Source organism: Mercenaria mercenaria, chromosome 2, assembly GCF_021730395.1.
Source record: "Mercenaria mercenaria strain notata chromosome 2, MADL_Memer_1, whole genome shotgun sequence".
In the NCBI taxonomy this organism is placed as follows: Eukaryota; Metazoa; Mollusca; class Bivalvia; order Venerida; family Veneridae; genus Mercenaria; species Mercenaria mercenaria.
Genome location: NC_069362.1, coordinates 94682174 through 94969967, shown reverse-complemented (window position 1 = coordinate 94969967; position 287794 = coordinate 94682174). Strand labels below are relative to the sequence as shown.

The window sequence follows — 287794 nt, the reverse complement described above, 5'->3', positions numbered from 1 at the left end:
AGTGGTTTGTAAAAGATGATGCTTTTGTTACCTTGAAATTGACGTAATTGAATCTGATTTCATTATCACTTGACCTAACTTGTAAGCCTTCAGACTTGTGTCAATATGTTTCTCTGTCAGTTCAAAGGATTTCGCATTTCTTTCATTAGACCTAATCACCAATCTGTAAAGAAGATTTTTTCTCATCTTCTGAGTGTAATCAGCAACATGGAAATCGATACAAAAGTAGTGTTTCTATGTATGACTTAACTGCTATGTCTAATGATTGAAGTTTTCATAAATTGTTACGAAAACATTCAAAATTTGTATAATTTTGCTCTTAAATGTTAAATTACTTTCTCAACATTATTACATCAATATTCAAATTAAAGGAACGTAGTTCTTATATTAGTAATCGACACAGTTCCAATGTCATAAAAATCTACCTTCTTTCGAGTGACATGTCTTAAAATGCTATCAAGATTATGGAATTGTGTCCTTGCAGATATGACAAATGCATTCCTCAACTGGCTCTTCAGCTATTATACATTTAATTTTCTACTTCAGTTTTCAAATTTGTGAGTGTAACCAGCTAATGTTGAACATGTAGGTCCAGTACCATAGACTGATCATCTAACTCAGTTCTCTGAGTAAAATCTCTAAAATAGACTGACTTCAATAGTTATTATGTAGTAAATAGTATGAGACAGTCATTCGCATATACAATTTATTTCATGATTTGTACATTTGAATGTTAAGGAGTATTAAACCTCTATCTCCATTATTGAGAGATTTAAAAATATTACTCAAGATGTTTTGAGCTAATACGATATCTTTATACAGTGCATTCGCGATGCTACGAATCGCAATTTAACGAAATACCGGTATACTACGAAAAGGTGTTGTGGACCCGGCTGCTTTCCTTCTTATTTCTATGTTACAAAGTCACGCTTTTACGAAAATGCGCTTTTACGAAAAATGCGCTCCTACGAATGTATTGTTATGCCCTTAAAGCCTGTTTTCAACTTGTTTTAGTTGCGATTTTACGAATGTATCGTCTAAGTTTTCACACCTTCCTTAACGGCGTGAAAATGCTTTAGAGTTCAAAGTGTCACTATCATTTAGCTGGGCATATACAGTGATTAAAGTGTGAAAACTTAGTAATTAAATTCGAAACACATATGCTGTACACTATGACACAAGTTAGTGGTTATTTTTTTTTCTCCTATAACTATCCGATCGGATGGCATACAAGTCACACTTGCTTCGATATCTATACGTCTCAAACAATCACCGCATAAAATAAAACAATATTTAAGTCCTAATCGTCTGTATATTATCATTTTATTATACCAGACAGTTCAGTAAAGGGTAGCTGAGGGTATCGGAATATGCAATTGCGATTTTTTTTTCTCGTGCAACACTGTACCCTGTATATGTTTTATGTACAGTGAATAAAAAACAACCCGTTCTACATTCTACATACCATCTGAGCTCAGATTCGAATAAGATTTGTTGTTAGCCCAGATGTACATATAAAACTGGTATACATGAACTCCGATACGAAAATCACATGTTAAAATATCACGGGTTACGACGTGTAGATATTAATGTGTTGTATAGAGAAATTCCCTATGCTGCGCTCGAACGAAAATGCGATATTACGAAAAAAAAACGGCCGGTCCCTTGGCTTTTCGTAGGATCGCGATTGTACTGTATAACGAAATTGTTCCTTCACGTAAGGACTTGTTTGCCAAATGTTTTGCATATCTGATTATGTTCCTCTTTAAGTATGTCTATAATACGACAGTGTGTGAAAATTACATAAACTGCTTGCAAAACAAAACATAAAGTCGATAGGAAGCAAAGGAAGGCGATCAAACAAAATTAATATTGATATATATTGTTTTTCTTTCAAATTAAGCTAATGCTTTTATCTATTTGCGTAGACAGGAATCAAATCCTTGTATACATATTTTTGAATTGGTAATAATTGTAAATACACCACAAATTATCCCCCACCTTATTCGTGAAAGTGACACTTACAGTTAAAGAACGTAGACCAGTAATGTTAAGGATATTGTTCACATCTACTTTTTAACATACCAAGAGACAAAGAGAACACGATATGATTCAATTTTGCTGGATCTATACGTTGACGTTATTCGTTATTCTTTCAATTACTCCCTGTGCTCAAAAACATGTGCATGTCTTGCATCTATGTATGCTCATTTAACAAAGTATTATCTCTTGTTATAGTAACTGTTCCCTCTACCTTTGATTATGATACCCTCCTAGGTCCTATGATAAAGGTCATCTCGTTTTGTATCTGGAATTCTCTTAGGTGAGGTGTTGTGTAAAATCAATTGTTCGCATGGGCCAGCATCAGTTTTCAAAGGGTCTTAATGTACCGTTAACGCTTGAAATTTATCATCTGACCTACACTGTTCGATATGACTAACACCAAAGCCAAAATGTGTTTTATATGGTTCACTAAGTTCTTCAAAATCTGGGTCAATGTATAATACTATTTATTCGACCGAAAACGTGCAATAAATTTAAGAATCTTTTTATAAGACACCACTTCAGACAGAAAACATTCCATTTCTGTAGTCAATCACACTGTACAGACTGACAGCAAATATTTTGATGAAAAGGTTTGTATGAAAGCAAATACATTATAGTGATACGACTTGTTATTTGTAGACAAAACTCAATTTAACCTAACAATTCATTTATATAATTGCAACTGTAACGAATAGGCACAACAAGAAGAAAATACCTTTTATTTTAGAAGTTTGTTTATTCAGACGTATCAATTATGCCACGATAAAATGCAACAAACCCTAACTCGTTTACAGTTGGACACTACGCTTCCCTCTTTGACTGTGTCTGACGGAAGAGGGGGAGGACTCTATGATAAGCAGTTTATAAATCCTACCAGGACTGAACTGTTTTGATATTTGTCTTCTGGCCTGTTTCGTCGGGCCCTTAAGGGTGTTTCTCTTGTTGCTCTGTCTTCTGAAAAGGCATTGAGTACATACGTTTTTGGTTCTTAAGGTTTGCTTTTTATATATTTATACACGAGCATTTTTGTGTTTTACATGCCATGCCTTTTTGTTTCCATTACGTGTGTAAGAGATTCACCTGGACGGGATTACTTTCATTTACACTGTCTCGTGTCTTTGGAACATGGTGGAGGTAAGAGTGAGGTTGGGTGCGCACCATAAACCGGTTTAAGCTCCCCAGTGGTGTTTTTTTGCCACTGACCGTTCCAAGGCGGTGCCCCACTGTGTTCGTTTGTTTGTTCGTTTTGTCCCGATGTGTTGGCTGTGTGTGTGTGTGTGTTCCTTTGTTTGTTCGTTTTGTTCTAATGTGTTGGCTGTGTGTGTGTGTGTGTGTGGTGCACGCGTCTGCGTGCTGTGGGTTTCGTTTTGAGGAGGCTGCGTTTTTGGTGCGTGGCATTCCCTGTTTGATATTTGTCTTTGTTTTTTTTAGGCAGTATTTGAAAATACAAAAACGTTTATCTCTACATTTTAGTCTGTGTGAAACTAACTTTTATGTACTACACTTTCTCAAAATCAAAACATTGGCTTTTCTGGATGAAATTATATACTGTGAAATCATTAATATTCGTGGGGGACTAATGTTCGTGGATTTCGTGGTTGTGTGAATCCACGAAATTTAATCCCAACGAACAAGGAAAATTCCCATTCATTTTATATTCAAAATTTGAAATCCACGAATTCATATCCCCACGAAATTGCTGTTTTGACCAAAACCACGAAATTTCATGCCGACGAAATTAAATGATTTTACAGTACTGCTTTAAGTAACCTGCTGACTAACGTGATACTTTTGCTACTGTCTAATTTCTGCAAAACAAGAGAATTAATCCTGTTGGCTTGCATTCAAAAATCACGCTTTTATTGCAACTGTGTATTCAGAAAATTTCTGAAATGATAACCTTTGGGATATATAAATAACATTTGAAAACGTATAACCTTAAATCACTAATAAAGCCAAAAGATGAGGTCGAATAATTCTGTTACTTACAGGGTTTACAAAATGTAGATATATTTAAAGTTTTCAAGCTGTATTTGTGCCAGGCTTGTTAATAATTACTTGCAGAAGTAATGCATTAAATTAGCATTACTTAGAAAAAATGGCATTAAATTAGCATTAGCATTACTCATTTTTGGCAAAATAATGCATTAAATTAGCATTACATAGGGTGCATTAGCATTAGCATCACTTTTTGTGAATCATTGCATGTTATAATCACATTCACTATTTGTTTGTTTTGCATTTAATCATTTTAGTTGTTTATTTCATAGCAACAACACATGACTTTATTACATTTATCATTTGTAATGAATCAAATCTACCAACTAGGGATTGATTTGTATGAAATACTTGAAATGATCCAACAGCACCATAAGAAACACAGCATTTAAATTCTACAGTATTTTGTATCTGTCTATGTCTCCAGTGATTGATATCGTTTATGTATTATAGTTGATCAATGTTGCATTTTATGAACATGAGCTGCTCAAAGATTTGATCGTTTAGTCAGCTACGATATGGCCTGAAAATCATGCCAGCGATAGAGAATAATCTTTCGACTGGTGCCGAAGTAGCAGGAATGGCCAGGAATCTAACTGCAAGTTCTGCTAATGTGGGGTACTTGGAACAGTGTTTCTTCCAGTACTAGAGTGGGTCGTCCTGTCTGCCTATGCATTCGTCATTCAAATACTTATCGACCTCAAATTCTCCTGGGCCAGAGGGGTTCCTGGACCGTTTGGGAGTAGATGGTGGCTTGAAACTGAAGAAATCTTCAGCCTTTTGGTCTAGTTTAATACGCTCGAGAGGTGGTAATTGTTCATCTTCCTGAAAAAATGTAACAGTGTGTAGCCCATTTTACAGTATTTACTGTAGGTCATCTATAGTTAAATACATGTATGACTTTCTTGTATTATGTCTGAATTTTTCTTTTACCATTACTTTATAAAAAAGTACTTATGTTGAAGTACAGCGTTCATGAGCATTTTAATTGTAAGAGAAAGTTGACATGTAAAAGCTAGCTGCCTTAAGGTCTTAAACATCACTATCAGTGACATACTGTTAATTGATAAAAGGTGTCAAAAGATAACGATAGATTCTGTTTGATATTTTGGTTAACAAAACTAATTATGTCACACTTTAATGGCTATTATAAATTTGTACTTTGGAGCTGTCCCAGGTTTTAAATATATAGTTCAATGCATTTATTTGCATTAGATACACTGTGATTGTTATTGAATATTTCACTGGTTACAGACAAATTATGCTAGTGTTTTCTGTGAAATTGTATGTTCAAAAATGTTTCATAACTAGATGGCCCATATATGATTTAAATTTTATCAGTATTTAAGCAGAATATTGTGCATACCTGAACACTTGGACTGTGTTTTATGAACTTCTGTTTGAGGTTTGTGGTATATCTCTGGATCTGGTCTGGTTCACATCAAGTTAACTTGAACCTGGGATCGAGGATAGCGGCAGTTACAAAGGTGTCTTCCTCACCATATATGGACATTCTTTGTTCTGTGCCTTTTAACTAAGTTGGAGTTATAGTCACACTGAATGTTTTTCAGATATCTCTTCAGTCCTATTGTTACTGGAATAGTAAAGCACTTACAGTTTTAACAGTCTGAATCATGTTGGTGGCCATTTCAAATGGACTCAAAATTTTAAATATTTCACTAAGTAATTTTCTTTCGTATGATGTAAGTTTCAATGAATAATCAACACGATTTAATTTCTCTTCTGGAATATTGAGAATGGACTTGATCATTACAAGCTGGATGTTCCAGCGTCTCGCATTGGCAGTCTGGACTCGGTTTTCTTCCTGCAGTAAGTCTGAAGCAGTAATTGATTTTCTAATGTGTCCAGAGATTTTTGATGCTTTGGCTATAACTTTAAGAATATTTAAACTGCAATCCCGGAGTCATCTCGTACCACTGGTTGCAGTGTGTGTGCATAACAACGCATATGCTTGAAGCCTGTCTCGTCTTCATCAATATCGGGCTCTGTCAAGTTATTTTCTTCTGTATCATACTCCGTTTGGACTGATTTATCACTGGCGTTACATGTTTTGTCAAATCCAGGAAGAGAAACATTAAATGCCTTGACCATGTTTGATGCATTGTCACTGATCACATAGGAAATTTGGCTTCTAAGATTGAAGTCCGACACTACTTCCTCGTATTCATGGCAAATGTTTTCAAATGTATGTTTTCCTTGCATTACTACAAGCCTGATTGGTGCACATATCGCAACTTGTTATTGGGACATTTTTTACTACTTTACAAATAGAAAACTACGTTGTAGTAAAAAGTATTGTACCTCATTACATCATATCCTTTAAGATAAGACTTTTCTCTCAATGAAAATAAGTACTCATTTGCAAGCAAATGCGATTTTGATAGCATCGTAGTTTTATCGTGTCTGATTAATTATAATTGTTCTATTTGAAAAGTATCATTGATACTTTCATTTTAATCTTAAATAATGCAAACATGCTTTAATCGTATAATCCCACGCTTTTTAATTTTGTAGTCTTTACGCCTGGATTCGCCCTGTTCAAAATGATAACGAATGCAATTAAATAAATAACGCAGTCAAACTATAAACATAAACACACTTTAAAGAGAAAAAATAAATACTCCTTGATTATTAAACAAATATACAAGTCTACGTGTATCAAATAAACTGCATATTTTATATCTTAGGCACCACTTTATTTGACAATAAACACTTGAATTTACAGTCAAAACTGATTTCATAAAACATGTTTAGGCGAATCTTTACCAGCAGGTGGTCTGTATTCAAAGAGTGAAATGAACAGTCTTCAATTTTTTGAATCGGAAACTTTTGATGCTGAGGGACACACGTACTATCTATTCACAAGTGGTATAACGTTATTGTTTTGAAAAATCCGAAGATTTTGTTATAAAAACAATATGTAGTCGTGTTCGTGTTTGTGGTAATAAAACACTATAACGTTAAGGTATTTCCGCAAATTGAAATTAGAAATCCATGTGAAAAATCAGGACCCTCGAAACAGCTTTCAAAATGCAAGGACACAAAAAATATATGATAAAAATTGAAAAGATATATCTGTAGGTAAACTTGCGAGCATGAAAGCTACGCTGAACCCTATCTCCACAGTGCTTTGGAAGAGAATGAGTGAACATTTTTGGTGCAAAATTTCGGAATCGTATGCAACCTAAATTGTTATAAAACATTTATTTTCAAATCAAAGAAATGCCAAAATAGTGCATACGAGCGTTACTTTTTCAAGAAAATGTCGTTAAACATTCTAATGCGCAAAACACGTGCACAGTTTTTCTGAAATATTTCGCCGCCATGTTTATTTCAAGGAATAAAATATATGATTGTTCTTTTACCTGAGATTTCTTACTGAAATATGTATGTCTCCTTATTCATGGTTAGAGATATCCATTTAGTATAGTTTTTCACTGTCCGATCTCCTTAATCTGTTACCGATCCTTCACATTTAAAGAATAAACGCAATGTGTAATGATAGTTTTTCGCTTTACACACCTCCCTTGGACAAGAAAGCCGTTTCACTTAAAATTTGTAAGCATCCGCTGACAAAATATTACTGAAAGATCGAAACTTTTTCTAAAATAAAGTTGAATTTCAATCATTTTCAAAAACTGGAAATATTACACATTGTGTTGAATGTATAAATAAAACAAAAATCCCCAAAATAAACCATTTTAGATCTTTTCCGGGAACTATACGTTTCAGCCGAACAACGCATTTCAAGATGACACAAAACTGATTTCTCTTCGTAAACAATGTCAAAGTTCACCTGAGGAACATTGCTGAAAAAGTAAAAGTGCTTAATTGTTTCAGTTTTACGTCCTGTAGAAAATAACCAACTTTCAACTTTAAATGCATAGATGTTCTATAATTATTCCAATATAAAAAACCGTCCGATCTTTTTTGTGAGAAATAAAACGAAGCAAATTTAACTATTTGTTTACACTTCAACCATGTGAAATTAAAGGCATGTATTATCACGAGACTCCCGTGCATTTTGAACCTCGTGGTGAATAAACTGAATTGACTTTAAAGTATGGTGTCTCAGTTGAGCCAGTTATTTGTTATTTCAGAGAACATACATTAAAGAAGTGTTAATGAGATTATGCATGTGTACGAATATTTACTAATCTACTTTATATTAACGACGATAGAAAACAAGTGTGCACTCGGCAAATAGCAAGTCTATCATTTTCAGGTGTATACTGAACAGTGATCCCAATGTTCGTAATTTTCAGATAAAGAACTCGTTATCCTTGGTTTCGTAGACAGTCTTAGTACTGGACCGCTGTTTCTGCTAGGCCTAAGACCACAGTTATTTTTACTATATGTTTTATATAGGCACTGGACACTATAACAATTTTGCATGCATTCCAACCCCTATAAAAATACCTGAACTCAACAGAACTATTCAAGAGAAAAAAATTCCAGCCACAGTAAACATTGGGTTGACCGGCTCTTTTTTCCACCATTTTGAACCAAATCATATGCGTATGAAGAATACTCTCTAGATGGCCGCAAACAGGCCCTATCAAAAAGTCATGTTATGCATATTCTGACATTCTTATTCTGTCAAATTGTACATGTACCTTCTATTTCATATCTCCTCTATTAAATCATGCCATTTATTGCAGGTCTTTCACTCAAAAAATCACCAATATTCACCATCAAACAGAGGAACTATTTTCCGCGTAACCACTTCCGTATACTTCCGTATTGTGGTCAACCAAGGGCAAATAACTGTGGTCTTGTGCCTATGCTGTCAACACACCAGTAATGTAAAGTCAATGTCCATTTATATGCCGGAATTTCAATGCACATTTATTATCAGTTTAAATCTATGAAAATGTGAAAAAATATCATTGTTTAACAAAGAACCAAAATGCAGAAAAGTTACTTTTGAGATATTGCTGATTTTAATCATCAGGTTTTCGCGTGAGAAGTTCAACTGATTGCATTTTGTAAAATGTTTCGTAGTTATCTACAATTGTATATAAATTGTATTACCTCCTAACATATTTGGCTGTACATTTTTTCTGCGATTTATTCTCACTGTGTTTTCAAAAACATGCTGCATTATTCTCATATTGTTTAAAAAGTCGATAGATCAAAATTGGTTAGTTTACGAGGCATGAAACATCTAATAAGGAATCACTGTACACATCGAACTTGTCCCGGACCAGTATGTGGAAATACTGTGGCCTAATGGTTCAAGATTGTCTAAAAATATTTGCATATATCGTGATAAAGCAAATATTTCGATTGTTTTTATAATTTATAAATATACAATCACGTATGAGTGAGAAAGTTACGTTAAGTAATTTCGGTAGTTACCGCAGGAAGTGCCGAAAATTCCATTTCCATCAAATTTTCCGTGAGATAAGCAGCGCGTAAGTACATAAATTCCACTATAATAAATTAAACCTTTCTTATACTTGACAATCCTTGAAAAGAATTTCGGATCGTTGACAAATCTTGTTCACATTAAGTCTGAGACTTGTCTTACAATTTTAGGCAGTTTGGTACACCATACGTATAAAAGTCATTGTCCGCACATTGCACTACTTTTATGTATGCTGAAAATAGCAATATGTACAGATTTATTTTAGTTTTAATACATAAGGTGGTCAGATTTGAAAACAGATTTTGTAATAAGTTTAGTTCTATTCAGTAAGACAATTCTCCTATGCACTAATTGAAACTTTGAACTAACTTTTGCCATTCATGAATTTTTAATAAAGTATTTTGAAAGGATGTATAAATCTAACCAAAAATTTGGGAAAATACAGGTAAAATATCTTCTTTGTTTATTTCCAAATTTTAGTTTTACTTTTTATACAGCTACTTTTAGTTCAGGTCTTGAAAACTGAGCTGTTTTTGTATTCTGGAACAGCTGCATTTGAAAGCTTTTGTTCACTATATTTTCACACTTCAAATGAAGGTTACTCTAAATTCAAGATGGCGGAAGTACCTTAAATACGTACAACATCCAAACTCTAGAGCTACTTCATGCAACAAAATAGTGCTCAAAATAGACCACTTTGTTTTAATTGATTCTTAATTGGTGAAAATTAATTGCTATAGTCATCGCTATGCATTCTCGCATACGTTAATCAGACCCTGTTTAATCCATCAGAATTGAAAATATAATTTTTTATGTTTTCACTGTTCTCAGGCAGATTATAGTGAAATAGATCGGGTAGGGTATGACATGCCACGCTATCGAATTCAGTATACAAACATTCGACACCGAAAACTTAAAAAATAAAGTAAAATTGTTTTGTGTAGGTTGCAATCGATAGGTATTTGAAGCAGGACTTTTGCCCTATTTCTGCTCTTATTTATAGTTTAGATGATCAACATCGTGTGAAACCGCTTTGATTCTGTCTGAAATGCTCTTTTGTTTTTTTGTTTCTTTTGGGTTTAACGCCTTTTTTCAACTGTATTTCAGTCATGTAACGGCGGGCAGTTAGCCTAACCAGTGTTCCTGGATTCAGTACCAGTACAAACCTCATCTCCGCAAGTAACTGCCAACTTCCCCACATGAATAATCAGAGGTGGAGGACGAATGATTTCAGATACAATGTCTTTTATCAAATCGCCACGGAGAACATACGCCCCGCCCGGGGATCGAACTCGCGGCCCGCGATCCATAGACCAACGCTCTCCTCTTTTGTAGTCCTCCCGGATACTAAATAATATTATGAGGATGTAAACAGACTTGTGCTTGTCATTGGCATTTTATGTCTTTTAAAACTCAGATAATATCAGGATGTTAAATGAAACTTTCAAGTACAATGAATTCGTCTTTGAATTCATAAATAAACTTCTGTTGAATTTTAACGAACAATTAAGCCTATGAGACGAACATATTATTAGTTATAAAGGTTTTTGACGGGATATACGGTAGCCTGACTGTGATTCGTATAACCCGAGGCGATAACATTTTTGTGTTGCTGTTCAATCTTCATTGTCCTTAAAATGGTCAACATATCAAAATAGAGATTCTCTAAAAAGAGTCTCGAACTCATGTTGGCCGGTAAAGTTTATTCTGCGAAAACGCGTTTATACCACTGCCAGAAATTTCTTAAACCATTTTTTAAACACTTCCGTTCACAGCTTGGGATGATTAATCTGAAAACGGTATTCAAACACATCTTGATGTCCATTTTATTATCTGGAAATGAGAAAAATATCATGTAACAAAATCATGTGGACACCGGTTTTTCTTTCAAGAAACATTCTTATTAATAATACCTTTCATAATTTCCATCGTCCAATCATTTTGAGACATCGACGGTACTCCCGAATGAGTTAATTTGTCAATAAGTGAACACAATTTTCCATTTCAACAAATCGCACTTTAAACGAATTCCGAGATCCTGTTAATGTTACCAAAAAAGGACTGCAGATAAAATATATGCATGCATATTGATGTATATTGTAATTGGTGGATAATCAATAGATATAGATTTATTTCTGCATACAATGTACAATTCCATGGCATTATATAAAACATACAAACAATAACGAACAAAATGTATGTTAAATACAACCATGTCATCAACATTATATAGCAAAGGATGACACAAAAAAGAGATAGAAGAATCCCTTATTTCCATTGTGGTCCTTGGCATATAATAGGGTATGACATAGGAAGACATATCACAGGCAAATAAGAAAGACTCAAAATTATCACAAAAATATTGAAAAACTGGGTAATATCAAGCAATCATTGCAAAAAATGACAACTAGAGGATTTATATTAAGAATCTTCAAGGTTAATATAACAATAAATTGGTAATAAAAATGTATCTACAAATAAGGTTGCAAATTAATCACCTAATCTCACAAAAATACATAAAAATGCAATGACTAAACCAAAATTGACTAGAATGAAATTTAAGACCAGCAGAACGCACAGTGCTCCGCTTACCAAAGCAGGAAATAAACCTATCAAATAGTATACAATAGTTATACTGAAACTTAGAAATGATACTTCTACATTAAAAACTTAAAACATAAAACAACTTTACATTACATTAAACATGTGCTCCCTTAGTTTTAGTTTGAAACTCGACAAAGATGTGCAGTCCCTCAAATACTGAGGCAAACTGTTCCACAAGGTACAGCCAATGTATGCAAAAGAGGTTTTTCCAAAACCTGTAACTTTTTGAATTGCAAAACGCTTATTATCAGAAAATGGTATATCTCCATTAGTAATTGTATTTCTAGAGCTGGCATTAACTCTGAATCTGGTAGGATAATTGTGCATATGGTTAACTGGAATAAAATGTTCACCCATATAGGATGGAGCTTGGTTAACATTAATTCTAAAAACATGACATAGGATATAATTATTGACTCTGCTAGACACTGGAAGCCAGTTAAGTTTTTTAAAATGTACTTTATCAATGTGTGACCTAGGATGAAGATTTAAAATAAATCTGACTAGTTTGTTTTGAGTAACCTGTAACTTGTGTTTTAGCTCTTCAGTTAAGCTATTAAACCAGGCAGAGGAGGCATAGTCAAAATGACACTGTATAAGGGACATAACCAGAAGTCGTTTTGTGTGCTGAGTAAGAAATGCACTCTTTCTGTATACAAATTTCAACCTAGCATTAGCCTTTTGTATAACCGCCCTAGCCATGAATTCAAAAGTTAAACTTTGATCTATGGTAGCTCCAAAATATTTGACAGATGACTTGCTAGCAATCATTTGACCATTGCAGGAAATATCGAGTTTGGAGTTAGATTTTAACCTTTGCTTAGACCCAAAAAGTACGGAATCAGTTTTTCCAAGGTGCAGAAATAGTTTGTTACCAACAAGCCATTGACTAACACTTTGCAAAAATCCTGACTGAGAAGCCTTTCAATATCTGAATTACTTTTGGCTGAAATAAGAATTACAGAATCATCTGCATATAGTAATAACTTATTTTTTATTACTGCTGACATGTCATTGACATAAATTAAAAACAGCAAGGAGCCTAATATTGACCCTTGTGGCAATCAATGTTACCCAATACAACTTACCAGTAACCTTAGAGGGTTGATGCTGTTGTAGATGCTTGTCTACTGACAGATTACTGGTTAGTGTTATGAGGACGACGTCTAACGGTCTGGAACGTTCCACAGGAAATCACCCCTTACGGCTTCCGGTTGGGCTCTCCGCACGTAGACCGGACCAGACCGTACACAGGCACTACACTCCTCCCCGACCTATAGGGAGGTAGTCATAGACCATGGGAGTTAGCCATGGTTTCTTGCTGTCATAAATATAGGAGATTCCTGGGTAAAACCAGTTCTAGTATTGTGGCACTTCAGTCACAATACCACAAATACCGGTGACCATGGATCTTCACATCCATAGTGCACCGGGGCTAGCCCCTATGGCTTAAGCGGACTCATCACCGTACATTGAGACTGGAGGAGCTTCTCAATGTACAGTCTGCGTGCATTAGCACTTGCCAACTTGAGGAGGTCACCTTAAGATTGGCCTCTGGCCTCAGCTATTCTGGATGCAACCCATCCAATCATATAAGGATTGTACTTTTTTACAGCGTGACGGGCTCTAGTTTCCGGAGCATTTCCAGATAGTCATTGGACTTACAGAACATAACAGTGAACCAAACGTAAGTGTTAGGGAACACCTCTAACCACTTCTGTAATATGTCCAGAGACCCTGTAAAGCAGTGAAGATGAATCAGCTGCTCTTTCATGACTGAGGGATGACTCTGTAACAAATAAAGCATAGTTAACAGAGACTCATCTGAACGGTTTGTCAAACTTCTGCAATGAATAACAAGCACAAGCTCCGGTTACAGCAAAGTCAGGACTTGCTCAACCTTTCGGGGCTTTTCAGCCCATTTTTCAGCAGGTTCAGTTCGATCAATACCGCTCTCCCCCAATCCTACTACTTCCGGAAATTCGAGAACTTCCGCCAGCTTACTGAACGCTTTGTCGGTAAACGCCTTCCGGGTGTGGAGCCCCACGACCGGTACAACACCCTGATCAGACCATGCTTTAATACCCTCCTGTGTAGGGTAAGTCTCAGGGTCACAAAAAACCCAAACCACTCCCATGAGATGAACCTGATGAGACTCTAGTGGTTAAGATCACTCATCTCCTTCATAGTCCTGTCAAGGTGACAGTGACTATCAAAAGTCTCGGACAACTTATGAAGGTTCTCTTGATCATCCCTGGACAGCTGAAACAAGTGTCCAAGTTTCTCAACCTGGTGTCGCTCAAGCATCGACACCATTGACAATAGAAAGCGCTAGTGCACCAAGGCCGTGACAGCATTACCCTCCGGTCTTAATTTCACGTCCCTGGGAACTGACACCCCCAAACTCACACATAAATCAACCATTGCCTGCACTGTGGAGGCATCTGGCTGCTCAACAGAGGATAGTGGGCTCAGCGATTCTAGATAGACCAACAAATCACTGAGCTCCCGATGTGCTCCTAAAAGCCACCTGCAGCACAACTTCAGGGCGCTTAATCTACGTTGAGATATGTCTTCTCCCGTAAGAGCCAGATTGAACACATCGGGCACATGACAGAGAAGCGCATGTTTGCGACTAACACCTGCCCCACACTCTCCAACTGGACACCTTGGGCCATGCCCTGGTTGCCCCGGTTCCCCCAAAGACAGCCTGGGCTTCTTTCTTTGCAAGGGTTTCTCCACTCAGCGAAGGCTGAACAGAACGGCCTTTAACTTGGGATCCTTTCCCCAGACCAGCAGGCTGCTTCCCTTTACCCGGCACAGTAATGACTAGCTGAGGCTTGCCTTGTCCAACAGAAGGTGGTGCCCTCTCTGCCGGACTAAGCATTCTAGGCTTCACCGGATTAACCGGCTTCCCACTGCCTGAGGGATGTGTTGGGCTGTTACCTCCCAACAACTTTTCGGCAGTTCCAGAGGAAACCAATTCTGCCTCACTGTCGGCCTCTCCCCCCAACAAGCAACTGTTGCTCTGCCGGAGGAACCAACTCGAGGTTCTCACCACTCCGTTTAATAGCCGGATCTGTCCCTAATCGGATGTCCCTACTCTGTCCACGTGGGGCATCCTGTCACTTGGATTTACGAATGGGCCCCAAACGGCTCACATTCCGGAAAATCCACTCACGGGAGTGACACTATAGAACGTCTAACTCCCTGGCCAGATCCCTTAACCAGTCGTACCTTTGTCTGCTTTTGGCTTCACGGACCTGGTCCAACAGGATTTCAAACCTGTTCGGTCGCCTACCTTAGGTGATTTTCGCTGCTAATTCTTTTGGATGTGTTAGCCTGCCCATCTTTAGCACCTTCATCACCCTGTCCAGAGCATCTTTATAATCCTGTTCAGCCATGTTCTGAAGACATACCCAAAAATATCTGTCAATTTTGAGTCCTCACTCTTCTATGACAGTCTGGACATTTGTACTGATTTATGTCTAGTGCACCAGAAGCGCTTCTTACAGAAATCACACTGGATCATAAATCTACCCTGCCATGGCTTTCGACATAAGCAGTAGACTCGGTCGCTGCCCTTGGCAGCAGTTATGTCATCTGGATTTTGCTCCCAGTGCTTAATCTACCGGGGCACTTCTCTGTCCTTACACTGTTTTAGCCTATCATGATTTACTACCAAAACAGCATTTCTAAGTTTAACACCGGAGAGGAAAGATGATAATTTAGATACTATCACCCCCGGTCCCTTCCATAGCGGACAGAGCTTACGGCATTTACCTTTCAACACCGCACTATCAAGTAGGTAAACTCGATCACCTACCTCATAGTTCCTCTTAAGTAAACGCAAGTCATAATTGCGCTTCATTCTTTTTGATGAAGTTTTCATCATTTTGCGGGCTGTATCATGTGCCTCCTGCAACTTTTGGACCAATTCATCTGAGTAATCAGTAGGGGACTGGCCTTTACCCAGATGCTGAGGAAACATTAGGTGAGTAGGCGCATTTAACCCCCGACCCAACATTAACTTATTGGCCGTTAACCCGGTCATACGGTTCACAGATGATCTCAATGCTCCTGTTATCTGCTGCAGGTGCAAATCCCACTGGTTTTGTGATTTGCCAATGAAACATCTAACCGCATCCATCAGAGTGCGATTGTACCTTTCTACCTGACCGTTGGCAGGCCTATACGGACTAGTCCTTGCCTTGTGTATTTCAAGAACCTTACAGACCTCCGTAAACAGTTTGGATTCAAAGTTCCTTCCCTGATCTGAAAATATCTCAAAGGGCACTCCAAACCTTGGAAATAAACCGTTCACAGCCGCCCGCGCGGTAACTTCTGCGGACTGACTAGGGAGTGGTATACACCCATTTGGTGAACTGATCCAACATCATAAGCACATACTCATTTCCCTTAGGAGTTTTAGGTTAGGCACCTAGGAAATCAATATGTACTCTTTCCATGGGTGAACCTGCCTGGTACTCAGTCAATCGGCACTTCCCTATTATTTTGATTACAGGTTTCACATTGCGACACATACTGTCGAACGTCCCTGCTTAAACCATACCAGACAAACTTCGCCTTAACCCTCTCCTTAGTGCGTTTCACACCCTGATGCCCCGAAGATGGAAGTCTATGATTGAGTGCTATAGCTTCCTCTTTCAGGCTTTCTTGCATAACAAGACGAATGTCATATTGTCCTGAGTCATTCTGGTCTAAAACACCATATAACTGAAGAAATTGTTCTTTGTTTAACCAATTTGACTTAGCCCCTGGACTGCCACGAAACAGATCTGAAGGTTCCGGAGCCCGCCCGCTTAGCTCAGTAGGTAAGAGCGTTGGTCTACGGATCGCGGGGTCGCGAGTTCGATCCTCGGGCGGGGCGTATGTTCTCCGTGACTATTTGATAAACGACATTGTGTCTGAAATCATTTGTCCTCCACCTTTGATAATTCGTGTGGGGAAGTTGGCAGTTACTTGCGGAGAACAGGTTTGTACTGGTACAGAATCCAGGAACACTGGTTAGGTTAACTGCCCGCCGTTATATGACTGAAATACTGTTGAAAAACGGCGTTAAACCCAAAACAAACAAACAAACTGACGGTTCCGGATCTGTCCTCTCTTTTCGTAACCAATTCAAAACAAACAGCAACTCCTCATCCTGTTTCTGAGCATCTCTCAATTCTACCACTGAGAACCCCCAACTACACAGTCTAGTTTTATCCCTCAGAGCTCCTTGATCTGGTACCGAGATCGAACTCTGAAGGCTAGACCCCAGACCCTGTGTTGAGTCAGAGGTACATGTACCTGTCGCACCCGTAGGCACAGCAAGTCTTTGGAACATGGTGGGGGTAAGAGTGAGGTTGGGTGCGCACCATAAACCGGTTTAACCTCCCAAGAGGTGTTTTTGCCACTGACCGTTCCAAGGCGGTGCCCCACTGTGTTCCTTTGTTTGCTCGTTTTGTCCTAATGTGTTGGCTTTGTGTGTGTGTGTGTATGTGTGTGTGTGTATGTTTGTGTTTGTGGTGCACGCGTCTACGTGTTGGTTTTGTGTGTGTGTGTTTGTAGTGCACGCGTCTGCGTGCTGTGGGTTTCGTTTTAGGGAGGCTGCGTTTTCGGTACGTGGCATTCCCTGTTTGATATTTGTCTTTGTTTTTTAGTTTGTCCTTTCCGGGGGATCGGACCTTAGACTGTGATCTCGGTTGCCCTACAGTAGGCACTGAACCTGACTGTCCAGAATTGACTTTATCACCGAGGCCCTTACCAGCCTCAGTCTGATTTCTGGCACTCCTCTTTGTGGTTACCATGTTTATGCTGGTAACTTTAGTTTCTGGCCTGTTTTCAGACACCCCCCAGGGAATGAGTTCTACAGCATCCCTGAACATATCTACCACAATGGGGCTGACGTTCCCAGAGTGGTCTACATCCATTTAGATTTGAAGATTGAATACTGCTTAAGCCGGTGCTAGGGGCGTGGGCAGTGCTGCATTTTCCATTACTGCTCATGAACAGGCTCAATCAAACCGAGTCTGTAATTTTCACTGATTCTCTTGTTCTTGGTGCTTCCGAGGGATCTACTTTCCAGGTTTTATTTATTACACAACAGCGGATGTTAAGTGCTGTGTGGCGGTCGTAAAAGGTCGCCCCGACTTCATCTCAGTGTTGTTATATTTTCTGGATCTTCGGATCATTGATTTCAACTCATTTAGATTTGAAGATTGAATACTGCTTAAGCCGGTGCTAGGGGGCGTGGGCAGTGTTGCATGTTCCATTACTGCTCATGAACAGACTCGATCAAACCGAGTCTGCAATATTCACTGTTTCCCTTGATCTCGATGCTTCAGAGGGATCTACTTTCCAGATTTTATTTTATTGCAAGGGCTGACTTGCCACTCTCACCTTCAGTATTAGTGGCGGTTCCGTCTTGATACCCGTAGACAGTCGTACCCATGCTCTTATTGGTCCCAGGCTTCCAAGATGCCCCGTGGTGGCCAACCACAAAGGTATCGTTTGGGTTACCCTTATTTACCAACGGCACTGCGTCGTCTACTTCTTCGTAAAAGTTTTTACAACTTTCATAGGCCTTCTTACAATATTTACACCCGCCCAGCATGGTACTCTTCGCAATGCCCCTCCTCAGCCGGTATTCTAGACAAAGCGTCAGCTTTACCATGCTCACGACCTGTCCTGTGCTGCAGCACCATATTATACTGAGATAGCTCCTCTAGCCATCTCGCCAGTTGACCTTGAGGCTCTCGGAACCCTATTAACCACCTCAAACTCGAGTGGTCAGTCCGTACAATAAACGGTCTGCCAAGTAAATAGTGTCTATACTGCCTGGTAAATCTAACTACAGCAAGCAGCTCCTTTCTGGTGACACAATAATTTTTCTGCTCTTTCGCAAGAGCATAACTACCATATGCAATGACCTTTTGCTTGCCGTCCTGGACCTGAAGTAATTCTGCTCCAATAGAATTATTAGAGGCATCCGTGTCCAGGATGAATTTATCGATTTCGGTCAGCAAGGCTTACACAGGCATCTACGTCAGAGCCTCTTTCAAAGCTTCAAAAGCTTTAGCCGCCATAGAAATTGACGTTTGCCCGTCACAGCATATAGAGGTTCAGCTAACTTCGAAAAGTTCTTAACAAAGCCTCTGTGGTAGTTCGCTAAACCCATGAACCGTTCCACATGCTTTGCACATGTCGGAAATGGGCATTGCTGGACTACTGTCAATCTTAGACATAGCTAAGCTATTGCCACTGACATTCCTCCCCAAGAATTCTATATCTTTCTGAAAAGAGATACATTTCTTAGGTTTCAGTTTCAATCGGTATGTGCGAAAGCTCTGCAAGGCCTCTCTCAGATTTACCATATGGTCTCTGAAACTCTTGTCAAGCACTACTATATCGTCCAGGAAGGCTAACACTGCTTTCCATGTTAGGCCTCTGATGACTAAATTCATAATTCGGGCTGGTGCTCCACATAGACCGAATCCCATTCGCACATGCTCAAAAAGACCATATTTCGTTATGAAAGCAGTCTTTTTCCGGTCTTCTTTCCTGATGGGAACCTTCCAGTAGGCAGAGTTAGCGTAAAGCTTCGAAAACCATACACTCCCTGACAGAGTGTCTAAACAATCATCCACTAAGGGCAGTGGAAAAACATCTTTCTTCGATTTTTCATTCAAGGCCCTACAGTCAATACACCAGCGAACTGTCCCGCCCCGTTTCTTTTTTTGTTTTTTTTTGTTTGGGTTTATCGTCGCACCGACACAATTATAGGTCATATGGCGACTGGATAACTACTGGGGTGGAAGCCTAGTCAGATATCGACTCCTGGATGACCCCTGCCTTTAACATTTTATTGAGATGGGCCTCTTTCTCACCAGCAAAACACACAGGCGTGCGCCTCATCCGTTGCTTAACTGGTTCGGCATTACCCGTGTCAATAATATGTTCCATTGCAGTAAAATTATCAAGATCAAATTCATCTTGAGCAAATACATCTTGGTACTCAATAAGCAACTGAGCTAGCTGCCGCTGTTGTTCCTCATTCAAATGTTCACTGGAATCGGAGTATACTTGCTGAAGGTGGGGCGGGAGAGCACTATCACTCTCCAACCTAGAAACAGTGTCCTTTTGCCAACCCAGATCAGTAATTTGATTAATATTATACTCCACATCCTCCTCCCCCACTTCAATAATTTCGGACACTGGATAAGCTCTCCCTATCTCAGATCCCTTTGAAATTAACTTATACCTGTCAGTTGGGTTGACAACACAAACAACTGGATCAGTGAACCCATCCCTGACCACCCTAGGCTTCCATACCTTAGACTGGTTCAACGGCTCAATGACATAATCAGTTAGTTCTGTGTCCATCTTACATTTTACATGGGGCACAGAATGAGGCGGAATAACCTTGCGTTTAGTCACAGTAACCCTGGACACTGATGGAAAACCGTTTATACTATCAACATCAAAAGTTATGTGCATGCCGTCAAAGATTATTATACCCCTACCCATGTCTAAAATCGATTGGCCTTTATCACAGAGAATGTCAAAACCAAACAACATTTGTTGTTCTATTGGGGCAACAATTACATTCTCAGTATACCATTTCGATCCTATTTTCAACCGGACGGGGCCAACAATATAGCCGGTTATCCATAACTCCCTCCAAGCAGTCATAAGTTTGACCTCTTTGACCTTAGGGGGCTTATGCCGCAAAGAGTTATAGACCTTGTTTGAAATAATTGTGACCTGGGCCGAAGTGTGTGTCCACAATTGCTTTAACTGGTTGATCCCCCACTTGAATTCCCATGGACAATTGCGAGACAGACCTTACCTAGCATACAACAACTTGCTCAAGATCAGATTCAACCCCCGCATTACCCTGGTTATTACAAGTGCTATTGCAGTGGTCTTAATGTTCTTCCGGAACCGGAAATTTATCTAGGGTCGGGGTGCCACTGCCTTGTCCGACCCTTTGGAGTTTAACCGTTCCTGTTGATCGGTCCTTGAATTTTGACAATCCCTGCGGAAATGCCCCTCCTTGCCGCACCCATAACACCGGAGAGGTCCTTTTTTATATTTTGGTTTTGGTCTATCTCAGTTGTGCTTAACCGCCATAGCCTTTTCAAATTTAAGCTGCAGTTGCTTAATTGCCTCCATGGCGGTTCTATTATCCGGTGTTCCTCCAATCTTCCGGACCTTTCACCCACAGCGTAAACACGCTCTGGTTCACGCCGCTTGGGTTCGCGCTTTGGTTTATCATATATGGCCGAATGTCCCCGCAGGTACTTTCGAACCATTTGTTTAGCCTGTTGAATATTCAAAGGACTAAGCATGAACACATTCTGTCCCGCATACTTATCCAACACGCCCTGACAGAAACGATTTATGACCTGACTGGTCACAAACGAATCTGGCAGACTCTTAAATGCTTTCGCCGCAAATGTCAAAAGCCTGTCTGCATAGTCATCCGACAACTCACCATCTCTCTTGTTGAAATTGTGTTTGAGCTGCTGCCGGCAGCTCCTGTTCACCAAAACGCTCTTCCAGTTTACTACGTAAACTCCTGTATGAGTTCACGTCACCACTATCATGTATTAATCCATAATAGTCAATGGCTTTGCCAGTAAGCGCCCAGCACAAGCCATCAAATATTTCTACATCTGACCATCCGCAGACCTCGGCAAATCTGGTAAACTTTAAATCAAAAGCTTCCCAGCTGCCCTTACCATCGAAGGACAGATGCTTTGGCAAGGAATTTACTGACTTCCTTGTCATACTACAGTCAGCACCAACCCCTAACCCTGATGATGGCTTACTTGCTTTTGCATTACCATCACTCTCATCAGGGGTGCTAGTTTCACCAAAGTCGAACTTTAATTTCGTCCTCGGTACCGGTACTTTACTCCTGCCCGCCGGTGTTGTAGATACAAATTCGGCCGGAGTTCTCAACAATGGCTGAAATTTACTTGGAGCCATTGCAGACATACTAGTAGGTCTGAGGGTGGCCCTTACTGGCGAAACCCCAGATCTAGCACGAGCAGACCTAAATCATTCGGCCTTTATACGTGATGCTATGCTGGGAGTCTTAGATTTTTCATCACTGTCATCCTGTACCCACAATTTATTCTGAGTAAAAATCAATTTTACCCAGCTCTGACTCCGTAAATGTCTTACGACATATTACAGACAGCGTTTCTGGGGTTAAATTCCCAGTCGCCTCACGAACAGACAAAAGTGCCTTAGCAATTTTTTCATTTATGCCCGGTATCGTTTTTAATTGCTCAAGTGTCGCAATGTTAATTGGGACCACCTGTGCACTAAATCCAGTAGCAACAGATTTACCTTCTTGACTCTTCTGTTGTGAAGGCCCGCCCGCTTAGCTCTGTAGGTAAGAGCGTTGGTCTACGGATCGCGAGGTCGCGAGTTCGATCCTCGGGCGGGGCGTATGTTCTCTGTGACTATTTGATAAACGACATTGTCTAAAATCATTAGTCCTCCACCTCTGATAATTCATGTGGGGAAGTTGGCAGTTACTTGCGGAGAACAGGTTTGTACTGGTACAGAATCCAGGAACACTGGTTAGGTTAACTGCCCGCCGTTACATGACTGAAATACTGTTGAAAAACGGCGTTAAACCCAAAACAAACAAACAAACAAACAAATCTTCTGTTGTGACATCTTCGATAAAAATCAAAAGAATAACAACAACAATGTAGAAATAATTTTTGTTATTTTAATTCAACAGTAATCCAAAAAACATACCTTTTAAAGATCCTAAATAGTTCACCAAAGGAAAATGCAATGCCGACTCTGTGGATTTCCGATGGCCCATGCGCAGACAGCTTTCCGCAAGATTCGAATAATTATTTCAATTATTCGACTGAATACACTTAAAATAAAATTTTAAATGTTTTAGGCCAAGAGCGTAATCGCCTAAATACAATTACGCCTCACCTGGTCCTTTATCTCACTCAAATTACAAAGTTTTTAAACTGGCAAGATGACCAAGTCTAAAAATCAAAATATGTTGGGTAGCGACTGATTGGCCGACGAAATTAGGCTCTAAATCACCGCTGCCACCAATATTGTTCTTGAAATTATGTAATAAATTCGCACTTGCACATATATATTCATATTTATATACCTAAATCAGAATTAATTTGTAAAGAGAAACAGAAGTCTTAGTCAAATTTACCATTTGCACGAGAATTCATCTTACTTAAGAGCAGCTTCCATTTCTGCTAAAACAAAGAGAAAAAACAGGGGCAAGTGGTTAAAAAAGCATTTGATGAATGGGTTTGTGTGAGAAGGGTTATGAATACACACAAATACACATTAACAAAGAACATCTAAAAGACAACAAAGGCTACAGAATATACATGTGTGAAGGAACACCACATTGTGATACTAACTTGGATGATCGGTGGAAATACAACATGTAGTAGGAGTTCGAATCCATTTATTGTGCACAAAGTCTGAAGTGGTTTCAAACGTTGATCCATTACCTTTTAATTTGGAAGCAAACAAAAAATTGATAAAATGTGATAATGCGGTCTGGTTTAAAATAATTTGATTGGTTAACTTTACATTAAGAGCGACTTAGCGAATGCACTGTATTAAGTATTTATGGACATTCCATCATTCGGTAATATGTCAAACAGCTACGCCGGAAACAGGTAATCAAGACAAATACACTTCCCTCCGAGAACTGATGCTAGGGAGTAATGTGTGGTCTAAAATGGTTTCATTTTCGCTATTATACCGTCATGATTAGATTAAAAATTAATTATTCATGCCCTTTTCGTTTAGGAGTCTTCCGCTGTAATAATCGCTTCAATTGTTCCATTAATACTGGAATGCACTTTTCAGTGATGATGAACCACTTAGACATTAGCGGAAGTTTGTACAATTTTAATTCTACCTGTGGTGTACAAGTGTTAATAAAAAACATACTTTGACAGGTAATTGTTTTTCGTTCACTATGCGCTTGTAATATAGTCAAATATGTTATCCGTTTTACATACAGTTATAATTATTATCATAACTATTATTATAATTAAAAATGAAACACGTTACATTTTTCAGTAAATTTGTTATTGAAATAAGACGAAGCTATTCAAAAGCAATACAATGATTTTTATTTTAATATAATTTCTTTTTTTTTTTACATTTCCATTTGATAGACACTGTAATATTTTAGCAATCTTTTTCCAAAAGCCAAGATTTGATTACAGTTTGTTTCGAACAGCATAGTCACAGGAGATTTGATACTAGTTTTTCTAACGAATTTCTGCAAAACATGTAATTACATTTGTACTAGTATATATTTCTTTATGTATGATTATCGAATTCGAACTTATGCTAAAGGTTTCTTTCGTTTGGCAGCCAGGCTAGAAGGTAAATATTTAAAAATCCTCAAATGAAAATCAGATATATAATAAATGCTCATTGAATATCAGTATGTGTACATAACTAGTTTCAAAAGTTTCAGACAAACTATTACAGAACCGGAATCAGATTTACTACCTTAAAAATGTTCGTATCTACATAAAAAGATTATATTTATCGTTTTCATACACACAAATGCAACTAGACATGTTTATCCTCTTCTTGCAAAACCGAACTGCAACAGTAAGTGTAATGCGCCCATTTAATAGCATTTTTGATAGTGTTTAATTGAGTTCACGAGCGGTAATGCACCCCAAGTACCGGTTTAAACTTGACCCTAAGGACCAGAATTTATAACAATACTGACAATTTGACTACAAGATCTGGGATGGTTGCTAATATTATATTCTAGACGCACATATTTTACTTCAATGATTAAAAGATAACGTTACAGCATTATATTTTTGTAATAACATCATATCTTGTGTAGTTTACAGATTTATTACCTTGCTTGTCAAAATTAATATCAGTTGGCGGCGGAGTAATAAGCCGTACAATAATATAATAGCGTTATAAAAGAAAACGTACAATTTACTGCATACAACGTTGATTTTTTTGAGTTTTCCGTTTATTGTTTTTTTATAAATACTTGTTCAATAAGCCACATGGATTGTGTGTATAAACGTTTAGCAAAACGTAAAATTAGAATTGTGTCCAATGGACACAGGTGCCCCACATACTGCGTAATCCTCTAAATAGCAAAGTGTTCAGTAGAGACCATCTTCACATGAAGGATGTTAGACTAACGGTTTGAAGCAAACTGTATATAGATAAGGTGAAGCAACTTTGCATCCATTCCTTCAAAAAGTCAAAAAATTTACAAGGAGTTAAACACATCAAATTTCTTCACTATGACATATTTTGTGAAATTAAGAAAATGCCATGATTCTAGAAAAAAATGCCACAGAAATAAAAATAGTATGACCTTTGGTCATCTTCACTTCAAGGACGTATGGAACTTTCAAGCATACCCTTTCAGTAGTTTTTATGGAGTTGGTCACGATTTGTTTTCTCGCTATATTCTATGTAGCAGAACTATCAAAAGCCATAACTGCAGGAAATTAGTCAAAGCAAACGTTCTTTCCTTTATGGTCATCAGCACATCACTAAAAGACAAAAGGGAAGGGTAGATTTCCCGGAAGTACAGACCAAAACACAGCCATAAAGCCATGCATCGCAAAGTAGGCCCACAACAAAAAGAAGCTATAATGGAAAAGATATATTGTAGACGAATTGCTTCAAAAATCCAACAACAAATATATTACAATTATATGTAAAATACAGAAAAATGGGGGCGGGGTGGCAAAGGGTAGATAAAAAGGCCGGTGGTTGGAGGAAGGTGGAGCAAGGATGAATATTCAACAGGGAAAGCCACGTTCCTTAAACACAGTATTCATACAACGTCGTAGATACGCCCTTACAAAAGACAAACACATACACACAACTAACATACACAGCTAAAAAGACAAGTCAGAAAAAACAACACTATGGGGCACCGCACAGATACACGTACACAAACACATATGCAGGACATAACAACAGTCGGGCACCGCTTAAGGACGGCCGGCGCTCAAAATTATTTTGGGCTCAATAACTTACTCATGGTAAAAGGAGAGAGGCAGCAAATGCAAGGAAGCGTAAATACAAGAGAAAGGGGTGGGATATGGCGATGGGGTAATAGGGGAAATGAGAAGAAAGAGGAAAGAAACACTAACAATAAACGAGACAACATACACAACACAAGGTCCGAGACGGACAGAAAACAAGTTGAAAATAGGGGCATCACCTTTGAACGGTCAGTAACTTATAAAAAAGAAACTGGGGGTTTAAACGCGCTAAGGGCATACCAACCTCGCACTTACCCTATTTTCAACAAGTTAGACAAGACTGTGTAAATGAAATCACTCCCCTCTGAGAAAGGCTCTAACATTAGTGGCAAAATACCAGTTCATATAAAGTAAAACATTAAAAAAGGGTCCATCTAAGGTATTATTTCACCAATGTACTCAACAACGTGTCTGAAGTCAGAGCAACAAGAACCTAACTTTTAAGGGCACGATTAAGCAAGCTGCAAGATGAAATTCGACTCCTTTTTTCCTTTTTTTAGCAAAGCATCAAAGTGTCTTCCAATTTATTAGTCATCGCACGATACATGCACTTTGCTCAAACGATTTTCGCTTGTATCATCTTTTGATATTTTTTACACATTTTACAGATATTTGATTAAAATAAACATTATGTTTAATTTTATCAAGTTTGTTCATCTGTGAAAGTTTGAAGCAAGTAAGGGTAATAATGTGGGAGGAGTTAGAGACACAATTCTTTTCTTTATTCTGTATAGCAAATTATTAAAGGGCCATAACTGCGGTAAAAACAGCCACAGCAAAAGTTCCTTTCTTTATTGCCATCCGCACATCAAGCGTGATGCAAATCAAGCTAATAATGTAGGAGGAGATGGAGATACAAAATTTAGGGACGAACGGACGAACTTTCGGACAACAGCAATGCTGTATGACCACCACATTAACCTCTGCGTTTAAAAAATGAATATGAGTCATGAGTTTTAGTTTTATTTCTAAGTTATTACGAAAAAGCTCATACCATTAACTTATTTTTGATGATTTTTGCCCTTTATATCAAGTACCCTTGTATTATGCCAGATACGTTTTTGCTTGTTGCCATGCATTACTCTGCCACTTTCCAGAAATACATTTTGTTAAACATCTAAAGCAGATGTAAAATAACGTTTGATTAAGCTGCATACACGTAATAGGAAATACAAAAAAAAAAAAACGAATTAATAAAGTCTCTTAAGTACAATTCTTGAAATAATCGCATTTGACTATTTAACTGACAAGTGTAATACTTTTAAGCAAAGAAAATCAACGTCGTTGCCAGGAAGAATTTATTTACTTGCGGAGTTTTAATGAACAAGACAAGGAATTGTCGATTTATAATTAGTACTTTCCGTCTTCAATATTCTATGAATCACCTGCATACAAATCACATGTTTATTTTCCTGTATTTCAACTAAAAACAAAATTTTTTAGAGTAAGATTTTGTATCGACTTCCCTACGTCTTCTGTCATTTGTAAAAACCCATGTCGAAACATTCGAGACCAGATAGCATAGCTAAGCATGCTCGTGCTCTATAGTGCAACTTACCAAAATACCGTATTACATCCGGTTTAGCACATTACAGGTAACGTTTTATGAGCAAATTATGTATTAGTTTGTACTCTAAAGATCTTTGATGATATCGATACTTTAACGAGTTAAGCAAGTAACACCTTCCTAATACCCCAGTCACACATACGTCGCGGATAGCTACGTCTAGCCACAGATAGAAACGTAGTAATCCGTATCGATCCGTACCTGAGCCGTACCTCAAAGTAATAATCCGTATCAATCCGTACCAACACTTGGTCAAAACATATTCAAGACTTATCCCAAACTTGTAAGTTTCTCCAACATGCGCAAAAGCCATTTGAGCGTGCCTTTAGTCCAACTTGGTTGAAACTTATCAATCTGTAGCTAAACGCACTAAAAAGTTCTTATCTGTACTGAAACGTACCTCGTCGTATTGATCCGTAGTTGAACATAGTTATCCGAGGCTGTCCGTACTTAAGCGTTGTTCAACCTAGTTCACCGCAGACCCGTCCACGCATCGGTACAAGGTACGTTTCAGTACGGATTACTACGTTAAGTACGTTTAACTACGGATGAATAAATTTCAAACAAGTTGGACTAAAGTCACGCTCAAATGGCTACGGATCGCTCAAACTTTTGTGCATGTTCAAAAGTTGGAGGAACTTGCAAGTTTGGGATAAAAAACAAAGAAAAATATCAAACAGGGAATGCCACGCACCAAAAACGTAGCCTCCTCAAAACGAAACCCCCAGCACGCAGTCTTGAATACGTTTTGATCAAGTGTTAGTACGGATTGATACGGATTATTACTTGGAGGTACGGCTCAGGTACGGATCGATACGGATTACTACATTTCTATCCGTGGTTAGACGTAGCTATCCGCGCCGTATGTGTGACTGGGGTATTTAAGGCTACACTTATGACCAGTCTCAGGGTACAAAATGTCATACAAATTCAATAACAGATCATATTGTAATTATGATCTATGTATAAGTCTATCTGCTTTGCAGTACACCTTGATATCACATCATGGGAAACATTCATGGATCTTTCAATAATTATCCCTGACAGGTATGGTTAAAAGCAATATTGTTTAAATTTATCGAGTTATGGCTCTTAATTTAGACAGGACATATTTCATCTGGTACACGTGCACCGTGTAGACACCACATTTATTTTTTTCAATTGAGTTTGACATTTCTTGAATAAGTCCTTTTTTAGTGTGAAACTTAATTAATTTATCTTGATTATTTTACCAGCTTTGTTGTATAAGGTACAGAAACGGCACTTGCGCCATAAAATTCTTAGGGCAATCAGTTCTAGCTCGTCTCAGTAAAGATCATTGTGAGCTAATTTGTTCAAGCTGTGTTCTTTGTGTTTCCTTAGTAGGTTAGTGGTTTAGATTGTTGAATTGAATCACTTTAATTAATTTGGTTTCGAAACCACCTTTTAAGTGAAGGACCAGCCAGCTTGCTTACGAAATGCCGATGTATCTACCAAATTCCTTGTTCCTAAAACAACTTCTTCGCTAAAATTGCAAGGTAAAGCGTTTTTGAGTTTGCTACGAAGCTTCATTTTGATATCTCTCACAAGTTTATTTAATGTTTGTTCAGATTGTTTTTAAAATCTATAACTTTTAATATTCAGATAAGCAAAGCATAGAGATAAGATGATTTACTATAGCACTGAGAGGTGTTCCTCTACCAACAGTTTTAGATTTTTGCCCACCATAAAAATGTCAGTGTTTTTAACACAGAGAGACAAAAGGAACATTTAAACATTTTCTCATACAGTGCAAGGCTTAGACACATGATAGTTTTCATGAAGCACAACCTAGCTGAACCTACAAAATATGTTCAAGGCGGATCTATAGCCTGGCTTGAGGTTGTTTCAGGCGTTAGGAGATCTAAAGAGAGAAAGGCTTTAGCACACAGTGTTTACATCTTTCATTTGCTAGTAGCCTCAAACCAAGATTTCTCGAGATAGGTCACCAAAGGCGTCCAAAGGAGTCAGTGTTTTAAAAATACTTTCATAACGAGAATATTTCAAACTTATTTTTCTCAAAAGTGTAAAATGGTGTTTTGTCGCTTATCGTTTCAAGTAGAAACACCTTAAGGTTTCGTCGCCTTAGGTTCTTGAATTACTCCTGTTAAAGTACTCAGAGTGCTAGATGCTTCCCTTGCAATTGTTTTCTTATTAAATATTTCTAAATGACTCCATCTTCTAGTAGAGATTGCCAGTTCAACTAGTGTGTTATATGACCGGCCTAAAGTTCAACACAATTGCTTTATTTTTGGACCAAAAAAAAAACAAAGAAAATATCAAACAGGTAATGCCATGTTCCAAAAACGCAGCCTCCCCAAAACGAAACCCACAGCACGAAGACGTGCACACTACAGACACACACATACACACACGCACACGCATACAAAGTAAACACACGAGGACAAAACGAACAAATAAAGGAACACAGTGGGGCACCGCCTTGGAACGGTCAGTGGCAAAAACACCACTGGGGAGCTTTAACCGGTTTATGGTGCGCACCCAACCAAAGTCAAATTCATGTCATCGGATCTCAGGAAACAGCTTTGATTATTGACCGGCAAGATATAATGTATAATGGTACTTGCTATATTAAGTTAAAAGCTGTGTAGTCTCCAGATGAGTTTTGCACACGTGTTATCTGATTCTGCTGGTGCTTTGTTTAATACATTTTAGTTTCTATTTCATGTTCACCCTATATCATGCTTTAATAAGAAGTCAAGGAGTTGCCCGGTGTTCTAATATGATTGAAGTTGATTCCGAAATAAATATGCCGTGATACTGTCATAAAACAGAATCTAGTAACAAGGGAGACATTACTTTATAAGATAACTTGTAAATGGAATGAATGTAGCAACTTCTCTCTGGCTATCGTATTATTTCATGCTACAATAAAACGTTGCTGAAGAATTAATACAAATGTATAGCCATAAAGTCTGCTCAGCTGTGCAAAGGGGAAAACAAAATAATTCAAAGGCTTGATACTGTTTTTGCAGTTTATTCTCGTAGGATCTTACATGTGATCATCCTAAGTTAAGTTTCACAATCATATCACTTTTCTCAGATGATTTACAGATTGTCAATCAGATTTGATTTTACATATACTAATTTAAACTGGTGTTTGTTAACTGATAACTGAATGTATGCTTAAGTTTCATTGCAGGTATTTAAAAAAAACTTCTATTCTTGTTCCCCTATCTAGTGTTATATACATTTGGAACTATATGAAATATAAAAACAATTGTATTACAATAATGAAACATTTTCATAACAATTATATGTTTAACCGAAATTTATGATAAATTATACATGTTTGTGAGTTTTTTATTGCCTTCTTTGGTTACACAACTACGATGGATCTTTTTTATTGCCTTCTTTGGTTACAAAACCACGATGGATAGTAAGTAAATGAATGCTGAAGCTACTCGTAGTTTTAAAGCTTTTAAACCTATCGATATCAAAAAACAAAACAAAATGTAAGCCTTGAAATTATACTGAATCAAAGAAAATACTCTGCTCTCCCGGACATTGAAAATCTAACGTGCATTAAGCATCCTGTGAAAATGTATGTGATCGGATGTTAATGTTTCGAACAAATCCATTACCTAACCAAATCAGAATAACAATTAATATACGCGGATAATAACAAAATGTATGGAAGCACATAATACATACATTTTTAACAAAAAAATCCATTGTGTTGTATACTTTTATTCATTAAATGAATCTGAAATAGAATAAGTGAAAAAAGGTTGAAATGAGATTCCTCATCTATAAACGAATATATGACATTTTCGACAAAAGGAATTTAAATTTTTAGATTCACTGTAGAACAGGAAACAATTTACAGAAAACCAATAAGAAAAAGCGATGTTACCTTATAGCAGAGTGTTTATGTATGAATACCTCAATGACAATGCAAACAAGCTTAAAGATATAGACACATTGGTGTAAACATATACAAATAAAAGAAGATTTAGACCACTTTGTTGTTTAAACAGTTAAATTGCGCTCAAAGCCTTATTCGTCATCCCTAACTTTTTTCAGAGTTTTGTGACTGAAATTAAAATAACCTCCGACCTGTGTCTATGTTTTGCATTTAAAATCTTCTGTAACGTTTTAATAAGACACGTTTTCACCATTAGTTTATGCTGATATGGAGTAGTTGCGTTCACAAGAAGATTTGCTGGTACTTCTATCGTTTCTAATCTACATTGCAAGATTTGGCTAACACTTTTTATTAAAAAGGCTTTACCAATTTAAATATAAACAATTTTATCTTCTGCATGTCCGCGTATTCGACTCCGTAAAATTAATTTTAAAACGCCGCTCATGTAGTTTTACAGGTCCGAGTAATCCCATATTTATTTTTTTATTTATACATCGTCGCAGAAGCAAATAACTTCAGTTCACCATTGTTTTAACTATTCATTTACTGGATAACCAAACCATATGTTATTGTCTTTTTTCATGATTCAGAGTTCAGATGCGGTAGGATATTCAAACCTATGAACGGTAAACCGTTATAAATCGGCATTAAAATACAAAAGGCTTGACTTATTTCCATTCTAACTGCTCATCCGAACATTATTATCAAAATTATATCTAACTTCAACCATGCAAGTTGTAGAAACGGAGGTCATGTTGCAGTTCGACATTATTGTTGACGTTATAATTTCCTCTATTTGGGTATGCGCCAACCTTTTTATTATGACAGAATGTGCAATGCTTGACTTCCTTCTTTAGTTTTGACAGACAAACAAATAGAACCATTTTAAACTATTTATAGCATCGATAATGAAAATCATGATTTTAAATCAAGGTGAAATGATAGAATAACATTCAATATCAGTCAAGGAAGTTTTAGAAAGGAAACACATCATGCGATAAATGCAATATGACATTCATGCAGTTTCAGTGAATACAAAGGGTTCCATAATATAATCTTATTTAACTCATTCAATAAGATCAATACTGAAATTCTTCTCACTTGATACCTTTTATAATTATCAGTTAAATACTGCGGTTTTGTCTTTATTGTTAGGTGCAATAAGTTCGAAATAATAACGAATGCAGTAAAAGAAATTAAACTATCATAGAGTGTTAAACAGAGAACTTCAATGTGGTTTGCTATTTATCAAAAAGAGGCAGAGACAAAAAAGTTTATATTTTATTTCTCAGGCACCACATCAGTCATACTGATTTGGCAAATATAATTATTGCATCTCAGTGTACATTCATTGTATATTGATTGAGATTTTTTCATCGTAAATATTATACGAAGATGCATTTGGCTGTTTATACCGGCTGACAAAAATCTTGTGAATTTTTAATGTTAAACTCTAGTAGTAGGAAGGTCACTTTTCTATCTTCGCATGTTTCTCAACACATGAAGACAAAATTCGCCTTTTCATAAAGATTGTTCCTATATTTCTTCTTCTTTATGTCTTTGGTATGTAAAGAAGAGCGGTGGTCAAGCGGTTAATGTTTTTGCCTCCCAGCTGGAGGGTTGTTCAATTCCCACTAGGGTCATAACCACAACTTCACATATAATGACAATGACAATGACAATTTTTATTTGCTTCAAGGCCTCCGGCCCATGCAAGGTATATACAATTCAAAATCAGTGTAGTGTGCGTATATAGATATAAAGGTATATAACAGTGTTGCAACATGGGTGTTTGGTTCTTAAGTATTTACCTCCATCAATCTAACATCTAGATATCTTGCTCTAATAAAGTTTGTAAAAGTTTCTTTCTTTTTTCAAATGCATAATAAAGAAATACCGCTGTTGATTTTATCAGTTCTTCATTTCTTGTAGACATAAGAATATTAAATTTATTAACATCTGGACGAGTATAATATTTACTTGGTATATGTAGTTCACGGAGATCTCTATAACATCCACAGCGCAACAGGAAATGGTACTCCTCCTCAACAGAATTGGTATCGCATAGTTTACATTTTCTATTTTCTCTTGCGGTATTAGTATACCTTCCTTTCTCAATTTCTAAATCCATACTACCTAATCTAAAATTAACATAAACGCTTTCTCAAATTAAGTACATGCAGGTATAGCTCAAATTCAAACTCATTTTTAGATTATTTATAATGCACAAGTTTAGCATTTAGGTTTAAATTTACATTCCAATCTTGTTTATAAATATCCTTTAGCCTATTTTCAAACGTTTTTAAAAAGCCCGACTCATACTGCACATTTTGACTTAACTGTACATGACCAAAACCATGACTCATCAAGCAATTTTTAACAGCATTTACCCAGTTTACACGCCCATTCGTATCATCATTTAGCATCATATTATAGCATTTCTTCACAAGCCTATCATTGGGCATTTTCAGAATTTTCATCCAGTACTTAATTGACCTTTTGTATGTTGTTATGTATAATGGGTATCTACCACAGTCTCCTAAAATTGCAACATTAGACGTTTTCTGTTTAGCACACATAAACCTTTTACATGCATAATACTAAGCACGTTCTAGTTCGTCAAACTTATATATGCCCCATATTTCAGAACCGTATAGCAATTGAGGACAAACATTACAATCAAAAATTTTAAAAACTACAGATTTTGACAATTGACAACAGTTGTACAGTGAATTTAAACTACAATTTTAGTTTTGCCTTCATTTACTTTTAATTTAAATGTATCACAAAAATCTGACAAAATATTCAGTTGCCTTTGAAGGTCATACACTGTGTCTTCTAATAATGCAACATCGTCTTGGAACATTAAAAGGAGTAACTTAATAGTATCTGGGTGCAATTGTATACCACCTACGTTATTATTTGAAAGACATCGTTCTAGTTCATCTATAAAGAAACAAAACAAGATAGGACTGGCTAAACAGCCCTGTTTTAAGCCGAACGTACTTTGTATAAATTCACTTCTTGAACCATTACATCTAACGCATGCCTTAACATTATGATACATACTTTGAAAACTTTTAAACAAATTACCTTTTATACCATTTTCCTTTACAAAATTCCATAGAATCTGCCTATTTATAGTGTCAAAACACTTATGAAAATCCACAAAAGCAACAAAAAGTTTCTGTCTCTTTTTTTTAAATGCGGTCTATAACAGACTTTAAAATAAAGGCATTATCAACAGTTGAATAACCTGTTTTAAATCCGGCTTGATTTTCCGAAATCTTATGGTACATTTGTACATAAAAATATAACCTCGAGACAGGAATTCCACAATATATTTTACTCAAAACATTCTGTAACGAGATGCCTCTATAGTTCTCTACATTATTTACATCTCCCTTCTTATGAAGTGTTATTATAATAGATTCACACCAACTTTCAGGATATTCCCCAGTAGTAAAAAGCCTATTAAACATTTTTACTAAAATATGAATAATACTCTCAATACCATAAATAAAGAATTCTGGCAATATGTTATCTGGACCAGGTTTTTTTCCCTTGAGATGCTTTATTGCGAGTCTAACTTCATCTTCTAAAATTTCTGAATTAAATACATAATTTTCAATATCATAATTTGGTTCATCTATCGAAATGTCAATGTTTCCTATATTATTTTCGTTTGCAACTGAAGGATTTAATAGACCTTCAAAATGTGCTATCCATTGAGAAGTATATAACTCAATACTGGTTTTCCAGAAAGCGGACTCGATTGGTTGTAAAATGCCTTGATATAAACAATAACCACTACTGGATGCACATGCCATTAAAAGGGTCATGAAATTGGCCTAAATTTTTTCAAACGTTTATAACAGAGTTTTAACAGGTCACCGTTAAAATTCACCCATTACTTCTTACTATTTAAACCATAGTTTTAATGCCATACATTAAAAAGCCATGGAATAAGTATATTAAAACCGTGGTAAAATATACCTTGTTAAAATGACTTTGATGGCCATGAAAAGCTGCTTAAAATAAACCATTAAAATAAGTTAACAGGCTCCTTAAAACTCCATGAACATTTTTAATTGGCATGAAATTAATGTGCCATTAAAAAGTACCCCTTAATTCCACATTAATTAGTAATGACTAATGGGGCCATTATTTTTTTAATACTCTGTTAATGGCCGTAAATTATTAAAAGATTGTTTAATGGTCTCATTAAATATGTCAGATTCAATTTAAATGGATTCTTAATATTTTAATGGTATATCAAATTAAGGGCCATGAAAATTTGCCATCGCAATAAGACATCTTAAGATAATCAACTTCATATTGATATTTGCTGTATTGATTTATACTACGTATTACAACACATGTAAAAGTATTTATACATATGTACTGTTTTGTAAAATGCTAGAAGAACATTTGTTTCTTCTTTTTCCTCTCATTATTTTGTAATGTAAACACATGTAACAGCCTCTTACAAACATTTGTCATACTGTATCCTTATTCTGTCATATGTTCATATGAAATGAGAAAATAAATGGATATTGTATTGTATTGTGTTGTACTGAGAAGGGTTAACAGATACCGGTTTAATAGATCAAGTGACCATGTGGGTAGTTTTAACTATTCAACATTATAATATTGACAAACATTCTGACCAAGTTTTGTACAGACATTAGGCATCAGGTGTATTCAAAAAGCAACTGTTGATGACAATGTCAGCGCACAATGGGCAATTACAATTTAGCTCTACTTCAGTACTTTGTGCTCAGGTGCTTGCACTTAAACAGCTAAGAGCAAATGTTTGAGGGATTGCATTACAAGTAGCTTCCCCACTCCCCAATCAAACGTACCACACTCTTTGATTGATTGAAAGAAGAAGCGATTGATCTGCCGATGCCCCAAATGAATTTAAATCAGACTGTAAATCTTCACAATCATGTGTACTGTTCACTTCTCTATAAACCTTAGTTTCTACTCAAGGATTGGAAAATTTGAAATTCTAAACTGGTCTGAACACATTTTATGATGTAAATTCCCTACCCCACCCATTTTCTTAAACAAATGCTGATTATTTGGACAGGAAAAACAAAAAACAGAAAAACTGGCATGCATCAATACGTATTTACCCTTACCAAAATAATGTAGATTGATGTTATCAAATAAATTGATATGTTTTCATCCGACTTTCATTGAAATAAATCCGATTTTTTGTAGGAACACAATTGTGCAAACATTTGAAAAAAATGGCGTAACTGCATCAAGGGGAAATAATTTTAATGCAACTAAATATAACATCATGATATATTATAGACGATGTGTGCGTAGTATGTATTTATTGTGATTAAAAAATGACATCATTTTCATTAAATACAATTCTTATAATCATCAAAATCATCATCATTTTTATCATCATCAGTTTCAAGTTCATCTCCATCAGTACCATCATCAACCTGATTATTGATGATGACAACATTTTTCGCATTCACCAGATTTTATGCGATCATTTGTTCTTCTTTAAAAAGTATATGCTCAAATCCTCTTTCAATTAGTTAAAAAGATAAATTTAGTTTGTACATATCCAACACATTTCAAAATCAAATTGCACACTGTCTAACGGGATTTGGTGACTACCAAATTCCTTCAGAATTAATAGTCGGCACAAAATTCCGATCGATTTAAAATGAAATCGCCAGTACAAGAATTCCTGTTATTTTAATTATACGCTTAATTAACTTTTGCACAATTCAGTAAGTTTGCTCTCTAGAGATAAAGTTACAACGTAACAGTTTTGGGCTGTGACGACCTATAGATTCATGAGCCTCCTTGTCATAATTTGTGGATACTCTTTGATAGGAAGGACTGTAAAAAATTTGAAGAGTTAAAGTATTGACTCAGAAAGGTAAATAATTTAACGTATAAATATAATAAAAAGTACACTACTTTTATCTTGTATCACATAAATACTTTTTTTTTGTGTAACAATGTTAACCTTAAAAGAAATCAAAATAATGGGGAAACCATATTGGTTAATTCAGCAATGACAAGAGTAATAAACATTGTTATATTTCAGGTTACTAAACACTATGTGCGATTAAGGACCATTTAACGAAGTAATTAATAAATTATTGTTTAATTTGGTAAGATGATATATCATATAGCAAATGCATAACTTTCTTTTTTGAAAGAATATGAGCACGGAAAACTTATAGAGTTTTTTTATTCGTACTCGCTCTACAAACTTCTTGGTGTATGCAAGTGTTTTAATTAAAACATTTTCCTCTTCTTTTTTGTTTCCACTCTAGTTTCTGTCGGAATACAAAACTATTTTCCTTTGGTTTCAATAGGATGAAAATAAATTCTGAAATAAAATTTGTCACCGTACTGTATTAAAACAGAATTTATTACCAAAGGTGTCGTTATTGAAGTGCTCAGGTTATAAACAGAAGTTGAAACGAAATGAGTGTGGCACATCTTCTCACACCTAGTCTGATAAAGCTTCGCATGATTATACGGTCAGATTGAATGCAGTCATATATATTTTTATGAGCAGATAAAACACGAAAATACTGGAACATATCTATGGTAAAATGTTTTCGTGTGCTCATGAACTCGTATGACTCTATATATTAGAACATAACAGATCTAAAATTATTCACGTGCTCTGACAACGTTCGTATTTATTTCTTAAAAGCACTGTGTAGTTTGCCAACACTTTTTGGCTATTTTCTTGCACACTGGACTGGCATTTCCTGTGCTTTTAGCCGTGCCGGAAAAGCTCCATTTGACACATCATATGCCAGATGACTCTTGTGCTGTTAAAGACAACTAAAGATTCGTGCACTAATAATATATTTTATGCCAAATGCGACAAAAATCAGATACCTTGATAGTTGCTCTTCGTTCCTAATAGTATATTTTTCGATTCAAAATAAATTGGTCCGCACAAATGACAATGTTACGCTAAACATGACAAAACAAAGCGGAACTTTGTTGTTGTGCGTCACTGAAACATATGTTTATTGACGCTGAATTGTTTAAATACGATGCTATAAGAGGTAGTGCTACAAAGAAAGTTTTGTTGATCTTTTTGCTTTATTTTAATATTATATAGTTTGTAAAATACGGTATGCAAGAAATATAATCTATCGCTGCTTGTACGTGTTGATGAAATTATCCCTTGCGAGGGTAATTGTTTTGACTATACAGAGGCTCGTATTTCGTATAGGTTTTGTACAACGTAAATTTACTATGGTTTACACATCCTTTAGTGTCACGTTATGTTTCAGCTACAGTTTACCTAGGAGTAAAATGTACTTTTCAATTTTCCGTTCGATATTTCATTTTACCGTATCTAATAAGGCATGACTACATCATTGATTTTGATTATTTTGATAATCGCCCAAAGTTTAAGAGGTTAAGTATAGGGTAACGTATCAATTCGAATCAATTTCACATGTTGCTTAAGCCCAAAGTAAACACGATATTAGTGTTATTCTACTACAAACATACAGGTATTTACTCTTTGACAAACGAACATTCCTGGACTGCCTGTTCGCAAGCTAAAATAGTACACTTCCTGGTAACATCTTGGGGGAAAATACCTAGTTACTGACACTGCTTTTGGTCTGAAATCAATAACTGTACTTTATATAATTAGTTCACTAATTATAAAACGTTACATTGACGCAAAACAGCGAGTAGACGGGTTCATTCAAAAGACTATTACTGCAATGTAGAACTTTTATATGTTTTTGCATTAGATCGTGTACGTTGCAAAGTCATTTATACTTTAACCCCTAATTCTGTAATAATCGGAATTTTTCATTTGTCCTTCCGACTTCCAACATTTACTCGCGTAAATAAATATCCCGAAAGCGTCGTTTTGTTTTGATGGTGTATTGCAGATGCTGTTCACACACATTCAACTTTGTGCTACAGTAAAGATATGCTGGTTTATCTAGTATAGGAACATGACATTGTGATTGTACAACAGGTGATGATGCAAAATCTCTTGAGTTAATTAAGTGCTTCGAAATAAATCAAATATACCTTTGGTTTATGGTTGAGAGTAGTAAATGTTCTTGTTCAGTTTTTACTTAGTAGATGAATTAAGTTTTGTTTGACTTTACTGCAGTTCTAAAATATTTTGCACGATTAATGAGTTTTTAATTGGTACTTTCCATTCAACGTCTTGCTAAATTCTGAAAATGTATTAGAGGTAATTAATGTACACTGTTATATGTTAATATTTTCAATCAATCTGAATGTAACTGTTTCTTGTTTGTGATAAATCAAAAGTACTTGGAAATTTGTATTTTGATGTGTTACTCCGGCCTTTTTAAATATCCTAAAATTGACATATACAATACTATCGTGTCCTTGAGATATTTGTTATTGATTTATATAAGCTGTAAGCTGTTTCAGAGTTTAAGAAATCATTGATGAAGATTATCAGCTCCAGTATGAACAGATCATGTGAATCCCACTTGTATTATACAAACGAGGCGTAGTCATATGTGAAATTCACACCCAGATATGTAAAATTGTCCACGATCTCTAAAGCTCCACCGTTTATGTAAAAAGTTAATGTCACAATTTTGTCGTCTTTTTTTTTTTTCAAAAACACATACTTCTGTTTTCTTAACATCTATTTTTAACTCCAAATTTAAGTAATATTCATAAATACTGTATATATGCGTTTGGGTCGGTTGTGAATAAAACAATGTCATCAGAAAAAAGAATGAGATATCTGGGTAATATCATTTTTCGTAAGCGATTCGAAATCAATAGATGAACTTATGTCATTGACAAAAAGTATCAAAAGTGAGAAAGATAAAGGTTCTCCTTGTTTTAAACCAAGTGTAACATCAAAAACCTAAGACATATTAATTGTAGAGGACACTTTAATACAAGATTACACACTATAATAAATGGACTTGATCATAGTACATTTTCAAACTGGCTGCAACAGTTGTATTCATAAAGCGTCTCTTATAACGGTATCAAATACTCGCTGAAAGTTAAGAAAGACACATCGTAGCTTCTTACTTTTCGAAAGTACTTTCTGAATAATTCAACATAACATAAAAATAGCATTTTCGGTTGAGCACTTATCACGAAACCCAAATTTCGAGTCAATAAATACAGTTTTAGATTCAAACCAGCTATTAGGTTAGACTTAAGACATCTTATAGCCAAGCTGTAGTGGCATGTCTTATTGACGCAAACTTCAATTATTTATTCCAGTACAAAAGTTTGTAGCAATTCCAAAGATTACGTTATATTCATATCTTACCATTCCCATCGCCTAATAATAAACAGCGATGGCTGGATAGCAGTGTGATGGTAGGATGAACGTAGAACGGCGATGATGGCAATGGTAGGTGAGCGATAGTCGGAATGTAATATGACAATTTGCCATCCTTATATGGCTATATTAACCTTATCATATCCGACCGCAATCTTCCTATCCTATCGTCTTACTTGGATCAGTTTTTTTTATTTGTTTACAGATTTCTAAAATATATAGGTTTATACACTTTATAAAATAAATGGTACAAACCTTTGATATTTTTACGATTGCAATTTTGTATATGATTATACTTCACCTGTATTACCAATAGCATGTCAACGGTAACTTATGAATATGCATAATGCTGTATTTATTGTTTTATTTTCTAATTTAAAGCAACATTTTATGGACATGGACATGATGGCAATTTGATTTTTGTTACTCAACTTTTAGTTGTTACTTCTCATTATTCATTCAAATGTATTAAAAGGCATCACTCAATTTTAAACGCTTTCATATTTTAATAAATTTAATATTGTTAATTTCTGGCATAAAATTCCTGTTGTCTTTAACAAAGAATTTATCATTATACAGTTCTAACATACAAAACATATTTCCTCGAGAAAGAAGAAAGAGACCGTGATAAATTTCAGTAGCAAAGAACAAAAAGCAAACGGTGCCAGACTTTACAATCAATTGTCTTAAATGATTGTCCTGAAACACCGATTTTGCAGAGATTAAACTGAAAATTAAATATTGATGTTGCCATCTTTTAGGATTTCTGGTGTCTGAGCCGTACGCGCAATGAAATGTGAGATTGAGATTAATCATTGCTGAAAGCATGTACAACTTTAATTTGATCCATTGAGAATTTCGAGAATTTGATTTTCACTATCCCCTAAATTGTTTCTGCTTTACACTGAATAATTTATCACTCATTGTATTGTTCATGTAATTAATGCGTGGGTTTACTTCTCATTTAGAAGTGCACATTAACTGCGGCTATAAATAATACAATTTTGTAATATTTATGATGTATATGATGTTGAGAAATAACATGAGTGCAAGAGCTTCTATACAATATTTTAAAATTACGCTCGCTTTTAGTTGAATGTCTTCCGATATAAAATCGTAATTGTCAATGCAAAATAGTAGTAATCCAAAACCGTTGTAACGTATCTTTAAAACCTACGTAAACATCTTGTTATGTTCTTCGTTTCATAACCTTCGCAAACGATTTACTAATTTTGAATGTACTTTGCAGGGGATACTGTTCCAGTACATTTATGTACAGAGCAATTAAACAACATGCAATTTAAGCAAATTTCTAGTTGGCTTTTAAAAAGGTGTCGGACGCATTTTGATGCCATTGTATAACAGTTGTTTACATTGTGTACATCTTGTTATTCTATAAGAGATTAAAGACCCATAAAATAGAGTTAGATCCTCATTAGAAATGTATATTTTGTTGTTTTTATAAGTTATAAAGTTTTGTAATTAAACCCCAACTCCCATTTTAAAAAAATAATATCTAAAAAGTGGCATATTTCTTTTGATTTCAATGCAATGTCTGTTATAACATTCCCCGTAATTAGAAAGGGGGATGACATTATTTAAACAATTTGAAACAAAAAGTTTTTAAACAGCATGTAGGCTTTATTGTAGGGATAATACACGTTTTTTTGTGTATTGCAGAAGCCCGCGGGATTGTTTGTGACCGAGACCGAAGGTCGAGGTCACAAACATATCCCAAGGGCTTCTGCAGGCGTTAATACACAAAACAAACGTGTATTGTCGCTATTCTTGCATAAAAAAACATTACACGACGACTAAATGCATTGTTTTCATATGTGATGACTTTACGATTCCGGTACATTTTTAGTTACCATTCGGTTGTTCTTGGAAACGGTAAACATGTTTTAAATATCCATAACCAGGGCACACATAACAACGACACTACCAAAAGCGTGATTTGAAGGTTTTAGAGCATCTTATTTTTATTTTTAGTTATTACAAACGTTACATTAAACATAATTTTGCATATAACTTAAAAATTTGATTAACAGGAACATAATTTTAAGAATAACGTACAAGTTTACATTCGAATTATTTTGAGTACGAACACTGAGTACGGATGAGTACGAAGCTAGTGACTAGCTTTTGAGGTTTATTATATGAATTCTGCGAAAAATCAGGTAAAAACAAACCGACTGATACTAAAAAAAATCATTAATATAATACCTAAAACGGGCAATAGCACAAGTTACACGCGATACTTATTTATTCACAGTTATTTACAATAACTGAACAGACGTTTTGTAAAGGGAGTAAACACTAAGAGAAGCTAGTGCGTACATTGATGGGGGCAGTACGTTTGGGGTTGGAAACTGATACAACTAAACATACTATGGATTACATTGTATCTATAATGCTACAAGACGATGTTATTATGGAAGAAACAAGATGCAGATGCCAAATATCAGTTTGCGCAGAAATACATACATACGTCCCTGGCAAAGCATTTTAAATATAAAAATCATGTATTAACAGCACGTGAATTGCCTTGTTTGCACACGATTTTTCTCCCGTTAATGCATGGGCGGATCCAGTGAAAAAAAGTAGTTTTTATGCAAGAATTAATTAAAATATGTATCACTGACAAATATAATGCAACATTTTTTTCATATAAATATCATCCTGTAGACAAAGTAAAATTATCAAATTTATACTGATTCTGAAATAACTTTACCCTGGTTGAGCGCCAGGGAAAATAACAGTTGTTAAGCACTCAGTGAAGAACGAGAAGTTTGAATGATCAGGTGTTAAATGACCAGGAGTTAAAGTTTTGAACAAATCCAATACCTGAACAAAACATGATTAACCATCTTTTACACCTAACATCTATTAAAATAGTGGTTGTCAAATAGAATATATTTTAATTTCAATATAGCTTATCATTTCATTTCTTTATGGGCAAAGAGTTGTATTATATCTGCAATTTTAATGGTTAGAACATAAAAATGTCTGCACAAAGTTGGCGTTCATGTTAAATAAAATTAAGGAATTTAGATGTAGTGTTCAGGTCCAGGGAATAATGTTATTTAAACGGTGATCATGTTATATTAAAATATATCGATGCTAAATGACAGATCACGCTGTATAATGTAAACTTTCAATATTTTTTTAATTAAAAACATAAATTTACCCTCAGAATCCATACTTCTTTCGTTCAGATTTGTTTACTAATACTGCGCATGCTCTACCGGAACGCGCCAGAACACAAGAACGATATTTTCACATTTGACGTTTTCGTTCCGTCGTTCTGACGGGGGGCGCCAGAACGCCAAGACGACGTTTTATGGGGCTCCGTTTATGTGTCGTTCTTTCGTTCTGTCGCGTTGCATTCTTCGTTATATCGTTTTGGCGGGGGCGCCAGAATGAGGAAACGAAACAACGCCAAAAGAGGAAAACGTCGTTCTGTCGTTCTGGCGGGCGACAGAACGAGACAACGCAAAATGTGAAAACGTCGACACTGGCAAAAATCAGCCACTATAGGGAACAGTTTAGTACAGGTACGGAATCTTGAAGCACTGGTTCGGTTAACTGTCCGCCGTTACATAACTGAAATACTGTTGCTGAATATCCAACAGACAAATCTGTGCTAAACCTAAAACAAACAAACAAACAAATTAATAAAGCATTTCATACTGGACATAATAACCGATCACTTGTATTGCTAAATGTCCTGAACAACCTACTGAAAAAAAACAACTTAGCAAACAAATCTTAGTCGCCTGCAGAAAGGAAACAGGGCAGCATGATGATCAAAATTAATTTCAATAACCAGTACAGTGCATTTAACTGGTTATGGATATGATGAAAACTGTACGTGACTTTTAATGGTCCCCTTGATACACTGTTAATGCGGTGACAGAATTGAAAATTAAACAGTTATGCTTTTGTAGTTTACGATTTATGTTTTAAAACAATGTGAGCTTAGACACTTTATCAAAATTTTAACAACTAATTTAGTGTTGTAGGAAAGATTAATTGCAGAGATCTTATTTTATTTTTGTTTCCCTTATATAATCTATCATCCATGATATCATTCATAAATTCAATCAGTTTACAGTTAATGCGTTGTGCTTCTGTTCATATATTCTGCAGCATTATATGTAGGTGTTATCGTATATTTCAACGAGAGTCGGTAGTTCAAGATTTAGAACAGTAAATATTCAGTAGAATTTAGTGAATGTTTAAAAAATAAACATGTAAAGCATTTCATGAGAGTAACTTTCTAGATAAATGCTAGCAAAAATGGATGTTACTAAGGTGGCCAACCCACGTGACTTTTAAATACAGCACGGAGAGATCAGATATACGTATCGCAGGGTCATGAGTTCGTACCCCGGGCATGGCGTATGTTTTTAAAGCAATGTGAGCTAGAAACTTTATCAAAATTTTACCAACTAATGTAAAAAACGTCTCGATTCATTTTGCCTATATTTTCCTTATTACTTGACAGATTATCAGTTCTCAGTACTTTTCTCAAAACCTTCGCCAACTGTTTTTCGTGAACTGCAGAGAACGTACAAACTTTTGCAGTTGAGCAAAGTACTTGAGAAAAGTGCTACGAACTGGTTGTAGACATTATGTGCGGAGGAAAGCATTCATTTTGCCTTCTTTGACGCTCTTTGTTTTACGAAAATCCGTCAAGTAAAAAGGAGGAAAATGTACGCAAAAATTTACCTGAATCGGGTCGTTTTCTGCGTGTACACAGTATCGTATTGGAAACCCCGGTGTTACTATGTATAGTAAAGTGATTTCCTACAAAATTACGCAAGCATATGCTAGATGAAATCGGAACCTTTCTAGTAACTCTGTAATAGTGAAAAAAGTCATTTTTTGTAAGAAATTTATAAGCAATGATGGGATCTATGCTCATATAACTATACTCGGCATATTCGTACCCTGAAGAGGTTGTGTTACAGTTTATACTTGAATTACTTTCAGGCAGAGTCGGGAATGTGAGGTTATTGAAAGCATACAACTATTCATTTTGTATGATTACTTGTATGTCATCCAGTCCTAAAGTTTTATTAGAAAGCATTCGAACTTGCTTAAGGGATAAAATTACAATATAGGGTTTAAATTTCGATTTTATACTTGTATCTTTTTAATTGGCTTTCGATTATTTCTAAACTTGACGAACACCGTTCTGATTAAATGTGGTTTTAACATTTAATTAGGATTTGAAGTGGTGCGGTCATACAGCATTATCGAGGTAAATCATTTTGTTTTGCTGAGAAAATCCCAGTTTTATGGTTAACTAGTAAGTATTTTCACACGACTCATATAAGTTTGTGCTATTTCCATGGTTCAACACTAAATTTTGAAGGGCTATTATCAGATAAGAACGATTATTTCTAATGACATGTTATAAAACACTAAACCTATCACTAGTCAAAAGTATAAGCCTTGATCCTTCGGACCGCGGGCAAAAGATTTACCTATTGACTGGCAAGCAACCCCGTAAGTGTTACATATATAATCCTGATGAAATGTCTATTTTCTTTATTTAAAGTTATGAAAAAAATGTTAACATAAACAATTTTAAGAATAACGAGGATACCATATAGATTGATGCAGTAGACAAGCCCACCTGCATACTTAAATAGGGAGAGCGCAGATCTATGGATCGCGGGGTCGTGAGTTAGAACGCTATGCTCTCCGTAACGATTTAAGAAAAAGGCTTTTACATCTGAAATATTTCGTCCTCCATCTCTGATTCATGTGGGGGAGTTGGCAAAAGCGACTTCAAACCCAAAACAAACAAATAAAAAAGCAGTAAAGGCAAGAGTAATAATGTTTTCAATTAACTAATTTCTTAACGGTGGGAGATGTGTAACAATGTTAAGTTCTACATGTACGTACTATATAGTATGTGTAATAGTTGTTCGTTTAATAAGTTGATAATCAAGTAAATAATTTGATAAGTTGATATTTCACATAGCAAACTTAAACTTTCTTTTCAGTGGTTTAAAGTTTGATAAAATATGAACATGGATACACTTAAATAGCGTTCTAATTCTTACTCGCTCTACATATTCCTTGGTGTATGCCAGTGGTTTGATTCAAACATTTCCTGCTACTCTTTCATTTTCACTCTAGATCATGTCTGAATGAGAAAACGATTTGTCTTGAATCTGAAAAGGATGCAAATGAATTCTGAAATAAATTCTGTCACATAATTGTATTAAAATGGAATTTATTACCAAAGGTGCCACTGTTGAAATGTAAACTTTCCTGAGATGAACCAAAGATGAAATAAAATGAGTGTGGCGCATCTTCTCTACACTAGTCTGATAAAGGTTTGCATGATATCACGTTGTATTTAGTTTGAATGCAGTCGTAATATTTTAAAAGCGGAGAAATCACGAAAATTCTAGAACATACATATAGCTGCGTGTTTTCGTCTGCACATGAAGTCATATACTTCTATATATTACTAATTTACACGAGTTCTGTCAACGTCAATATTTTTCAACGAATGTTTCGATGCAGCGCTGAATAGTTTGCTAACACTATATGGCTGTTTCCTAATACCTGGCCGTTAAAATTGCAATTTGAATACTTCGCACAGGTAAGATATATAGCATGGCTTACACTTCTTTTAGTGTCAATTTATGAAAACGGACAACTATAGTTAACATGAGAATAAATGTAGTTTTCTAATTTTCTGTTCGATGTTTCATTTAACCGTATTTGACAACATTGAAACAAGAAGTATATTTAAAAAGATACATGCACACATTAGAAGGTACATACGAAATGTGCATGCACTCTGCACTTTTACATACGATCGGGTATTTATAAAGCAAAACAAGATGTAGTTTTTAAAGTAAAATTTTCATGTATTTTTATGTAGAACATAATTTACAGAACACATATTTTACATCATTTTACATCATAATTATATTAATCTTAATCTAGGAAACTTTGACAAAAGATAAGACTAAAGAGAAGGGGCACCAATCAAAATGTACAATTTTAATCAGCTGTTAAATGATCTCCACTCCAGATATAAACAGAATATAAAGATGAAATCAATACCGTCCTCCGGCCGGAATAGTTTATCTTAATAATCGCCAAAAGGGATACCTTTACTGAGAGTATGAGGAATTTAAGATCGATTCTAATCTATCCCACTTGTTACTTCAGCCGACATTAAAATGTTAGTGTTTGTTTAACATACAGCGCAATACACAAGACTGGGCTAATATCTTTTTATTAAATAGGCTTTAGTAATTTATATACATGTTTTATTTTCTGTTTGTCCGTAAAATTGCTCAAATGTTGCTTTACTGGTCCAAGTCCTGCCAAATTTAGTTTATACACCGTCGAAGATGCAAATAACTTAAATTCGTCATTGTTTTAACTATTCATATACTGGATATCCAATCCATGCGTTATTGTTTGGTTTATCATGATTCAGAGTTCAGTGCGTAAGAAATTCAAGCTTCTGGACCGTAAATCGACTCCAAAACACAAAGGGCTTTGTTTATTTTCATTCTAACTTCTCACTGTAATATCATTATCAAAATTATAATAAACTTCATACATGCAAGTTGTAAAAACGGATGCCATGTTGCAAATCGACATTATTGTTGATGTAATAATATTCTCTCATGGGTATGCGCCAACCTGTATGACAGAATATGCAACGCTTGATTTTTTTCTTTGTTTTTACAGACAAATTCAATCATATTAGAATATTTATAGCGTCGATAATGAAAAAAAAAACATGTTTTTACTTCAAGTAACACTTGATCCGGATGTCAGTCAAGAAAGTTATAGAAAGGAACTAAATCATGCGATAAATGTATATGGTATTCATACAGTTTTAGTAAATACAAAAGGTTCCATAACATAATCTTATAAGATCAGTACTGAAATTCTTCTCACTTGATACTTTTAATAATTATCAGTCAAATACGGTGGTTTTGTATTTATTGTTAGGTGCAACAGGTTCGAAATGATAACGAATGCAATAAAAGAAATAAAATAATCTTATTATACACAAATAAAATGTTAAACAGAGAACTTAATGCAGTTTGATATTTATCAAAAAGAGGCAGAGCCTAAAAAAGATATTTTATTTCTCAGGCACCACATCAGTCATACTGAATTGGCAAATATTATTGCATCTCAATAATAGTATACAAGTGTACATTCATTGTATGTTGATTGAGATTTATCGTTAATAGTATGTGAATATGCATATGGCTCTTTATACCGGCTGACACAAGTTTTGTGAATCTATATGTTAAATTCTAGTGATATGTCGGTCACATTTCTTCTATCTTCGCATGCTTCTTAAAACATGAGGACAAGATTCCCTAAAGATTATACTTATATCTCTTCTTCGGTATACCATTGATAAGGAGACCGATGGTCAAGTTGTTAATGTTTAGGCCGCTCAATTAGAGGGTCGTGGGTTCAATACCCACTAGGATCATAACCACACTTTCACATATGACTCATTACTGGTTTTCCAGGAAGCGGACTCGAGAGGTGTTGTCGTCACAATCGAGCTAACACAAATCCATATAAACAATTCTTTGGTAAAGATATGAAATAATCCATTTAATTGTAAAGACAAGCGAACATATCATAACCATCTTCAAAATGACCTATCCCAGTGATGTTTTTCGACTTCCTATACAAAGACGGCAGCACAGTGTGTTTTATTATTTGTTCGTTTCTTTCCCGTTGTCTATATGTACTCTTTTGTCTATGTGTATTTGTATATATGTTAACTCTACAAATCCACGAAGATTCGGCTGGAAAATAATTTTCTTTTCGGATATTTATCCCTGCTTATTTTTAAATGCGAGTAAAATGACTCAGACATACAAAACAACGTAATGCTTGATAGTATGTAATGTTTGCTACGGGAACAAAAAATGCTTTCTGTTCCCGTAATGTTTCATCACCTACCGAACAATTATCATAGATTAAGTGCAATTACAATGCAGGGATTGAGATGAAATTAGAACAGCTGCGAATTTTGCAAAAGCAAACTGCGGTTTTATCAGGACATGAAGAAGTATATGTCAATGAAAATACTAAATGACTGAACAATCAAAGTTGTATAATAGTTTACAACGCACATGTCAAGTATTATGTAAACTGGTAATTTGAGATACTTTTGTGCTATTTTCGTTGAAATATTAGACGCCGAAAAATGGAAGAAATGCGTTGCAAAGGTGCAGCATATGATTTGTTAAAATTAGTTAAGAGGAGAGCCATTTTGTATTTGTCAAAATCATCATCATCATAAACCTTATCATCATCAGTTTCAATTCCATCTCCATCATTTCTAATTTTGATGACAACACTTTTCCTCTTCACCAGATTTTTATGCGATATCGTTGTCATACATTTGCTCTTATTTTAGTAAATTAGAACAGAATGAAAAGGATATGCTTAAATCCTCTTTCAATTAGTTAAACAAATTAAAATTGGTTTGTACAAAATAATTATCCAAAACATTTAAAAATCAAATTGCATTGTGTCTAACGGAGTCTGGTGACTACCGACTTTTTTCAAAATTGCTAGTCGGTTAAAAAATCCGATCTATTTAAAATGAAATCGCCTGTACCAGAATTCCTTTTGTTATTTTAATTATACGCTTAACTAGCTTTTGCACATTTCAGTAAGTTTGCTCTCTAGAGATAAGATTACAACGTTACAGTTTTGGGCTGTGACTACCCTATATGTTCATTATGCTTGTCATCGGGCTACTAAATTTTTTCAGAGCGTGCCCGCCGGGCTACCTTGAAACTCCGTATCGCGTAGACTGGAAATCAATAATTTAGTCTTCAAATATAATTTTGATAGTTGTCTATAATCCCTTGTTTATCGAGAGATACATGCCCGAGCCTTTAATTATCTTACCACCTACTGTCACAATCTGCAAGCGATTAACCGATTAATCGTACCCGCAGGCAAACGTTTACAAAAACATGTGCACGAGAGATTTTAGACTGATCCAATAACATCAAAGTCGCTGGTCGGTATTATTAAAAAACAGTATGCAAACCAGTCTTAAAATTACGTCATTTTAGCGCCACCTGCCAAAGTGTACTTTCGGTTTCGCTGACCTCAATATTTAACGAGCGGTCAGAAAGAACAGATATTTGATTTTGAGACAGTATAGTGCTTACACTGATTGTTTAGGCTTTTCAATTTAAATACTTCCCTAACATGCAAAAAATCAACCATGATTTAGCAAAATATCAGAAATGATACAGAATTTCGGACAAACATAAATTCGGATAAGTGAATACACAGTGTCAAGAAACTGAGAGACGTTATATACGCGGTTCTAGTCCGTATATTAAACTAGACATTATAAGATGTCTAGAATCAGACAGAATTATTATGTCAACTTTAAATAATTTTGAGATAAATTACAATTCATACAGCTCTAAGGAATTTGCAAGTTTATAAAGATTGATTTGCATTCCTTTTATAATGGCCGCCAATTTTAATTTGCCACGGACAATAATTGGCAAAAACGTCAAGTACTTCTACAAAGGCTTTGAACTTTAAAATGGTACTGAATGATAGCCCATATCTACGATATAGCAACCAACAACTTTCATCATTCTAGTCTTATTATTTTAATAGATATTGTTATTATAATATTCTGTTTCCCATGAGAAATGGCCGATTTCCTATGAGAAACGGTCATTTACCATGGGAAAATGGCTTTCCTATGGGAACGGTGTTTCCCATGGGAAACATTTGCACAGTTTTCCCTTGGGAATTTCCCATGGGAAAACCTTATTTTTTATTTTTATATAAACTATTAGAAAAACATCATAGCTGTTTTATAAAAATACTTTTATAGCACTGGCTACTTTATTTTTTTTAAAGATAATTTAGTTTTCCCATGGAAAGAATTCCTATGGGAATCCCATAGGAAATTGTTCCCTTGGGAAAAGTTTCCCATGGGAATACTTTCCTGTAGGAAATTGTATTCTAGGGAAACGTTTCCCATGGGAATGCGTTCCTATAGGAAATATTTCCTGTAGGAATTTTTTCCCTAGGGAAGAGTTATGCAAAAAAAAATGTAGCCCGCCTGCTTAGTTCAAAAGGGACAGCGCAAATCTACACATCCCGTGGTCGTGAGATCGGTCCTCGGGCGAGGCGTCATCCGCACTATCTTCTCCATGACGATTTGATTAAAGACATTGTGTCTAAAAGCAGAAGTGTTATAAATTTAATCCCTTTTTTTAGGCTCGCTAAATAAAACAAATCAGTGACGCTAAAAGATATTAATTTTCTATTGGGGTAAAATACACTTTCACCTTCAAAAATGACCTTTTGGGCGAGTTCATATACTAAGATTGATCTGGTAGTCGGATCATCTCGGCTGATGATTCACTTTAGAAAATCAAACAAAGACTGCACAGTGTATTGGTAAGAGGGTTTGACACACATACACAGAATCGATGATGATTTTTAGTGTATTACCAATTATAATTAAATTAGTACGTATCATTTTCTATTGTTTTTAATCCTATATTCGAACCCATGCCTACAACAATAATTATCAGGAGAATATTTCTCAGTTTAAATACATGTAGTTTCATCTTTTAAAATGAGAAAAGGGAGTAATGATAATTGCTATTTAAGACAACAAAATTTATAACAATGTGCGTATGGCTAAAATTATGAAACCTCTAATAATTTAATCATTCCATCCACTGTAGTATAGAAGCACATAGTAAATAAACCAAAATGGCCATTGCCAAATAAACTTAAATGTTCGGGCTACCAGACAAAAATATTGGTAGCTACCAATAAATGTACAGATTTCTGAAGCCCTGATTGGTGAATGCTCTTTGATAGGAAGGACTGTACAAAATTCGAAGAGTAAAAGTATATGACTGGAATATAGCATTTGAAAGATAAATAATTCAACGTATAAATATAATAAAAAAGTAGAATACTTTTATTTTATATCACATAAATACTTCTCTTTTTTCTGTTACAATGTTAAACTTAAAAAAATCAAAATAATGGAGAGACCATATTGGTTAATTCAATAAAGACAAGGGTAATAATGTTTTTAATGACATTGTTATGTTCTAGGTTACTAGACATTATGTGCGATTAAGGAACATTAAACGAAGTAATAAATTATTAATGAAATATCTACTTTGGTAAGATGATATATCACACAGCAAATGCATTACTTTCTGTTACGTATTTTTAAAAAATGATAGAATACGTATGAGCACGAATAACTTAAAGACCTTTTTTTATTTTTTACTCGCCCTACAAATTCCTTGGTGTATGCGAGTGTTTTAATTAAAACATTTTTCTCTTCTTTTTCGTTTCCACTCTAGTTTCGGTCGGAATACAAAACGATTTTCCTTGAGTTTCAATAGGATGAAAATGAATTCTGAAAAAAAATCTGTCACCGTACCCTATTAAAACAGGATCTATTACCAAAGGTGTCATTGTTGAAGTGTTCAGGTTATAACCAGAAGTTGAAATGAATTGAGTGTGGCACATCTTCTCTAAACTAGTCCAATAAAATTTGGCATGATTATACGGTATAGTCAGACTGAAAACAATCATAGATATTTTAAGAACAAATTAAACACGAAAATAATTGAACATAGTTATAGTAGCATGTTTTCGTGTGTTCATAAACTCGTATGATTCTATATAATTATATAATGAAAATAACTGATCTAAAAATAACTGATCTAAAATGATTCACCTGTTCTGACAACGTCCGTATTGTTTCTTAAACGAAGTTATATTTGCAGCACTGTGTAGTTGGCTGGCTGTTTCCTTGCACACTGGACTGGCATTTCCTGTGTTTTTACCCGTGCCTGAAAAGCTCCATCTGACACATCATATGCCAGATGACTTGCGCTGTTAAAGACAACTAGCGATTCGTGCACTTATAGTATAGCACTTATTCGATTCAGAATAAATTGTTCTACAAAGAATGATATGCTACGCTAAACATGACAAAAACAAACCGGAACTTTGTTGTTGTGCGGCACTGAAACGTTTGTTTATGGACGTTGATTTGTTTAAATACGCTACTATAAGAAATAGTGCTACAAAGAAAGTATTTCCTTTTGCTTTATCTATTATATAGTTTGTAAAATACGGAATGCAAGAAATATAATCTACCGTTGCTTGTACGTATTGATGAAAATATCCCGTTCGAGGGTAAATGTTTTGACGTTCCGAGGCTCTGGCCGTTCGAATTTCGTGTTAAATATTCCGTATAGGTACTGTAAATGTATTTTTACTATGGCTTACAGATCGTTTAGTGTCACGTTATGTTTCAGCTATAGTTATCTTAGGAGTAAAATGTACTTTACAATTTTATGTTCGATATTTCATTTTACCGTATCTGATAAGGCATTACTACATCATTAATCTTGATTATTTTGATAATCGCCCAAAGTTTAAGGGGTTAAATATAGGGTAACGTATCAATTCTAATCTATTTCACATGTTGCTTAAGCCCTATGTAAAGTTACGATAGTAGTGTTATTCTACTACAAACATATAGGTATTTACTTTTTGACAAACGAATATTCCTGTACTGCCTGTTCGCAAGTTAAAAAAATAGTATGCTTCCTGGTAATATCTTGAGAGTAAATACCTAGTCACTGACACTGCTTTTGGTCACTAATTATAAAAATACATTGACGCAAAACAGCGAGACTTGGATTTAGATAAATCACATGTACTCTTTATCAACAAAATACTGCAAAATTTATGAGTAACCATTATTCTTAGTATACAGTTATAAATCTATACAGGTAAACAAGTTTTTACATAGAGCAGTTCACTGCAGTAAGATAAATAAAAAGCATAATTTATTAGCTTCACTTAATTTGATAAGGGAAAAGGTAAGGGTAGATTTCCAGAAGCAAAGGACACCCCAAACACAGCCATAGAGCCATGCATCGCAATGAAGCTGTAACGGAAAAAATACTGTAGATGGGTTCCTTTGAAATACTTTTATATGAAAAAAACTTTTATTGCAATGTAGATTGATCTTTATATGTTTTTGCATTAGATCGTGTACGTTGCAAAGTCGTTTGTACTTTAACCCTTAATTCAGTAATAATCGAAATTTTTCATTAGTCCTTCCGACTGTAATAATATATATTTAAAAAAAGTTCGATCGTAAAACATCTAACATATACTCACGTAAATAGATATCACGAATGCTACGTTGTGATGGTGCATTGCAGATGCTGTTCCCAAACATTCATCTTTGCGACACAGTTTACCTAGTATAGGAACATGAGATGCTGTTGATTGAGCATCCATACTGATACAACAGGTGATGATGCAAAATCTCCTGACTCCTGTAAAGCAAGTTAATTGATTAACTTATAAGTGCTTCGAAATGAAACAAATATACCTTTGGTTTATGGTTGAGAGTATAATGTTCTTGTTCTGTTTTTATCTAAGATTGAAGTTCTGTTTAACTTTACTGCAGTCCCAAACAATTTCAGACGATTTATGCAGAGTTGTATAGTTGGTCGTTTCCATTCAACGTCTTGCTAAAGGAAAACATGTTACTAGAAATGTATTAGAGGTACTTAACGTACTCTGTTATTGTTAATATTTTCAATAAAGGAAAACATTAAATCTATATGTAACTTTGTCTTGTTTGTGATATAAGTCATAAGTACAAAAATGTACAGGGAAATTTGTATTTTGATCTGTTGCCTCAACTGTTTTAAATATCCTAAAAAAGAAATGTACAATACCTTCTTGTCCTTTAGATATTTGTTATTGATCTATGTAAGCTGTAAGCTGTTTCAAATACATTGATCATGATTATCTGCTCCAGTATTACCAGATCATGTAAATCTCACTTATATTTTACAAAACAAGGCGCAGTCATTAAATTTGTAAAGCAAATAACAACAAAAAGCCAACATAAGTTATTTTCACATGTTACTTAACTGTTTATGTTGTAGGTAGCATACAGAAAAGCTGTTCTGAGCTACCGTGGTATTAATTCTGTGTTAGTAGCTCATTTTCATTTGGTATTCTGCTATTTCTGTGACATTAAAAATATTAATGGTTTCAGAGATAAAAAAGCAAGCCCCGATAAGACTACAGACATGTTACAGCCAAGCTCTAGTGATATGTCTTTCATATTTACTCGCAAACTTCAATTATTTATTACAATACACACATTGGTAGCAAAAAAAACCCCCTAAGATTACCTTATATTCTTATTTACCATTTCCTATCGCCTTATTATAAAAGAGCGATGGCTTGATAGGAGGGTGAAGGTAAGATGATAGAATAGTAGAACGGCGATGATGACAATTGTAGGAGAGCGATAGTCGGAATGTAGGATGACAATTTGCCATCCTATTATGGCTATTTTATCCTTATCCTATTATCATCCTTTAATCGCAATCTTCCATTCCTATTATCTTACTTGGATCAGATTTTTTTTATCTGTTTACAGATTTCAAGACATTTCCAAAATATATATGTTTATACACTTTATAAAAGATATGATACAAACATTTGATGTTTTTTTACGAATAATTATACATCACCTGTATTAACAATAGCATCGCAACAGTAACTTATAATTATGCATAATATTATATACAATACGTAAAAATCTTTCTTCTAGGATATCTTATTTTCTAATTTAAATCAACATTTTATAGACATGGACATAATAACGACTTTTGTTACTCAAGTTTTAGTTGTTACTTTTCATTTTTTTATTCAAATGTATTAAAAGGCAGCACTCACTTTTAAAAACTTTTCATATTTTAATGAATTTAATATTTTTTTAATTCAGACATAAAATTCCAGTTGTCTTGGACATTTTCTGCTTTAACAAAGAATTAATCATTATACAGTTCTAAGATACATAACATATCACCTCAAGAAAGGAGAAGAAGACCGTGATAAATTTCAGTAGCATTGAACAAAAAGCAAAAGGTGCCAGACTTTAAAATCAATTGTCTTAAATGATTGTCCTGAAACACCGATTTTGCAGTTCTGGTGTCTGAGCCGTACGCGCAATGGAATGTGAGATTGAGATTATTCATTGCTAGAAGCATGTAAAACTTTAATATTATCCATTGAGAATTTCGAGAAGAATTTGATTTTCACTATCCCCTAAATTGTATCTGCTTTACACTGAATAATTTATGATTTATTGTATTGTTCATGTAATAAATGCGTGGGTTTACTTCTCATTTAGAAGTGCATATTAACTCCGGCTATAAATGATATACAATTTTGTAATATTTATGATGTATATGATGTTGAGAAATAACATGAGCGCAAGAGCTACTATACCATATTTTAAAACTACGCTCGCTTTTAGTTGAATGTCTTCTGATATAACATCGTAATTGTCATTGCAAAATAATAATAATCCCAAAGCCGTAGTAAAGTATCTTTAAAATCTAGGTAAAAATCTTGAAAATTGTGTTCTTCATTTCATAACCTTCGCAGACGATTTACTAATTTTGAATGCACTTTACAAGGCTGCTGTTCCAGAATATTTATGTACAGAGCAGATTAACAATATACAAGTTGAGCAAATTTCTTGCTGTCTTTTAAAAAGGCGTCAGACGCATTTTGGTGACATATTTATGACCGATTTTCATATCTTGTACATTCTATAAGACCGATAAAATAGAGTTAGATCCATATTAGAAATGTATATTTTGTTATGCTTATAAGTTAAAAGGTTTTGTAATTAAACCCCCGCTCCCATTTAATTTGAAAATATATAAAAAATGGAATATTTCCTTTGATTTTAATGCAATATCTATTATAACATTCCCCATAGTTAGAAAAGGGATGACATTATTTCAACAATTTGAAAGAAAAGGCAAGTTTTGAAACAGCATGTAGACTTTATTTATTTCAAATCTATATTGGTAGGACAAAGGAAAAACACCAAAAGTATAAGAAGGTAATAATAATTTTACAAACGGCAAACTATGTATCATTGACAAATATAATGCAATATTTTTATATTGATACCATCCCACTGACAATTTATTTTGTTGGGTTTAACGTCGCATCTACACAATTATAGGTCATATGGCGATTTTCTAGCTTTGATGGTGAAGGAAGACCCCAGATGCCAATCCGTACATTATTTCATCACGAGCGGGCATCTGGGTAGAACCACCAACCTTCCGTAAGCCAGCTGGATGGCTTCCTCACATGAAGAATCCAACTCCCCGAGTGAGGCTCGAACACACATCGATGAGGGGCAAGTGATTTGAAGTCAGCGACCTTAATCACTCGGCCACGGGGGCACCGTCCAATAGACAAAGTAAATTTATCAAATTTATCCGGGATAGGAAATAACTCCAGTGAAAATCTAATCCTTGTTAAACGAAAAGTGTAAATGGAAAGGTGTTAAAGTTTTGAACTAATTCGTTACGTTAACAAAATATGATTAACCATCTTTTACACCTAACATCTATCAAAATAATGTAGCTTATTATTCCATTACTTTATGGGAGTAGAGTTGTATTAGATCCCATATCTGTAATGTTAAAGGTTAGGACTTGAAAATATCAGCACAATGTTGGCGTTTATGTTTATTAATTATTGGACGAGTGTATTTTTTCCAAATTATTGCCCATATCTATGTGTGTTTAAACTTCTGATAGACACTTGTTTGTTCAAAGAGCCTTTATACTGTCAAAATGTCGAGGATTTAAGGAATTTAGTGTTAAGATCCAGGATTATATTATATTTAAACAGTGAACGTGTTACATTAAGATATGCGTTATTGTGTAATTGGAAACTTCAACTTACATCAAATGAATTAACTAAAGTGTGCATGTTATTGAGATACAGACATAATTTGTATTAAAACCATCATATCCATGCATTCATGTTCAAATTATCTAAGGAAAACATATAAATGTGATACTTAACTAATAATATTATGTAAAATGTTTAACTGTGCTACAATATACGAATTTAAAAAACGACTCTTAACTTAAATGTTTTAAGTTATTTCCGACCTTGCCGTTATCGAGAAAAGCTCAGAAATTACGTTGACGGTAAAATACCCGAGGATGTGAAATTGGACGGGAATATAATACTATAAAGTAAGTTATTTCAATGAACGTATAATTACAACACTTTTTGTGAATAAATCAGTAACATATTCAAATTGTTTGAAAGCTCTTTCTTAATGTCACCGTACGTTTAAAAAGAAACTGTATGTTAGAGAAAAAAAAATATATTTTAGGTTTATCGTCCATGTAAATATAGTAGAATACATACATGTTTGAAGACGTTCCAGCATACACAATTTAACGCACGTTAAATAAACTGAAAATAATGAAGATATAAATGAGAGTACGAGATAGAAACTTTGATTACAGTCGTAAGTCCGACAAATGTATTGTGCTTTTCATTTTGGCATTCAAAAGCAAGTGTTCCCAGTGCCGTAAAGATAATAGGTATATCAATACATTCTAGCTGCTTTTTATATATAGAAGTTATAGCTATTATATTCAAAAATATTCTTTCTCCGAAGTGACTCTCATCTACATTAAAATTTCATTCTGCTTCAACTCAAAAGTCTAAGTCTGAATCTTTCAGTGACAATTGTAAGACATTATAATTCCAATCTCTTCGAGGGGTGTTCAGTAAATACTCAGAAAAGTGCTTTCATTTCTTCATGTATTATCAAAATTTAATGAAACTGTTAAATAATGTAGATAAAGGAATATTTAGTTGCTATGTCAATTTAACATTTTTTTTGGATAAATCATACATATATAATAATCCCCATAGCAACGTAAAAATACGTCACCCGTCCAAGTTTTGTCTCTTTGTCGCTCATTGTAAACATTTCCAAATTATTTGGACTATTTGTGTCCGTAGCCATACACTTAGATTCCACGTCTTTATTGTAGAGTAAAGGTTTTTGGGAACTTGAAACTTTGACGTAGAATAACTGAAATATATGAAACTATTAAACTCTAAAGCGAAATGCAGGCCAACTTGTTCGTATTGTCTTTTGTTTTCTGATACAACTCTCGAATTCAGGAGTTTTGGCCTTAACACCCGTCTTTCGATTTTGTGTAAATCTCCTGATTTCGTTTCAGTTCTGCTTCATCTCAAAATGAAAATACAATACTTCTTTGTCCTTTTTACAGTCTTTACCTCTTTCAAATATATCATGGCTATACAAACATCTATTTACATTGTAATTAGTACTACGAAATCAGATCCCAGATATCTTACAAAAAGATGGAAAGATCAAAAGGTCAATAAAACTTATTATCTTTTTACAGATTTTATTATGAAATTCAGTATTGTTTCACGTTAGCATATTGTTTATATTGATAAAAGTATGTCAAAAGCTTTTGTAATAATAAGGAGTTGATATCATGATGACAGCATGAGCGGGAACTGCTATAATGATAACATGATGATTGCAAGGTGATAGCATAATCAAGAGCTTCTATGATAACAAAATGGTGATAGCATGATGGTAGATTATCAAGAGCTGTGATAACACAATCAGGAGCTGCAATGATAATAGAATGGTGATAGCATGGTGATAGCATATTCAAGAGCTAATATGAGCTCTCGTTGTCATAATGCATTGGTACTCTCTTCTTGTAGTTCATTTTAAAACTTTGTGTATTTCTATGGCAACTTCACAATGAAATTTTGAATGATTCAGAAATGTCACTGATTACATATTGCAGACTTTAATTCTTTAATATTTAATTTTGCATGATTCCAGATATCTCAAAAATGAAAAGCAAACTCTTCCACTAGCAACCAATGATGTATATTTTACACCAGGCGATTTCAAAATGTAAAAAAGTTCACAATCAAATTGCAAAGTTCGTCATTTTTCAAATCGTCCACAAATAGTAGCGCATGTATGTTATTCTATTCTTCTGAGGAACAAGAAAATATAATAATGGTAATCTCAGCAGATGTAAAATGCATCCACAAAATAACTCTAAATGCAGGAATCTACTCACTAGAAAAGTATTAACACTTATGCTGCAAAATTTCTATAATGAACTTCTCCATCTTCAATTTAGACAGTACCAGTAACTGTTAAAAGGGGTGCTTACCAAAAGGATTCTGACTGAATTTGATCAAGATCTACACTGGGCGCAAAGGCGGAATCAATCCTGTCCAGCATGAAAAGGGTTAAGCCGACCTGCGATTAGCTGCTTCAAATGAATTAAGTGAGAACTGTTTTTTTTCTGCTGAACCATCCCATCAAAATATATTGTCCACCTACTTAAACAAGGCAATCGGTAACACCGATGGATGCTCCCCAAGCAAATAAAAAGGGATGGGGCAATTCAAAAACAGGGTCATCACTCCCCCTCAGTGTGTTCTATAAGAATTTAAAGTATCTCTTATAGTTAAGGAAAGATGTTCTGGACAATGTTTTAACACAAAGGGATGTTATTAAAATGAGGTCATCTAGAGTTATGGTTCTTAGATATTGCACTTCCTCTCACTGACCTCTATAAATGTGTGAAGTATTGAGTCAATCATTTATAAGTAATACACCGGAAAAGTTTTTATACATTAAGAGAGATAATTAAAAAAGCAGGATAAGATAGAGTTATTGTTCTTTGACAATGCACGTCTTCTCACAGATTTCTGTCAATATGTAAAGTATTAAGTTAATCCCTCATATAGTTTCAAGTTATGCTCAGGACAAGCTTTTTTTAAATAAAGGGAAATCAAAAATGGGGTCAGCTTGATTTATTGTCCTTTGACATTGCACATCCTCTAGCTGACCTCTATCTATATGTGTGGTATCAAGTCATTCCTTTTTATAGTTTTCAAGTTATGCCCTGGACAAACATTTTTCACGTAAGGGAAGATAATACAAAAACAGGGTCAGCTAGAGTTATGGTTCATTAACAATGTACTTTCTCTCACTGACCTGATCTTTATCAATATGTAAAGTATCAAGTCCATGCCTTTCATAGTTTTGGACTTATGCTCCTGACAAGCTTTTATACGAAAAGGGAGATAATCTAAAAATGGAATCACCTAGAGTTGTGGTTCCTTATCAGCATACTTTATCTAAATGAGTTCTATCGTTGTGTGAAGTTACAACTTAGTCCCTTCAATACTTTTTGAGTTATGCTCCGGACAAGAAGTGTGACAGACGGACGGACGGACGGACGGACGTTCTAACGAAACGGTATTTACGTGACACCCCCATTGTTCTCTCTATTGTTCTAACAGTCACATAAAAAGAAAAAGGTCACATAAACAGAACAGAATGAATGACATCAAAGAGAAAGTACCGTTATGCAGTCACCTAACCATCATTTCGCGGGCACGGCCAAACGGAAGGACGGACAAGGTGGCGACTATACGATTCCTTCATCCGGGGAGCATAAACACTTCAACGGTTCCTATTACCACCCTAGATTTTTCGTATAACATTTGATAGTAATGGTAGTGCATGGAATTTAAATGGAACTATGATACGGTATAGATGAATCAAATTTCATATGTGTGATACCTTCTATACAAATTGGAAATAATTGTAATCTATTTTGTATATATAATTAAAGATATGGAAGTATCATCTTTAACAACTTTTTGTTCACAAAGTGGGAAATCGTATTGGAATAATAAGTCGAAATTTCGAGTTTCCTCTACATTTTGCGACATTTCGAGTTATTATGTCGGAATTTCGAGTTAATAAATGATTCACACATGGAACTTGTGCTTGCTTCTCGTGTTGATAAAACTATTTTATCCTTTCAAGAGAACAAACTCATTGGTGATTGTAATTACATAGTCAATCTAATTCATACGCCCTAATAAAAGCTTTTTTTGTCAAAACTATGCATATGTTTGGAAGCAGCGAATACAGAGTTTTGGTATTTCATAGGTCATTAGCTCAATACGGAGAGATCAGATACACGGATGGCATAAATATGATAAAAGACATTGTGTCTGAAATCATTCATCCTCTACTTCTAATTCATGTGGAGAAGATGGCAGCTACTTGCGGGGATCAGTTTAGTACAGGTACAGAATCTAGAAACACTGGTTCGCTTAGCCTTATGGTTCGGTTAACTGTCCGCCGTTACATAACTGAAATACTGTTGCCAAACCTAAAACAAACAAACAAATTAATTAAACATTTGATACTCGATATAATAACTGATCACTCGTATTGCTAAATGTCCTAAACAACCTTCTGAAAAAAAAACTTAGCAAACAAATCTTAGGAACAGGGCAGTATGATGATCAAAATTAAGTTCAATAACCGGTCCAGTGCATTCAACTGGTAATGGATATATTGAAAGCTGTGTGTGACTTTTAATGGTCCCTTTGATACACTGTTAATGCAGAAGTGAAAATTAAACATTTATGCATTTCTATTTTAAAGCAATTTGAGCTATACACTTTATCAAACTTTTAACAAATAATTTAGTTTTGTAGGCAAGATTAATTGAAGAGATTTTATTTTATTTTTGTTTCCCTTATATAATCTGTCATCCATGATATCATTCATATTTTCAATCAGTTGACAATTAATGAGTTGTGCTTCTGTTCACATATTTTGCAGTATTATATGTAGGTGATATTGTAGGGATAATACATACATGTTTTTGTTTTTTTTTTGTGTATTAACGTCTGCAGAAGCCCGCGGGATTGTTTGTGACCGAGACCGAAGGCCGAGGTCACAAACATATCCCAAGGGCTTCTGCAGGCGTTAATACACAAAACAAACGTGTATTGTCGCTATTCTTGCATAAAAAACATTACACGACGACTAAATGCATTGTTTTCATATGTGATGACTTGACGATTCCGGTACATTTTTATTTACCATTCTTGTTGTTCTTGGAAACGGTAAACATGTTTTAAATATCCATAACCGGGGCACACATAACAACAACACTACTAAAAGCGTGATTTGAAGGTTTTTGAGCATCTTATTTTTATTTCTAGTTATTACAAACGTTACATTACACATAATTTTGCATATAACTTAAAAATTTGATAAACAGGAACACAATTATTTTAAGAATAACAACTTTACATTCGAATTATTTTGAGTACGAACAAACAGAGTACGGATGAGTACGAAGCTAGTGACTAGCTTTCGAGGTTTATTATATGAATTCTGCGAACAATCAGGTAAAAACAAACCGACTGATACTAACAAAAGTCATTAATATAATACCTAAAAACGGGCAATAGCACAAGTTACACGCGATACTTATTTATTCACAGTTATTTACAATAACTGAACAGACGCTTTGTAAAGGGAGTAAACTCTAAGAGAAGCTAGTGCGTACATTGATGGGGGCAGTACGTTTTGGGTTGGAAACTGATACAGCTAAACATACTATGGATTACATTGTGTCTTTAATGCTACAAGAAGAGGTTATTATGGAAGAAACAAGATGCAGATGCCAAACATCGGTCTGCGCAGAAATACATACACACGTCCCTGGCGAAGCATTTCAAAAATAAAAATCATGTATTAACAGCACGTGAATTGCCTTGTTTGCACACAATTTTTCTCCCGTTTATACCTGGGCGGATCCAGTGAAAAAAGTAGTTTTTATGCAAGAATATATATTTCAACGAGAGTGGGCTGTTCAAAATTTAGAACAGTAAATATTCAGTAGAATTTAGTTAATGTTTAAAAAATAAACATGTAAAGCATTTCATGCGAGTAATTTCTAGATAAATGCTAGCAAAAACGTGTGTAACCAGAGTGGCCAACCCACGTATCTTTTGGATACCGTACGGAGAGATCAGATATACGGATCGCAGGGTCGTGAGTTCGTACCCCGGGCGTGGCGTATGTTTTTAAAGCAATGTGAGCTAGACACTTTATCAAAATTTTAACAACTAATGTAGAAAACGGATCGATTCATGTAACATTTTGCCTATGTTTTCCTTATGACTTGACGTATTATCAGTTCTCAGTACTTTTCTCAAAAACTTCGCCCAACTGCTTTTCTTGAACTGTAGAAGACGTACACACTTTTGCAGTTGGGCGAGGTGTATGAGAAAAGAACTACGAACTGGTTGTAGACATTATGTGCGGAGGAAAGCACTCATTTTGCTGTCTTTGACGCTCTTTGTCTTATGAAAATCCGTCAAGCAAACAGGAGGAAAATATAGGCAAAATTTTATTTGAATCGGGTCGTTTTCTGCGTGTGCACGGTATCCAAAGATCACGTGGGTTGGCCACCCCTCGGTGTTACTAAGTTTAGTACCCCAGGTGTTACTATGTATAGTAAAGTGATTTCCTATAAACTTGCTCAAGCGTATGCGAGTTGAATTCGCAACCTTTCTAATAATTCTTTATAAGTGAAAAGCTAACGGTATAAGCAAATTCACGTAATGCGGTAAGAGTCATTTTATGGTAAGAAATTCAGAAGCAATGATGGGAACTATGCTCATATAACTATGCTCGGCATATTTTTCTGTACGTACCCTGGAAAGATTGTGTTACAGTTTATACTTGAATTACTTTCAGGCAGAGTCGGGAATGTGAGGTTATCGAAAGCATCATAGATTGTATTCCATCATGTATTTAACATGCAGTACTAAAAAGTATGAGAAAACATTCAAAATTGCTTAAGAGATAAAATTACAATACAGGGTTTAAATTTTGATTTTATTCTTGTATCGGTTTTTAATTGGCTTTCGATTATTTCCAAATTTGCCGTTATCGTACACCGTTCTGGTTTAATGTGATTTTGAAGTGGTGCGGTTATACAGCATTACCGAGGTACATTATTTTGTTCTGCTGAGAAAAATCACAATTTTATACTTGATTACTCATATAAATAGCCGGGTAAGAGTTTGTGCTATTACCCATTCTATATTCAATAGTCAAAAATATGAGCCTTGATCCTTCGGACCGCGGGCAAAAGATTTAACTATTGACTGGCAAGCAAACCCGTAAGTGCTAAATATTATATCCCTGGTGAAATGTATATCCTTTCCGCAGCCGTAACGTACTAAAACGTATTAGCCTCTGATGGCCCTTTCACGCTTCCGTAGAAACAACATTTATTACACGAAACTTATTTTGAAAATATTTCTGAAATGTCTAGGTCTGCAGCTCTCAAATACGGTTATATCTTACATCTGAGGCATATACTGACACTCTCAGCAACATCAAAAATGACATTTTGAGCGATTTGATGAAGTTCCAAAATTATCAATGTACCCTTGGTCCGTTACGGACCCCTGTGGGATTTCTGCTTATCCAGAGCTCAAATATTTTTTCATAGATTAAAAGCTGACATGCTGTACTAAAGCCCAGGTAATTTCAATTCGTAATAAAGTGCTGAAAATTGGCTCCCCAATAGCAAAAAAAAAAAAAAAAAGAAGTCCACGCGCATACATTTAGACGGGGTGACCCCTGCGCGTGACCCCTGACTATCTACGAATCAAAATGCGGCTTTCGTTTACAAGTTTAACATTTCTACTTTCATTTTATTTACTTCCGGAAATAGCTGAAGGTCGAGCGGCGTCATTTTCTGTGTTGTCAAAAACATACATGTGCCTGGCGAGATTGCATAAATATGTGCTGGCCGTCCTAAGGATATTTACTTTACGAAGAAGACATTTTCTTCATTTAAAGTTCTGAAAAATTGTTAACATCAACAATTTTTGAATAATGAGGATGCTGTATAGATTAATGCAGTCTAGACAAGCCCATTTTCATACCTCAGTAGGGAGCGCGCAGATCTACGGATCGCGGGGTCGTGAGTTCGAACCCCGGGCGACGCTATTTCTTCGTGACGATTTGAAAAAAAGACATTATGTCTAAAATCATTCGTCCTCAATCTCTGATTCATGTTGGAAAGTTGGCAAAAACGACTTTAAACCCAAAACAAACAAGCAAAAAAGCAGTTGAAGCAAGAGTAATAAATTAAATGTTTTTAATTAACTAGTTTCTTAACGGTGGGAGATATGTAACAATGTTATGTTCTACATGTAGGTTACTACATATCATGTGTAATAAGTGTTCGTTTAACTAGTTAATAATAAAGGAATTACTTTGATAAGTTGATATTTCACACAGTAAAACCAAAACTTTCTTTTAAGTGTGTTAAAGTTTGATAGAAAATGAACACGGGTACACTTCAATAGCGTTCTAATTCTTACTTGCTGTACAAATTCCTTAGTGTATGCCAGTGGTTTGGTTAAAACATTTCCTGCTACTTTTACATTTTCACTCTAGTTCATGTCTGAATAAGAAAACGATTTGTCTTGAATCTGAAAAGGATGCAAATGAATTCTGATATAAAATCCGTCACATAACTGTATTAAAACAGAATTTATTACCAAGGTGCCATTATTGAAATGTTAACTTTCCTGAGATGAACCAAAGATGAAATTAAATGAGTGTGGCGTGTCTTCTCTACGATAGTCTGATAAAGGTTTTCATGATATCACGGTATAGTTAGTTTGAAAACAGTGGCAGAGAAATCACAGAAATACTAAAATAACTAATTTACACGAGTTCTGACAACGTCAATATTTTTCAACTAATGTTTCGAAGCTTTGCTAACACGATTTGGCTGTTTCCTAATACATGACTGTTGGCATTTCAATTTGAGTATGATTTTAAAAAATATATAGCATGGCTTCCACTTCTTTTAGTGTCAATTTATGAAACGGACAACTGTAGTTAACATAAGAATAAATGTATTTTTTAAATTTTCTGTTCGATGTTTTATTTATTAACCGAATTTGATAATACTGAAACAAGAAGTATCTTTAAAAAAGGATACATGGTCGCATTAGTCAATGCACGCTTAAAGCTTCGTTCAAAACGTGAATGCACTCTGCACTTTTACATATGATCGGATATTTATAAAGCAAAACAAAATGTAGTTTGTAAAGTAAAATTTTCATGTTTTTTTTTTCTTTTCTTTTTTTTCATGTAGAACATGTTACACAGAACACATATTTTACATCATAATTATATTAATCATAATCTAGGAAACTTTGACAAAAATAGGACTGAAAAGGTGGGGACAAAAAGTGTTGGGGGCGGAATGACCATTTTTGAAATCGTCAAGGGATACGAAATGACAAAAATGGGGACGAGTTGACTAAGGACGAGTTGACCAGGGAACGTGTTGACCGTAAATCGTTTACGTGAGATCACTCCGTATCAGAGTGGCAAAGTTGAACTCTTGCCGCAGGGGGTTCATGTTTATGACGTTTTATAAGCTATTTCCACAGGAGTCTTGAAACGGTTTATACTGTCTACGATACAGCTCAGAGCACCTGTATACCCCTTAAGAAAATATTATTTATTCCATTCGGAAACCTGTGGAATTTTTCATCCACCAATCAAAATGTACAGTTATAATCAGCTGTTAAATGACCTCCACCCAAGATATAAACAGGAAGTAAAGATGAAATCAATACCGGTCTTCGGCCGAAATAAATAATAATCGCCAAAAGGGATACTTTTACTTAGAGTATGAGGAATTTAAGATCGATTCTAATCTATCCCACTTGTTACTTAAGCCGACAATAAAATATTAGTGTTTGTTTCACATGCGGATATCGGTAAAAAGCGCAATACACAGTAAACACATATTCCCTGTCATTTTAACATATCCTTGATAAAGAAATATCACATTTGAAGCATTTCTAGTCAATGAAAACTACTGTATATCAAAATAATTCCAAGTTATAGCAAGTGTTAGTCAGTCAATGCCAATGCCAGTTTCTTTGAGTTGTGTGTAACGGTAACCAAAAAAGGTTTTACTGGGCAAATGATTATTCTGGAAAGATCCTTTTGACAAATGCCGGCTGATTAGACTGGTTGTAAAAAAACAAAAATGTATGCAATTTTGTTGCTTCAGTAAACTATCATTGTAATTTCTGGAACGTAAATAACTAGTCACTGACACAGCTTGTAAATGAAGTTTTAACATTTAGTTCATTATCATTTATGATTGGCAAAAAGCAGCGGGACTTTGATTTAAATAAATCACACGTACTCTTTATCTGTAAAATATGTGGCATTTATGAGCAAAACTTTATTCTTAGATGTAACCCATTAAAATAACAAGAATGCAGTTAAACATACTATACAGGTAAACAAACTTTTAAATGGAGAATTACACAGCAGTAAGAATGATAAAAGGCATATGTTTTAATGACCTCCCTAAATTTGATATCCAATTCAAATGAGTACTTGTATATGGATGGTATGTTTTTGTTTAAGACCGTGTACGTTGAATAAGTCCTGCATAATGACAGTCTTACTTAGTAAATAAACAGAACTTTTCAGTATTGCATTACGTATCTAATGAAAGTTTAATCAACAAACTTGTGTTATCTAACATTTTCTTATGTGCGTAGATATCAAAAAGGCGTCGTCATGATGGTGCGTTGCAGATGCTGTTCCAACATATTCTTCTATTTGATGCAATAAATTATTCAACTTTATCAAGAAAAACAACATGAGATTGTGTTGATTGTGCATTCAGATTGATAAAACAGGTGATGACGCACAATCATTTGACTCCTGTAAAACAATTTTATTGATTTACTTAGCGCTTCAAACGAAAACAAATGTACTTTCGTTTAACGAGAGTAAGTGACATTTCGTACATAATTTTGTTGCTCAGTTTATATACTTAAAAATAGAAAAAATTCAAACATTTGAAAATGTAAAAGAATGGGTTATTTTTCGTTCGTGCTGTATTAACAATAGCATGCCGCCTGTATTCTGTAATATGCATAACGTTTATCCAATACGTAAACATCTTTCTTCTTCTAATCTTAAGCAACATTTATAGGCATACGGGCGCTTTTTTTGTTACTCGAGTTTCCGTTGTAACTTTTCATTGTTCATTCAAATGTATTAAAATGCAACACTTTCATTTTGCAATGCTTTCATATTTTAATCAATTTAACAGTCTCACATTTCTTACTTCAATTTTTTAGTTTAACTGCTTTAATGAAAATCTTACCGTTACAGATATAAAGCACGAACATTTTAAGGAGACCAGACCGCAATAAATTTCAGTAGCAATGAACTAAAAAGCAAACAGTGCAAGACTCGAAAAGCAAAGCCTTATTATGATTGTTCTGAAACACAAATATTGCTGAGATTAAACTGAAATTCAAATATTTTCGGATTTCTTATCAATATACAAGTTTAGTAAATTTCTAGCTGACTTTTTAAAAGTGGACATACACGTTAATTTAAAGTCTATACATGTATATCATGACATTTCTTTTTCATTTCCTGTATATTTTCTAGAAGAGATTTATTTAAGGAACAAAAAGACCCAGACATAGAGCTAGATCCTCATAAGAAATATATTGTTGTTTTATAAGTTGTAAAATTTTGTAAGGAAATAACTTCCTCCATTTTATATGACAATATCTAAAAAGCGGTGTACAATGTATTTCTTTTAATTTCAATGCATTTTTATCATAACATTCCACTTAGTCAGATGGGATACTAGTATTTTAACAATTTAAAACAGAAACAAGTTTTGGAACTGCGTGTAGGTCAACACTTCGTCTATTTCTAGGACAACGATCATAAGAGAAGAGGTAACAACAATTTTACAAACTTGCATTTCTATTGAATTCCGGCACAATATGTATCTTTTACAAATATAATACAATATTTCTCATGTTAACATCATTCCCTATATACTAAACAAAGTAAGTTTATTTAAACCGATTCTGAAATAACTTTAACCTTATTTAGCGCTGGTCATGGAAAATCATTTTTAAACATAATACTTATTAAGCGCTCCGTGAAGAACGGAAAGTGCAAATGGTCAGGTGTTAAAGTTTTAAACTCATACATTGCCTAAACAGAACCATCTTTAACACCAACAATCTGCCTAAACAGTGGTTATCAAATAGAATATAATGAAGCTAATTATTCCATTATTTTATGAATGTACAATTTTGGTATGTTTTAAAGTGAGCATCGGGAATATAAAAGGTTAGAAAGTAATAAAATCAGCACATTGTTTATCAAACATCTGTTGAGCATACTTTTAACAATTTTAAAACGCAAATAATTTATTGGGTTAGTGTTATTTGATACTTATTGCCAATATCTACGTGTGTTGAAATTTTTACCTCTCTGATAGCTACATAAGCAAGACGCTTGTTCTCTCGATGTTATGCGGCAGTGAGCTCTTATACCATCAAACTTTTGAGGAATTAAAGAATTCAGAAACAGTTATCAGATCCAGGATACTATTTAACTTGGATAATGTTATCCAAACATGGAACGTGTTATATTAATTTATTGGATCAGACAGATATTTTGACTTATTAGAAATTTAGGCAGGTAAAAATTAGTTCATCGGAAGTATCAAAGTTGAATTATTAGTATGTCATGTCATTTGAGATACAGACATAATTTGTATCAAAACGTTCAAACATTTACCTTTGATACAAATGGTTATATGTTTTAAACAGAACTGGGTTTCTGCATAAGGATTTAAATTTCGACTCTTCTTTTATTGGCTTTAATCATTTCCGACCTTGCCGCTATCGTGGAAAGTTCAGAAAATAACACTGACTGATTATTTGAGGATTTCAAGCGGACGGGAATATAACACTATCGAGGTAAATCATTCCATTTACCTAATCATAATAATTACAGCCATTTCTTGTGAATAAATCGGTAATGTATGGTAATGTATTCAAATTGTTTGAAAGTTCCTTTTTACGTCACTGTACATTTTAAAGTAACAATATTTTAGAGAAAAAATACTGTAGTCTATGTTTATTGTCAATGTAAATATTATAGAATACATAATACTTAGTGACAAGTACAGCTGAAAAAAATAATGAAGATATAGATTGAAAACGTGCAATGAGAATACGAGATTGAAACTTTGATAACAGCCTAAGTGCGACAATTAATGATGCATTTCATTTTGGCGTTTATCTTTAAAGTCTTAGACGGAATATTAATAACATAAGAACGTGTGTCTTCTAGTGACACTTGTAAGGCATTATAATTCCAATCTCTAAAAGGGGTGTTCAGTAAATACCCGAAAAGGTTCTTTTGTTTCTTCATGTTTCAACAGTAAACAATGAAACTTATACAGCCCAACTTGTTTTTTGTTTTTGTATTTTTTGTGTTTTTTTTTTTTTTTTTTTTTTTTTTGTTGCTTTTTGTTTGCTGTTATTGTTTTCTGATACAGCTCCCGAAATTCTGCTTCGTCCCACCCAAAATGAAAATACAATACTTTGTTGACCCTTCTACAGTTGGTATCGACCTCTTTACCTGTTTCAAATATGGTATAGCTATAAAAGCATCTATTTGCATCGCAAGTAATACTATGAAATCAGATGTCAGATGTCTAACAATAAATAGTCAGTAAAACTTACGAAATCCCGTATTGTTTCACATAAATATAGTGTTTATGTTGATAAAATAATTATCAAGAGATTTCGTGATAACATGATGATAGTTTGATGATAGCATAATCTAGAGCTGTTTTGCTAATAACATTATAGTAGTATGGTAGTAGCATAATCAAGTCATGTTGTGATAATAACATGATAGTAGTATGGCGGTAGCATAATCAAGTGATGTTGTGATAATAACCTGATAGTAGTATGGCGGTAGCATCATCAAGTGCTGTTGTGATAATAACATGATAGTAGTACGGTGGTAGCATCATCAAGTGCTGTTGTGATAATAACATGATAGTAGTACGGTGGTAGCATCATCAAGTGATGTTGTGATAATAACATGATAGTAGTTCGGTGGTAGCATCATCAAGTGCTGTTGTGATAATAACATGATAGTAGTACGGTGGTAGCATCATCAAGTGCTGTTGTGATAATAACATGATAGTAGTACGGTGGTAGCATCATCAAGTGATGTTGTGATAATAACATGATAGTAGTTCGGTGGTAGCATAATGAAGTGATGTTGTGATAATAACATGATAGTAGCACGGTGATAGCATAATCAAGAGCTGTTTTTATAATAACATGATAGTAGAACGGTGGTAGCATAATGAAGTGATGTTGTGATAATAACATGATAGTAGCACGGTGATAGCATAATCAAGAGCTGTTTTTATAAAAACATGATCGTAGTACGGTGGTAGCATAATCAAGAGTTGTTGTATTAATAACATGATAGTAGTACGGTGGTTGCATAATCAAGTGATGTTTTGATAATAACATGATAGTAGCACGGTGATAGCATAATCAAGAGCTGTTTTGATAATAACGGTCAGAGACCACCAATTCAAAAAAGTACAGGGAACTTTCTGGGAATGAGGTAAGTGTATACCTGGGAATAAGGTAACGTCTGTGCGTTCTGATTGGTCAGTCATGTAAACAAACCCAGGAAGTGATTATTTTTTCAAAATTGATATGTTTTCACTGCATTTACAGTATTTTATTATACATTTTGACAAAATTTGCTACATTTCATGTGTATTGAAAAACAGTTTTATCAAACGAATTTCTCCCGCCATGTCAATGATGTAAACAGGGGGTCATCTCATTCACACGAAAAATACTTAAATAATGTATCACTATTCATATGTTTTTCGTCCGATATTTTGGTAGAACTAAGATAATTCTTGAAAAACTTGTAATTAGATATACATGTTTCGATGTATGGAAGGCCGTACACGCCATAATGAAGTGACTGCATTGATAGCATTAGACCTTAGTGCAGCTTTTGATACGGTAGATCACGATATTCTTTTGGACGTTTTGAAATGTCAGTATGGTGTCTCTGGTGTTGCATTGGACTGGTTGAACTCATATCTGAGGCCACGGAGCTGCCGCGTGAGTGTGAATCAAACAGTGTCATCAGCACGTGAGCTTACGTGTAGTGTCCCCCAGGGAAGCTGTTTAGGGCCGTGGCTCTATCTCACGTACGCAGGAACGATTTTTGACATTGTTCCCCCGTCCATTTCCGTCTTTGGCTTTGCCGACGACCACACCGCAAGCACACGTTTTAAGCCCGAACCATCCATCGAGGCTAAATCCATTGGTGAACTAGAGGAGTTTGCTACAGATTCAAATGAGTGGATGAACAGTAACAAACTAAAAATGAATTCCTCAAAAACTGAACATATTGCCTTTGGAAGTGCGCCTCAGTTGAATAAGTTAAACATTCACGAGATAGATATTTGTGGTGATAAAATCAAGAGACAGAGTAACATCAGATATTTGGGGGCCTATTTGGACGAAACTTTAACTTTCAAAGAGCATATAAAAATAAAGTGTAGAACGGCAATGTTGAATTTTTTCCGAATAAAAAACATTCGCAAATATTTGACTCAGGATGCAACTGAAACCTTAGTGCTATCGCTGGTTATTTCGCATTTAGACTACTGTAATGTTATTTTATACGGTATTTCTGATTGTGACATCGCAAAACTGCAACGCATTCAAAATATGTGTGCGAAGTTAGTTCTGAATCGTAGAAGAAGAGACAGTTCTAAGCAGGCACTCTACGATTTGCACTGGCTGCCGATCAAAGCCAGAATAAACTTTAAGATCTTGACGTACATGTTCAATTGCCATGTTGGAAATGCGCCTGCATATTTGATTGAACTCTTAACACCGAAAATCCCCCAGCGCTCCCTCAGATCCTCGGAGTCATCAGTTGACTGTTACATCGTCCCTTTCAACAAGCGAAAAACTTTTAGTGATAGAAGCTTTAGTACTATAGGGCCAAAGTTGTGGAACAATTTGCCGTTGAACATCAGACAAAGTTCTTTAATTGACTGCTTTAGGAAAAGGTTGAAAACGCATTTCTTCAGAGACTACTTTGCATTATTCTAAGTTTTGACTGAGTTTTAAACAATGATGCTGGTGACAGTGATAGAAATTTAATGTTTGTCTGTGATAATTGTATGTTAGTAATATTTTAAAATATAGTATTATCATTGACTTTAAATTAATAATTGCTAATTTGATTCGTTTTAATTAATCTTATTTAAAATATTTTATATTTAATATTTTATTTCAACTTGTATTGTAAAACGCCATTGAATATGTTTTAAATGTAGAAATAGGCGTTTAAGCAAATAAACCAGTTTCAGTTTCAGTTTCATAATGTTACAATGTAAGTCTATGGGAAAACAATTGGTGGTCTCTAACCTATAATGATAGTAGCACGGTGATAGCATAATCAATAGCTGTTTTGATAATAACATGATAGTAGCACGGTGTTAGCATAATCAAGCGATGTTATGATAACAACATGAGATAAATGTTAGATGTTTTATGAATATAACTTTTATTCTAACATGACTCTATTTGATTGTAAGTTAAACAAAGAAGAAGCAGGTCAAGCTCTGTATATTCTGCGATAAGCAACGGTTGAAGCGTGGACTGGTAAGAGAGGATTACAACGTAAATTTTGAAGTCATGTTGCTGCGCATCGGATGAATGAAGCCCAGTATACTTTTTTATCAAAATATTTCAATGAGCGTAAAAGACATCAATCAAGGTTTTCTTTTGCTTTATCGTCTTCTTTACCACAGTTCATCGTTCAGATGTTTAGATATTCGTTACTTACAGTACTATACAGCGTATACGGTCTTATATATAAAAATATACCAGTTCAACATTATAATAAGTCTTTATATATACAAGTATTTGTAAAAATTGAATTTCAAATTAACTGAGACCATTTTATCGATCTTAATAAAGCGCACTTGTTTCTTTACCTGTATAGCTTGTTTAACTGTATTCCGAGAATAAAACCATAAACAATAAAAACATATGCAGTTTATCAATCTTACCGCAGTGTAAATGCTCTGTTTAAAAGTTTGTTAACCTGTATAGTATGTTTAACTGCATTCTTGTGATTTTAATGGTTTACAGAATAAAGATTGCTTATAAATGCGGCAGAATTTTAATGATAAAGAATATATGTGACTTATTCCAGTCAAACTTCAAGTCTCACTGTTATTTTCATAGAAAATTTTGATCTTAATATAAAAAGTACAGTTATTGCTTTTAGACCCCAAACAGTGTCTGCGGCTAGTTGTGTACGCTGTAGAAATTTACAGGATTACTGAAGCAAAAACATTGCGTATCTTTTTACCTTTATGAACAGTCAGATCAGCTGTTCATTTGAATGTCAAAATGACCTTTCCAAAAATGATAATTAACCCAGTAAGAATGTGATTTTGGTTTGTTACAGGATATCATTCTTGTAAATATACCTAATGATTCTTTGTGAATAATAATTACCTTTAATCCCATAATCACTGTTAGAATAATTTTTCAGATCTGCTCTTGAATATAGCGTATTTGACACTCGAAGGAACGTCTTTCATAGAAATAAGCTACACATTGCACGCACAATGTGACGTCATTTATAAAAAAAATAAACGAAATGACGTCGATTGAAAATTCTTTCAAAATTGGACGCCAAAATTTCAAAAAGTATATTGAATTACATATAGCTTAAACTAATTTTTCTGTCAGTAAAAATCAAAATTGAATCGACATAACTATACAATTTTTCACTTGGTCTAAAGGTATTTAAACGCGGATACAAATGAACATGGGCTAGTCTCTTTGGCTGTTCTATTTAGATGTTGAAATGATCAATATTCTTTAATATATTTGAAATTTGATTTTCTGATACTCATTGACAGCATATCACTTAAATATGAAGCTCATTATCGTAGAAATGTAAATATAAGAAATGAATGCTATGTTTGTGTGTTTATATGGATATAAACCACATTTAATTATTATGTTGTTTGACAGCCACGATTTTTAGAGTCAGACACTTCTTACTGCATAATATGTGAGGAGAAACAAAACTCATTAATTGCTAACTGAATGAATATATGAATAATACCGGTACCATGAATGATAAATTATATAAAGGACCCCCCCCCCCCCCCCCCCCCCCCCCAGTCCCCTCCCCACCTATAAAGAATAAATCCGATAAAAGTTAGCACTTCAAATATGCCTACAACACTGTATTAGTTGCTGTTAAAATTTTGAAAAAGTGTCAGCTCACTACATAAGCATAAATGTTTAATTTTTAGTTTTATCAAGGGGACCATTAAAAGTCACCATCAGTTTGCATTATGTCCATTACCAGTTGGCTTCAGTGGACTGGTAATACAACTTTTTTGTTTGTTTTGGGTTTTGCGTCCTGTTCTCCGCAAATAAACGCAATATTCTCCATGGCGAATGAATGATTTCATAAATAATGCCTTTTGTTATATCGTCACAAAGAATATACGCCACGCCCTGGGATCGAACACACGACCCCGCTATCAGTTTATCAGCGCTGTCTCTATTGAGCTAAGCGAGTATGCTAATGGCTTTGACGAATCCGATAAAGTACCAAAACTCTGTATCCACTGCTTCCAAACAGGTGTAACATAAAACTTAATTTCTATTAAAGCGTTTAAGTTATTTTCGTGCTGTAATTAATTTGTTTCCTTGAAAGAAGAAAGAGATTTATCAATAAAACCTGTAAAAATATACTTTGGAAGCAAAGAATGCAACCAAGAAGAATAATAGCAGACTCGGTTTGATTGAGTCATAATTTCGACATACAAATTCGAAGTTTCGCAAAATGTAGAGGTAACTCGAAATTTTGACATATTATCCCAATATTTTTACTAAGTAAACATAACTCGAAATTAAAATATTCATGCTGAAGTTGCCATAAAGAATACTCAAAACTGAATAACCAGAAGAGAAAACCGATGCTTTATTACAACGAGAGCTCTCCAGTCTATCATCATCATAACAACTCTCATTTATACTATTATAAGGCTACCATCATGTTATTATCACATCAGCCCTTGTTTTTTATCCTCCATTGCCTCAATTGCATAGATACCACAAAAGCGTTGTTTTGACGGTGCATTGCAGATGCTGTTCCCACACATTCATCTTTGCGATGGTGGAAAGATATACTGCTTTATCAAGTGTAGATGATTGTGCATTAAGATTGCTACAACAGGTGATGATGCACAATCTCTTGACTCCTGTAAAACATGTTAATTGATTTACTTAGCGTTTCAAAATAAAACACATGTACTAGTATCTTAGCCAACATATTTCATTATATATTGAACTACCGCATGTTAATTAGCTGAGTATGTTGTTGGTAGCATAAAGAATAACAGCGTAGAGCTATCATGGTTATCGTATTAATTTTTGTTAGTTCTCTTTTTAATTCATTATTTCACAGTTTGTATGGCAAAAAAGAAAATATCAATGGTTCCACAAAGCAGTCTCTGATACATGTAACACATCTTTTAGTCAAGCTCTAGCTGCGCCACACAGTCTTCAGTTATTCATTGCAATAGACACGTTGGTAGTCATTCCTAGGTATATATTGTAATCATCTCTTATCCTTGTCCATCGCCTATTTAAAAAAGTTCGTTGGGTAGATAGCAGCACGATGGTAGGATATTCTATATAAATCGGACAACCTACTCTCCCATTTTGTCCAAAATGTCAACAATACATCCACAATGAAATTTAAACAGAATCCAGCTTTAATTTAGACATTCAGACCTCTGTGGCCATGCCAAGTGAAAATTAGTGTTCAAGAACCTGTCCTCCATTACGCGACTAGATCAGATGGCTCCCCTGCTGGTTCATTTACTAAAATTAGGCCATATAACCCAATTTTCAGTTGTTAGTTTTCATTATTTATCCAATTGTTTTAAAACGCAACACTTTCACCTTTCAAAGATTCCATATCATTCTTTTATTTCTGGCATGAGATTTCAGTTGTCTGGGACAGCTTTGATAAAGAAAATATCATTTATACAGTACTAAGATACAAGCATCTTTCATCTCGAAAATGGACATTGCAGTGACTTAAAGCTTTAAAATGAATGTTCTGAAACACGGGTATTGCAGAGATTGAACTGAAAAATTAATTTTGATGTTCCCATCGTTTAGGATATCTGATGTTTAGCCGTATGAGCAATGAAATAGGAGACTGGGATAAATCAATGCTAGAAGCATGTAAAATTTTAATAATATTATCAGTATTTGGTTTTCATTTTCCCTTAAATTGTATCTACTTTACACTGAATAATTTATTATTCACTTATTGTGCATAAACTATGGTGGTTTTTTTTAGGACATATGTTATTTTTTTTTTTTTAAGATTAAATTATCTCGTGCGCACGACATCTTATCTTGAGCGATCAACATCTTATCTCGTGCGCACGACATCTTATCTCGAGCGACCAACATATTATCTCGTGCGCACAACATCTTATCTTGAGCGATCAACATCTTATCTCGAGCGATCAACATATTATCTCGAGCGATCAACATATTATCTTCAGCGATCAACATATTATCTTGAGCGATCAACATCTTATCTCGTGCGCACGACATCTTATCTCGAGCGATCAGCATATCATCTTGAGCGATCAACATTTTATCTTGAGCGATCAACATCTTATCTTGAGCGATCAACATACTATCTTGAGCGATCAACATCTTATATCGAGCTATCAACATCTTATCTTGAGCGATCAATATCTTATCTTGAGCGATCAACATATCATCTTGAGCGATCAACATCTTATATCGAGCGATCAACATATTTTCTTGAGCGATCAACATATTATCTTGAGCGATCAACATCTTAACTCGAGCGATCAACATCTTATTTCGTGAGCACGACATCTTATCTTGAGCGATCAACATCTTATCTCGAGCGATCAACATATTATCTTGAGCGATCAACATCTTATCTCGAGCGATCAACATATTATCTTGAGCGATCAACATCTTATCTTGTGCGATCAACATCTTATCTCGAGCGCACGACATCTTATTTATATATATTAAGGCCCTTTGTGTGTGCATTTAGGTCATCAGTAAAACATACGGACAAGTTGTTAATTAGGGTCCCGCCTATTCCGCTGTTATTTAAACTTCCCACAAGTACATGTACAAGTTTATCACATCAGTTGGTCATCCTATCTTCAAAATCAAATGAACATAACCTATGATGCATACTGCATGTTAGAACAGCAACAAATTTCAGTTCGACTGATAAATTCGCGCAGAAAAGTTGCATGTATGAATTAAGGGAAACAAGGAAAATCGTTTAATTTATGGGCGATGTATGGAAGCCCTGGAGGGACAATTGATTTTCGTACTTCCCACTTCTGACTTCTAACTTTAGCACTTCTCACTTCCAACTTCTTGACTTCCTACTTCTAACTTCCGCACTTCTGACTTCTAACTTCCACACTTCTGACTTCCAACTTCCTGACTTTCGACTTCTGATTTCAAACTTCCACATTTCTTACTTCCGACTTCTTACTTCCTTCTATTAACTTTCGCACTTCTGACTTCTAACTTCCACACTTCTAACTTCCAGACTTTCGATTCTGGTTTCCAACTTCCACACTTCTTACTTCCGACTTTTTGACTTCTTACTTCCCTCTTCTAACTTCCGCACTTCTGACTTCTAACTTCCGCACTTCTGACGTCTAACTTCCTGCCTTTCGACTTCTGATTTCCAACTTCCACTTTTCTTACTTCCGACTTCTTGACTTCTTACTTCCCTCTTCTAACTACCGCACTTCTGACTTCTAACTTTCACACTTCTGACTTCTAACTTCCTGACTTCCAACTTCAGCACTTCTGACTGCCAATTTTCCTTTTTTGGAAGTCGGGAGTAAGAAGTGTGGAAGTTGGAAATCGGAAGTATGAAGTCAGGAAGCTGGAAGTCAGAAGTGCGAAGTTAGAAGTCAAAAGTGCGAAAGTTAGAAGAAGGAAGTAAGAAGTCAAAAGTCGGAAGTAAGAAGTGTGGAAGTTGGAAATCAGAAGTCAAAAGTCGGGAAGTTGGAAGTCAGAAGTGTGGAAGTTAGAAGTAGGAAGTAGGAAGTCAAAAGTGCGAAAGTTAGAAGAAGGAAGTAAGAAGTCAAATGTCGGAAGTAAGAAGTGTGAAAGTTTTAAATCAGAAGTCGAAAGTCAGGAAGTTGGAAGTCAGAAGTGTGGAAGTTAGAAGTCAAAAGTGCGGAAGTTAGAAGTAGGAAGTAGGAAGTCAAGAAGTTGGAAGTGAGAAGTGCAAAAATTAGAAGTCAGAAGTGGGAAGTACGGAAATCAATTGTCCCTCCAGGGCTTCCATAGCGAAGCCTACATACTATTTTTTTTTGTCAAGGACTTAAATTTATTTCTTTGCATCATCACTGATTTTTTGCTGCCTATTTTATCAGTTTCCGTATTTAAATGTCTAACCCTGCAAACATGTGAAACGGTTATAAGTATAATCTAAATAAAAACAAAAACGGTGGCAGCCGTATGTTTTTACTAACGATCTGAATTCACACAAAGGTCCTTAACAGATATTGATAAGATGACCGAGAAAAGATGTTGATCGCTCAAGATAATATGTTGATCGCTCAAGATAATATGTTGATCGCTCGAAATAAGATGTTGATCGCTCAAGATAATATGTTGATCGCTCAAGATAAGATGTTGATCGCTCGAGATAATATGTTGATCGCTCGAGATAAGATGTTGATCGCTCAAGAAAAGATGTCGTGCGCACGAAATAAGATGTTGATCGCTCAAGATAATATGTTGATCGCTCAAGATAAGATGTCGTGCGCACGAGATAAGATGCTGATCGCTCAAGATAAGATGTTGATCGCTCAAGATAATATGTTGATCGCTCGAGATAAGATGTTGATCGCTCAAGATAAGATGTCGTGCGCACAAAATAAAATGTTGATCGCTCAAGATAATATGTTGATCGCTCGAGATAAGATGTTGATCGCTCAAGATAATATGTTGATCGCTCAAGATAACATGTTGATCGCTCGAGATAAGATGTTGATCGCTCAAGATAAGATGTCGTGCGCACGAGTTAAGATGCTGATCGCTCAAGATAAGATGTCGTGCGCACGAAATAAGAAGTTGATCGCTCAAGATAAGATGTTGATCGCTCAAGATAAGATGTTGATCGCTCGAGATAAGATGTTGATCGCTCAAGATAAGATGTCGTGCGCACGAAATAAGATGTTGATCGCTCAAGATAATTTAATCCTAAAAAATAATTGCATGTCCTAAACATACCACCGTAATAAACTAATGTGTGGGTTTACTTTTCATTTACAAGTGAATATTAATTGCGATATAATGATATAATTTTGTAATAATTATGATGTATATGATGTTGCAAAATAGTGTGAGTGCACGAGTTTTAACGCCTGATTTTAAAACTACGTTCACTTACAGTTGAATGTCTCTCAGACAGGGTTTGATATAACTTCAAAAATTGTCAAATAATTATGTATAACGTATCTTTAAAACCTTAGGTAATAAATCTGGATACGTTCTTAATTTGAGAACCGTCGCAGACGATTTACTTACTTTGAATGTACTTAACAGAGGCTACTTTCAAAAATATTTGTGACAATATACCAACAAACACAGCGAGCGATTTAACAATAAGTTAAGCAAATTTCTAGTTGACTTTTTAAAGGTGGTCAAACACATTTAGGCGATATTTTATGACATTTTTGTCACTTCTTGTATAATCTATAGGAAATCTATTTAAGGAAAATATAGACCCATTATATAGAGTAAGACCCCACTTAGAAATGTATATTTTGTTGTTTTATAATTCATAGAATTTTGTAAATAAACTCCAAACACCATTTGATTTGAAAATTATTAGATAATGGGATACTAGTATTTGAACTGTTTGAAACAAAAGGCAAGTTAGCACGATTCATGGATTTGCAAGAAGTCTCAATGTGGATTATACTCGTACAAACGCACAAAATAGCATTTTATTCTTAATTATGTGTCAGATTAATGGTTGTCAAAAGGAATATTATGCAATTCAATTTTTAATCATTTACGGGTGTAGAATTTTATTATTATTTAAAGTCAACATAGGGAAATTAAAGGCAAGACCATACAAAACAAATCAGCACAAGGTTGGCGTTCATATGTATTTAACAACTGATAAGCATATTGTTGGCTACAAGTCACGCGAATGATTTTTGAATAGTTGTAATATCGTTCTTATAACCCATATCTACATGTGTTGAAATTTCTACCTCTCTAATAGCTACGTAAGCCAGACGCCTGTTCTTTCAATGTTATGCGGCAGTGAGCTGTTATACCCTCAAAATTTCCTCCGAGGAATTAAGGAATTAAGATGCAGCAATCGGGTCCAGGATATTAATTTCTTGTGGTAATGTCATTTAAGCATTGAATGTGTTATATCAGAATACGGGATCAGGCAGGCGTTTTTCGTCTTACTCAAACTTTAAGCTGGGAAATATTAGTTCATTGGAAGTACCAAAGTTGAATTAATAGTATGTCATGTCTTTGAGATACAGACATAATTTGTATTAAAACCATCAGATCCATGCTTTATGTTAAAATTGTCTAAGAAAAACATATAGATTTGATACTTGACAAAAATGTAGAATGTTTATATGTTTAAACAGAACTGTGATTTAAATTACGACTCTACTTAAATGTTTTCATTTATTGGCTTTCAATGTCAAGAGTAAATTGTTAGAAGTCCATCTGAAACAGTATAAAGCATTTGAAATAAACAGTCGTTAGTCAGACAATATTGATGCATTTCATCTTTTCTGTTTATAGGCACGTGTTCTCAGTGCCGTAAAGATGATGCGTAACTCACAATTGCAGGAACAATATGCCTTTCCATTACGTTCGAGCTGCTTTTTATACATAGAAGCTAAATTCAGAAATGTTTTTCTCGGAAGTGATTTTGACCAGAATTAAATTTCCATCGTGTTACGATTAAATGTAAATTGTAAGATGGCTCTATTTGACTGCCATTTAAAAAAAGGAAGAAGGACAAGCGTTCAATCGTGGACCGGTAAAAGAACATAATGGCTTCATTTACGACGTCAGATTGCCGCATGGCGTCCAGTTTATTACTACTTGCTAAAATGAAGCTCAGCATAATTTTTGTCAAAAGATTTCTATGAACATGTGGGAATAATAATAGTCAAGGTATTCTTGTAGTTTGTCACCTAATTTACCACGGTTCATCGTTCTCGTGGTTCAGTTCCTGCGTATCTGAACTTTGAACCATTATAAGCTGGGTGACAAACCACTCGAAGGGCTTAACTATTAGTATTTGTTAATTCTCTTAATTCTGAGCCTTTTAGTGACACCTGTAAGACAATATAATTCCAATATCTTTTGCTCGGCATATCTGAGACGTTCACGCATTGATGAACCGTGTTGATTATTTTATGAATGCGCGTATTTCAGCGTTGCATCATTGCCGGACGCCAATGGCTTTCGTATCTCTGAATGTAATATCAAGTATGAGCCCTCATTTTCTTAGATCATTTCCTATTCAATCGTCGTGAGTTTGATTCAAAATTTGATGAAAATAGTTTTAGAATTTGTATTTTTTTTCATTTTACTTTATCTATTTATTTAATTTTATTTCCTGTTTGGCGCGGAGAGAGCAAAATCATAAAGAAATGAACAATCGTTGCAGCAAAATGTCTACTCTGTATTATAAGTTTTTTTTTTCTTTTGATCTCTGCCGTTTAACGCACACTAACATCAAGTCCTTTCGGGGCTTTATTCAGTGGATGCATTATTCCGCAGGGTTTGCATACATTTGCATTTTTGGACTCCAGTATAAACAATATCTGTCTGCGAGATCACTCATTGTAAAGAATTTTCTATAATTTTGACATTTTGTGTCTTAAGCCATTCGCTTACTTTCAACATCTTTCTTGTAGAGGAAGGTTTTTGGGAACTTGGAGTTTTGCATAAAACAGCTGAAATTTATTGAACTGTTAAACTCTAAAGCGAAATACAGGACAACAGTTTTTGTTTTCTGATATAGCTCTTCGCCTAAATATCCTCTCTTTAAGGTTTGTGTAAGTCTCTTGATCTCGTTTCAATTTCAATTCTTCTTCATCCCAAAATGAACATACAATACTTGGCTGTCCTTTATACAATTAGTATCGACCTCTTTATCTGTTTCAAATATATTGTGGATATACGAAACACTTATTTACATCGTAAATTGGTACTAGGAAATTAGATCCGAGATATGTTACAAACAGATGAAAAAAGCAAATAGTCAATAAAACTTATTAAATTCCGTATTGTTTCTCATAAACATAGTATTTTTGTTGATAAAAGAATGATAAAAAAAGCCTTCTTGATAATTACATGACGACAGCATGATTGTAGCATGATCAAAAACGTATATGATAATATCATGACGGTAGCAAGGTGATAGCATAATAAAGAGCTGCTATCGTTATAAGCATGGTGGTCGCATAATAAAGAGCCGGTATGATAATAACATGATGATAGCCTTATAATAACATTATCAAGGGTTGTTATGATAATGACATGATGATAGCCTGGTGATAGCATAATCAGTTATTTTTAGATGTTCTCTTCTTTTAACTCATTTTCATGTATTTCTGTAGCAGCGTCAAAATAAAATATTTGATGATTCAGATATGTCATTATATAATATGATTACATACTGCAGACAGTATTCAATAATTTTTTTTATCTTTGTTCAATTCCAAATATATAAAAAAAAAATTAAAAATCTTCCGCTACCACCCCATGATGTGTAAAAAACATCCTTGGTAATACAGATTGTGTGAATCAAGTTTCGAAGTGTTGTGGTTTTCGCATAGTCCGCAAATAATAGCACAGTAAGTTTCTCTCATTTTTCTTAAGTATTATATATTAATTAAACGTAAAGTGCATCCATCATCACACACAATCAGTCTACTCACTAAAGAAACATATTGACCTGACCTTATTTAATTGTTGAGCTTCTGTCAGTTTGTTTTCAAAAGTATTGGCTCAAACTTGTGACCGCTGAATTATCCCATCAGATGATAATTAAGTATTATTTACTAGCTATTTAAACTTATTACCAACCCAGGAGGTTTTTAAAATGACATTTTATACCAATGGTATTGAATAATATTTAAAGAGAAATTAAATTCAAATTAAGATTTTGAAACAGGAATAGGTAAATTATATTCAGTGTAGGACATTAAAGTTATTATTACTGAAACCTTTATTCTTTCAGAGTATGTTAGAGTATCTTGGGTCAGTTTTGTCGTATTCATTACCTTATTGTTCACAGAATGGGGAATCAGAATTAATTATGTATGATAGAAAGAACATATAAATTATTCAATTATATAATTTTAAACATTTAGAAAAAGTGTATTTACGTCAGGAAATGCAAAATCAAAACTGACTGCTATTGTCGCATGTTCTTACCGTAGAGCATTAGTGCCAGTGGTTTAACAACTTGAAATTTCGATTTATGTAAGTCAAAATTTGGAGATAATAAATGGACATTTCGAGTTATGTTTTGCGAAATTTCGAGATATGGTGATAAGATTAGAAACAGTAATATAAGTTTCAAGTAAGTTAAAATGTCGAATTAGTATGTAAAAATTTCGAGTTAGTATATAATACGCAATGGCACTTATGCTGTTCCGTAGATTATTGCTTTCCATGTGATAAATCACTTTCTTCTCTCCAGAAAAGAAAAAGAATCTATGATTGATTTTAACTACAGTGTAAAATGACTTATATACGTTTTAATAAATGTAGTTTTATGTCACACCTTCGCAAATGTTTGAAAACAGTAGCGGATACAGAGGTTTCTTAATCGGTTTCGTTGACGCCTTTGACACTCAAAATGATACTCGATCACTTGTACTACTGAGTCTCCATAACCTACCTTCTGAAAAACTTCAGCAAGCAAATAGCGAGGACACGGAAAAAGATGATGATCGAAATTAGTTCAGTTCCCAGACGAGTACATTCATTTGGTAATTGATAGAATGTAAACTGTGAGTGTGACTTTTAATGGTCCCCGTGATACACTGATGATGCTGTGATAAAACTGAATATTAAACATTTATGTGTTTTGTAGTTTATTATCAAAATTCAACAGCTAATGCAGTGTTAAAGGCAAAATTAATTGTTAAAGTGTTAGCTCTCGTCTTTTTTGTTTTCTTTATATAATCTTTAATTCATTATGTTATTTATATATTCAGTTGGTAATAAATGATTTTTGCCCATGTTCCCCAATTCTGTAGTATCAAAATGTATATATATATATATATATATATATATATATATATATATATATATATATATATATATATATATATATATATAGTTTATTTACGTCTCATCCAATATACATGTTACAATTTTCACAATTGACATAATAAAAAGCGAATGTATCTAACATGTTATTGGTCATTCAATAAATGAATTATAAGAGACACAAAAACAGATTACATTCATATACTAATTACATTGCATAAAAGTCAGATTACCTCTGCTAACCTTTATATTAAAAAAAACTGCCATAAATTAAGTACTATTAAGAAACTGAAATTTGAAAACCGTGGCACTATATGCGCATTATAAAAAATGCCTTAAAAAAGCAGATATCATCCATGATCAGATCAAGGGTGAATTGGTTAGCAGTGATAATCTGAACTATGATAAAAACTTTCACTTAAATCTATCTGTAAAAGAGGTAGTTTACATCTTTATACACTAAAATTCATATGAACTTAAAAGACTGTATGTCATATGAAAAGCAGCAATACCACATTACCCCAGGGGTTTTGATACTTGATTTTAAAGATATTCATTAACACGCTGTTTGATGTAAATGCATATTTGACCTTTACAAATAAGAAACAAGTGAAAACCGATGTAAGGTATTTGTAAAACCTGTTTTATAATGTTGATTTCGCTCATCATACTAAAAGCGTCGCAGACGTTAACTCTATGTATAACTGTGTTGTATACTTAGTTTCATCAGAATTCCTTTCAGAAAGGGTGAAATGTGAGGTTATCGGAAAAATCATAAACTTGAAAAAAAGCTATTCAGTTTATGTCATTTATGTCATGATTTTATTACTTCTGTGTCATAATCATATAAAATGGCAATTGAAGATACAATCTTTAAATTTTATGATTGCAATTTTAAACAAAACATTTGAAACTGCTTAAGAGATAGAATTACAACACAAGGGTATAAATTACAACTTTGCACTTGTATTTTGTTATTTATTGGCTTTCGATTATTTCAGACTTTGCCGTTATCGAACACAGTTCTGATTTACATAATTGAGGATTTGAAATTGGGCGGAAATACAGCATTATCAAGGTAAATTATTTTATGTTATTATGATCGCAATAAAATTTTGTTGTTTAATTGGTATTTCATATAACTCCTTACATAATTAGGCAGTGTATAGTTTGTGTAATTGGCCGGTGTGTAGTCCAACACTACATTTTGCAGGGATAATGTCTTAACATGTTGAAAAAATTATGAACAATTATTCCTGATGTCATTTAAAAACTAAAACATTTTTTGAATGGCTTGCCAGCTAATAGTCAAAACTATGGTCTCTTTGTCCTTCAGACTTCGTGAAGTAATATTTACTATTGAATGGCAAGCCATTCCCATTCTAAAAGTGTAGAATAAATATACCTGATGAAATGTACATAAAAGGCATATGCTTTTTGCGTATGCGCGTTGAAATGGAACAGTCATGAAAGTTCTTCAGAAAATGTTTAATTTATAACTAGTTTTAGAGATAATTGTATTTTGAAAGGTGTACCAGTATCTTTATCGTATTTATGAAAAACACACACAAAAAAAAATATCAATCTACTCTTGACTTGCTTTAAATATGACCAGTTTAATTTGTTTCTCTTTCTGTGGGTTTTATGCTACATTTGAGTGATAACATGCAGTAACAATAGCACTAGGCAGTTAATATTTGGACTTGATGTCAGACATGAGCGAGAATTTTAAAAAGTTTTGAGCTTCGGTATATAGAAAGAAAATTAACTGTTATACAACCAGTCTGGTGGTAGTAAATGTACATTTAAGACAGTTGTATATACATTAATGGTCGGAACTTTGATGAAATGATTTATTAGAAAACAGTGAGTTTTAGGCTTTTTCAAGGTAGTTGGAACTATTTATTAACTTTCAAATTAAATACTATTTAGGTCAGTATTGCGTATTACAACACGATTCATACAGCCGACTGTATTACTGCAATATGATTGTTATCACTAACTGTATTGATTCAATCACAGACACGAGTTTTAGGACTTGTGATGAAAAATGTATGATCAAATTGATAAAACATCTGTTTTCATCACAAATCAAGCTTAAATGAAACAAAAATTCCGTACAAATGGTATATAACATTTACAAGTCCTTTGAGTCTTAGAGCTCTACTTTCACATCACACGCATGTGCGAGACAATCTCTTCAGACAATTTGATGATCGATCTACCATTATTTTATACAACCATGAGTCTCCAACCAGTATCTTTTAGAAAACGAGGTCCATTGCCTAAATAGTCAGGTTGACACAACACAAAATAAAAATTACATATGGCGAGACTTACTGCATCCTATAATCCTGTATTATTATACCGGTATCATATAAATCAAACTTTTCATGTCACTTAAGGTATTAGGCCCCTAATAGTAATGTTTAAAAAATGGCATTTGCTGGGTATATTCTTACAGTTGACCGTTCTTCGCACTTAATTGCAAATTTTTAAAAACTTTTACCATGCCGTTTTTTATAAATTTTGTGTAATTTATGGTATTTCCTCGAGCTCAAGTAGAGACAAATTTCAAAGTGGTGGCCTTTATCCAAAACGTTTGCAGAGAATTCATTATACCATTATTTTTTATGAAAGAAACATCAAACTATTGGTAAACAATTATAAAACTTAAAATAAAAATTGTCAGTATCATTATTTCTAGGGTGCCTCGAGTAAACGGATTTAATGAGACAGAATTCTAACTCCAACATTGAAAAATTAAGGTCGAATCCTGTGGGTCTGTTTTGAATTTTGCTCACTTTATTCAAAAATAACCATGGGGCAGAAGTTAAACCTACCTACATTTCTTCCACAATATGTAATCTAAAGAATGAAGGCAAAATAGAGAACTTTTACCGCATGTAACTCGGTTTTTTAAAGATGTCTAACTCTACCCCTTCTGTTTCAGAGGTAAATTCACTTTGAACAGCAAGAAATCGTTTATCAAATGATTTTTTCCCACTTTTGTACAATAAATCAAAAACAAGTCTTGAAAGAAGTAAAAACTTACAAGAAAAAAAGGAAAATAAGGGAAAAAAAATTTTGGTCCCAGTGGGGCTTGAACCTACGCCCCCTGAAAATTGCAGTCAAGGTAGGTTTATGGTAGAAATTGAATACTCTTCAAAAAGGAGGTACTCTATTATGGGCCTAATACCTTAAGATATACAGTTGTATCTCAAATACGTATTGCAATGTTAATAACATTATAGATACTTGCTGTGGAGAAACAAGTGTATTTGCATTTCGTGCTCTGTAGGGCACCTATAAAATTTCGACGTATGGTTACATTACGATATATTAAAATGTAAATCTACGAATTAAATCTGTACATACATTAGTTTTTAACCCAACCGCCAGTATGCCTTAAATAGCAATGTAATGTGAACTGCGGTAAGAAAATGTCAAAACAATATTTACATGCAGACAAAGCTGCGATATTCTTTTTATTGGCTACACTAAATACCTGACAGTAATGTGTTGTATTTTTGTCTTGCTTTGAAAGTATAGTTGTGTGTACAATATCTCTTATGGAAACATACTTTAATTAGCCGATGAGATGTTTTTAAATTGCAATATCCGGTTCAAAGGTAATCTTTTGTCGATAATTTGCTAGTTACGGAAAAAACACCTGAAAGCCAGTTTCTACAACCAGTGGTAGATTCTTTTCCTTGTATACCGTATTTTGCCAAATTATAGAAAGTATGAAAACAAAATGAAATACTTCGTTTAGCGCCCGTTCTTAAGTAACGTATTTAAACAAAGTAGGGAAAATTAACGTCAGTAAACAGAAGTGACGTCGTGACATTTCAATGACGCACAGCAGCAAAATTCCAGTTTAGTTTTGTCGTTCGTAACATGACGTTATCATTTCCGTAAAATAACTTATTTTCAATCGAAAAATATATATTAAGGAACTGAGAACAAATATCAAGGCATTTCACTTGTATCGTCTTTTGTAAGAATAGTGTGTAAACAATCGTTTGTTGTCATTAACAGCACAAGTGTCATCTAGCATGCAGGGTGCCAGATGGGTTTAGCCGGCATGGGCAGAAATCACCGAAAACGACAGTCAGATATGCAAGAATAATTGGTCAAAAATATTACGCAAATGTATTCAGTCAATTACATAAAACAAAAATCTTAGGTATGCAAAATAGTTTCAATTAATTAGAGGTATTACATGTATTATAAAGCTTATAACATTCGGACATTGAGAAGATGATATAAATTATATTTAGGTACATGGTTATTGATGTTGGCAGATGATTTCCAAGAATATGAAACCACGCAAAATCACTGGCTTCATGATCAGTACTCATTAGCTGCCTTCTGCAGATGACTTTGTTCCGCAATATTCTGAATCTAAAACAAAACAGGCTTTGACTTTTAAATGCGCTCTGTACTGTCGGTGTTAATTATCGAAGCGTCTGTACATGCACAAAGTGTTAACACAAATACAATATGAAAAACACTCTTCATTTTACATGTATAGATTGGTAATTGTCTGAAAAAAGGAAACCAATAATATGATATGGGCAAAATAGTGGAATACAATGGGGCACCGTCTTGGAACAAAGACACTGGGTTTTAATGGTGGGAACCAAATCCCACTTTCAGAGCCGGCTCAGCAAAGTATCAATGTAAACAGTATTATGGAAAGGCTCTTAAGTCTGGACTCGTAACGTTAATTGACTCATGTTTCTATTCAGTACTGGTATAAAAAAATAACTATAAAACTTTAAGCAGTTTCATATGATTTAACGATTTGTGTCTGTAGTCATTTACTTTCGCTCGGGATGTAAATATTTCTGGGAAATGGGTTCCTTCGAGTGAAACAGATGTAATATTGCTGAAATTTCGGGAAAAAAAAACTTAAAAACATTATGCAGGATAGCCTTTTGGTTTTGTGATAAAGCTTTCGATTAAAGTACATTTGTTCTTAATAATCCGATTAAAAGATTTTGCAAATTGCATGATCTCTCTGAAATTTGAGTTCAGCTGTTTCTTTCATTATTCAAAACAAAATCTTACAAAGCAAAAATGCAATACCTTTTTGTCCTGTATATATTTGTTATCGATATCTTTATCTGTTTCGTCAAATATATCAAGTTGCAAAATAGTTTGTTTGTTTGATTTGGGTTTAACGCCGTTTTTCAACAGTAGTTCAGTCATAAAACGGCGGGCAGTTAACCTAACCATTGTTCTCCGCAAGTAACTGCCAACTTCCCCACATGTATCAGAGGTGGAGGACTAATGATTTCAGACACAATGTCAATTTACTGATATACACTTTGAAATACGGAAAAGGACTGCATAAAGGGGTCACACTTTGGGACAGTTTTTTCAAAGTAACTGTTACACTTCTTCGTTTTGATGCATTTGTAATAATGTCCCAGTGCTAAAATGCCACATAACAAGATGAAACATAGTCTTCAGCAATTGTTTATTCTTATTTCGTTACAAATGGCATTCCTTTTTAAAGGGGGCAATTTTTTGAGAATATTTTAAGTACCTAGTCGTATGGGACAAAACAATAGAACAAATAATGGATAGGTAGATTGTTGAAAAAGATGTTATTTGATTACCAAATATTTCTGTGTTTTGAACCTTAAATGTTGTACTTAATGTTTCAACAATTCATCGAAATATAAAAATTTTCTTCTTCCATCCGTTAATCGATTAAATATGCAAATAAATCTGTTGTGGATATATTTCAAAATTTTTAATAATTGCTATAATTACCACCCTTGGAGATTTTTTGCAAAAACGTTTAATAGCAATGTTACTGGTTAATATTAAAGAGAAATAAAAATAAAATCGTGTTACGGAATATGTGAAACATTAGAGGCCATTATATTATTATTATTATTATTGAGGTCCATATATGTGACACCTTCTACACAAATTACATTTATTTGATACCTGTTACGTACGTATAATCAAAGAAAGAATGTATGGATATACATACATGTATCATTTCTCATTATGAAACTGTAGCATCTTGAGATAATATTTTTCATTTTCATTCCGTTTTTGCTCTTGTAGTGAGAAACATAATATTTGTCCACGCACATTGTCTTTTTATGTCTTAACAAAGCCATTTTAGTGCTTAATTGCAAAGTTAAAGCAATTTTAAGACGTTAGTACAAATCATTAAATTGTTGATTGATTCCGAGTCCATCATCCACACTGGATGATCAATTATCTTTCTGTCCTAATTATGCTGTATAGGTATAATGTTCTCATGGCCGTTAAACTAGAAACCAGGTATTTTCGAAAAAAAGATTGAGCTTCTCCATAGGTCTATTCTCTTTGACCCGGAAAGGGTAATGCACGATGTGAAAGTCATCAAAGGGGCCGCTCATTTTACATAGAACTTTATATATGACACACTTGTCTAAAGCTGAGATACACAGAGCTTGTATATTTCGTTTGTATCATCTCTAACAAGTTCATTCATATCCTGACTGACAGCGCCAATATGGTCACTTATATTACATAGACTTTGTTCAAAAATGTTCTTGTCTTAAACCTCAAGGCCTGGAGCTTGAATATTTGACATAGGTCTTCGACCAAATTGATTGAAGTCATTACCTGTGGTCAAAATTATCCCTCCCCAAGTTTTGACTTATTTTTCTTTGACATAATGTATAAAGAAAAACTAAATATAAGAATTTTCCAGTTTATTTAACTAAGAAACTTAGTATGTACTATTGTCTCTAGTATTCTCTTAAAAAAATTGCCCAAAAACTGCCCTTTGGATCAAACACGTCCTGGTGGTCATTAGATTTATTAGGATAAATGTAGAAACAGCTGTAAAATGTAAGACAACAGTTATCTAATTAATACCCCGCCACGAGCGGTGGGGGGAGGGGGTATAGGAATGGTCTCCGTCCTTCCGTTCGTCCGTAAAACTTTCGTGTCCGCTCCATATCTCCTAAACCCCTTGAAGGGTTTTCATGAAACTTGGGTCAAATGATCGCCTTATCAAGACAATGTGCAGAACTTAAGAGTCAGCCATGTCGGTCAAGGTCAAGGTCACAACTCAAGGTCAACTGTTTTAGCCTTCCATTTCGTGTACGCTCTATATCTCATACACCCTTTGCAGGAATTTTATAAAACTTGGGTCAAATGATCACCTCATCAAAACAATGTGCAGAACTTATGAGTCAGCCATGTCGGTTCAAGTGCAAGGTCACAACTTAGGATCAAAGGCTTGAGCCTCCTATTTGTTGTCCGCTCTGTATCTCCTAAACCCCTTAAAGGATTTTCATGAAACTTGGGTCTTATAAATACCTCATCAAGACGATTTGCAGAACATATGAGTCAGTCATGTTGGCTCAAGGTCAAGGTCACCACTCAAGTTCAAAGGTTTTAGCCTTCCATTTCGTGTCCGCTCTAAAGAGAAAATTCTGATTTTGTTGACATTCTCTCACAGCATGACATTATTTTTCTTTATGAAACCTGGTCATCCAGAAATAGTAACATTGAACTGGCTGGATATATAGGACACAATTTCTTTAGGAAATTTCAACACCGTAGAGCAAGACGACCTAGTGGAGGTGTAGCACTTTATTACAGAGATACTATTTCTGATGGCATTGAGGTGGTTAAGAACCGCCATGATACGCTGATTTGGATTAAACTGAAGAAAACATTTTTCAATTTTGAGAGAGATGTCTTTGTTTGTGGTGTTTATCTCTGGGGTGAGGATTCCCCTGTTTATAACACGGTTAATGTTGACTTGTTTGAATGTATTGAAAATGATGTTAGTTTTTTTGAAAATTTAGGTTCAGTATATCTGGTAGGGGACTTCAATAGCAGAGTCGGTCAAAAGAGAGATTTTGTTAGCTTTGATAGCGTAAATAATGTCACAGACGATCCAGACTATGTTCCCGATAACCCCATTGACCGGGCCTCACTAGATACGTCATATAATGGATTTGGTCTGAGGTTAATTGACCTTTGTAAATCATGTAACATACGCATAGTTAACGGTAGATTGAGTAATGATTTTAATACCGGATCATATACTTTTGTGTCACAGCAAGGAGCGTCTGTGATAGATTATCTATTAACAGAAGAGTGTAATTTTTCTAGTATAGAGAAATTTACTGTAAATTCTATTAACGAGTGGAGTGATCACTCGTCTATTACTTTTACATTGAAGTGTAAAAATACCACACCTTTTTTGAATGAAAAGACGAAAATTAATTTTACATGGAAAAATGAGCTCAGACATCGTTTTCGTTCTGGCTTGATTGCCAAATTATCTGACCTTAATAGGCTTACGAACGATATAGATAAGTCAAGTCGCTCGGCCGTGAACACAGTATTGAATGAATTTACAGTATTAATAAGAGATGTTGCTGACCCATTGTTCGCAAAAGAGTTTAAACATAAAAAACATGTTGCATTTGTAGATAGTATTGGTTCTAGTAAAGCAGACTGGTTTGATTTAGAATGTAAAATATCTAGAAACAAATATTTGGATGCTTTACGCGCTTTTAATATTTGTAAAAATGATATCAGCAGACGATATTTTTGTACATGTAAACAAGAGTACAAGCAACTTGTGCGTAAAAAGAAACATGGGTTTTTACAAAAGAAAATGTCTGAAATAGAAAAACTAAGATTTTGTAGGCCTAAACAGTTTTGGAGTTATTTTAAGAATAATAAGAAGAACAACAAAAATAGTGATAGTATATCAGTTGATGATTTTTATAAATACTTCTCGGACTTAAGCAATAATGTGTTTACATGTAATAACGATGAATCAGAGAGGTTCTGTAATAATCACGATTTTAATAATTGTGAATCTCCTTTTGAAGAATTAAACGTACCTATTACAGTCGATGAGATTATACTTGCAACCAAAACATTTAAACATGGTAAAGCAACAGGATCTGATTTTTTATTGAACGAATATTTTTCTGAAAGTATTGATATTATAGGTTGTCATTTATGTGATATATTCAATGCAATTTTAGACTCGGGTTATTTCCCAGACAAATGGACCGAAGGGGTAATTGTGCCTGTGCATAAAAAGGGAGACCCTCGGGTGGTTCAGAATTACAGAGGTATTACTCTTGTAAGCTGTCTTTCTAAACTATTTACAACAATATTAAATAAGCGTATTGTAGAATTTTGTGAAACAAATAATATAATTTCTGATGCTCAGTTTGGATTTAGAAAAAATAGGTCAACTGTAGATGCCATTTTTATTCTTCACTCTATCATACAGAATTATTTAAGTAATAACAGACGTCTATATGTGGCTTTTATCGACCTAAAGTCTTGTTTTGACAGCATAAGTAGAAATTCGTTGTGGCTAAAAATGTACAAAAGTGGAATACAGGGAAAAATTTTAAGAATCGTAAAAGACATGTATGAAAAGGTAAAATCTTGCGTCAAATGTTGTAATACATATTCTGATTTTTTCAATTATGCTGTTGGTTTACGACAAGGGGAGGTAATTTCGCCGATACTTTTTTCACTGTTTGTTGAAGATTTAGAAATATATTTACAAAGTAATGTAGAATCAGGATTGCTCATAGATGATATTGTATTAATATTATTATTATTTGCTGATGACATGGCCATTCTTGGCAAATCTATCGAAGATCTACAAAATAGTTTGAATTTATTATGTACTTACTGTAAATGTTGGGGTCTGGAGGTAAATACACAAAAAACAAAAGTAATGGTTTTTAGAAAAAGAGGTAGAACAATGGCTGATGAAAAGTGGACTTATGATAATAATCAATTAGAAATAGTAGATAACTTTAATTATTTAGGTACTGTGTTTAATTATACTGGTAATTTTGCAATGAACCAGGAACACCTAAGCGGAAAAGCACTTAAAGCAATGAATGTATTAATGTGTAACTGCAAAAAGTTTAATTTAAAGCCAAAACTACAATGTCAACTATTTGATTCCTTTGTTGGTTCCATACTAGGATATGCTTGCGAAGTCTGGGGTTATTCAAAGTCGAAGGAAATTGAACGTATTCATTTGAAGTTTTGTAAAAGGATATTAAATGTTAGAACAAGTACCAGTAGCATAGGTGTTTATGGTGAATTGCAGCGTTATCCTTTATATAATGTAAGATATGTTAGGATTATAAAATACTGGTGTAAATTATTGTACACAGATAATATTATTTTGAAAAAGGTTTATGAACAAAGTTTAAATGATTGTAACAAAGGTTATAATAATTGGACTGCTAATGTTAAAAGGTTACTTAGTATATATGGTTTTGCAGACGTTTTTTCAAATCCTGAATCTGTGGACTGTAATGTATTTCCTAAAATATTTAAACAGAGGGTTTTTGACAATTATTTGCAAGACTGGCATAATTCAATACAAAATAATACCGTTTTAGAACTATATGCACGATGTAAAAATGATTTCTCTTATGAAAGTTACCTTGACATACTACCAAAAAATTTAAGAAGTTTTGTATCACGAATTAGACTGTCTGCCCATTCTCTTAAAATACATACAGGTAGATATGGTAGAAATAGAACACCAAGAAATGAACGTTACTGTGACTGTTGTAATTTACGTGATATCGAGGACGAATACCATTTCATATTGATTTGCCCTTGTTACTCACAAATTAGAAAACAATATATTAAAAAGTACTTCTTCAACCGGCCGTCAATGTTTAAATTTATAGAATTGCTTAAATCAGAAAATAAGACCATTCTTATTAGATTAGCCAGATATATTAAGGAAGCATTAACAATAAGAAAAGAAAAATTGTATAATAGTTCATCCTCATAATAGTCGGATATGAAATTATGCAGGTTTGAGCTTTTGTGATAAGTTATCCCTGAATTAGCTGTTACCATATTTATCTAAAATGATTTATATAGAACGATACCAATGTCAAAAATTTCGTTATTGTTTATTAGAAATTCGTGACTATATATGTGTATTATATTTTCTTTATCTAATGACAATGTATGTACATACAAGTCATAAATAAAATATATGTTCTGTTCTGTTCTGTTCTATATCTCCTAAACCCTTTAAGGATTTTGTATAAAACTTGGGTCAAATGATCACCTTACCAAGACGATGTGCAGAATTCATGAGTCAGCCATGTCAGTTCAAGGTCAAGGTCACAGCTCAAGGTCAAAGGTTTACCCTTTCACTATCCATAACAGTGGCAAGGGATTTAGCTTTCTTTCAGACTGCCTTTTTTCAAAATAATTTCGCGCATTTGAAGAGTCAATGTCAATGTTACTTTGAAATGACACGATTAGACCAAAATTGGTTTATAGCAAGTCTAGCCTCAATGTTACTGTCTTTAATAATGGAAAATATTTTAGATTCAAAACCACCTATTTAAATAAAATACACCAATTTCAGTTAGGTGAGCGATATAGAGCTTTCATTGTCTTCATGTTTTGAATTTACAGTTAATTCCGACATTCGCTAGTGTAATTGTACATTTGACGAAGTGGTTTATATGGTTTATACTTACAAGGACATTTGAACAGTAACAAAACACATCTAGTAGCATAATTATGATAAAAAGTTAAAAAGCCAGTTATCATCAGTTATATCAATATTTCAAAAACAGAGAAATTATACTGATATAGAATTTCAGATCCCAAGTGTACAAACTTGAAATTTTAAGACAAACTCTGATTTCATTTCTATTGCTGCATTTTCCTGCTTACCACATTCAATTTAAAATTTAAAGAAAAGAAAACATATTTGAGATAGATTTTAGTTTTAGCTTAATCGCATATCTTTGCCACAGAGATTTTGATATAGACAAAAATAACTTATACGCCCTAAGAAATTGAGATTGATATTACACATTCTCGTAGGTTGAGTTATACATTTTGAAAGCAACATTTTTGGTATTTCGTCGATATCCCGAAAATATTAACAACTTGTCAGAGTATTGGAAGGTGTCTCTCTGAGAATTGAAAGCAAACTTTTTAAATAGATCCCCTCTAGAAAAGATAATTGATCAGAATACAGTGCATGACAAGCGCAGCACATTACAAGCAACACATCATATTTTGATTAAATTTACATTAAGAAGCAATACATAAATATGACAGGCACTTGTTGAAAATGTGTATTGAAAAGGTATCAATTATGGCTAAATTGAAACGGGATATCTGTGGTATTGCAGCGCATCCAGTAATAAAGTAAATTATCTGGAGTTTACATACGCCATGTAAACACACGCAATAGCGTTATATACTGCGATATCGAAGAGGGAAGGAATGGGGGTTCTGTGTGCGTCAGAGGTCCTCTAAATCTTTGTAAAATAGTGTAGATGGTTACCTGAAGTGCAAGAAAATCGAGGATGCTAGTCTCAAATCATGGTGCCCTCTAAGACACCCAAGTTGACCGCAAAGATATCCGCCAAATTTTATTGCACAAAACTCTATACATTTGCCATTAGCAAATCAGCCTCGATTGATATATCAAGCACACAGAGCCCCTCAGATACTTGATTAATATAGAAGTGTATCGAAACTACAAGTTGTCAGTAAAGGACTGATAAAAGTCTTTATATTTTTATGCCCCCGAAGGGAGGCATATAGTTTTTGAACCGTCTGTCGGTCGGTCAGTCTGTCCGCAATTTTCGTGTCCGGTCCATATCTTTGTCATCGATGGATTGATTTTAAAATAACTTGGCATGAATATGTACCACAGTAAGACGACGTGTTGCGCGCAAGACCAAGGTCCGAAGCTCAAAGGTCAAGGTCACACTTAGACGTTAAAGGATAGTGCATTGATGGGCGTGTTCGGTCCATATCTTTGTCATCGATGGATGGATTTTCAAATAACTTGGCATGAATGTGTACCACAGTAAGACGACGTGTCGCGCGCAAGACCCAGGTCCGTAGCTTAAGGGTCAAGGTCACACTTAGACGTTAAATGATAGTGCATTGATGGGCGTGTCCGGTCCATATCTTTGTCATCGATGGATGGATTTTCAAATAACTTGGCATGAATGTGTACCACAGTAAGACGACGTGTCGCACGCAAGACCCAGGTCCGTAGCTCGAAGGTCAAGTTCACACTTAGACATTAAAGGTCATTTTTCATGATAGTGCATTGTTGGGCGTGTCTGGTCCATATCATTGTCATTCATGCATGGATTTTAAAATAACTACGCATGAATGTGTGACACAGTAAGACGACGTGTCGCGCGCAAGACCCAGCTCCGTAGGTCAAAGGTCCTAAACTCTAACATCGGCCATAACTATTCATTCAAAGTGCCATCAGGGGCATGTGTCATCCCATGGAGACAGCTCTTGTTCATTTAGGTTTAAGTAGTTGCTGTTTTCTCTTTTTCACTTTTTATCAAAATCGACCAAATTCAATTTGCATACGAACTTGGCATATACGTTAGTGATACCCGGGTACTATTCTGTTATTTTACAATTTATCAATTGATGCTTCTTATGAAAAACTACGAAATACCATAAACTAGTCAAGTTATATATTTGTCGTCTTAAGTCACAATCATATCTGTTTAGACGGAATGGATAAATTTCAAACTGTTAATTACTGTCTTCTATTGCTATCTTTGATACAACATAACGCTGGGATAAAATTTCTCACTGAACATTGAATATAAATAGTTCCGTAATTCTAGATTTCCTGGTGTTAACGATTACACGCGTAATGAAATGTTACAGTCTTGTCAGTGTCTTATTTGAACAGTATCAATTGTACGGTGTTTTGCACAGTTATCTTTCAGAACGTAAGGAAATTTTCTTCCGTAAGTGGTAAAAGTATTGAACGATGGCTAGACACGAGATTAATTTATTGTATAAAGCCATGTATAGTGATGCACATACGCGTCCTCTTCAATAGCTCTACGTTGTTATTTAATATTATTATTAACATAGCTCTACGTTTTTCAACGAAAACCTGAGTTATTAGATTGGGGTATGTCGTTGGTCGGGCGGGCGGATGGCGGCGTCAAACTGGTGTTTCCGGTCAATAACTTTTGTTTCGGTAAAGATATTTGAATAAAAGTTGGTATGTATGTAGCTTATATCAAGACAAAGGCTGGGATTGATTTTGGGGTTTCTGGGGTCAAGGTCAAGGTCACTGTTACTTAAAATAGAAGAAGGGTTTCCGATCAATAACTTAACTTAGGAATGAGCTATCATGATGAAACTTGGTACGTCCGGAAAAACTGTAGCGAGTGCCTTTAATTACCCTTTGGAATTACAATGTTACTGCTTTCAAAATAGAACCCCGTGATTGTTCTTAAAAGAAAGGTAAAATTCTTTGCAACATAACTGCACGTATCGGACCAAGGATCAGTCAGCCTGTGAATGTATCGACTGACCCTTGGTGGTTTCACATAACGCATATATGTATCATATAACGAATATATATATCGTATTGATAGATGTTAGGTATTATAAAAGATTTTTATTGTAATATGGGTCTGTTTGAATCGCTAGCGTGATTCGTACATTTGATAGATTATACTTATCGAAAAGCATGGCAATACCATTTGAACAGATCTTCTAACAATCCCCATAACTCTGATTTGAATTTTGACAGAATTATGCCCCTTTTTATCTTAGACTTTTTTTTAGATTTTGATAAAGTCAAATATCTCTGTTACTATCAAAGCTTTTAACTTGATACTTAAAATACTTACTTACCATCAAAATCTACATAAGAAGAAACAATACCCAAAACTCTGGTTTGGTTTTTGACAGAATTATGCCCCTTTTTAACTTAGAATTTTTTGTTAAAATTCAAATATCTCTGTTACTATTAAAGCTTTTGACTTGAAATTCTAAGTAGTTATTTACAATCAAGGTCTACACCAGGAGACACAATTCCCATAACTCTGATTAAAGTTTTGTCCCTTTTTAACTTGGAATGTTTTTACTGGCAAAGCTCTAATTCAGAGGCAAGCACTGAGAAAAGTCGAGCGCGCTGTCTTACGGACAGCTCTTGTTTTTTTAGATAGTCTCTAGTAATTCTATATAGAATGGCCATTTACTGATGTATGATTTTTATTGTTTGTATATATGTATAAAATGTAAATGGATGAGACTCAAATAAAATATTTTATTTTATGCTTATTGGTGAAATACTGGAAAATAGCAGTGAGTTTTAAATCGATATCACTCACAGTGCCGAACTTCTTTTTTTCCAGATAAATTATCTCCCTTGAAATATATATTCTTTAATTACCTCCCTTCGCTGCCTTTAAAATTACTGGATTATACTAATACTCAAGCCATACACGAGTCATGAACTGCTAGACAATCCTATATAGAACAGGCTAGCTATATAATTAAATTTGCAAAAGAAATAATGTTACCTTTGTCAGCTTGGTTGCTAGGCCTTGCCATAATTTCATGTAGCTACAGATATATGTGTGTTTCCTCTACTTTTTTCCATTGGTTCACTAGTCTATCGTGTGGTAGATTTTACTGGCGGCAGCACATTTAGTTGGTTGTTGTCTTAGTTAATTATCACAAGACATCAACTCAACCTTACGTAATATGCCAGCATTTACTTTCCCCCTCTAAGCCCAGCCAGTTGTGTTCCAACTTCCAGGCATTTTGTTATGCTATGCAGCTCCTAGATCAATATTTCCTAGCTATTACTATTGAATCCATGATGATATTTAATTTTGCAGTTTGATTTTCCATGGACATACGCATATTCCACAGTTGTTTAGATTTTTCGTGTTGTTATTTTTAATCTGACCTTCAGCGTGTGTTTTGGTAAACAAAGCAAGCTTCCGGTTATTCAACGAACTGACGGATTGACCCGAAAAGATTTAATTATGCTTCTACTTAACTACCGGCATTTGTCAGTGTCTCTGTTAGCCGCGGACTGTGTATTTTTACACAAAATATTTAAATGCAGTTTTTGTTTGTCGCCTTCTGTTTTTAAAAACAAAATGGCGTCGTGTTGATTTAATGAACCTAATCACCAATATTCGATATTAATGTGCCTAAGTGTCCATGGTAATTTAGCGGATGTATCATATGTAACACGGTAGCTTAAATAAATCCGAATTTCGTCATAAAATATTGGATTTATATGAACATTTATGCACGTAATAAACAGAAAATTCATTGATCTTCACAAGCTAGCATAAAATAAAAAGAAAATTTGTTTGTTTGCAGTGAGATATTGAAATATATCATCGCCGATAAGGGAGACAATTCTGATATTTTCACTCAGGCTCCGCCTTCGTGAAAATATTCAATTGTCTCCCTTATCGGTGATGATATATTTCGATATCTCACTGCAAACAAACAAATATCCTCTATAAACTACTGGAATAAACAAGTTGATAACAGTATTGCAACAGAGAAATTCTATTGATAAAGAATCTCAGATCGTAAGTGTACATACGTGTTGTTATCGTTGCAGTTTCCTGCTTATCACATTAATCTGTAATGAAAAGAAAACTAATTTGCGATAAATTTTAGTTCTAGCTTTATCACATATCATTGCCCTTTGGAAACACAGATATTTTGATTATAGTCAAAAATAATTTATACGCCCTATGAAAATGAGATTTCGTAGGTCGAGTTGAAACGAATTGAAAGCTCATTTTAAAATACAACCCCCTAGAAAAAGGAATTGAGCAGAATATGTGCATGACAAGTGCATCACATTTAAAGGAATACTTCATATTTTAATTTAATTAAGTTAAGAAGCAGTACATATATATGATAGGCACTTGTTGAAAATGTGTATTGAAACCGTATAAATACTGGCTAGATTGAGACGGAGCATCTGTGGTATTGCAGTGCATCCAATAATAAAGTAAATTATCTGAAGTATACATACACGCAATTTCGTAATGTACTGCAGTATCAAAGGGGGAAGGAATGGGAGTTCCGTGTGCATCAGAGGTCCTCTAAATCGTTGTAGAATAGTGTAGATGGTTACCTGAAGTGAAAGAAAATCGAGGATGATAGTCTCAAATCATGATGCCCTCTAAGAAACCCAAGTTGACCGCCAAGATTGCCGCCAAATTTTGTTGCACAAAACTCTATACATTGCCATGAGCAAATCGACCTCGATGAGATCCCCCTCAGATACTCGACTAATATGGAAGTGTACCGAAACTACAAGTGTGTCAGTATAGGACTGATAAAAGTCTTTAGTTTTCGCTTTTTATCGTAATCGACCGAATTCAATTTGCATACGAACTTTGCATATACGTTAGTGATAACCGGATACTATTGTGTTATTTTACAATTTTACAATTTTAAACGACTGATTTTTGCCAAAACTTTAAGACTTAAGACAGTAAATAAATAACTTGACTACTTTACGGTATTTCGTAGCTTTTCAAACGAAACATCTGCGCAGCTATCAGTGTCTCTTTAAATGTAAATGGTTAAATTGCAAACTGTTTATTACTCCGTTACACAAGTAACGCTGTGATAAAAGTTATCACTAAACATTGAAAAGCATTGATTTGCTGATTTGCCAAATAAAACTGTAAACTGTAACTGAATATAAATAGTTCTGTAATTTTAGATTTCCTGGTGTTTAATGAAATATAAGAGTCTTGTCAGTGTCATATTTGAACTATATCAATTGCTAACTTATCCTTTTGAGCTTAAGGAAATTTTCTTCCGTAATTGGTAAAGGTATTAAACGATGGCTAGTCACGAGCTTATTTCTTCTTTTTTTTGTATAAAACCATGTTAGGTGATGCACATACTTGTTCGCTTCAATAACTCTATATTATTGACAAGGTACTGAAGAAAGTTAATACAGAGGCAGTTAATCAATGTAAAGCAGTAACTATCAGTCTATCAATTGTTTTCCCGAAATATCGAGGATCAGCAGTGATCGGACATTGATATTTACTCGGGATACGGTTTGACTTTTTCAGATTAAGTAACATCTCTATCCACTTTCTCCCCTTATTGGTTTTCAGTCATTTCCGACCTTGCCGTTCTAGTGATATGTTCTGAGAAAAGATCGGACATTGATATTTACTCGGGATACGGTTTGACTTTTTCAGATTAAGTAACATCTCTATCCACTTTCTCCCCTTATTGGTTTTCAGTCATTTCCGACCTTGCCGTTCTAGTGATATGTTCTGAGAAAACGATGACTGTATAATATTTGAGGATTTAAAACCGGACGGGACTTAGCGTCATCCAGGTAAATTGTTTTTGTATGTGTTGATAACAGTACTAACAAGATCTATTTAATAAATAAGTGATGAAATTTATAAGCTTTTATTTATGTGTATAATTGTTTGGTAGCACTTTTCATTTGACATTTTATAGGGAAAATAAAAAGATAATTCAACGTAGTTTATTGATGTCAAGAAACGGATATCATACAAATCTATACTATTATTGAACGTTTTAAATACCGTAAAATCAATTAATTTCGTGTTTTAACAGCTTTATCAAGGTGACATCTGTAGCTTTCAAAGTTTCAAGAGCAGATACATTTGTTTGTTAGTATGTTTGGTTTTAAATGTCAGGATTGATAAAACCTCATACCACGATAATGATCTCTTAGGAAAGTTAATGGTTTCACAGTATACAAGTTTAATCCTTATCATGCTGAACACGATTGATTCTATCTTTGCGACCAGTGTAGATCATGATCAGCCTGCACATCCGTGCAGCCGGATCAAGATATGCACGGTTCACCATTCAGTCTGTATCTTTTTGGTAATCATCCCTTGTAACAGTTAATGACACTGTCCAAATTGAAAGATGGACAAGTTCATTATAGAAATTTAGCAGGGTAAAGGTTAACAGGTTTCTACGATTTACATCACTATCAAAGACAAATTAACACGCAGGATACACATGCAGCAGAAACAGTATAACTGAGCTCGTCTTAAACTACCGAATAAAGAAAATTGGAATTAAAACTTTTATTCAAAAACAGAAAGAAACCCGAATTAAGCAAAAAGTCGTACGTTTGAGCTTGGTGACATCAAGAAGAAATGCTTTTTTTGGCGAAAGTTACTTTTTAAGTAGATCTACATTCAGTATGTCAACGTTCAATAAATATTAACAAAAGTGAGTTTGTTAACAGATTTTAATATCTGCTATGAATACAGTTAGCTCGGCAAAACATCTGCTGTACAGATATGTGATATAATGTCATGGCAAATTTCTTGTGCCTGTTTTAGATTCAAACCTTGATTATTATTTTACGATTGCTTAACTGCTGTAGACATTTAGCTTTTTTGTCTCGTTTCTTTGTAAAATAATGATAAAATAGTACAAATGTATGATAATATATTTCATCAAACTGTTTCACAACATCTGTCTGTCCGCGGATACCCGGTTAAAACTAGTGTAAACAGGCTAGAACATGTTATTTTCTCAGCCATTTCAATGTCTCAAAGTCTAAATAACTAGAAAGACTTATTTTCAGATTAATTCCCTTCTTTTCTAGAATATGTAACATCATTTTACAAACGGAACGAGCAAATAGCAAATGATTTACAACTCTTAACTAATATGACATAGAGTCATTAAAAGCGAACATTTATTACCCTTTGAAATTAAATTGTTACTGCTTTTAAAATAGGACCCCGTGATTGTTCTTAAAAGAAAGGTAAATTTTTTTTGCAACATAACTGCACTTATCTTGCCTCCTACAAATTTCTTGCATTTCTATTGGTCAATAGACGTCACGTGGAGACAGGATATATTCCATATCCTGCTAGCACATTTCAGGTATGAATTTTGATTTAAAAAAATAGCTGCCGCTTTATTAACTTACAAAATATAAGATTATAGCATGTAAGTAAAGGGTAGTCGGCAAGATAAAATCGTTACACAGCTTGTTGGTGATACTCTGTCTCGAAGCTCGAGCCTGATATGGATTTTCGAGACAGCGTATATCCCGTATCCTGTCACCAACAAGCAGTGTAACCAATAGTAAAGAATCATTCAGCATGTGAATGTATCGAATGGCCCTTGGTGGTCTACATAACGCATATATGTATCATATAACGCATGTATGTATCGTATTGATAGGTGTTGGATATTATTAAAGATTTTTATTGTAATGTGGGTCTGTTTGAATCGCTAGCGTGATTCGTACATTTGATAGATTATACTTATCGAAAAGCACGACAATACCATTTGAACAGATCTTCTAACATGGAATAAACAAGTTAAGAAGCAAATAATTATCAGTGATAACAATATTGCAGGATCCTGCTTATCACATTAATCTTTCAAGAAAATAAAAACAGATTTGCGATATATTTAAGTTTTAGCTTAATCACATATCATTGCCCTTTAGAAATACAGGGATTTTGATCATAAACAAAAATAATTTATACACCCTACGAAATGAGATTTATATCACACCTTCCCGTGGGTCGAGTTTTATATTTAGAAAGCAACATATACAGAGGTGTTGGTATTACGTCGATATCTTAGAGGGCACTTAAATTTCAGAAGGTTATCGATTTCCAGTAGAAAAAAAACAACTGATCAGTGTATTCTAAGGTGTCTTTCTGAGAAACTTTTGAAACGAATTGAAAGCACATTTTAAAATACATACCCCTAGAAAAGGGAATTAAGCAGAATAAAGTGCATGACATGCGCAGCACATTTAAAGGAACACTTCATATTTCAATTGCAATAAATTAAGAAGCAATACATATATATGATAGGCACTTGTTGAAAATGTGTATTGAAAACGTATAAACACTGGCTAATTTGAGACGGGATATCTGTGGTATTGCAGCGCATCCAATAATAAAGTAAATTATCTGGAGTTTACATACACGCAATAGCGTTATGTACTGCAGTATCAAAGGTTCCGTGTGCATCAGAGGTCCGGGAAATCTTCGTAGAATAGTGTAGATGGTTACCTGAAGTGCAAGAAAATCGAGGATGATAGTCTCAAATCATGAGGCCCTCTAAGAAACCCAGGTTAACCGCCAGGATTGCCGCCAAATTTTATTGCTCAAAACTGCCATGAGCAAATCAGCCTCGATTGATCTATCAAGGACAGAACCCCCTCAGATACTCGACTAATATGGAAGTGTGTGTCGGTATAGGACTGATAAAAGTCTTTAGTTTTCGCTTTTTATCTTAATCGACCGAATTCAATTTGCATACGAACTTTGCATATACGTTAGTGATACCCGGATACTATTGTGTTATTTTACAATTTTACACGACTAATTTTGCCAAACATTTAAGACTTAATGCAGTAAATATATAACTTGACTAGTTTATGGTATTTCGTTGTTTTTCATACAAAACATCTTCACAGTTATCAGTGTCGCTTTAAATGGAAATGGATAAATTGCAAACTGTTAATTACTTCCATACACAAGTAACGCTGTGATAAAAGTTCCGTAATTCTAGATTTCCGGGTTTACGGGTACACGCGTAATAGAATATAAGAGTCGTTTCAGTGTTATATTTGAACAATATCAATTGCATGGTGTTTTGCACAGTTTTCTTATTGAATTTAAGGAAAATTTTCTTTCGTAAGTTGTACAGGTATTAAACGATGGCTAGTCACGTTATTATTATTTTTTGTATAAAACTATGTAAGGTGATGCACATACGTGTCCTATTCGGCGGCTCTGTGTTATTGACGAGCTACTGAAGTAAGTGACCGTTAATCAATCCAAAGCGTTAACTATCAGTCTATCAGTTTTATTCCCGAAATGTCGAGGATCTCAGAAGCAGTGATTGGACATTAATATTTACTCGGGATACGGCCCTATGCACCTTTTCCCCTTATTGGTTTTCAGTTGCCGTTCTCGCGATATGTTCTGAGAAAACAGTATAATACTTAAGGATTTAAAGCCGGACGGGAATTAGTGTCGTCAAGGTAAATTATCTTTGTATTGATAATATAACAAGATGGGTTTAATTAATTAGTGTTGAAATTTACAAGTATTTGTTTATGTCTATAGTCGTTTGATAGGACCACTGTTCAATAGACTCAACATATTTTATTGATGTTAAGAAACAGATATCATAATATTGAGCCGTGCCATGGGAAAACCAACATAGTGGGTTTGCGACCAGCATGTATCGTGACCAGCCTGCGCATCCGCGCAGTCTGGTCAGAATCCATGCTGTTCGCTAACAGTTTCTCTAATTCCAATAGGCTTTAAAAGCGAACAGCATGGAGCCTGACCAGACTGCGCGGATGCGCAGGCTGGTCTGGATCCATGCTGGTCGCAAACCCACTATGTTGGTTTTCCCATGGCACGGCTCATATAAATCTATACTGTAATGGAACACCTTACTGGTCGTTTAAATGCAGTAAAACCTTTAATTCGAGTTTTTAATAACAATTGATCTGTCAAGGCGTTTACATTTGTAGCTTTCAAAGTTTCAAGAGCGAATATATATTTTTGTTTGTTTGATTTTAAATGATCTCGTATTTCACGAAAATGTACGGTACAATGTACAAATACGGTCAAACATGTGTTAAAGACCACCTCTGAACAGAGACCACCTGGCTCTAAAGACCACTTGTTTTTTGGTTTCCCATCTTAACATTTACAGTGTATTTTAACCTGTGAATAAAGACCACCTCCCAATAAAGACCACATTTTGGCTCTCCCAAAGGTGGTCTTTATAGATAGGTTCGACTGTATGTGATACAATGTCATGACAAATTAATTTAGATTCAAAACCTTGATTATTATTTTACGATTGCTAAACTGTTTTAAACATTTAGCTTTTTTGTCTAATAATTATAAAACAGTATAGTATATGATAATACATTAAACTGTTTCACAACATCTGTCTGTCCGCGAACACTTGGTTAAAACTAATGTAAACAGGCTAGAAACATATTATTTTCTCGGACATTTCAATGTATCAAAGTCTAATAAGTAGAAAGACTTATTATTAGATTGTCTTTTTTCTAGGATATGCTACATCATGTTACAAAGGTAACGTCGCAAGTAACAAATGATGTGCAACTCATAACTCATATAGCATAGAGTCATTATAATGGAACATTAATTACACTTTGAAATGATATTGTAACTGCTTAAAAGAAAGGTAAAATTCTTTGTAACATAACTGCACGTATCGGACCACTGACCTGGTGTTTTCACATAACGCATAAATATACTGTATTGATAGGTGTTAGATATTATAAAAGATTTTTATTCTCATAAGGTAAATTCAAGAGTAAATCACCAACGTCAAGCAATAAACACAATACTTAGCCGCAGGTTATACACAATAAAAAGCTCAAACTTCTAAAGCACAGATCCTCTATGATAGCTTTACGGCAACAGAAATAAGATACATTTTCTTGTTAATTTACGAGTACATTATGATCAAATTTCAATATCTAATTTTTCATGTTGATAAGTCATTATACTTTTTTTGAGAAAAGTCAACGAAATTGTTTTAAATCTATTGTTGAACATACAGCGTAAATAATTTATACGCCCTACAAAAAAAAGAGATTTATAACACACCTTCAATTTGTTTTAAATTTCAGCCTTCTTTTTGAAAGCAGTAGGTACAAAGATTCCAGAATTTCATAAATGTCCTGGGGAAAAAAAACAATAACAATTTGAATGTGTTGAAACGAATTACAAGTTTCCTTTATAATTTATATCATTCATTGTTCAAGGCGTTTTTGTTATAAATGTTCAGAACTGAGTATGTTCAGCGAAGCTGCATAAAAAAGGGAACTGAATCACTCGTATTTTAAGTGAAATTCTCCAGAGGGTTCATATGCATAGGGATTGTTATAAATACATAACTGACTGACGCATTTGGAATGCCTCTCGTAAAGCGTGCTGTTAGGTTAAAGACTGTGTCACCTCTCGTGTTACTCGATTAAGTTGTTGGATAAATGTTAGCAATTTGAGTTAATATGAATAATTATTTCCTATACAAGCGTGCATGTTCGTGTTATAATGTCACCCTTTGTAACAGCTCTACATTACTGAGTTATTGAGGATCTGATACTTGTATTGTAGTTGATGTGTAGTAAGTTTTAGGTTCCATAGGTACGATTGTTAAAGGTTAAGCAAACCTTATATGAACACTTTAGACAAATCGATACGTTCTTACCGGATTATTGCTTTAGTGTTATATAGTTTGCCAAGAATATTTGGCTATTGCAGTATGTCTGACGGGTAAATTTTGGTGATGGAAATAGTGTTTCAGTAGTTCTTTAAATGGCAAAGACAGTAGAACAAAAGTTGGAAGTAATCATGGTGTTAGCTATAGTTAAACTTTGCTTTGCCGTAATAACTTCTGGTGAATAAACAGTAACTGTTTATGCTGTTCTTAATATTTTAGCACACAAATGTATTTTACGAGTTCCATTATGAAGCAGTTTTGCCTAAAAAGTAACAAATATAAAACAAGAACATTTTATCGAGTCTTATCTTTAATCTTTTAAAACTGCGAACTCTACTTAGTCTATTAAAAAGCTAAAAGACGCATCACAACCTAGTAACCTCCTACCCTCCCCCTTCCGCCTCCACAAAAAAAAATTCATGAGAGTAATTCTGATAATACAGGCACACTTTAAGATGGTAGGTGGACATTAAATAATTGCCTTAGCCTGATGTACAATGTATATGTCCCTGTGAATTCGTAGCTGGATATTTGTATTTCTCAGTGTTTTGATATAAAATCCTGTATAGTTGCCATCAAAGAGACATAAAAGAATACAGTTATTCTGTGACTTGCTAGACATCACACTTGCATCCGGTTAATGTTGTGCCATATAGTAACAAGAGTTGTGCCCTGATTACTGCAGAATTATAGGTTATTAGCTTTGTATCGGGAAATATGCACGAGTTCTTCAGCGGAAATATTGCGCGACTTTAGGAGCGCAATATTCTTCCGCTGAAGAACGAGTGCATAATTCCCGATGCAGAGATAATAACCTTTTTATTACATAAGCATCTACACGTATAAATATAATTAAATATCATAAATTTGTTAATAGCCTGAATAGGATCGGCAATACTGAACTAAATAGAAAAAAATAGTGCAACAACACACACTGAATTACGTCACGCACCCGATATGAAATTCAGGCGTCAGTGTATGGAAAAATATTGACGTTTCCGGTACCAGTGTAACTTAACGGGGAATAGAAACGAGTATGTAATAATAAGCCGTATGAGGTCTTAGAATGCGTTATAAGCGTTATTAAAGCTTTTTATAGACTCTGGGTGTAATGTTTTCAATATTTAAACAAACCACAAATTAAAGCTGGATCTTACAAGTTACAAAATGTATTTTAAACTTAAGGTTATAATTATGCAAAAAACATGTTAGCTTACAGAATCTTTATTATTGAGTTCTATCACTACAGCTTTGTGATTTCCAATTTTCCCCTTTATATAAAATGAAATAACTCCGAAGTTTTTATTTAAAGAACTAATTTTGCAGCAGAGACTAACTTCATTAGTTCGTCTGTTTCTTGTAGAAAACTCGACCAGTAGTAGTGGTTGTCAGATAAGAACAAAATGTGGAGGGACTCAGGAGCAATGATATATTTTTACTAGGGATATCATTATTTCAATCCTTTGAAATTGCTGTGAGAATATATTTGATTTTATTTGAAAATATATGAAGGGCAATTAGAGTCCTCGAGGACAAAATGTAAATGAATATCACATTTTGATTTTTTTTATATGATAACTTACTTATTTCCATAAGTAAAACAGAACTGTTTGTGTTATACAGATACTTTCCATTGAAATTTAATATATAGGTTACAACACTGCTTTTACTTAAGAGATAAAGCATTTTAATTTCGACTGCACAATTTTTTATGACTTTCCTTTAATCATTTCAGATCTTGTCATTAGATATCGTGTTTGACAGCATATTATTCGAGGACTTGAAATCGGTCGGACGGGAATAAAACGTTATTAAGGTAAATTCAATACGTCTCTTTTTAGGGTGTAGGAGCGGGGGTTAGGAGGGGGAGGGTGACGTGGGAAGAGGTGTCTAGAAACAAGATATCTTCCATTTCACAATTGTGTTTCAATAATATCAGGAAACAATTAAACTTCAAAGCAACATGCAAGATCGAGTTTTGGTTTTGTCATTTGAGTTAGCTCATGAATAAAGAATCGTTTGTCTTAATTACCCGCACTAATTGCTTATGAAAATTTGTCTTCTGATTTCAAGTATCCCAAAAATATATTTGAAAGCAAGAATACAATACCTTGTTGTCCTTAAATGTATATGTTATCCGTATTGTTATCTATTTCAAACGCAAAACAAAGTTGTATACATCATACGTAGCACTATCAAATAATTACTTCAACAAACAGATAATGAGAAAATATAGCCAACTTGTCCCCCAAACAGTCCCACGTGTTATATTTCAAGTACATTTTATATTGTGATAGAATGAGAAAGAGCTGTCATTAGCTTTGATGATGATAGCTCTTTGTTTACATATTTCAATTTCAGCTCATTTTGTACTAGTAGTAATTCTAAGGCAACTTACAAATGGCATTTTATATTGTTTGAGAAATGTTGCTGAATCATTTTGTAACTTGTGTAACTCAGTCAGAATGTAGCTTACGTTACTCAATCATTGCGTACCTTATATAACTCAATCATTGTATAACTTATTACGTAAATCAGTCATTATGTAACTTACTTATCATTGCATAAGACAGTGGTAAGCAAATCACGTTTTCTGGTATTTTTTTTTTTTAAGTTTTAAAACATTGTTACATTCGTTATTCAATAGTCATTAGAATACACTAAATATTACGGTTCTAACGAACAGTTTTGTAAATTTTCTATTTATTGTTCAACTCCAAAATAGATAAAAGTCTGTAAAAATCGAACTTCCGTGATATTTTATTTATTTACTTAAGACAGAAAGAAGCAAATATTGATGACATTTAGCCGTGTCTCAGGATTTTTGTCAGAACTTCAAGCAGTCGTGGGGTGCTATTAAGCAGCTTTGATGTAATAACACTACGTACATTTAGACAAAAAATAATATTTTAATGAAGAAATGCCCGTGTAAAGTAGTTTTATCCAAAGAATAAGGAATTTAAATTTTGATCATTTCGTCGAGTGCTACCTATTACACCTGTAAAGTATTAGTTGTATCATCAAAAACAATATTAATTCAATAATTTATCACGACGTTTTTTACCTTTTGCCTTGTATTAGTTGTTAGATCAAACTTATTTAAAATGATAACGAATAAAGTAAACAAATCATAAAGCTCTTAGACTAAACACGTAAACCTAAGATAAGTTGTAATATGATCTTAATACCCACAAAATGCAAAACAAAATAAAAAAAAAAACTATGTTTTAAACATGTATGACTATAAACGGCTGCTTTTAACCTTATCTACTATGAACCAGTTTGTGCCAAGCATTGTCAGATGCAAGCATTGTCAGATGATTGTCGCATGAAAATGAGAAAGATATGTCTTTAGTTTTAGAAGTCGATGCTTATCATTCCTTGTTTACGATTTATTTGACAAATTGAAAATGTAAAAAAGAATAGTTACAGAGACAGAACGCAATAATCAATAAGACTGCGTATGTCTTTCAGTCGTCATTACTAGCATACTCATCTTTTTTCATATTTATATTATTTCGTTGTGGCATTTGGGTTATCTTTCTATCAAAACCTTCAGTGTTAAATGTTTGTTCTATTGAGTGATAGGGAAAAAGAGAACAGAAAGCAGTTATAGACACAATTTTTATGTAAAAACACACATGATTAAACGATTTTATATATTCTTTAAGGTAACATGGTTACAAAACAGTATTATCGTATTCTAACGAAGCGTGTCTAAGGTTATTTATCAGACACATATGGAACTTAATCTGCATAATTTATCATTTCGCGGAGATACGTGTCATATATAGAACTTCTACAATCATCTAAGCTAGTAGGTTTAGATCTATTCGTATAAATATGTACACAACCCACATAGACAGAGTTAAACAAATAGACAAAGACTCAAACAGGCAGAAAGGCACCGCCATAAGCCAAATAGTGGAAAAGCAGTCTAAGCTTAGTCTTGTAAAACAGGCAAATACAACGTTAACATTCTTAGAATCCCAAGTGTGATGTTAATTGAGCCATGCCATGAGAAAATCAACATAGTGGGTTTGCGACCAGCATGGATCCAGACCAGCCTGCGCATCCGCGCAGTCTGGTCAGGCTCCATGCTGTTCGCTTTTAAAGCCTATTGGAATTGGAGAAACTGTTAGCGAACAGCATGGATCCTGACCAGACTGCGCGGAGGCGCAGGCTGGTCTGGATCCATGCTGGTCGCACACCCACTATGTTGGTTTTCTCATGGCACGGCTCAATTATACATTCAGACAAAAAGAATATGGGGCTATATAAGAGTCACACATGTTCGTTGGTCCGTCCGTCTGTCTGTCCGTCCGTCTACCATGCCCGCTCCATATCTACCGCTTGAAAAATTGTCATTAAATCAACATTATTTATTTACCTCTTTAAGTGGACAACCAATGTCACTGGGACCAAGGTCAAGTACACCATTGGAGGTCAATGGTCAAAAGCCTTAAATTTGTTTCAGCTCTTAGTATATCTTTTAAGCCGCTGGTAAGATTTTTTAAATCTATCATCAGGTAATTACGTAGTCAGAACGAGATGCAGAGCGTATGACCTGGTTTACATTCAGAGATCAATATCAATTAACTTCAATTCATGTCTGTTTAGTTTGTGGCCATTCCATATCTTCTTAACCTCTGGAAGGATTTCATAAAACTAGGAAATTGTTAACCTCACCATGACGACTTGCAATGTGTAAAACCTAGGTCACTAGGTTTTTTTCCGACACATTTAAATATCAGAGTCTAAAACTACAACATTTTATCTTCAATTTTGTATCAAAGCGGTATCTGGGAGTATAAATCGCATTTAGTTTTAGCTTTATTTGTGATGTGTTGTCAATGAAATATTTCAAATAAATATTATAGAGAATAAATAACAAAATCTAAAGGTAAAACACACGTTTCGCCATCATTAGCAATAAATTGTCTTGTAAGAAGGCAATATCATCGATATTATATTATACACATATATCCGTCAATAAACGAAACGCAAAACGTGGAAAAAACAAATAACAGTATATCCTGATCTTAGCATCGATTATTCATGATTATACAATGCAAACGAAACAAAATATATTTATTCGTAGAATCTTTATTGCACGTGGTTTGATATTATATCAAAGAACCGATTTCTGTAGCAGTAGGTTCCTGCGTTTAAAAGTGACATATAAATTTTCTCTTTCAAGAAAAAGTTAACAACTCCACGAGAGATTTTAATCAAACTTTCACATAAGATATATGATCAAGGAAAACAGCTGCTTTGTAACACAACTCCGATTAGATACAGTTAACAGTTTGAAAGAATTGAGGTCTTAGTGTTCGCAATTTTATAAGTACGTTTACTTTTAAAATATATTACGGAAAATTAAACATAACACTTATTTTACTTAAATATTTGAAAAATCTTTTAGATAATAGAGTGGAAACATAGTAAAGCACAATGCAAGTTTGATGACTAGGAACATTTATATAAAGTTTTCAATCCAATACATGCAATGGTTACTGAGATCAGAACTTCCACACAAAACTTAACAGAGAGTGACGCCGAGTATGACTCCGTAGATATAGCCAAGCTAATGACAGATGGACAGGGCTTTCCAGAGTATTTGTAATATCAAAACTTTATCTACTAAATGTTTCCAGCCTTTTCTTCCTCTTATGGTTAAAATCAGCTTCGGGGACTATAGGATCGCGCTTTTTTGTCCGCCCGTTTTTTTTTTCGGTTAGTCAGCACGTCTGGCCTATATTACGTATCATGTGCAACTCAAATACGCCTAGCGCAAAGGTCAAGGTCAATAATCAATCTTTAATATCAAACTGAAATGAAATGAAAGTGATAATTACGCAACGGGTTGGACTAAGTAAACCATACCTCGGAGCAGAATTAGTAGAGGTCAGCTCTTGATTTAGGAAGACATCAAAAGTAATAGGCCTACCTTACCGTCGAACCCCATTCGGACATACTCAAAATGTCATATGAACGATCGAACACAGCGGATTTAATGCATGAAATTTTGTTTTTTAAAAATTGTGTTTTTCCAATAAGACTTAAGAGAGGGGCTGAAATAACATCCTTGTACGAGTACGTGTGGGGTGTTTTATATTGTTTATTTTGTTGTTAACAACATTTAGGCGTTAATGGTTTGGATATCTAACACCATAGCTATAACAGTGTTTACAAATACACATTGTAGCCTCAGCAACCTCTCTAATAACTCACATTATTGAGTAGCTAGATCTCACAGTATCTATAAATTGGTTTGGTGCTGTAACGAACAGTTTTATTCCCAAACTGTTGAGCAATTCAGAGGAAATAATCGGATCTGTGAAAATATTTATTCAGACAGTCGCAAGAGAGATAATGTTTAAAGAGGGCAAAGTGGTGATTAAAGTATACGAAAATGATGTTTAGTATAAAAGATAAGGTAGGTTACATTAATTAGAAAAGAAAAAGTAATGTTAATGTTATTTAGGGAATCATTGTGTTAATAAATTGCGTGTCATATTAATATATAAAACAGTGATCTAATTTACAAATATATCAAAAACATCCGATTCATATGTCTTTATTTTCTAGTTTCTAACGAAAACATTTAAATTAAAGTGTCCTTGTAATTTAAATGCTTTACTTGACTTACATATTCGGTTATAAACAGCGTTTTGGCTTAAAAGATAAAGTTACTTAATAACAGTATAAATTACGACTCTCTACCTACTTATATCTATTTTATGTATTGGATTGTAATGACTTCAACCTTGTCGTTATCATGAAATGTTTTAAGGTAACTGAAATATTTTGGGATTTGTCATCGAACGGAAATATAGCCTTTAAAAGGTAAACTTGTTTGTTTTCTTTATCATATAAAAATAAACATTATTATATAATAAGATTTATTTCTGATACAAGATTTATAATTTTTAAAAATCAGGCTCTCGTTTTATGTGTTCTAAAACATTTAACAGAAATCAATCAGATAGCTCTTGACTTAAGAGATATTTGAGTCACTGTGATACATATATTTATTTATAACAATAAAACATTGCTGAGCAAAACTCTGTAATTGTTTGCGAGACTTATCTTAGAAATACTGATTTTTCAGTATTTCACATGTTCTTGTTACGTATAAATAATTGATAAATGAAATTCAGCCGCAACATTTATAAATCGAAATAATTGTGATTTTAAATAGATATTGAAATATCAGAAATTAAGAGTAAAGCTCATTGAAAGCGATTTTAGAACTGAAGGTCTGTGTTGGATGTAGCAAAAGTACATTATTTTAAGTACCATTTGATAGCGGTAAGCTGATAAACGTTCTTGTCAAGTTTGAATCCGACTAAATGGCGTTAAATATGAGCTCATTGAAGAAATACATAAATAAAATATTAGTGATATCAGAGTTGACTATTGAGAGCAGTACAGACTTTTGAAATACGACTGATATTGCTGAATATATTATCGCATTTCTATTGATAATGCTGAACAAAACATCGCTGCTGAATGTATCATATCGTAATTCTGTTGATATTGCTGAATATGGTGATAGTGCTGAATGTACTATCGCAACTGTATATGATATTTCTGAATGCACTGTCGCAGTTTTAAGTACTCTTCTTAATGTTTTATTGCAGTAATATTGATATTGTTAAACATGTACTAGATCTACAATACCACTGACATTGCAGAATGGATTATCGCTTCTGTAAGTATCGTAGATCACTTTCGCAGTGTTATGGCAAACGTATGTGACATATCCGAATATCACAAACATTGAACCTCATTTTTAACTTGACTTTTTCTTTTCAAGAGATAGAACATTTAAGGGAAATGTTTCACTTTTCTGATTATTTAGAAAAAATAAGTGCTATTGATGTATGTCAGTGCAGAAAGATGTGAAACGGAATGTGTCAGTTCTGGAGATAGCACTATCGAGGCACTTATATTCACAATTTTCTTATTTACAGAGGTCCCTTCTTTACCTTTCCAACACCTTTAGTGAGTTTTCACTAATATTACAGAATATTCTTGGCCCTTTTTCATTTTAGCCTGACGTTTTATTTTCAAGAGTTAGAATATCTAACATGTGTCTAAGGATAATGATTTTAAAGGCTCGGAAACTGAACTGAACCATGCAAAAACGAATGCTGATAGAAACTAACGTTGTAGTTACAGTCAGTGGGCAGTAGCAAAGCTCTAACGTGTCACTGTCTTTAACAATCCGACAATATCATATTTATGTAACTTAAGGTTATTTCAGATATGACATACACAGTATCATGAAACAAACTTTAAGTTGTTACATACTCTCTACAACGTATGTACAGTTACGTCTTTTTTTTACCCTCGAACGCCTGCTAACAGATAATATAGTTTACTGTTGTTAGTATTTAAATGTCTATATATAGTATCGTGTTTAACTATGTAATTTATTTTACTGGAAGTTAAGATCAAAATAAAACAAAGTTTATAATATTCAAAACGTGCAACTCAAAATACTTAATGCTTTTTTTTCTTATTTTATTTACAACTGACTGCTGTTTGCCTTTCTCAACAACATCCCACTTACTTATATGGCTGGTTATTGATTTTGGAAATAATTTATTTGATTGTATGAGGAAATAAACATAAAAGCGACATAAAGCAAAACAAAAATAAATTGCTTTTGGTGTTTGTTGTCACGTGTTTTCAGTGCACTTTATATAAAATAAATTGTATTTTTTTATAATAAACTGCATTAGTATGCAAACGACAAAATGAGACAGTGAACTGCTTGTAACTGCCAACATAGGTATGCAATTAGAATGTGCAGGTACATTTAGGTTAAAATACATTTAGAGGTTAAAGAATAAAATAAGACAGTCTTGATCAAATGTTAGATAGTTTTCGGTTTTTCAAGGTAAGGAAAGAATTTTTAAAATCGGCGTTATCTATTGACTTTTCAAATTTTGATATTGCAGCCATTGTTAAGCCTTGCAAACGTAATACAAAGTGACGGTTGAAGTGTTGGAATCACTTGCCATTCTCCTCTTTGAGTTCCAAACCTCACTAAGGGTGTAGAATTCTTTTATGTGAGGAGGCCATACTGCTGGTTTACGGAATGACGGTGGTACTACTTAGATGCCCGCTATAGCATTAGATTTCGCTTTCTTTGAAAATAATTTCACGGGTATAAATATTTGAATAATGGCTTTCATATATCCTAATTTTCCTTCCACTTTATGGAGAGGATACGCATTTACAGAATCACTGTGATAGTTTGGCTTTATATTATGTGCTGTCCGTGGTTCTTATCGTATGTTTTCCTGTTACTTTGCTACTTTAAAGGAAAAAGAAGTGAAAAGAAACAATTTCTTCTGGATTTCAATAGAATCGGAAGTAGATGTGTCAGAAATGACGTATAAAAATTGTCGTCTACAAGCACCATCTTTCATGGGTGTATTTATCTCATTTTGTTTATCTCCTATGTATATCTCATTACAGAAATAATGTTCCTTATGCTGTCGTATGGATAGTTTATTAAAAAGTGAAAAGCATCCAGTGTCTTGCACTTCATACATAATCCTGAATATAACCAATAGGGCTGCAAGATTTATCTACACAATTTGGTTGGGGGAGGAAATATGACAAGAACATACGGCTCCATTCATTGAAGCATCATCGGCTGATGGTAACATAGTCTCAGACAAAGACTTTACTGAAAATGCTGTTAAGAATTTTTGGACGTGTCGTATTATCAACTCTATTTTGGAGATAGTTCAGTGTCTTTATTGAACATTTTGGAGGTTTCTACCGTAGGTTTATTATACGAAGAGTTCTACCAGTACTACAGTGGTGTTCCCAAAAGTAACTCATTAAAGCTTTTCGATCAAACAAATTTTATCATTCTTACTTGGTACTAAATTGTCTAAAGTGTGATACAGAGTGTATGACATTGAGAAATAACAAAAAAAGAATGAAACTTCATTTAAATTGTAAGTACAATTTTTTTTGTCCATCTCCTTTACAAACCATTTGTTTGTATACTTCACATGGATACTTCGCTTTATTTCTATAACTTTAATGAAAGGAGCCGCGCCATGTGAAAACCCACATAGTGGCTTTGTGACTAGCATTGATCCAGAATCCGTGCTGTTCACTAACGGTTTCTCTAATTGCAGTAGGCTTTAAAAGCGAACAGCATGGATCCTGACCAGACTGCGCGGATGTGCAGGCTGGTCTGGATCCATGCTGGTCGCAAAGCCACTTTGTTGGTTTTCCCATGGCGCGGCTCAAATGATCCTGTAACCGACCCAAAGAAAAGGTTCAGCACTGAAATGACTAAACTCATTTCAATGTTCTAACATAACTCTTGATATTTTATCAATACCTGAACAAATATTGGAGATAGGCTTATACTTAAATATATATACCTTCATCAAACCATAACAGTGACATCATAGAATTTCCTTTTCTACAACATTTCTAAAAACTTACAAAAATGCTCATAAATATCTACATTTTATAGCAAGCTGAAAAACGTTGCGAGCAGTTAAACAAATAACGATGTTATTGTGCTTTATCTGAAAGACATTTATTTTCGTCAAATATCTACGCATGTTTCTTTTTTTAAAGGACTCTGTTTTTAGTAAAAACCTGATTTTTCTTTCAATTTACGACTGTTAAAAAACGTATTGACAACAATTTTTTCCAAACGTGTTGCATGAAATCCCTTTAAAACACAAATATAGATCATCACTATATGGCGGTGGTGCGTGCTCATGTCTTCAGTAACTGCAGAAGTGTTTCCCTTTATTAAAGATATAGCCACGCCATTAACAAAACAATCTTTTTCATGAGGGATATTAGGATATAAACTCACTTTATTATCCCCCGCCGATGAAATCGGGAGGGGGTATTGAAATGGCGTTGTCCGTCCGTCAGTCAGTCCGTCCGCCCGTCCGTCCGCAGCCATTTCTCAGTAACTACTTGGTAGAATTTCATGAAACTTGAAATAAACATGAACCAACATACTGCGATGATGCCCGTCAAGTTTTTTTTTTTGATTGGTCAATTTCCCTCAGAGTTATTGCCCTTGATTTAATAAAAAATGTCCGTCTGCAGCCATTTCTCAGTAAGTAACAAGTAGAATTTCATCAAATTTGAAATAGACATGAACCAAGATACTGCGCTGATGCCCGTCAAGTTTTTTTTTTTGATAGGTCAATTTCCCTCAGAGTTATTGCCCTTGATTTAATGAAAAATGTCCGTCTGCAGCCATTTCTCAGTAACTAGCAGGTAGAATTTCATCAAACTTGAAATAGACATGAACCAAGATACTGCGCTGATGCCCGTCAAGTTTTTTTTTTTTTTGATAGGTCAATTTCCCTCAGAGTTATTGCCCTTGATTTAATGAAAAATGTCCGTCTGCAGCCATTTCTCAGTAACTAGCAGGTAGAATTTCATCAAACTTGAAATAGACATGAACCAAGATACTGCGACGATGCCCTTCAAGTTTTTTTTCGATTGGTCAATTTTCCAAATAGTTATTGCCCTTTAATTGTTTAAAAATCCACAGATCTGTACATAACAAACCAACCAATTGGAAGAATTTCATTAAACTTCTTTCATTCTTTTCTATGAACATTTATTATAAACATGTGATGTTGTGTACCTACACCTGGTCACCACCTTACCTTGGTCACCCCCCTCCCCCCCCCCCCCCCCCAATTTTTTTTTTTTTTTTTTCATTTTTCGTTTTCTATCAATATTTATAATCAACATGTAAACTGTTGTATCCTCACCCTACCCCCCACCCAAACAAACCATTCATTTTCTTTTAATTTGATTTTGACTAATGAAATTATTTGCTTCTTGGTAACATTCTTAACTTTTTGCTGGATATATGTTTTTGCCGTTCCTCATCTCTGACCCTTTCGGCGGGGGATTCCAATTCATCGAATTTGCTTGTTTTCTTGTTTATTAACTAAATTCTTTACTGCAATATATCATGGGGTTATGGGAGGGGCTGGGGCCCACGAGTATACAAATCATAGCTGTGAGTTTGAAACTGCGCTTGGAATATAAGAATTGTTTGAAAATGCCTTCTGGGACAGCTAGCTTTTCAAAGGCAGGTGGTTCTATCCATGCGCACGTTCATGTCTGAAATAATGCATGACGAAGTGATACTTGGGGTACCCCTGCATCTTCAAAAGTTTGCAGATCATTATATGATATATACTGTTGTCAGTGTGACGTTAACCCTGACAAAAAAACCTCAGCACTTTATCATATTTGATCCAGCCATGTAAATTTTTACTTATTTTCAAGTTGAAACAATCTTAAGCCGCGTATTCATGTTTCTTTACTTGCTTTTATTTTGATTTGTTGGAATAGATTTGGACGTCTTAAATCACTCAATTTTATTCCAAGATGGTATTCTTAGGGAATTATTCACACGATAAACTAAACATATCGGTAATGGATGTAATACATGCGTGACTTGAAAAAAATACTGTCATTGTCGATTTTATTGTCACCCTCCTAACACACTGACAACATGGTAGTTAAATTTAAGATTGAATATTGATGTTCCTCTTTCTAAGGAGTTCCTTCGCACACACCGGAACATATGATCTCTTCCGAATTGAAACACACCATAAAATGTGTATCATCCTAAATTTTACTGAAAGTAATAAAATTGTGAAAATTACACTCTGTGTGCATTGTCAGAACATTTATTACATCGAATTATACTTTTTTCTGAACAATTTTCGCTTTTAACTATATTCGTGCCAGGTTGAATGTAGTCACGTGAACAAGGTTTGTCCTTATATACATTATGTTTACCGAAAAGTTTGTATGCAATAATTTTCATACGTATGTTATTTTCGTTCGTCTGAATATTTAGTGTTTATCTTCAAACGTTCTGAAACATTTAGAATAATCAGAAAATTTCATTCACGTGTTTATCATAATATTCATTTTATTGATTTATTTGCCTTTAAATATATTCAATATTGATTTTTACTTTCCACAGAACATTTTATGTCCAAAAATATTTTGGTAACTTTTCTATCTTTTTTGATGTTGATTGATAGGGAAATCAGTCAGCAGTATGAAACATGTACAACTATCTGGGAGTTATTATCAGAAACAATTTCTGCGCAAAAATATACAAAAAATAAGATTTAGTTCATCTACATTTTAATGCATGAAACTGGAGAGTCCACTTAGCCGTTTCTGTCCCTAAATAAATATATTTAAAAAATAATTCGTCTGAATGTTTATTTTTAGAACTGTTGTCTGCAAAACAGGGATACAGTTTCTACTTTCTGTAATAATTTTGTCGTCAGTCGTTGTTTCCCTAAAGAGAGCGGGGGCATAAGGTACATTAACTGGGTTTGCAGTGATAGTTTTTAAGAGACATAAAGAGGAAATTATGTTCTAGTCATTTAGATGGGATCTCTGTATAACACCCAGAGTCGAAGTGCTTTGTTTGCTTTATAAAGCATGGGTAGGTCTGAAATTTTGATTTAGGGTTTAGAGGGGGAAAAGTTTGACAAGTACAAGTACACCCCTGATGATGCAATATGCTGTATATTCTTTTATTAGTTGACACAATGTCATCTTCTGAAATTGTAAATTTTCAAAACTAGCAATTTAACCAAGATGATCAGTAGCAAAAAATAATATAGTTCACTGCAAATATTTAATGCTTGACAAAAATAGCATTCAGTTATTTCAAGTTCAGTTCATGATTATTTTCAGTTGTTAAGAAATAATTTAAGCTAACATTTCAAAGCTAACTCTTAGATTAAGACAATATGTATTAAGACAATATGTATTTGCTTTCATTTTCGTGGACACACCTATTTAATTCATACTTAATGAATAAACAATATTTACTTTATGTTTCCTTTGCTACGAAGGTAACAACTGACCTAATACCTGGTTTCCAATTTATTTGCTTGCAATTTAATAGAACATCGTTATCGTGAATTGTTCTAAAACGTCAAACTTTGACACAGTTAATGATCAGGTGTCAACTGGAAATCAGTCTGTATACCGTTTGAAATGAAAACGAGTGGAGGAATACTCGTTATATTGCAGATTCTTTTATAACTTCAAAAATAATTTCAGTAGTAAAATATATACTTTTCTTGCTAAAAGCATATGCTCCATGTGTATGATTGAAAGACAAAAGAAATTGCTATGAACGTAGTAATCCATATTAGAGACATGATTAGAATGTTTAAATGTTTTAACAAATTTATTCGTAACAAAGAAGGAACAGTTCTTTTCATACTATGTAATTTTACGATTACTACCCGACGAGTACTTTATAAGTTTGTATGTATTAGAACTAGGAATGAACAGAACAGAACAGAACAGATAGTTTATTAAGACTTGTACATAGTACATCATCTATAATACATATTCTATACATATATAATATCAACGTGACAATTAACATGGCATAATGGATCATTTATATTTAGTATTTTATCCTTGAATATAATTATATATACAGTAGAAAATATGTGGAGAATGAACATAAGATATCAACGTTCGACAGTTAGAATTGCATTTCTGATGGTTAGAGCTTCTTTTACATATCTAGATAATTGAATAAGTTCGGTTTTGTTATTTGAATTAAGGAGCTGTATGAACTTATACACCAATGAACGTCTACAATATTCTACTTTTAAATATTTCTTTCTAATATAAGCGTAACATTTACATACACAAACACAATGGTATTCGTCTTCAATGTCTAAATTGTTGCAACATAAACAATATCTTTCCTCACGAGGAATTCGATTTCTACTATATCTGCCAGTCTGTATTCTGAGTGGAAGACCACTCATCCTTAGTCTACAAAAATAAAATCTAAAGCATCTTGGCAGTATATCCAAATACCCCTCTTATTCAAAACTATTTTTAACGTTTTTATACATATACAATACAGAACTGTTTTCAATATTAGCATACCATTCTTGTTTAACAGTATCAATAACGCGACATTTAAATTCGTTTAAAAACAAAAGCTTATTTATACCTTCAGGATGATCAAATATATATGAGAATCCATAGTCATTTAAATGTTTTAACAGCTGAAACCCAATTTGTACAGCCATTAATACTATCTTCCAATGCTTGATTATACACTGTTTTTAATATTATGTTCTCAGTATCAATAATTTTCAACCAGTACTTAATTATTCTTACATACCTATGAACATATAAAGGATATCGCCCAAGTTCACCATAGACACTAGCATTACATGTATTTGGCCTAACTTTTAATAACTTTTTACAGAACTTTAAATGTATTTTTTCAATTTCTTTAGACTTAGAGTTACCCCAGATTTCACATGAATAGTTCAATATAGATAACACAAAAGCATCGAATAACTGGCATAACGTTTAGGACTAAGATCAAATTCCTTACATTTACACAAAAGTACATTCATTGCCTTTAACGCTTTACCAATTAAATGTTCTTGATTTAAAACAAACTTTCCAGTATAATTAAAAATAGTACCAAAATAATTAAAATCATTAACTACTTCGATTACTTGGCCATTATAGGTCCAACGTTCGGTAGCTAGTAATCCCCCTCTTTTACGAAAAACCATAATTTTCGTTTTCAGTGTATTTACTTTAAGTCCCCAGTTATTACAATAAGAGTATAAAAGATTTAAAAGTTCTTGTGTTTCATCTGGAGTTTTACCTATTATGGCTACCTATTATGGCCATATCATCTGCGAACAACAAAAGTATTAAAACTATATCATCTAAAGAAAGACCAGACTCGGCATCTTTTTGTAGATATAACTCAAGATCTTCTACAAAAAGAGAAAATAATAGAGGAGACATTACCTCCCCTTGACGTAAACCGACAGCATATTGAAAATAATCAGAATAGTTAGAACAAGCTTTGACACAAGATTCAACTTTTTGGTACATATCACGTATAATTCTGAGTAATCTACCCTGTATTCCACAATGATACATTTTCAACCACAAACCATTTCTATAAATAGAATCAAAACATTTCATCATATCAACAAAAATAACATACAGTCTTTTATTTTCATTTAAATATTTCTGAACTAGTGACGTAAGTACAAATATAGCGTCTTCAGTAGACCTTCCTTTACGAAATCCGAATTGAGCATCCGAAATAGTGTTATGCTCATTACAGAATTTCTCAATCCGTGTATTGATAATGCATGATGCATTGTGGAATAAGTTAATTCAAACTAGAATAAACTGTAAAATGATCAACATGATCAAGTCTATTTATAATAAAGTCAGTCTTGTGTTAAGCTATCAAATAGTATGCCCCTTTCGGATTTTTTCGATGTAACTATTGGATTGAAACAAGGGGAACCGCTCTCACCTCTTTTATTTATTCTTTTCATAAATGACATTGTAGATAATGTAGATTTTAATCTTTTAACCGATAAAGATCTAGATCTATTATCTATGTATCTAATACTTTTTGCAGACGACATTGTTCTGTTCACTACTGATCCTGTAAGCCTTCAGGCGCAAATTGATTGTATATATCAGTATTCCATAAAATGGGGTTTAAACATTAATATCAACAAAACAAAAGTTTGTATTTTTGAAAAACGCAAACAGTTCCACCATGGTAACTTTTTTATCAATGGAGAACAAATAGAAATTGTTGATAGTTTCACATATCTTGGTGTTAGATTTTCGTATACTGGGAATTTGAATCATGCCATAAAAAGTCTTCATGATCAAGCATTAAGAGCCTACCATAACTTAATGATATTATTTGATAAAATACTTCTAGGTGTAAATACAAAACTCCACTTCTTTGATACAATGATTGTGCCAATTCTGTTATACGGCTCCGAAGTTTGGGGTGTATACAACCCAAAAGATGTTGACAAATTACATTTAAGATTTTGTAAGTATGTTTTAGGAGTTAAATCTCAAACTCCAAATGCTGCCGTATTTGGAGAATTGGGAAGATTTCCTCTATCTATCATCTGCAAACAACGTTCTTTTAAGTTCTGGTTAAAAATAATGAAGAACGTTGATTCCCCACTCTACAGTATGTATTACGACCTTTTGAATAATGTAAACAATTCATGCTGGTCAACTCGTATTAATTCAATTATTGACCATTTGGGTTTTACGAATATTAGAAATAACTTCGACGAAAACTTTAATTATTTACCCATGTTTATAAACAGATTACAAGATCAATATATTCAAGACTGGTCTGCCTCAATTAATACTATGCCTAAACTCGAATACTACTGCAAATATAAGAAAACATTTTGTTTTGAAAATTATATAGAAATTATACCAAACGATAATTTAAGAAAGTGTTTGACGTCCTTAAGATTATCCTCTCATAAATTAGAAATTGAAGTAGGAAGATGTACTGGTGTAGATAGAAATGAAAGAGTATGCAAATTATGTACCCAAAATGTAACCGAATCGGAGTATCATTTTCTATTGTGTTGTGACAAATATAGAGATATTAGACATAAATATCTGGGCAATGTTTCTTGGCCCTCTTTAAATAAATTTGTTTCTGTTATGTCAGTTATGAGAAAGAAACATCTCTTAAACCTGTGTAAATTTATAAAAGAAGCTATGCTTCAACGCAACAATACCCTGTCAAATATTACTGTTTCCTAGTAAATTTTTTGTTATTTATGTGTACATGTATATATTGTTATGATTTTGTAAAATTGTGTCTTTGCCATATTTCTATTACAATGTAAATGGCCAAAGGCAAGTACTTTGCTGATTTGCCAATAAAATTTGAACTTTGAACTTGATAATAGTAGTAAACAATTTTGACAAACAACTAACAAGTGTGATACCTCTATAATTATTAACATCACTTTCGCTACCTTTCTTATGTAAAGTAATTATAATACCTTCTGACCACTTATCGGGAAAGTATCCAGAGTTCAAAATACAATTAAATAAATCACTTAAATGAGAGGATAAAATATCTCCACTTTCAATCAAATATTCGTTCAAAAGACAGTCACTACCATAAGCTTTACTCCGCTTCAATGATTTCACAGCGGATAAAATTTCACAAATTGTAATTGGCTGATCTAACTCTGGGAATGATTCATTTAGGTTCATAAAGTGATTGTTCTCACAAAAGTCTTCAGCCTCCTCATTGTTACAATCAAACAATTCATTACTTATATTAGAAAAATATTCTCTAAACTGTTCTAATGATATTTTATTTTCAAGCTTGCCTGTCCCCTTCTTGAAAAATTTCCAGAAATCTTTAGGTTTACTTTTCTTTAAACTTTCTATTTCAAGCATTTTCTTTCTATAATGCATATTGTTCTTTTTGCGTACAACATTTTTATAATAAGACTTATGCTCACACAATAGTATTCTGTTATCATCCGTTTTGTTGCAATTAAACAATCTCAATGATTCTAAATATACATTACGTGCATCAGCACACTCCTTATCAAACCAATCGGCATGATTCATGTATGATTTTGCTTCAAAATAATGAACATTCTTAAAATGACATTTTTTAGAAAATATAGGGTCAGTGACACTACGTAATATATCCGTAAAATTGCTAAGTGCATTATTGACGGACTGTCTACTACTACAGTCTAATATATTAACAATATCATTAAATAACGGCAGATTAGCAATAATACCTCAACGAAATTGTTGCTTGTACGCATCATTCCACTTATATTTAATCTCAGAGTAACTGATATCTTTATTACTTGCATTATTGCACAATAATGGCAGGTGTAAAGGGGCATGATCGCTCCATTCATTAAAAGATCTTATACTAAAATCATTGATCAGAGAAAAATTGCGTTCACTGCATAATACGTAGTCAATGACAGACGTACCGTTATGTGAAATATAAGTATATTGATTGGTATCCCCTATATGGCCGTTAACAATACGTAGGCTTGATGACTTACAGAGATCTAACAATTTAATACCGTGACTGTTATGTTTACAGTCAATTGTGGCCCTGGTAGGGGTAATATCTGGGTCATAATCTGAGTCATCTATGACAGCATTAAATTTATCATGTACAATAAAATCATTCTTATTTCCTACCCTGCTATTAAAATCGCCAAGCATATACACAGCGCCTAAACTATCATAAATAAAAACGTCATTTTCTAATGTATCAAACAAATCAATGTTCAATATATCATATGCAGGTGATTCTTCGCCCCAAATATATGCACCGCACAAATAAATGTCTTCCTCAGTACCAAAGAAAGTATGATCTAATTTTAACCAGATAATTGTATCGTGGTAATTTTTTATAATTTGAATACCCTCTTTTAAATGTTCTTTATAGCACAAAACAATACCGCCACTACATCTGCGTGCATTTTTATTTTGAAATTTTCTATAAAAATTGTGGGTGACATAACCATTAAGTGAAATATTACTTGTAGAATTGGTCCATGATTCATATAAGAAACAAATATCATGACTAGCTATAGTATTTACAAAGTCGTTATTGACCTTTTTGTCATTGGTAAGTCCACGGACATTCCAAGACAGGATGGACAGCTCATCTCCAGCGCATCCCTACTCCTTCACAGGCTTACCATCTATGTATAGCGTGTCGTACACTATCCATGACCTTTTCCCTTGATCTCTGGCCGCCTTCATCCTGGGGACTAACTTCCTCCGTTTTGCAATTACCTCCTGCGGAAACTGTTGATACATATTGAAACTTGTATCACTCAAGTTTTTCCACTGCCTGCGTACGAACTCACGGTCCTTAAAATACGTGAACTTGGCTACAATTGTTCGCACTTTACCAGATACTGGATGCCCTGGTGACCTGTGAACCCGCTCAAAGCGAATACTGTCCGCGGTCTCTTTCGCTATCTTCAGGGCCTCATGTAGATGATCTCGCAGTTTCCTCTCTGTCACCTCCGGGGATTCATTACCGCTGGAGTTGTCCTCTGATATGTTGGTAAATATCAGATTATTCCGCATAGATTGAGATTTGAGATAGGTTACCTCATCGCAGATGCTAGTGTGGGCCTTCTCCAACTCTTCTACCTTACCGGCTAGCAAGGCTGATCCTATGTCCGCACCGTCCACTTTGTCCTCCAGTTTGGACACCCGCTCCTCTACATTCTTTGCTCTACTGTCTATCGCCAACCAAATAGATTTTAACTCTTTCTCAAATCCCGACACTTGCTTTTCAAGCTGGTCTATAGCACTGAGTTTTTTCTCCACTGTACATAATCTGGCACTAATACTTTCCAAGCAGTTCATTATATCCTTGTTTGTAGGCTCGTTGTCGCCATTTGTCGCCATTGTCAAAGTATTTACAGAAGAATGGGCACTACTAGAATCAGATTTCGGTTCGAAAACACTATTATCATTTGACTCGTTGTGATATAAAACAGCGTTAGTTTGGCTTAAAACATCACTTACTTCAACATTTGTGTCAATATCACTAGACGGGCCTCTCTGTTTGAAAATTTTTCTATTGTTAACATCGCCATTATCATTACCACTACTATTTCTGTCTTTTCTTTTCTTATTTTTCTTATCTCCCATACTATCTTGTTAACTCACATGTTTATCTCCAATTTAACAACGAGTATATATCCTAATCAAGTCTCAAACTCTTATAAAAATCCAAAATTCAACATTTTCTTTGTTTACATTTCAAAACTACGTCCATTACGCACAATACCATCACGTGACCTCTGAAACAGATATACATTTTCGTCTAAAATAAATATGAAATAAAAATAAAGTATATTTGTGGAAAAAAGCTCGCCTCGAAATGAGTCGTTTTTCATATTCACTCAAGTCAAACAAATACCATCAATAGGTTAGTTCATATATTGTATAAATAGTCGCTTAAGACTTCAAATGTTTTCCTTGAAGAAAACCCTTGTTCCTTATGTATCATACTGAGTATATCAGTGCCAGTCAATGTTACTTTTTCATATTATATTATACTTAGAAAAGGCCCAATCTGTATAAAATGTTCCGCCGTTACCGACAGTTTCTATTACTAACAACATATGTTAACATCTGGTTCTTTAAATTGATATTCCATCGGTTATCAATTTGATAGAATGTCTCTTGATCGAAAAGTCATGGCCTAAACCTGACAAATAGAAATTTAACGGAAAATTGTGTTTGATACACTACATATTAAGAGCTAAGTATATTACCTAGATTGATTAAAATTGTTAAGATGGACTTGTGAAAAAGCAACTAGTCCTCGGCTGTAGATAAAAGAGTAGAACTTTTTAAAGCATTTGTATTATTATATATGGTTATTTATATGATTGCCGCGAATAAGTAATTGTTGTGTAAAATAAAGGCGGTTTGGTCTAAAAGTAAACCCGAGGTGTCGGAAGGCAGTCACACCTGGAAAAGACATGCATCCAAATTTACAAAAATGTAAATAGATATAAGACACTTTTTTTAAAAACCATTGTTTACGCTGAAGGTCAATTATTTGCAGATATTACGAACATATCTTACCAGGAGTATTTTCTGGGTACTAAAAGTGATATTTACGTCCTTCTCATCATGAAACAACATAATTGGCAGGCTAAAATTGCATTACATACGCTTTTACTCTCCCTAGACATTTCTTTATGATAATCATTATCTTTTTTTAAATAGAAAATGTTAAACAAATTCGATTTCTTTGTTTCTTTATAAAACAGACACCCTTTGATGTTTACATCAATTATTTTCTTGTTAAAATGAAGCAGAACTTTATCTGAAATGCTGCTGTTCAAAATGTCAAACAGTCTTTCCCTAAGTGAAAGTAAGAAATATTTCTCATAAAACCAACAGAGAGATAATAGATGTAAACTATGCGTGACCGAAAACAAGTTCTTTCTACCTCTCGATACAGTTGCACTGCGGTAGTTTAATCGAATAATCAATTAAATATGTCGTGTTAATTGTAGCACGTAAACAGACAAACATAAAACACAAGAAAGATTCGCATCTTACGTGTCTTGCAAAATTTTATGTTCCCTTCTGCTGAATTTCTTTTTCTGTCATGCATTCAGCGGTTATCAGTGAAAGTATATACAGTATATAGAGTGTCTATTTTCATATATATATAGAGATAGAGAGAGAGAGAGAGAGAGAGAGAGAGAAAATATTAGGTTACTGTCTTATAAATTTAAATTTATTAAGTGAGTCGGAGACTTATTTTTTCGTAAACGAACTTAATAAATATAAATTTATAAGGCAGTAACCTAATGTTCTATTTGTCCTACCTTCTGATATAAAATCATTCTTTAAATAAAATTCAAAATTTACTACCAACTAGTTCTGAGTCTGCCTTGCATAGAAATTTAAAAATTAATACGCCCCACTATTACACAAATAGGTCTTTAAAATCCAAAATATTATAAAATAAAAGCTGAAAAACAAAGGCTAACCTTGTTTTGTTTTGTGCCCGACCTCTCTGTTCTGCTGAGCATGAATGAATAGTTTTAATTTGCTGCCAAGTGAAGTTTTGTCCGAAATTCAGTTGCAAGTCGGATTACCCATCCTCAGCAAGCAAACGATAGACGTGACATACACACGCCATAACGCCGCTTGACAGAACAAATAGGCAAACCGTTTCCTCGATGATTTTACTCAGTAACACTTCATTCCAGATGCAATATATTATTACATACTCGTTTCTATTCCCCGTTAAGTTACACTGGTACCGGAAACGTCAATATTTTTCAATACACTGACGCCTGAATTTTATATCGGGTGCATGACGTAATTCAGTGTGTGTTGTTGCACTTTTTTTCTATTTAGTTCTGTATTGTCAATCCTATTCAGGCTATTGAACATATTTATGATATTTAATTATATTTATACGTGTAGATGCGTATGTAATAAAAATGTTATTATCTTTGCATCGGGAAATATGCACTCGTTCTTCAGCGAAAGAATATTGCGCTCCTAAAGTCGCGCAGTATTTCCACTGAAGAACTCGTGCATATTTCCCGATACAAAGCTAATAACCTATAATTCCTTGATATAAGTGCAGAAAGCTAAAATTCTGAACAAACGCTGTACAAGAGTCATTTCCGTTTCTCCGAGCGTTTCCGTTATAAAAACTTTCTGTGGTAGTTGCAAATATGGTATGCATACGCTATACATTTGTAACATGGTCTCACGTACCTAATGAAAGCGCGTTTATAAAAATAATTGCATAAATATGTCTTTTAGCAGTTATTCTCAAAAGCAAGATGGCGTCGTTTAAAAAAAAAATCCAAAAAGTAGTCCGCCAAGCTTTATCAAGTAACTGACCTGATAAAGCAAAATTTATCATACCCCTTGATTTTTGCCTTTATTTTGCATGAAGGTAGGATAAAATTTATTATCAAATGAGTCGAAAAAATAGAGAATAATAGGTTAGTGCCGTAGATGAAAAAGTTTATCTGGCGAGGTGGAGGAGGTTATCGGGTGAGCCGAAGGCGAACCTGATAACGTCCGGAGCCGTGCCAGATAAACTTTGTCCATCTTAGGCACTAACCTATTATTCTATTTATCTTGTCATACTTCATTTTCCGATATTTGGCAATCTATTTTACAAAAATAAGTGTGCGACAACCGTTTTAATGACGTCATATTAGTAATGACGTCATTTATATAATGACGTAATCACAGACAAAATCGCAATAACTTCTTCATTTTTGAATAAAAACTCATTATTTGACCACTCATTTTCTTAGTTCGGACATTTCCAACACATTGGTGATGGTTTCAATGCAAAATTTCTTATGACAACAATATCGATCATAAGGTCACATGATCAACTGACCGTATATCACTGGTAACGTGTCAACTGACGGTATATCAAGAAAGATATACGGCACCCTGATATCGTGTCGAAAAAACTGCAAGTGACAGGATAAAATCGAAACTATAAACAGAGTCGATTCGAACATGGTCTTCATATACTTAAAACGACGTCAACATATAGAGAATATTAGGTTACTGTCTTATAAATTTAAATTTATTAAGTGAGTCGGAGAAAATATAAAAGTCGAGGCTCTGCCGAGACTTTTATTTTTTCGTAGACGAACTTAATAAATTTAAATTTATAAGACAGTAACCTAATGTTCTATTTATCCTACCTTCTGATCTAAAATCATTCTTTAATTAAAATTCAAAATTTACCACCAACTAGATCTGAGTCTGTCTTGCACAGAAATTAATACGCCCCACCATTACACAAACAGGTCTTTAAAAATAAAAATATTATAAAATTAGAGCCGAAAAACAAAGGCTAACCTTTTTCTGCTTTGTGTCTGACTTCTCTGTTCTGCTGAACATTAAAGAATAATTTTAATTTGCTGCCAAGTGAAGTTTTGTCCGAAGTTCAGTTGAATGTCGGATTGCCCATCCTCACCAAGCAAACGATTGACGAGACTTATATACACGCCATATCGCCGCTTGACAAAACGAATAGGCAACCCGTTTCCTCGATGATTTTATTCAATAACACTCCATTACAGATGCAATATATTCCTAGATTGACGAGTAGAAAGCTAAAATTCTGCACAAACGCTATACATGAGTCACTTTCCGTTTCTCCGTACGTTTCCGTTATAAAAACTTTTTGTAGTAATTGCAAGTACGGTATGCATACACTATACATTTGTGATGGTCTCACATACCTAATAAAAGCGCGTTTATGAAAATAATTGCATAAATATGTCTTTTAGCAGTTATTCTCAAAAACAAGATGGCGTCGTTTTAAAAAAAAATCCAAAAAGTAGTCCGCCAAGCTTTATTTAGTCACTGACCAGATAAAGCAAAATTTATCTGACCCCTTGATTTTTGCCTTTATTTTGCATGAAGGTAGGATAAATAGAGAATATTAGGTTACTGTCTTATAAATTTAAATTTATTAAGTGAGTCGGAGAAAATATAAAAGTCGAGGCTCTGCCGAGACTTTTATTTTTTCATAGACGAACTTAATAAATTTAAATTTATAAGACAGTAACCTAATGTTCTATTTATCCTACCTCCTGGTCTAAAATCATTCTATAATTAAAATTCAAAATTTACCACCAACTAGATCTGAGTCTGTCTTGCACAGAAATTAATACGCCCCACCATTACACAAACAGGTCTTTAAAAATAAAAATATTATAAAATTAGAGCCGAAAAACAAAGGCTAACCTTCTTCTGCTTTGTGTCTGACTTCTCTGTTCTGCTGAACATTAAAGAATAATTTTAATTTGCTGCCAAGTGAAGTTTTGTCCGAAGTTCAGTTGAATGTCGGATTGCCCATCCTCACCAAGCAAACGATTGACGAGACTTATATACACGCCATATCGCCGCTTGACAAAACGAATAGGCAAACCGTTTCCTCGATGATTTTATTCAATAACACTCCATTACAGATGCAATATATTCCTAGATTGACGAGTAGAAAGCTAAAATTCTGCACAAACGCTATACATGAGTCACTTTCCGTTTCTCCGTACGTTTCCGTTATAAAAACTTTTTGTAGTAATTGCAAGTACGGTATGCATACACTATACATTTGTGATGGTCTCACATACCTAATAAAAGCGCGTTTATGAAAATAATTGCATAAATATGTCTTTTAGCAGTTATTCTCAAAAACAAGATGGCGTCGTTGTAAAAAAAAATCCAAAAAGTAGTCCGCCAAGCTTTATTTAGTCACTGACCAGATAAAGCAAAATTTATCTGACCCCTTGATTTTTGCCTTTATTTTGCATGAAGGTAGGATAAATAGAGAATATTAGGTTACTGTCTTATAAATTTAAATTTATTAAGTGAGTCGGAGAAAATATAAAAGTCGAGGCTCTGCCGAGACTTTTATTTTTTCATAGACGAACTTAATAAATTTAAATTTATAAGACAGTAACCTAATGTTCTATTTATCCTACCTCCTGGTCTAAAATCATTCTATAATTAAAATTCAAAATTTACCACCAACTAGATCTGAGTCTGTCTTGCACAGAAATTAATACGCCCCACCATTACACAAACAGGTCTTTAAAATAAAAATATTATAAAATTAGAGCCGAAAAACAAAGGCTAACCTTGTTCTGCTTTGTGTCTGACTTCTCTGTTCTGCTGAACATTAAAGTATAATTTTAATTTGCTGCCAAGTGAAGTTTTGTCCGAAGTTCAGTTGAATGTCGGATTGCCCATCCTCACCAAGCAAACGATTGACGAGACTTATATACACGCCATATCGCCGCTTGACAAAACGAATAGGCAAACCGTTTCCTCGATGATTTTATTCAATAACACTCCATTACAGATGCAATATATTCCTAGATTGACGAGTAGAAAGCTAAAATTCTGAACAAACGCTATACATGAGTCACTTTCCGTTTCTCCGAGCGTTTCCGTTATAAAAACTTTTTGTAGTAATTGCAAGTACGGTATGCATACACTATACATTTGTGATGGTCTCACATACCTATAAAAGCGCGTTTATGAAAATAATTGCATAAATATGTCTTTTAGCAGTTATTCTCAAAAACAAGATGGCGTCGTTTTAAAAAAAAATCCAAAAAGTAGTCCGCCAAGCTTTATTTAGTCACTGACCAGATAAAGCAAATTTTATCTGACACCTTGATTTTTGCCTTTATTTTGCATGAAGGTAGGATAAAAAATGTTATTTCATAGAGTAGCATTGAAATATGACATGGCGTTATAACACTTCAGTGAAGTCAAAGAGTGATAATATTCAGACTGTACTGGTAAACGTTACAACGCTTACTGTAATGGAGCAACATGAGTTAGGTGTCCTTAATTTTGAATTTTGGACTTTCATGACTATAGAAACTGTACAGTTCTTGATACAATGGATAAGGTGGTTAGTGGCTAGTTTTAGTATGCAATGAGGAATATAGCATTTTAATTGTCTAGTAACTCGGGAACTAAAAGTAATCTTTCATGGGTTTAATATCACACCGACATTATTAAAGCTCATACGGCGAACTTTCTTAGTGTGGATTAAGATCCCAGGTGCTCTTCCGGGAATTATCTCAGGAACGAGAGGGCACCAAAACTAAGATCAGATCTGTTGTCCTTTCAGAAATTTGCACGGAAAAGACAGTGTGTAAGCTTGATTGTACATGTCGAAACAGAGATTCAAACTAGTGTAGCAGCCAGAATACAGAGGATTTTTCAAGTAAGTAATTGAAATAGCACTTTCTGTTATATATTTCTAAATTTTCTTCATACAAAATCGAAGAGGATTTTTGGATATGTCACTCTGTTACAAAGGGATTTCTATTGAGTTACCAGTACATATAAGTTTCCTCACACATACCGTATATCGAGGGCTTGGTGCAAAACTGTATATAAATAAAGAACAAGATACAATAGTTTTGCGCCAAGCCCTCGATATGTTTTTAACATAATTTATTATTATACTTTGTCACGAACAATAATACATAAATTTCCAATCAATACTCTTACAATGTTTCATATTATTGCATCTAACGATACATTTGTCGTACTTTAAAATCATTTGTTTAAAGTTTACGTTAATTTTTGACCAAGACTCACTTGGTCGGGTTTTATTTTCAAATTAACAATTGTTATCGCTTTAAGCACACGTCAATATGAATACATATACACCAGCATATGACCCAATGATCAGTTACTTCGTAAATAGCTTCGACCTTGTTTGGATATACGACACTATGATTATGGGATGGACGCGAGTCAGAAGATTGGGCCTAAATTGAAGTAATAGATATGCAATGATTCCAAGAAGCCTGTGTTAAACACCGTCTAAAATTAACTGCCCGTTGTTGTATGTTTGTGTGTACAGATATAAGCATCACCTACTCTTTGCAGACAATATGCTAGGAACATTGAAGAAACAGAATCAGATAAGTCGAAAATTGCGAATGACTTTTAAATGCATCTATTTTCGTGATATCCTTTGTTGGATTTTAATTCACACCGACACTTTTCATGTCATATGGTAGTTTTATTACTTAAATGTGGGAGGAGAATTCGTGTTTCATTATGAGAATAATCCTTGAGATACAGTGCTACTGTGGTGGTTCAATTAAAAATCTCATCTTATAGAACTTACAGCGTTTATAGCCGCACTTGCGAGTGTTTAATCAAAGCTTTACACTTGGACTTTACACTTGTAGATTTTTAAAATGCCTTTGAAATGCTTACATTTTCTTTAAAACATATTTGTGTCAAATTGTTATTCAAAATAGTATAGAAATAATTAATGTTTAGGCAATACCTGCTTTGTGTTTCTATTGCAGTCGAACATTGTCTGCAATATTTATGTACACCGATTCTTTTAAAAGTAATGGCTTAGAGTTAGCCGAACACATTTCCACATGATTTGGTATAAATGCCTATTTGACATTAAGACATAACGAAGAAAGTGATATCGTCTCTATGATTCTGTAAGACATCAAATATAACATCAGATTTCAAACTTCAAAGACGGTGACCGCATTTAGAACCGTTGTGTTATTATTTTGCAATGTTTCTTGTGCAAATGAGCTTATTTCAAAGACTGCTTCTGCAAAATACAGTAGAGATGTATCCTTTTAAGATATACAAAAAAACAGAGGGTGTGATTACATTCTTGCACTGGTACATGTAGTATTTTACTATGTATTTCAGTGAGCCTCGGCGGTTGTGAAAGAAAGTGTTATATAATATATGTTAATATTTCTAAATTATGTGAAGTCGCGAATACAAACGAAAATCGAATAATTAAGGTATTTAATGCCACACTACCACTATTAAAAAAAAATTCTAGAGGCATATAAACGATCAACTACAACGGCTTTAAACTTAAAAGTATTTAGAACTTTTACAACATAATTTAATGTTCCGCTTTGTTGTTTTTGCTTAAAATACGTGATACTATGCATATATTTAAAACAGTTATAAACGCCAATTCTCTTTTGTCATTATTATTGTGCTGTAGATAACATAAAAATACATTCACTGCTTTTCACATATAAATGTCGCATTTGAAAATGTAGTATGTGCAGAACTTCATAAATGGTAAATGATTATGAAATGAAACTACTTTTCTTAAACATTTCGTTATTGATAATATCATGCCTAGCTTGCATATTTAAAGACGTTTATCTTACGTGTGGAAAGTTACAACTTTAAGTTAAGATACTCTATATATGCGTATTTCATATGTTGAAAATTGTTCAAGAACCATTACCAATCGGCTGACTGTTTTAGATGTCACTCTTCCGGAATCTTTAAGTTTTTGATATTGCATCGAATAAACCTTTTAGCTTTAACATTTACTTCTAGAATCTGAATTCAGAACTGTAAACCACCAGTCTGAAATTCAAATAACGAATTGCAGACCAGTGTGCTGTTCGGTATTTGAATCATGAGCTGCTGATCAGTTAGCAATTTGAACTAGGACCTGCAGTCTATACCACAATTTGAAATTCTAATCTGGGAAAGCTGTACAAATTGTACTTTGAATTTCAACCCAGTTTGCAGGTCACAGTTCGGCTCGATCTCTGCTGACCGATTTATATCCTTAACTAGAACCTGCGAAATGTGAATTGCATTCTAGTCCTCTGTTTGCAATTCTAATAGGAAAATGCTGAACAGATTGTACTTAGATATTACAATTTTGGGCTGCAGATCAGTTTGCAGTTCGCAATTCGAGTGTCGTACTAGGATCTGCTAAATGCCTGCTGCATTCAAGTCAGCAATTTTGAAATTCGAATAAGGAAGTGCTGACTAGACTGCACTTTGAAATTCAAACCCGTTTGAATCGCAAACTGAATGTGAACTACAGATCAAGATAATGAAAATAAACATTCGACCTTGTATTTATCAACATTTGAAATAAGACACCTCTGTATTTCTAATTTGATACTTGACTGACAGATGTAGGCTATAGTTAAAGCGTTTGCTTATAAGATAAAAGCTACAACATAACAGTTTAAATTTACACTCTGTACCTACTTACGTATCTGTTTTATCTATTGACCGGATATTATTTCGACCTTGCTGTTTTCATAACATTGAGGATATTTGTAATCGGATAAAGGTAAATAATTATGTTTGTTCGTTAATATATGTAAACGTAAGATATAAAGATATTATGGCGACAAAAGTAGCTTTTATTTCAATATGTTTTATTAATTTCAAGAAACAGTACTGAATGAAATCTGGGTTGTTTGTAGTTTCTAAAATACTGCTTTTAGTTATACTTCTACAGCTGGTTCTTTTTCTTTGTCCTTTTTGTCTTAAATAAAACGTAAAAGAAAACGAGAATAAAGAAACCGAGAAATAACGTGCATTGTTTTTAAAATCTGTATAAAAATATCATAGAATGAGAAACAGACAGAAATAAGATTGAGACACGCGTGCTTAAACGGGATTAAGCGTTGAACAAATGATGTGCAGTATGATTGAAACCCTTAAAATGATCTGAATGCTTCAGAACTCCAACAAAATTACTTGTTTAAGCTATATAAAGTTTTTATAGTAACAGTAGGGCCTTTTTGGGCAAGTGGTTAAGATCGTTGACTTTTAATCACTTGTCCCGCACAGCTGTAGGTTAGAAACCTCGCTTTTATGAGAGAAGCCATCCTGCTGCATTACGGGAGATTGGTGGCTCTACCGAGGTACCCATCCGTGTCTTTAGTTATGCACAAGTTCGCACCTGGTATTCCTCCATCATCAAAAGCTGGAAAGTCGCCATATGACCTACAACCTTTTCGGTGGGACGTTAGACATAATAATTTGAATATAATAACAGCATAAAATGAGTTTAAGCAAATTCGAATTTTATTGAATATATGTATTAACTATGACAGCTATTGCTGATAGTAATATTGCCACACGACAGCTCTTAGTAAGAATACTGTCGCAACACGACAGCTATTGCTAAACAAACTATCGCAACTATTGCAGTGCGACAGCTATTGTTGAATGTGTTATCACAGCACGCCAGCTATTGCTGAATGTACTATCGCAATACGACAGCTGATGCTGAATGAACTATCTCGACACAACAACATTTGCTGAATGTACTATTGCTTTTCGATAGCTATTGTTGAATGTACAATCGAAACACAACAACTATTTTTGAATAGTCAGACGCAACACGACAGCTATGGCTGAATGTACTATGGCAATACGGTTGCTACTGCTGGATGTATTATCTATTTTTCTTAATATACTATCGTAATACGATAATTATTGTTAAACGAAATATCGCAACAAAACAGCAATTGCTAAATGTACCAACACAACACGTTAGCTATTGTAGAATGTACAAGAAGACAGCTACTATAAATTGTACTATCGCAATACTATCGGTATAGTCAGATTTATGATGCTAAGGGCATGGGTGTGCGGAAAGGCTTAGATAAATGGAAAGGAAATGTTAATCTGTGCTGACATTAGTTGATACAGTTATTGATAAAGCGATTCTTTGATTTTTGATATAATTATTACATTCCTGATATTTGATGAGGAGTTTATTTATGGTATGACATAAACGATATCAAAATACAAACTAATTAAAGCTGTAACATATTTGGTAACGTCTGTTATTTTACTATTAAATGTCTGCTTATAAAGTTTGAAGTTATAATATTCATGTCGCTGTATGTAAAGATCAAACAAAACACGCTCATAGTGCGCTACCTTCGGGGCAACACTAAATACTCGATAGTGGTAAGCACTCCATTTTTCAGGGAAGAATACATGATCATATTAAACATAAACGGTCAAAATTATTAAAAAGTATAATCATAAACTTTGAAAAACTGAAATTGCATTAGGAGTCTATTGACACGTGACAGATTTTAAATGTCAGAATGGGCCTCCGTGTTCAAGCAGATTTAGGTCTCTGACATTAAGTCACTTGCCCCTCACCCAGTGCGTTCGAGACCACGCTTTGGATGTAAATTTCGTTAAACTAAAGATGCCATCCAGCTGTCTTTCGGAAGGTACCTGACCGTCATGTAATGATATCGAGGTTTTCCATTGTCGTAAAACGCTGGAAAGTCACCATATGACCTACTAGGTTAAACTTTACAAAATAAATATTTAAAATGCTTAAGTGTACAGCCTATAAATAACAACTTCGGTATGCAAATTAACTGTGCAAGTGCATTTAAGTTACAAACTCATTTAGAGTGAAGATTGTTAAATATTCGTTTGATATTTAAATTTTGATATCAACAGTTCGTTTACATGTTTTCACTAATTTATCAGCTTTAAAACTTGTGCCTCAATATAATAGACAGGAAAACGTTTGATGGACGTATTATCGTAGTCTGCAATAACGAATTCGTCAATTTTCTAAGTAACCTGAATACAGAATGAATGTAATACGCACAACACTCCTTATTAAGTCTCGCACATGAAGTAGTTGAGTGGAATTGTTTTAGTGTCGTCTGTATGTCTGTCTGTCACGAAGGTTTTTTCCACCCGACTCCTCGGATTTACACCAAACTTCATAGTGATCATTGCCAGGTCTATTTGTGCATATCGTCGGCATCTTCGGCCACTTGTCTTATATTACTGTGATCAGTGTCATCCCTCGATGTGAATATTATCGGTATGTTCCGGTTAATTGATTTTTATCGGAGTTATGACCTTTGGTTTCTCGTATTTTTCCTTGTCGGCGCAACCAGAAGGAATTACACTACACTTCACAAAAGTGATCATTGCCAAGCCTAATTGTGCATATCATTGACATGTCCCAGTTCGCTGATTCGCAGAAAAATAGCCCTTGATTCGTTAAATTTATGATGAGTTGGCCACTTGTCTTATTTTATTGGGCGGATTTCCTCCAAACATTGTAGGAGTGATTATTGCCAAGCCTAAATGTGCATTTTGTCGTATGTTCTGGTTCTGAATCATTGATTTTCAGCGGAGTTATGACCCTTGATTTATAGAAGTCTTCCGTGGGCCGGGCGGAGTTGGGGGCACAGTTATTCAAGTTCAAGTCAGCATGTTCAGATTTAATGAATTTCATAGTTATGACTATTGATTTGCCAAATTCTGTGATGTCTGTGCTACTTCTATTATACCACTGGTTTGAATTCCACCATGTTTCTCAGGTGTGATCGGTCTTAAGCCCACTGGTATGTAATATGTGAATGTTAGGGTTCAGTGATTTTAACTGCAGTGATTTTCACTGGAGTTATAACCTTTAAGGTAAGTAGTAGGAGCCATAGTTTGTCGTATCGATATTAGGAAAGGATGATTTACGTCACAAACGTTCTTCTTAATGCATCAGTTAGGGATGAAAGGGTAGTGGTTTATCGTGGAAATAAGGGTTATTCATGATGTCCAGAACCACAATATTGTAACATCGATCTGTTCTTCATTAACTTAATGGTAACTTGATTATTAATATTCAAGCTTGCACAACTGAAAAGAATATTGTTGTAAACTACCAGACCTGGGGTCAATTACTTTAAAATGTAATTAATTAAATTACAATTACATTGAGAAATGTCCAATTAAATTACAATTACCATTATATGAAATTTAGCAATGTAATTAATTAAATTACAATTACATTGGAAATTGTAATTAATTACATTCAATTACAATACCAAATGTGGTGCGTCTTACATGAACACTGCAGCAAAGTTCTTTACTTTGTACTACACAAACATGATAATCCACATGTAAACTGATTTCAGTTATTTCAAAATTGAATTTAAGCTCAAAGTAAAATCTGTGTTTGCGGGAGAACATTACTCTGTCTTTAATATTATTGCAAAAGGAGCTACAAGTCAGCCCTAATTAATAGTTAATACATCGTCTAGCAGAATTCGGTTAGAGAAGATGCATGTAAAGTCAGGTATTTCTCTGAGGTCTGAATTTCTCTGAAGTTTATAGGATCATGGTTCTGCAATATGTTTCAAATTTAACTAGTCTAGTTCAGTATTTAATCATTTACATTTTAAACATATATTTTAAGTTTTTATCCTTGACACTACAAGTTCTCCAAAGGACCACATTGAAAATAAATTGTAAAACATTCATGAGTCATCCTAGAATAACTCTGTCACTAAAACTGTAGAACACTCATAATGTTTACAATAATAATTATTTTTTTATCTTGTTAGAACTGTGAAATGCTATGTTGTTTATATCATTTAATACAACAAATTTTATCACAGATAAAAAATGACTAAACTAAATGCTAAGCATTTCAATTTTTGCTCCAATAAAAATCTAAATAATAATCATGCAAATAGCAATTTCAAATCCTAATTTGATCATTTTCTCCAAAAACATAGTGACAAACATCATCAAAGATTACCAGTTGGTTTTAATGAAACAAATATCAGAACAAAGGAGCTATGTCCAAGGGGTTAACACCTACCATAATATTCTATTGTTATTTTTCACAGCTATGAAATGCATATTACCAGGTTAAAATGAAGTGTCACTGGTAATAAACACAAAATAATAATCCAGTTTGTTGAACAAATTATATATACTATTTGTTCAACAAACTGGCTTAGCATGTGCCATGTAATTGGAAAGTAATTGAAATGTAATTGTCAATTACACCCTAGAACTGTTCTGTAATTAATTAAATTACAATTACATGTAATTGATAAATGACACAATTACAAATTACATTCAGTTACTTGGGAAATGTAATTTAATTGCAATTAATTACAATTACATTTTTAATTACCCCAGGTCTGTAAACTACTAACTGCTAATGTAGCGTTAAATACTTAAATTACCGTAAGCAGCACTTCATCATAGTTGATACATATATGATTACAAGAATAAAATGGTTAAGTTCGTAGCAGTTTCAGTTTTAAAAGCTGTTGCTTGAAATCTTCATTTGCATATTAACGTGCTCATTTTGTTGTTTTATTTAATGTTTTACAAATCCATTTTCGACCCTTGATTGATATTCTGTCAAGTTTGAAAATCTTAAATCGCTTAGTTGTTATTTCAGACGATATTGTCCAGGAACACCGCTAACTATTAAACATATTCTAATCGACTGTGTGGATTTTGCTACACAACGTAGTACTTATTATGACGTTCAATCTTTGAAAGAGTTATTTGAAAACGTTTCAGTCGGAAATATTTTATCGTTTCTAAAGCAGATAGGAATATATCAAAAAATCTAACATTTCGTGTTTTTGTTTACATCTTGCAATATTATTATGTTTGCAGCTGATATTTTAACACACACTCATATACATTTTTACATAACTCATTTTAGATATGCTTTACATTTTTACATGGATGTTTTAGATATGTTTTACATTATTCGTTGAGCCCGCCCGCTTAGCTCAGTAGGTAAGAGCGTTGGTCTACGGATCTCGGGGTCGCGAGTTCGATCCCCGGGCGGGGCGTATGTTCTCCGTGACTATTTGATAAACGACATTGTGTCTGAAATCATTAGTCCTCCACCTCTGATTCATGTGGGGAAGTTGGCAGTTACTTGCGGAGAACAGGTTTGTACTGGTACAGAATCCAGGAATACTGGTTAGGTTAACTGCCCGCCGTTACATGACTGAAATACTGTTGAAAAACGGCGTTAAACCCAAAACAAACAAACAAACAAACAAACATTATTCGTTGTGTTCTTTACATTTTTACATGGATGTTTTTAGGTATCCTTTACATTTTTACATCAATGTTTATTCTTAACTGTTGGCGTATGACCATTTTGTGTCGATTCACCGTAAAACCCAACTCACTCACTCACTTATATGACCAGCTAGATCTATCAGTGATGGATGCTAATTATGCTTGATATAAAACGAGATACAGTTAATTTATTTTCCAACCGGCTAATACAGTAAAATCTGAAAATTAATGTTTCTCACCACTTCGATTTTCCTTATGGCAGATTGGACTTCTTTAAAATTCAGTAGTAATTTAAAGACACTTCTGCGAGAAGATTCGTATTTCAAACACTCAGCGATGAAGGGAAAAAAGATTCGAAATAAGCGATCCCTCATTTACTTGGACAAGAACGCTTGAATTAATACTATAAATGTTCAGACAAAGAAACATAAAAACAATAACATACTTGCAGGAAGAAATATTTTAGTAGAAATATCTTATCAAAGTAAACAAAACTTATAAAGTACTTAAAAATAAAATTTCATTGGAATAAATGATTTTTTACGACGTAGATCTGAAATATAAAGTTTTCAAGTTAAATAGTTGAAAATTATCAGTGAACTCACAATGTTTCTGACGACGCAAACCTTAAATGAGCCGTGGGATTTAACCTCTTTTGATGAAGCGTTTTAAAATTTTACCAAATACAGTTGGAAAATTACCATGACCCAAAATCTAACGAAGTTTGTAAACCACATCCCCATAAAAATCGGGTTTTGAAACCGCTTTTGGAGTAGAATGCCAGACATGCAGCTGGATTGAGGAAGGTCGCCGGATTTATACTTTCACAAAACATTTTTTGTCTCCAAATACTTGGGCTTATTTTATTTGAATATACTAAAATTTGAAATGGATTTATAGTTCCCATTGAGACGTTTCTTTGTCAAAATTTCAGCATGTTTAGGACTTCATGTTCCATTTAACAATTTATACCATTAAATATCAAATATATTCCAGGTGTATACAGTCTGATTATTTATCACGTGAATTTGTGCTTTCCCCTCCAAACATCTCATCGTGTAGACTTATCCCGTCTGGATACCATGGAAATATTCTTTCAATAGGTATAGATATTTAGGGTTGACTTCGATTGAATACATATGTCATGAAATCTTGAAATTACCGAAAGTAAAGAAAAAGAGTTGTGTTTTAAGGGGAATGACCTTCACCTAAATTCCTTTGAGCATCTTGTTGTTTACAAAGTAGGGATACATCCATCGGTATTTTTTAATCAGGAAATAATCTGTTCCGAACTGTCGACGGCATAAAGAACATCAAATGAATCTGAAATGGTATCTGATTTTAATGGACGGTCGATGAGAATTAAGCAGAGACTGCTAGTGTGTCTAAGATTCGCTTATGTACGAAATGGTATGTTTTCGTTTATTTATAAGATCAAAACGAAAACGTAAGGATTACAGAAAGTATTATATTAAATGCTTGAAAAACGTTTTCGTTTTTTTCGAAGTCAAGTTATGTGTATTTCACATTACGAAGGTAATGTAAAATATTTTTGAAATATAATACCACATCCTATTAGGTTCTGTTCCGTGAGGAAATCTTTAAAAATACATTTACCCTCTCTTATTTTATGTTCATTGATTAACCAATATTTACTTAACGATTTTTTTTTTGCTTTCGAGATAACAGTTAACATACTGATTGTTCCTGGTTCAAATGTTATCAGTTTAAATCAAGCTTTGTCGAAATTACGAATCAAACTGTTATATGTCGTTATAAAAGTAATCGAGTGAAAACATATTCATTATATTGCACATTATTGTATAATTTAAAGAACTGGGTCCCTTGAAATCAGCAAAAGACTTCGCTACATATAAAGCCATGAATTGATTATAAGCATAAAAGGATGTATTTATTGTTTTCTCAGACCTCGCAAAATTACCGAGTGTCGTGGTGTTCAGTGACTTATTTTCACCAAAATCTGTGCGTAATTTATACAAATGTCTTCTATATGATGCAAACTTTTTTTTGTTTAAAAACATGGTATTGACCATCTTGTTAAACTACCTACATAAAATAAAGGAACATAATATTTTCGATCCCGTAATTTACACACAGACAACTAGTCTAAAACAATTGTAAATAAACCATGAAAGCGCATAGTGGTTAGTAATAATTAACCCCTTGTTGTACAAAAATAAAACATGATTTTGCACAGCTTTTCGTCGGTGTTGAAAGCTATGAATAAATTATGATTGTCCACAAAATAAAGGAACATTAAGTTTAAAGCATGGCCGTAGAGATAGACTACATCAATTGTTTATGTAATGATCTTTCCAACTGTTAAAATATGCTGTCTTTGATAGAACTATAACATGCAGATCACAGTTAAGAAGTTCGTAATTTTATAACAAGAACTGTTACAGCTTCATGTTCCCGTTACTGCAAATGTCTGACTTTCAGAATTATTCCATCTGTCATTTAATTTTGGTAAAAATAAAACAAAATAGGTTTGTTTGATATTCTGCTTTTGTCATTCCATGAGCTCTGGCGAAAGAAAGAAAAAATTTACATAACCAAAATAGAAATAAAATGTGTTCTTTTGTTTTGCGTTTTAAATCCGCTTGGAACAATTAGAAACTGGAAGTTGAATTCAACGAAACATTTTTTTTGTTCTTCATCAATCATATCCGTCCCGTAACACGATTTACATTAGACACAATGCAGATGTATGCCATCTTAAACAATATTTAATCTTGCAAAATTAGAGGGTTCATTCCTACTTCATCCTTCTTCCATGAATTTTAATACAGTTAAAGAATATTACAAGCTATATAATTTGTTTAACTGATATTTAGAAAATTTCTGAAGTGCAGTAACAGAGGAACCTGCCTGCACCAGCATGAATTTTATGCCTTTTATATGCAATTTTGAACACACATGTCATAGTTGCTGTGATTGAAACAACAGTTCTAGATCAATTTGTAGACCAGTCAGTGGATAGTTTTAAGTTGCAGTGTATCAAGAAAGAAACCCAAGGAATATAGGAGCTGAAATGCGATCTTTAGGAGACTGGAACAGAAAAGACAAAGCTAATTATATAAGTTACGCTCAGTGTGACTTCATAGTGCATGTGTGTTTCGCACATTTATGTTACTTTAGGATAATGTGTTTACACGTGTTAAAACATTTGTTAACAAAGATTGTTTACTAATTGTCAGTGCTATTTCTTATAAAGGAAACCCATGATAATATTGTGTTGCGTAAATTGATGATGAAAATGTTTCGTAATTGTTCAGACATAATACTGGATGTGTGCCTTTAAACTATGTTTATTCATAAAAAAAAAAAAACATGAGAAAATAATCTTTCCCTGTCGCTTTTATTTGACATTTACTGACTGCATTACAATGTAGTTAGTTTTTGCTAGAAAGATAAAGTAGCGCGTAATAGTTAACATTATGACCGTAAGTATATATATTTTCTAATTTATTTATTCATAGTTGTTTCGACCTTATCGTTATCACGATATATGTACTGAAATAGGTAAAAGTGATATAATATGAGCCCCGCCATGAGAAAACCAACATAGTGACTTTGCGACCAGCATGGATAGTCAGGACCCATGCTGTTCGCTTTCAAAGCATATTGTAATTAGAGAAACTGTTAGCGAACAGCATGGATCCTGACCAGACTGCGCGGATGCAAAGCCACTATGTTGGGTTTCTCATGGCGCGGCTCATATAGGATAAATATGACGGGAATATAGACTTGTTAAGGTAAATGAGGATTTCACCGTTTCAGTTATTAAGTTAAATCATATCCATAAATATATATTCGTGTGTAGACTTACAAAGTCTGTTAATATCAAGTATTCTGTAATAAAGTTTATTCTTTCTTCATACTTACACTGGCGTTTTTCTCAGAAAACTCTTCTGTTAAGGCTCATCTCAGAGATAAGATATATTGTAAATGTATTCCTGCAAGTGCTATTTGAGAGGATTTCACATATTTGTAAATGTGAATGGGACTTGGTTTCCAATACAATAAATGTTGTAGCCAAGTATTTGTACAAACGGCGACCGCAAGAAACGTTTCAAACTAGACACGAACAAAAAAAAACATAATCAAAAACTTAGCTTGTTAATATATTAGTTATTTAGGAATATATCTAGGGAGAACAATTCCCTACGAAATATGCAAGATTGAATAAAAGTAAACATAAATCTGTGCAAAACTTCCTACTGATAAGTTATTCAGAAAAAAAAATTCTCATCAGTACACACTGATAGCGATATCATATAGCGGAGTTATAAATAATTTTATTGTCAGTTATATGACGTAATGATCAAATTCAGTGGGGTTTTGTTTTTAAATGTTTGTAACTTTAAACATGAACATTTAATACAGAATATTTATTTAATGACATACCTTACTCACTTGAAAAACTAAGTAGTTTCGTTACGAAATAAGTGAAACAGATATACCCCAATATCGACACATGTTAACATTTGAGTAGTTGTGTTTTTCATGATTGAACTGAACACTTTTGCAGTCTCCGTAACTATAATGTACGTCATGTGTTATCTCAACGGCGGAACCTCGGCCTGCGACTTCGGGCAAATACATCAAACCTGGGACCGTTATATAAACCTACGTTTATCAACGTTATAATAGCGTACAGCTGATTAAATCTTTCAAAGACTTAAAGTTTAGCAGTATATTACAAACCACAGAAATGTTTAGTAAACAAACAACATCTTAATAAAGAACCCATCTGTCCATTACATTTTACCGTTCTGTCCCGTAGCGTTGGATACTAAAAATATTCTAAAAGAGTTGTCCCCCTTTAAAAAAGAATGTCATTTGTAAAGAAATGAAAGTAAACAATTGTCAAAACGATGTTTAACCTTGTTATGTAAAGTTTAAGCACTCGTGCATGCATATAACAGCTTTTTAAAATGGAGAGGTTTTAAAGGCGTTGAACTGTCCAGAAGTGTGGCCCCTTCATGTAGTCCCTTTCCGAAATTCTGTACATATATGAGTAAATTGACGATGGTTTTGTAGAATAATGTAAATGTTTTATATGCTGTAAAACAATTCTCTCTTTCTATGATTTGGTGACATTCGAATTTCTTCTCCGAAACATGGACCTTACTCTTACTAGTTGTTGGCAAAAATAGGTATATATAAGAATGAAAGCTGGACACAATTCACTATGTTCAGGTTTATACATCAAAAGATAATGAATTTGGTCAGAAACTATTCTAATCTATTTCTCTAAAATAATTTGAGCTGGATGATAGAAAACAGGTACATGTATAACATAATTGTTTCTTGATATTTTCAGTGCGATTACGTATAATGAGTTCTAATGAGGATACAATTTGAAAAAGAAATTAACATGAATTTATGCTTTCTGAAACGTATTTGTGATGACTAAACCTCATCAATTTTGTATTTATATGCATCATGCATTTTTTTATGGAAACGCAATGCTATAATGATAAGTGAACACTTAAAAGTAACAGACAGCATAATTCATATCAAAGAACCTGTTCCAGATATAAAGATTTGCAAGCACCGATCATGAAGAATGTGTCTATTTATAGTTTCTATTCTTATCGAATACGATTTTGAATATGCTACATTACTTCCGGAGGTAATCTTAATTTAGAATCGTTACAGCCACATATCTCATTTTTTTCGACCCAACAGACTTAAAAAAAAACCTTCTCTTAGTAATAGAATCAGATATCTTTAAAAACAAAACATTTGTCTGAAACGCATTTGTCAAAATTCAAACGGAGTTCTTTGTCATTTCAGGACTTTACTTGAAAGTTTGAAATATTTACACAATCAGGTGTCAGGTAATAGCTGCGAAGGACGAAGGGATGAACCGTGCGTTCGTGCGTGCGTCAGTTCTTGCGTGCATCCGTAGCACTTTTTGCCCGGAACAAAACTAAAAAAAGCTACCGCAGGGATTAATTTAAAACCCTCGCAATGGCAGTGGCAATCAAGCGAAAAGAACCACACCATAACTTCACCTTGCTTGCTGTTTGGATTATTTCTCTCTCTATATATACCGTTATATGATTTGCTTATAACCCTTTTGTCCGGAGCATAACTCTGGATGCAATGAAAATACATTATTAATACTTCACACATGGAGAGAAACCGTTGTGTACCAGAACCGTAACTCTAACTTGTTAATCTGTTTAGTATAACATCAAAACTGAGTCCAACCACTGCACAACGTTTTAAGGTTACCAAATATATATGCACGACATAAAACTCTAGATTATTAAGCTTTGACATTTTGAAATGCTATATCATGAATAAAACCTTCCAAAACATTAAACAGCTGGCATATCTCGAAATTAAGATGAAATGCATTATAAATAAACTTAATATAAGTAGTTTTAGTTTGCATATTGATAAATTAATCCTTAAAACATTTTCTCGCATATTTAATCTGATAGTGGTTTCATATCACAAACTCATAATCGTTCTTTTAATGACTTTGAGCTTTTATGCGGTTCAAATACATTGTATCATTTATGCAGTTTTATTACTGCATGTAGTCATTTGACCCTTGAAATCTTTTATGGTAAATATTTAGTCTGAAATTCGTTTTATGCAAAATTTGAAGGAAGATTTAATGCCACAGCCAGCCGAAAGCTATATTTGTGCGTGACTGAAATGCAATTGCTTGCATCGGTAATTGAAATCGCCGTAAAATGTTTCCAACGTTGAATAGAAACAATTGCCATTGGTGTTCTTTACCATTTAAGATTTGCAGCTAGTACCAAGAATTGCGGTTTTGGTCTGCAAAATACACACCATGGTTAATTTCAAAGATAATTATTTTTGCAAAATTGGAATGTTTTCCGTTTCAAGTGTTCTTATTCTGCTCTAGAATATTCATAAAGTTGTAATAATGCAATTTTACACTAGAAATATTGGGGGACTTTTTGGCTGAGTGGTTTATGTCGCTGACTTCGAATTGGCTTTGGCTTGCTCCTCACCGCTTTGTGTTCAAATCATCGCTTTTGGTCACGGATTTTTTATGTGAAGAAACCATCCAATTGGCTTATAAAAGGTCTATGTGGTTTCTGACCTGGTGCCCGTCCATGCCTAAAATATTGCTCGAAGGGACATATGAGGTCTTCCACCATTATGCAATGCTGGAAAGACGCCATATGACAAGTGTGTGTAAGTGACGTTAAACGCAACAAAATAAATGAAATATTGGAGTATTACATAGCTATAAGAAGCTATAATCTAAGTCGAAAATTTGAAAAAAAAATCTAGATAGAATTTTTATTTCAGCGGGTGATTTGTTGTTTATCAATTCGTTGAGAAGAAACAGTTTTTCAAATTAGTTGTCAGAAGTAATCGGATTTTCAATGACGTTTGCTTCTTAGTCTACCTTTTTAGTGAATTAATAACGAATAATGGTTTAACACATAAACATTTTTGGCTGGATGAATACACTTCTTGAAAATTAAACTTTTTAAATACCAAATAAACATTAATTGCTCTGTGCAACTATTTAAATATGAATTGCATGACGTAAGACAGTAATGCAATCAGAAAATGCTTCTTAATTAATCATTAGAACTTGCTATCTCTGTGTCTCAACGTGTCCGTATCGAAGTACCTCCTGCTTCTTTAATTTACATGTATACTAACTTTCATACAATGTATTATTATGTATTTTGTACATGATGCAGTAAAAAAAAATTTCTTTGGAATGAAATTCCTTGGTTAGTTAAAAAATTCTATTAAGGTAAAAATCATATTCTATTTATTTTATTACGACGGATTATATTTCATGAAAGATGACCTTATAGCACCGATACATCTGTATAATTTTGTTTGGAAGTAGTTTAACTTACAGGTAAAACGACATTTATGAAATCTAACAGTTTTTAAGGACATTGTAACATATGTTGTTGAAAGAAACGGTTTAAAGAAGATAAAATCTGAAAGATCCTATGGAAGTATATAATGCAACAAAAATAAAAATAATAGCAGACTCTGTTTGATTGAATCTGTTCATCTTGTTTGTTCTTTGTAGCTTTACTATTAAGTATCTAGGCCGTTTGCTTAAATCTATTCTCACATTCAAAGGTTTGAGCAAACTAGAAATATACCTCATAATATTAAACCTTTGCTATGTCTTGAGTGAAACCTTTAAAACATATAGGCATTTATCTGAGGCAAGTCGTAAAACAATATTCATTACCAGAGAGGTCTGTACATCACATAGGTAAAAATAAATGGATACTTCCTTTTTACATTGCTAACTCTGATGGTGGTATTGAAACTCGGAGTCATAAATATTGTCCTTTTAAAAGCTCGGCCTTTTATGCAATTTGATATCAATAACGCTCTTTTATTTCCTGCATTTCATGTTTGTGGTATGAGTTTTTATTTCAAATATGTGTGCATTTAAGATTCTAAGTATTTCATACACGTGTGTATGTTTCCAACTTTATGAAATATGCTGCCAAATGATAGATGGTTGTAACGGTTATAAATGCAATAGACAGTGCAAATTATATTATAATAACATATATAACAGAGAGACTATTTTCGGTTTACAGAATACAGAAAAAATATCTAAAATATCTGAAATAAACATGTCCCAAGACCGGCATAAAAAACATTGTTTACTTGGCAGAATGAACATCTAGCCGTAAGTGTAACTTCAATGTCTTCAGAAATTCAGTGTGTGCGTTTGACCCTGTTTGTGCTTGGTGCACTTTAACTAGATGCGTACTTTTGTCATTTTGTCATTGTGAATGTCACTATATGCTAATTAATTCCAAAGCCATTATGAAAGTACTACGGGCTACCTTCCAGCAGTTTTGAGAAAGAAAATTGTAAATTAAGTCGTTCATTTGTATAAGAATATTGTCAATAGTTTTCATCAGAACATTATATGAACATTATTCATTTAGGCAAATATTCCGATCATTGACAACAGTGAGTGGTAGAAAAACTTGTTCTTCGAATTTTCTACTCTTCACGATTGAAGACATTGATCGGATGTGTCATACTGTTATGGAAGATATGAACCTTTATTTCAAATTAGAGAGTAAAACGTCAGCACGAGTTATCATCAACTTTCGAGACGTTTTCAGTTGGAAGAAGTGTATCATTTGGTTGTGGTCTGAAAAGGTGTAGTTACAGCAGGATTTAAAGTTTAATGTATTTCTCAAAAGCAGCTTCGGAAGTGAAACTTTGATCTAGTTAGAAATTTTACTAGAAGCATTTTATGAAAGAAGGGATTCAAAAGTGTACAGGTGTGTGCAGGGGTGGGGGATAGGGGTGGGGGCATATAGTGTTTCCCATGTCTATGTGTATTAGTCCATGTGTGCAAAACATATTGTCCTGCCGATTACGTTGTTGTGTAATGTCGGAGTTTAAAAAAACTGGCAAAATGATGATAAGACATCGTGTCGCATGCAACATCCAGTTCAAAGGTCAAGGTAAGTCAAATATGTAGACGTTTTGTGTGTAAAGAAAATCTTGTCCGGTCGAAAACTGGCGAACATTGCCGGATTTTGAAATAACTTGATACAGCAGAGATAATAAGACAGCGCATGCAATATTCAGACCCTCAGCTTTAAGGATATTCAAATAACTTGACAAACAAGTCCAGACCTATATCCCTACCCTAAAAGTCAAGGTCAAACTTAATGGTTAATCAGTTAATGTAATTGTATTTTCTTATGTGTAACACTCAACTGTAAACAGTAATAAGCTTTAGTTTTAAAATAGTACACACCTAATACATGTATAGCTTATCACAGTATAAATGTGTACTACCGCAAACAAAGTACTGAAAGGTTCTTCTATAATCAACTGTAACTGTCTGACATTTGATTGTGAATGAAACTTTACAAACACAATAATTGATTTATGTATTTAGTAAAGAAACGTGCATTTAATGAGGATTTTCTACATTTAAGATAAAATATTTTAGTGAAAGTTATGCATTGGACATCGTTATGTACTAGAATGTCATTACATGTTATGGTGATTTTTGTGTTGGAAGATAGTTTATATTTTAAGTTTGCTTAAAACGTTATTCGTCGAAAAGATTCATTTTTTAACATGAATGTTGTCAAGTATACAGTACCGTAGTGACAGTCTGTCACTGCATGTATATTCTTTTGAGAAAGCGTGTAACATGGACAAGTAAAACAATAGTTTTGAGTTTTCTCATGACAGGTGATGAAATGTGCACCATTTCTCGTATCTCAGGTGTCATTTTACTCATATCCCCAGTGTTATTTTACACGGAATTCTAGTATACAGACAGACGGAATGGCCTAAATTGATCACAAATGACAAGCCGGGTTTAAGAACTGGAATTCTTTTTAGAGCCACCAAGACTGATGTCGTATTATTTAATAACATCTATATAAGATATATAACGTACGTTGTTGTAATTTTTGTTTTGAGCTAACGGCGTCGTATACCTAACTTGACTTTCGGCTCTGGGAATCTGGATGCAGTGTAAGCAAGTTCATAACACCTACATTGAACTTTAGCACTTCCTCAGTCAGTCCGTGACCGGCTTTGGTCATTATTACTTTTCGTATTTGCACAGTTTCTGCGAATTTAATCGAAACAACTTTTATTGCTTTAAGATATTGCTTTCAAAGAATGTTAAGAATCATTTTAATTGTCTACCTTAGGCTTCATAAATTTTCATGAGCTTGTTTTGTTAAGAGTTTCTCAGTTTCATATTTAAAATTTATTAAAAATTATAAATCATCATTCTGGCTAGAGATGAAGTGTCTTAAAGCTGAATTGTTGGCTTGGTGTGCTTATCTTAAATGGACGAAGGCGGAAATGAGTTGTCCATGCCAGGAATTTAGTTTTTCATTTTTAATGAAAATAAAAATCACTTTCTAACTATATCCAGTGTGATGTTACTCCGGTTGCATATAAAGTATACCATATCAAAAAAGTGCACATTGCATATAATTAGAAGCTTTTCACTGCATAGGTAAAACAAACAGATCCGTATCAGTTTTTACAGTACGTGTATTTTTATAAACACATATTTTTATAGCGTTTACCAGTTAAACATGTACTGATTTTAAATAAAACACAGAATATTTATGGCGAAGCCTGCAGATTAAATAACATATCAAAACAGACATAGTTAAACGGATTTGAGCATAACTTCTCATCTACACAAAATATATGCATTAAAATATACTAAACCAGATATTTGCGAACAGTCAAAAGATTTTAAAACATTTGAAAACTGTGTGGTACCGCATACATCATATCGTTTTAAAACCAACAGGAACCTGAAACACATTCAACAAAATAGATTGTACTAGCATTATCAACATTTTCATGATTTTTTCAGATGTTACCGACGAAAGAAAGTTAGACGGTAAATAATCTCGTCATAAAATAGCAATAACAGAAGTTATGCTGTTTTGAACATAAAAGACGTAGCATTGTATTATAATGTATAAATTTATTTTTGAAGATTTTTAAACATTAAGTTACATACTCACAAGAAGTCAATGCAATGCAGATGAGATAATACTGTAAAGCTCATGTTTATAGCATGTCATTTATTGACAAGGAAGTTTCGCCGAATGATTTGTAAACAAGGATATCGATTTTCGTCCAATTATCTATATGTTTTGTTTAGTGTCGTCTCGACGCAATTTAGTTCATATGGCAATTTTTCAAGTTTTTACCGGTGGAGAAAAGCCCAAGTTGGGCATCTGATTGGGTTGGCACCTTGGTAAAACAAAGACCTTCCGGAAGCCTGCTGAATGGTATCCTAACATGAAAACTTCAACACCCTAGGTGAGGTTTCGAACTCACATTGGTAAGGGGCAAGTGATTGAAGTCAGAGATCTTAACAACTCAGTCATGGAGGCCCCAGCTTGTATTCAGATTCTTTATTTACTGTAATAAGTTGGTATAGCATGCACCAGAACAGTTTATTAAGTGTTGTCATTATTCAATTTATTTATCGAGGAAGTTTTAAAAATACCATCACCCGCAATAATCACTTAAAGATTTAGTATTATGGTTGAAACAGCGTTTGTGGGGATTTTTGACCATTGCATCTTCGACAGCTACGGTATATCGTTTTTAGTATTCTTAATTTTGATAATGTTCACATACATTGTATTTTTATTCAGGACAATTAATGTGCACGTAATGATAAAAGCTGTCTCAAAGACAATTTTGCTGCAACAAATGACTTCTTAAAAGGCCAACAACCTCATTAATTTCCATATGACACTTAATAAATATTATACCTTGAGTATGTTCATACAAATGTTGATTTCTTGAAATACGTTTGTTCCTCTTCTTTTAACTAGACTCGAAAACATTCGTTCCTACGTGTCAGTGTAATTAACAATAATTGAGGTGTGCTTCCCGTTCAAAGACCTCAAAGTATTTCGGGTTTGATAGCTTTATAATCACTGTAGTTATTTACAATGATTTGATTCTGTTTCATTTTATCAGTTATAAAAGTTCAGTCAGTACTGAATATTTCGAAGTGTAATATTTTCATTTTAATTCTTCCCTTTAAATAAAGCGACGGAAGTATCCTTTCGTCCATACTTCGAATTTGTTTCGCATGCATAGAGATATTGAACTGAGTTCGATGTATAAATTTAGCTTTACTTCCGGTCAGATGTAATTCCGCTGATTTCTTACACCTAGCATTTAATATTTAGGTAACGTTTGTTGAGCGGGTTTACAAAGAGGATCAATAACATCGAGGTTTTACTTTGGTCACGGCCGGCTGATATTTACGGAGGATATACTTCCTTCTCGCATACAAATATCGTGCTGATTTTAGGTTTTCAAGTGCATGAACGTTATTTTCTTGGGTTCCAGGCAGATACCCATGTTTTCTATACATTTGCGTATTGCATTTAATAAGTGGGTTAACTTTAAGAATGTGTGTTATGAAGATTATATGTAGCCAATTGTGAAATTGTTAAGTTTTGCGTAGTTGTTGCACCTAATACGTAAATATTTTACATTTAAAGAAGTGTTTTCATTTGTGTACCTGTTAACGGTTAGACCCATATTTTGAAAACAAATGAAACAACATCAAATCATTGAAACAAAGGGTTGTTTTATATGAAAATTGAACAGCATAAAAAAAAAGATGTGTTTACAAAACAATTATTAATTTACTGATATATACATTGATTTCTGGAAAAGGACAGCATAAAGGGACCACACTTTTGGACAGAGCAACGCCTTTAAAAACTCACCACTTTCAAAGAACTGTTATACATCTCCGTTTTGGTGTATTTGTCCTAGTGCTGAAGTTTCATATAACTAGGTGAAGCATTTTTTTTTTACTTTACAAATGACATTTAGTTTTAAAGGGAGACAACTTTTTGTGAATTACTTATTAATAAGTATCCAGTCTTATGGGATGGTACAGTAAAACATGTAATGGTCAGGTAGATTTATTGAAAAGATGTTGTTTGTTTATCAAATATGTCTGTGTTTTGATGATATACTCTTAAACCTTAAAGGTAGTTTGCAAAAAAGGTTTTTTTTACTTTGTATTATTTTTTCTGTAATTGCCACTTTACATGCAGGTGTCTATCTACTTGACTAAAAACTGAAACAGCTATCGTTACGTCCGATTCTAAATGATTTTGAAATAAATGACAGAAGGTTTGATCAGGTTTTAATATGATTAGTCTCAGTGATTCGGTCTTCAGTTGATATATTTTGAAGACAATGTGTTCTTTGGACGCTTGCAAACGATTTCTGTAGGAAATAAATATAATTATAACTGCAAATACCTATGCCCAGTCACCTATTTACCATACGTAGCTTTCAGGTTGTTTCATTAGAAATGGTTCATTTTGTTCGACTAAATGTAATTAAATGTAGGATAAAAAATAAAATTCGAAGAAAACTAATGACATTGAAAATTTTAATAGATTGTAAGCTTTTGTCTCTTAAATATGTTTAAACGTTTGAAAGTTTATCTTTGTTTAGTTCATTTGTGAACAATTTCTGACATTTTCCTGAATCAAATCAGCTATATCCGTTATTAACCTACACCTTATCAGTCTTTAAATAAGTCCTCTATTTAGTTTATGAAAAATTTATATTTGTCCAAAATACACTTTTTTTTCAAAATTCGAATGGAGTCTATTTCAATTTCAAGACATTTAGCGAAAGCTGTAAATATTAACACAACCAGCAGACATAATAGTTTTGAGCAGTGCGCGGCCGAATCGTAATTGTTTTCGTTTTTTTTTTGTTGAAACCGTAGCAATATAATTAAAACCAAACATAAACATTGGTAGTCTTCACTACTGAAGATGTTAGCGAGCAAGATGAGTTTGCGGTATCGGTCTGAATAAGGACTACTAAAATTTCACATTATGTTAATTTTCATCCTTTGTGAAGAATGGTGGGAACTGATACTTCCTTGCTGTGTTGTTTGTCCTTGAATGTTTAAGTTAGTATACACATCCTATAAATTTCGCAATTGTGGAGTACTTGTATATTTGCAGTATTTATCCATTTGTCTTATTATTACAAAGTTCGGGATATTTCTACTTCTGTGAGTGATTATTTTTATATCAGTTAACTGCGATGAATCCTTTAGAAGAAAAAGGCTGTTTTTCACAATTTGTCGAGAAGTAACTTAAGAGGCTAGTGCTCCTTAGATAATGTATTAATGTTCTTTGTAATGTGGTAGCGAATAACGTTTTTACTTTTCAATATATGACAAATATGGAAGATACAAATTTTGCAATATTTTTCTTATCACTGACAGCATGTTTATGAAATGCCTCACACGTTTAGATAGATTTATTGAAAATAATACTAGTATTTTGTTTATTTTTTACCTATTAGTCACAGAAATCAGTCTTAGTGTTTAGAATTTATAAAAGAGCGAATAGGTTATAAGGCAAGAAAATCATGAAAATAAAAGTCATTTTTTATCCTTCCATATAATAAAAAAATAATATTTATTTTGCATGCGATTTTGCCAATGTTATACATTCATATAACACGGAAATGAATCCTGTGGTTAAAACAAAACATTCGTGTGTATGGTGTGACATTTTAGAAAGAGTAGAGGACATAACGTAATCTATTACTCGATGTTTTCTGCTTTTTTCATGAATCATTAAAATATACTAAAAGACTTTAGTAATTTCCTATATAAGTGTATGTAATGTGAAAGAAATTGCAAAAATACCGGAGGGCCATTTGAAGTTTTGTTAAATTCTAATAACAACTGTTACACAGACAGTAAACAATGAATTTCTTTTTGTAATTGCATTATAAAGTAAACTCATGATAGTAGTATTTCAGTATAGGAGGATTAATATAACTTTTTAAATATTTAAACATTAAACCTCGCTGAATGTGCGTCTCCGCGCTCTGTTTACCTAAAACATGACTAAAAAGATGATAGTAACAAACTAACTATAATAAAATTGCGTTATGAATATAAAGTTACGTTTTTTCCTGATTTATATGTCTGAAGTTGTCTATTATGACCTGTTGTTATCGTGACATTTCCTAAATTAATTAGGATTAATAATACTGTTATAAAGGTGACTATGTTTATTTATTTAATTATGGCATATATCAAGTTGTCTTGTTGATGAAAGATGACCTTTAGTACTTGGTGGGAACTTACGTAATTGTATATGAAAGAAGTTACGCTTTTACAGGATATTTAATAGGGACATAGTAACATATTTTGGAAATGAAATGATTCTAGTCTGCTTTCACACTATCTTTGTTTTATGTAGGTTTTGACTACCTTACCAATTGCATTTATTTCAAAAGTAGAATAAAGAATTTGACAAATGCTGACCAGCAAAAGTCGTTCGAATTTTTTCAATGTTAGACATTTCATTAGAAATCATTATGTTAAGATAACAATAAAGTAAAGTAATACCGACTAAAGATAACTGGATTTCTCAAATAAAGTTCTTTATATATTTGAAATAAAACGATGTTCGCTGGAAGTCATTCAGACTAGAAACAAACGTCAAAGTATGCAACATTTTGACGTTATTTATAACAAGAGAAATATTGCATTCAAAGCATACAAGATGTGCCACCTTTCTGATTTTGATGAATATATACTAAGGTAGCTCTGTACATCATTTAGACAAAAAAATATAATCTCTTTATTTTGATTACAAATTAAATACAAAATAATTATGAAAACAATTTCCCTTAAATCTAATATATTAGATCTTAATTGAAAATAATCGGAAAGCAGGTTTGCATGTTTGCATCTCGGAGTCATAAATATTTATGCTTTTAATGTCAATGTTGTTTTTGCGATTTTGATATAATGTGCATGCACTTTTGTATGGGGTTTTCTTTTGATTTCAAATTTGTGTTCATTTGAGATTCAAATGTTTGCAATAGTTTGTTCAAATTATTTATCAGTAGAAATAACTGAAATTTTAAATTTAGAAATTTTCACTTAAACGTTAAACAGTTTTTTTTACATTAAAACTACTTTTGCCGACAGATCCGTGAATATATTAACGGGAGAAGAATCATGCACTAACAAGGCTATTTACTTTTTTAATGCTTGACTTATATTTTTAATGCTTTGGCGGGGCCGAAATGCTTATTCCAGTGCAAATGCTAAGAAACAATAAACATAGGATATCTACATTTTTGCATAAAAAGAGTAGCGTAATTTTACTGGAAAATGTTGCATTTTTATCCATTTTTCGTTTTGCAACATGAGTAATCAGATATCTCCCCAGTAGAACTGCCCTAGCTGTGTTTGCTTACTTACTCCTTTTTACTTTCCTCTAAAAAGAATATTAAGACGAGCACGCAGCATTCAATTGCTACTGGACGATGTTGGGAAGTTTTAATTCATATAAAATTTGAGTTAAAGTCAACTCGATTACACCCAAATAAACGCTTACTCAAATCAATTGTTTTATAAACAGTGTCCATTTGTACATAATTATTAAATTATATGCTAAAGTATCTTTAATGTAAAACATGTTTGACAGTTACAATTAACTAGCAGTAAATTTTTCCATAATCATAGTCATATAGCCGTAGTCGTAAATATTTAGTCTCTGTGCGAAGTTTTCATGGTCTCAGACAAGCAATCATCCCTCGGACTTCTGCAGACATTAATGCATTACTATTCTAACATTAATTTTGCAAGTGTCAGCCTTTGCATATTCAATAAAACTTTTTCAGCCTTATAAAGAACAAACCTCACATCAGTATCTATAGCTTAATTTCAAAACCGTTATGTGTAATGGCATAAACCATTTGTCAATTTGGGATAACTTTTCTTCTTATGGAGTGACTAATATTTGTTATTTTACTGCAGAATATTTGAGAATAAACATTGTTTCTACCAAATATTGGAGAAATTAAGAAGCATAAATAACTTCTGTAATAACATTAATTCTTACAGAATAGCAGAGGAAAATTAACTACTAAATGACTTTTGTGGAGTGATAATGAACACTTGTTTTGCAAATGGACATAATACGGATTGTTATATTAATGAATGAAGAGAGAATGTAAATATTTTTGATGGAGTGTGCCATTATATGTAAATGATTGTTCATATAACATGTTCATACTGCATATGGAAGAAATGCAAATAGGCAAAAAAAAAAACGTTACTTGCTTGCTTGCTCTGTATTAATGACATACATCACATGAGGAAGTAGTGTAATTAGATATTAATATTTCTTAAATATTCATATGCCTCTGTGTTTTACGCTCTGTTTCTCTAGGGAAACACGGGGAAAGAATCTAGCCTGTCAATTAAAGTTGACATTTTGCTCCCTAAATAAATCTGAAATATACAAATTCACAGTATGAATTTTAAACATTTTTTGTGGATATTTTTTTTGGTTTGTGATTGTTTAATTCAATCTTGTCGTGAAGCGTTAGCGAAATGCTGTAGGATAATTAATGCAATGGGATTTAAGAGCCATAAAGGTAATACATATATTTCATTTATCTAATTAATTGCGCATTGTGTTTAATAAGAAACGTTCTTCCTGGATCGCTAGAAAAATGGCGTGATTTTACAGTATAAAAATAACCTAACTGAACTAATGCAATATCATTGTTGTAGTTTGCGATGCATAGCATTTGTTTCTAAAGTAGAAAATGGTGTTCGCTGGAATTCATGCCAAATTCGAACTTCAAATTTCTCAAAATAACATATGGTTGAACTGAATTTATCACATGTCGGGTAATGATAGTAACATGAGTTTTGAACAAACACTAGAAGTCAGTCAAATTTTAGGATGCTAAAATGGTAATATTGGCCTGATACATCAAGCGTCAGATATGACATTCAGAATAAGGGCTTCGTCTCAAGCAAGTTGAATAATTCCAGCATAGAATAATAAGCATTTTTTGGTTCTTAGTAGGATATAAACATAAAACTTGTACTTCCTTCTATAAATAAAATACTGTCGGAAGCAAGAGATATAGTTATCAAAATGAAATATATCTGCTTGTTTCTAAATTAATTTTGTTTATTGATTAGAGGAGAGATTAAATGAATGTAACATAACAGTGTGGTAGTCATAAATACGTGTGATTTTAAAATACATGTACATGTAATTATGTTGTTATTTTAATATCTGTAGCTGCATTTCGTGTCTGCCTTAATAGTATTATTTCGTGTATGGTTTAATATCAGTTTTATATTAGTTTATTTCAAACGTGTATGCATTTGAGATTAATTTTATCATGTTTACATCGCTTGTAAATCAATTAAAAGAAGACTAGTGTTATACATCAATCTAAAGAAATATTAACGTTCATGACCTTTAAATCAACATGCTTTTGTATTATGCTGACCTTTTTTCAGGTCAGATCTTTGACGAATATTATAAAATAGTATTATAATGAAATATACAGGCATTTTTTCACCCGCTGCTAGTTAAGGGTCATTTGTGTAACTTTTATATTAGGAAAGGACATTCAATGAAAAAATGTTATTAGTTCACTAAATATGACGTCAACCAATATATAAGCTGCATAGGGCTTGTACATGTAGGTTTGCCAACGGTTTTCTTAGTTAAAAGAAAAAACTGTTTTCACATATTTCACTAGCTCATATTTTAATTTGTTACAGCTTGAATATTTCAGACTTATTCCGTTGCACTGTTTGCTCCATAGTATATACTTGCATAAGAAAGAAAACACTACGTTGGGCTATAATAGGCATAAACAAATCAGATTTTACTCTTCATGTGCAAAAAAGTCTTACCGTCACGATATAATTGTCACAGTGGTGTTAAGTAAATGATGTACAATATCTTTACGAACACTGTTTTTATTTAGCAAATGATACGGTCGAGGGCAGTCCTGACCTATGAAAATACGTCTTCAAATTTCGTATTCTTCACACATATTTGAAGACGCTCTCCATATATGGCACACTGTTAAAAATGATATACTTGTATATTTCCGACAGGACATAAAATCTTTGTAGGAATATAATTAGTATGCTATATAAACAACTTCTCTAAGAAGATTTTTTGGAAGCATACATGGCAACCAAGTTGAATTATGCCAGACTCAGTTTGATTTAGTCTTTGAAATGGTTTAAAGCAGCTTAAATTGTGTTCAGCATAAAAAAAATCATAAAGCATAAATAATATTTGGAAGTTCTTTGTAAGATGGTACATTCATTTGAGCATCATCTGTTATTTTAAATCACTTGCGTTGCCTTCATTATCATTTTGTTTAAGTATCATAATGAGGAATTGTTCTGCTCATCGATGTTTAAAATTAACTCGATGGACGGTAATCTAAAAGTAACATCACCGCTCTGCTAAGTATATTTTAAAGCACTTTGTTTATATATGTTGGTAACCAAAAATTTATATTTGGCAAAACCATTACCTTGATAAGACGAACGCTAGGTCCCTATCTCGAAGGTAAATGTCATCTTTGACCAAAACTGGCCGTATTATGTGACAAAGGTAAGAGATAATATAAGAATTTGTCGAGAACGTAACTTTGAGCTTTTTTATTTGGAAGAAATATTTACCCTTATGTGGTACAGGTCAAACTCACACTAAGGGATCAAAGGTCATAGCAGATCTTATCGGTTTAATTATTTCTCTTTCGGTTATTTATTAATTATTGTTTTCGCTATGCGTAGAGATATTTAGCTGGTTCTTGGTATATTGAAGGTTATTTAATGATCATTTTTTACAGCCTACCTTTTTATGTACCTAATATATCAACATTTTAGAACTGTTTTAATTAATAACATACTGGAGGCAGAGTGCATGTCTAACGTTGTATCTGCACGGTTAACCCGGAATAGATTTTGAAATTTTAATCTGTTCCTTGGAAGTAAGCTATAGATTTTGGTCCTCATTTGATTGAAGGATAAAGATAAATGCAGATATAGAATGATATATCGGCATACCTCCACGAGTTTGAATGATAACAGTAATTAATTTATCAGTATTCATGGACATGTTTCTTTCATTTGTTAACAAGCATATATGAACTTTGTTATCGCCAGAGTCAAGAGCAAGCGATCTTTATAATTATTTTAGGTTTGACTTTCCTGTTATTTGTTTACTGCTTTTTAATGATAATATACTGGTATTAACTGCAAGTTTAAACTAAAACTTTAAGCTTTTCATTCATCATGCAAGATACTACGGTGAGTAATTTCGAGGATCTTCCTTGATGATATTTCACGTTTTAGTGCACTATGTATCATTTTAATAAACCTATCGTTTAGCAGATACGTGCGTTTTGGATTACTTGGTGATATATAAATATATATAAAGTGTTGTATTTTAATAGTATTAAAATGCAGTCTAGCATTTTTGTGGTGTATGAAATTATTGTGTTAATGGGAATTCAATATAAACTTCAGGAATACGATTTTCTTAAATCTGAAAGGTATGATTTCATTGTTCAGCAATTTAATTTACTCCGATAAAAGGGTTTGACTCGGAAGCCATATTTAATATATAAGTAAGACTTTTTTCATGCGTCTGTGTGCTGCGATAGTGGAATAGGAGAAAAATGATGTTATAAGTAGATAGTATATTAGAATCATTGGGTTAAAAAGTTATGAATACGCAAGTCATTGCCGTAATTCGGTCGTATTGATAGAAACAAATCTCCCGGAAGACAGGTCAACTAACCGGTTTTATGAAATGTTTCGATTATAAAACCACGGCCCGTGGACTGTAAATAATTAAACGTAAGGATTATTTGAGAAGTATATATACTTGAGACAAAATGCTGGTATTTAATTTGTAATCTGGATTCGAAACCTCGCTTACGGTGAATAATTCGTGGTTCTTCTCAGGTACTCCCTTGTGCCTTTAATAAACTACGAAGGGGCTACTAGGGTCTTCCTTCTGCATCAAAAGCTGCAAAGTCGCCATATGACAAAATATAATTTTGTTGCTGAATGTATTATACATGATTGATTTTGAACATTATTTACATGTATGATTATCCTGCAGGTACTTTGTGTGTTTAAATCATAAAATCACATTAAAATGTTATGGGCTTGTAAGACAGGACTTCGATGTAAGAGTTAGACTGACAGCGAGATTTGCATGCATTATTTGCTTGAGGTATTAAATGAACAATATTTCAGCATTAAATTTATTTTGTTTTTTAATTGAAATAGAGGACACAAAGTTATGAATGATGTTTAATTCTTCGCTAATGAAAAGGTGCCTTCTTTGGAGGAAAAGCAAATTGTTAATTTTTTTAACAAACATCCTGCTGTCATGTATTTTGTCAGACGCTAATTTTTTTAGCTAACAAATTTCAGTGTCACACTGTTAGGATCATTGCGATGAAAGACCACGTGTGAAAACCTAACCAAAAGTCATGCCAGAATTTTGTCCCTCTATAATTACAAAATGTAACTGACTCACTGTTTACTTCAACTTATTTCTATTCCATTTTTCTTTTAATCGTACATAAAATAAACTAAACCATGCAACACAATTTTCAAGACGAAGTATATACATAAATGTAAAATTTGTACTGCTTGCCCATCATCACAGATGTCACGTGCTTGAGGTTCTTTCCGCATAAAAACGTAAAATCGTTATTTCTTGGATTTATATTGTGGCCTTTGTTGAAATGCTAATATTTGTTATAAAATTAAATTCATAGATAAAAAAAATATTGAATTGATATTCAGTAATACCCACGTGCTATAAACTTCGGGTGACGTCATCAGTTTCTCACGAGAATTAGTGTGCAGATGTTGCGGTTCGACACTGACTAGGTAAACAAATGGGGTAAAGCCAGAACTTAATGGACGCCACCATTAGAAAATAAAAATAGCGTCAGTTAAGTTATGGTAGCCGGAACTGATTATCCCAATTCAATTCCGACAAACAAAGACAGTGCTGAATACATTTTTACACATTTATACACTGCTATATTAGTTCGATTTGAGGGGACTGCATTCTCCCTTCTATAAAACATTCTGTGATGCTATTGTTTTTTACATTGAACGTGTACTTTCTATTACCAGAGACACATCAATAAACTTTTCTTTTCTTAATATACATCATTTTGTTCTTAAGAAATGGTTATCAGCTGTAGATAACCAAAGGATGCTGATAAAAAAACTAGAATTGTGTCAATAGGACACGGATATTCCCACATACTGCGCCATCGCCTAAATAGAAAAGGTTTCAGTACAAACCATCCTCACATGAAGGATGTTCGGCTAAAAGTTTGAAGCAAATTGTATTCAGATATAGTTGTGCAACATTGAAAACATTCCGTCATAAAGTATAAGTTGTTGAACATGTAAAATTATTATGCTATATAGCAAAATTACTAAAGGGCCATAATTGCGGTAAAATAGTCACAACAAAAGTTCCTTCCTTTATAGTCATCTGCAAGTAAAGCTTCCTCATCTCTGAAAGTTTGAAGCAAATTAGACAAATGGTGTGGGAGGAGAGAGGTGTCGGTTCATAGATAGAAACTATGGATCGAAGACTCGATATCGGACAAGTATGCCATTTGTAGTAAATGTAATTTTGATAATGAACAAAACATTAAAATTTAACAGATTTGTAAACAGATCGATAAGTTAATTTGTATTTAACTATGTAATGTATAGGATGTAATTCTACAGTTCAGTGCAAGTGAAGTCTAGGGAGAGATTATTGTTCACGAGTTTGGAGATCAAAGGGCTCAATAATATATATGCATCGTCGCTTCTTATAATGATGTCTTGCAGTGTTCTCATATTTACAATTAGCTGTTAGAGAATTACATTGCGGGGATAGTATTATTTAGGTTTTTATATATTTGGAACACGGTGGGGATTTAAATATATTACGTACCGGTTCCACTGTTGTTTTTGTGTACATGTGTAATATACACATCACGTACACTGCTGAAATTTCATGCTGAGGGGAGAGCTGGCTTTTCGAACGTGGCTTTTGCTATTAAGTCCTAGTCCTTATTTTTAACACCTGTGACTGTTTTTCAAACTGTAACATATAAACATACAAAGTCTCAGTTTTGCATATCGAATGCATCCGTCACCTGAAAATTTTATTGTAATATCGTGTAAATAGGCATGACTAGTATTGTATGTATTACCAACCATTCACATAAATTAAATATAGAGGCGTGCAAACACTGAACGTAAAAAAGTCAAGTTATAAACGTAATGCCTGTACTAGAAAGGGCTGCTGGAATGCTAATTTTTCAAAAATAGGACATTAAAATGATTTTGTCATTTATGAAAGCTCTGGTGATCATTAGCTCTTTGGTCTGATTTAAAAGTAGGGCATGTGTTACGTGTTCTGTTATCGGAGTGTTATAACAGATTTGTAATTTAGATGTGACGTTGATGTGTGCGTTTGAAGTAGGACGACTAATGAATTTGAATAACTAGGTGGTGTTTGGTGGTGCACATAAAACTGGTTGATTTATATTCACTTTATTGGAAGTATAACAGACAGAAATGAGACACGTATGCGCGCGTGCATGCGTGTTGTATGTGGATTAGAATAGTACACACCTATAATTGATATATCGCCACGCACAGTATGATGATTATAAATGTCTACTGTCACTGGGAGTTGTTTTAAGATGACTGTTATAAACTATTGCAGGATTCAATATTTTTAGAATATAGGTGATTTGTTTTGTTCCGACACATTTTAAAATTATATGGCACCTTAAGAGGTAGTGCTGTTTGGGTTAACAATATTTTTCATTTAAATTTTGCAATTATTTCTGAATCTTTAGCACTCTGAATGAAGACATTGAGCCGTTTTTTTTTTAAAAAGAAACTTAAGTTTATAACAAAAATCTACATAATCAAGTTTTACTTACAGACAGAAGTCTAACTAGATAATTTTAGATCAGGTATGATTTTAAGAGTTCTCATGCCTGTTAACAAATTGGATCGCTCTTCATACATTGTTATTATATTGGTATTTAAACATAAAAGGTTAAGCCCGACATTTTGTCTCCACAAATTTGTTTCTCAGTGTTAATTTACTTACGAAAAACATTAAGTTATGCAATGAATTTTACGCAGGAAAGATGGAAATATGTTTGTATACTGCTGTGTGTATTTTAAATTTAGAATTCAAACACACTGTATTATCTCCTTTAACTGTCAGCGAAACATGTCCCTCAACGTTTTTAAGCCCCGTTTTCATATTGATGATGTAAACTAATGGATTTATATCTTATAGGGCATCCCCGTGATATCGAAATGATTAACTGAACAAATTAAACAATTACATCTTAGTGACAATGTTCCTCTGTGTTGTAAAGAAATATCAAGAAAGCAGTGTGCTTTGAACACGTATTTTAAAACCCTTAAATCGCTTTAAAAAGAGTATAAAAGTGTATACCATGATACATTTAGCAATGAACAAGTACATCCTTATATCAAATAACATTCAATATAAAATAGTAAAACATGTGGCAAAGAACCCTGCAAATGAATACATCGAGATGTTGAATATCGACTGCTGAATAATGATAATACTATTTTGGCCATAATTAATAAAACACATTTTGTAAAGTAGTAGTGATAAAACACACATTCAAGTGATAATGATGCGAAAACAAAACTAAATAAATTAAATGAGCCATGTCATGAGAAAACCAACTTAGTGGCTTTGCGACCAGCATGGATCCAGACCAGCCTGCGCATCCGCGCAGTCTGGTCAGGATCCATGCTGTTCGCTAACGGTTTCTCTAATAACAATAGACTTTGAAAGCGAACAGCATGGGTCCTGACCAGACTGCGCTGATGCGCAGGCTGGTATGGATCCATGCTGGTCGCAAAGCCACTATGTTGGTTTTCTCATGGCGCGGCTCAAATAACCATCAACGGCCACACTTACGAAAATAAATTTAAACAAACATCACGAGGTTATGAACTCCTATTTGTTACTTGAGTGTGTAACATTTACCTTACCTACTAATCTACTTTTCATGACCAGTAAAACGTAATTTATGCAGCATTGCTGATAATGTATTGCGAACCTTTTCTCGTAGGTGCAAAATCTTCGTGGTCAAACGTAGTGTAAATGCATTTTCAAATATAACTTACTTGGAGAATATCAAATCATGTGGGAAACCAACATAGACGTTTAAGCTACTCACAAAAATATTTTATTTAACATAATGCGCATAAAATTTCCCTTACGATGTATGTCTCAAATATTGTAACAGGGTGGTTTATGGACAGTGTATGAGCGATGTCTGGCGTCCGTCGTCTGTCGCCTGTCTGCCAACATTTGGCTTGTGTATGCGATAGAGGCTGTATTTTTCAACTGATCTTCATGAAATTTTGTCAGAATAATTACCTTGATGAAATCTAGGCCGAGTTCGAAAATGGGTCATCTGGGATCAAAAACTAGGTCACTAGGCTAAATAAAAGAAAAACCTTGTGTATGCGATAGAGGCTGTATTTTTCAATAATCTTCATGAACTTTGTTCAGAATGATTGCCTAGATGAAATCTAGGTCAAGTTCAATATGGGTCATCTCGGGTCAAAAACTAGGTCACTAGGTCAGATCAAAGAAAAACCTTGTGTATGCGATAGAGGCTGTATTTTTCAATTGATCTTCATGAAATTTAGTCAGAATGATTGCCTTGATGAAATATAGGTCAAGTTTGAATATGGGCCATCTGGGATCAAAAGTAGACCATTAGGTCAAATCAAAGAAAAACTTTGTGTATGCGATAGAGGCTATATTTTTCAATTGATCTTCATGAAGTTTAGTCAGAATGATTGCCTTGATGAAATCTAGGTCAAGTTTGAATATGGGTTGTCTCAGATCAAAAGGTAGGTCACTAGGTCAAATCAAAGAAAAACCTTGTGTATGCGAAAGAGGCTGTATTTTTCAGTAATTGATCTTCATGAAATTTGGTCAGAATGATATCCTTTATGAAATCTAGGTCAAGTTTGTATATGGGTCATCTGGGGTCAAAAATTAGGTCACTAGGTCAAATAAAATGAAAACTTTGTGTATGCGATAGAGGCTGTATTTTTCAATTGATCTTCCTGAAAATAAGTCAGAATAATTGCCTTGATGAAATCTAGATAAAATTTGAATATGGGTCATCTAGGGTCAAAAACCAGGTCACTAGGTTAAATCAAAGAAAAACCTCGTGTATGTGATAGAGGCTGTATTTTTCAATTGATCTTCATGAAATTCTTTCAGAATGATAGCCTTGATGAAATCTAGGTCAAGTTTGAATATGTGTCATCTGGGTTCAAAAACTAGGTCGCTAGGTCAAATCAAGGCAAAACATTGTGTATGCAATAGGGACTGCATTTTAAACTGGATTTTCATAAAATTTAGTCAGAATGGTTGTCTTGATGAAATCTAGGTCAAGTTCGAATATGGGTTGTCTGGGGTTAAAAAGTAGGTCACTAGGTCAAATCAAAGAAAAACTTTGTGTATGCGATAGTGGCTGTATTTTTCAATTGATCTTCATGAAATTTGGTCAGAATGATAGCCTTGATGAAATCTAGGTGAAGTTTAAATATGGGTCTTGAGAAATACTTTTGGATCAAGATTGCAGTTATAAGTGATATTCAAATAATTGGTACAGAATTGAATTCTTATTTTTGACTAACAAGTTCTCATAAGTAAGTAAATCTGCATGATTTGTCGAGTTGCTGACACTATTACTGGCACAAAGCTAAAGTTCTTAATTTGAAAAATAGCCAAAGATAGCCACAAAATGTCTTAAGAACATAGATTTTAAGCACATTGAACTATTTTGATGTATCCTTTACTTTATTTTCAGTCACATAAGATGAGACAAAGCAACGGACTTGCAGCAAGTTTACCTGGGACACGCTGAAAAACAATGCACGTGAAAGAATTGAACCTTAAGGTCAACCTGACCTACGGTGATGATAACATTCAAGATGATGAGGGCGATAGTTTGTTACAACTAATGTTTATATTCTGGGGCGTCATTATGCCAGTTATTGGCATAATCGGAATTGTTGGGAATATTTTAACTGGAATTGTTTTATTCCGACGAGAAATGAGATCTACAACAGTGTATTTCCTGCGAACGTTGATAATAACAGATACTGGAATTATAGCTGGTGCGATCATGGGAGTCTCAGTGATTTCTATTACGCAGCTTGATAAAAAAGAATGGTTATTTAATGATGTGATTTACCCGCATATTTTCACCCCAACGAACTACTTTGTGATGACCTTACAAACATTGAATGTTTGGACAACTGTTGCCGTGTCAGTAGAACGTTATATTGCAATTTGTTTTCCATTCAAATCTATAAATATATGTAACAAACGTAACGCCTATATTGTAATTGGTGTAACAACAGTGTTTTCAATAGTTTATAACATTCCAAGGTGTTTTGGTACAGGATTTACCACATGCGGAAATAACTGTTACATGATAATAACTACAGAATTCGGAAAATCTGAGTTTTATACAATAGTTTATAGCGAATGGCTTTATACCATTCTTATCTATATCATTCCTCTTCTACTTTTAGGAGTTTTAAATACGTTACTAATAGTTGAATTGACACGCATGCGCAGAAGAAGGAGATTATCAAATACTGAAGAAAACACGGAATTTAATTTAAGTATTGTGCTTGTTATAATTGTAGTAGTGTTTATACTTTGTCAGACTCCTGGATTAGTGGCACAATTTCAGTTTCTTGACCCTGATTTTATAATGCAGTGGACATGTGTTAGTAACACATTGTTTGTGTTGAATTCATCAGTGAATTTTCTGATTTATACCGCTGTTGGAAAGAAATTCAGAACGCTTCTTTTAAGGATAATTAAAAATTGTCTACGTCGAAAGACCACACGTTCTGGTAGTTACTGGAATACCGATAGAGAACTTACTACTTTAACGGTCGTTAAGGAAACGTATGGATCAGGAGTAAACAGTGATGAACTATCTGCTCTAAAGGAAAGTGAAAAGGGATAACTTAGTTTTAGATTGTATGATGTTTCTCATAAGTACTCTGAATTTGTTGTCAGATGCCTTTATACGATTTAATCGATGTCTTTCCGTTGCGTTGATCTTTCAGTAGTACTTTAGTTCACATGTGAGATTATGAAGTATACATATGGAGTACTGCTTCAATGGTGTTTCAGTTACATATGTGACGGGTTCTTCTAACAGATCCATTGGCTAATCTTGACGAATCAGATTCTACATTAAATGCTGCGTTACGATCAAACCTACATGTATATATGTTAACAGTCCACATGCGTTCCCATAGATGAAGCTTTTTTACAGCCGATGCATACAAAATCCCGTGTATCGTGTCTTTAGAGCAAAGTTGTCTCCCTTTATCATTGGTTTTTAACGTGAGCAGTCCCTAGTTACAGCTTATTTCCATTATAACAAACTACTTGTTTGATATACATGATAAAATGTTGTGCTGGCAGACTGACACGTCATGAAATCGAAAAGTGAAAAATGATTATATATACCGTTATACATGTATTGAAAATTTCAGTATCAGAATATTGCTAAGACTGTGGTGAGATGTTGTTTCATTCAGATTAAACTTTTTCATGAACGTAAAGAATGCATTGAAGAGAAGAAATGTGTTACACTTTGATCAACTCAAATTTATATGGCCTGAATGTTATTCACGTGTGTAGCGAAGCGTTCATTGGATAATATGGTGATTTTACTGACTTTTATGACACCGTATGAAGTTTGGAGAGAGATTGTTTAAATAACTAGACTCTCTTGTCTCTTTGTTGACTTTTAATGTTATTACTGTCTAATTGTGTATGTTTTATTAGACTTTATTGAATATATTGTCATAAATGTTTTCATTTGAAATGTATGAATTTCATCATGCCCTGTCACTTAAATGTGTTACGGAATAAATGCATGTCTGTGGAGACGAAAAACATTTATAAAAGAAATATTTATTATATCTTCAAATGCTACAATATTTCTATAAAGTTTTTCCCTATCTTTAAAGTATTTGCTTTAGTTGGAAGGGGAGTAATTAAAATTGATGAAATTGATTTACAATATTGATAAAATCTATAAGATCCATTGGAAACACAGAATGCAACCACGCAAAATAATAACAGACTCGGTTTGATTGAGTCTTTTCATGAGAGTTAATAGAAAGTAAAACACCCCTCACACCCCTAGCACAGGCTAATGCGGAGCTCTATTACAAAGATGTTGAATGGACAACATGATCCCAAATGACCAGAAAATAAAACAACACTGAGTCCAAGTACGGGGAGACGTTTTACAGCCGTCACACGGCACTTAAAGACTGCTGTTGTGATATTTAATAAAATCTATAAGAAGATCCTTTGGAAGCACAAAATGCAACCAAGCAAATAACAGCAGACTCGGTTAGATTGAGTCTGTTCATAAGATTTTAATAAAAAATACAACACTCCTCACGCCCCTAGCACCGGCTAAAGCGGAACTTTATTATAAGGATATTGAATGGAATGCATCTACAAATACATTTGGAATGTTACATAGGAGCATTCAATAATATTTCACGGTTTTTTACGAAAGACGTTCATAATGCATATTATTTTTTTTTTGCGACGGTTCTTTGAATCAAATAAAACTTTTAAATGTAAAAAGTATCTGAAGAGTTGAGTGGAAACACTTGATACTGAATTCTCTGATTAGCACTTTTAAAAGAAATTGTCCAGAAGAATGAAATAGTGCCTACGGATAGAAACTAACCTACAAAGTAATTGTTTCAACTTTCAGAAATTGTTTTAGGATAGTTGCGTTTTAGTTCACTTTGTGAAATAACTTCTATGAAAACTTGATTCAACAGTCCTCCAGTTCGACATGTCACAATTAAGTTATCAGTAAGAAGTATAAGTAGGTTTTCTTGGATTGTTGTGTATCTCTCATTTGTTTGTTATCTTTTCAAGTTCGTTTTGTCGAGGAAGTTCAGGTCTAATGGCGACTTTTGTGCTATAATGGTGAAGAAAATTCATGTACCATTGAACATCGGGGTAAAACCAGCAACCCCGCTGGATGGTTTATTTATGTGACGGCTGAAAAGAAGGTATTCGGAGTCAGCGACCTTAACGGTTCTGCCACGAGGGTCCATACATTTTTCATTCAATGATGAAATGCAGTGTTTCTTGTATACCAAACGAGATTTCCCAGAGTGCTCACTGGTGCTTGAAAATTTCGTCTTACATCCAGGGTGTGGGATGATTCTCGTAAAGTAAATTACGTAAAGCTTAAGTACAGTTGCGTAATAGGTTCTTGCAGTAATATGATGTTTTACGCAAACCGGATAACAATGAAACTCCTCATACAAAGACGCCCAGTGAGAACTATACTTTAAAGACATTGATGAAAAATCAGGCCTCCTATAGTGTTAACGTAATACAGATTGCCTCAGAGAGATGGTATTTAACAGGATTTTACTAAAGGAAATTAACTAACTAGAAAAGCTCCTAAAACGAAGTAATGTCTTCCAATTCAACTTCTTCTTGCATTATATGTATGAATTCGGCCAAGAAAAACAATAAACACAAAAGTGACTGGGTTAAAAATTGTGACTGAATGGGAACGGTGCTTTCCTGTATAATCGGTCGCCGCCATTTATGAAAACCAATGTTCAATGGCAGAGAAAGGAACAAAAAGTGTTTAATGGCACAGAAAGGAACCATATTGGCTTCATCTCGCACCAAGAACAAAGCGAGCTGCACTTTTTTTTATAAAACCTAACCTTGTCATGAGTCTGCAATACGGACACATACTTGACTGAAAACTTTCTGCACTCGTCTGGGAAACAGCTGATCAAGTAATTTATTGGACCAGTTATGAATTTAAAACCGGTAAACCAAACGAACAAAAATATTTCGTTTAGCCTCTTAAACTGAACTTCTAAATCAAATAGGCCTAAAGTTACCAGATTAGGAACAAATTCCTATGAAGAACCATGAGAGACAGATTCATTTGATAATACAATTATACTGTTCAAATTTCAAGGTTCTTCCACAAATAAGAAGTTCCATCAACATATAACGAGCAACATCAAATTCTTTTGGCAGTGGTCATACCACGATTGTGTGACCTGGTGATTCTGCCATTTTTTTTAAAGCCATCTCCACCAAAAGCGAGTAAATTTTTTCAATATGTTTAAGATGGACGCCAGCTTCGCTAAGAGTAAGAAAATCGTGTAATCTTGATACTGTCCAGTAAATAAGTGTTGTAATATTAGTTTACTTAGAAGACTTACGCTGGAAGTCACTGCTATCTCGATGCTGTAATAAGATAATGTCGTAATAACGGTTTCTCAAAGAGACTGGCATGTATGTCGATGATGTAAGAAAATAATGTCGTTGCAACAGATTCTAAGGAAGTCCCTGCAATCTTGATACTGTATAATAGTGTTGTATTAACAGTTTCCCCTAGCTAGTATAGTATTTCGCTGCTACATGTATATCGATACTGTTATTGTAGGATACTTGCGCAGAAAGTCACCCCTATCTCGAAACTGTTTAGAAAATAGTGTTCTTGTAACAGTTATATTGCACGAGGCTAGCTGAAGAAGTCGCTTCTGTCTCGATAATGTTTACAAAATAGTGTTCTAATAAGTTATTTTACGACACTTGCGCAGGAAATCGCTCCTATCTCGAAACTGTTTGGAAAATAGTGTTCTAATAACATTTATTGTAAGAAACTATCGCAGAAAATGGATGCTGTCTCGATACTTAGAGAATAATTTTGTAGTAACAGTTATTCTAATAAAATGACAAACGCAGGGATTATTTCGATACTGTTTAGAAAATAATGTTGTATTAACAGTTTCTCTAATAGACTTGCTCAAGAAGTCATGCTATCTCCGGACTGTGAAGAAAATGGTTTTGTAGTAATAGTTACTACGAATGAAGAAAATCCGAAAATATTTAACCAAAGCAGCCACTTAAATGTTAGTTTTGTCCCAAGTTATTTCACATCTAGATTACTGTAATGTCATACTGTATGGTGAACCTAACGTAGAGATGCACGTAATATACTATTCAAAACATGTGTGCAAAACTTGCCCAGTGAAAGAAATGAGTGCGTTTAAGAGATTATTATTGAGTTTTTCTTTCAATTGGCAGAACACCAATGTATTTTATAGAACTGCTTACAGAGTTGTCCTAGTAGACCATGCGCGGATTCAGCCAATTTTCTCATGGGTGGGGTGTGTGTGTGGGGGGGGGGGGGGGGGTGATGGTCCGACCGAACCCTTACTATGACAAACATGTTTTTATACGCTAAATAATTTGATGTGATTTTTATGGATGTTAGCCGTTTACAAGTACAGTCTTGCCAGTAAGTTTTTGTTTAACAGGCTGAAACAGAAAAGTAGCCGACCAGCTAGGGGGATACGGGGGCATGAAACCCCCGCCCCCACCCCCAAGTTTCTTACCTATTGGTCCAAAACTGCGGAATGATTAAGACACTGTATTTTAGAGACTTCATTGCATTGTTTTAAATTTTTTTTGATATTTGTTTTATATGCGATAACAGCAAGTTTATGTGAGCTTTATATTTTTAAAGTTTGTTCAATTAAATGTACAACGCAACTAAATATGTCATTGTATAAGCGTTCAATCAAACTAATCATTTTTATTTTCAGTTACTCTTAAGAGACAAGTGCATGAAGTCTTGCAATCTCGATACTGTTAAGAAAATAGCGTTGTATTAATAGGTACTATGACAGGCTGGCGCAGAAAATCATACTTCATGTATCTCGATACAGTTTAGAAAATAATGTTGTGTTAACAGTTTCTCTAAAGGAAATGCGCAGGAAGTCATGCTATCTCGCTACTGTATAGAAAATTAGTGTTGTATCAACAGTTACGCTAATAGACTATTGCAGGAAATCGATACTCTTTTGAAAATGTTTATAAAATAGTGTTCTCATAACAGTTAATCTAGTCTAAGAGAATAGCGCACAAAATCGCTACATGTATCTCGATAGCACAGGATACCATGCTACCTCGATACTGTGAAGAACATAGTTTTGTAGTAATAGTTACTGGTGGAGAAAAGCGCACGACGTCCCAGCTATTACAGTGATGCATTAAACAGTATCGATAGAAAAAGATCGAAGTGTTTCGCTTGTTATATAATCAATTCATAATTAAGTCACATTATATGAGTAGGTTATCTTACATGTTAATGACATATTCGTACTGGAAAAACACTGCCTATCGCCATTTAGATTCAGTGATAAGCTAACATTTATTTAATGTAGTATAATCATTGCTTAAGTGGTAACAATTTATTTTGTGTCTTTGCTTGTGAATTATTCAATGATTTGTAACTGCACAGAAGTAAAGATTTTAATACGTACAAGTTTATAAAATCCGTGATAACGCCCGCTGTAAGAACCAAACCGAGTCTGCAATTAATTTGCCTGGTTGCGTTCTATGCTTACGGATGGTTTTCTTTTAGCTTTAATCAATATTAAGTTGGAAGAATATCCACCAGAAGGCAAATCTGGGATAAAACAAGACAGATTGCTAGCCTCCTCAAGACTTCTACATATCATTCGGGTCTCGAACTTGAAAGCGGTTAAGGTGATGTGATTCGCAAGAAACGATCTTAACCATTCGGGCACGGAGTTCAACTACATGTGAAAATCCAGCATTCAAATTCAGTTATGACTTTAACTATATCCCTTAAACATATATAAATATTACATAAAATAACTAAAGATTTTTACGGTTACGTTTGAGCAACAATAAGTGCATAAAATGCAGAAACACTATTGTGTATTAGGGGCTTGCATAGAGTTGTCAGCCTTGTTCAAACATTTATAATGGGCAAGACTCGTGGTGTCCTTAAATTACCAATATCTTTTTTATTGATAAAAAAACTCCTTAATACGTTTTTGTTTGGGGTTTTAAAAGACCTTTTCTAAATTTATAGATTTTATACACTCTACATAGTTACTGTATGTCTGAGATTCTAGAGAACGAAACTTCATACGCTATATGCCACCTTAAAATTACAGTCGCAAATTTTATCACTGATCAAATTATTTATTACATAGGATAAGTTGTGTGATAAAAATCACATAGGGCGGAACGATGTATAAAATACCGGTATTGTTTGATTGAACGAGGCATTAAGAAGCAAGATTATTGCCTACTGTAACTGATATAATATCTTTATCTATGTCTTAGATGTTGAACTTTTTCCTGACGATATTCTTTGAAAAGATAGGAAAACATCAATCTATATTATCCCAAATGTTATTTTTTGACAGGATGCCATTAAATATGTTTATGTAAGGAATCAAAATATAATAGAAATCGAATAAATAAATTATAATTAAAAAAAGGGCAACGATCCAATAGGAATAGCAACTGTAAGAAACGTATTACATTTCTAATTTGAATTTACGTCTTTACCGCCTTTTCTAACGCGCTTTTACGCGACGTCCACACACTGACGTCGACGTCATCATTTTCGGTTGTTATTGTTTTGAACGTCGCTTCCGTTAGCGCAAACATATATTTCAATTCAGGACTTTGATGTAAAAAAAACAAAGACAAATATCAAACAGGGATTGCCACGTACCAAAATCGCAGCCTCCCCAAAACGAAACCTACAGCACGCAGACGTGCACACCACAAACACACACACATACACATACACGTGCACACACACAAAGCCTACACAAGAGGACAAAACGAACAAACAAAGTAACAGAGTGGGGCACCGCCTTGGAACGGTCAGTGGCAAAAACTTGGTAAAGATCAAAAATCGGTAAGATTTATCGAATTGAAATTGAGTGTTTTGTTTTAAAAGGTTGCTTATTAAATATTTGCACTTGAATACTATTTAGCGTGTTTAAGAAATTTAATTAGAGATATTTGCGTAAGAAATGTAACTGTCGCTTTGAATATATTGAACAAATAATCAAGGCCTTCGAGTGGTTTATCGTCTAATTTACCACGGTTCAGAGTTCAGATGCGTAGGAATTGAACCACGAGGGCGTTAGCCCGAGTGATTAGATACTGAAGCATCTGAACGATGAATCGTGGTAAATTAGACGATAAATCACAAGAAGGCCTTGATTGTTTTCATTCTGACATGCTCATTGACATATTTTAATAAATATTATGCTGGACTTCATTTACCAGAGGAATAATGTATCGGACTTCATGCGGCAATTTGACGTCATAATTGACGTCATAGTGCTCTCTTACTGGTCCGCGCGTCAACCGTTGTTTATCACAGAATATACAGATCTTGATTTCCTTCTTTATTTAACTGGAAATCAAATCGAACCATGTTAGAATGTTGAATATATGTTTTTACCTGTGATTTAAATATACTTTTTATTATATGTATAATTGTTTGTAATTTCAGAGAATCGCTACGCTACGCTAGAGAATAAAATTGTAATGTGAATCAGCGCATACTCGTTTTTTACTGTGGTATCTAAGTTCCCGAACAATTCTACTTCCGGTGAAACAACTTCCGTTACTGGAAATGTGACAGGTACAGACAGTGATTGTATTCTTCTGCCTAAAACCCATACGACAGCAAGTACGTCTTCTACCGGAAGGAATATAAACTATAATGATATGTGTAGCAGTGCACGTGATCAAGGGCATAATCAAGATGAGGCTATGAGTGCGCATACTATAGACAATATGAACTCCGAGGTTAGTGTTTCTACAATAGACGTAGCGTTCCAGAAACTTGCATCTACACTTCGTGAAGGGTTCAATCTTCCGAAACCGGAATTACTCCCATTTAGCGGCAAGCCAACTGAATATTGTAAGTTCGTCAAAAACTTCGAAACTAATATCGAAAGTAAAATTACTTATGATAGGCTTAGGTTGAGCTATTTAATACAGTACTGTTACGGTGAAGCAAAGTGTTGTATTGAAGATTGTGTTTTGTTGGAACCCAGTGAAGGATACAGGCGCGCACGTGACATCTTGTTCTCACGTTATGGAAGGCCGCACGTGATCGCTAGAACATATATTGAAAAGTTAGTATACGGTCCACAGATAGCAGCATCTGATACAGACGGACTATCAAAATTGGTATTAGAAATGCAAAGGTGTGAAATAACTTTATCGCAACTAGGATATAATTCGGATGTAGATAATTCTGAAAACTTGAGGCGAATTGTGAAACGGTTGCCTATGCATCTGAGAGTGAAATGGGTTGATATAGCACATGTAATTAACAAATCTGGCAGGGAAGTACATTTTACCGACTTAGTGAAATTCGTTGATGAGAAATCACGTGTTGCCAGTTCAATGTATGGAATCGATCTCATTAAAGAAAATCGAACAGCGAAGTCAACTTCCGGTAAACCGCACGGTACAAAGCCTGTAAAAGATGTAACTACATTGACCACACACAGTAATTCTGATCAGAGAAGAAATGAAAGAAAGTGCCGTTGTTGCCATGGTAACTGCCTGGATGTATCTGTATGTAGCAAATTTAAATCGATGAGACTAAATGAGAGAAAAGAACTGGTGGGAAAATTCAAGTTGTGTTACAACTCTTTGAAAGGCAACCATTCATCTAGCAACTGCAGAAAACCAAAGTCATGTACGGTACCCGGTTGCGAAGTGAAACATAATATGTTGTTACATAGTTGGAGCAGACCCAATCCTGAATCTTCGGCGACAAAGGCTGTGACTTGTGCATCTGTGAAGAACTCAAATGTGAAGAACTGTTTAGGAATTATACCAGTTATTGTGAATGCTGAAAATGGAAATTCCTGTCAGACATACGCTCTGTTAGATGACGGTGCATATAAAACCTTATGTGATGAGAGGTTGTTACAGTCTTTGAACGTCACAAGTAAACCTGTTACATTCAATATTTCAACGGTGAACTCAACAAGTAGTACCATTCACGGACAGGAAATAGATCTTACTGTAATGGCGGTGGACGAAAACAGAAATGAAGAAGTGACACTTTCCAAGGTGTGGTCAGTGAAGGAGCTTCCAATCTCAACAAGATCCGGAGCAGTAAATGTTGACTTAAAGAAATTACCCTACTTATCAGATATAGACATACCCCAAATTGACACAAACAATGTTATGCTACTGATCGGTACAGATTCTCCAGCTGCACATATTCCACTCGAAGTGCGTTCTGGAAACAGTGATCAACCGTACGCTGTGCGATCACAGTTAGGATGGGCAGTACGTGGTCCAGTTCAAGACACTTGTGCACCTGATACCGTTAATGTCCACTTTGAACAATCCAGAGACGTGTTACTGCAACAGCAACTGGAAAGAATGTGGAATACAGAATTTAATGATAGATCATTGAATGAAAATGAATCTATGTCTGTTGAAGACAAACATGCTCTGCATATTGTGGAATCATCTCTTACCCATGAAGATGGTCACTACAAAATTGGATTACCATGCAGGAAGGAGAATGCATCCTTGCCGAACAATATAGCTCTTGCCTAAGTACGCCTACAACAACTGAAACGTAAACTGTCACGTGACCCGGAATTACGTAAAATGTATACAACATCCCTGAATGATTATACAATGAAACACCGCTAGCTCGAGCATCGATAACTCGAGCACCCGGGCTCGCTCGAGCAATTCATGTGGTCCCGGCCGATTTCCTTCTATTTTCTATGTGATATTACCTTGGCTGGGTCGAGCATCGATAACTCGATCGCTCGAGCATGACACCTGGTCCATGTATATGAATTTACTCTTTGTTTCTTTTGGCTAACTCGAGCAGAGGTTTCAAAATTTTTCACACCTTCGGCGGTCAGAATGTATCGGTTAATTAAACATTTTCACACACCGTGAGAATTGCGTAGTCTATTTCCAGATTATCTTGAATGTTTGTTTGTCGGTATATTTGATATTATAATGAGATTAATTATTGATAAAAGATTAAAGGAAAGTTTTATTGATCAAATATCGGTCAATGACTGATAAAGCATCTTTTCTGCGGGATCGAGAAGATAGTTATGAGATCTTAGTAATTTAATCAGCAGTTGTTTGCATGCAAATGAAGGAAATAATATAGCCGTTTCATAACATTGAGACGATAATTATGATATGCACTTGTATTGAGAAAGGATACGCAGAAGAGGTGAAAGATGGCCTTGAAAATATTTCTAGACGTACATGGTACTTACCACACCACCCAGTAACAAATGTGAACAAGCCAGGCAATGTACGTGTAGTTTTCGATTGTGCTGCTAAGTACCACGGCATTTCACTGAACAGCCAATTACTGCAAGGACCGGACTTAATGAACAGTCTAGTAGGAGTTCTCATACGATTTAGGAAAGAGAAGGTAGCTCTAGCCGCAGATCGAAGCAATGTTTCACCAGGTGCGTGTTACGGAAGAAGAGTGTGATGCTTTAAGATTTCTATGGTGGCCAGGTGGTGACATCATACATCAGCCAAAGTGCTATCGTATCAAGGTACATTTGTTTGGAGCTACATCATCACCCAGTTGTGCAGCATATGCCTTAAAGCGTACTGCAACCGACAATCCCCGTTTATTTGAAAAGGAAGTGGTTTCTACAGTAGAACGAGATTTTTATGTCGATGATTGTCTGAAGTCTGTAGAAACGGATGATAAAGCTATCATGCTGGCTACAGATCTGCAAACACTAATGAAGTTAGGCGGATTCCGACTTACGAAGTGGTTAAGTAACAGTAGGGCTGTACTGAACGCTATTCCAGAATCTGAACTCGCACCATCTGTCGTCAGTCTGAGTCTAGACGAAACTTTACCATGTAATCGAGCACTTGGTGTGCAATGGAATGTTAACGACGACAGAATCCAGATTAAAGTCAAGCTGTCCGATAAGCCACACACGAGACGCGGCATTCTATCAGTTGTAAGTTCAATATACGACCCACTGGGACTCGTCTCGCCCGTTACACTTCAAGCTAAAGCAATAATACAGAGCCTGTGCAGACTGAAGATCGGCTGGGATGACCAGATACCACAGAGAATCAACAATGAATGGCATACCTGGCTATCAACCTTACCTTGTCTGGAGAAAGTGCCTGTAAACCGCTGTTTCCGACCAAGTGACTGTGTTAAATCTACGGAACTGCATATATTTAGTGATGGATCCGAAACCGCCTATAGAGCCTGTGCTTACATTCGATTTGTTGATACCTATGACAATGTAACGTGTTCTCTATTCATAGGAAAATCTGGTTTAGCCCCGATCAAACAGATGTCTATACCACGTCTTGAGTTATCCGGATCTGTTGTCGCTTGTCGTATTTATGCGATGTTGTCCGATGAACTAGATATAAAGATTGATCAAGTTACCTTCTGGACTGATTCCATGATCGTATTAGGATACATAAAGAACGTATCAAAACGGTTCAAGACATTCGTTGGCAACAGACTCAGCATTATACATAATACTACCTCACCAGACCTGTGGCGCCATATTGACACAAAGTCGAATCCCGCAGATATAGCTTCAAGGGGCATACATGCGAATGACACTAAGAATCTATATATTTGGCTAAATGGACCAGATTTTCTAAGAAAAGATCATACTCAGTGGCCACAGAATCAGCTTGCACCGGAAGTAACCGGCAATGATACAGAAGTGAAGAGAGAAGTCAAGATAAACATCACAATGACTAATAGAAGTCCAGATGATATCATTGACCGCTACTCAAATTGGACTAAACTTAGAAGAGCAGTCGCGTGGTTACTTAGATACAAGGTATTTTGCAGACAGAAATTATACTTAAATCACGAACTTGACATGGAAGAAAGAAACATAACATAAGCGTAAATCCAGAAAGCAGAACATGAATTACTGATACATGTACAAAAGGAAACATTCGCACATGAGATGAATAACTTAAAACAATACAAGCCAGTCAAAACTGATAGCAGTATTGCATCCCTTAACCCCAATATATGTGACAAACTAATCCGAGTACAAGGACGTATACGATTTCGAAACCCGAGTAAATGTCCAATCATACTACCAAGCAAGCACACTTTAACAAAATTAATAATTCGACATATTCATGAGAATAACGGTCATGCCGGAAAACAACAGGCACTTGCAATCTCGCGTGAGAAATACTGAATAGTACGAGGACTGAGTGCTGTAAAAGGTGTAGTGAGAAGTTGCATAGTGTGCAGACGACAACACTCCCCCCTGCTACAACAACAGATGGCGCCTCTTCTGGAAGAGCAGACGACACCAGATGAAACCCCTTTCTCTTACGTTGGAATAGATTACTTTGGTCCACTTATTGTAAAAGAAGGCATCACACGTGTGAAAAGATATGGCTGCCTTTTCATCTGTCTTTCAACTAGAGCGGTACACCTGGAGGTCTGTCATAGTTTGACAACTAACTCCTTCGTCGCAGCATTTCAACGCTTTACCTGTCGCAGAGGATATCCAAAGAAGGTGTATAGTGACAATGGCACAAATCTTGTAGGTGGCGATCGTCAGCTGCGGCAGTCGATACAAGAATGGAACTCTTCAGTAATAGGGAAATATATGACAGAAAAGGAAATAGAATGGCACTTTAACCCGCCTCAAGCGAGTCATAGAGGAGGAGCCTAGGAAAGGATGGTTTGTTCCACACTAACAATTTTAAAAGCGTTGGTCAGACAACAATTGCTCACAATTGAACAATTAGTTACGCTGATGACAGAAACTGAAAGAATCCTGAACGATAGACCAATAACCAAGGCTAGCGATGATCCTGAAGACATGTCTGCCCTTACACCAAATATGCTACTACTAATGAAGTCTAACAGTAGTATTCCAAGGGGAATATATAATAAGAATGACACATATGTAAAACGATGGTGGAAACAGGTGCAATATCTCTCAAACGTTTTCTGGAGAAGATGGATACGGGAATACTTACCAGCTATACAACAGAGACAAAAATGGCAAAGAAAGACCACCGATTTACGTGTAGGTGATATTGTGCTAGTGTTTGACGAAAGTACCCTAAGAGGAAAATGGCCATTGGGAAGAATTGTAAAAACAAACAAAAGCCGTGATGGACATGTACGAAGCTGTATTGTAAAGTATAAAAATACACAAACAGTGAAACCAATTACGAAGTTGTGCCTACTTGAAAGTTCAGCTTAAGCTTAAGAGTACGAATGATCTGTGTACGAACAATCCGGGCAATTTGTAACTCGAACTTATCAGCTGCCGTTTTAAAATGAAGTTACATAGACACTTTCTCAGAAGTGACGCTGATATCATGAAAAAAATATACTTGTAAATATTCCAAAGAGGATAAATAACAGCATTTAAATGGAAGTAGTGCGCTTTCAAGTCAAAGGACTGTGCTAGGGTATTTATTCGAAAAGCGTAATTATCAAGACTGTTAATGATACTACATTAATTTCTAACATACATGTTTATGATAAATTTGAATTCTGTTATGAAATCTGGAAATTTCATGGCGAGGACTGTTAGAAACGTATTACATTTCTAATTTGAATTTACGTCTTTACCGCCTTTTTCTAACGCGCTTTTACGCGACGTCTAAACATTGACGTCGACGTCATCATTTTCTGTTGTTATTGTTTTGAACGTCGCTTCCGTTAGCGCAAACATATATTTCAATTCAGGAACTTGATGTAAAACTTGGTAAAATTAAAAAATCGGTAAGATTTATCAATTGAAATTGGGTGTTTTGTTTTAAAAGGTTGCTTATTAAATATTTGCACTTGAATACTATTTAGCATGTTTAAGAAATTTAATTAGAGATATTTGCGTAAGAAATGTAATTGTCGCTTTGAATATATTGTTGAATATATGTTTTACCTGTGATTTAAATATACCTTTTATTATATGTATAATTGTTTGTAATTTCAGAGAATCGCTACGCTACGCTAGAGAATAAAATTGTAAAGTGAATCAGCGCATACTCGTTTTTTACTGTGGTATCCAAGTTCCCGAACAGCTACGTTCCAAGTGTCCCAAAACAATAACCTACATCGGCGGATTACAAGCACAACAAAGTAAAACAATTAGCACAGACAAAGTACATTAGGGAACACATTAAGTCACCGCCCTGGGACGGTAAGAAGCAAAAACACAGTTAGGGAGCTTAAATAAGTTAATTTTATGCAATCCCGCACTCTTTATACGCACCATGTTCAAAGTTATACTACAGTGTAAATAAAATGTATTCCCGCAAAATGATTCCCTTACATAATGTTAACAAAAGGCGCAATATGCATGCTAGACACAAATTGAATAGAAATATAGAAATATATAAAACCATCTGCGCATGTACTCGACGCCTTTGTTGAAATCACATCAAAAGAGAAACACCATTTAGGACAAAACAGACCAGACGATAAATATCAAAGCAGCACAGTCCCGGTGGAAAAGGTCTTTCCCATGTCTCGCCTGAAAACAAACAAACAAACAAACAAACAGGGAAGTGTAGCGCCGAGCTGCAAAAACGGCTGAACACCAAGCATGTGGTATGTCTCCAAATAGTTGTGTCATAACCGCTTTAAGCAAAACTCTTTATATCTTACGAAAACATTTGGAGAATTTCCATAGCACATTATTTACGACATTAGAAAACAATCTTTGCATAAAAGTTAGGTTTTTTCTTGCATACCAGACGGGGATTTCCGGTATTTCTACCGGTGCTGGAAAAATGACTCTCGTGCTTTAAATGACGTATTACGAACTACATATATGTAGAAGATTAATGTAGTTATTTATATTTTATTTCGAAAAACGGAATAAAAATCCAGTACCTTGACAGTTCCTCTTTGTTCCTGATAGTATATTTCTCGATTCAAAACACGTTATTTTATCAAAAATTCATAACGTTACGCTGCAACTGATCAACTGTTATTTGTCTTTGAAACGTCATGACGTCTTTCCTGTTTACGGACGTTGCTTTCCCGCGCTTTGTTTAAATACGCTGCTATAAGAAATAGTTCTAAAAAGAAAGCCGTTCGTCTGATTTTATTTTTATTATTATATCTTGATATCGGTATGCAAGAAAAAGATTCTGTCACTGGTTATAGGTGCAGATGGGAATATCCGGCTCTCGGGTAACTGTTTAGGCGGTAACTCGGTAGGAACCTCGTTACCGCCTAAACAGTTACCCTCGAGGCCGGAAATTCCCATCTGCACCTACAACCAGTGAAAGAATCTTATTTCTTGCATACCAGACGGGGATTTCCGGTAATTTTACCGGTGCTGGAAAAATCCATCTTACACCACGGGGTGTAAGATGACTCTCGTGCTTTAAATGACGTATTACGAACTACATATATGTAGAAGATTTATGTAGTTTTTTATATTTTATTTCGAAAAACGGAATAAAAATCCAGTACCTTGACAGTTCCTCTTTGTTCCTGATAGTATATTTCTCGATTCAAAACACGTTATTTTATCAAAAATTCATAACGTTACGCTGCAACTGATCAAACAAAACCGGAACTAAACATTGTTATTTGTCTTTGAAACGTCATGGCGTCTTTCCTGTTTACGTACGTTGCTTTCCCGCGCTTTGTTTACATACGCTACTATAAGAAATAGTTCTAAAAAGAAAGTCGTTCGACTGATTTTATTTTTATTATTATATCTTGATATCAGTATGCAAGAAAAAGATTCTGTCACTGGTTATAGGAGCAGCTGGGAATATCCGGCTCTCGGGTAACTGTTTAGGCGGTAACTCGGTAGGAACCTCGTTACCGCCTAAACAGTTACCCTCGAGGCCGGAAATTCCCATCTGCACCTATAACCAGTGAAATAATCTTATAATATTAGTACCATCAGATTAATAGGAAAATTTAAAGCCAGATATAAATTCCGATAATAAATAAAATTTATGAAAGGTTCCTTCAGAAGCTGTATAACAGCAAACTCGGTACTACTTGAGAGTTAACAAACAAATCAAAGTGAACAGGTTAGGAGCAAAGGTCCCATGGAGAATCATGTTTGGCAATACAATCTTACTGTTCAAGTTTCAAGGTTCTTCCACAAATAAGGAGAAATGAGTCTCATAAGATTCATTTGGTAGGGGCATACCATGATTGTTTGACCTTTATGACTACCAAAATATTTAAAGCCGTCTCCACTAGAAGTAAGCATGGACAACGGCTTCTCTAAGAATATAGCACAGGGAGTCTTGCAATATAGCGCAGGGAGTTTTTCCATCTCGGCACTGTATAGAAAATAGTGTTGTAGTAACAGTTATTTTTCGATACTAGTGCAGGAAGCCGCTGCTTTCTCGATAGTGTTTAGAAAAAATGTTTGCTATCTCATTGCTGTAAGAAATTATTTTATAAAAGCAGTTTCTCCAAGAGAATAGCGTAGGTAGTCCCTGTTTTCTCGGTACTGTATAATAGTGTTATGATAACAGTTACTCTGAGAGACTAGCACAGTAAATCGCTGCTATCTCGATTATATTTTGACAATAACGATGTATTTGTATTTACTATACAAGACTAGCTAAGGAAGTCATGCTTTCTTGATACTATTCAGAAAATAATGTTTTAATAACAGTTACTCAAACGAACTTGCACAGGAGGTCGCTATTATCTCGATACTGTTTAGACAATATTATTATAATAACAGGTATTCTAAGAAACTTGCACAGGAAATCGCTGCCATCTCGATACTCAGAAAATAATGTTGTATAACATTTTCTCTAATAGAATAGGACAGAAAGTTATGTGATCTCGAAGCTGTTTAGAAAATACTGATGTATTAACAGTTAATCTAAGAGACTAATGCAGAAAGTCGCTTCTATCTCGAAACAGTTTAGAAAATAATGTTCTTATAACAGCTAATATAAGAAACTAGCGCGGGAAGTTGCTGTTATCTCGATACTTACAAAATAATGTTATTATTAATTTATTACAGTTACTCTAAGAAACTAGCGTATAATGTCGCTGCTATCTCGATAGTGTTTAGAAAATGATGTTTTATTAACATATACTCTAACAGATTAGCGCAGAAAATCATGCTATCCCGATAGTGTTTGGAAAATAATATTGTAACAATTACTTCAATAGATTAGCACAGGAAGTCATGCTATCCCGATAGTGTTTGGAAAATAATATTGTAACAATTACTTCAATAGATTAGCACAGGAAGTCATGCTATCTCAATACTGTAAAGAAAATAATGTTGTTTTAACAGTTACTCTAAGAGCCTTGCGCAGATCTACAGATCGTGGGGTCGTGAGTTCGATTCCCGGGTGGGGCGTATGTTCTACATGACGATTTTATAAAATACATTGTGTCTGAAATCATTCACCACTGATTCATGTGGGGAAGTTGGCAGTTACTTGTAGAGAACAAGATGGTACTGGTACAGAATCCAGGAACACTGATTAGGTTACATAGCTGAAATACTGTAAAAATGGCGCTAAACCCGCGCTAAATAAACAAAGAAACAAAGAGACTATCGATAGAAGTCCCTGCTTAGAAAATTATATCGATACAAATTCTGATACAATTTATTTACATTTTTATTTTTTCTGATGTTCATATTTTAATTATTTCTTTTAAGTCATTTTACATTCTTCAGTAAAATAAAAGCATAGGTTGGTGACAACATTACACAGCAAATTCGAAGCATTTTGTCTGTTATATATAATCAGTTCATAATTTTATCACATTAAATGAGGAGATAATCTTACATGTAAAGTATAAGACCCCCTGACAATATTCGTATTGTAAAAACAATTCATATCGGTATTTAGATCCAACGGTAAACATTTATTTAAGCATGACGCTTCTTATTCATTGCTTCTCTAATTATTCAATGTGCCTGTCTACAATACAGTGTCATGCCAAATACATGGTTTACTTACTCGTACACGAAAATGTCGATGCATTGTTATTCAATTTCTTTGTTAAAGGTTATACTCGGACAAATGATTATTATTATTATACCACATTTATATAGCGCCCTTTTCATGATAAACACGTTCAAAGGCGCTTAACATATAGTAAACGCAGCCAAACAGCCTCTACTAGTACAGACTCCGAGCGATCTGACCAGAGGGACATAGTGAAGATAAAGCCCAGAGGGACATAGTGAGATAAAGCCCCCAGAACAGATAGAGAGAACAGGTGTAGATACAGGCCTGTCCGACTAACTTAGCGAATAGATCTGGTTCTTTAACGTGCCCGATGTATAGCACCGATACACGCGTACCCGTCTTTCCTTGGAAGAACAAGTATATGCCTCTTAGTTAGGTGGGAGACACTCAAGATCATCTCAGAAATTTCCAGTGTTTTGACCGGTATTAACAAACTTATTTGAATATAAATTCGTGATAAACGGACATTTATATATTTCATTTGAACAAATAATTCAATTATTTTGCCTGGTTGCATTCTATGCTAACATGTAGTTTTCTTTAAGATTTTATTAATATTAAGGTGGAAGAATATCATGTGAAATTATTTCAGACCTGGGATAGAACAACTAGCTTGATAACCTCCTCAAGACTTTAACATGACATGCGGGTTTCGAACATTCGGCATTGAAGGATATGTTATTCTTCAGAAGTGACCTTAACAAAGCATTCGGGCACGTAGGCCAATGGTGTTTGATATAAGAAAAGGAAAAAAATGATCTTGGTACAGCAGAACGGAATGGGAACCAATTTCCAGCTAAACATGAACCATACAGATGCCTACCCTTGAAAATAAGTTTATGCGACCGTGTTTATATATGGAACCGAAAACAATAAAAGACAGATATCAAGAAGTATAAAAATGCGTAAGTAATATATTGTTTTTCGTATCACACTGATATTTAAGTCACAAGAGGACTAAAGTGCATCACTTCTTTAAAATAAACATACCTGTGTGAAAATTCAGTTGTGTGACTTTATCTATCATCTGCTTTGCTCTTGTGATTGAATGAATTACGAAAAGAATTTATGGAACATATGCAGAGCACATCCGCAACATAATAATAAAATATTGTTGCCGTCTAATTTACTGTAGATTGCATCTACTTGTTTTATATATAGAATGTATGATGCTTATATATTGACTAATTCTCTGTTCCTGTCTTAAGTTGTGATGTAATATTTACGTTATTACGACAGCTCGTAAGACTTGTGTCATTCAAATACCAGATATAAATGTTAAAATGTTTACAAGCAGGTTTTCTTTATTGAGTTTTCCACTTAGTTCAAGACTTTGCGTCAGCTTTTATTGAATTTCACTTCGTTTCCGTGCATCTGGAAATGTTGTGAATACAATTATTGCAAGGACTGTTCACCCAGTTTCGAAAGTAAATATCAGAGGTAATCCTTTGCTTCGTTATCTGAAAATGCAAACTCAATAATGTTTTCTCTGTAACATAGCAAAATTGTCATAAGTAATTATTATATGATGCTCTTATTTAATGGATTTGCATTCTCAGTTGAACGGATAAAAATAAAGTTGGTATAAAAAGTGACTGTTTTGAAGTGTGTATTTGTTAAATAAAATTTCAATAAAATTCTCCTTATACATCTACTTCTTTTGAGACTGTGAGAATGCGACACGAGGATGATGTCTAAGTTGGTTTGTTCGTTAAATAAAACGACGATGGCAAAACACAATAATCTCTTTATGTGCATATTAAAAGAAATATGATACTCATCACATGAAACTGTTCCTAACAATGTCAATATAGTCAATTAGGAAGCTAATTATGAACGAATGTATAGTTCACATAACATTGGTCTTAAATAGTGTTCGAAAGAAGTAACCGTTTGATTGCCCGATTGAAACTCATATATTTTACAATATGTTGCCTTTCGTTTATAATTATTTAAACTTTGTTTGTCAAAAATAGATTTATAAAATTTTCAATTCGACAATTAATTTCTGGCCACACTGAAATAATAGATAAAAGATAGTAAATTTGACCGAGTTAAATATTATAATACTTCGAGTTTGAGAGACAATTGACTTAAGGTAGTTCTGCAAGTTTGGATCGAATTTTTTTCTACAATGTAGAATTTGATAAAACTCTGATTTTTCAAAACTTCAGAATATACATAGAGAATTCAGCAAATAAAAGTGATAGGGTCGTGTGCTTGATTTTTTGCTAAACTGATTTGAAAAATTTGGACCTCGCGGAATATTTCATAATGGTAGTCTATGGGAAAATCATTACTTTCATAACATTTTCGCGAATAGAAATCTTTCTACAATATAGATTTTGATGAAACTTCTCACAGTTGTGAATAAATACATGGTCTATAATTTGGTGAAACAAAATGTATAGGTCCATGTGCTTTTTTTGAGATATTTGACCATGATTAAAGTGAACCGGAAATTTCACGCAAATTTTAACACATTACTTTGATTATTTTAACTTGTGATATGTTTCAATATCATATTTTGACTTTAGAAATATAGCAACAGTGCCACCGTAATAAATTTACTAACATATTTCCATTAATTCATAAAATGATTTTCATTTCCGTACGCCGAATCCAGGCTTTATTCTACGTTTTCCGGATAAATGACGTTACGCCATCATTTCCGGTTTATCAAACGTGCAGAACTACCTTAAACAAACTCTATTAAACAAAAATTATAGATCACTTAACAGAATAAAAAGTCTAACCCATCATCACTATTTGAGCAAGACATACAGCTAAAGATTGCATCCTCTTCACAAAATATTTTCGGCATATAATACAGTATTCTCTGCTTGTGGAAACTTTATTACATATTTTTCCGGCGAATGCCGTTATAAGAACGAATTCGTGACCTTTACCGACCCATGCCTCGTGACTTCAGTTTGCAAATCAAATTACTTGATAACGCATTATAGATAATTTATCAAAATGAAAGATTTATGCAACACGCTGCCTGATTGGACGAGAGTGTCAATTTGTTTCACTCTGCTGATTGTGCTACGCTGAGTGAAATGTAGACGAAGCGTTTATCCTAAACGACGCTGTTCACAGTTTTAAAGCTAACTTTCGCTTAGTATACCTAGCAAGAATATTGATATATCTCAAAATGATAAGTAAGTTTAATAAATATGATAAAAACCTGTTCAAATACCAACATATATCAAATTAAAGAAAGAGCTGAATACGGTCTGCGTATCACATGAATAAGGGTGTGATAAGAGTCTTCTATGTAGAGAAATGCTTTTTAAAAGATTTTCCTTGTTACAATTGTCGTCTGTATATGAAAAGGTTTTTATATTGTCTTCAAATAAATTGTATACTGTCACATTATATGTATACGGAGAGTTATATCCCTTAAATATATAAAAAGATCACAAAATAACACACAATTATGTCGCACAGTCAATCTGACTAAAGTACATCTCCTATTACGCTACGCATAGGATCTGACAACGACCTATTGATGGCCTCGTTCTGACAACCCTTCCGCTAGCCAATCAAAAGTTAACTTACAACATTCTGCAAGCTTTAAAATGCCTTGGTATTTGATATTAACAATTTTTATGTTGAAAGATGTCAGATAGCCGTTTAGCTCAGTCGGTAGCGCACTTGCTCTGTAAGCGAGAGGTCCCGGGTTCGAGGCCTGAATTAACTGCAAATTTTTATTACTCTTTAACACTCGAACAAGTTGTCTGATTGGTTCAAACAAAAATAGATTTGCGAAAATAAAAATAGCAATCTTGGAAATCCAAAATATACAGAAGACGAATGTGAATGGGTCGTTCTCAGATCTTCGTTTAGAAGATCAAGTACTTAGTCAGATTGGTCGCACGGTTATCTTTCAGCAGGAATTAGTGCATAAAATACAGTAACAATGTTGGATATTAGCGTATAAGCCTTGTTGAGACAATTATAATTTGAAAGTCTCGTGCATTCTTTAAATGATCCAACCCATATTTTTTTTTTTTTTTGAAAAAAGCTGCTTGATGCGTTTCATTTTTATTTGTTAATGGAAAGACCTTTTCTAAAATGTATAGTTTTATATACACTTTACATACTGTATGACTGAGACAGTAGCGAACGAAATTTCATACGCTATATGCCAACTTATTATTATGGTCGCTAATCATATGATTTGTAACATAGGAAAATTCATGTTATAAAAATAGCATAGAGTGGGACGATTTATAAAATATTCTTTGATTAAAACTGGGCGAGGCATGATGAAGCAAGATTGATGCCTACCATAACTGATAATATCTTTATCTATGTCTTAGATGTTGAATATTTTGCAGACGATATTCTTTGAAAAGTTAGAAAAACATCAATCTATTTTATCCTAAATATCATTTTATGACAGGCTGCCATTAAATATGTTTATTTAAGGCAGCACAATATAAACGTAATCCTCAAATATTCATAAGGCATCGAATAAATAAATTGTAAAAAATAACAACAGCTACGTTCAAAGAATACAGCATCCACAAAGAATACCCTACATCGGCGTATTACAAACACATACAAAGTAACACTAAGGCACCAAAGAAAACACATAGTAAGGAACACAGAAAGGTAAGCCTTTGATTGGTTAGTGGCAAAAACGTTTTCGGGGAGCTTAAGGTACTGGACCCGTAATGACAATCGGCAATTTTCTTGCGATGACATATCATTCTTCTGCGATTTCGGCATCCTTTGGACACAACAGAAACTTATTTTTTCATAACAACCGGAAAATACTGAAATCTTATACGGAGAATTCGTAAACCAACGGAAATTGCCGATTGTCATTGCAGGTCCACTACCTTAAACGAGTTAATTACATGCAAACCCTAACTCTCTATCCCCACCATGTTCTTAAGTTACAGTGTAAATAAAATGTGTCCCCGCCAGGTGAATCCCTTACATAATGGAAACTAAAGGCACAATATGCTAAACACAAACACAAAATGACCGTGTACATTAAACCGTATGCGCATGCACTCAATGCCTTTATAGAAAGCACATCAGAAAAGGAACACCATTAAGGGCCCGACAAAACATGTCCAGCGATAAATATCAAAGCAACTCCCTATGGACGTTAAGAATCAAAGGGTCTTTCCCATGTCTCGTCCCGTCTGACACAAATAGAAGTGTAGCGCCGAGCTGCGAAAAACCTTAACACCAAGCGGTGTCCCAGATAGTTGTGTTATAACTTCTTTAAACAAAACATTTTATAATCTTCCTAAAACATTTGGAAAATTTCCATAGCGTATAATGTCTGTCGTTAGAAAAAATATCCGAATGAAAGACAAGTTTTGATAAATGATGAAGCAAAAGTTCCATCGGATTAGTAAGAAAATTTAAAACCAAATATATCTGCAAATAGTAAATAAAATCTGTGAAAAGTTCTTCCGGAAGCATAGAATACGGTTTGATTTAGTCTGTTCACGGTGGTAATGAAATGTGCAAAACTATTCATATCTTCCAGCGCCGGCTTTAGCGTAACTTTATTATTATTATAGTAAAAATGTATGTCCTGCGTGCTACCAAAATACCTGAAAATATAAAATACTGAGTCAAGATACATGAAGACTTTCTGCTAGGAAAGTTTTGTAAAATATTTACACACTTTACAATAGCGGTAATGCTATTAAATGCATTTTTTGATCATATATTATAACGTTTCATTGAAAACACGCTCTAGCAGAACGGATTCATTGAGAAATTCAAATCTCAAATATTTAAAGATGTTGCGTTACCAACCTAAAGGCTGATTTTAATGAAAAAATATACTTCTTTTATAATTAACTTTCATCTCGGATGATTATCCTGGAAAGATTTAAATCTGAACGAATTGCTCTAATGTGATGTATGGGCCTAACACAAGCCCTCGATATTTGCAGTTCTTGAAAACTTGGAAGTTTGATTCATTATGATGACATTAACATCGCTTCAACTATTTGCTGATTCCATAGGAATTCATAGTAATACATGCTAAATGGAGAAATAGCTGACGCTGTTGTTTGAAGACATTTAGGTTTTGCGGGTCCAAATATGTTACAGGGGCAGTAATAGATACACACTTAAAGTAAGCCACGAATAATAAGATATGTGCTGGATTTAATGACCTATACAGCGATAGAGAAAATTATTATTATAGTGACTTCTTGGCGAAGGTCGTCCAGATACCCATAAAGTTGTTATAGGCATGGGATAATTTGAAAATACTAGGACACGAAGATCCTTTATAAATCATAATGACAATATATTATAGCGTATGATTGCTTACAAACTTTATCAGTTCCGCCCTTAATAAAAATGGTATTGTAAGTTAATATACATCTGGGTGTATGTACCAGACCATTTCTAGAATATATCAAAGTCTTCCGGACGCTCATAAAATATTGTTTATTCACTAAATAATACGTCTTATTTAAGTGTCATATTTCTATGAGGACGGCTCTTGTGAGAGTAAAAGAAAGCTGATGTAAAATATATTCATTTTCATCACTAGGACCTATATGTGTTTGAGAAGTGTCATTAATTATTCCTTTATGAAGGCTCTGCTGATCAGTAGTTCTTTGATCCTGAAGTTTATTCTTCAGGTTTATTTCGTACATGTAGGTTTTTTTCTTTGCTAATTTTATCGTAGTGATCAGATTTGAAAAGATATGCCTTCATTTAGATGTGCTAATTACTTTGTTACGTGCATTCGAACCAGACCGTCTTGTATTTTTTACTATTCTGGAAATTATTATGTTTGGGTGTGTACATTCAGATCAAAACCGCATTTATAAACAGAAAGCAGACATATCAAAGATTTCCAGCTTAGGTACATGTAGTGGAAAGATGTACATGCTGTATGTGACCATCTTGTCTTTCTTGCCATACTATTTGTCATGTAACTAGACACACTCCTGTCATTAATATATACATGTGTTTCTCTGGACGAAGATAAGGAAACTACATCATATAAGAAGCCTCTGCGTAACAAGCTTTAATTTGATATTGTTCCTATCAAACCAATTTTAGCGGAGCCATGCCCCTAAGAATAAGTTCAATTCTCCGCACAAATTGATGCAGACATATCTTTTATTCTATTTTTATTTTGTTATTACTATTGATCTTTGAGTGTTAAGAATAAACGTTACAGTTTGTATTTCCGTATTTGTTTAGCATTATTACATACGGTAAATTATCTTAAGGAAAACACATTAAGTTACACAATGATGAAAAAGTAGGCTTTTATATCTTCTAGATATTCAAGTAGATGCTACGTGAATGTTATACCTTAGAATCCAAATATTCATGCAAACAACACAGTTTTCGAAAAGATAGGATCAAATGCACTGTATCTGTCGTCACTTATACTCCTAAGATAAGATAGGTAAGGTATTAATCGCCTATTTTTTCTGGTCGAATGAGTTTTGGAATTGTTAAAAATCCTCTGAATGTCAGTTATAGAGATAAGCTGATGCCAACTCCTTTCAAACTTCTGGTTAAGATATTTTTTGCATGTGATTTATGAAGAACTAGATTTTCGTAGATTTTGTTTACTTTGTGATCTTTCTTCTCAATTGCGAACAACTTTTGCTAAAAACTCCTACCAATCCATTTGCCTAAGTATCATTTTCCTGTAGTAATGTTGAATATTATATATTATACAAATAATCATCAATATATGTAACGTCTTTATCACAGGTACTCTGCCGTTGGACATCAAGCCGCCGTGATTACTACCAGGCGATCTAGCCTAGTATTTGAAATTCTTTACATATATATAGGTCAGGTACCACCAATTCAAAACATTACATAAATTAAGTATCACTATTCATATGTTTTTCGTCCAACTAAGATAGTTCTTGAAAAACATGTAATTGTATATATATATACCTGTTTCGATTTATGGAAGGCCGTACACGCCATAATTGTATAATGTAAGTCTATGGGAAAGCAATTTGTGGTCTCTGACCAACAGTCACCAAAAACCAACAACTTTCGATTTAAATGCTTTATTATTCAACCAATAGAAATGGATTAAGCACGGTTTGGCAATGAAACCGACATTCCGTAAAATAGGTAGAAAGGGCGAGGCTCTCGTCGTTCGCGAGTGTTTTCATTATATCTTTCTATATTGCCGTTTTATATAAAATATATTCTACATTGGATGACGTAAACGAAGCGATAGAAGTTGTAGACCAATATCTGCTGGAGATTCAACTTCGATAAACGCTTCACGCATTGATTTATATGGAATAGTATTTTCCATATTTTCCAAACAATGCAAAGAATTAAAACGTTTATACGTGTACATTGACCTTTACTAAATTGGATGTATTTAGAATCGTATCAAGCAAAAGAATCTAACCTAATTCGTTTCATATGTTTTATTTAAATTGGGTAATCGTCTTGATGGTTATAGTGTACAGAACAACGTTAAATAAACACATGGTATAACACATATATTATAGAAAACAAGACCATATATATAGAAACAATGATAAATATTTTGATATTATTACAGTAAATGACAACTAAGATTAAGAAATCCAAGTTATTGCATCACTGTCTTATGGTTTTCACGACTAAAAAATCCTTATTTCTACACCTTTGCTTGTAACGTTTTTTCACAGTTTCTCTAAGGAAAAATTAATGATAAAACAATGTTAAAATAAAGTTTCCTTTTAAAAAGGAAAGGCTTGGCTGGTTTTAGCATAGTCCACATAACTGGACAAGTGGGGGTAGGGGTCATTACATAAGATTCTATGCAAAACATAATTGCGATTTTCTACTGCTGTTCCCGGCTTTTCGTATCATACTAACACACACTTGGGTACCAAAAAAAAAACAAAAAAAAAACAACAAAAAACAAAACAATACATAGGCTTGGAGCCGTAGCTCCAAGCCAACAGTCATCATAGGCGTAAACAGCATATTTTTAAGTCACAGTTTGTGGGGTTATATGTAATATCATCTGCTTTTGTTTACTGGGTTTGCACCGAAACAATTACAGGTCATATGGTGACTTTCCAGCTTTGATGGTAGAGGAAGACCCCAGGTGCATCTACGTGCATTGTTACATCACGGTTGGTACTTGGGTAGAACCACCGATCTTCAGTAAGCCAGCTGGTTGGCTTCCTCACATGAACAATTCAACGCCTCGAGTGAGACTCGAATCCACATCGATGAGGGGCAAGTGATTCGAATCAGTGACCTTAACCACTCGGCCACGGCGGTCCCTAATATTTGCTGAAAAACCAACAAAATATTTTGATATTACCTCGTGCACTGACCAGGTTTGGAGTAAGTGTGCAGTATCAGCTGGTTTAAACTCCCAAGTGGTATTTTTGTCACTGATTCGTTCTATATACATTGATTTGTTCGTTTCGTCATTTTTGTCAATATGTTTTACTTTTTCTTATACTTTTCATGCCCCTAGAGGGATGGCTTATATTGATCGGACCGTCGGTCTGTCCGTCCGTACATCCGTCTTATTTGTTTCCGATCAAATCTAAGGAACGCTTCGATGCAGGAACTTGGTAGGCAGATTTCTGGTGTCCGGCAAATGATTTTGGTTGCTGAAAAGTCAATGCTGCTGTGACTTTGAATTCCGATAACTGAAAAGCGTTTCGGCCTACAGTCGTCAAATTTCGTGCTCTAGAAGAGACTACCTATTGTTAGGGCGGGGTGGTGGCAGTAGGTAAAAAATCAATGATACAGTGATTTTGAGACTGAACACGGTTTCAGCTTAATAACTTTAGGATGTAGGATCAATTGTTTTCTACATTTAAGATTTTCTTCATACCTTGTGAGATTGAAGAACATTAGTTTCTAAGAATTCAAGAGCAGAAAAAACACAGGTCAGAGCACTGGTTTTTGTTTTGGTCGGGTTTTCGAAGAAAAATTCGGTTTGTAGATTAGAACTGTCCGGCCGGATGGATGGGCGGATAGAAGGGATAATGAGTCTAATGTTAACCTTTTTGTTCAGTCATTTTTCTCAACAACTACTTCACCTAGGACCTTGAAACTTCATAGGTATGTTGGTCTTGATGTTGTGTACATGACCCTTATTGATTTCAGGGTCAAAGGTCAAGGTGCGGGGTGCATAAGGCCATGTTTTAAAAGTGTTTTAAGGGTTGTGTTCTATTTCATTAAATGTTCTGACGATCTCGTACAATTTTGTAAAAGCTTTCTGTAGTTTATGATATTAGTAACACTGTTGTAAAATAATTTTGTAATATGAAGAGTTCTATCATTAAAATCCTCTAACTTTGAGCAAGCTCTTGCAAAACGAATAGTATATCCATATGAAACCATATGATGCTGCTCGAGGGATATCCCCATCCAGGTGGGGAAAGTTGACAATCTCAAAATTGAAATAGTCTCTTTTATAATATGTTTCTTTCTAAATTACTGTCAATAATTGTTTAATTAAGTCTAAAAATGAAGTTTCTAAATCTAAATCTGAGTTTTAAGCCTTGTTAAGTTATTATTCTTTTGGATAAAAGTCTTTCATGGTGGGGGTAAGAGTGAGGTTAGGTGCACCATAAACCGGTTTAAACTCCCCAGTGGTGGTTTTGCCACTGACCGTTCCAAGGCGGTTCCCCACTGTGCTCCTGTATTTGTTTGTTTTGTCCTTTTGTGTCCTTTTTTGGGGAGGCTGCGTTTTTTGGACGTGGCTTTCCCTGTTGGATATTCTTCCTTGATTTTTTTTTCACCAGTTCTGAGAAATTTAGGTAGTCCATATTTAAAATATCATACACGAGATCTGTCATATTCAGGTTCTTGTAATCCTTATCTGTTAATAATATTTTTGAAGATTTTAGCATAAATTTTATTTTTTGTTTATGCAAAGGTATTAAAAGCTTAATTAATTTAAAAGTGACAAAGCATTTTGGATTTTTATGCACTATATGTATAGGAAAAGGTTACACGCACCTGCATTTTAGCATTATAAAGGTTCGTCACATCATGGACTGTTTTAAACGCTATGCGATTTCCTTTATCGTTTACCTTTTCTCGTCTTATATCAACTGTATTTCAATAACATAATGTAATAGAATAAATAGGTTTTCATTTTCGGTTCAAATGGGTCCTTGAACGTGTATCAATAATTACAACAATCATTGACTTGCCGGGCAGGGGCAGTCAAACGACATCGCTGACTACATCAACGCGTCAAAGAGCTGATCGACATTGACCGCCGATATATCAACAGAGAAAATAGTTCTAGAAATTTATTTAAGCCTTAAATACTGAAAACAAACAAATGGGAAAAGTTTGGGAGAGGTGGATTCCAATGATTCAAGAAGATATCAAAAAGAGATCCAGCATTCTTTGAAACAGAACTCAATTCCAATGTGTTGAAAGGTATTCCTATGAGGGACAATAAGAATAATTATAAATTAAGAGTGGACTCCTGGGAAGCATTTGAGCACAGCAAATACTGCCAGAACTATACCATGTAAAAAAGTTTGTAAAATGATACAGCATTTACAAGTCTCTAAACCAAATTAACTTGACTTTCTGTTTTCATGAAAATTACGTGTTTTCTCTATCTGTGATTTGAGCAGCCAAAATACGTTGTTTGTAGAAATGCAAAATTACTAGTACAGTAATAAATTACTTCTCTGTATTCTCCACATCGATTTTCTACTACACATTTAACGTTTTCAATTAAGTTCTTAATTAAAAATTTATGAAATGTTTCAACTTTAGTGTTCGAAATAGTATTAGAAAGTTAAAAGTTACTAAGGTCCAGCTTATTTTAAAGATTTAAAGATTTGCTTCAGTGGGATTTCTGAAATCCAATACAAAACGATTGCTTTTTAATTCATTGTTAGAATATACTGCAGTTCAAATAATTTAAACATGTTACTTTTAATTTGGAACACATCATGGAAAACGGCGTTTCACCCCCCAAGAAATGTGTCGATGGAGCGTGACGTTTGTTGCACGTATTAATATATCTCTTGGAAAGACTCGATCAAAATGAGTCTGCTATTAATTTTTTTTTGTTGAATTCTGTGCTTTTAAAGAATCTGATAATAGATTTTATTAAGTCTAACAACAGTTGTCTTTGAGTGCCATGTGGCTAACAACAGTTGTCTTTGAGTGCCATGTGGCGGTCGTGAAATTTCTCCCCGTACTTAGACTCAGTTTTCTTGTCCTCGAGAATTTTCATTTATTTGTATGGTAGAGCTTCATTTAAGCCGCTGTTAGTGGGCGAGAGGGGTGTTGTACATTTCAATACCTCTCATGAACGAACACAATCAACATAGTTTGCTTTATTTTGCTTGGCTCCAAAAGATCTTTTACATATTTAAACCTTTCTGAGACAATTTGTCAATAAAATTATTAAAGTTGTCCGTTAGTGTTTGAGTTATATTTGATATTCCATCAAAACAGTTTAAACATACTTTACATTCATTACACTGAAAACATGGAATATCAAGGTCATAACTCTCTCTGAATGGATTCAAAAGTCCCAAAGTACGCATGGTATTTGAGACATCCTGAACGGACGAATTTAAAACTCTAAAATGGCCTAAAAATTACAGGACAGGTCGAATACTTTTGGCCTATGAACTATTGATACATCTCCTGGTCTAATTATTGTATAATGATATATTACTGTAAAAGATCTCAAAGCCAACATTTGTTTAAATGAAAAACAGTTCATTGAACATATATTTATTTATGTTTCTATTGTGATCAAATATAAGTATTATACTCACAACCTTTGAATTCGGTTATCTGTAATTTTAATTTTATCTTTATTCAGCATTTCAGAAACGCCAAATTGTTAGCTCCTACATGGCTTCTCTGTTTTCTCCAAACTGATTTTGGCTACCACAATTTAACCATTAGCTACACCTTAATACCTTTTCAAATTAGTTCTAACTTAACTATTCATGAAAAGTTTTACATTCAATGTTACAGAAATAATTAGAATGTTAAGAAGTTGATAAAATTATGTTAGTTGCTTTAGAAATGCTTTTAACATCATACATTGTTTAAAAGTTTAATGATGTTCCGCAATGAAGTTACAACAGACTCCCTTTAAACAAACCTTCTTTAGTTAAAGCTTAATTACTGATTCTCAGTTATTTGGCATGAGTCAATTTTCATTTCAACACGGTGGTGAAAATTTGCTGTACACGACAAGCAAATTAAACAAGCAATACATCAATATAAATGACGAACAAAAATATCCCTAATTAAATGATAGTATTGTAACCAAAATTGAAAACGAAACAAAGATATTTTTCGTCGTTTGAAATTGCTACCGGTTTAAGCCTCACCAGCAAGTATTTGTTTCTACATCATTGAACATTCTAATTTTTACCCATTCTAGTTATTTGAGTTATCCTGTTCAGAAAAAAATCTATATGTACTTTATATATAATACACTGAAAATGTAAAACTATACTTTCAATAATTTTGTGATACTCAATGCAAGAACTTTGTCACATGTGCACGTGCAGCTCGTGTTGTGATTCATGTAGTTACCTCCCGTGAAATTGGTGAATCCGTACAGTCGGGTTGTTCAGTTACAAAAAGTTTGAAGTGCGTTGCAGAACGCTTTCATATGTAGCTTTGGCGTGACTGAAAACGTTTTTGTATTGATGTCAACTGAACACAATAGGAAATGCGACGTTACAACGCTTCAATAAAAGATTTTTTAAAACAGAACCGTTGAGACAGGTATCATTTGAGATAAAGATGAAAGCAAATGGATCTCGGTACAACAGAGCGGGAGAACTGAATTCGAAACAAACGAGGAAAGAATCAGACGCTAATAGCACAGCTCGAACAGATACAGGATACCGGAATCAAAAAGATCCAGGTAGATAAACGTTTTCACTTATGCATTGGTTCTTGATAGTTAATGATAACTGCATTTATCTCCCTTGAGAAATATCCGCACGATAATAATTGATAGGTAACATGCTGCATGATACGAATCATATTGATTAGTAACTCACATGGTATTGGGCTGTTTGTTTTTAAATGCAAAACAATGCTAGTTACGACAAGTACTTCTTCTTTTAAGAAAAGTATTCATCTATTTATTAATTGTTTTACGTAAAATTTCAATCAATATCATATAGCATTTACGACTCGTAAATTCCGCTTATCTCATTGGTCAGTAACCGGTCACATGGAGGTTCATATAGAAAATCTTAAATGATATTCACCGCAAAAAGTGCCACTCTTGGAATGAAACTTGGACGAGCAACTGTTCTTCGAAACGTACTCACGCGAAATACTAAATATAGATCTGTCAAACATCTGGTATCTGTAAACGCGTAAATTAATTAGCAGCCTCGTTACATATCGATAAATTGTGTATTGACTGACTGTAAACAGTTTCCTTATAAACAATCGAACTGAAGATATTTACCACACTGCTGCTAGTTTAAGTGTAACTATAAGATGAAACACATACTGTATGATAATATCGTTGAATATCCAAGTTTTTGGACCTGGCCAAATTGATATTCACCTTGGCCTATTTGCCTCTGTTAATAAGGTGAGGTCGATACACTAGGATATTCGTCTAACTGTTCGATGCTTTCAGTATGTCTGTATAAGTAAAATTTCCCAATTAGTAAAACAAATAAAATGAAACAATCACTGAAGGAATTTAATGTTTCCCTTGTTGACATTGTTTAATTCAAATGAACAGCTTAAAGGTCCAATACTAAGGAAAGTGAACATTTTAATTTCTTTTAAAAAGCACAGAAACTATTTCATTTTATTGGAAAATGAAAGTTGGTATGTAGAAATTCGAAATAAATCGCAGTATATGTACAATTATTTTTCTATGAAGTATGAAGAAAGTTAAAAAGACCTGGGGGGTCATTCTGTCGATTCATTGAAATTTCAACATAATACACATACATTTCTTTGAGTTCCAAATACCTTCTGTAAATTTTGACCTGCCAATCTTCATTATTTAGTGTCTTGCAGAAGTCTATTGACTGGCTATGAAAAAAATTGCCAACTCACTTTCTCTTAGTAATGGACCTTTAACTACTACATTGCACCATCTGTACAGCGAAAGGATTTTCTATGAGTATGTTTATATTTGCAAGCATCAACTTAATATGAACATATTTGTTTTCAATGAAAGTCCAGAACTTATGAAGTAATATATTTTTCAACACATTTTTCAAAACAAGAATCCAATAGACCGGATAACCATATTTCAAGAACACAGTTAAAAAAGAGACTTGTAGCAATGCACAGTATGTGTTAAAGTAAACATAATAGATAGCATACAAAATGGAAAATATGGAGAACGAGGACAAAATAAACTGTGTAATATACATAATATAGAATATCACAACAAGATAATGCCACTCGAAACTATGTTCTTCAAACTATCTGAATTTGTGTTAAAATGCGTTAACTTAAGTTCCCTATGTGTGAATATAGCGATCGTATAATTTGCACACGCAAGATATGTCAGTATTTGTTTATCACCAACGTGTGAAGAAAAAGAAAAAGAAACGGTTTCACAGATATCATGTGTGATATATTTAGAATTTCCTTCCAGCACAGTGGAATATACAGTATACAAAAGTGGTAACGTTATTTATTTCAAACAATGTTTCATCGATGATTTTATTTACAATTTATAGATATGCGAAGTCAATTATGATGGAAGTTATGAAAAGATAAATAGCTTAATGAAATCCAGGAGAAACAAAATGAACTCAGTACTTCACAAAGAAAAAACAGATAAAACGAAATACCATGAAATATACTGCCAAGCTAGTATTCCGAGTTTTGCCAAAAAATATAAATCATAAATAAGTATTGATAAAAAAGACAGAGTGCATTTGAAACAAAAGTATCAAAAATGATTTCGACGATGCATTTTTAAAATTTGGCATTTGCATTTTATAAACCTTTAATGATGTGTATCCCTCACCAGCGTATGTCTGAATGTGTAAATTAATGACATTTACCCGGAAAATTAAAGATAACGTAAAACTATTACACAATAAGAACAAAACAAACAAATTCAGGAACACAATGAGACACCGACTTTGAACGGTCAATGTTTCAAACCCCACGAGAGTTTCGATTGGTCCATGCTGACCGCAACCATGATCCAAAGCCAAAGAGCAGCGTACAAAAAAGTTGTCCTCCAGAGGTGAATCCGTAAAGTACGTACTAAGAAAAGACTGTAACTGATAGTTTGTGCACGTGTTTTCTTCACGGGAATTGCAAATGTCTTCGAGATAGCTGGAATTCTGAGATAAGCGAGTTCTAGGTATCGAGTTTCAATTTATATAAATTACAATATAGATACCTACACCTTTAGTGACTACCAATCAGACAAATGTCTGTTTCCTTGAAATTGCTCACTACCAGGTCTTCATCTGTACACTAAGTCGCAGAACTGTAGTCTGTTTTTATAATAATTGTTCTTTTCATTTTTGCGCAACTGTAAATATTTTCAATTCAAGTGTACGAAATATTCCATCACTCTCTTCCAAACGTTAACATCATTGGATCGCAATGTTAATAAAGGCATTAATGATTTCCCAGCATCGTAGCAAACTCTCAAAATTATATTATAAATCTAAGGAATACAAACTGAAGTTGATATGCACTATTGACTATACACTTCATCGTCTTCCGATTTTGTGTAAATACAATAAACTGGTCCTCACCTATCGTGCAGTATACAGCATAAGATCGGTGTTTACATTGTTCGATTCTTAAAGAATTCAGTTGACAATGAAACAATAAACAAAAGTTATTTTACAAAGTGGAAAAGATTTAATCAACCTGAACACATAAAGAATATATTTCACAATATCAGTAGCAACACCAGGAAAGCTAATTAATGATGAAAAGTGATTAAAAGTGATTTCAAATAGAACACGTGAAGTATCGCTTATATTCTTCGTGTCTCCTCTCATAACCATTTATTACGACGAATGAAATGTTTTGCATTTATCCAGATCAAAGTTCAGTCATTTGGAAATAGGTGAATAATCAGTGCTAAAAATTATGTTGAATGAATAATATGATGGTATCGACAAAAACAAATGCATTCAAATTAACATATTTTTTGTATCACTAAAGGTGTGAAGTTATCAAATTGATGGAATTACAACTCCTATATTGTAAACGACGTCGACGTCAAAGCTTTATTATACTAGTGTATTATCATTTTTATGTAATGGCTTTATTACACTTCAGCGACGTCAAACTTGTGATAAATAATATAATATTACTTTATAGTAACTGATGATATTTTTACATCATTCTGTATCTTGGATGTTGAATGTTTTTGCGAAGATATTATTTGATGAAATCAGATATAATTTCTAACATGTCATTTTGTACATGTATTAGTTTTTCGCAGTCTAAGATGAAATTAGTTTCTTTAATACAAAATTATACAGGAGGGTTGTAAATTGATAAAAACGCACATATTTCAGTTTTCAGATATATATTGATGGTTGGGTAATGGGTTCTGTGATGAAATTTATTTCTGATTCTGTAAGTTACATGTGTACATATACATTTGCACTCTGTCATAATAATATGAAATTGTTCTTCTTGAAAAGTTTACTGAATGGATTGTTGTTTAACTTAGATTTAATTTACCATATTTAATAGTTATAGTATAACATTGTTATTGAAAGGACCATTTGCAGATGTTTGATGTAAAATATGTTGTGTAATACTACGCAAAAAACAATTTATAGTAACATGCCTTACAATAAACAGATGTAAATATGACCTTAAAGTAAATAAATCTGATAACTGTGAATCATGCTTTTGTTTGGTGGATCTTATGTCACAAGGACAGATATTGTTGCAGTTGTACTTGTGGATGAAGGTGTCTTAAGAAAAGAAACATATACACACAGAGAGTAGTGTTTACAATAACTTTGAATTTTATTAGGTCTCAGATAAGATAAACATGTGATTTATTCAAGCCATTATCAGACGTAAACATGTAAGTTGAATGAAACATCTTACTCTACGCCCCTAAACTATGGTGACAATGAGGCGGAAGTAGAAGCCTCTGTTGTCATAACACAAGACAATGTACACTTTTTTACCATCTCGTTTAAAGTCACGCAATTAGAAGAACTTTGTTAATTGCTTAGTAACTTTGTTTGATATGAAAATGAATGTGTACACTAGCAAGGTGTTTCATCAAAACGACTTTCGCTTTCCAAGAAGTATTAAATATAGATGTAACAAACAATTCTACTTTAACTTATATATAAACTTTGATTCAACTTTTTATTACGAATGCTTGCCTGGTGATAAACTGATACTGTGAATAAGGTGTGATGTGATCAAAACATCTGAAGGGAAATGAGTTCAATATGTTTTTAAGGAGTTATGTTTTTAAACAATCACACTGGAGGAACTGGACAATGATAGCATTGTCACACCCTATATAGCTCCCTTCGGATATAGCTCCTCGGGGAGCTATTTTTGGGACACCTTTTCGTATATAGCTCCTGCGGAGCTATATTCTCCGTATATAGCTCCCTTGCTAAAACTGGAGCTATAAACGGAACACCTGTAGCTTTGTTCCGTATATAGCTCCTCGGTGTTTTATGCAACATGGACCACGTGCCTTATTTAGTACATTTCGTTATGTCCCGTTTTTAAGGACCAGAAAGTGTCAAAATATTTCACACATGATGTCTTAACTCTAATTAGTGCAAGTGTCATAACTAGTACCAAACCACTATTTGCCAGTCAACATTTCTGGGCAGTTTTGGGACTTTGGGGCAACTACCTTATTTTGTCAACTCCGACAAAAGAAAACTAAAATCTTTAGGTACACCTAATTAACGTTTGTTCCAAATTTGATAATTCTGTCACATAGTACAGAAGATGAGTGCCTGCCACAGTATGATCAAATATGTATTTGGACTCGAGGGTCATAACTGCTAGACCAGATACAAAACTTTAAACGCATGTTCCCAGTTATTATTTTTTGTACATGTTTGTGATTCTTGGTCTAATTGTATCCGTTTTCGGGACTGTGTACCTATGCACTCTCGCTCTCCAGCTGATGCGTACGAATGGTTTATAAATCCCCACCTGTCTCCCAGATGGTTTGGGAAATCATATATCCAAATGACACTCTGCAAAATAATCATGTTTTGTATTCCTCGAACAGTACTGTTGTAGTATTTTGACTTTTTCATGTATAGGGACTCTTATTCGGTTCTGTACATGCTTGCGTTCGTATACAGCTCCTCTGTCCCACGGAGATATATACGAAAACGTGTTCCAAATATAGCTCCCCGGGGAGCTATATCCGAAGGGAGCTATATAGGGTGTGGCATATTTGTGAAGGACTTTGCGCCCTGTTGACCGACGGACATTCTATCACGACAAGATACACCAAAACCAATGGAAAGACAACATAAAAAGAACCAACAAAAACTAAAATCTTCAGGTACATCTAATTAACGTTTGTTCCAAATATGATAATTCTGTCACATAGCACAGGAGATGAGTGCCTGTAAGTATGATCAAGAATGTATTTGGACTCGAGCGTCATAACTGCTAGACGAGACACAAAACTTTAACTTCAATTTCTAGTTATTATTTTTTTTTGAATAGGTTGGTGATTCTTGGCCTAATTGTATCCGTTTTCGGGACTATGTACCTACGCAATCTCGCTCTCCAGCTCATACCTACGAATGGCTCGAGAAATCAAATTTATAAATCCCCACCTGTCTCCCAAGTGGTTTGGGAAATCATATGTCCAAACGACACTCTGCCAAATAATCATGTTTTGTATTACTCGAACATTACTGTTGTAGTATTTTGTCTTTTTCATGTATATTCGGGTTTGTACATGCTTGCGCTCGTATACAGCTCAAGGAGCTATACATGTATACGAATTTGTTTTCGATTAGAGCTCCCCGGGAGCTATATCCGAAGGGAGCTATATAGGGTGTGACACACACGTCTTTCTGTGAAATCAGATTACATGGGCTGAAACTGCCTTTGAGAACTGATTCCTGTTTGCTTAACAAATGTGTGGCACCTTACTCATTTCAAGAGTCCGACAAAAATATAGTCTTCAAAGATAACAATATAATACATTTAAAAAATGAGTGTTAAAACTTTCGCTTGAACTTGATATTTCGTAAAGTAAAATGTTAACATGTTATATTTATTACATCATAATTTCCTCATCAGGTAATATGATTAAATAAATATTGTTAGAAGACTACAGTGTATAATAATTAAAAGTTATATTAATAATTTAACAATACAAAATGCTACAGAAGTTTGGACTGTTGTCTAAATGTCTTACCAGATATTTGTTATGATTCATGCTTACTTTGGTCGTATCTTAAGGGACTTTTTTCACAAAACTGAATTCAAACTGAAAAATATTACAATATCCACACGCGTTATCATATCACAGATTGTGGTTCTAAGGGAAACGGGTATTTCAACTATGAGATGTAAACGGGCTGTTGAACAAACATATTTTCAGATGCCTGTATTGTAAAAACAAGTTCTATATAAAGTGATACAACCGACCTAAGTGTCTGAAACACTGACCGATTACATTGAGAAAGTATCAACCCCTTTGTGAAGTAACGTCACTTTTATTTTAAAATATTTTTTTTTGCAAAAGGAACATTCGTTATAAATAATTCTACAACGAAGGGTAATACAGTTATTTGAACAAGAAATTTACTTAAAAGAACGAGTGATTTTTTATGAAATTCTAACTGAATTCTTAATATATCTATGAATTAATTTATCAATCTTGTATTTAATTGGTGCAATTAAGTTCTCCAGTTAAGCGAATGTGAAGTAGTTGAGAGATTAAAGATGAGAAGTAAGATGATTAAAGAGTAGTTTGCTGCTGAAAATATCTGTTTCAAGGATACCAAAATAGACCCGTTATGATTATATGTTACAAAACTACAACACGATGCAACTTTTTTGTTAGTAATGGTAGGCAGATTCTTCTTTCAAAAGTAATCTGAAATGAGGCAAACCCTTTTTATTATTCTCTCTTTTATCATAAACACAAATGCAGCATTATTTCAGCAATCATATATGAAACATATCTCCTTGGTTTGGGAGTATTTCTTTTCGAGTTTAGGGGGCGGGGTGGATTTTGGAGACTGACGCGGAAAAAAGCTGCTTTAATATCGTAAGCGAAAAGTATATACCACATGCTATTCATTTGAAATCGAATGTCTTAACAATTGTTAACGTATCTGGTTTTCGGAGTGAAATATGCGAGAAGATAACAGGACTGTATGTCATCGCATCGATCCAAAATCTGCACATGCGAAATTCAACTTTCAGGTTCCCTTGGCATAGGCTATTACCCTTGATATATATTATTACATAAATAATTTACTAGGCAATGAAAATGTCACAAATATATTTTATTTCCGACTTATATACAGTCATGCTAACAATCCTACTGACTCACTAGTCTAGCGGTAGAGCGTCCGCTTCGAGTGCGGGAGGTCGTGGGTTCGATCCCTGGCCGCGCCATACCAAAGACGTAAAAAATGGTACTAGTAGTTTCCTCACTTGGCGCTCAACATTAAGAGGATAATGCTAGGACTGGTCAGCCCGGTGTCAGTATAATGTGACTGGGTGGGGTATCATGTCTCGTGTCTACGGCGTGATATTCCAGTGAGGCAGCACTATAAAGATGGGCATTGTGCTCACTGCTACAAGTAGACACCGTCGTTTATATGACTGAAAAAAATGTTGAAAAAGACGTTAAACCCGAACACACACACACACACACACACACACACACACACATTCTGACCCACTGCGATTCTCATTAAAATCAAATATAGTTTGCTATAACTTACAAAAACTATTTCTCCCGAGAATGTTTACAACTAAAATAATGATGATGTATTTCATATTGGCAATCAGGGAAAACTGAAATGAATTTTTCACTAACTAGGCATATAAATAATGTACGGTAGTGCATACATTCTAATAAGTATTTTAAACAAACATACCGAACATATCACATTATAGGTATTAAGTATTAACTGTTTATTATGCCTATTTATTAGGCAACACATTCTGTGATTTAAGTTTCAGTTTAACAGAATAGAAAATATTTTCAGATACATCTGTTTCATGACAAAACTTCAAATCTTGCTACATTTATCTTGTTACGACCAGAAAAGCAGGAAGACAAGGTCTTACTTATTCCTAAGAATATTTTGTGTCCAGCACGAAGGCAGCAGATAAAGTGTTTCTCATTCCCAAGTATATTTTGTGTCAGCTACAAAAGCAAGAAGACAAGATTCAAAAGTGTGTCTGGTGGTGGTCATGAAAGTGAGAAGTTATGTTATTACTCGTTCCAAAGTATGTCTTGTGGTGATCACGAACGCAGGATGTTCAGATGTTACTCATTCTCAGGTTTACATGTTGGCGATCACGAAAGCAGGAAGAAAGGGTATTACTCATTGACATTCCTTCCCAAGTTTATCTTGTGGCGATCACAGAAGCAGGAATAAACGTTGATTCTTATTCCAAGGTATATCTTGCGGCGATAACAAAAGCAGGACGCAGTGTGTACCGAACTCCCAAGTATATCGTATGGCTGTCACGAAAGCTGGACGGCAAGGTCTTACTCATTCCCACAAATATCTTGTGACGATCACGAAAGCAAGAATACAATGCCTTAAACGTTCCCAAGTATATCTTTTGGCGATTCCGAAAGCATGAAGAAACAGTGTTACTCATTCAAAATTTTATCTTGTGGCGATCATGAAAGCAGAAAAACAAAGCTTTTTCTCATTTTTAAAGATACCTTGTGACGATCACGAAAGCAGAAATACAATATTTTACTCATTCCTAAGTTAGCAATTCAAAGTTCATGTGTTTCAGAACAACATTTCTTTTTCGTCCAGTTTTAAGTTAAAAACATTACGAAGTATCCAAGTTTTGCTTTAGTTATAGATTGTACTTTTGATTTAAGTCCATTTTAAATCATTTACAGTTATTATACAATGATAAATTGTAAGTAGGCTACTGATTTTTTTCGTGTTTATAGAAACCAGATATGATTGATATTTGACAAATGTATATTTTAGATAAGCGCATGTATCACTATTTATGGAACTCCTTGTGATCATTTTTCGACCAATAAGATAAGTGGATTTTTCGAGACATAAAATAATATTAGGTATTTATAAATTGGCGTAGACTAGGCGGCTGAGTTGTACATGACGTGATTTAAAATATTCACATACTAGTATGCCAAAAAACGCCGTTTTTCACAATTGTCTGTTTTAATATACGAGTACAGGATCTCAATATATAACATTGTAAATTTATTTGATTTTGATAAATTAAATATAAACACTATTATGTCATTTCCTGCTTAACTGCATTTAGTTTCAAGACGTATTTACTTCTTGCTAACGAGACGGTGCACCTTGGCCATTTTTTCTTACATTATGACAGTTGCTTTAACGAAATACAAAAGACACAGAGCAGACCGCTATACTTAACGAGGGAAAAACATAAAATGTCGTAGATTTAAGGTATCCGGTCCACAAATAAGCAGGTTCTATATAATAGTGCTATTAAAATATATCAATTATTGATGCCTGGTAAGCTCATATAAATTTAATATCATTTGACATTGTATTGTCTACTGAAAAAGAAAATATAAATTACATGACATGTTATAGAACTTTTATTTTTAGTCGATAGTTTTCAATGATATTTTGACAGAAATCCACTTATTACAGTGTAAGATTTATCATTTCGCAGTCAGAAAACATTACTGTAGTGATTCGTGCATGTTATTATGGTCATCTTATTTACAAATTCTTGTTCAGCAGACAAAATCCTGTCAAATGATAACAAACCAGGCGGTCACCAGGCTTTGAAATGTTATTTATTTGTGGATCGGATACCTTAAATTCATATCCAAAATAGGCAAGTTATTTTACCTGCTTTTAAATGGGAACAGGTATTTGAATAGAACGTAGACAGTCATAAAACATATATGATAGTGTTTTTATATCACTGGCTTACCAATAACCAAAAGATGTTTCATCATCTGAACACTAGCTACACTTCATAATGTACATTCTGTTAAAGAATTTAGTTTCTGTTTCTTATCAAGTAGTAATAGAAGGCTATCTTAATGACTACCCATTAGGCTGTGTTCTTTCAAACATCATATATAATTGTTACTTTGTTCATAAGAATGTCTTCGATCTGTAGTTTTCCCACTTAGTTCAAGAACTGCTGTCTGTTGTTGTTTTTACAGTAGCATCTGGAAATATTTCATGTTTAATTGTACACCAAACTTTGATTATAGAGGCACTACATCCTCGCTAGATACAAAATCAAATATTATATATATATGCTTCATAATTCTGCATTTGTTTTTTTGCAATCTTACAGAAACGTTGCGTGATTTATGCGTTGAAATTATGCAGGCAATGAAACAGAGATGCGTACAGACAATACTAGTCCTGTTGATGAAAAATGAACGACATATCATCGATTTATTGATATGAGCCGTGCCATGGGAAAACCAACATAGTGGGTGTGCGACCAGCATGGATCCAAACCAGCCTGCCCATCCGCGCAGTCTGGTCAGGCTCCATGCTGTTCGCTTTTAAAGCCTATTGGAATTGGAGAAACTGTTAGCGAACAGCATGGATCCTGACCAGACTGCGCGGATGCGCAGGCTGGTCTGGATCCATGCTGGTCGCACACCCACTATGTTGATTTTCCCATGGCACGGCTCATATATAATTTCAAAGTTTTAATTTGTATATGATGCAAGTGGAACCCAGACATTATAATTTATAGCTCAAATAAACAAGATAAGAAAAACACCCTATCCGTTGATACAGCTTGATATAATCTTGTCAGTGTTTTTGAGGCATTTTGTAATCTTATCTGTATTCATGAATTTCATGCGCATTTGCTGGAATACTACCAAAAGGCAACACCAGGTGCGATATAGGGAACAATTACTTAATGACTTTTGATATATCAGTGACTTTTTATTATTGCAAATCTGTTAGATTTTTCTGAATGTGCAAGTCCATGTAACAGAAAACCTTAAATTAGTAAAATGGAAGTAAAACTGTGATAAACTTGTTAGTCAAAATTCCGCATAAAGCTTTATACAGCGACTACAAGACTTTGTATGAAATAAATACTGAATAAAGATAAAGCTTTGAAAACGTCTTTTAGATTGAATACCGCTTAAGCCGGTGCTAGGGGGGCGTGGGCAGTGTTGCATTTTCCATTACTGCCCATGAACAGACTCAATCAAACCGGGTCTGCAGTTTTCACTGTTTGCCTTGTTCTCGATGCTTCCGAGGGATCTAATTTCCAGATTTTATTAACATGTCAAGTGATATTGATAAAGGTGATTACTAGGAAATTTCGTTTAATAATGTTCACGGTTGAGTGTGTATGTGAGCTGAACCAATGCCTTCTTTAAAAGAAATGCATCTTTCCGACAACGTTTAAATTGCAAATGCTGTAAACAATAACAGTTTGAATAAATAGATATATATATATGATTTTATAACGCACTTTCGAAGCATTTCATCATACAAGTACGATGAATGAATTATTTAATGTTTATGACATGAAACACCCTAAATAGTGATAATATGGGGGAATGAGTCTCGGATTTTGATTAATGACCCGCATATGTATGGTTATGTTAAGAATCATGATCAGTAATTACAAGGATCATGTACAACAAGGACGTAAAACTTAATTCAGTTTGCGAAACTAAAATGTTCAACATAAAATATCACATATTCTATTATATATGAATAGAGAACGTGCCAAGCATATTTACATAAACAAGTTATTGGAACATGTTTTCATTCCGTTTTCATACAAAATTAATTTACAAAAACGAAACTTTTGTTCGATTCAATATGAAATCATAAGCATTCTACGCCTGCAACGACCACTGATTAATTTAATGAGTCATTCTATATGTCGTTCTATAAGATCACATATCATTTGCATCAAAACTTATACTGACAATAGTGGCAATATTACTATTACGTCAGGCCTCAACCCGCTCTTCTACTTTAAATTATACCCTATAGTCCCATTTAAATAGATACCAGTTACCATTTGCTAATAAAATGAAGTGAGGATATCTATTTGAACAATTAATTTACGAAAATGTTTCTATCAATAGTACATGTATCAATTATGAAGATCTAACAGAATTCTAGATAAATTCAGGAATCAATCATTAATCTTTTATCCAGTAGATAAGGTTTGATTCTCCAGTTCAGTGAAGTATAAGTGGGAAATCTGTAGATCAAAGGACATTTTACTGCTAAACATTAACTGCGTCATGCCCTATATAACTGTGTAGTACAAAACAATTAATTTTAAACCAAATGTTTAGATACCGATTCGAGGGACGAATGCGAAAAAAATGCATATAACTAAATAGCACTTTATGGAATTATTTCGCATTTTTCGCATTCCTCGAAACATTTATGATATTTGTGGTACTCAGTTTCCCAGATGTTTTTTTTCCTTGTTCTTCATAATTTTACGATTTTTTAAATATGTTTGTGGATTGCTTGCCTTATTGTGTGTTTCTGATTGCATTTTCTGTGTTTAATACTTTCCGGAATTCTAATCTCATGTTTTATTAAGTTTTCGAAATTTAACTTTGAATAATGTCTGTCTTCGCTTTGCATATGCTCTTGTCCTAGGTTACTATTAATTACAAGATAACGTATTAAGCAAGTAAAACGTTATAAAATTATATTATTTCCGACTGACGTTCAAGTATATGCTGACAAGGCTTCCTGAAGACATACCTCTACTTCCCATCAAGATCAAATCTAGTTGTAAGAACTTATCGAAATATTTCCGCCGAGAAATGTTTGAAATGAAATAATGATAAATTCTGTAGCGGATATTGCCAATAAGAAAATCGTGTTAAAACAAAACTGATTTAAAACCGCTCGTGAAATCTGTTCCTTTGTACTTGTATAAAGCATATGCATGCATCTGTATTTGTTTTGTTAACATACAGACTGCATATCAACAGCATCTGAAAAGTCTGGTATGACCTGTACGAAAAAAGGACCTGTTTTACAGCTGTAAAACGTCTGTAAAAGACCTGTATTTTGAAGTTACAACTGTAAATGACCTGTAAGTAGAAAAATGATCAAAAATACAGTTGAAATTTTCAGGTGTAAAATATGAAGGTCTCAATTTACAGCTGTAAAAATTTTACTGTTGAAAGTTACAGCTGTAAAATGGTCATGTCTCAAAATTACAGCTGTAACATTTTTGGAGGGAAACATGAGTATTGTCAGCCATCTTTAATGCATATTGGCGGGATATAACTGAAATTCGCACACAGACATCACATCTTAAAAAATTTTGAATTTAAAGCGGTTTAGAGTAAGTACAGATGTTTGATTATCTATTATAGTTGTAAAAGGACATGTATAAGTACATACATTAACTATTTACTCTATACTAGAAGCCGATAAGTTTAAAAGAAATAATTACAAGACTGTCATATGTTTTCATGACTGACAAAGAAAATTATATAAACAAGATCTGCATATGTTGTACTTTGTATCCTTCTCTTGAACTTTGCTGTTGCTATACTGTAATCATACCACATGTGACATATACTTTACGTACTAGATAATTTATTTTGCCATTTTCATAGTAATTGCTACCTTATCTAGAGAATTGCAATTCATCCTAAAACTTTTTGCACCTCTACTTTCGTCCCTTAAAATAATGCCGTTTTTTCAACACCTATAATATTTTTACAGCTGTAACTTTTGGGCATTTTTATACCCCCACCAAACATGTTTGAGGGGGGGGGTATATAGGAGTTAGTTTTGTCGCATCCCGTCGCGTCCCGTCCCGTCGCGTCCCGAAATCTATTATCTCAGTTATTACCAAATGAATTTGATTCAAACTTAAAATACTTGTTCCACCTTATCACCCACATCATGTGACACAAGGTGCATAACTCTCGACATCAAGTTTTCATGAATTATGTCCCCTTTTACTTAGAATTTAAGGTTAATTTTGTTGTATTTTCACTATATCTCAGTTATTACTAAATGGATTTGATTCAAACTTAAAATAGATGTTCCACCTCATCACCCACATCATGTGGCACAATGTACATAACTCTGACACCATTTTTTTATGAATTATGCCCCTTTTTACTTAGAATTTAAGGTTGATTTTGATGTATTTTCACTATATCTCAGTTACTACTGAATGGGTTTGATTCAAACTTAAAATAGATGTTCCACCTCATCACCCACATCATGTGCCCACATCATGTGACACAAGGTGCATAACTCTGACACCAAGTTTTCATGAATTATGTCCCCTTTTACTTAGAATTTAAGGTTAATTTTGTTGTATTTTCACTATATCTCAGTTATTACTAAATGGATTTCATTAAAACTTAAAATAGTTGTTCCACCTCATCCCCCAGATGATGTGACATAAGGTGCTTAACTCTGACATAAATTTTTTATGAATTATGTCCCCTTTTACTTTAAATTTGAGGTTGATTTTGATGTATTTTCATTATATCTCAATTATTACAAAATGGATTTGAATCAAACTTATAATAGATGTTCCACCTCATCACCCACATCATGTGACACAAGGTGCATAACTCTGACACCAATTTTTTATGTGAATTATGCCCCTTTTTACTTAGAATTTAAGGTTAATTTTGATGTATTTTCACTGTATCTCAGTTACTACTGAATGGATTTGATTCAGACTTAAAATAGATGTTCCACCTCATCACCCACATCATGTGACACAAGGTGCATAACTCTGACACTAATTTTTCTTGAATTGTGTCCCCTTTTACCTAGAATTTAAGGTTAATTTTGATGTATTTTCACTATATCTCATTCTGATTGGCTTAGAGCCAAAGGGAAGTAACCTTTTTTTTAACTTTTGTACTGAGTTTCTTCCCCTTAAATTCCAGGAATTAGTCTATTTTTAGAAATCCTATTTTTAGATTTTCAATATTTTAGGTATTTTTCTAACTTTTTTATTATAAGTCCTATGTAAAAAGTAAAAACATTTTTCTGTGGTACCATGGGTCGCTAAGACACTTTTTGTATTCACTTTTAGTGTATCTCTAATATAAGAGATTTATTATATTTACTAGTATTACTATACTAGTATTATACTAGTATTACTTATATGTGGAAGCCCAGGATGAAGTACTCCAAAGTATTTTTAAGATTTCTTATGGTTGCCATTCTTCTGTGACAAGACCGTATGGTGGGGGTATGAGTCACTCCTGTGACAGTTCTAGTTACAGCTGTAACTTATTTTCATTTTTACAGCTGTAACTTTTTTTTACAGGTGTAGCTCATTGGCATATTTCGAACTGTTATACAGTCGTTTGACAGCTGTAAATTGAAATCTACAGCTATAAAATCAATGTTGTTATATAAAATCTACAGGTGTAAATTTGGAATAAGCATGACTGTTATTTTGAACAAAAATACAGGTCTTTTACAGCTGTAAAATTTTGTACAGCGAGAATGGTTAACAAGGTTAACAGGATCAAAAGTGTTGCTTACAAAAGTAGTGTTTGCTTCAACTTTGCAGAACAAAATATATGAAATGTTGTATTGTAAGATGATACTATGTTGACGTTCTGCATTTCAAAAAATAATTCTATCATTTATACGTGCTCATCACACCAGATTGACTATGTATATGTCAGTTTTGTATCACTTTGCAGAAACGTGTAGTTTACGAGTAAATCAACACAGGCACCTTATCGTAAATTCTACAGTAATCAAATAAGACTTAAAATCTGACACCGAGAATATTCTTCACAAATTAAGAAGTAACTGTTTGTTTTTAATTCTGTCTTTCGTCTGTTTCAGTGATATGCAGGGTCCGTAACCTTAACTGAGGTCTGGAAATTGTTTTCTCGTTTAGGACAAGGGTATTGTTTAAACTGGGGACCTTACACCACTTTACACGGAATTGACCTCTATGTATCATTGAGGTTTCCATGTAAACCACCATATGAACACATTTGTGGATATCTCTAAATTGAATTTTGGTACTTGTAACATCCGCATATGTTGGGTTTTGTCAACCTGGGTCTAGATGGCGTGGACAGAAGCATGTTTTTCCACTACCGTTTATGAACAGGCTGTATCAAACCGAGCCAGCAACATTTTCATTTTTGTCGTGTTTTGCGATCTGCGCAGTTTCCATTTTTCCATTACAATTGGTGTTCACTAGAATTCTGCTTGACAATGAAAAGTCTGAATTTTTACACCTCCAACGCTTATTGATTTTGCTTAATGATAAATGCGCGTAATCTTTAAGGAAAATTATCTTTATCTATGAACTATGTTCTTAAACCTTTCGGCATCAAAGCAGTGGTGAAAATGTCATATAGGTTTAAAATATATAATAGAAATCTCAAATTATTGAACTGTTCAAATTGATCACTTTATTTCAATTCAATAATCTGAGAAATGTGTATTCTTTTTGTTCAGTTACATTTCAAAAACTTGCATCAAGACAAATCTGATAATGACGGAAGGCTGACTGAAAAAAATGTTTCTACAATTAGCAAAATTTTTAACTAGTCACCTCAAATGTTCGAATATATTTCATCAGGAGTTCCAGATATCAAATAAATTTCTATGTACATTTTAATACACAGATGATGAAAAGATAACTGTAAATGTTCATTTAAAATACTAAACATTAACATAGATAAATACAAGTAACCCTTAGAATTAAAATTTAAAAAATGAGTTCGTTATATTCACACACTTCACAATGTACAATCACATGATATTTTACAATAAATACATACAACTGTACAAAACTGTCAGCGCTTATAAGTAATAAAGTCACATTAAAGGAAGTCATACATACATACTACATACACTATGTAGAGATTATACCTGAGACTTTAGATTATAAAAAAAAACGATTCGAAAATTAAGGCAAGTTACAATATATTACATTTAATAACGAGTATATTAATACTTCAGTCTTGATTTGACCATTTTGAGGCATGTTGTTTAAGATTTTCAGAAACATCCTATTTTATTTCCATGTAGCCACTCGCAGATAATCCAACCTATCAAGCCATTGATAAATATTTAATCCCCAATTATAGCTGGATTATTGCGGGCAGAACTTATCTCAATGTAAAAAAGTTGTCAGATACATGCATATTGTATGACAACAGAAAATGTATGAAGTCTAATAAAAAGAAATTCAGATCCACTTTTAGATATAATAACGTTTTTTTTTTTTTTTTTTTGTATCATATCACACGTCATATATAAAACAAGAAATAACTCTTCAGCATTTACCAAGAAAATTGACATAAGTTTAACAATGAAGTGACCTATCACTAAGATTTTATCCATATAGCTACTTCATTGTTCTTTTTTAATCTTGTGTCATACGGACCGTATTCATAAAGCATCTTAAGTATGAGTTTTGACTTAAGTTGAAGATTTTACTTAAGTTTGTGGTGATTTCAGCTTAAGTCTAAGTAAAAAACTTAAGTCCTATTCATAAAACAGCTTAAACGTAAGATACGTAAGAAATTACTCAAGTCAGAAAACAAAATGGCGTCGTGAGTACGATTAAAGTGTAGTTTTTCAGATAAAAGTACTTTAAACATAATTGTGCATGTTGTATCTGTCTGAAATTAATGTTGTTTTTCTTTAATGTTTTCGTCCACAATAAAAGCCAAGAATTACTTATTAAGTTGTTTTATGAATAACAAATATACTTAAGTAAAATAAATTTCTTACCTAAGTAATACTTAAGTAAATAATCAATTTCTTATACTTATACTTAAAATGCTTTATGAATACGGTGTATAAGTAAATACAAGGTTGAATAATTATTTCTGTCATTGATTGATCTCTAGTACTACATGTACACTATGAAAAGCTTTACATGAGTCCCATTATTGAACAGACTTGCGAATAATACAAAACGCGACTCATACGGTTTCACATATGTTACCTCCGACATGTTGATCTCTGTAGATACTTAATTATTTCTAGAACTATTCAGATCTCGACATAGCCATATATAAGATACATGATAAATGTATCAATTGTTATGGTGTTTTTTTTTTTCATATTTAAGTATAATTTTAATTTTCAGAGGTCATTTTCTTGCCTTTAAGGAGATACATTAATTTCATCAAGACAAGACAAACACATTCTGAAAAAAAGTTTATATTTACAGTGCGTATATATTACAATTCCTTTGCTCAAGACATTAACTGGTATTCAACCTTAAAAGAGACCGATCAGTAAAGTAAACAATTAGTTTTAATAGCTTCAATGCAGATAAGAACTAGACATTCATGCTGGAGGTGGATACAGTATTTGAAAGATGATATATTTATAAATACATATTTAAATATATATATAAAACAGACAAAAAAGACTTCAATCACCACTTCTTTAATCAAAACACCTGCAATTACTCCAGGCAATATTTTCTCGGTGCAAGTGATCTGAACTAGTTAATATTTTTTTATTTCTTATCAAATATTGATGTAATAATGGCATTATGACTACCACTGTTGTTTTCTGTCTATAATTGTTACTTTGTTTGAAATGATGTTTTCTTGCTGTAGATATTTCCTTCAAGATCTACAGTCTGCTTCTTTTAAAGGGCTTTATATTAACTTATTTAGAATAGTAATCCAAAAATGGTTCAACAAGATGCAAACATTAATGATATAGGCACTGTATAATTGCTAGATAAAAATTAAATGTGTATTTTTTTTTATCATAGTTCTTCAGTTACCTCTCTCTGTGGCTTTACTTCGATCCTGTTCTAGACCTTTAGGAATTGGTACGACACCACTCTACTCATAACATTGTTATCATTCATTGCTCTTTCAACGCTTTCATATTCTGAATTATTCAGAAGACATGTCCTCCTTTTATCTCTCTCCTTTGTGCATGAGACAAAGCTAAAATGCAACAAGTGTATATATATGTGTTGTTCACGAAATTTCCAACTTGTTAAATGTAAACATTATATGCTAAATTAAGTCTTATCATGAAGAAATATGTGTGTTTTATGTATAAATTATTTTCATAATAATATAGGAATGCAGTTTTCCAGATTTCAATCAAATATTATTTATCATGAAAAGTTAACAAGCAGCTGTTCTGTTACTATTAATCAGCCGAAGAACGAAACATCCAAATCATTACAGATACAAAGTATATTTTAAAAACATATCATGTCTGTGAAATCACAGACTAGCTCTGGTTCTCGATCTTTGGCATAAACCTGTCAGTTTGACACTTATGAAAAATTTCACAGGAAATGCATAAAAGAAATCATTATTACATTTGCAATGTAGTTCAAACTTTATTTGATGTCAGAGTTCAACGGGGTATGTTTAAGGTTGTTAGATATTGTTTGTGAACTTTAAAAGCGTAACATTAAAGTTATTTTGACGGCAAGCTGTCAGTGAGTTTTGATAAAATATTAAAAAATAAATATATACCCATCTAAATAAAATTAGACTTTCTTTGGTTGCTTACAATTTAAAGCACAATCTAGTATTATTATGTGAATGTTTTGTTCGTTCAAAGTTATTTTGACACACAGATGCGAAATTTCAAGTCAAGCCTGATGCTTTATTTTGCAGATGCCCCATGTAATCAATTATTTAGATCAGATATAATTGGAACCAAACCTCGGTCAAATTGCATATTTGTACGAATATACACTAATGTTGTTAAGGAAAAAGGAACAAATAGTCTGTAAATGTGACTGATTCAATCCTTAACCTGTTGCAAACATGCATGTAAATCCATTCGAAATGTTGTTGACATAGAAAAGATTATTTCGTGTACTTTAAAATTTGTCGTGATAATGCTGTGAAAGTTGACATGCATTTAGGATATTTTGTCATTGATACATGGTGATGTTATCGTCGAGAATATATAAATTACTTCAAATACGGAAATTAGACCCAAAACCCTTTAGTCAAGGGAAACAATTTGTTTATAGGTCAGAGACCACCAATTAAAAAAAGTACAGGGAACTTACTGGGAATGAGGTTAGTGTATACCTGGGAATAAGGTAACGTCTGTGCGTTCTGATTGGTCAGTCATGTAAACAAACCCAGGAAGTGATTATTTTTTCAAAATTGATATTTTTTCACTGCATTTACAGTATTTTATTATACATTTTGACAAAATTTGCTACATTTTATGTGTATTGAAAAAAAGTTTTATCAAACGAATTTCTCCCGCCATGCCAACGATGTAAACAGGGGGTCATCTCATTCACACGAAAATTACTTAAATAAAGTATCACTATTCATATGTTTTTCGTCCGATATTTTGGTAGAACTAAGATAGTTCTTGAAAAATATGTAGTTAGATATACATGTTTCGATGTATGGAAGGCCGTACACGCCATAATGTTATAATGTAAGTCTATGGGAAAACAATTAGTGGTCTCTACCCTATATTAGAGCTAAAACATGACTTTCGTCGGAAGCCATCACAGGTAATGTTAATGGCCATAAATCTGTTGTAAATGATGTAGAAAGACGTTTTCGTGCAAAAATAAGCGTGAAATTTGAATATTTTTTTAATTTTGGCCTCTTTTTTGGACAAATGTGCCCATTTTTATCTGAGCTTTTGGGCCAAAAAGGATCATTTTTATCTCTGTAATGTCAGAGAATGATCAAAATTAATAGACTTTTTTTCTATTTTTTACGGAATGAATCATATTTCAGCTTCCAAGTCGAATCCAATGCAGATAACTTAAATCTTCACGAAAAATTGCAATCAGACGACGACAGGGACTGAATCTGGGCATATAAATCGACAGAGGGTGACCTCAGTAAACTGTCCATATCTTTCTTAAAACTGAACATTTCTTAATGAAACTTTGTAAGACATTTGGTATTGGATCATGTTTGACAATATCACTGTAAAATTGGAAAATGTGATACAAAACATTCATCTATAGGTCAGAGACCACCAATTAAAAAAAGTACAGGGAACTTACTGGGAATGAGGTAAGTGTATACCTGGGAATAAGGTAACGTCTGTGCGTTCTGATTGGTCAGTCATGTAAACAAACCCAGGAAGTGATTATTTTTTCAAAATTGATATTTTTTCACTGCATTTACAGTATTTTATTATACATTTTGACAAAATTTGCTACATTTTATGTGTATTGAAAAAAAGTTTTATCAAACGAATTTCTCCCGCCATGCCAACGATGTAAACAGGGGGTCATCTCATTCACACGAAAATTACTTAAATAAAGTATCACTATTCATATGTTTTTCGTCCGATATTTTGGTAGAACTAAGATAGTTCTTGAAAAATATGTAGAAAGATATACATGTTTCGATGTATGGAAGGCCGTACACGCCATAATGTTATAATGTAAGTCTATGGGAAAACAATTGGTGGTCTCTACCCTATATAATGTAAATTGATGAGTGAACACTGTTTGTCAGCCTTAATCCTGTCCATGTTATTTCAATACAATGGTAAAGTATCTTAACAGTCAAGTTTGGAAAATGTTAGTTTTCTTTAATCTCCTTTTCATAAATGCCACAGGAACATTATATACGCAGTTTTCATTTGTTTCTAGAAAATGTATTGAACGCCTAAAAAGAGTGAAGAACTGATACTCGCGAGTTGCATTATAACATAAGAGCCAAATAAAGCAAATAAGAAAACTGATTTTTCATGACAGAATACAATTTTCTTTATTTTTTATGGAAAACTTTAAATGTTATGTACTAAGTTTATTCTATGAATATCAAATGGATTCTAATGTAGAACCTGTTCGAACGTAAAACCTTGCCGTTTCTAAAAGTCTTGGATTTTTGTATTTTTTTAAAGAAGGAATACGGTTAGTTATTTCAGGAATTCAAAGACATATAATGTGTCATGAAATGTTAAACAAGCAGTATCTCTGTCACTACGAATCAGCGGTAGAACGAAATATCCAAAAGCATTAGAGCTGTAAATTATATGAAAAGCACATGGCTTTCAAAGTCACCGTATAACTTACTTTAATCGGTTTTGACATCTAACCTCAGGTTAGAAATGGCACTGCAGAAAATATATAGCTACAGAAAAAACCGACTCGATGATAGAAAACACCTACCGCATTGGCATCTCAGCGTTAGCGTTAAACTTAATTCTTTGTGATATTTCAGTTTTCAGTTATTAAAAGGCTAGTTTAACTACAAAGAGAGGTGCCTTTTTTAATCAAGCAGCTTACTATATTTCAATATAAGGCAGGTCATGGGTATTGAAATAGAAAAAACAATAGCGAAGACAATATTCAAACATAGAACCCTTTCTAAATGTCCTTTTAGCAACTGTTTGTTTGAGACATTTCAAATCGTTTTGTTTTGTTTTATTTGTTTGTATCATCATTGGTCTCTAATTGTTTTACTTTTGTTCTATGTATGTCTACCGTCTACCTATCCTTTAATACACTGTTTAGTTAGGTTGCATTCTTGCGAGCTGTATATTCCAATTGCATATTTTTCCTTGTTTAGAAAATTAGAAATTGCTTAAGAATTTAACCACAAAGATATTAATAGATTAAATTACATAAACAAGTGATTTGAAAAAAAAAAGATAAGACTCTTTAAAACCCATCTCTTTTGTCGTAACGATTCATTAACTAATCACACATTATAGGGAAGAATTCGTCTAAATAATTCAACACAAAACAAAGTTTTTATACAATATAATTAATTCTGCTTTACTCTCTTTTAAAAGCAAGACAATTCAATATCATGGCAAAAATTTCATTAAATGCTGAGGAATTTATTCTTGTAATGTAAAAACGCACTCAATAAATGTTCCTTTACAAATCAAAACCTTAAATCTCATATATCAGCATAAAGTGTGATCTTATCTTGTTCTTATCTGCTACATTGCAGGAAGTTCTGAACTGGATATGAAATAGTTTCAAACAAGAAAGGAGCAATATTGGTTTCTGTATTGAAACTTGGCACAAAATCGTAAATCATGTAAATGAACTCATTAGAATAGCTGCAGTAACTAATGAATGCATCTTGTCAGTGCCCACCCATTTTTCCAAAATAACGTTGTTATGAGAAAGCTGTGAGATTTAACACACTAAATAAAATTATGTTAGGAAATTAATACTTCTCGTGTTTGATATTTGAAAATGGCACAGAGCGTCTAAGAATAGCTTTGATATTTGAAGACAAAACAGTAAGGATGTATGATCGAAATTTTTTCACCCGTAAATATTTTTCATATTTTGTAAGCTTGAAGAACGTTAGTTTCTTAGACTTGAACGTTAGTTTCTTAGACATGTAAGAGCGAAAAGCACAGGTCACCGCTATCCTTTTTATTTTGTATGTCATTTTCTTCACCCTATATTTAGGCAATTCTTAAATTTAGGTAGAATTGACAAAATGGGAGGAGGTACTTTAAAACTTACAGGTTACTATGAATACACAGTGATATCAGTATTATATAAGCATAAATGTCACTGATAAATCTCCTTCATTTTTATATGTTGACATAATTACGCAACTCATTTTTTCCAGGAAAATCGCATTTCAATCTACCGAAAAATTCTAAGATTTAAGATTTTAAAAATATTTTGCTGTTTTACTGAAACCAAATATGCCTTACAATGGAGGGAAAATGAGGTCAATTACCGACCCCTACCCCACTGTGTATCTTTCAACAGATTAAGGCACATTCTAGCCAAAAGTAAGGGTCAAATAATTTTACTCTGAATAATTAAATGGTACATTATTAGCCTATTTTGAAGATTAAGTATCAATTTTCATTTGAATACTTGCTTTACGAGACAAGCACTTTAACAAGCAATAAATAAATACAGATAATGGACTACAATCTCCCTTATTTAATGACAGTATATATGGTAACCACATTGAAAAAGAGACACCCATATTTCCATCGTTTGACATTGCTACCGGCCTTAGCCCTTAGCGACAACAGCATTTATTTGCTACTTGAAATGGCTACATCACTGAATAGTTTTGAATATTACTAACTTAAGTTATATGAGTTAAGCTGTTCATAAAAATCTAAACCTATGTAACATATATTCAATGTACATAAAAGTGCACTCAAGAAAGTTAAAAATATAATTTCAATTATTTTGTGATACTCGATGCATGGATCTTTGTCACATGTGCACGTGCAGCTCGTGTTGTAATTCATGTATAAACATCCCAAGAAAATGGTATGAGGAATACCAAGAGTCTGTAAAGTTGGGATGCTCAATTATAAAAAGTGCGAGTTGTAGTACGTTGCAGACCGCTTTCGTTTGTGACTGTGACGTTATGGAAAACGTCACACAAGGTTTCCTATATCGTAACCTACCCTGTATACGTTTGTTGTATCTCATCAAAAGAAAGGGATATTCACCGCCAAAAAAATGTGATATTCTTGTAAAGTGCCTTGAACAAAACATACTCATGCGCTATACTAAATATATATCTGTAAAATACCAGCCAATCATTTCTTGTGTCTGTAGAAGTAAAAACAGTCGATAGTCTCGTTACATCGATGAAACTGTATATTAACTGTCTGTAAACATTTTACCTTAAAAACAAATATAAATCACCTGTCACAGTTTTTGTGATCGCCCGTCATCCGTCCGTCCACAATTTCTTGTGAACACGATAGAGACCACATTTTGCAATCGATTTTGATCAAACATGCAAACAACTTGTATTGGTATAATATTTCGGTTCCTTTCGAAAACTGGCCAGATCCAATCATGGGTTCCAGAGTTATCGCCCCTTGAATGGCCAAGATGTGCTATTTTGGTTTTTGCAGCCATATAGAGACTTCTTTTATGGTTTGAGTTAATACAAACTTGCAAAAATATCTTTAAAGATAATAGGTCTTGGATTCCATGATGAATACGTCAGATCCAATCATAGTTACGGCCCCTGAAAGAGCCGAAATTTGTTATATGTTAAACAATAAACAACATTATAACAGCATGCCTTACAGTAAACACAGTCATGTACATATGACCTTAAAAAAAGCCAGTCTAATTTCTGTGAATCATGCTTTTGTTTTAGACAGATATTTTTCAGCTGCACTTGTTGATAAAGATGTCTGAAAACAAAAAAACAATATACACAAGAGGAGTTATGTTTACAATAGCCTTGAATTTTATCTTCAAAAATCAGAGCATTTAGTGATAAACATGTGACTTATTCAAGACATTTGCAGATGTGAACATGTTTTTTACATGAAATATCTTACGCCATATCCCCAAACCACGGTGACAATAAGACGGAAGTAGAAGCCGCTGTTGTCATAACACAAGACAATGTTCACCTTTTACCATCTCGTTCAAATTCACGTTATTAGAAGAATTTTATAGACTGCTTAATAACTTTGTTTGATATAATACCTGGTTGTAATTGGAAATCAATTTTCACACTTGCAAGGTGTTTCATTCAAGTCAAAACGATCTTCACTTTCCAAAACGTATTGAACTTAATTATATCAAACACTTTATTTCACTTTTACTTAATATACATAAGTCTGGACTCAGTTGTTTAAGAAATGAAATGATTGTTTTCGTTGTTCATGCGAAATGAACGATAGAATAGGATCGGCAAATCCATGAATCGCGCTAGCGATTCATGTTTAATTTGCCGATCCTATTCTGTCGTTCATTTCGCATGAACAACGAAAAAAATCGTCAAAACAGCGGCCGGTTATCACTAAGCAGCGATGACGTAACTTTCACGCCTTTCCTATTGCTGTTCATACGAAATAAACGTAATAATTTTCAATGGAAAAGAATAGGACGAATGTAAATATTCTGTTATGAATGCTTACCAGTTGATCTGATACTGTAATTTATGTGTGATGTAGCCAAAACATCTGTATATAAACTTGTTCTAATAGTGTTTTAAGGTGTTACTAAAATGTTATGTTTTTAAACAATAAAACTGGCGGAAAGGGACAATAATAGCATATTTTATTTGATAAAGAATTTTGCGTCCTTTCGACTAACTGGCATTATATAATGCAAAGACACCCAAACTACTGCAAAGAAAACATGAAATAGAGCGACTCCTCCTAATGGCGGAAGAAGATAAATGCTGAATATATGCATGTGTTACTACAGGAATCTTTTTTATAACAGTAAGTTTGTCAAGTTACAAACAGTCACCTTTCTTTCATTTAAGATCGAACGCAAACAAATGTTTTATTGGAAAAAAAACGTTGTGCTAAAATTGGTTATTTTTTATTTCTTTATCTTTTACACTTTTCCTAACTTATAACAGATGATATAAGCGAAACATCGGACATATAAATTATACCTTAAGCATACAAGATAAGATAACAGTGGATCCGTTGATCTATTGATAAGACATTGACGGTGTTTTCAGTGCATTAAATATCTTTATCATGCCTACATGCATTGCAGGCGCAAATGTTGGATTGCCATTAAAATGTAATTATTCGGAGGAACATTCATTTTGAATACATTTATATAATAATTCTCAACGGTTTTTATGAAATCAGATAATCGTTTGAAGCTGCCTTTAAGAACTAATTTCTATGTAACAAATATATGGCATCGAACTCATTTCAAGAGGTCGAGTCCGGCTAAAAGAAGGTCTTCAAAGATAGCAATGTAATACATTTAAAACATGTTACAACTTTGGCTTCAGCCTGATAATCTGTAGAGTTTTTATACTTATTGTATGAAAGTTTTCTCTCAGGTGATAGGATGAAATGATTATTGATAGACGAATATAATAAATAAGGTATTTTATAAATACATTTAACAGAACAAATGTTCGCAGAAGTAAGGACTGTTGTCTAAATGACTTCTAGATGATTCATGCATATCTTAGCCATATCTTCAGGGACATTAATCACAATTAATTATGTCACTTCTACTTTGAAATACGTTTGCAAAAAGTGCAGTTCAAAGTAAAATAAATTATCAATACTTTAAAAGTGAAGTGTTAAAGGTTATTTGAACAAGTAATTTACTTAAAAGAACGATTGATTATTATGAAAATCTGACTGAATTCTAAACATATCTATGAATTAACTTATTACTCTTGTATTTAATTCTCTAGTTCAGCGAATGTGAAGTGTTTTGAAATTATCTATTATTTAGAAATAAGAAGATCAAAGGGTAGTATACTGCTGAAAATAGCTGTTTCAAAGATAAAAAATAGACCCGTAATGATTATATGTCACAAAACTAGATCTACAACTAGATGAAATTTTAGTGTTAGTAATGGTAGGTAGATAGATTCTTGTTCAGAAGTAATCTGAAATGAGGTAAACCCTTTTCTGTTTTCTCTCTCTTTCTTCATACAAACAAAAGCATCACTATTTTAGCATATATAGCCATATCTCCTCACTTGCGCCTTAAGGGTGGTGGGGGGGGGGGGGGGGGCTTTAGGAGATGGACATGAAAACATCAATTAGGTGTCTTAATATCTTAGGAGAAAAATATATATATAACAACAATTGGTAACGTATCTCGTTTTCGGACCGAATTATGCCAGAATATACATGGACTGTATGTCTTCGCATCGATCCAAAGTTTGCACGTGCAAAATTAACTTGCAAGTTTCCTTGGCGTAAACTATTACACTTGGTATTATTATATAAAATATACTGGGCAATTAAAATGTAACAATTATATCTATTTCCGTTTTACATACGCAACCATGCTAACAAGACCTACTGACTCCCTGAGATTCTCACTAAAATTAAATAAAGTCTGATATGAATTACAAAATCTATTTCTTCCTAGACTGTTTCCAACTTAAATAATGATGATGTACATTATATTGGCAAATCAGGGATTTTTGGAAAAAAAATCAGTGTTCACAAAATAGGCATATAAATGATGTAAGTTCATTCATTAATATTTGTAAAGAAACATACCTAATATAATCATATTATGGGTACTAAATATTGACTGTTTATTCTGACTATTTATTAGACAACACATTCGGTGATTTACGTTTCAGTACAGATGAAAGAAAACAAATATTTCAGAGATATAACTGTTTCATGTGAAAACTTCAAATATCATTTTAACGTATTATTTTCAGAACCAGGGGGAAAGGTGCAACTCATTCTCAAGTATACCTTTTGGCGATCATGAGAGTGTTACTCATTGGAAATCGCCCATTGCGTCCACCAAGAAAGCAGAAGGAAAAGGTATTACTCATTCTAAAGTAAATCTTGTGGCGTTCACGAATGTAGGAACTTAAGTTGTTACTCATTTCAAATTTATCTTGTGGCAATTACGAACGTAGAATATTGACTTGTTACTTATTCCAAAGTTAATATTGTGGCGTTCGCGAAAGCCAGAAGATAATGAGTAACTCATTCTCAGCTTTATCTTTTGGCGATCTTAGAAGCAGGAAGAAAATGTGATACTCATTCCCAAGTTTATCTTGTGGCGATCACGGAAGCAGGAAGAAACGTTGATCCTCAGTCAAATGTATATCTTGTGGCGATCACAAAAGCAGGACTCTAATGTGTTACTCATTCCAAAGTATATATTACGGCTATCACGAAAGCAGGCAGGAAAACTTTGTTTTTGATTCAAGTCCATTTGAATTTTTACATTTACTATACAACGGAATGTAGCTATAAAATGTAACGAGGCTATGGATTAAATTTCGTGTTTATGGAAACCAGATGTGATTTACTGATGTATGACAAATGTATATTTAAGTAAAGCGTTTGTTTTGAAGAATAGTTGCTCGTAAGAATATCACTGTTTATGGAACTGAATGTGATCATAAAATAATGCAGTCATAAAATAATACTACATATACAAGAATTCGCGTAGGACAGTCGGCTGAGTTGTATATGATGTGATTTATACATTTTCACATAGTATTACTTCAAAAACGCCGTTTTAAATACTCGTCTTTCTTTTTAGATGAATTTGAATATACGAGTACAGGATCTAACTATTTGGCACTATAAAATGATTTGAATGTAATGATATAAACACTCCTCTGTCATTTCGTGCATATTTGGATTCCCGTTTCAAGACGTATCTATCTCTTGCTAGGGAGACGGTGCATATTGGATAATCTTTCTTGCTTTAACGAAATTCAAATGACACAGAGCAGACCGCTATAGTTAACGTATGGAGAACCATATGTAGTAGATTTAAAGTAATATTCCAAATAGGCATGTTACATTACCATCTTTTAAATGGAACAGATATTTGAATAGAACGTTGACTATCATAAAATCAGATATCATAATACTTTTATATTTCTGCCTTACCAATAATCAAAGAAAATGCGTTGTTGTCGTTTCATCATCTGCAAATTCTAAATATACTTTATAATAAAATTATGAATTCTGTTAAAAGTTTTCCGTTTCTGTTTCTTATCAAGTAGTAATAGAAGGCTACCTTTATGACTACCCATTAGACTGTGTTCTTTCAAACATCATACATAATTGTTACTTTGTTGGCAAGAATGTCTTCGATCTGTAGTTTTCGTTGATTATAGAGGCACTACATCCTCGTTAGATACATCATCAAATATTCATGTATATAATCTTTATAATTCTTCAATCTTTTGCCCTTATAATTGCTATCTTATTATTATTATTATTATTATTATTATTATTATTATTATACCAGATTTATATAGCGCCCTTTCCGTTCAAAGGCGCTTTACATATAGCAAACGGAGCCACACAGGGCGCGAAATTCATCCTCTACTAGAGGAACAGAGTGAGTAAAAGCCCCAGAACAGATAGAGAGAAATCCTTTTTAGATACAGACTTGTCCGGCTAACTTAGCCTAGCTCTTTGCGAATAGACAGTCTGCATCTTTAACGTTCCCGGTGTATAGCACCGATACGCACGAAGCCGTCTTTCCTGGGAAGAACCAGTACAGGCCTCTAAGTTAGGTAAGGAGACACTCAACAGCATCTCAGAAATTTCCAGTGCCTGGACCGGGATTCGAACCCCGGACCTCTGGATTGACAGTCAACTAGACCACCGGCCCACCTGCGTAGTGACTGTCTTGCAGTTGGATAGATATACAAATAAGACGATATAAATTCTTGTGCGCATTCGATACCGACTGACAAATATACAATAATGTTAGAGATCACTGTCATAAAACAAGGAGCATATATGTATTTTATGCCCCATAAAATTATTTATGTGCAAGACTACCCTAGGGCCTTGATCACTAACATTAATTTTGTTGTTTAATACAGACCCGTATACTGTGTCTCTATGCCGATAGATAATCTGTGCATATATAATTAAGCTATGTCAATTTCGGCCAATCACCTGTCAGATAAATTTTGGCTTCAGAAAAAAAAATACACACGAAAAATGCTTTCGATTTTAATCTAATTCATACTGTTAGTTATTGTGTTTTGGAAAGATATGTATAGCAGGAAGATATAAAAGGTGATTATCGTTCGGATGCTACCGATCTTGTTATACATGGACACTGATTTACTGTGACTAAAGGTTTTCATGTCTAGTCAACAAAGGAATTAGGTTAACACGGACAGGACGCGTAGGCGAGTTCTTTGTCTACACGCCTAATTAAAAATGGCTACAACGAAAGTATTGCTGTACGGACATTCTTTCGTCGCAAATTTGAAATCTCTCGTACAAAGTGAACACAACCATACGTACTCTTTCAGTCTAGAACAAGCTCGATTTATGGTGCAGTTTTCTGCATTCCCGGGAGTAAGAACCTTAAAGCTGGCGTCATACCGCTCGCTAGAAATTGTGAACGATTTTAAACCAGACATTGTAGTGCTAATGGTGGGAACCTGTGACCTGTATGACTCTTCAAAATCATCTGAAAATATGGAAGAGGAAATCTGCAGTCTGTCAGAATAGCTTTGTAACAAATACAGTGTCAAACTTGTCATAGTCACTCAAACATTACACAGGACACAACCGTCAATTCCAATCCATTATCCAGTACATTACCCTTGGTTCAACGACCGAATAGACATATGCAATCAACTTTTACACACTCAGCTACCCGAATGTTCCGCAAAACTTTGGAGACTGAAATGATTTTGGTCTGAATCAAGTCAGCAGACAGTTTTCACTGCGGATCGTATACATTTATCTCCCCTGGGAAACAGAAAACTGTACAACAATATCCGAGCAGCCGTACAACAATATCCGAGCAGCCATCATAAATGTTGCGAAAGATCTTTAAATTCAGATACGCATTCAGTTCTTGTATTCTTGTCATATACGTTATTTTTTTGTACAGAAAATAATCTTACTTTGATAAATTATAACAAAGGTGCAAATTACTTGCTCCATTAATCTGTTTGGCAATACTTTATTAGAATCATGTAATTATTAGCATGTTCTTGTTCCTTCCAATTTATTTCGGACTCCGGTATTCATTTATTTTTCTGGATTTTACAACTTGCACAACTTGGATATATTTATCATAATTTATCTTCCAAATATACATTGTGCACTAATTTCCGATAGATTTGACAGCCCGGATGGCTATTTATTATTTACAGATGCACATTTGGGACTTCTTATATTTCACACTACAGTAATGTGTATATAATAACTTTCAGATAGATGTCATTCTCCTAAAAGAAAATAAATAAAACTAAATTTTACTTAATATTAACACTATAGTAACAGTGTTTACAACTATCTGATGAGCCAGACCCCTTCATTGGGGTTATCTGATGTCCCTGAAAGTTTTTCTTTATATTTAACAGTACAGTTACAGTGTATATATAATTTTCTGATGAATCAGACCCCCTCATTGGGATTATCTGATGTCCCGGAATTTTTTTCTTTACATTTAACACTACAGTAACAGTGTATATATATATATAATTTTCTGATGAGCCAGACTCCCTCACTGGGAATATCTGATGCCCTTTGTATTACACTATAGTAACAGTGTAGTAATAGTGTATGTTATATCGTTTTGTTAAGAAAGAACCCTACATGTTGGATTTTTAGCTTGTTATTTCAGCTTTAATGGAAATGCTTATTTGATATAAACTTCGTTTACAAGTATATTAAGGTGTAATTCAATTAATACATTTACTCTTGTTTACCCTGTATTTTTCTTTTTAATATTAGTCAGTCTCGTCCGAGGATCTGTGCGCTGCAGTGCTATCTCAAGGTTACCACTACCAGTCGTGGGCTGAAACATACACACATTATTGTAAAACATTTTCTTTGAACCCAAGCAAGGGGGCTTGAAGAAAAGTAAAAATTCTCTAAAACATCTTTTTTTAATTTTGTAAAGCACGGTTACATGCTTTACAAGCACATCATATTATTGATAAAGTCCATGCAAATTACTTATGCATATTACAGATTGTAAAGATTATAATCTAGTATTTCAATACCTATTTCATTAGCTTAGGCAATTTACATATTGATATTTATTACGAAATGTAAATACGTTGTAGATGAAACGAAAGAGACCCAGTGCGTTACCTGATGGCGGAACAGAGAGCTTGGAAAAAATAACAAAGTTGTCTCAAAAAACAAAAGTGCCGCAAAATCTACAACAAAAGCTAAGCAAACTCAACTTGCCACTCCTTTAGATCCAAACATTGTGGAGGATCAATTAACACGCGTGAACATAGTAAGAAATCGAAAAGACAAAGATAACGACGTACCAGGTCTCCTCCTCCAAGAAGACAAACACAGCATGCAAAGACAAAACAAACCAAATGCTGTGCAGATGTCCTTGAATCTTCGGATGAGCCCGAAGATGATTACCCATATTCCTCGAATACCAGTGATTCTTCTAATAAGTCACACATCACATCAAGTCACTCAAAACATATCTTGAAAAATGGTGGGCATGTTGGCACTTCATTTAACAACCCTATTTCTACCCGACTCACTCACTCACTTAATCAATCAATCAATCAATCAATCAGTCAGTCAATCATTAAACAGCTAATAATAATTGCTACTTCATAAATATTATCCGTGAGAATTTCCATTCAGGTTTATATATCTGAAAGATCACATAAACAGTTCTAGTCACAAGTAATATGTCAAGTTGGCCTATTGAAATTGTTTTTTAAAGAATTTGCTGCAAAAACAAAATATAAATGAGTACATAAAACTAAAAAGGCTGAAGCCATACAATCAATGAAACAAGAGACGTACAGATTTTGTTAGCCCTGTAGATGAAAATTGTATGACAGATCATTTAACAGCTTCTAAAATCAAAAATAAAACTCATGCTGTATGGAATTATTTATACAATGTGTAAATTTGTTTATGATCAATGCAAATGGAACCCAGACAACATAAAGTATACCTCAAGAAAACAGGATAAGATAAACACTCTATCTGTTGATCAAGTATGATATGATAATGTTGGTGTTTTTGCTCCATTTTATAATCTCATCGTGTATTCATGAATTTCATCCGCAGTAGGTGGATCACTACCAAAAGGTAACGCAAATTACGATATTAGGTATATTGCAAGCAGTTACTTAAAGACTTTTGATATATCAGTGACTTTTATCACTGAAAGTCTGTTAGATACTATGGACGTAACCGTCCATGCAATAAAAAAAAACTTAAATGAGTGAAATGGAAATAACACTGTCATAAATTTTAAAGTCAAACTGTCACGTAAAGATTACCCGTAGCGTTTTGTACAGTAGTATGACCTTGTGTGAAATAAATGCTGAATAAAGATAAAGCTTTGAAAACGCCTAAACTGGTAACGGTGATTTCTAGGAATGTTCACGGTTGAGTGCATATGTGAGTTGAAGCAATGCCTTCTTTAAAAGAAATACATCTTTTTGACAACGTTTGAATACCAGTGCATTAAATGAATTATATATATATATGACAAGAAATACCCTAAATTATAATAATATTGGGAAAAGGGCTTAGGACTTTGTTTAATGACTTGCATAAGCATGATTTCATTAAGAATCATTATTAGTAATTACAAGGATCATGTGTAACAGGTGTATAAAACTTAATTCAACTTGCGACACTGAATTATTCCACATAAAATTTATATCACATCTTCTATTATATATGAATAAGGACCGTGCCAAGCATATTAAAATAAACTTATTGGAACATATTTTCATTCCGTTTTCACATAGAATTAATTTACTTAATATTCATCATAAGCATTCCATCTCTGTAACAACCACTGAATAATTTAATGAGTTATTCTATAAGATTAGTTTAATGAGTCATTATCATGTCAGATCATATATCATTTGCAACAAAACTACTGACAAAAAATGGCAATTTTAGTAACGTCACCTATTTTAACAATTATTTTACGTAACAGTTCCTATCTATAGAGTTAATCATGAACATCTAACAGAATTCTAAATAAATTCAGGAATCAGTTATTAATCTTTTATGCAATAGATAAGATTTGATTTTCCAGTTCAATGAAGCATTGGTAGGAAATCGGTAGATCAAAGGGCAGTTTGCTGCTGAATTAACTGCATCACAGATAAATGTACATGCCTTATAAAACTTTATGGTGCAAAACAATTAATTCAATTCCAAATCTTTAGAGACCAAAGCGAGGGGCGAATGCGAAAGAAATGCATACCATAAATAAAAAAGCACAGAATTCTTTCGCATCAATGCCTCGAAACGTTTATGATATTTGTGGTACTGTTTTTCAGATGGTTTTCATTCTCGACGTATTGATCAATAAGAGTGTGGTAGTTTTCCATCTTTGATTCATTTAAACTATATATTTGAAATACCAGTTTAATTTTAAATATTATTCACCATAATTTTACAATATTTTAAACTTTCCTTTGCAATTTGTGGATGGCCTGTCGTATTGTGTATTTCTGGTTGAATTTTCTGTGTTTAGCACTTCCCGGAATTCAAATCTCATTATTTCGAATTTTTACAATGAAGACTGTCTGTGTCCGCTTTGCTTATGCTCTTGCCAAAGGTTGGTTCCCTTACTATTAATAACAAAGCAATGCATTAGGTAACTGAAACGTTACAAAATTATATTATTCCGACTGGCGTTCAAGTTCACGCTAACAGACCCCCTGAAGACATGAATACCTATACTTCCCATTACGATATAATGTAGTTTGTGCAGAATTAATTGTAATAACTTATCGAACTTTTTCCGCTGCGAAATGTTTGAAATGAATCAATGATGAAATCTGTACTGGATATTGCCAATCAGGGAATCGTGTTAAAACAATTATAATTGAAAACTACTCGTTAAACCTGTCGCTTTGTACTTGCGAATGCATGCATCTGTACTTTATTTCTTAATATATAAACTATATATCAACATCATCTGCTGAGTCTATTATAAAGTGATTAACAAGGTTAGCAGGGTAAAAAATGTTGCTTACAAAATAAGTGTTTGCTTCAACTGTATTAAAGGTCCATTACTAAGGGAAAGTGAGTTGGCAATTTTTTTCATAGCCAGTGCATAGACTTCTGCAAGACACTAAATAATGAAGATTGGCAGGTCAAAATTTACAGAAGGTCTTTTGAACTCAAAGAAATGTATGTGTATTATGTTGAAATTTCAATGAATCGACAGAATGACCCCCCAGGTCTTTTTAACTTTCTTCATACTTCATAGAAAAATAATTGTACATATACTGCGATTTATTTCGAATTTCTACATACCAACTTTCATTTTCCAATAAAATGAAATAGTTTCTGTGCTTTTTAAAAGAAATTAAAATGTTCACTTTCCTTAGTATTGGACCTTTAAATATTCTAGTCGAAGATGATAATAAAATTATGACGTTGACTTTCTGCATTTCAAAAAAATAAGTCTGTCATTTATATATGTTCATCATACCTAATCTAAATTGCATTGTTACTTGTAACATGTGCATATGTTATGTTCTGTCACAGTGGGCCTGGAGGGTGTCAACGGTAGCGTGTACTTTCTATACCTCTTGATTTTCTGAAATCTTTTGTTATCAAAGCAGTTATGAAAATTGCATATCGGTTTAAAAATAAAAAAAAAAACTTAAATTGATCACTTTAGTTCAATTCAACCATCTTGGAAATGTGTATTCGTCATGGCCATTTACATTTCGAGAACTTGCATCATTACAGAAGACGGAAATGTGTCTACACTCAGCAAAGCTTATAACTTGTCACCTCAAATTTTCGATAATATATTATCAGGATTTCTAGGTTTCAAGTACATATCTATGTACATTTTAATACAAAGATGATGACACAATCATTGTATAAGTTTATTTGAAGTTAAAAGTAAGTAACCCTCAAAGACATAAGAATGTAAAATTGTGTTAACTACATTCACACACTTCTCAATGTACAATCACAAACTACATAAAACGTTAAAAATTACAACTCTGCGCGCGCTGAAAACAAAGTCGCAGTAAAAATGACTATATACGCTATGGAAAGCATAACATGAGTCCCATTCATGACATGATATGTCAGAAACTGTATTGAACAGACATGAGAATAATATAAAACTTAAACAGATTCACATATAAAACACCCGACGTGTTAACCTCTGTTGAAACTTTCTTTCTAGAATACAGGATCTAGACATAGAAACATATTAAATAACTACATGTATCAATTTGTTATGTTACTTGATATTTAATTAGTTTTAAATTTCAGAGGTTATTTTCTTTCCTTTAGGAGTTTGATATTTTCATTATGGCGAACACAAGACATTCTGGACAGCCATGCTGCGCTCGGATACAATATTTAAAAGGTGATCTATATATAAATTGACATATTATTACATATTCATTATACAATTAAACAAAAAGTCTTTGGTCATGATTACTGCGTACTCCTGACATTTTTCCCACGCGCAGCAATGAAGTGCATTTGATCTGAAATGAGTTCTATTTCCAATCAGGTAGTTCCGAAAAACTGGCATTATGTTTACCCATCTTGTAATATTCTTTCTAGATTCCTCTATAATAGTTACTTTGTTTATAATGACGTTTTCTTGCTATAGACTTTCTCTTCAATACCTCCTATCTATTTCTTCTGGAATGGGCTATATTGTTCAACCAGCTCCAACGCCAATGGTTCAATTCTCTCCAACGCTAATGCTTCAATTCTCTGTCTGTATGATTGCAATAAGCAATAAATAAATTTTAGCGGATTTATTTAGCTCCTGTTCTAGACCTTGAGAAATGGGAATAGCAGCGCTCGACTCATAATGATGTTATCATTTCTCTTTCATCGCTTGTCTTTTACTCTTAATAATTCAGAAAATATAAATATGTAACATGTTACGTAGTCTAAGAAAACTCAAAAGTAGTTTAATATAAACATTACATCAAAGAACATATCATATTAAGTCTTATGATAAAGAAATATGTGTGTTAATATAACTCATCTTGAAAATTCATAATAAATATAGGAATGAGGTTTGCAAAGTTCATTTATCATGAAAAGTTAACAAGCAGCTGTTCTGTTACTATATATTTCCGAAAAACGAAACACCTATCATTAGAGATGCACAGTATATTTAAAGCACTTGCCCGGTAAATAACAGAATAGCGTAAACTGGTCAGTATGACACCCGACTAAGTGAAAAATATTCACCGAAAGTCAATAAAAGTTTAAGCTTGTTACATAACCTGTTGCTTGTGAAATTTTATTTTTAAGAGTAATATTCAAGCTATTTGACGGCAGGTTTTCAATGTGTTCTAATAAAATATAAGAGATAAATTAATACCTTTCTCAATAAAATTATACTTTCTTTGGTTGCTGACATAGCACAATTTAATACATAAATGTATTGCCCTTTTAAATTTATTTTGACTTACAAATGCGAGATTTCAAGTAAAGTCTGATGCTTCATTTTGCTGTTGTCCATGAAATCATTTAGATCAGAGAAAAATGGTACATTTGATATAAATGGAACCAAACCTGGGTCAAACTGTCATTTGTCCAAAACAAATAGTCTGTAAATATGACTGATTCAATCCTTTACCTGTTGCGAACATGCATATGAGTCCATTCAAAATGTTCTTGAATGGAATATATATTCTGTGTACTTTTGTTGCGACAATGCATTGACAGCAGATGTGTATCTAGAAATTTCTGTCTTTGACACATGGTGATTTGATAATAATACATATGAAATACTTGACAGGACGCAAAGTAGACTCTAAACCCTCTTTCGTCAAGGGAAACAATCTGTCCATAGAATGTAAATTGTTGAGTGAACACTGTTTGTCAGCCTTAACCCTATCTATATTATTTCAGTGCTATGATAAGGTATCTTAGAGCATCTATGTCACGTCACCAGCAATACAGGATAACACAGTCAAGCATCTAACAGTCCTTACAGAAAAGAATATCAGTCGAGTATTGAAAATTAAAGTTCTCTTTAATAATTTGCCTTTTCATAATTCCACAGTAACATTATATAAACAGTTTTGATTTGTTCCTAGGTATGTATAGAAAATGTATTGAATATCGAAAGAGTAAAGTGCTGGTAGTCACGAGTTGCATTATTGGTATAACGTGAGAGCCAAATAAAGCAAATAAAAAAGATCAAATAAAACCATACGTGCGTAAAATTTAATCCATTGTCTGAAAACAAAGTCATTTTGTAGAAATCTAATTGGGCACTGTCTTTAAGAAATGGACTTTTTGTTCGGAGTAAATAAGAAAAACAGAAAACTATTTTTTTATGAAAGAATTCATTTTTCTTTATTTTTTTATGGGAACATATGGGTGTTAAGTGTATTCTATGAATACCAAATAGATTCTAGAGTAGAACCTGTTTGAAACCTTACCGTCTGTAAAAGTATGGGGTTTTAGTAATCTTTTTAAAGAAGGAATATCGTTAGCTATTTCAGGAATGCAAAGACATATAATTTGTCATAAGTGTTTAGCAAGCGGTATCTCTGTCACTATAAATCAGCTGTAGAACGAAATACTAGTATCCAAAGGAATTAGAGCTGTAAAATATATACAAAGCACATGGCTTTTGAAATCACCATATAACTGTTATAATTGGTTTTGACATCTAACCTCAGGTTAGAAATGGCACTGCAGAAAATATAGCTACAGAAAAAAATAACATTTTATCGACTTGATGATAGAAACGCTCATGTATTTGGAATCTTAAACTTAATTCTTTGTGATATTTCAGTTTTCAGTTATTAAAAGGCTAGTTTTAACTACAAAGGTAAGTGCCTTTTTTAATCAAACAGCTTAATATATTTTATTATAAGCGCAAGCATAGGCATTGTAATAGACAAAACGATAGCGAAGACAATATTGAAACAGAAAACTTGACATACCAGATCGACGTCATTATGTTTTGTTTTCATCATTGATCTCTATTTGTTTTACTACTGTTCTATGTATGTCTAGCGTCTAGCGAATCCATTAATACCCTGTTTTAGTTAGGTTGCATTCTTGTAAGCTGAATATTCCAATTGCATATTTTAAATGATTTAACAGAAAACCAATTATTTTATACAGTATTATAATTGATTCTGCTTAACTTTTCTTAAAAGCAACTCATTTCAATGTAATGGCAAAAAATGTTCACTAAATGCTGCAGAATTTATTCTTGTAATGTAAAAACGCATTCAATAAATGTTCTTTTACAAATCAAAACCTTAAATGTCATAATTCAGCAGAAAGCGTGATCTTATCCTTCATTGCATGATGTTCTGATAGTATGAAACGAGAAAGGAGTAATATTGGTTTCTGTATTGAAAACTTGGCACAAAATCGTAAATCATGTAAATAAACTCATTTAGAATAGCTGCTGCAACTACTAAATGCATCTTGTCAGTGCCCACTCATTTTTCCAAAATAACTTTTATATATGAAAACTGTGAGACCTAACACACTCAACATGTAGGAACTTAATATTTCTCGTTTATGATATTTGAAATGACACAAAACGTTTAAGAATAGCTTTGATATTTGAAGACAAAACTATAAAAAAGAACATTAGTTTCTTAGACATATAAGAGCGAAATGCACAGGTCACCGCTATCGCCTTTTTGTATGTCATTTTCCTCACCTTACATTTATGCAGTTCTTAAATTAGGTAGAATTGACAAAATGGGAGGAGGTACTTTACAACTTACAGGTTACTATGAATACACGGTGTTATCGCAATTACATAAGCATAATTGTCATTGATAATCTCCTTCATTTTTATATGTTGACATAATTACCTAACTCTTTTTTTTTCCAATGTAATACGCATTTTAATCTACCAAAAATTCTAAGATTTAAGATTTTAGAAATATTTTGTTGTTTTAATGAAAAACAGATATGCTATACAATGGAAGGAAAATGAGGTCAACGTGCAAATAAGACATATAAGATATAAAAATGATAAAGTCTTCAATTTTAATTGTAGCTCATTATATATATCAAAATAAATATCAAAACCAAATCTTTTCTACTTAAGTATATACTTGAAATTTCCGACCCCTACCCCACTGTGTATCTTTCAATAGATTAAGGCACATTCTAGCCAAAAGGGTCAAATTTTCTCTGAATAATTAAATGGTACGTTATTAGCCCTATTTTGAAGATTTAATATCAATTTTCATTTGAACACATTGGGGAAAACTTGCTTTACGAGACAAGCACATTTAACAGGCAATGAATTAATATAGATAATGGACTAAAATCTTCCTTAATTAATGACAGTATGGTAACCAAATTGAAAAAGAGACACACATATTTAATCGTTTGACATGGCTACCGGCTTTAGCGACACATTTATTTGCTACTTAAAGCCGCTACATGATTGAACAGTTTTGAACTTTACTAACTTAAGTTATTTGCGTTAAGCTGTTCATAAAAATCTATACCTACATAATATATATTCAATGTACATAAAAGTACACTCAAGAAAATTAAAAGTATACTATCAGATATTTTTCGATACTCGATGTGACCTTTGTGCATGTGCAGCTCATTTTTTTATTCCATGTAAAAATATCCCGAGAAAATGGTATGTGGAATACCAAGAGTCTTTAAAGTCGGGATGCTCAATTATAAAACGTTTGAGTTGTAGTACGTTGCAGAATGAGTAGGTCAAGATCACAGTCAAGTGATCCCTAATCACTTGGGGTCATCAGGTAATTATAATCAAATAGTCTAGGAAATATGATCTGATAATTTTTGAAGTATTTTTCCTATTTAATTCATAATTATGACAAGTGACCCACAGGGCGTGTCTCTTTTCAGCCCAGGGACATAATTTGAACAAACTTATTAGAAATCCACAAGGCAATGCTACATACCAAATATCAACGGCCTAGGCCTTGAACTTTCAGACAAGAAGTTCTTTTATTCCTATATAAGTCTATGTTAATCTTGGTACCCCCAGTGCAGGGCCTCTTTTCACCCTAGGAATTTGAACAAATTTGGTAGAGAAACACTAGGTATGGCAACATACTTAATACTAAAAGCCAAGGCCTTGCATTTTCAGGCAAGAAGATTTTTAAAGTTTTTTTTCCTATATAAGTCTTTGTTAAATTTGAGACCCCCCTCCCCCTCCCCCTTTTGACTCCAGTGCCATAATTTGAACAATTATGGTAGAGGACCACAAGGCAATACTACATACAAAATATCAAAGGCCTAGGTCTTGTGGTTTTAGTCAAGAAGATTTGTAAAGTTTTTTTACTATATAAGTCTATGTAAAACTTGTAACCCCCGGGGCGGGGCCTCTTTTCACCCCTTGGGCACAATTAGAACAATCTTGATAGAGAACCATAAGATGATGTTACATGTAAAATATCAAGGCTCTATGCCTTGCGATTTTGGACAAGAAGATTTTTAAAAATATTCTTTTCCGTTGCCGGGCAACCAGAGTTCTGCATGGAATTAAATTGTTTGAACAATTTTGAAAGGGAACAACCCAAGAATCATTCCTATGAAGTTTGGTGTAATTCTGCCCAGTGCCATGGTTTTCAAGAAGAAAATTTGTTTTAGAAAATGTTGACGGACGCACGACGGACGACAGACGACGCACGTCGCACGACGCACGTCGCACGACGCACGTCGCACGACACACGACGGACGGCGGACATTGAGCGGTCACAAAAGCTCACCATGAGCATTTGACTCAGGAGAGCTAATAAAACGAAGATGTCAAAGAATGAATTTGATGTTCAGCTGTTGACATTATTTAAGTACTTTAATTGAAATGAAACTGCTATAATGCACCATCTATAAGTGAAAGAATGTTCTATCATTAAGTTTATTTTTGCAAGTATGCACCTATCTTTTTCAATGAAAAGTCAGAACTAATACAGGTTTTTTTTAAAAAAAAAGATCCAATGGAACTAATAACTATATGTCAAGAATGCAGTCCATTAAAATCAATAAAAAAGAGACTTGTAGTAGTGCACAATATGTGTAAAAGTAGAAAAAACAGATATGCATACACCATTAAAACATATAGAGAACGAGCACAAAATATATTGTACTATAAATAATACAGAATATCACACTAAGATGACGCCACACGGGACAATGTTCTTCAAACTATCTGAATTTTGTGAAAATGAGTACAACACTTAAGTTTTCTATGTGTGAATATAGCGATTATATAGTTTGCACACGCAAGATATCTCAGAATTTGTATATCACCAACGTGCGGAGAAAAAGAAACGTAAATAATACGGTTTTACAGAGGTCATTAGTAATATCTTAAGCATGACCTTCAAGTACAATGGAATATACAGGAAACAAAAGTATTAACGTTTGTTATATGAAACAATGTTTTATTGTTGATATTTTTACAATTTAGATATGTGAGGTCCGTTATGACGGAAGTTATGAAAATATTAAATAGACTAATGAAGTCCAAGGTCATTTATATAAAGGTTAGTTTGTAGGTCTTGCAAGAATTCAAAGACTTTTTAGTGCGAGTATAAACTAAACTGGGTCATTTATGTGGGTTGAAGTACCAAAATATATTTTTCAGCTGTACTTGTTGATAAAGATGTCTGAAAAGAAATATATACACACACAGAGTAGTGTTTACAATAGCCTTGAATTTTGTGTTCAAGAAATCAGAGCTTTTAGCAGTCTCAGGTAAGATATGCATGTGACTTATTCAAGCCATTCGCAGATGTAAACATGTATGTTGAATGAAATACCTTACGCCATATCCCTACACCATGGTGACAGTAAGGAGGTAGAAGCTGCTGTTGTCATAACACAAGACAATGTTCATCTTTTACCATCTCGTTCAATTCACGCAATTAGAAGAGCTTTGGAGATTGCTTAATAACTTTGTTTACTATAATACCAGGTTTTAATAGGAAATGAATGTGCACACTTTCAAGGTGTTTCATTAAAGTCAAAACGATCTGCGCTTTCCAAAAGGTATTGAACTTAGATATATCAAACAATTTACAAATGTATTTCACTTTTCTTAATATACATTAAACACAACAGTAATAAAATAATTCATAGATATATTTAGAATTCTGTCAGATTTCCATAATAATCACTCGTTCTATATAATAAGTAAATTACTTGTTCAAATAACTTTTAACACTTCACTGTAATAGTATTGATAATACATTTTACTTTGAACTGCACTTTTTGCAAAAATATTTCAATGTAGAAGTGACGTAATTTCACAAGTGGACCGATTCTTTCTCAAAGTTATCAGTCAGTATCACAAATATCTAGGTCGGTTGTATCATTTTATAGAGCATTTATTAATAACCTTACACTGGATAAACATCTGCTTAATCAATAGCTTGTTCACATGTCATGCTTGATATACTCGTTTCCCTTACACACTAAATCTGTGATATGATAATGCGTGTGTATATTGTAATATTTTCAGTCTAAATTCAATTTAACGCAAATGTGATAAATGTCCCTGAAGATATGGCTAAGATATGCATGAATCATCTAGTAGTCATTTAGACAACAGTCCTTACTTCTGAGAACATTTGTTTTGTTAAAGATATGAATAAAACACTTTCTGTATTATATTCGTCTGACAATAATCATTTAAATGAATGTTTTCCGAATAATTTACATTTTGATGGCAATCCAGCATTCGCGCCTGCAGTGCATGAAGGCATGATGCATTGAAAACACCGTCAATATCATATCGAGTTAGATCAACGGATATACTTTTATCTTATCTTGTATGCTTAAGGTATAATTTATATCTCCTATGTTTCACTCATCATCTGTTTTAAGTTAATAAAAGTGTAAACAAACGATAAGGAAGTCAAAAATAACTCATTTTAGCATGACGTTTTTATTTCTATAAAACATTTCGGTCTTAAATGAAAGAAAGGTGACCGTTAGTCTCAATTTGACAAACTTACTGTAATAAAAAAGATTCATGTAGTAAAACATGCATATATTCTGCTTTTATCTTTTTCCGCCTATAGAAGGAGTGGCTCTATTTTATGTTTTCTTTGCAGTAGTTTGGGTGTCTTTGCATTATAGAATGACCTTTAGTTGAAAGGGTGCTATGTCCTTTATCAAATAATATATGCTATAATTGTCGCATTCCGCCAATTTAATTGTTTAAAAGCATAACATTTTAGTAACTTCTTAAAACACTATTACAAGTTAGAATTAATTTACATACAGATGTTTTGACTTATCACATCTTAATCACAGTACCAGATCACCTGGTAAGCATTCATAATAGAACAACTGAGTCCAAACTTATTCTCTAGTTAAGCGACTGTAAAGCAAGTTTGAGAAGTAAGAAGATCAAGGGGTAGTTTGCTGCTGAAAATAGCTGTTTCAAAGATAAAAATAGGCACGTTATGATTATATGTCACAAAACTAGATCTACAACTAGATAAAACTTTAATGTTAGCAATGGTAGACAGATTCTTGTTCAGAAGTTATCTTAAATGAGGCAAACCCTTTTCTTTTCTCTCTCTCTTTCTTCATATAAGCAAAGGCACAATTATTTTAGCAAATATAACCATATCCTCTTGCTTTTAGTGTATCACTTTCGTCTTAAGGGGTATTTAGGAGATGGACATGAAAACATCAATTAGCTGTATTAATATCGTAGGAGAAAAATATATACAACATGCTATACATTTGAAATCGAATGACTTAACAATTGGTAACGTATCTGCTTTTTGGAAAGAATTATGCGACAATATACCAGAACTGTATGTCATCGCATCGATTCAAAATCTGCACGTGCAAATTAAACTTGCAGGTTTTCTTGGCGTAAACTATTATCCTTGGTATTATTATATAAAATATACTGGGCAATTAAAATGTCACAAATACATCTTATTTCCGATTTACGTACGCAACCATGCTAGCAAGACCTACTGACTCCCTAAGATTCTCATTAAAATAAAAATAAAGTTTGATATAAATTCCAACATCTATCTCTTCCGAGACTGTTTACAACATAAATAATGATGATGTACATTATATTTGCAATCAGGGATTATTGAAAATCAGTGTTCACTAAACAGGCATATAATTATTGTAAATTCATTCATTAGTATTCGTAAAGAAACATACCCAACTTAATCATATTATGGGTATTAAGTATAAATTGTTTATTCTGACTATTTATTAGACAACGCATTCGGTGATTTACGTTTCAGTACAGAAGGAAAGAAATAAAATATTTCAGAGATACCGGTAAACCTTTTTCATGACAAAACTTCAAATGACGATTTATCGTATTATTTTCAGAACCACGGGAAAAGGTGTAACTCATTCCCAAGTATATCTTTTGGCGATCATGAAAGCAAAACAATAAGTTGTTACTCATTGGAAAGCGTCCCTTGTGTCCACCAGGAAATCAGGAACAAAATGTATTACTCATTCCAAAGTAAATCGTGTAGCGTTCATGAATGTAGGAACTTATTATATATAATAAGTTGTTACTCAGTCCAAAGTTTATCTTTTGTCGCTTACATGTACGAACGTAGAATGTTAAGTTGTTACTCGTGGTGTTGCGATCACATGTAGAAACACGATCAATATGCGAAGGGTAACCCACGGCACTGTTCGAAGCTTTGAATAAGGTATTTGGAAGCTCGTTTTCAAAACTTTAACCATACACGCAGTGGGTGTGTATAGACCCCCAGCTCTATCGACTGGTAACCAGTTCGTTGCTGAATTTATTGATTTCATCGAAGATAGTTTACCACATTATGACAATTTACTTATAATGGGAGATTTCAACTTGCATATAAAAGATGACAACAGTTCTATTACAAACTTTAAAGGTTCCCTAGTAGCAATGGGCCTGGAACAACACGTTGATTTCAGTACTCATACAGGAGGCCATAGCTTGGATCTAGTCATTACTGAGACACTTAATAGTGTTCATGTAGAGAAATGTGAGCCTGGACCATTTTGATCTGATCACTGTGTTGTTAATGTTCTCTAAGATGTTAAAAAAGAGACTATTACTAGTAGGAGCGTGACATTTAGAAACTTTAAAAATTTGAATGAATCAGAATTTTCCAACGACCTAAGTGCAATAAACGTTGATTCACAGAATATAGACGAGTTTGTGAAAGAGTTTGAATCGGAAAAAGAGGATGTCCCGAATAAGCACGTTCCCCTAAAAGAAAACACTATAATTCAGAGAGCACCCAAACCGTGGTTCAATAAAAAATTGCAACATCTAAAGCAACAAGTTAGAAAATCTGAACGTACATGGAGGCGTTATGGTAAAACAGGTCAGTTTGAGTCGTATAAACAAGAAATGAATACAATTTTGAAATCAAACGTCAAAAGAGAAAAACACTCAGTGAAAAGATAGAGAACGCTAAAGGTGATTCCAAGACTCTGTATGGATTGGTATCTGAGCTAACTGGTGCCAAGTCTGAAAACCCACTGCCTCAAGGAGAGCCTAATAATTCATTGGCCGAAAAAATTGCTGACTTTTTCATGGCAAAAATCTCAAAAATACGTCAATCCCTAAGTGAATACCAACACTTTGAACCCAAAGTAAAGGATATACAAAATTTAAACAAATTAACTGAATTGACTCAAGATGAAGTGAAAAATCTTATCAATGAATTGAATACTATGTCTTCAGAGTTAGATATTTTGCCAACACGTATTCTGAAATCACATGTAGATGAACTTCTCCCTAGTGTCACTAAATTGGTAAATCTCTTATTACAACAAGGTGTTTTCCCTTGTAAAATACAAACAAGCAGTAGTTAAACCTCTGCTAAAAAAGCCGGTCTTGAACTAGAGCTTTCCAATTGTCATCATGTGAGTAATTTATCATTTCTATCAAACCTATTGAGAAAGCTGTTCTTTACAGATTAAACAAACATGTAAATCAAAACAGTCTTTTGCCTAAGAACCAGTCTGCATACAGGAAATACCATTCCTGTGAATCTGCGCTACTTCGGTTAGTCAGTGATCTTGTAAGTGGTATGGAGAAAAAGAAAGTCACGGCCTTTATTGCGATTGACTTAAGTGCGGCATTTGACACTGTCGACAACGACATTCTTCTAGATGTCCTAAAAGCACAATATGGCGTCTGTGATACAGCTCTTCAAAGGGCAGACTCCTATTTAAGGCCTCGTAAGTTTTGATTCTCTAGTTCAGTGAAGTATTCGTAGAAAATCGCTAGATCAAAGCGCAGTTTGCTGCTGGAAATTAACTGCAACATAGAAAAGTGTACATGCCTTATATATCTTTATGGTGCAAAACAATTAATTCAGTACCAAATCTTTAGAGACCAAAGCGAGGGGCAAATGCGAAAGAAGTGCATATTAAAAATAAAAAAGCACTTCATAGAATTCTTTCGCATCAATCCCTCGAAACGTTTATGATATTTGTGGTACTCAAGTTTTTCAGACTTTTTGTACCTTGAGGTATTGATCAATAAGGTCTGCACATTGTTTTCTCATTTTTTTTTAAATGGGAAGTGCACTCTACGTATCATTGCAATTTCCATGTACACCGCTATATGAACACATCTGTTGATATCTCTCAATTACATTGTGTTACTTGTAACATGTGCATATGTTGTGTTCTGTCACAGTTGGACTAGAGGGCGTCAACGGTAGCGTGTACTTTCACTACCGCTTGATTTTCTGAAATCTTTTGTTATCAAAGCAGTTATGAAAATTGCATATCGGTTTAAAAATATAAAAAGAAACCTCAAATTGACCACTTTACTTCAATTCGATCATCTGAGAAATGTGTATCCGTCATGTACATTTTCATTTTGAGAACATGCATCATTACAGAAGACGAAATTTTCGATTATATCTATCAGAAGGTCCAAGTCTCAAATTCATTTCTATGTACATTTTAACACAAAGATGAAAAAAAATCACTGAATAAATTCATTTGAAATACGCAACGTCAACAGAAATACATGTTTTAAAAGTAAGTAACCATCAAAAACATAAGAATGCAAAAACTACATTCACACACATTTCAATGTACAATCACAAACTACATAAAACGTTAAAAGATACCACTCAGCGCTGATAACAAAGTTCTATTAAAATGACTATATACACTATGGAAACATAAAATGAGTCCCGTTCATGACATGATATGTCAGAATTTGTATTGAAAAGACATGAGAATAATATAAAACTCAAAAGGTTTCACATATGACACACCCGACGTGTTAACCTCTGTTGAAACTTTCTTTCTAGAATACAGGATCTAGACATAGAAATATATAAAATACCTACACGTATCAATTTCTTATTTTACTTCATATATACTTATTTTTAAATTGCAGACGTCATTTTCTTGCCTTTAGGAGGATTTATTTCCATCATAGCAAAACATTAGACATTCTGAAAATAGTACAAGAAGTATATATAATAATTCCTTAGACATAAAACTGTATTCAAATGCTAAATGAGATCCACCAGTAAACATTTAATTTCATCAGGTACAATTTAGATTAGAACTAGACAGTCATGCTGCGTTTCCAACACTGGAGACGGATACAGTATTTGAAAGATGATCTTTGTATAAATTCACATATTATAACATATTTACTATACAATTAAACAGACAAAAAAGGCTTCGGTCATGATTTCAATTGTCAGAACACCTTCAAATACACTACTCCTGGCATTTTTTCCACGCACAGCAGTTAAGTGCAAGTTCTGTTTCTATTTTTTATCAAGTAGTGATGAAAAACTGGCATTATGATTACCCATCTTGTAATTTTCTTTCTAGTTAGTTTGTTTACAATGACGTTTTCTTGCTACAGATTTCCACCCTATTTCTTTTAAATGGGCTATATTGTTAAAACCAGCTCCAACCTTAATGTTAGAGAAACTGTATCATCATCCCTACATACAAAACTAAATGTATATATGCATCATAGTTCTTCCATTCTTTGTCTCTATGATGGCAATAAATAAGTTTCAGTGGATTTATTTAGCTCCTGTTCTAGACCTTGAGAAATGGAAATAGCAGCACTCGACTCATAATGATGCTCTCTCATCGCCTGATTCTAACTCTGAATAATTCAGAAAATATAAATATGCAACATGTGTATATACGTAGTCCGCGAAAATTCAAAAGTAGTTTAATATAAACATTACATCAAAGAACATATTATATTAAGTCTTATCATGAAGGAATATTTGTGCTTATATAAATTACTTTCAAAATAAGTATAGGAATGCGGTTTGCGGGGATTTCAAACAAAGTTCATTTATCATGAAAAGTAAACAAGTAGCATTTCTGTTACTATAAATATCCTTAAAAAAAACAACGAAACATCCATATCATTAGAGATGCAGAATATATTCAAAACACATGACTGTTAAATCTCAGAATAGCTTAAACTGGTCAGTATGACACTAGAGAAAGAAATTCACAGAAAGTGCATAAAAGTTTAAGCTTGTTACATAACATATTGCTTGTGAGAGTAACATTCAAGTTATTTGACGGCAAGGTTTTAGTGTGTTCTAATAAAATATAAGACATAAATTAATACCATTCTAATTAAACTTCCTTTGATTGCTTATATGACACAATTCAATATATGAATGTATTGTCAATTTAAAGTTATCTTGACTTACAAATATGCGATTTCAAGTAAAGTCTGATGCTTTATTTTGATGTTTTCCATGAAATCATTTAGATCAGGGTAAAATGTACATTTGATAGAGATGAAACCAAACCTGGGTCAACCTGTATATGTCCAAAAGAAATAGTCTGTAAATGCGCATCCTGTTGCGAACATTCATGTGAGATCATTCAAAATGTCCTTGAATGAAATATATATTCCGTGTACTTTTGCTGTGAAAGTGCTGTGAAAGTAGATGTGCATTTTGGACTTTATGTCTTTGACACATGGTGATTTTGTATTTTGTAATCAAGAACATATGAAATACTTGAAAGAACGCAAACCTCTTTAGTCAAGGGAAATAATCTGTTGATAAAATGTAAATTGTTGAGTGAACACTGTTTGTCAGCATTAATCCTATCCATATTATTCCAGTGCAATGATAAGGTATCTTAGAATAACCATATCACCTGCAATAGAGGATAACACAGTCAAGCATCTAACAGTTCTTAAAAAAACGACATATGTCAAGTATTTAAAATTAAAGTTCTCTTTGATAATTTTCCTTTTCATAAATGCCACACAGGATATTATGTATACAGTTTTCATTTGTTTCTAGGAATATATAGAAAATGTATTGAATGGCAAAAAAAAATGTGAGGTGCTGTTAGTCACGAGTTGCATAAAGTAAGAGCCAAATGAAGCAAATAAAAAATCAAATAAAACTAAACGGGCGTAAAACTTGACTCCTTTCTGAAAACAGATCATTTTATAATTGGGCACTGTCTTTGAGAAATGGACTTTTTGTTAGCAGGTTTAAAAAATAACAACAGAAAACCGTTTTTATGTTACAAACGTATTTTTTCATGACAGACTACAATTTTCTTTATTTTTATTGGAAAACATAAATATTATTAATATATTAATTGTATTCTATGTCACTATAAATTAGCTGTAGAACGAAATATCCAAAAGCATTAGAGCTGTGAAATTTATGCAAAGCACATGACTTTTCAAATCATCCTATAACTGCTTTAATCGGTTTTGACATAGAAAATGGCACTGCAGAAACAATATCCACAGAAAACACCTTTTGATGATAGAAGGCACCTACTGCACATTGCTCGTATAATCGGAATCTTATTCGATGTCTTATACGCGTCAAAGTATAAATGGGTATTTTTCAGTTCAAATATGATATTTAAGTTTGCAGCGTAACAATAAAGTTGTTAAACGGCTAGTTTTAGATACAAAGATAAGTGCCTGTTTAAATCAAACTGCGTTTTCTCTGGATGCTGGCTTAACCCTTACCCTGCTAATTTCCATGATAAACTTGTCCGTCTTTCAATTTGGACAATACCAGTAATTGTTAAAAGGGGTGTTTACCAAATATATACTGACTGAATGGCGAACAGTGCAGACCATGATCGGACTGCATGTATGTGCAGGCTGACCATGATCTACACTGGTCGCAAAGGCAGAATCAATCGTGTCCAGCATGATTAGCGTTAAGATAATTTAACATAAGCTTAGGAAAGGATATTGTAATTAACAAAACTACATCTTTATGTTAATAACAAGCAATATTGAAACAGAGAAACTTTATTCTAAATGTCTTTTTTCCGAAAAGCAAGTCTTTGTTTTTGTCATATCAAATCGACACCTATTTGTTTATTTTACTAGTATTTGTTTGTATTAACATTGATCTCTATTTGTTTTATTTTTGTTCTATGTATGTCTACCGTCTACTTACACTGTTTTCGATAGGTTGCATTCTTGTGAGCTGAATATTCCAACTGCATATTTTTTTTCTTGTTTAGATAATTAAAAATTGTTACAAGTATTTAAACATAAATATATTACAAAGTTATATTACATTAAGTAGTGATTTTGAAAAAAAAGATAAAAACGTATAGATTCTACAAACACAACTTTTTTGTCATAACGTAATATTAACTCATTAAAACTCCTTACAAAGTGAACACAAAACTAACTTTTGATACTATTAGTTATACTGCTTGTTGGTGACAGGATATCCCGTATCCTGTCACCAACAAACTGTTTAACGATTTTATCTTGCCGACTACCCTTTACTTACATACTATAATCTAATATTTTGTAAATAAACAAAGCGGCAGTCATTTTGTTTTAATCAAAACTCATATCTGAAATGTACTAGCAGGATTTGGAACATATCCTGTCTCCACGTGACGTCTATTGACCAATAGAAGTGCAAGAAACTTGTAGGAGGCAAGATAAAATGTAATTACGTCTGCTTTATTATTTTTGAAAGCATGACATTTCAATTAAATAACAAAAAGATGTTCGCTAAAATGTATAAACGCATTTAATAAATGTTCCTTTACACATCAAAACCTTAAATGTCATTTATATAAATTAGCAGAAAGAGTGAGCTTGTCTCATTCTCGTCTGCTTCTTTACAAGAAATTATGAAGTATCAAATGTGAAAAAGGGTAATATTGGTTTCTGTATTGAAAACGTAAATCGTGTTAATAAACTAATTAAGCTTAGCTGCAGTAACTACCGATTGCATCATATCAGTGCCCACTCATTTTTCCAAATTAACGTATGAAAAAAACTGTGAGACCTAACATACTAAATGAGCCCCACCATGGGAAAACCAACATAGTGCATTTGCAACCAGCATATATCCAGACCAGCCTGCGCATCCGCGCAGTCTGGTCAGGATTCGTACTGTTCGCTTTCAAAACCTATTGCAAATAGAAAACCGTTGACGAACAGCATGGATGCTGACCAGACTGCGAAAGAAGAATATAAGAAAATAATACTTCTCAACAGTGATATTTGAAAATGACACAGAACGTGTAAGCACACCTCAAATGAGGGCAAAATATAAAGTAACAGTAGAGATTTAGGATAGAATTTTTCACCCTTAAGTATTTTTGATATTTTGTTAGCTAGAAGAACATGCGTTTCTTAGACAAGAATAAAAAGCACAGGTCACCGCACTCTTCTTCATTTTCTTCATCCAATGTTTAGACATTTCTCAAATTAGGTAGGACTGAAAAAAGTGGGGAGCTGCTTTATACATGTAACTTACAGGTCTCTATGAATAATCGATGATATCACTATTACATAAGCATTAATGTCACCAACAAATCCTGACATAGTTACCCCCAATGGATAACGCATTTTAATCTACCATTCTCTGCAGTTAAGATTTGAAGATATTTGCTGCTTTAATGAAAGAAAAAACCTCTAAATCAAGCCTGGAAACAACAGAGGTATCCCTTTCACAGGTATACGGAAAATAGTTTTGTCGCTAGAGCTAGTACATGTCGCGGGAAAAAACCGTCGACAAAGATGAGTGCCATCATAAATTTGCCTTTTTAATAAGTATTGCATCGAATAACACAAATCGGGGAACGGTAGGCGACGTAGATTTGATTTTACTTTCCAGACAACTTAAAGTTAACAAATTTATTCTCGATTTGTGGTTGTAGCGATATCAACCATCCAGCTGATTTAGCTGTGAAGTGGGTCATTTCGTTTTTAAAGCACTCTCAAGGTCAAATGTTTGCCTTTTAACTGATATCAAGAAGCAAACCGAGAAGGCTTGAGATAGTCCTTAGGTGTAAATTACAAGTGTTGTTAAAGTTTTAACCGAAAATCGTTTTGAGTAGAAATATTTGCCTTTTATTGCGAGGGACAGCTCGGTCGTGAAAGAGACATTTATGTCTCCAGGGAGGTAACTCTGCTTTACTGTTGGATTTATTGCCGTTTTCCAACAGTATTTCACTTATATGAATTAATCAGTGTTCCTGGATTCTGTACTAGCACTAAAAGCACTAAATGAATCATTGTATCAGAGATGAAGGAAGAATGGTTTTAGACACAATGTCAAATTGTCCTGTAGAACATACGCCTCTCCCGGGATCAAACTCACAGTTACACGGTCCACGGATCTGCACCCCCTTATTGAGCTAAGCTAGAGGATTATATTTTCATAGAATCTACATGTTCTTCTATTCCTCTTAAATGAATGAATTCAATAAGAAGAAATCTATTACGGGACATTCGCTTATTGAAAACAGTAGACAAGTTTACAGGGGATTGGTTGGTTCATGCGCTCTTAAACCTGATAAATAATAAACCTTTGGAAGCATAGAATACAACCAAGCAAAATAATAGCAGACTCGGTTTGACTGAGTCTGTTCATGAGACGTAATGGAAAGTGCAACACCCCTAACGCCTCCTAGCACCGGCATTTCTCTGTCCCTTAGAGCCACACGTTAGGTTTGCTGCAGAACATTTACCGGTTAAACTCCATCGACCTACAATGTATGTCTCAAAGTTTCGTAGCAGTGGCTCTGCTCTGAAATTTACTTACGTTGCGAATTATACTTGTATAATCAAATCTGGACCATAAATACTGTTTGTGGAGGACGCTGCACTTTGTTCTATTAACAGAGACGTTGCGATTTTAAAACATATATCTTGATTCATAGGAAGAACAACAAGAAGAACATCCCTAACGCCTCCTAGCGCCGGCATTTCTCTGTCCCTTAGAGCCACGCGTTAGGTTTGCTGCAGAACATTTACCGGTTAAACTCCATCGACCTATGTCTCAAAGTTTCGTAGCAGTGGCTCTGAAATTTACTTACGTTGCGAATTATACTTGTATAATCAAATCTGGACCATAAATACTGTTTGTGGAGGACGCTGCACTTTGTTCTATTAACAGAGACGTTGCGACTTTAAAACATATATCTTGATTCATATGAAGAACAACAAGAAGCCTAACTGGGTCTAAAATACTCATCTGAGGACAACTACAACCTCTGGACATGGTAAATATCCATTAAGCAGTTCATTAAAAGTTATTTAAAGTGTTCTCTACCTTTAAATGTGGTAGCCCCTAAGAGCGGCTAAGCTAGACTATTTGAACAAACTTGAGAAAGGACCATACATGAATGCTGTAGAAAGAAGCTGGTGATGATCCATTAATTGGTTCATGAAAAGAAGTCGTTAATTATTTTATGTTTTGCTCTGGTAATCCCTCAAAGGGGCCAAGAGGAACCAGATGAATACAACTAGGAGAGAATTATACAAGGAAGCTACAGAGCAAGTTTGGTAATTATCCTCAAAGAAGTCGTTAAAATTTTGATATATTTAGCTCCGGCTACCCAATAAACGGAACAGGAGAAACCATATGAACACGTTTGCGACAGGAGCTTACAACGATAGAAGAGACCAGGTTTGATGGTGATCCAGCAATTGGTTCGTAAGAGGAAGATTTTTTTGATTTTTTTCTATTTTTAGCCCTAGAGGTCCTAAAATATAGCCAAGTGCACTCATTTGAGACAAATTGGGAGAGAACTTTAAAATGATGCTACATAAAGATCCATCAAGCGTTTCGTGAGAAGAAGTATTTAGAAAGTTGTTACTAAGTTTAACTCGGGCGGTCTCTTAAAGGAGCAAAGCTGAATCTTTGAGCAAACTTGATAGAGGTCTATGACAGGTTACAACTGACCAACTTTGTGCAATTCTATGATGTTTAAGTAAAAATGTTGACGAAGGGCGCAGAACAATGGTCGACGGACGCCGGACAACCACCAATACTAGTAGCTCACCCTGAGCAAAATTCAACTGAGCTAAAACCTGGCCCACTTCAGAAACATCCAGTTTATTATACGTTAGATTTACCAATAAATAATTAGCTTGATCAGTGTCTTTGTTAAACTCATCGTGTTTACGATTTTTCTCTTTTAAACAAGTAGTACACAGCGCATATATTTGTTATGTCAGAATCCTCTGCAAACTTTAAGCTAGACAGGTGAATAAGAGTATTGTTTATAAAAACAATTAGTGCTTTCAATTTGCTTAATAGATTATATTTTTGCCAGTGAAGTAAACATTCGATCCAATTTCTTTACATAAAACTTGTAGTGCGGTAGGTATTTCAACAACAACACCTATAAAAGATTTTCGGTATAGTAATGTTCATGTATAAATAATTATAGGGATTCATTGGATGGTTTAATTTACGTTTAAAAAAACTGCAGTTAACAGTTTCTATAGATCAGCGAATGGTTCAAAGTTTTTAACTGTTTTTTTTTTCTTTACATTTGTTTTATTTCAATATCAATGGCTGATATTTTCATTATTGTTCACTAACACGGATGAAAAGTACTGTACCTGTACTGTAGTTCTTACAAGTAAAAAATGTAATGTTAGTAATAAATATTGTTTGTACTGCGACATTAACTAATACTTACAGCTCGACACTGCTGTAAACGACCCAATCAAATAAATACTTTTAATCGATGTTTTGATTTTGTCGGTTTGTGATGAGAAAGGCTGCCTAGGATGAAACATTCAGGTATCTGTTATTAGTGATATTGTTAATGTTTGCTCGATCAATACTTCTGTAATCAGGTTAATGACACGATATAAACATATTGACGGACTACTTATTCACAAATAATAAAAGCTTAATGTTAGGTATTAACTGCCTTAACACTGATTGTCTTTCTTTTCAACTGAACAGTAGTGACGCCATGTAAAGAGTACATATGACATATAAATGTTTACATCAATCTATTTTTGTGAATGTTCCATTTGTACAGTTACGTATGGTGGCATATTACTGCCACTAGATAGCTAGGTAGCTATCGCGATACTTAAATAATTATCTTGATAAAGCGAAGTTTTCTGAAAAGGTTATCTCAGTAGTGGAAGGTTTTCTGGAAATATTATTGCGATAATTTATATTATTTTCTCGATACTTTTTGTGTAATTGCCCACAACTGCCATTTACTAGCTTGATAAGTTTTCTCGATACTTTCAGACATTATCTCGATATTTCGAACTTTTCTGAAAAGTGTACTGGAAATAAAAGGCATATCGAGAAAAAAAATACTTTATTGCGATAACGTTTTCAGAAAAATGCACAACTTTGCTGGAAAATTTAAAATGTTATCGTGATTGTTACCGAGCATCTCGTGGCAGTTCCAAGCATTAACACGAAATTTTGCGCTAAAACATTTTCAGGAAATGAATAAAAATATCTAGAAAATATTATTTTTGCTGAAATGTTTTCAGAAAAAAATGCACACATTTCTGGAAAGTTTACAAATTATCGTAATAGCTACCTAGCTATGTCGTGGCAGAAATATGCCACCATAGGTACGATCTAATAATAATTCACGGCAGTTATTTATGAATTATGTAAAACAGAAGTGTTTCACGTTGCATATTATTCTTGTAATAGAATCAGTTTATATTTTTAGCTATAATCCATTGTTTTCTCATGAAGTATGTATTGTACTGAAATTCGGTTGCCATGACAACACAGATAACTTTTTTTAAAAAAAAAACATTTTAGAAGTTGTATTGTTTTGGATAACTAGAAAAATGTACTAGTTTCACCTTTATACATCAACACCAAGAAAACAGAGTATCAAGAATTACAAATCTATTTATATCGTAGTGATTATATAAAGACTTTCTTATTAAATTTCCCCATATATGCATGTCTTTATTTTATAAATGATTCGTACAAAAACACCAATTATAGGTAACAATATACTGCGTGATCATGTATGAAAAGTATTTATTGTGCACTAGCAACTCATGCGTGTTTCAGTACTGAAATTTTAGTCAGTAGTTTTATAGTCAGCAAAAAAGTATATAACAGAAACAAACAATTGTTTTTTTTTCTCTTCAAAGATTCTCGATTCGTGGCTCTAGTGACCATCAATTAGTGAACATTCTGTGTAACTGAAGTAAATCATTTTTACTTAAATACTATTTTCTAATTTACCGGTGGCGGACATATTTCAAACTTTATTTCTTTCAGCCTCAAACGCAAACCATTATATTTTGTGTTATATCTGATAATGCAAGCTTGTATGCAGGCACAAAAAGTCTGCAACTGATGTTTGGTGGTATACCTACCCTGAAAGATAGGTGAACTCTTAATTTTATTAATTAGTGAACGGTTTAGAATAGACCTCCAACCCACCGTTCATCTCATGTTGATCCAATAAATCATTTGTATGATGTTTTATGGCAGTAAATTAGGGCTGTTGGACCAAAAGAATTTAGTCAGCCTATGCGCATCCACAGAGAAGATCTTTCTCTGACCTGTCAGTAACAACATAGTTTTCTAAACGTATGTTAAGTTATTATCACTCGTTGTCAAGATATTCGCAATTTTTCAAGTTTTGCGTTAGAACATTTGTTTAGGGTATATCTGAATAGTTATAGTGCATCTGCTTAGGTAGGTTTCATCAGTATGCACCGGAATAAAATTAGCTCGGTAAACTTGCAATGCTTGACAAGTTTCATCTTATTTCGTATGCATTTTTTACATTTTACAAAGTTTTATCACCTCGTGTAGAGTTTTAGATTACGATAGTTTGCTGCGACAGAAACAGATGCTTTTTGAAAGTGTTATATAAATTGAGCCGTGCCATGGGAAAACCAACATAGTGGGTATGCGACCAGCATGGATCCAGACCAGCCTGCGCATCCGCGCAGTCTGGTCAGGATCCATGCTGTTCGCTAACAGTTTCTCCAATTGCAATAGGCTTTAAAAGCGAACAGCATGAGCCCTGACCAGACTGCGCGGATGCGCAGGCTGGTCTGGATCCATGCTGGTCGCAAAGCCACTATGTTGGTTTTCCCATGGCGCGGCTCAATTCAATTATGTACAAATACGTTTTTATAATTGATGAAAATGTACTATATTATCCTAATTACTTTCGCTTGAATAGAGAATGGCATTTTATTTTAAAGCTGATGTTGAAATGTTATTTACTCAAGTAATATAAATATCATATCATCAATTAACTCCTTTTATGAAATACCGAAAAAAACCTTTTGTAACAGAGTGTTGTGCTAGCTCAGCTAGTAAGATAAAGTAATATAGCTAAATAAGCAGGAGATTACAAGGACTAGAGTCAAATATAAAGGAATACCCCCATTGTTGTGGAAATGAGGATCAAACAGTTGTCCAAGCCATGAAATCAAAAGTTTGTAATACTATAGTTTCTAGCTATAGCTTACTTTATTTACAAGTTTTATTCCTATTAAAAAAAAAAGAACTATACTTCGCGATATATTTTTCCTGGAAAGTGTTTTATCTTCCTTGTCCAGAGAAGTTAGAACATTCTCAGTGAACAAAATCCTAGACCGTATTAACTTCCAGTCGTCGAAAAAAAATCTCATATTAATATATGAGATAAAGTAGCTAATGAGTAGTGGTAGGTCGGATGGTGTAAATGATATGCTTGAGAAATGTGTTCGAAGTTTGAAAATGAGTTTTTTTTCAATAAAAGCAAAAAAAAACAACAAAAAAACATTGCAATAAGTGTATGATATTTGTGACAAAGAACTTCTTGAAAATGTTTATATATTTTGGCAACTAGTCAGGAATGGCTATTTTTTCTCGATGTTCTTGACAGTAGGTACAAATGTCATAGCGTACTGCTAACGAGAACAAAGATACGGATTTTGTCCAGCACCAACATGAGATACATTTCTCAAGAGAAACTTCGCTGCCAGTAATTAAACAAAATCAGAAAATGAATAATTTATCGCTGATTGGTTAAATATCAATCAGGCCTAAATTGGTTTCCTAATTTAGCACTGTTCATGCCAAATATCCTAACTAACGTTAACCATTATATCGTAGTTCAGACAGTTCCATATAACATTGTTATGTTCAAAATATACATCCTAATAATCTGTTTTTAGCTCACCTGTCACAAAGTGACAAGGTCAGCTTTTGTGATCGCGCAGCGTCCGTCGTTCGTCGTCCGTGCGTCCGTGCGTAAACTTTTGCTTGTGACCACTCTAGAGGTCACATTTTTCATGGGGTCTTTATGAAAATTGGTCAGATTGTTTATCTTGATGATAACTAGGTCAAGTTTGAAACTGGGTCACGTGCGGTTAAAAACTAGGTCAGTAGGTCAAAAAATAGAAAAGCCTTGTGACCTCTCTAGAGGCCATATTTTTCACGGGATCTGTATGAAAGTTGGTCTGAATGGTTATCTTGATGATATCTAGGTCAAGTTCGAAACTGAGTCACGTGCGATTTGAAACTAGGTCATTACGTCTAAAAATAGCAAAACCTTGTGACCTCTCTAGAGGCCGTATTTTTCAATGGATCTTCATAAAAGTTAGCGAGAATGTTCAGCTTGATGATATCTAGGTCAAGTTTGAAACTGGGTTACGTGCCATCAAAAACTAGGTCAGTAGGTCAAATAATATAAAAACCTTGTGACCTCTCTAGAGGCCATACTTTTCATGGGATCTGTATGAAAGTTGGTCTGAATGTTTATCTTGATGATATCTAGGTCAAGTTCGAAACTGGGTCACGTGCGGTTTAAAACTAGGTCATTACGTCTAAAAATAGAAAAACCTTGTGACCTCTCTAGAGGCTATATTTTTCAATGGATCTTCATGAATATTAGTGAGAATGTTCAGCTTGATGATATCTAGGTCAAGTTTGAAACTGGGTCACGTGCCATCAAAAACTAGGTCAGTAGGTCAAATAATATAAAAACCTTGTGACCTCTCTAGAGGCCATACTTTTCATGGGATCTGTATGAAAGTTGGTCTCAATGTTCATCTTGATGATAGCTAGGTCAAGTTTGAAACTGGGTCAACTGCGGTAAAAAACTAGGGTCAGTAGATCTAAAAATAAAAAAAAACCTTGTGACCTCTCTAGAGGCCATATTTTTCAATGGATCTTCATGAAAATAGGTCTGAATGTTCACCTTGATGATATCTAGGTGAAGTTTGAAACTGCGGTCAAAAACTAGGTCATAAGGTCAAATAATAGAAAAACCTTGTGACCTCTCTAGAGGCCATATTTTTACGAGATCTTCATGTGGGGATAGGTGAGCGATTCAGGATCACCATGGTCCTCTTGCTTATGAACTTCTTAAAACATGTATTTAATTTCGTCTCCTCGTGAATATGTTACGTAAATTTTTAGCATTTGTATCTTTAATGGGAAATCCTTACGCTAATTCCTCTTAAAAGCTACTAATTACCTATTTACAAACTACACCATACGTGCAGACATTTATACTTGTATACATCTATTGACCTAAAACTCTGCTGAAATAGTCTCAATTTTGTCTTCCATATCTAACTCATCGCTCGTACCAGTAATTATAGCATAATAACTTTATTAAGTTCACGTGAATTCTCTACAATACTATAGCATCGTCATCTCTGTTTCAGGATTTTGAAACATAAAACACTATAAACCTTTGAATATAAGGGCCGTATAAATAGTGCTTTCAGCAATATTGTCAAATTTCAAGCATTTCAACTGCCTAAAATCTAAAATCTCCGAGAGGTGTGAAGTTAAATGGAATAATTTGACTATGTTAACAAAATGTTAAAATTTCACAGCATGGCTATGTAATGTATCTTTATGTGGACATGTTGGGGTTCTTTTATCTCGGAGTGCATTTTATAAGGCTGTCACTGTGGTAAATTCACAACTACTGAAAAACGACATGAAACAGTTATTAAAAAGTGTGTAGCGTTCCGTAAATAGAAATAACAGTATTGTTTTATTAATTCACGCCGAATTAGAAGTCGTTCAAATGATAAAACTCTAATGAATAAGCTTTGGGATTCACAATGCCACTTTAGATATTAACAGTAGAATTAAGATATATATTATACCAGATTTGTATCGCGTCTTTTTCATGATAAACAAGTTCAAAGGCGCTTTACACAGCGCAAAGGCAGTCGCTCAGTGCGCCAAATGCATCCTTTACTAGTACAGACAAAGAGAAATGCGACAGGCGGACAGAGCGTGAGAGGCCTCCAGAACAGAAATCCTTTAGATATAGGCCTGTCCAGCTAACTTAGCCTAGCTCTTTGCAAATAGACAGCCTTGCTCTTTAATGTACCCGATGTATAACACCGATATAAAGTCGAAGCCGTCTTTCCTAGGAAGAACCGGTAATGGCCACATAGTTAGGTGGGAGACACCCAAGAGCATCTCAGAAATGACTGGACCGTGATTCGAATCCCGGACCTCTGAACTGACAGTCAAGCTTGTCACCACCAGACCACATGACCACCTAAGATTTGCATTTACGTAGTTCACAGAAGTTTCTAGAAATTTAATTACAACGGTAACTGCATTTTCAAATGCAAACTCAGGGGTATTATATCATAACAAGAATATCAAATCATATTTAGATTAAACAATCTGTCTTCACATTTTAAAGGCACTATCTAGCGGGTCTGTTTGATTGTCTTACAGTAACCATTGTGGATTTACCAACATGGTTTATTTTCTAAATCTCACATATTTGGCAAATGATAAATATATTTAATTTGATAAAGGTTTAAGCATGTGAAATGCTGTAGAAGTTATCTAAATATAATAAGTTGAATTGATGGTGTTTTCCCTATTTTGTTATACACTATGATTGATAGTTTTCAGTAGGTAATAAAGTTATATAAAGATCAGTTTAATTTTGCAACAGTGTGGGACAAAATGAAAAAAAGAGATCTTTTATTTCATTTTATGTAAAATTGTTACAGCACCGATACAGCTTATAAGAGCTACTTACAGCATCCTTCAAGTTGATATAATTTCCGTAGGGTTATCTTTTAATAAGAAAATACTTGAAATTACATATTGGAATCAAAGCGATAATTACAAAAAAATTAAAACAATCTTTCTTTCAAACCTTTCCTTGCTGTACAAATTTCATATTTGCTGAAACAAATGTTGTTTTTTAAATTTCTGATTTCTGGACAGCTTCTAGAAATGATAGTTAAATGACAACCAACTAGTAATAGATCAAGAAACTTCTCAAACATAATATTGAAATATTTGCAATCAGTTAGTTGAGGACATTTAAGAAGGGGAAACAACATAAGACGAATATATAACAAAACACATCTAGGTCTGTTGTTAGCTGGAATAAAACTGAAGTTGTACAGATATTAAGTCAGTTTCTATTTTCAACTTGATCAATTCGTTAACATTTGCTTTTGACAATGGAGGCATACTGAGTGTCACTTGAAAGATAATTTCTTTCCTTTTCTATATTATTAACTTTCTCAAAAGGTCCTCCTGATACAGTGGATAAACAGAAGATAACGACTTTGATACAGTAAGACTACCCTTCATAGAAACAGACAATTTCTATGCAATTTCCTCCATAAATATAGGAATTCAATCACTTCATACAGTACAAAAAGATGTAAATTTCTGTTCTGAGAAAAAGAAGAAAAAGTAGCCTCCCCTTCATCAAAGACTGCACTTCCGTTATTTTTCTGCCAAGAAATCAAATTACTTCATTATACAAACCCATTATTAATTGGTTGACAGTTTGAACACTATATCTTTTTACAATAGTAAGGCCTCTTCATCAATACAGCCAGCAAAATTCTGTTATATTTACTGGACACTAAATAAAAGCAATAAAACTCCCATTTGCGCACCTTCTTGTGCCACGGATGACCGTATTATTTATGAAAATAAATGCTAAGTTGATGGTAAAAAGAATATGACTGTTCTTATCAAAATGTGCTATTGTAAACACGTGTCAGATGTTAACTGTTTATCCTGCAAATACACCAAAGAGACGCTTTATATTTGAACTTTAAAATTTAATGTTTTGGCGTTTGTTAGAGCAGCGTATAATAAAATTATATAAAATAAGAAGTTTCAAAAATGCCGGTTCAATACTTCTTGTGTCCTTCGTATGTTGCGTTTAAGATAAAAAGTAGATTGTTTGCATGTACACGTGGTTACAAAATTAACATCACATTTTAGTACGTTTATCTTGAAGCGACCGAATGTTAACACCCTATTTTAAACAGTAATGTTTCTATATTTATAACATCAGTAGGATTATCATTATCACATGATTTATGAAATGTTTATGTAAAAGCTGTCTACCATGGAAAACATTTGGAAATGTTGGATTATATCAGATAAGATGAAACGTAAATGTATGCATCTTTCACAGATCTGATGCGTGTATTTGTTTCCATGTAATTCATTCGTCTTCCAAAATCGTTGCTATACATTTAAAACTTAGCTTCTTAAGATGTTTTGATAATTCAATCTTAGTGCCCTTTAATTTATTTTATTTCTTAATAAAATTTAATAATAATTTATATTAGGCCCGAAAAAAAGCCCCTGGTTCTAATTTGTTAATTATAAACAGCATTGTCATGCATCAGAAGTTTAAACAAGTAGTTTCTAGAAAGACTGGAACAACTAAGAATTATCAGCTTACTTTTTCTGTAGACAGCTCTAGCAAAGAAATAATTGATACTGATGGAATTATTTTTGTCAAATAGACTTATTTGATTTTGACTTCACCGCCACCACGATGAAAGTTTAGAAATGAGCCGTGCCATGGAAAAACCAACATAGTGGGTTTGCGACCAGCATGGATCCAGACCAGCCTGCGCATCCGCGCAGTCTGGCCAGGATCCATGCTGTTCGCTAACAGTTTCTCCAATTCCAATAGGCTTTAAAAGCGAACAGCATGGATCCTGACCAGACTGCGCGGATGCGCAGGCTGGTCTGGATCCATGCTGGTCGCAAACCCACTATGTTGGTTTTCTCATGGCACGGCTCAAATTTACTGTCGAGTTACAACTTTATTTGCCCGGAAATTAAAGCATACCTAAAAATGACCATAGTCCCATTCAGCCTACATCTTAACCGTCAATTATGTAAACGTGTCTACATGTAGATAACTGTTACAGTAGGATTATTCCTATTTTTCAGACGCTAATATTTTAGTTATATTAAAAACTTTTTGTTGGGGTTACAAATGTTTATGGTTGGAGCTGTAACTGTTGGCGATTTGTATGGATTTTTACTCTCATATCTGTTTCAAGGTAGTATGTGATTCTTTCTCTTTAAAATATTAGGATGTTTTATAATATAGTTCTCACTACCTGTAAACGATAAATAAATTAGTTTACATGTCTAAACATTATTATCGGCATTGCCGTTTGAAGGAAAGGTTTAAAGCGACATGCCTATAGATCGTTCGACAACAACAAAAAATATTTGTTTTAGATATCTTGAAATAAACGCTATATTTCTTAAGAAGGCTTTAAAACTTAATTACTGACAAACTTTACGTTACGGAAACACATGAGAATTAATTTTGCTGTTTTAATACTTTTTACGATGAAAATCGAAAAGCGTTTGTCACGCTTTTACTCCAGGTAAACTTACTCGATTATAAATATCTACATTTTGAAGCCATTATTCACTATTTCAGCTATAGCGTTATTGGTTACGACGACGGAAAAATGTCTTTATTGCCGCGGCGGTCCGGGGTTCGAATCCCGACGCGGTCATCTTTTTTTCTTGATTTGGAATTTTTAAAATATTTTAGAAACAAAAAATCATATTCTAATGTTCATAATATGAGCAAAGCTTTAATTTGAAAGAAAGAATATTTTAGCCAAATCTGGAGGCATGCTGCTTTAACAAAGAACTGAAAATATTTCAATGACAATTTATTATTCTTCCGATCGGCGGTCCAAATGGTTACACTGTTTGACTACGAAACCAGGGGTCGTGAGTTCGAGCCCCCGCTCCTCCAACTAAAAATTTCTAACATTGGGATAAGAGTCCCGTGTTTAGGTGCTTTACACCTGGCACGTTAAAGAACCAGGGAAGCTGCTGAAATTGGAGCATCTTCTGTATCTTGCACTATCCTCCTACTGACATTACTAACAATCTTTTGGAGGAGCCGTCCATATGGGTAACCGGTGGCGACTATAAATAAACTTACATACACTCACATTCCGATTGGCGACATTCTCTATTTACCCGCATAATCGACTTGTACTTAAGAAAAAATATGTCATATTTCTCGTAAGCATTTACCGTTTGTCATCTTCTTGCTCTACAGTCCAGAATCTTCTCCATAGTTTACTACAAGTTAAAACGTGTGAATTTCAAAGTCATTGGAAATAATTTAATTAAAATTCTACTTTAAGCCAAAGACATTTTACTCTTCGACCATCATAAAGGCATATTCAGTCTTAGAGATAAAAAGGAAAAATACGAGATAATGAGAACAGCACAGCAGAGTGTGATGCCAATCAAGGAACTTGAAAGTTATCGGCTAATGTTGAATTATATGAATAGATGTCTGCGTTATGTCAAATGCATATCGTAACAGACAATGACATGCAACGAAAACTATCTTACAATCAGTTGCTGTCAGTTTGTCAGTTAACAAATCATCAGATAAACAAATTGACTATTCTCTCTAAATTAACTTAAACAACAGAAAAAAGGAATGTTAGAGATTTTACAGACAAATACTTATTTAAGGGAATGGGCATACAGTACATAAATTAAACTTATTCTCTTGGGCGTTCTTTTTCTAGTTCTATATTAAGTTAATTAACATATGCAGGACTGAATCATCGGCCACATTAAAACCCCTGTTTCGTCGACTTTGATACCAAACGTGCTACTGAGCTGCTTTAACACCTATCTACCCATCACCCCCGTCTCCACAGGCTGTATACTATAATAGTTCTAGGTTTAATTTGACTCTGGTGCGGTAATGAGTTCTATTGATGGTACGTCAAAAAGTCACAATCCAATGCCTATCGACTGCTTCAAGTATAAACAATCTGCCAATCTATGATACAGAGTATAGATTATCTGTTTGTCTGTCTTTATATTAGAAATGATTTCAACGTTTAATATTTATTTGTCAAAGTGCACATACTTACATCAATCCAGTAAGTGCACAATATTTATAAATATATAATGTTTATACAGTTTTGGCACTTTGTCCAACGTGGAAGCTGAAGAATGTCTGTTTTGTTTACAAAAAGACAACATCGTCTCGACAAGGGGGGGCATGAGTGTTGCTGTATCAAGCACCAATCTTCGCAATTTATTTAAACAAAATCGAAGGATACATTATTACTTAGGTTTTATACAAACAAGGACCCAAAGGGTTTCATAATTTAGCATGCATAAAACATCATGTAGTTTAAATTAATTATAGGGAATCGACCCCTCTACGGTAACATGTGATATACCGAATGAAATATGTACTATCGAAGTAAAAAATGTGTACTTCCGGCACGTGCACAGAGCGTCTGACTTCGGATGTTTTGGAAGAATACGCTTTTTCTTTGTGCCTAATAAGCGTCCACACAGAACTTGTCCGAACCGCAACGTCTTGCACATCAGTACAAATACGGATAGTGTTGTTTTTTATTCTAAAATCTACTTTTAAATTGATTTAGATCAATCCTGTGCGAAGCGATGAAAATCGGGATTAATCCCTCTACGGTAAAATGCGATATACCGAATGAGATATTTACTATCGACTTGAAAAATGTGTCTTTCGGTCCGTGCCGTCATTAGATAGTTCTTTTCAAAATGTTTAGTTTAATTAGTTTAATCATATTTATTGTATAAATATACATATTCTGTACACATACATACATACAACGAGCATACATAAATGCATCAATGTAAATATACAAAAGGGTTGGGCCATAAGTTATAACAACATTATCAGGGGCCCTCACATGTTTTCAAATGTTATGGGATGAGTTGAAGTCGGATCGATTTCCGATTGAGGCAGTGCCTTATTTCATATAACGATTTATTCTTTGTTGTATATGTAGGTCTGTCATTAGCAAATGTGCCTCAACATTCCTTCATTCGACATCTCTGAAATCATTCGTTGGAAATAAATGAAAGTTGGCCTTGATGATCCTAGGGTTGTCCTCTTTTAAATTTAAATGTTTTCAAAGGGTTTGCTTTGTGCCAGAGCTTCAGATAGGAAAAGATTCGAAAGACATCTCCTCCCAGACTGCATGAAAGATTATAAAATTATTTTATTAAACGTTTCCTTGCTTGGCAAGATTGTTCAAACTCCAATTCATCAAAACACACCTTGGGGGCGTCCTAACCTTATCATTAATTTACATATTGGAAACTTTAAAATCCTTTTTGTAACATACTGCTATCCAGCTATAAAACTTTCACACAAATTGTCTTTGGGTTACACTTGACCACGAGTATTCATATCATTTCAATTCGGAAAAAACATGGTCAGAATTATTAATCTTTGGGTTTATTTATGACCCTCTAAGGACATATATGGGATCAGTATGTTTATTTGCACTGACCCCACATAATTCTTAGAAGGTAACTTACAAACCCAGAGGGAGTGTCTGTTGTTTAATTTCCTTAATTTCCCTTAATGTCACAAAAGTCGGGCTTATTTCGAAATATGTTTTAGAACGTTTGTGGATGATCCTATACTACATCTATTAAAAACCCATCTCGACTTTATTTGAAAATAACCTTTCTGCCCTTGGTGAGTCTTAATTTCCGTATATGGCTCTATGAAGCAGTTGGAAATCGCCCGCCCGTCCGAAGTACAACAATATGAACAGGTAACAACACCAGGTCCTTCATAACAGTTTTGTGACAACCCTCAAATCTGACCCAAATTGATTGTACATTTACTTTTACATGTCCGTATCCATGATAAAAATCTCCTAAAATTAACCTTATTATTTGTAGGTAATATACTGACTAAATATCTATGACGCAGTTATTTTATTTCTGGACCATTTGCAAATACAGAACCAAATAGTGCAGGTCGGAATTGCTTGTAATTCCCTGTTGAGTTAGTGAATACAGATTCTGTAGAGTGTAACCGATACTTGTTTTGAAATATTGGTTGATAGCAGTTATGGATATACAAAACAAACAACCTTAATAGATAATACATAACATTCTGTCAAAATGAGTTATTGTAATTCGTCCTGACAAAGACCTTCCTATAATGCAGCCGGGTAAGTCTATTACACAAATGAAAAATTGTTGTTCAATGATGTATATTTCATTTCCATGTAATAGTGTTATGTTCGAAATCTATTAATCATTATGTCGTCCTTTTCCGGACGCAGACCGGTATTGATTACATCTTAACTTCTTGTTGGAAAGACCTTTCCATAGTATTGGGTTTCAAACTAGGAGCATTTAGACTAATCTACTAATTTTACGGCGTTAGATTTTATTTTCTGGCGCAAATTTCGGTGAGCCAGCCTAAAATGGCCCAATGCGCTTGCGCACAAGTAAGTTTTGAAGTCCTCTAAGACGAAAATAAAATTAACAAATAAAGTGTAATACTATTGTTACAAATGTTGGAAACGGTTCAGTTATTAATGTATACATATATATTGTTTTTGTTTTTAAAGACCCAATAACTTGAAAATTAGACCCAATATATTCTATTCTTTGTTCGCAGTATTCAAAGATACGCTTATGAATTGAATAATGTTAAAATATATTTCGTTCAATCAAATGAATTTATTGGTTAACTCCGAGGACGTTTGCCCCGTTCGTCTGGGCCACGGAAGATCTGCCTGAATAAGAAGAGCTCTTCCGAGATGTTCGATTGTGCGTCTTCTATTTTTAGAAGATCTTCTTTGTCTTCCACCCGATAGAAGAGATGTTAATCACATCATCAAAAGAAGGCGGCAATTCGACATATAAAATAAAAAAGTTGAAACCCACAGGTCGCACAACACGATAAAAACGAAAATGTTGCAGGCTCGGTTTGATTCATGGACGGTAGTGGAAATGCCAAGCTACCGTCCACGCCCCGGGTTAAGCAGAACTCAACATTTACACATGTAATAAGTACACATGTATTAAGTACTATATATAATTTAGAGACATCCGCAGATGTATACGGCGGTGCCCATGGAACTTTCAATGATGCACAGTGTGCAATTCCATGAAAAGCGGCTTATGGTCCCCAGATAAAATAATGCCTGCATATCAAAGAACTGCCAAAAGACAAAATTAAAAAACAGGCAGCATATGCAAGGGGTGATTGAACATTACCAAAAGCTTTTAAGGCGTGTACAAGCTGAAAAATTAAACAGTACACTAACACAACATTAATGTCGTGCTGAACGATAAACCTTACAAACTGAGTATCAAACTGGAACAAATAAAATGTTTTGAATTTTTTTTTCATTAGCAATAAAAATCTCTGAAAAAAACGTTTATAAAAAGAATGATATATTTTTTCACATCCGGCAGACATCCGTTCGATTAAGATTTTCTTCCAAGCTTTTCTAATGCTTCTCGGAAGCTATTCTCTTGGGCCCAAAACAGTTGACAAACCGGCCGGTCAGGTTCTCGCAAAATGGTAAGCTGCTAATTTGGCAGCTTTCATCAGCGCCAAGTTCGGTCTAAGAGCCAAAGATTTCCGTGTACAATTATTGTTGCAGTGGTAGCTTTGGAACATTTTAAAATGAAATTCAGTAACTAGGAAATGCTTGGGCCTAAAGTCCTCGGTAGCGGAGGTTGATCATAACCTTAAGATGACTTATTGATTTTGAGGTCAATGGGTCATGGTCACAGTTACCTGGACCAGGAAAACAGTTTCGAGACTATAACCCAAGAAAGCTTTGGCCTAGGATCTCTAAACTTGATACGAAGGTTGGCCATAACCGACAGAATAATGACCCCTAAAAGGTCACAGTGACCTGCAACAAGGAAACTGTTTTTCATATATAGCACAACCTATCATATCACCAGAGACATAGATAACACTTGTTATCTTTGTCTCTGACACAACTTTAAAAGGAGCAACACTGGACCTCTCCTAAGTTTCTTTTTTAAAACAAGCCTAGTTGTTAATATCTGGGGTGAAGGTAATGTCACAGCTGATTAAAACTGTACATTTTAATTGGTGGATGAAAAGTTTCACAGGTTTCCAAATGGAATAAATAATATTTTCTTAAGGGTTATGAAAGTGCTCTGAGCTGTATTGTTAGACAGTATAATCCTTTGCAAGGCTCCTGTGTAAATAGCTTGTAAAACGTCATAAACCCGAATCCCCTGCGGCAGAGTTCAACACTGCTACTCTGATCGTTAACGATTAACAGTCAACTCGTCCCCTAGTCAACTCGCCTCCACTTTGGTCATTTCATATTTCTTGACTATTTCAAAAATGGTCATTCTCACAAACGGGCATTTCAGCAGATCGCGACATACACTATGATAGATTGCAACTTAAAAAAGAAAAACAGATACCAACACGTATGAATGGCATTGAGCAATCGAGCAGTAATTAGACTGATAGAGATGGCGCATTTATGCGTAACAGTTCGTTGTTACATATCATATGAGCCTAGTCCCGAAAAGTTCGATACCGGGGCATCACGGCATTTGCGATCATACTGTGTTGTTAACGTGCTGTAAAAATGTAAAATATGTTTAATATGAACTTAATAAACTAACATCTTGATAGCGTTGCCGGTAACTCAGCGAATACACACGGACAACTTCTTACATTAATTTAAACTTTATTACTGTTTTTGTTAAAGAAGAGCTTTGGATATTTTTCATCAATTTTAGTAGTTTTTATGAGAGATGGAACGTAAAATCAATTTATTTAATTAATATTGTCTCATTATCATCATCATCATCACCACCATCCCCACCATCATCACAACCACCACAACAACAATCACCATCTACAACTTTATCACAAGACAACTATCATCATCATCTCTACTATCATCATAACAATAACGACAATCATCATCATTACAAACACTATCATCACCAACAGCACCACATTCATCAATATCATCATCACACAACAGTAACACGTAATCATCGTTATAATTTCCATCATAATCATCATTACCAGCATTAACATTGTCTTCACAATTATTTTCATCATCATCATCTGTCATTACATCATCATTAGCTTTACTGATGTTTAGATGAAAAACAGTTTCGGTCGGAAGACAACGGTTTGTTAGTGTTGTTGTTTATCATGACTATAGTGATGGAGGTGTTTGTATTGCTGTTAATGATAATGGTGATGATTGAAAATTAGACATTCTTTTCCTAAGAGTGCTTCTTTTGTCTGTCAATTGTGATTAATTGGTTTTCAGGATACTAATTACGTCGACATTGATGACGATAACATAATTCCTGATATACATTTTTATCCTAAAACACGAACAAAACTCAATAGTTTTTGTTGTAAACATAATTATATAAAACAAATCATCATCATTCCCAAAATCAAAAGTATAACTACCAATCTCACGTTGCATTAAATTTGATTCTTCATACCAACAATCACCATTCTTATTATTGTTTGCAACATCAACAGCAACATACATTAATCATTATTGTATTTCGTCTTATGAATTTTCACTAATTATAATTAGTATAAATACCAGTGCTTTCAAACTTTGAACGAATAATCTTATTCAATTTGACTCCAAAATCTCATTCTATAATTAGACTCCACGGTCACTCCAAGATCTCACTCCACTCAATATTTTGTCATATGCCATGACAAGCGAATGATTTTCAAAAAAGTAACCAGCTTACTTTCATATTATCTCATAACTGAAAAATTGGTCCACTTGATAAAGAAGTGGCACAAAATTCACGAGTTTGATCATAGTTCCGCCTGCTACATTCAGGGAGGCGAAGCAACATCCAAATAAAAGGGACTGCACACAACAAATAATGTGTCTATATAATAAACGGACGAAGTTTAGGACAGAAATATATATACATAACATAACGTAATTATGCTTATTAAACACATGCATGTATATTTTGTGCATCAGTCATTACATAGCAAAAAACAATGAATGCTAAAGATTTTCACTTTCACATTTTAGACAGATGACATTAGGTACTTCATCATTATTTTAGTGTAACAAATCTTTTTTTAGTGTTTGAAACTGCAAAAGTGATCACATGCAATAAAATCATATTAATTGTACTAAAGTGTTATTGCTTACTATTCATGTACTGCACAAAAGTCTAATCAATCACATGTATTGCTATTGAATAATACTGTCTGCAGAACTTCCTGGACCACTGCGGAAAATTGTCCGTGGAAGTCCATGGAAAAACTCCGGAAAATTGTTCTCGGACGTCCGTAGAATCACTCCGGAAAATTGTCTATGGAAAGTACTCTGGAAATCCCTGGACATTTTTTCCGCAGCTTTCTGCAGTATTCCATATCCAACTCCGGAATGTTTGTCGGAATATTCCGGAGTCCAGACTTCCATGTAAATGCACAGACATTCCATGGAAACCTCTCGAATTTTCTCAGCCGGGGACCCCTGAAAGAGCCAAAATTTGTTAATTATCTTCTTGTGAACAAGATAAAAGTGACATTTTACATTTCATTTTAACCACACTTACGTAAAATTTAAGTCACAAAAAGATCTCGTTTCCTTTCGAAAACCGGCTTGATTCCATCATTGGTTCTAGAGTTACTGCCACTGAAAGGTGCAAAAAGTTTCTTTTTTGGCCCTTTCAGCCATAAAGAGGTTTCATTTATGCTTTGATTTGATACAAACTTGCACAGAATGTTTATCTAGATGGTCTCTAGGTCAGGTTTTCAACTGGGTCATATAGGGTCAAAAAATTGTTCACCGGGTCAAATCAAAGGAAAAGCGTGTTAACATCCTAGAGGCCACATTTATGATTCTGTCTTCATGAAACTTAGTCAGAATATTTATCATCTTAATGATTCATATATCAAGTTAAAAACTGGGTCATATGGGGTAAAAACCTAGGGCACCTGGTCAAATAAATGGTAAAGCTTATTAACACTCTTAAGGCCATATTTATGACCCTATTTTCATGAAACTTGGTAAAACTCTTTATCTTGATGATTCCTAGTTCGAAACTGAGTCATGTGGGGTTAAACACTAGGTCACCCGCTCAAATCAAAGGAAAAGCTTGTTAGCACTCTAGGGCCATATTTATGAACCTATCGTCATGAAACTGGGTAAGAATGTTCATCTTGATTATTCATAGGCCAAGTTCGAAAACTGGGTCATGTAGGGTCAAAAACTAGGTCACCACTCAAATCAAAAGAAAAGATTTTAAACACTCTTGATGCCATATTTATGACCCTATCACCACGAAACTTGGCCAGAATGTTTATTTTGATTATTCCTAGGGCAAGTTTGAAACTCGGTCATGTGGAGTTAAAAAACCAGGTCACCCGCTCAAATCAAAGTAAAAACTTGATATCACTCTAGAGGCCATGTTTGTAACCTTATCTCAAGAAACTTGATCAGAATGTTTATCCTGATGATTCCAAGGCCAAGTTTAACAGGTGAGTGATATAGGGTCATGATCTTGTTAATACGATTCTTGAATGTTATTGTTGCTTATATATACTGTTAGATTATCTTGAGTTAAACCTATTACATTTTCATTGAATAAGAATGTAATACTGTGTTCTACAAACTACTCAATAAGTTAGTCGTCTGCTATACACTGGAAGCATATTTCCAATTACATCCACAGGATTTTGTTTACAAACAGTGAGTGTGTCAGCAATTGGCAACACCTGCCAGGGATATTCAAATTCAAATTTTCTCCTGACAGGCTTTACGTTTTCCTCAAAGTCACTTTTGCAAAATAAAACAGAACAAGATTTTTCGGTAAAATGTTGTAAAAAGTCACAATGTACAAATGTGCCAATTTTCAGAAAAAAACTTTCTACTGATTTAAGGTATATTGTAATGTGGTTTGGTTTACTTGACACGGATATGTTGTGTAATGAAACGGGGCGTTTTAACTATAAGCCTCCGCTGCGCTCGGTTTCGGCAAACTTAATTTCATTTGAATGTCAATAAATGATCTATAACCTAAACTTTTTAATCGGAAAACTATTCGTTAGAATCTTATAAACGGACATTTTAACAGACTGACAATGTACACAATGATAGATTGCAATGACAATTAAAAATGAAACACAAATATCAACAACTATAAAATGATTGTCACTGTGCCATCGAGCAGCAATTAGATTGTTTGACTGAAGGTTATAACGCATTTATGTCTAACAGTCGAAGATTTAGTTGTACATTTCATATGAACGAAGTCTCGAAAGTATCTTCCGATACCGGGGCATTGCGTCATTTGGGATCATACTGTCAAAATGTAAAATATGTTTAATATGAACTTAATAAACTACGGTGCCCCTAAAGTGACATGTTACACACTTTTTTTCCAATTAGGTAATGTGACACTTTTTTTATTTCGTTTAAACGAAATCATTTCGTTTAAACGAAATAAGTTATTTCGTTTAAACGAAATGATTTCGTTTAAACGAAATGATTATTTCGTTTAAACGAAATGATTTCGTTTAAACGAAATAACTTATTTCGTTTAAACGAAATGATTATTTCGTTTAGACGAAATAACTATTTCGTTTAAACGAAATGATTTCGTTTAAACGAAATGATTTCGTTTAAACGAAATAAAAAAAGTGTCACATTACCTAATTGGAAAAAAAGTGTGTAACATGTCACTTTAGGGGCACCGTAATAAACCGACAACGTGAATGTGTTTCTAGTGCCTTTGTGATTAAGTGAAGGCATTAACATTTTATTACTTTCTTTGCCTAAAAAGAGCTTGGGATTTTTTCATACGTTTTAATAGTTTTTAACAGAGATGGAAGGTAAAAATAAGTTTTGCAAATTAAGAGTACATAAACTAAGCTGAAACTGTTCAGCATTCAACTAACGTCACAAATACACCTTATAAGAAAAAACATGTTCATCGGCTTAAAATTGCTTACTGATTAACGAATGTCATTAATATATATTTTAGGCATGCCAGGTAATCTACAACGTTAACGTGAGTTAATTTAATTTTCCCTAATGAAGTAGTTTGTTCAAGGCGATCATTAGAGATGTTCCGATTTCATACAAGGAGCGTACAAAATGTTTGATACAAGCCTCATAACTTTGTAAAGTATTGATCGGAATACTGATCAAGATACATCAATAGAAAGGTAATATTTTAACCTTTAAGATGTTCTTAGAACAGCAAGTTTTAGATTAAAGAAATATCGCTTTAATATTGTTCGATGACGTCATACAATTCAATTAAAAAGAGATGATATTTTAAAGTTCTGATTATTAATTTGAATAAAATATATCAATCTTATTGCAGTGTGCTTTTATTGAAAAATTATAATAATAATAGAGCCATGATTACCCTACAAAACTCGCCTGTTAAACTTGGCCTAGTGTGACAGGAATGGCCGTACCGGCGACAGTAACCATCAGAACAAATCAACACCCTTTACAATATTTACAAATTTATTTACATAAGATGATTATTAACAATGAATAGATATGAAAAGAAAAAAAAACTGATTAGAAGAAAGAAAAAAAAAAGAAAGTTCAGTATCTCTAGATACAAAAGTTCTTAAATTCCATTCTAATCTGACGTGACACAGTTCTTTAATTCAATTGTGAACTTTAAGTAGCACAAACAAAACAGATTTCTAAATTCAGTCCCTTTAAACCGTGAATACGTTGATTCCGTGTTGGCTCCCTATGGTGGTAGGTGATTGCATCCCTGAGCTGACTTCAGAGGATAACAAAAATCATCGTCTTTGCGGTTTACGGCACAACCATGGGACGAAAGCTCTGCGCTGGGAATATCACATCCAGGCGAGTGAAGACAAGTGAACCTCGGGCATTGTACTTCCGGGTTATGACATCACCAGGTAAAATCGTCTGGCGGAAGAAGCTAAAATATATAACATATGGTAAGCACCATAGCAAAACAAATAAGTCAGGGCATAAAACTGCTCCTTTGGGTACACCATACCTCCGTAGGCTCCCATGAATAATACGTGCTACTTATACAAAACATATGTGCTACTAAGTTCATACGTCACATGATTAAAATACGTCACTTATTACTTCCATTATTACAAAGATTACTTACTTAAAAGACTAAAGTTAAAGTATGAAATGATATGAAAAGTTAATGATGAAACATTATAGATACGGACATGATAAACTGCAGCTATTATTTACAACTACAAATTAACAAAATTCAATGTAAATCAAACGTTATATGATAGTTGGCATCCATATAATATCTAATGCCATACACTAAAACGGACATTGTATGTGTATGCAATAGACTGTCACACAATTTCATATTACAATAATATATACATGGTACTAGACTTGCCATATAAATTTATACATAACAATACAATGCAGTAATGGCGTTCCATAATAACGAAATGTTTGACATAAGTTTTTGAAACAAAGTACTTTATAAATATCATGTTACAAATTTCAGTACAAATTTTACATCTTATATAAATGAAACATTTAGACTCCTCTTTCTAAATAATTTACAAAAGTCTGAAAAATTTAATAAATTATCCTGACATACCGAAACTAGCCAAAATCATATGCCGAAAAGTAAATGTTACAGAATTCTGTAGAATGAACAAAAATTTACCAAATAAAAATCGTAATGCAAAAATCATACAAAAATCTAACGAATAAATTTCTTACCTCGATCGAGCATAAATTTCTAGCAAGAAAATAATTCAGACATAGATTCGTCTATAATGTCGGAAGGTGGTGTGCGCAAGGCATATCTAGTCCAGTCTATTTAAAGGATAATGTCCCGCCAAATACTAAATTTCATGGGATTCACGGCTAAGCCGTGAGCTATGACTATTGTCATTTTCACGGGATTCACGATATAGCCGGGAAATCTAACTACTTTGGCGCGAATTTAAATTGACAATTTGAGGCCCATTATAGTGGTTTTGGGGATAAAACATAAATTACTGAAGTTTATAAAATATCAACTTTCTTATTACTGAACAGAATTTAATGAAATTTACATGGAAATTTAAGTTATGAAATACAGAAAAACATGAAAGGTATTTCATGCGTGAAATCTGACATTTACCTCAATAACTCAAAAATTTACAAAAAGATGATGCAATACCTGCATTTACACTTCAGATAAAATAAGGCCCGTATGTCAATTTGTGACACCTAGGAAACATCAAGATAAACATTTTGACAAAGTTTTAAGAAAAGAGGGTCATAAATGTGACCCCTACAGTATTAACAACCTTTTCCTTTGATTTGAGTGGTGACCTAGTTTTTTACCCCACGTAACCAAGTTTCAAACTTGACCTAGGAATCATCAAGATAAACATTCTGACCAAGTTTCATGAAGATAGCGTCATAAATGTGGCCTCTATGCTGTAAACAGGCTTTTCCTTTGAGTTGACCTGGTGACCTAGTTTTTGACCCCATACGACCTAGTTTCGAACTTGGCCTAGATAATATCAAGATAAATATTCTGTGCAAGTTTGTGTCGTATCAAAGCATAAATAAAACCGTTATATGGCTGAAAGGGCCAAAATATAAAATTTCGCACTTTTCAGGGGCAGTAACTCTAAAACCCATGATGAAATCTAGCCGGTTTTCGAAAGGAACCGAGATCTTATTGTGACTTAAGTTGTTTGTAATTGTGGTTAAAATCGAGTATAAAATGTCACTTCTATCGTGTTCAAAAGGTAAAAATTAACAAATTTTGGCTTTTTCAGAGGTCAATCCGGAACTTATAATTGGATCTGACGGATTCATCATAGAATCCAAGATATATTGTTGTTAAAGATATTTTCAAGTTTGTATCAAATCAAACCATAAATGAAGTCTCTATATGACTGCTAAAGCCAAAATAGAACATTTTGACCCTTTAATGGGCAATATTTCTTGATGGAATTGGGCCAGTTTTCGAAAGGAACCGAGATATTATGCCAACACAAGTTGTATGCAAGTTTAATTAAAATCTATTGCAAAATGTGGTCTCTATCGTGTTCACAGGGCAATATGGACGGACGGACGACGGACGAAGGGCGATCACATAAGCTCGCTTTGTCTCTACGTGCTAAAGTCTGAAACCATAGAACCGTTTTTATAAAGCTACATAATACTTATTTTTGCTTTTCACAGCATTGCAGTTGCAGAAAATGCTAGTGCATTCGATACTTATAAGTTTACAATCACCACTTACATAAATACTTGTATATGAGGGTAAAAACACCTTTCTATTGATCATTTGTAACAAAGTTATGAAGCTTATATCAATACTTTTAGAACACCCCCTCTAACGTATACATACGCATTGTATGTTCCTATACTTGACAAAAGCGTCTATTGAAAGTGACCGAAAACTAAACTACATTGATTAATGTTTTTAAATTTTAAAAAAGATCCAAGTACTTTCGTAGTAGATAAAAAACTTTCTACCGATGTCTTCTCTCAGGGGAGTTACACAAACTACTTCGCATGTGTTGCAATTACACCAATGCATACAAATAGCTTTCAACTGCCATCGAGCCTAAGTATATATTAACAGAAACCATCGCCTTTTCGTAAATTAAGTCGCGATAAATATATATATTGGCATCCGTCTTTTCCATGAGAAAATTGGTAAGGGTAGATGTCTCGGAAGCACAGAGCACCACAAACACAGCCTCAGAGCCACGCATTTACAAAGTAGGCCCACAACAAAAAGAAGCCGTAACGGAAAAATATTACAGCCAGGTTGCTTCAAAATTCCAACAAGTACACAAGTTCATTTTAACTTTTATGCAAAAAATAGATAGAGGGGGGTGGAAGGGGTAGAAAGAGGGGTGAAGGAGGGTGGGGGGAGGAGGGGAAGCGGAAAGTAGAACAAGGTTGAATATACAAAAGGGAATGCTACGTTCCTTAATCACAGTTACACTACAACGTAAACCACAGCAGCGCAGACACTCATGTACAACAGAAAAACACACACACACACCCAAGTACAACTAACTTGCATAGATAAACAGACAAGTAAGATATAACAACACTGTTGGGCACCATCCAAGACACACAGTCGCACAAGCACACAAACGCACACATATAAGCAGGAAAAAACAATTATCGAGCACCGCCTTAGGATTCCGGCACCCAAAATTAAGGTGGGCACGAAAACTTTCTCATAGTAAAAGGGGAGGGGATGCTAAAGCAAAGTAGCGCGATTGCAAGGGGAAAGGACATGTCATATTTGAAAGATGCATGATATTAAAACACAAAGGTTACGTGCCACAGAATAATTATGCGGAGACAATTTACTGAACCAGACATATCAATTCTGATTTCTGTCATCCTTAAATAAAGTCCTTAATTAAACAGAACATAAATTTTACAAACTAAGCTGAATTAAGTTTAATGTCACAACATCGAAATGAATGTGACTATAACGTGTTGTTTCTTTTGTAAAAGTAATTTCTTCAATGTTTTTCTTACGTGTAGAGTGAATAGTTATCTATTGTAAGATTAATTGTTGCCTTGCAAATAGCAGGCTAAAATTGATGTTATATATATAATTCGTTGGAAATCATTCTCAGCACAGATAGATTTAGACAAAACATGGACATGTGTGTGAATATGAATTGTGCGTT

The 287794-nt window shown here is 33.9% G+C and overlaps 3 protein-coding genes and 1 long non-coding RNA gene across 19 annotated transcripts; all 4 read left to right on the top strand.

Annotated features, from left to right (window-relative positions):
* The first annotated feature begins 71137 nt into the window (after positions 1-71137).
* Positions 71138-176345, top strand: LOC123564620 (FMRFamide receptor-like). Of its 16 annotated transcripts, XM_053537286.1 has the most exons (6): positions 71138-71604; positions 88113-88189; positions 105225-105322; positions 112967-113047; positions 138335-138430; positions 174211-176345. In XM_053537286.1, exon 6 carries the CDS (start codon positions 174274-174276, stop codon positions 175384-175386), a length of 1113 nt encoding a protein of 370 aa, XP_053393261.1. In that variant the 5' UTR covers positions 71138-71604; positions 88113-88189; positions 105225-105322; positions 112967-113047; positions 138335-138430; positions 174211-174273; the 3' UTR covers positions 175387-176345. The 16 variants fall into 16 exon arrangements, with proteins under 16 accessions (XP_053393261.1, XP_053393259.1, XP_053393269.1 ...); XM_053537284.1 differs by lacking the exon at positions 105225-105322; XM_053537294.1 differs by lacking the exon at positions 138335-138430.
* A 6675-nt stretch (positions 176346-183020) lies between these two features.
* Positions 183021-184883, top strand: LOC128549771 (uncharacterized). Its single transcript, XM_053527325.1, has one exon. It carries the CDS (start codon positions 183021-183023, stop codon positions 184881-184883), a length of 1863 nt encoding a protein of 620 aa, XP_053383300.1.
* An 878-nt stretch (positions 184884-185761) lies between these two features.
* LOC128549770 (uncharacterized) lies at positions 185762-187210 on the top strand. Its single transcript, XM_053527323.1, has one exon. The coding sequence runs from the start codon at positions 185762-185764 to the stop codon at positions 187208-187210; it is 1449 nt and encodes a 482-aa protein (XP_053383298.1).
* A 2214-nt stretch (positions 187211-189424) lies between these two features.
* Positions 189425-194865, top strand: LOC123562914 (uncharacterized). Its single transcript, XR_006688677.2, has 2 exons — positions 189425-189490; positions 193867-194865. It is a non-coding gene; the product is annotated as an uncharacterized LOC123562914 (long non-coding RNA).
* Positions 194866-287794: the final 92929 nt, after the last annotated feature.

Bases quoted from the DNA above. Each gene is read 5' to 3' on its own strand.
- LOC128549771 (XM_053527325.1), top strand. From the start codon at position 183,021: ATGTGTAGCAGTGCACGTGATCAAGGGCATAATCAAGATGAGGCTATG.
- LOC128549770 (XM_053527323.1), top strand. From the start codon at position 185,762: ATGTTTCACCAGGTGCGTGTTACGGAAGAAGAGTGTGATGCTTTAAGA.
- LOC123564620 (XM_053537291.1), top strand. From the start codon at position 174,274: ATGCACGTGAAAGAATTGAACCTTAAGGTCAACCTGACCTACGGTGAT.